General features: G+C 34.9%; 18 protein-coding genes across 35 annotated transcripts; 12 read left to right on the plus strand and 6 right to left on the minus strand.

Annotated features, from left to right (window-relative positions):
- The first annotated feature begins 1,327 nt into the window (after positions 1 to 1,327).
- On the plus strand, positions 1,328 to 20,686 carry LOC120629156 (sodium/hydrogen exchanger 7). 7 transcript variants are annotated; one of them, XM_039897974.1, is made up of 16 exons: positions 1,328 to 1,802; positions 3,649 to 3,804; positions 4,588 to 4,748; positions 5,304 to 5,519; positions 7,416 to 7,489; positions 8,631 to 8,772; positions 10,027 to 10,132; positions 10,800 to 11,002; positions 11,476 to 11,587; positions 13,588 to 13,747; positions 14,249 to 14,300; positions 16,082 to 16,111; positions 16,930 to 17,004; positions 18,065 to 18,253; positions 19,144 to 19,227; positions 19,844 to 20,686. In XM_039897974.1, the coding sequence occupies exons 1-16, from the start codon at positions 1,574 to 1,576 to the stop codon at positions 19,907 to 19,909; spliced, it is 2,055 nt and encodes a 684-aa protein (XP_039753908.1). In that variant the 5' UTR covers positions 1,328 to 1,573; the 3' UTR covers positions 19,910 to 20,686. The 7 variants fall into 7 exon arrangements, with proteins under 7 accessions (XP_039753908.1, XP_039753925.1, XP_039753917.1 ...); XM_039897991.1 differs by lacking the exon at positions 16,930 to 17,004 and adding an exon at positions 16,523 to 16,591 and having other exon boundaries at positions 19,695 to 20,684; XM_039897983.1 differs by having other exon boundaries at positions 19,695 to 20,684.
- A 1,345-nt stretch (positions 20,687 to 22,031) lies between these two features.
- On the minus strand, positions 22,032 to 23,536 carry LOC120631874 (metallo-beta-lactamase domain-containing protein 1). The gene is made up of 4 exons (XM_039901538.1): positions 23,248 to 23,536; positions 22,964 to 23,128; positions 22,603 to 22,716; positions 22,032 to 22,257 (listed from the first exon to the last, which is right to left on the minus strand). Exons 1-4 carry the CDS (start codon positions 23,396 to 23,398, stop codon positions 22,040 to 22,042), a joined length of 648 nt encoding a protein of 215 aa, XP_039757472.1. The 5' UTR covers positions 23,399 to 23,536; the 3' UTR covers positions 22,032 to 22,039.
- Positions 23,537 to 24,788: 1,252 nt separating this feature from the next.
- On the plus strand, positions 24,789 to 40,015 carry LOC120630476 (aspartyl/asparaginyl beta-hydroxylase). 3 transcript variants are annotated; one of them, XM_039899727.1, is made up of 17 exons: positions 24,789 to 24,917; positions 25,040 to 25,152; positions 25,224 to 25,412; positions 25,784 to 25,893; positions 27,095 to 27,412; positions 27,880 to 28,248; positions 28,981 to 29,083; positions 29,281 to 29,423; positions 29,889 to 30,006; positions 33,072 to 33,149; positions 33,686 to 33,921; positions 34,236 to 34,623; positions 35,468 to 35,565; positions 36,649 to 36,883; positions 37,219 to 37,324; positions 37,412 to 38,122; positions 38,495 to 40,015. In XM_039899727.1, the coding sequence occupies exons 2-17, from the start codon at positions 25,101 to 25,103 to the stop codon at positions 38,643 to 38,645; spliced, it is 3,405 nt and encodes a 1,134-aa protein (XP_039755661.1). In that variant the 5' UTR covers positions 24,789 to 24,917; positions 25,040 to 25,100; the 3' UTR covers positions 38,646 to 40,015. The 3 variants fall into 3 exon arrangements, with proteins under 3 accessions (XP_039755661.1, XP_039755654.1, XP_039755669.1); XM_039899720.1 differs by lacking the exon at positions 24,789 to 24,917 and having other exon boundaries at positions 24,924 to 25,152; XM_039899735.1 differs by lacking the exons at positions 24,789 to 24,917; positions 27,880 to 28,248 and having other exon boundaries at positions 24,924 to 25,152.
- Positions 40,016 to 40,834: 819 nt separating this feature from the next.
- Positions 40,835 to 44,369, minus strand: LOC120630496. Its single transcript, XM_039899747.1, has 5 exons — positions 44,183 to 44,369; positions 43,371 to 43,508; positions 42,892 to 42,972; positions 42,392 to 42,644; positions 40,835 to 41,914 (listed from the first exon to the last, which is right to left on the minus strand). Exons 1-5 carry the CDS (start codon positions 44,234 to 44,236, stop codon positions 41,238 to 41,240), a joined length of 1,203 nt encoding a protein of 400 aa, XP_039755681.1. The 5' UTR covers positions 44,237 to 44,369; the 3' UTR covers positions 40,835 to 41,237.
- A 182-nt stretch (positions 44,370 to 44,551) lies between these two features.
- LOC120630517 (ubiquitin carboxyl-terminal hydrolase isozyme L3) lies at positions 44,552 to 45,675 on the plus strand. The gene is made up of 2 exons (XM_039899770.1): positions 44,552 to 44,751; positions 44,826 to 45,675. The coding sequence occupies exon 2, from the start codon at positions 44,832 to 44,834 to the stop codon at positions 45,522 to 45,524; it is 693 nt and encodes a 230-aa protein (XP_039755704.1). The 5' UTR covers positions 44,552 to 44,751; positions 44,826 to 44,831; the 3' UTR covers positions 45,525 to 45,675.
- A 1,768-nt stretch (positions 45,676 to 47,443) lies between these two features.
- Positions 47,444 to 56,801, minus strand: LOC120630507 (major facilitator superfamily domain-containing protein 12-like). Its single transcript, XM_039899759.1, has 8 exons — positions 56,262 to 56,801; positions 55,641 to 55,848; positions 54,823 to 54,907; positions 53,610 to 53,801; positions 52,427 to 52,724; positions 51,411 to 51,561; positions 49,129 to 49,256; positions 47,444 to 47,705 (listed from the first exon to the last, which is right to left on the minus strand). The coding sequence occupies exons 1-8, from the start codon at positions 56,539 to 56,541 to the stop codon at positions 47,641 to 47,643; spliced, it is 1,407 nt and encodes a 468-aa protein (XP_039755693.1). The 5' UTR covers positions 56,542 to 56,801; the 3' UTR covers positions 47,444 to 47,640.
- Positions 56,802 to 57,945: 1,144 nt separating this feature from the next.
- LOC120633734 (GPI transamidase component PIG-T) lies at positions 57,946 to 60,859 on the plus strand. Its single transcript, XM_039904065.1, has 3 exons — positions 57,946 to 58,537; positions 58,918 to 60,207; positions 60,608 to 60,859. The coding sequence occupies exons 1-3, from the start codon at positions 58,375 to 58,377 to the stop codon at positions 60,826 to 60,828; spliced, it is 1,674 nt and encodes a 557-aa protein (XP_039759999.1). The 5' UTR covers positions 57,946 to 58,374; the 3' UTR covers positions 60,829 to 60,859.
- A 2,153-nt stretch (positions 60,860 to 63,012) lies between these two features.
- LOC120634546 (interaptin-like) lies at positions 63,013 to 71,776 on the plus strand. The gene is made up of 8 exons (XM_039905239.1): positions 63,013 to 63,112; positions 64,256 to 64,367; positions 64,965 to 65,067; positions 66,021 to 68,374; positions 69,079 to 69,183; positions 69,776 to 69,953; positions 70,252 to 70,390; positions 71,037 to 71,776. Exons 1-8 carry the CDS (start codon positions 63,102 to 63,104, stop codon positions 71,752 to 71,754), a joined length of 3,720 nt encoding a protein of 1,239 aa, XP_039761173.1. The 5' UTR covers positions 63,013 to 63,101; the 3' UTR covers positions 71,755 to 71,776.
- A 1,652-nt stretch (positions 71,777 to 73,428) lies between these two features.
- Positions 73,429 to 78,469, plus strand: LOC120633866 (ras-related GTP-binding protein C). The gene is made up of 8 exons (XM_039904248.1): positions 73,429 to 73,629; positions 73,706 to 73,839; positions 73,935 to 74,163; positions 74,615 to 74,710; positions 75,049 to 75,267; positions 75,896 to 76,038; positions 76,714 to 76,865; positions 78,204 to 78,469. Exons 1-8 carry the CDS (start codon positions 73,627 to 73,629, stop codon positions 78,374 to 78,376), a joined length of 1,149 nt encoding a protein of 382 aa, XP_039760182.1. The 5' UTR covers positions 73,429 to 73,626; the 3' UTR covers positions 78,377 to 78,469.
- Positions 78,470 to 80,107: 1,638 nt separating this feature from the next.
- Positions 80,108 to 129,455, plus strand: LOC120627832 (phosphatidate phosphatase LPIN3). Of its 5 annotated transcripts, XR_005658945.1 has the most exons (18): positions 86,085 to 86,239; positions 93,171 to 93,508; positions 107,325 to 107,557; positions 109,527 to 110,015; positions 110,788 to 110,883; positions 112,365 to 112,619; positions 113,101 to 113,225; positions 114,532 to 114,679; positions 116,085 to 116,277; positions 117,235 to 117,359; positions 119,656 to 119,888; positions 120,317 to 120,438; positions 120,809 to 120,957; positions 121,684 to 121,822; positions 123,159 to 123,374; positions 124,446 to 124,549; positions 125,429 to 125,576; positions 126,892 to 127,027. XR_005658945.1 is itself a non-coding variant. In XM_039895918.1 (17 exons), exons 2-17 carry the CDS (start codon positions 93,329 to 93,331, stop codon positions 127,034 to 127,036), a joined length of 2,952 nt encoding a protein of 983 aa, XP_039751852.1. In that variant the 5' UTR covers positions 80,108 to 80,251; positions 93,171 to 93,328. The 5 variants fall into 5 exon arrangements, 4 of the variants coding, with proteins under 4 accessions (XP_039751852.1, XP_039751842.1, XP_039751872.1 ...); XM_039895918.1 differs by lacking the exons at positions 86,085 to 86,239; positions 125,429 to 125,576 and adding an exon at positions 80,108 to 80,251 and having other exon boundaries at positions 126,892 to 127,036; XM_039895908.1 differs by lacking the exon at positions 125,429 to 125,576 and having other exon boundaries at positions 126,892 to 127,036.
- Positions 129,456 to 131,201: 1,746 nt separating this feature from the next.
- LOC120634762 (mRNA turnover protein 4 homolog) lies at positions 131,202 to 133,516 on the minus strand. The gene is made up of 4 exons (XM_039905542.1): positions 133,336 to 133,516; positions 133,017 to 133,261; positions 132,164 to 132,412; positions 131,202 to 131,487 (listed from the first exon to the last, which is right to left on the minus strand). The coding sequence occupies exons 1-4, from the start codon at positions 133,361 to 133,363 to the stop codon at positions 131,257 to 131,259; spliced, it is 753 nt and encodes a 250-aa protein (XP_039761476.1). The 5' UTR covers positions 133,364 to 133,516; the 3' UTR covers positions 131,202 to 131,256.
- A 1,916-nt stretch (positions 133,517 to 135,432) lies between these two features.
- Positions 135,433 to 142,589, plus strand: LOC120628844 (14-3-3 protein zeta). 4 transcript variants are annotated; one of them, XM_039897510.1, is made up of 5 exons: positions 135,433 to 135,558; positions 139,024 to 139,359; positions 140,604 to 140,727; positions 141,239 to 141,402; positions 141,651 to 142,589. In XM_039897510.1, the coding sequence occupies exons 2-5, from the start codon at positions 139,060 to 139,062 to the stop codon at positions 141,804 to 141,806; spliced, it is 744 nt and encodes a 247-aa protein (XP_039753444.1). In that variant the 5' UTR covers positions 135,433 to 135,558; positions 139,024 to 139,059; the 3' UTR covers positions 141,807 to 142,589. The 4 variants fall into 4 exon arrangements, with proteins under 4 accessions (XP_039753444.1, XP_039753418.1, XP_039753426.1 ...); XM_039897484.1 differs by lacking the exon at positions 141,239 to 141,402 and adding an exon at positions 140,979 to 141,142 and having other exon boundaries at positions 135,434 to 135,558; XM_039897492.1 differs by lacking the exons at positions 135,433 to 135,558; positions 141,239 to 141,402 and adding exons at positions 135,615 to 135,845; positions 140,979 to 141,142.
- Positions 142,590 to 144,103: 1,514 nt separating this feature from the next.
- Positions 144,104 to 147,254, minus strand: LOC120630360. Its single transcript, XM_039899570.1, has 3 exons — positions 147,194 to 147,254; positions 146,715 to 146,885; positions 144,104 to 144,999 (listed from the first exon to the last, which is right to left on the minus strand). Exons 1-3 carry the CDS (start codon positions 147,252 to 147,254, stop codon positions 144,104 to 144,106), a joined length of 1,128 nt encoding a protein of 375 aa, XP_039755504.1.
- Positions 147,255 to 160,437: 13,183 nt separating this feature from the next.
- LOC120630369 (A disintegrin and metalloproteinase with thrombospondin motifs 14-like) lies at positions 160,438 to 179,076 on the plus strand. The gene is made up of 13 exons (XM_039899583.1): positions 160,438 to 160,458; positions 161,820 to 161,998; positions 162,322 to 162,493; positions 163,255 to 163,581; positions 164,234 to 164,442; positions 164,927 to 165,118; positions 165,985 to 166,113; positions 166,598 to 166,712; positions 167,084 to 167,239; positions 168,164 to 168,385; positions 169,086 to 169,209; positions 170,963 to 171,138; positions 178,035 to 179,076. The coding sequence occupies exons 1-13, from the start codon at positions 160,438 to 160,440 to the stop codon at positions 178,281 to 178,283; spliced, it is 2,271 nt and encodes a 756-aa protein (XP_039755517.1). The 3' UTR covers positions 178,284 to 179,076.
- Positions 179,077 to 195,720: 16,644 nt separating this feature from the next.
- LOC120629032 (carbonic anhydrase 1-like) lies at positions 195,721 to 231,201 on the plus strand. The gene is made up of 5 exons (XM_039897774.1): positions 195,721 to 196,030; positions 217,313 to 217,504; positions 222,091 to 222,308; positions 226,652 to 226,873; positions 227,561 to 231,201. The coding sequence occupies exons 1-5, from the start codon at positions 195,994 to 195,996 to the stop codon at positions 227,687 to 227,689; spliced, it is 798 nt and encodes a 265-aa protein (XP_039753708.1). The 5' UTR covers positions 195,721 to 195,993; the 3' UTR covers positions 227,690 to 231,201.
- Positions 231,202 to 234,071: 2,870 nt separating this feature from the next.
- On the plus strand, positions 234,072 to 240,743 carry LOC120628577. Of its 2 annotated transcripts, none has more exons than XM_039897024.1 (2): positions 234,072 to 235,299; positions 235,975 to 236,223. In XM_039897024.1, exons 1-2 carry the CDS (start codon positions 234,662 to 234,664, stop codon positions 236,087 to 236,089), a joined length of 753 nt encoding a protein of 250 aa, XP_039752958.1. In that variant the 5' UTR covers positions 234,072 to 234,661; the 3' UTR covers positions 236,090 to 236,223. The 2 variants fall into 2 exon arrangements, with proteins under 2 accessions (XP_039752958.1, XP_039752950.1); XM_039897016.1 differs by having other exon boundaries at positions 234,073 to 235,417; positions 235,975 to 240,743.
- Positions 240,744 to 240,892: 149 nt separating this feature from the next.
- On the minus strand, positions 240,893 to 242,911 carry LOC120628590 (ankyrin repeat domain-containing protein 49). Of its 2 annotated transcripts, none has more exons than XM_039897037.1 (4): positions 242,759 to 242,911; positions 242,472 to 242,642; positions 241,735 to 242,040; positions 240,893 to 241,346 (listed from the first exon to the last, which is right to left on the minus strand). In XM_039897037.1, exons 2-4 carry the CDS (start codon positions 242,626 to 242,628, stop codon positions 241,090 to 241,092), a joined length of 720 nt encoding a protein of 239 aa, XP_039752971.1. In that variant the 5' UTR covers positions 242,629 to 242,642; positions 242,759 to 242,911; the 3' UTR covers positions 240,893 to 241,089. The 2 variants fall into 2 exon arrangements, with proteins under 2 accessions (XP_039752971.1, XP_039752980.1); XM_039897046.1 differs by having other exon boundaries at positions 242,786 to 242,804.
- Positions 242,912 to 246,747: 3,836 nt separating this feature from the next.
- LOC120635102 (histone-lysine N-methyltransferase, H3 lysine-79 specific) lies at positions 246,748 to 283,369 on the plus strand. The gene is made up of 17 exons (XM_039906023.1): positions 246,748 to 246,954; positions 251,051 to 251,091; positions 256,840 to 256,978; positions 267,724 to 267,864; positions 268,815 to 269,000; positions 269,733 to 270,161; positions 272,118 to 272,269; positions 274,158 to 274,324; positions 275,068 to 275,225; positions 276,061 to 276,291; positions 276,838 to 277,044; positions 277,116 to 277,615; positions 278,772 to 278,991; positions 279,710 to 280,159; positions 281,258 to 281,450; positions 282,676 to 282,852; positions 282,934 to 283,369. The coding sequence occupies exons 1-17, from the start codon at positions 246,871 to 246,873 to the stop codon at positions 283,296 to 283,298; spliced, it is 3,840 nt and encodes a 1,279-aa protein (XP_039761957.1). The 5' UTR covers positions 246,748 to 246,870; the 3' UTR covers positions 283,299 to 283,369.
- Positions 283,370 to 286,734: the final 3,365 nt, after the last annotated feature.

Consider the following 286,734-nt stretch of genomic DNA (forward strand, 5'->3'; position numbering starts at 1 on the left):
TCTTTTGCGATAACCTGCTCTCAGAATTAATAGGACAAATTATCAACACCTAACTACTCCGGCATCTAGAGAAACTGGTGTTCCTTATTCGTAATAGGGCTTTTGGCAATATCGATGGAATAAGGATCTAGTTTATTTACTCACTAATGGCCGGAGGTTATTGTCAATAAGAGAGAGACATTGGCAGTTAGCTTGTTTATTAGCTTTTTATTGGGTCTGACACAAAGCACTTATGCAGAACTATCATAGCATTGAGTCTTAGCAGCATTCAGACTTCTAATAAAGTAATAAATCTCCAGTTTTTTTAATGTGACGTTGGATGGCATCGAAATAGTTAACCAGTGTTTTATTCCGACGTAATGGCACGTCATTAAAACTGGCAATTTAATCACTTTACTCTGCCAAAAGTCTATAAAATGTAATTGTAGGTAACCTATTATTGACTTTATTTCTACACATTACAGAATAATAAAATAATTACAAATTATTATTCTTACAGTAGATTCACACCCACAACTTGGATAAATCCGAAAAATAATATTTATTTATAATTTTAAATCATCAAATAAAACTTTAAAAAATCGACTTTATAAAATAAATTTATTAATCTAAATTATAATTATTTTTTGTCTAAATTAAACTAGAAAAGAAAATAAACTTAAAAAGTAATAGAAGTATTAAAATCCAAATGATCTTCACAAAAGAACATCGTAGAAATTGCTTATTTCGTAGAATAATAATTAATTTTTAATTGAAGCCAACGATAAAATTTTTGATCCATTTCCATTAGAAGATTTTAAAAAGCAATCTGTCGACTCGATCGTTTTATTTACCCACAGATGACGCCACGCTGTTTGATGAAACAGTTTACGTGGCACTTTAATGCAAACAATTTTAAAGCCTGCTTTTGTTATATTTTTAATATTTTTCATGGTTATATTTAAGCACTATTATTAATTTAAAACACAAAATGAAAAGTAGTCCGATTCCCTGTCCTCATTATTTTTAAGTAATCTAGCTTATCTATTCATACAAATAGAGAATACATTTATCACATGCAAGTATTCGCTAATGCCATCTCAATATGCTGTGCATACATTATTCTATACACACCGTTCACCATATATGAATGGGTTTAAAATAACCACTTTAGTTATTTCGAATGGACAATTATTAGAATGATTCATGATTAGGCGCAAAATAAAACATTTTCAGCAATTGCCATTGAGGACACCAGCACTACAATATAGACAAATTCGTTTTTTTTAATTCTTATGGTACAGAGAATTGTCAATGTCATAAAGCTGTAGTCTGTCAATGTCATCTTGCCACTTCCCTTACATTTCAGTTTATGGCAGTTTGACAAAATCTAAAACAATTTTCCTCGATCGTCGAGAATTGAAATCACCGCATAGAAAACAAGGAAAACGTTATGCTAGACTAGCACTTATTGCTCAATTTTAACAATTTTCGTGGATGTCGTACTAAGAATGTGATTGTGTTGAATTGCGTGTAATGTTAACAGAAAAATCGATTTTTTCCGATGATGTGTTATTATTGAGAATATTTCAAAATGAATCCTGTCGTCGTTTCTGCATCTTTGATATTGTATCTGATTGCGATATGCCAAGGTTCCGGAACAGATATAGCCTTAGATGCAAAGGCAACTCTCCTTCATCGTATAGATAGTTTGAACTTATTAATTTACACTTGTCTCCTAACGTTAACTGTTTTGACTATATGGGTATTCAAACATCGTCGTGTAAGCTGGCTGCACGAAACTGGCCTGGCTGTAATATATGGTAAGTTTTTTTAAATACCTATTGATGTTTTATTACAGTACTAATTTGCTTGACATTGAATTATCATGTGATGAATGATGTGGCCTTGGTCGTTTGAGTACCTATTCTGAATTTGTCATGTTGATATGTCAAATTTGGTTGAATGTCCCATCACAATACTTATTTCACAGTCTTTTTAACAATTGTACCAATTCTATTGTACACAAATTGCTTGACTAAACTCCTTAAATAACACTATTCCTAGGTGTTAGTTTAAAGATTGACACCATTGCCCATTATCCAATTATCCAATAATAACAGATATTCAAGGTATAATGGTACCAGGTTCGTTGTACACTGTCCAGTTGTATAAATTGGCAGGTCTTAAGGTATTTTTTTTAACAAAGAAATAACTTAAAAAAAGTAAGGATTGCTTTAAGAAATGTTAATTTTACTGTACAGTATTATTGGAATATTACAATGAAACATTTTACAATCACAAGAATAATTATTAATTTGCTCTCTAGAGAGAATAAAAGTGAACGGAAAAAATAAATAAACCCTACAATTTCAAGCCTGTGTTAAATCTTTGAATATTTTATATCTTTGTAAATCACAATAAAAATTATAAAATACATTCTACAGTATGATTTTTTGGATCTGTGGTCCAAAAATAGGGTCCATGACAATAAACAACATAACACTGAAACTAATGATATAATAATTATATAGGCAGTTATCATTTCATTGTCCTGTGAAAGTGAATTGATGCCCATAAGGATTGGTTTGCAGTATATTTATGAGGTCTCTGCACGGCTAGCATGGGCAAGAAACAATTATCTCCCTGGGGAAAAGACAAAAATTTATCTTCTCCCACAACTTTATCAACTCTCAGGTGCACAAGTGGAAATAATATCCAAATAATATATTTGATGGCCAACTGGCTGACTGATTCAGTGGGCAGCAACCCTGCTTTCTGAGCCCTAGGCTGTGGGTTCGATTGTGTGATGAACATGATTGTTTTTCAGTGTCTGGGATTTAACTGTATATTATAAGTATTTATGTGTATTCTATTCATAAAAATATTCAACAACTATCTCAGTACCCATAACACAAGCTACGCTTACTTTGGGGCTAGAAGGCAATGTGTGTATTGTCGTAGTATATTTATTTATTTAATATATGTGTAATATGTGTATTAATAAACTGGGGAAAACTTTTTCAATTTTATTTTCCCATGCTTTAGCAGGTAGAGATGTTAATTACATTCCTTGTATCCCTTGTAATTGTATCCTTGTATCCTTGTCTCCCAGGGTATATAATTTTAGTCTCCTCCTTCAAGGGGTAAAAGTAGCAGCAGCAAGTCAATGTAATAATAACATTTATATTTTATTTTGGTCTATTGCTTTAGAATGAAAAACATACAATTGCCTTTTGGCATTTATAATGCTAAGATACTACATTCTAGTAATTTGTTATAAATAAGTAAGATTTCTTAGTTTAGTTACTTTTTTTAGAAGCTACTGCAGTAAGACAACTTTATTGATAGACAGATAGAGCATATTGTATGTGACAAATAAATTAAAATGGCTTGAACAATTTAAAACTTTTCCTATTTTCTCTTAATAAGTTTTTTAGGAGAAAGGATTTGAAAGAGACTCAAAAGAACTAACTACAACTAAAACATTTTAATTGGGAATTCTAGTAAGGAATTTGCCTTTCTTGCTCTGGCATTTGGATTGATTATTATTAATAATAATTCTTAAGAATAAGAACAAAACAATTCAATATTAGATGGTAAAAAGTTCACATAGTCTTCCACTCTTTGATATTATTATTAGTTATTAAGTAGCATTTATGTCCACAGGTCTAATAGTAGGAGCAATCATTAGATATGCGGGCAGTACAAATCAAGTTACCTATATTGATGCCCATCCAGATGCAGATACAAAGTACAACCTGTCTGTTCCACCAGACATTGTTCGGTTTCATTTCCCTGACAAGATACAGATATCATCTGGTGGTAAGTATGTTAGTTTATAGTTGAAATTACAGGAGGATTAATAAACTAAAAATCTTAAGCTTGAATCGCATATATATTTTCTCAGTCCGGTTGGTATAGTCTAATACAAATTGAGGGCAACTTGTCCTTTTCTGTATTATTATGTGGTGTACAATAAAAGTGTTTGGGATAATGCAGTTTAAAATGGTAGCGGGCTAATCTATTTAGACTATTTCTATATCTAGTTATAGTTATAAGATTTCTCTGGATAATGCCTCCATCCCATCCTTCAATAAATAAATCTAAATAATACTAGCTGTTGCCCGCGACTTCGGCTGCGTTTGATTTTGTTTTTTGATGTGGCATTAAATTTAGTTGTAGATCAAAAAAAAAACAGCATTGCTAAGCCTTAAATGAGGGATCTGGTGCTGTCCGCACAGTTTGGGCAAAATTAGACACATAACCTCTGTAGTCCAAAAATAAGTATTAAAATCGGTTATAATTTGTCGGAGTTATGTTGTAAAATCGTCAAGCACTCATCCCCTCTCCCAAAGGAACCGAGCTTAATGTTGGAATAAAAAGTATCCTATATTTCTTCTAACACTTCCAAGAATATGTGTACAAAGTTTCATGAGAATTGGTTAAGTAGTTTTTGCGTGAAAGCGTAACAAACAAGTTACATTGACATTTATAATATGTATAATTTAATATACATCAATATAAATAATAGTTTAAAATTATTCATAATATTATTTTTTAATTAATATTGAATACACCTGCTAAATGTACTGATAAATCTTTTAGAAGCACCTGTACCAAACAAGACCTACGCATACAGCTTCAGGGGTGAGATAGTCAATGTAGAGCAAAATGAGATTGACCTGAAAGCAACATTTGACCCGGAAATATTTTTCAATATAATCCTACCTCCTATCATATTCCATGCTGGATATTGTTTGAAAAGAGTAAGTTTTTATGAAATTAATACATCCATTATGTAGGCTTTCTTAACAAGAACTATGCGTAGGATGTAACTATGTGGAGTACCTAAAGTCTCCAAGATTCATAAGCTCTCTTCAGGGCGGGTTGCCAAGGAGCTGCTAAGGCTTATTGATGTGCCAAATTTCAATAATTTTGATTAAGCTTTTGAGCAATTAATAGTTAAAATAGAATCTTCATAATTTTAATCTTACTTATAAAATTAAATATTGAAGTTATGCCCTACCGGGTTGCAGTGAGCTGCTGGACGCAAGCGGCACAAAACGTAGGCAAAAAGTAGTTGACGTCCATCGATTGGTGCGATGATGATGAATTCAAATTTACTAATATAAATGACACTTAAGCAAGGCTTCGACTTGGCTTTAACGGTGAAGGAATCGTGAGGAAACCTACATGCCTGTGAATTTTCATAACGTTCACAAAGTCGTGTAAAGTCTACCAAACCGAAGTTGGCCAGCGTGGTGGAACTACATCCTAAACTCTTTGCTACGATGAATATAAATGTTCAAAATTTATTTCAGAAATATTTCTTTCGTAATCTTGGTGCAATATTGACCTTTGCAATGGTGGGCACAGCCCTCTCTGCCCTCGTCATTGGTTCTCTGATGTATGGCTGTGTTCAACTGATGCCTGCATCGCTAGCTGCGAGTTTCACATTTCTGGACACACTGTATTTTGGCGCTTTGATTTCACCCACTGATCCATTGACTGTTCTTGCTATTTTCTCACAATTAAAGGTAACAATCAAGTATATAATTTATTTTGTTGGTAATTCATATTGATCCTCTGATTGTGTAAATATTTAATTTTTTTAGAAAATAATAATAGAGTACCCATAGATTATTGTAAATTTCCGCTAAAACTTCTCTCTGATGCAATCTATTTGAAATTAATAGCGAGGTGTAAATAGTAAAGTTTTGAACACGGGGTAATGCTGTATTCATCTTAGGCGCCCGTTATATAAAACATTGCATTAAGCTATTAACTACATTACGCCTGTAAATATAACACTAGCCTATTACTATTCCATAATAGTCAATTTCAAAAATACGGGGCAGCTGCCAAAGAACGATATGAAATCAATCACTTCATATTCTTAAAATGGTTGTACAAACAAACTGATTGACGGTCGATAAGTGTTTGGTGCATTACACAAGTCAGATAAAACATTAATTTTATTTTCTGCACAGTTTGTGTAGGAAATCAATAGCTTGTGTTCTTAATTATTGACGGTTATGTCCAATCGTTTTACCGACTATTGCAACCAGAATTTACCGAGTGATATGTACCGAGCCAGTGCCAACAATACACACCTACGTACTTTTTTTGTTTCATTATGTCAAATTAATTTTAAATTTTTAAAATGCCTATTTTTTTCCGCTTTATATACTAGCGTACCCAGCCCGCTTCGCCGGGCTAGATTTTGCTTTATTTTATTTAAACAATAAACTTACATCATTAAATTTTAAATTTAAGTCTCATAATATATTAAATCATTTATTTCTCTCCGTATTCTATTCTCTTCTCTAGCGGGTGAAGATCATTATCTACACTCATATACACCCAACAATAGAATATCATCATAGTAAATAAAAGCTGTATTTGACAGTTCAAAAATAGGAGTGCTCCGAACGTCACCAAACTTTACAGGATTACTCGCCAGGTCAATCCGGAGATTCCCTGAAAGTTTCATTGAAATCGGTCCAGCCGTTTCGGAGCCTTTACGGAACATACCCACACACTTTCTCTTTTATATAAGTAGGTACCTATTATATGAATTATGCATATGATAGAAGAACATATAATTGTGGTCTGGCCGTAATAATGCTGTAGGTTATAAAACCAGTTGGTTACATATTTGCACAATTTGAACAATGTGGGATCCAACCTTACAGAAAGTGAAACAGGGTAGCCTCGGAGTGTAAATGGAACAAATTATATGATGATGAAGGTGATGATAATATTGGTTTATTATCTACTAAACGAATTAAATTGCAATAATATGTATTATAAGATTATTATAAGAGCAAACAACTCATGTATATTAATTCTAATCATTTAATTAAGATAAAACAACTGATATCGCTATCATACGCTATCTTTAACGCTTACGTTTTTATATACACAAAATATACGTAAAGTAATAATATTATATAGATTTATGAAAGGTTACAACCAGTGTGGAATAAGTAAGAAGCGCATAAAAGCGCTATTTCTATAGCAATATTTATAATCAGTACTGTTGATGTTAGTACCGAATGGGCAAAAAATCCCAAAAAGCAACACTTTTTCTATTGCACTATAAGTTAGCCCTTGACTGCAATATGTTAAGTAAAGATGCAGTCTAAGATGGTAACGGGCTAACCTGTTACGCTATTTATTTATACTTATGAAAGTTCACGTTTGGCGTAACTTATAGTTGCCGAAAGGTTTTGTTTACTAGACTTCTACATAAATAACTGCAAAACGTCTCAGTTCAAATAAAAATACGCGGTGACAACCATAATATAATTTTCATTTAAGCTTAAAAGGAGTAACGGTTTAGTACGACTACATAGAAAAAAAGGGTCCTAGGTTTCCTGACTATTACTTTTAATATTTCTCATGTTTTATTCAGCCGAACTCTTCCACAGGTAGACGTCAATCTATACGCCATGATATTCGGCGAGAGTGTTCTCAACGATGCAGTGGCTTTAGTCCTTAGCGGGTGATTATAATTTTTTTCTATTACTTTATTCTAGTATACTTCCGACCGAATCGACTGTTAAGGAAGGCGAAGGAAGAAGGAACGACATATAGCCTAGTCAGGGTCCTTAACTAACTACTAATAGAAAATTTGTAAAATAAGTCGCCACCCAACTATTTTCCTGAATACTTTGATCAAATTATGAGTATTTATAATAAGAGAACAAAACAGCTATTGGTTGTTGTAGTTTTCTGCACGATAACGCACTGAAACGTTAAATTGCATCATCACGAAAACATAGTTAAAATTAACTAAACATTATTGCATTGACATTGATATTTTAATTAGTTTTGAGAAACGTGAAGCCTATCAAGTATAATTCCCGCTCGTTAAAAGCTCCACTTATATGTAATTTGTAATTCTACCCCAACAACAGCTTTTCCCTTCTCTTTCGGACTTTACCCTTCGTTAAGAAAGTTGACAAATGATCTTAATCTACTGAACACTGTTTGTTTATTTCATTAGATATACCAAAGATACACTGAATTATCATTAATAATTTTAGATTTTAGTTTATTGTCCGAGTACAGTTATCACTTACAGGTATACACAACATTGAAGTAAAAATAATTAAATTAAGTTAAAAGCAAAAATAGTAAGAATTAAAGAATTAATATTAAACAAATGAAGTGTTTTATGGAAAGTATATTTTCCATTCGCACAGTATTGAGCATACTAAAACTAGGCTACATATAACAGCAATCTATTTATTTTTAGTTTAGACACACTAAATACCAAAATATTCTTTACTAGCTTTAGCCCGCGTTCTACGAACGCGTTTATTACGGTTTTCTTCCAAATCCCGTCGGAACCATTTGTTACCCTGGGATAAAAAGTAGTACCTACTACCTATACTCACCTTCTTTTCAACTCTACTCCAAGTCAAGTTGATTGGTTGTTTAGTTAGACCGTAAAGAAAGGACATAAAACCGACAAACATATTTTCGCATTTATAACATTAGTAAGGATAGTAAGGATTTATTCTGCCCTCCAAAATTCTATAATACTACGTTCGTGTAACTTTCAAACATAATTTGCATGAAAGAATTTCCTTAGTTTAATGTCTAATAAAAAGGTAATAACGACTTTAAATTGATTCCAGAGCCATACAAAACTACGAGAAGAGGTACTCCGTCGATGGTGGATTCGAAATAACCGCATTCCTCGCGGCGATCGGCGATTTTATTGGAATTTTCAGTCTTTCGCTCTTAGTGGGCGCTCTAATTGGATGTTTGACTGCATTGATATCCTTTTCATATAATCTATTTATCCCTTTATCCCTACTTGAAATGTTTCGACGAAAGTTGATGTCTTGAAGAATTCGTAATCGTAAAATTAAACAACACAGCTATGTGTTTATTGGAAAATTCGTAATGAACAAAGTAAAATTTGGCCACGTCATCATCACCACTTCAACCGATGGACGACAACTGCTACACATAGGTCTTTTGTAGTGAGTTCATAAGTGCATTCCAGTACCTTGGGACCCCGACGTCCATCGGTTCTCCGAGCTATGGGCCGAGCCCATTGCCATTTAAACTAATAGCTCGTTGAGCTATGTCTGTAACTCTGGTCTTTTTTACGGATCTCTTCATTTCTGAATCGACCACGTAGGGATAGTCCAAGAATAGCTCTCTCTATCGCCCGTTGCGTAAGCTATTTTGTATCTAGAGCATCCTCTGACCTTGAAACTAACGTCACGCAAGATGCTCTGCCAATTTTCGACAGCATCCGTGGGACACCGACGTCTTTCTAGTACTGGAAAACACGTAACTAAAACTGTAAACACTGCCGATTTCCCTTCAACCTGTCACAACAACAGCCGTACATCTGCACAACTGATGGCAAATTCCTGACCTTGAAAATAACACTTAAGGTGCTAAATCTTTCTAAATGAGGTTGAAATGACTTAACTTTTAAATCTAGGCAGTTCTTTACAGTGAAATAAAGATATTTTATTCTTGACCATATTTCTGTAAAAATGGTTATTCATTTTAGACTGTTCAGTAAAATTCTCTCGATAGAGAAAAGTGTGAAAGCGTGTAACGATAATTTGAAGTACATTTTTCTTATTTATTAATTCAATTAAAGGGATAAAATAGAGTATTTCGGTTACTTTAAATTTTGTTGATTACTTATTTTTACCGATTTAAGTTTTAGTAAAGTAACACTTAAATTACAATATAAAATTAATTTTATACTAAACTTGACTTCTAGTAACCAAATGCGTTGTTACTTTTAAAGCTATTAAATATTTTAGTACTATGCCTCGTGCATTCAATTAATTATCTACCGTATTGTTCGACGAGATTTCTCTCTGACGAAAATAAGCGTTTGGTTTTGAACTTCTGTACTTCCTAACGATTTATGAGGTCTTTCTTAACAATTTATATCGAGCTCTGTAGCTGCATTTATAAGCTTAATAATTTGCATTTAGTTTCTATATAATTCTATTATACCTGTATACCTATAAAAATGATTCTTTAACCTAGAAACACATGACTAAATTCACTCATGTACGAGATTGGCCGCTGCTTGAATCTGCGTTGTTTGTGCTAACGTCTTATGGTGCCTTCCTTATCGCTGAAGTCTTCGAATTAACAGGTAAGGACATACTTACTTTATTGTACTTACAGGTTTATAAACTAATTAAATCTATATTTATCAAGTCTCTAAAACATTCTAACGTAACTGTCTAACATATCACAACTTTAGCCCGACACTGATCGGATGACTGGTCATTTGTTTGTCTGCTACCATTTGGTCTGCGGGTAATTTGGCCGCACTAAAAATAATATACCTACTACGTGTAATAAACATAAACTTCTCCTATTCAATTTTGCCGTACTTTGGCAGGTGGTCACGTAAATTGTATCCCTTGTCAGGATATATAATCGGGACATACAGTTTCGACTCCTGCCTTTGCTAGCCGTGCTTGTATATAAGAATTTCTAATTTTACAACCACAGAATTAAGAACATACAGAAACCATGTACACGACTGATATTATAGCATCCAAAACCACTTCACTTTAGCATTGTTTCTCGAACAGGCGGTTAGTCACTTCATTCATTTAGCAACAGTAATTATATTACCTCTAATGTTCTAAACGTTTACCATATGGGAAATATTTGTGAGCTAGCAACATTCCACTGGTGTGAAGTGAGACGTGCTCGGGGCGTCTTCTCTCCTTTTGGACACAATGCACTGCATGCAGTATTGGATGAATGTGCATTCTGTATGTTCTTAATTCTGTGATGTGACATTGCAGGAGTGGTTGCCGTACTATTCTGCGGTATATGTCAAGCTCACTACACCTACAACAACCTGTCAGCTGACTCCAGGAACAGGACAAAGCAGCTGTTCGAGCTGCTCAATTTCCTCGCAGAGAATTTCATCTTCACATACATTGGAGTGTCAATGTTCACATTCCCGAAACATCACTTCGATCCGTGGTTCATCATTGCTGGATTTGTATCCTTTAAAATTAAACTTTGATTTATCTGACTCATTTTTAGCAAAATGGAATATATTTTTATAGTTTTTCTTGGTTACTAAAGGTGGCATGATATTAAAAGTGTAGTTAAAACCTTAACCTCAAGAATGGAGCTATCTTTTCCATTAAAGATCTTTCTAATCCGAATGGTTGTTTCAAGTATGCGCTAAGCATTCAAACATATGAAAAACTTTTCAACTTTATTAAAAGCATAATTCGAAAAAAACACAGTAATAATAATCTTTTTGGTTTTGTTCAAAAATATTAACCATGTTTGTACCTTCTAAATTACGATAATATTGAACAAATAAAACTGAAGTTTACCTATCATTCTAAACATATGGATTTACATAATAAAGTTTCTATACAAAAACCTATAATTGATTTGCATGTAAACTATTTTAGTTCAATCGTATCCAACGTATTTTTTTTTGACATAATAATTTAACAGCTGACTTCAATGCTTGGCCGCGCAGTGAACATCTACCCGCTATCGTTTTTATTAAACTTAGGGAGAAAACCACCGATACCAATGAACTTCCAACACATGCTATTCTTTTCTGGTAAGTTATTTTAGTTTTTATATATTTTGATGTAATTATTACTGTACGAGTTCATTTTAAATAACTCAATCGGAGAAATATTAAGTCGTTCCCTCGTGGCAGAATGGTCGTAGTCAGTGGTGTGCACTTCATACATGCACAAAAGCACTACCTGCTGTAACTGTTTTATAGACCTCGTATAAGAGGATCTTTTAATTTACGGCCGACTTCCTGATTTATTTAACTCTGCATACAATAATAAGAAATAGTGTTGTCACTAGATGACGCTCTTTCAATACCATATGAAACTTATTTAACTTTCTCGCAATCGACGGCCTAGTGGCGCAGTGCGCAGCGACCCTGCTCTCTGAGTCCAAGGTCGTGGGTTCGATTCCCACAACTGGAAAATGTTTGTGATGAACATGAATGTTTTTCAGTGTCTGGGTGTTTATCTGTAATTATAAGTATTTATGTGTATTTCATTCATAAAAAAAAAATTTCATCAGCTATCTTAGTACCCATAACACAAGCTACGCTTACTTTGGGGCTAGATGGCGTTGTGTGTATTGTCGTAGTATATTTATTTATTTATTTAAAGGTAGAAAATCTCACACTTGGCTCAAAGTCGGTAATTGAAGAACAAGTGGCAGATCTGATTAAATAGGTCTATATGCTTTCCCTCGTTGACCGACGGTGCATTACTGATATGGCTTTTTAAGGAAGCTCGTAAATGGTAATTTGGTAGCTCTTGAACTTTCATTGTCTGCTAAGAAGAAGTTACCTAGAGTTGCTACTCGCAAAACTTTTTATGTAAACAGCGGTAGAACTAATTTGGGTAGGAATGCCGCTCTAAATCGCCTAAGTCGTGTCTATAATGATCTTGCTCGCGCAGATAGCAACATTGATCTATTTTGTCTAAGGCCAAAGAATTTTAAACGTGCTATTATTCCTGCTTTGTCCGCAATCCGGTCTGCACTTTTCGATTGTAATTTTTAGTTTTATTTTTTGTTTTTTAGTTTTTCTTGTTGTAATATTTATATTACATACAATAGTTTGTAGTGTTAATATTAGTAATTTTGTAGTAAATGCTGTGCACACTTTTAAGTGACTAGTCACAGTGATTAGAAACAAAATATTTGTAATTTTTCTTTACTACGTATTGTGAACAAGCTGTTGGTGTTACTTTAATAAATAAATAAATCTTGTTGGGAATCGACCAAGTTGAAGCGTGCCTTAGACCCGACTGATTCACACCACATGTTCAATAGAAAATTAAGTTCTTATATTATTGTGATGGGGAAAAAACTTAATTATTTGCATTGGATTAGCGCAATTCTCTGCTCTGTTTTATGCTCCCTGAGTACGGAGACGTTACGTTACGTTGAGGATATCAGCGTAAAATTACGTAATAAAGTGTTGGAGACTTTATTTCTTTTTTTAATTCAATAACTAAATAGCCGGTATAATTACAGACACATGAGGCTTTACAAATATGCCTAAGGTTGATCGACACAGGGCGGTATTTTGTAAGTCGTGTTTGTTGCATAATTCAAAATTTCTTTATTCATGTAGGCCTTTCACGGGCACTTATAAATCGTTCATACATATATGTTTACATAATTGTAAGGGGATGGTGATAACTTCGTTCGCCAACTTAAACCTTAAGCTACGAGGGTTCCAAACGCGCCCTGGTCTGGGTAATTTTTTTTTTCGTTATTACCAAATTACAGTAAATTTATATTATAATAGGATTTTTCTGTAAGCTTACGTTTTATATAAACTTTGAACTTATTGAGAGACATCTCAAAGATTTCATATACAATTGCCCTTGAATGAATTTGCAATTTTGTATAGCCTAGTAAACTGCAAAACGAGTTTTTTTTAGAGTTTATTAAATATTAATATGACCTGCGAAGTGTTGCTCTGGTTATAGACGATCGTTTTCCAGTCTAATGAGCGCTGCCAACGGCTTGGTCCGTCAATTATTAAAATAAAAACCATACTTTAATCTATGTTTGTAGGTCTCCGGGGAGCTATGTCTTTTGCCCTGGCGATCCGCAACACGGTATCCGAGGCGCGGCAAGCGATGTTGACGACCACTTCGCTCATTGTCATCGCTACCGTCGTGCTACAGGGCGGGGCCGCCACCCACGCGCTGGCATACTTACGAATACCCACCGGGTGAATAAGACTTCTTTTTTTTTTACATAAAATTGACAGAAAAAAGATTCCGACGAATTGAGAACCTCCTCTTTTTTGAAGTCGGTTAAAAATAGTAGTTTTATGTTAAAACTAACTAAAACACGTGTTTTTTTGCACACAGATCTTGAACCTAAACTACATTGGCAGGACTAAATTTAGGAATATCATTAGGTAAAAACCACTTTACGCTAGCGGAGTATGAGATAGCCTCACTTTAAGACCTGTCAATTAAGTGTCGTTGTTTCGTTGAGAGACTTGTATGCAGCAACAGTTATCAGTTATCTGCTCTAAAAACGTTACGACGATACGACAACTATACGACGTTTTCATATCCTACATTTAATGAAAACTTGTGTGTCGCCGTTTTAAAATAAAAAAACAGGTTCAGAAATGTTGCAATTGTTCTATTAATTTTATTTCATTTGTAGCTTAGACTGGAATTCATAAGTTATTGTTTTACATGCGCATTTTATTTTACAGTCAAGGACAGAATGATGAAAACGAAGCGCTACCTTACCGTGACGTAAGAAGTGTAAGTAACTCGTTAAGATGTTATTAAAATGATTTACTACAGTTAATTTGTATAACCGCACTCTATGCACCACAATGTAGTATGTAATTTCCATGAAGCAATGGTTGGTTATAGTTTACCGTTTGCATAACACATTAAAATCACTTTAGCATAATTTTTCTTTCTGTATCTATAGCACCTCTTATGGGTTATTGAATTTTCGGATCCTTATTTATTATAAACTTAAATTTTTTAATAGTTTTAGTTTTTTGGACATTATGAAAAATTGTTTACTTTTGGATCCTTCTTTTTAGTTAAGTTCATTGAAGGAAACGCTATCAATCCTTCCCGCTTTCTGTTTGTTGCTTTTACTAATAAAACGGTAGAATGCTGTTTACTCAACGGTAGTTTAGCGTCGAATAGTAACACAGTACACATCCGCATTTGTATCGTTTATCATAGATTACTAAATATTCGTGCCATTTCTTAAGACAGATAGTGTAATTATTTTTTTATTGTGACGTTTCCCTCACCAAGCACGTCATATTGTTTATCTGTCGTTTTTTTATTACATGGAACTAAATTTCAAACATGCAATTCCAAATTAATAAAAAAATTTAATAAATTGTAATTAAAAACAAAACATTGCGATCAAATGCAGACGCACTGTAGCGTCACCTAAGAAGAGCTCTGGCGCTTTCACTGCGCAGGGAATGATTTTAGCAAGCTACATAATAATGACAATGGTGACAACTCTGTTTTACACAAATCTCTTATCTTAACTGAATTGTTCGGTATTCACGTATTGTATGAGTGAGTTTTTATTAAAATATGTCAAGTAGTAATAATATGCAGTAAAGTTTCTTGTTTTAATACTAGTTTGTTAAGTTTTGTGTTTATTAAGTTTATAGACCTACTATTTAATCATGTTTTGATATTAAGTTCTAAGAAATAAGTGATGTGTTTTAACAGTGCACTTTATAAGTACGTTAAATTACAGTATGAAAAATATGAATCCTGTACATGCCACTAGTCCGCGGTAGAATATGTGATATCCTAAATACAGTTATAACTAGTTAGGAGTCAGATACTCACCCACACCAGGGCCAAATTATGACTTTTACCTAAATATATTCAAATATTTGTGGGTCATAGTAAACCTTGTTGTGATACATATATATAAAAAAAATAAAAAAATAAAAATAGAATTAATAAGTCTAAAACAGTGATATCCTTTTCCACGATGAGTTTACAAAAGGGGATGGCACTACTTTTGACAGACTTATCAATTTAGTTTAGTCTAAAGATTCATGATAATTCATTCAGAACTGGCACCATTCTGTTAGATACTATAATGTTTAACGTAAAAGAATTAACTAAGATAAACGTATAACATGACTTTATAAACATTAATCAACTGATAATCTTCATGCACTAATTCGCATGCAATTGTAAAAATTGTTCACTATGTAGGACGACCTTCGGAGATCTTTTTACAAAACGCGACCTGTACTTGTTTGTTTGTTTGTTTTTTTTTTGTTTGTCATCAAAAATGTCAATCATATATTAGATGTTATTAATTTCATTTGGAAATGCATCACACAAACGCCTGCTGTAATATTTAATCCTCTCAAACTAAGATAAATAAACTTAGTTTAGGTTTAGTACGTTTTTAATACGTTACGAAAACGTGGATAAACTACAGAGGATCAGATATCATGACAGGTTCTTACCATGGCGCCAAGAAAAACGTATGCTTATACGTTACCGCGCATGTGATTAATCAGAACTTATTGTGGCAGCTGTACCAGTCCACGGAAACAAGCAGACCGGTATGTAAATACATGTACACGAAATGGCTTTAAATGTCCCATTAAGCTTTCATTTTCATCGACGTTATAATTACTATTATATCGAATCCCAACATAATTTCGATTTTATTTGTAGGTACGATTTTACAATATTGTGGTACAGGCCTCACAAATCTTCCTATATCAAAATTTTATAACCCCCCACTGGGGGGTTATAAAATTTATTTGGGGCAAATTATGATATTATTATATTATTAATATGCAAGTTAAAAAATTGAAAGATCGATAACATTTTCATATCACATGTTAAAATACTGAGATGAAACTTATAATGCCAAAGACCTACCAATTCTGGAAACTGAAATTGCAATTGCCATCACAATATTCTGCCCATTTGCAATTAAATTCATTGTTCGATATTTTGTTGTTTAGCCTGCTGATATAAGTTTCGACCTCCGAAATTTGGACTCCAATCAATCGCCTAATAGCGACAGGGCATCAGTAAGAAAAGACCATTAAGAATATTGACATACTCGTAATATGACTTACTGCACAAATGTCGGCTCTAATACTCCTGGCAAAGTACTAACAGCATGACCTAACTTTGCCTAATCTTATGGTTACGGAATACTTAAAATGGCACGATAACAATGTATGGGGAATCCTCAGCCGACTTATCATTACTGTTGTAAAAATGTCTCTTTAGTTTTGTAGCTTACTTATTTACAATCTTTTAACTAAAGTTCAGAACGAAAAAGGCATTTCTATCACAGTTTCACAGATCACAATAAAATGCATGTTACTTTATTTTATTTTTTTTATTTGGTTTCAATGTCTAGAACGGCCGCATGGTAGTAAAATGGGGCAAAGGCGAAAATGAAGTGGTTATGCCTTGGCAACTTAACTCTTTCGAAGTATGTAATTTCTTATCTATTGCAACTTTTTTTTGTGTTAATGGCATGGCATGGTCATGAGTTAATCAATATTACTCATGAATGCATGCTAATGTGTGACTGTAACAACTTAAAAAAATATCACTTATAACCATAAAAATTGCATAATAATACATATGTATTTAATCTACATAATAATAATTTATCATACTCAATACTAAACCAAAAACTATGTTGTTACAGGCATTCAGTTTTAGTTTATATTCTAAAGTGTTGAACATATTAAATTCATACTCATAAAAATGTGTTTAATAATACTGGATTAGTTAGCATGAACTGTGTACTACAAAAAAATAATGTTTGATGTTTGTCAATCGTTTGAACGGCGATGACTTATTTTGGACACATTTTCTTTACTCCTCTTTAAACCCCTCTCTTTTCATGTTCTAATGTAATTTTATTGTTCATTAAAGGGTCCTTGAGCTAAGAACGATAAAGGCACATAATTCCATCTTTTGAATTTTGTGTGTTTGTGTATATTTCTGCATAACTGAATGAAAGTAATTTCTAACAAACCAAAAATAGAACATTTTATAACTATTGGTTTACTTAACCCTTACATTATCATAGTAAATATGGGTAAAAATGGGTAAAAATCCAGACTAATTGACTAATAATGAGAAACATAAGAATACGGTTAATTGTTAAATCAATATCTCGTCGTATTATTTCAAACTTAACGGCTCTAATATAAAGAGTGGAGGAAATAACTTAGTAAAAATATTTACTTCTGTTAACTTGCACACAAAACTTTTATTTACATTACTGCAAATGTTATCTTCCACTTCACCAGTTACGTCCACTAAGTTACTTAAAGGAAGACCAGACTCCATAGAGGCGTGCAACTTGTTTAGATTATTTGTTGATAAAATATAGAGATGACATTCAGCTGTTCTGTAAAAGCTCTTAAAAAAAAACAAAGTTGTTAAAAAACTGAGTTCATGTAGAAAATAATTGACTTTTACAGATATTAAATTATAGATGTTTTATATATAATTTAATATTATTAATTCCAAAATAGGACACACCGCATGGCAACGGTGACGGTGGCGGTGAAAAGGCCCGCCTAGCTCGACTGTGGGGTGCCGTAGACTCCAAGCTACTTAAACCACTGCTTACCCACGCTCGGCCACCCCTGACTGAAACACTTCCCGCCTTTCTGAGACCTCTGGGCAGAATATTAACCACAACAAGGCAGTATACACAATCTGTGAGTATATTTAATTTAAGCTGTACTTTATAACTCACTATTATAAAAGACAAGACGTACGCACAGCTTTGGGTAAGTATTGTGATGTTTTTTTTTTTGCGTAAGTAATCCTCTTACAGCAGGGTAATTTAGCGCTTATGAGCTGCCATAGAGGCCAATTTGTTTTATTGTATTTCTTGTTATAACTCATTTTTGGTGAGATATCCTCATGCTTACCTCTCCTCGCCTCACCGGAAAGCGTGTACGAACGGAACCCCACGTTGTTAGTCTCTCTTTGAATAATGGCAAGATTACGGAATGCTTTTGCACCGAACCACAACCCATCCAGTTTCGTTTGAATACAAAAATATTGTGTTACGATTTAGTTTTTTACAAAGTTCGCTTCAATCCAATAATAGGAAACTTTATCAGAATACGATATCCGTTAACCAGGTTATTACGGCCGCCGGTACCAATTGGGCAGGTATGAGCGTTGACTGGGTTAATCGACCGCTCGTATTCAATGGGATATTAAACTTATGAAAATTAAGCTTAATTTGCTATCCGCGAACAGCAGGAGAATCTGTATGGTGTAATTTATAATTACGTATACTCCACACCAAACAGATCCTCGGCAATGTACCCTCTACGCACGTTTCGCTCCGAAACCGGAGCATCCTCAGGAGATGTTGACTTTGCAATGAATAATTGTTAAGTCAACAATTATTCATTGTAAAGTCATTGTAAAATGGATTTCCGCAAAGTAACGCTTGCTTCTATCCGGATATTAAACATTGCGGTGGTTTACGTGCGTTATTTCGAAACTGGATTTTGGGATTATCAGATAGGTTTTTAATATTAAATAGCTTCATAAATTTTACTTAAATACTTATTGACTTATTATCTTGCAGGAAAACAGCCTTAGAAGAACTGACTCAGATTCTGACTTGTGTATTGACGAACCACAACCAGTACCAACTACTATCGACCCACAGGTATACTTGTAATTATTTTTGGTTGTATTGTATTTTTTTTGTTTCATAAACTTGCTTAAAATGTAATGAGTATATGTATACATTGATATCTGTATGAAATCGGCTTTATATATCATTCTCTCTCTCTTTGCACTAGGGGTCACCCTTCTTTTATTAGGTAATACATGTAATTAACAATATAGACTATAGTCAGAATCGCAAGATTATTGAAAATGATTTTTATTTATGTTGTACCTGTATGATTAAAAACTGACTCGTCAAGTCATGATAGTGTGAGAAATGAGGGATATTTTATAATAGTAATTAAATAACACAAACACAAACCGGAGTCTTGCTATAGCGGGGTAAACTTAAGGCACGCATTAACAAATTGCTTGTGACGTATCCATGTTTTTTTATCAAGCGCTTTATTTGCTTATTTATTTAATTTTAGTTACATCTTTGACTTTTTTCTCATTTCGTTGCAGCTACCATATAATATACGGAATGGATACGGAAATGTCTAAGCTTTGTAGCATTAGTGATCCTCGGCTGTGATAACAGGTCTAGAAATCTAGATGTACATAGAATATTGTTTTCTTTAATAGGCAAATTGTTTCTTAATCATTGCACGCAGCAACTTTGGCCCGGACTCGTGGACACGAGAATCTCAGTAGAAGGTATCACCGGGAGTAATATATAGTTTTTAAGTAGAAAAAAATATATATACCTACCTACTACTCTCTTTGTGCCACGATAGGATGTGATGCCACTACGGATCTAAATGTATTTTGCTATTATCTAATGTAGCTAGTTGTAGCTACGACTGTTTAGAGTGGTTTTAAGAGTAGTGTATCGAAATAGTACCACGCGAATTCCTTTAGTATTTATTGCTTCGGTATACTTTTGTTTTGATTGTTTGTATCCTAAAACGCTTTCGTAGCTGTTAATAAACTGTTGTTAAAGCACGTTTAAAAGTTCGCGAAAGTACGAGTATTTAGTTTTAGTATTTCCATTTTATGGGTAAATGGTACAAAACGTAATAGAATTGTTAAAGATAAGTTTTTAGGGCACATTAATCACTCGGTAGTATTATGTTAACTATAAAATATTATTTATATGTTTATAAATGTAGTTGCAGAACAAAATATGATTTTAATTACCCACTATTGTTTTGCTATTTACTACTACTATATGTTTAAAATATTAAAACGTATTTATTAGGTATTAAATATTCATTATTAGTCTAGTCGACAAGTTGAAAATGGTCCAAAATAGAGATACTGCTCTTAAAATTATGTGCGATAGCTCATTGAATCCGGAATGACGCCCAGAAAAATGAGCCAAAAGCGTGTATTAGCACATAAAAAATTGCAAAAGTTATAAACAACTGAAGACGAAAAAATGGCATTTCGTTTTTTGCCAATATTTCATAATTATTATATTTAAGAAATTTTTAAAAAGATTCTGAAAGAGGAAATTTCCAATGAAAATATAATGAGATAAAAATCAAATGATCTAATGAGCTATCGCACATAATTTTAAGAGCAGTATCTTTATTTTGTACCATTTTTAACATGACGACTAGACTATATTTAAACTTGCTGATTGTGATATTTGGTAAATTGTGAAGAAGCTAAAAACCAGTATGCAAACACTGAATAATGAAACATACACAAAATAAACGTGTTTTAGTACTGACAAAAATATTGTTTTCTCTAATGCAATGTATGACATAAATAAATATTATAATACCTTTAGTATTAGATCTACTTTTTCTATCTTCGATATTTTTGTAACATTTAGTTATACTTTTTTATACTAAATTTCTATTTTTAAAGTAAATCTAGTCCACGATTTTCTTTGGAATGCTACGAAACTATTGATAATGTTTAGAACTTTAGTTTTAAACCTTGCTCTCATTCAATGGATATCACATGAAGTCACTGGTAAAGGGTTGTTATTTACTTAGTATTTGAGTTTTACTGTTGGTAATTTTAAATTGTTTGTAAGTATGTGACGTCAAGATCAAAATTGGTTTGTAAAACCCACAGTTGTTTAAACTATTTCTATTTGTGTCCATTTTTCGCAAACTGTTTGTCTTTCTAGTAATAAGTATTGTATGTACTTGTAAACCACATATTTTTAATTTAGATAAATGCTTATATTATGCCTTTATATGTCCTTGAGTGACATACAGAAGGCCATTGTTTATCACGAATTTTAAATGAGAAAAAATATTTCTTATATATATTATGTGTAATAAAATTTGATTCAAATCAGAAGTTTTATTTCCTGTTGGTATTTAGCAATATCTGAACCAATAACAACTGACGTTAACAATTTCACAGTACCTACTATGATTCGTCTTATTTTGGATGATCATTTTGACAGCTCACCTTAGGGATGAGGTATTGTATAATCATTAATGAAACTATTTTAAGATTTAAATACATAATGAAAATGCGTCATACATAATTGCATACCTTTAATATTAATTAAAAGTATTAACTATTGATATGCGCTTGACCTCAATCTCACCTGATAGAAAGTGTAGATGTGGCCTAAGATGGGGCGCGCTGGATAATATAAATATAATTTTGTTGATTGATGTTCGATTTATTTTATTTCAAACCGAAGTTAATAGTCTATTGTTGGTCACTAAACATGGCATTCACTTAGTGGGCAATACTCATTGATGAAGAACAACATTATTGGTATTGTTATATTATACCAGAAAAGAATACTAGGCTGCAACTGCACCTGCCAAAATGATCATCCTAAATTAGGCAAAGCATATTAATAAAAAGAAAATAATACAAAAATTAAATATTTAATCATCTTTATTTGCTTTATTTTTATCAAACTGTTGTTTAAGGGTTTCTATGATTTCATTGGTAACTTTAAACTGTGGTCCATGCCCTGGAACAATCCAATCTGCCAACTGAGCCACTTTCAACCTGTTTATTCTCTGTTTAGCTGGATCTTCACTTCCAGCGTCCAACCATATATTCGGGTCCTCTATGTCCTCAACCTTTTCAAATAAATCGCCTAGTCAAAAGAGAAAATTTGCTTTAAAGTTCTTGGTTTAAATTATTAGTGTGCTACTAATGCTATAAGTGCTACACTACTTTTATTAGAACATCATTCAAATGTGAAGTAAACTGAACAAGACAAAATATAGTGTAATTAGTGCTTGTGTATATTTACCTATGAAAGAATTTCTACCAAAAACATCTACCTATTTGATCATGTGAAAGTTCGAGAAATTGCTATATTTTCAGTCACTAGATGGCGCTCTTTTGATTCTATACATATAGTAGAAAAATTCCGAGCAACCAAATAGGTAGAAAATCTCACCTGTAATGCTATATTCTTTTAATAAAAAGTGCTTACCTGTAACAGCAACTGTTTGTTTTGCAGTAGAGTTAACCAATACAGTTACATCTGAAAGTGTATGTCCTGGGGTTGGGATCACTTTTACATTTTCATCTATAACAAATTCCTTCCCTGTAATAATAATTATATGTTTAACCTATATATTTCAGAAACCCAAGTCTTTTAATCCCCATTTCTCCCACTCTCCTCTCCATCATAAAAGACTTCTAAATCCTAAGCTTCTAAGCTTTTTAAATCTTCATCAATAATTTTAACGCCACATTTTCAATATTATGGTTACCTAAAGCTGATAATGACAGGAATATACTATAACATACTTACAAGTTTCACATATTTTTAGCATAATAGAGATAATTACCTTCATCAAATGGATGAATGTAATATTTAGTCTCAAATGAGACACTGAAGCCAACAATATGTTTAGCTTTTAAGAAAAGGTTGTTGTTTCCAATGTGATCTGAATGACCATGAGTAGAAACAACATAACTTATATCATCTGCAGTAATATTTTGCAGTTTCAAAGCTGAAAATTATAAAGAAAACTATAATGCCACAAGAATAAGATAACTATACACAAATATCAAACCAAAGCCTATGAGAACTGTAGAAGATATGATGCTAACTAAAATAAGCATTACTAACCACTTACAATTTTATTGGTATCCCAAGGAGTCATAGTATCTATTATTACATTATTTATACCCTTTAATAGGGTACAGCTGCAATTTGCACTCATTTCTTCTTCATTTTTTAATATGGAATAACCATCAAATAATACTACTATATCACACATTTTATAGGTAAATAATAATAATTTCCATAGAAAATAGTATTTTTATTTGTAATTTTTGCAAACGATATAGACTAAATTTTATCTTGCAAAAACAGATGTTTACTTCAGCGTATGGAGGGTAGAGGTAAGGAGAGTCATCTTATATGGGAGAAAAGTTGAAAAAGTGTCCAGTTGTATGCGCTAAATAACAGTTCAAAAATCCTCCACAATGGCGCTGGTGGATGCACAGGGTATGGTATGAATGTAGCAATCGTAGATGAATTGAAGTATGCCGAGTTAAAAAATTTAATGTCATTATCGACTAAAGTAGTTAATTATTGAGAATTTCAACAACTTACGTTGTACAAAATATTGTGGTAAATATAACCTTACTTCCTTGTTTATTTTTCAAGCCTACTCTAACAATATTTATATTTGGCGCTTCTTTTAAGAGTTACCTTGATGCAAATGTGGCGCCATCCTAATTTAATATATTTTGACGACACTTTTTCATATACACAGATGATCCTCCTTACCTCTACCCTCCATAATTTTGACGACACTTTTTCATATACACAGATGACTCTCCTTACCTCTACCCTCCATACTCTAGCTGAAGTATGGAGGGTAGAGGTAAGGAGGATCATCTGTGTATATGAAAAAGTGTCGTCAAAATATATTAAATTAGGATGGCGCCACATTTGCATCAAGGTAACTCTTAAAAGAAGCGCCAAATATAAATATTGTTAGAGTAGGCTTGAAAAATAAACAAGGAAGTAAGGTTATATTTAAGGTTATATAGATTTTATTTAGTGACTCTCCTTACCTCTACCCTCCATACTCTAGCTGAAGTATGGAGGGTAGAGGTAAGGAGGATCATCTGTGTATATGAAAAAGTGTCGTCTAAATGTATTAAATTAGGATGGCGCCACATTTGCACCAGGGTAACTCTTAAAAGAAGCGCCAAATATAAATATTGTTAGAGTAGGCTTGAAAAATAAACAAGGAAGTACGGAGATACAAGGAAGTAAGGTTATAATTACCACAATATTTTATTTTTCAATAATTAACTACTTTAGTCGATAATGACATTAAATTTTTTAACTCGGCATACTTCAATTCATCTACGATTGCTACATTCATACCATACCCTGTGCATCCACCAGCGCCATTGTGGAGGATTTTTGAACTGTTATTTAGCGCATACACAGGACACTTTTTCAACTTTTCTCCCATATAAGATGACTCTCCTTACCTCTACCCTCCATAAGCTAGAGGTACTTCAGCGGTCAAACAAAATGTCATAGCGGTACCACAGATGAAATACATTTAAATACATTTAAATTTCATAGATCATAAATAGACAACAGTTCTTTTTTACTCTGTGCATTATGTCTCCCCAGCGAAATCCAGCCCTCCGATTTCACCTGTTTAGTATTTCCTCAATTATCTGTCTCTTTTCCCAGCTGTCTTCGCCGGTTATTTTTAGGTTAATTCTAAAATAAATTCAAGAAACGAGCAGTGATACCTACTTTGTTATGTAGGTTATTTTAATATTTCAACGTGCGCCAATATACGTCTATATACTCATGAAAATTGCGCATTTGGACTTAACACATTCCGTGCCTTGTTTGCAAGTTTATTGTACCATTGTTTACACAGGGTTATGAAACAATAAAGGAAGTACTTCTGCCGCCTGAAGAGCGTCAGAACATAGTAAATCATGTCAGGTGACGTACAACCAAGAAAACGGAAGGATAAAAAGAAAAAGAAAGGTAAGAAATCTATAAATAAATCTGGATGGTGCTGCTTAAGACTTGAATTACCTCTACGATTAATTCTCCAGATGAATTAACTGTAGACGACCCTCGTGGCACAGCTGCAGCGCTTGGCGATGGAGACGTTTTCATACACTCTCAGCAAGACCATGGCACAGGCGGACATTGGTGTGCAAAGGTCATATTCTTTTCTCTCTTGGCTGTACTGATAACTCTTATTGGATTGATTATACTGGAAAACAGAGGACTGACTGAGTGTAAGTATTATAATACCTTAAACTTATATGGTTTATTAGACATGATCTTAATATTAATACCCACCAGCTTTGGTTATACTCAATCCGCCATCACTAAATTTATTTCAAATCCATTTTAGTAAGTAAGCTGTGATTAGTGAAATTCTATTTATAGTCCATTTCTTGTGCTGACTGTTCTAAAATCGAAACAATCTTTTTTTACATTTAGTCAAAAATACGAATTAAAAATAAAAGATAAATCGAAAAATATCTAAATATTATTTTTATAATAATTGCTTTTTTTGCACATTTTTTAAATGTACAGTAAAATTGTTGGAATTTTATAATATTCTTTGCTATTTTATAATGGTTTTCATACTTGCACTTTTCAGTGGAAGCAAATTCAGTGGAGTCTCGATATTCTGGCGTTCTGGAAGGCTGGCTAGAAGATTCACCAGATGATGACCATCATGATGAACATACATTAGATTTGAAACATCATGTAAGTATTTCAAATAAAGGGAATAAAAAGTTTAAGAAAATTATTTATGAGAAATTGTTCTTTGAATAAAAAATAACTGGAAACCTTTTGTTATCAAACAAGCCTTTATGCTTGTGTTATATTTTTATATAACTTGAGTTTTATCCTTTATCACTTTTTATATACCTTATACAAATTTATCAAAACTAAGACATTTTTGTTACAATTATTGGAACGCAATTGAAAAATTTACTATTACAATATAATAATGCAGACTTACGGCTAATTTATTGTCATTCAATTTTCGTTTTAGGTTACGTTATGCTGTTTGTGTGTAATTACTAGAGTTCTCATGGCTCTTTTATTCATCTTGCTACTGATTTTTTTTCTATTTTCTGGTTCTATTTTTATGTTGCTCAGACAGTCAAGTTGCTCCACAAAAACATTACCTTTGATTGTGAGCAAATATATTCATATTATGTAATCAGAATTAAATGTGTTTTACTTTTGGGTATTTATACTACTTTTATTTATACTTATATTATTAAGAGGAATATATACTTATATTTATGTTTGTTTGTACCCAATAGGCTCCTAAGGTACTAAACTGATTTGAACCATTTCTTTGCCAAAAGTTTGTGAGAGGATATATCAAACTATGATAGCAGCTTTTTTGTTCTAAAATTTTATTAAATGGCTGGTGGAAACCAAAATGGTTTACATTAGCATCACAGTATTAAATCTTATTTTGATGAATAGTTTAATCATCAAGGGTATTTATACAGCAATAAAATACTTTTTAATTCATGCAAATTGGATATTTAATTTAGAAGTTATTGCGAATTTAAACATTTTAAGGACTACACATTGGTTATTCTTATAGATACTTTCTCCCAAATAAACACCTTAACGAAACAGTTATTATTAATGATACTTAATTGAAAATAGTTATTTTTGAAAATTACATCCCATATTAAAACTAGTTGTAAATCTATACCTTAATTGACTATCATACTTCTCCCAAATAAACTGTTCCTACGGGATGCTATAATGCCCAAAATAAATGCGGATGAAGTCGCGGGCAACAGGTAGTAGTTTATTAACTGATAAATAAAACAAAAAAGCTATAATGCAATAAGAATAAGATAACTAAGTCCTTTCTATAAAATTAGCGTTATATATAAGAGAAATATACATGTTTTGGATTGAATTACCAATTTAGGACGATGAGGACGACGACGAAGAGCATAATGTTGAATCAAACGAAGAAGACGATGAAGATGAAGACCACGAAGATGACGAAGACGAAGAAGACCAAGAATCGGACCATGAGGAAGATGAAGAAGACGATTCTCGTGAAGACAATATCGAGGCTGATGAGGACGAAGAAGACCGTGGCGAATCACAAGAGGAAGATACTGAGGGTGGTGAAGATGAAGAAGAAAATGTTGCAGGCGATATAGAAGATAGTAACGAAGAACAAGACGCTGACAACGATGATAACCAAAGCGAAGAAAATTTACAAGACGATGATATTGAGGTGTGATGTTTTATAAAAGAGTAATATATTTCTCAAAGACTTTTTTTCACCTTTGCATAATTTGTTGAATTTGTGGTGTGGCCTAGGAATGACAGCGTATATCATTTGATAACGCTGTTTGCAACGAAGGCCTTAGTCGGTAACAGCATGGGCGAACGAACTTTGGACGTTCAAATTAGTCCCTTGCATTCCCTACGTGCCTCGGTAAGCATGTTAAGTCGTCGAACCCGGTTATTATCACTAACATTTGATAATGATTTTTAACCTTAATTTCAATATTTTATTCTAACCCTGCTACACGTTTACCATTAACCGATTACGAGGTTACTGGTCTATAGCTTCATCATAAAACGTGTAGCTTAGAAATGTAGTCTTTGTAATGAAAATAAAGATTTTCGTATTCAGTGCGTACCTACGTCAATAGTCTCACATATTTAACATAAAATTTCATATAAAAATTAAAACAGGAGGTTGAAGAAAAATTTTACAAACGATATAATTACAATGAAGAAGATGACCATGAGCAACTTGAAAACGACGATGATGAGGATACTTTGGAACAAAATAATGATGATGACGACCAGAAATATGATTCTGATGAGCAAAATGATGAGGACAATGATCAGAATAATAAAGGCGGAGTCGATGAAGATCATGAATGGAATGACGAAGATGATAGCCAAAATGATGATGAGAGTGTTGAAGACAAATACCAATATGATTTTGATGATTATAGTAAAGAACTAAAAATCCAGGATGGTGACCTTAGTAATGAAAATATACCAGCCGACGACACTGATAGTAACGACCCGAATGATAATGAACCGGATAATGAGGTGCCTTACAAATAATAAAGCATCAAGTGTGTGATTTCAACTTTTAACCAGATAACAAATTAATATTTTTTATTTGATTGGCCACTAATTTTTCTAAGTTTTAACCGTATTTTACCGATACAATAAATGCCAATGGCTTTTTTTTAATAATTCCTTACATATACTCTATATACTAGCATCTCTTGAAATGTTATGTCAATGTGTATTTTGATCTTCATTCTAAATTAAATTATCCTTAACACGTATGGAAATGCTTAAAGATATAGACATGTGGAAGAAATATAGTAAAATAATTCGCTACAAATTATGAATATCTCTTACACTAGTTCGCTATTCGCCGTCAAGGATAAAAGCAATGTAGCCGATTTCTATCTAAATTATTAATAACATAATATTATTTATGTTGTCGCTTTAGAATGATGTAATAATAATTTTGCTTCTTGCGCTTTAAGCTCTTTTTTTGTACTTGTCTTAATACTCAATTACATTTGTTTACCAATATATTGTTGTACGTGATGGCATAGCATCGTATGGCATCTACATTTCACGTGCTAGGGATCTCTATGTACTCCAGTGATCTGCTAGAACAATGTTTGTATCCCTATTGTCTGCGAGTGTTAGGAGATCAACATGTAAAATGAACCAAACTTCTAAAGTGGACAGTCGCCCTCAGATACTAATTCTGTAAAGGAGGCATTATTTGCTTCATAATAATTCCAACCGAATTTACAGGACGACGAAGAACAAGGAGATGAGAAAGAAGAGGACGATGAAGAAGAAGAAATTGAAAAAATTGAACAAGAGGTCGTCGACGAAGATGAAGGTTACTACCAAGGTAAATATGTGTTTATATCATCGTCGAAAATAGAACTAATAAATTACAAAATATACTGTATGAAAGCTTTTACAAAAAATATTTTATATAGATGATCCAAGGGGCTCGAACTTTTTCAAACAAATCCCTGAACAATTTGGCACAAGTTTGAATTTACAAACTTAAATCCATAGTAATTAATCAAGTTTTAACTGTAGAAGCATCTAATGAATATGCGAGCCGGGAGGCCGATGATGATGATGGTGATGATGATGACAATGACCTTCAAGAGGAGGACGACGATGACGAACCCCCACTCGAACGAATTACCGCGCCGCCAGCCGGAAAACCTTTTGTTGAGGTATGAGTCGTTACAAAACTAAAAAGAGTAAAACGAAAGTGATTTTTGAAAATGATAGTATAGGCTAGATTCTCTATACCGTATTTCCCTATTTCTCCAGAGAGCATTTTTTTTTTGTAAAATCAAAGTAGTCGCAGTCATGCCGCTCATCATTTCTTTTTCTTCAAAAGCTAATATATATATATATAATACTTAATCTTTAATAAAATGTTCATGCCAAAATAATTGAATTGGCTCATTTGGAAGACAAAATCAGCAGTTGATCAACTCAAATCGAACCGTGTAAACCCGGTATTAAATCGTTAAATCGAATAAAAAAAATCTCAGGTATCTAGCAATTTGCATGTCCCATTGTTAATGAAAGTACTAAGCTGCCATTGCTCACCAGTCAGCACATGGTTACATTCATTATATCCCGCGGCGAGAATGTACTAGCGAATAATTTAGGATATTTTACCTCAACAGATAGAAGAGGAAGTTACCGAAAAGCCTATAAACACCTTAGCCGAAGAGGAGGAGTATGAAAAACAGCAAGAACAACTTCGCAAAGAACAAGAAGAAGAAGCAGCCCAAGGTTCCCAAAGTGAGTATATTCAGACGTTATTTAATACAGCTTGTTCCCACCTTACTAACTGCTTAGTGCTTTTATAAGATAAGCGATGACATCGGTTTTTAAATTATTTTTTTTGGTTGGTTGACAATCTGGTCCGACTTTTGCTAAAGTAGATGCTTTATTTTTCTCCTTTGTTTCACTTTGCATGTGATTTTACTGTAATTAATAGGAGTTTATTTTAATTAAGTATCTAATTCTATATTAAATAACTAACATTCTCAAACTAAAAAAAAAATGAATTTCGTTATATCTTCAATAAAGTTCATAAAAAGTAAGCCTCTTTTATTTCAAGATCCCTTTTTGTCTTAATTATAAAAAACATCACTATCACTTAAGATTCTATTTAAAATGGACCTTTACACACAACCGTAACCTATTTAGCCTTACAAATATTGACCAAATATTTCATTTAATTTTAAGTACTTACATCATTTTAAAGAGATTGTGAAACGAACTGCTATGCTGGTTTAGGTTTTATAACAATTGCATGAATTGTGAAATTGTTTTATAATCATGGGTTCAAACAGTAAGCCACTGTATAAAAAGGATAACTATTTTAACTATGTTATGCTACTACAATTTATGTTTTTGAAGTTATACTTCTTTTGGCACGTTAGGGAATATTGATGAGAGTAAATTTTTACGATGCGCGCGCATGTCGTCTCAAAAAACCGACACCCTGGAATTAGCTATAAGGACGGGATCGTAACTATGATTTAATTGATTAAATTGTACAAAAATCTTAAATTTTAATGTTGAGTGAAACTTGGTTGTCACATAATGAGTATTGATATTCCAAATTTAATTATATTTATTGTGTCCATTTATTTAATTATGCAGAAATAATTCGTTTGTGAGATTAAAATAAACTTTATTTAACTAGATAATGCGTTATAATAAAACTTTCAATGTATTAAATAACTTTTTTCAATTTTAAGTGCCTATTATAGTTTTATTCTACAAACGTAGGCGAAAGATAATATTTTTGAAAAGATTTTTATCTTGTTACGCCAAAGAAGCACACGCGTTAGATGTTATAACTTCTAACGCATGTACATAAGTACTCACTTTTTTTACTACGGGTTGTATATATGCAATTACATTTAATTCAATACCTTCAGAGATAATTTAATACCTGACCGGACCCGGAATTCGAGTCCAGTGCTTATATGTGCGCGACGAGTTGTTTATGTCTTTCATTTTCTTTGTATTGAATTATTGGATTGACTGAAATATTGGATAGAAGCAGGCATTACTTTGTGAAATTCCATGATCAAGTGAAACGTGTTTATTTGACCATACATTGAAATTGAATAAATTATAAATGACACAAAAAAGATTCACCCGCTTTTTGCGGAGTATAGCAAAATAAGTTTAATGATCATTGTTAACCATTTTCTCGTTTTATTTCTAAGAGATAAGACCCAAAAATGCGAAGACATACCTAATGATCTTATGGCACGTATTTACTTATGGCCATACTAGGTTCGAATTGCGGGACCGTCAACGTATTAAATTATCTGTTAAAAAGTTTAAGCAAGTTTTCCTTTGTTCTTAAAAGCCTGAACCCAGCAGTGATACATTAATAGGTAGAGGATCATGATGATTATTTGTATTTAGTATGTTACGAGTATTGAAGCAAAAATATCGTGTCGTGCGCTGTCGTGATTTCTCGTCGCCCACGCGGTCTGCTTATTTAACACGCTTATTTGTGTCCACTGCAGTTTCAGTGGTGCACGTATGAATTATTTCTAATATTTACTCCGCCTACAAACTCGCAAACATGAACTCTTTTATTAAAATGGGTTCAGATTTATTGCGTGGCTTCGATCACTTGGAAGGTAATGAGTTATGTTTGATGCTATTTACGTAATCAGTTACGCCTGTTATCTACATTTGACATGAATTGATTGGATTTTTGGCCAACACTACTACTACTTTTGAATAATAATAATTTAGTACTTTTTTTTTAAATTCAAAAGCTCTTGTCTTTTTGTTCCTTGTAAAAAAAAAACTGTTACAAAAAAGCACAAATACTAATTATGAAACGATATCTTTGGTGGACTAAAATATCTGATACGTTTATCTTTTACGCTTATTATTTATTTTATCTAATGAATATAGTAAATCTTTTACGCCAATTATTTATTGTATCTAATGACCTAGTAATCTTAATGCCAATTTTCATGGCTCTAACCTAAAGACATTCCAAGACGTTTTATACTCATGGATATATTTCCGTCAAACCCTTTATAAGCTGATACTTACGCCCTAAAAGAAAAGACTAGTTTCTAAAGTTTCCTGATTAATTCTTTATCCTTTTGTTGTATAAATAAAACTATATTAAATATTGCTATCTGTCTATTCTACATTACAAACGAAATTATTTTCTACAAATTCATCTGCTAATAGATGTATTATGCACTGTATGCAATGTCAAAAATTGGCCGTTCCCCATTCATTAATTGAATATTGGGAAAAGATAATGTATTTTTTCACAGCAAAGCAAAGTTTATCCTTGACAATTTTGACTTAATGTTTGCCTGCTTTAAATGGTTTATCAAAATTTAGTAGTTACAAAAAATAATTAAAAGTTACCACCAATATGAATCACATTTTTCTTAGTTATTTATTACAGTTTTGGGATAAGATAAAAAATATATATATATTATGTGCCGTCTGGTGACAACAGATCTGAATAAAGTTGCCACCACTCATCACGCGTGTACCGTACGAGGCGATCAAAGGAATAATCGAAAACGGGCAGCGACGTCCTCTGAGCTACTAATAACATCTACTTCGAACATCAACCCATTTTCGGCAGTGGACTGTTATACTAGACTATTAATGAAATTTATATTCGTTTAAAATAACTAGTTTACTGATATTTGTAGTTAAAACACTTTCATGAAATTTAATTTATGATGGACTAGTTGACTTCTAGAACGCATCAAAATTGCAAATTGCAACGTTGACTACTAAAATCGAATACAGACAATATCACGATCCTAAAGCGAACTGCGTGTGTGTTGCAGTGTGGCTGAAACTGGCGGTGGGCGGTGCACTGCTCGTCGCCACGCACGCAGTATTACGCCGCGCCACGGCCCCGAGGGGTGCGTATGCCATAATACTAATAATAGTAAATTCATTTATCTGCCTTTAAACATGGGTACCACACGGCAAAAGATGTAGTGGTAAACCAAATATGTTATGACAGGCGTGTAAAATATCAAACAATAGCTTAGTGAGACAGATCTCGTCCTTGGAATTACTACTGCATCTAACTCGGGACCTTCCACTTATAAACCCCAGCGCTCACTGCGCCTGGAAGCTTGTCAAAACTTGCTTCAGTATCAGTCGCTAGTGATAGAAGCTTATGTGCGATAGCCGAATTTGCCTAAGTCTAAAGTCTATGGTTTTCTAGCTAAAACAAGCGGTAACCAATTATTGCATAAAGTCATGTAGAGACCCATGTATGGTATGGGTCCAACAACACAGTCACACATCTTAAGAAAAACAAAGTTAAAAAACCGCCCAATTTTGTATTACTTATAAAAAAAAATTGCTGTGCTATACTGTTTAATACATTTTAAAATATAATCAGACACTCATTTTCGGGTATTGTTACTGAGTGAATTCCTCATGACAGATATACCTGAACCCGAAGAGTATGTTAGGGAAGAAACGCCTTCAGCTGATGAACGCATGACTATTGTCCCGGAACAATCTTCACCAAGAGTACAACAAGAAGGTCCAGTAACTCAAATTGCCCGAGACATAGAAGAAGATATATTTAAGAAACCTGCCCCAGTAACTAAATCTGCACCTATAATAAAACAAGACAGTGAAGAAGAAGTAATAGTAAAGAAGGTACTGGTTGAAAAGGTAAGTACGTTAAAATCAAACTTTAATACGGCAGAATATTGCCTACCAATTTATAAAAAAAACCTAGTTCTTTAAAGAGATTTTATACAAGAAGCTGCATCCAACACAGTCCAGTATTTACTCATGATAATAGTAAAAGATAAACAAACACAATATGTTATCCAAAACGCATTCCGGTAAAAATATACCTTACTCGATTTATAATTGCTCTGTATTTTTGTAAACAGTAACGGTATAAACTGAAAATACAATTACTGGCACATTTCTCGAAACCTTTTATTACTGATAACTTTTCTTAATTTATCCATATCTAGAAAGCTCCGGTAGTTGACAAAAAAGATGAAGAAAAAGAGCTATACAGTGATGAAGAAGAAGAAGAAGAAGTTGAAGACGAAGAAGAAGAGGAAGAAGATATTGAGGAACCGATAAAAGAGCCAGTTCAAACGAAAGCAGTTTCAGTATCTGAACAAAAACCTACTGAAACTGAATCTGAGCCTGAAGATGTAGAAATAATAGATGATGACCAAATTGAAGAAGAACTAGAGGAAGAAGACGAAGACGAAGAAGAGATATCAGACGTCGACGACACAGAGCTGTTGAGTCGACTAGAAGCTAAATACGGGCGTCTGCCAGAACCAGAAAGATTTGGATACAAACCAGAACACTTAGAACAGAAAAACGAAAGATTCGGACAGAAACATAGTAAACAAAACTTGTTGAAGTGTATTTTTGTTCTTTTCAAAATATTATAACGCAGGCATGAGCAAACTAAATGAATCACTACTAATTGCTGGCATGACTAACCGAGTGTGAGTGTAATAGCTATATTTCGAGAAGGCATAAGCACTTTTAAGGTGGTGTATATATTAGCCTTTTGTGATATTTACTCCTTTATTTTTCCAGAGTATAGACTTGACTTACAAACTGAACGAGGGTAATTCTTGACCTATTAGAAAAGCTTACTTCATATACATAATCTTTGAAGTAGCTTCTGTCACCGACCAGGACGTGGTGTAATCCCGCAGTTCTTTTTAAATATCATCATCCCCTTACAAGCCCACACAGGGCACGAGTTTTAGAATGAGAAGGGTCTAGGCCGCAGTCCACCAAGCTGGCCAGATGAGGATTGGCATTTTTAAAATAAATTTAGATGTGAAATAATAGATGTATGAAATCCTCATAAAAAGTTAACTTGAAATTTACATTTGATTTCATGTACGAAATCGGGCTGAAAGATGAAGCGTCTTTTAATCAGGGAAAATATAGAATATATAACATTAACCCTCTTTTTCAAACACTTTCAAAATTGCTCACGCCTTCTTGGTCCATAACTGATTTATACATAGTTGTAATGTAGCTCATTATCTTGTTTTTTTTCTTATTTTTGATATTGTAATTGTTTGAATTTCTAATACTTAAAATAATAAGTGGACTCAAAAAGAAACCACTACATATTTAAACTGTAAAGCAAAATTTACTTTCATATCATTTCATTTAACATCTGTTAAAATTTTGTGTGCTAAATTAAATGATTTTCTTACTATAGAAGACGGTGGGAACAGCATAGAAGATGACTGGCCCGGTGAACCCAGTGAAGCTTATTGGCGTAGAGAACTGAACGTCGCCGAGGAAGAACTCCGCCAGGTAAGATGCATCTCTTTTTATTTTATGGTTTAATATAGCGAAATCAGTATCTATACAATAATACTACAAATGTATGTTACTCAATCACGCCAAAACAGCTTTAAGGATCTGGACCAATCATCTGGATTAGCACAGAGATAGATTAAAGTTTGAATAGGCAATTAGGCTACTTTCAATCGCATAAAAACGTGCGGTTTCTGTGGGATAAATTTGATTTGATCTATATACATCGCAATCAAACAACCAACAAAAGGGAGAAGGAAAGCTTTGGACCCAATTGTAATAAGTTGAGATAGTGTTTTAAAAAACGCTTTTTTCTATTTTATCAATTTAAAAAATCAGCTCAATTCACAATCTGGAAAGTGAAAATACTTGAAGAAAATATTTCATTCAACATAAAATAATAATAAAAAAATCAATTCAATAATCTGTGGTGACAGTGGCGGTTCCAATATTTTTACCCTTGTCTATGTGCCGTACACAAAGAATCGTGTAAACAAGTCTGATTGCTCATTATTGGATTTTACCTAAGATCAATCAAGGATTTTAGGCAAGTCATCAATCGGTAAACGACACCATGCATATTTATTTAATGTAATGCCATGGATATTATATAATTTTTAGTGATGGTTTGATAATAACTATGCAATAAATTGACACCACTTTCATATTTTTACAACTTGACCCTAGAATGTATGAAAGCGTTTCCATCTCCTTTGAATTCATATCTATAACTTTTACGCAATCGCAAGAGAAATTATAAAAATAAATTATTCTTCCAGGATTGGCTGGACTAACTTTTAACTAATTTAGTGTCTTTGCTCGTTGTGCCATTTTTCCCATAAAATAACTCTTTGCAAACCCGACAGGTCGAGTTTTGCGCTCGCACCCTGCGTAAATCTCCCCTGACGATTTTACTAAGACTTAATAATCGCTTCACAAATCCCAACTACTAGTTTTAATTAGCATATAAATCATAGCCCATTTAAATTAATAAGAGTGGTAATATAGTTGGAATGTTGACTTATTGAGAATGTGTGTTTGTGTGAATTTTTGTGTGATTTTACTTACTAACTTGCGGAGGGCGCATGGAGTTCGAGCGAGAAACGAGCAAGCGTCCCAGAACTCGCCAACAGCGGCCGCGCGCGTTGGATCATCGCCCGCGCTTTGGACTTATCCGCCGAAGCCAAGAGAGACAACCGCCTCCTATCCCGCGCCATCGCCGCCTACCTGCATCTGCTCAAAATGAACGAACGCCTCCCGGATAAGAAGCTGCTGGAAGTTGCCCAAAGGACAATTGATAGAATTCAATTCAGAGGTATTACATCTTGTAACCATTTGCTTTTATTATCATAATAAGCTGTAACAACCTAGTGGTCAACCTTTCGGGGGGTCAGTAAGATACCCGCAAACTTGTCGGAGTTTTGTACGTTTTTAATTTAAAGCAATTAAAATATCACTTACTTTAACAATGAATGAATGTGTGTTTACCAATTCGTACTCGGCCAACGTGTTGGACTACCGCTAAAACCCTTTTCACTCTGAGATGCGACCCGTGACCTGCGACGGCAATGGGATTATGTTGATAATCATAATGAACTTTGAAAAAATGAGTCTTGTTAAAGTAGGAGTAATTTTTAATCATTTTTCCAGGTACTTATCTAAACGCTGAACCAATCTACAGACTTTTGATAAGAAGGTTCCCCGAAAACGTCCACTATCGGAATAACTTGACGGTGTCTTTTTTAATGGCAAACAGGTAAGCTTAACAATACTATATGCAGTGAAATTTAGACCACAAATCGATCAGTTAATTTAATTGAATTAAAATGTTTCTTATTTACAGAGCAGACTTAGCAGATGAAGTTTTAAAGGAAACGCTTCGTCTTTCGCCTAACGATCGTGTAGCGTTGGCTCATCACGGATTCGTATTAAAAACTCATTACAATAAATTAGAAGAAGCGGTGAATGTTTTATATAAAGCTCTGGAAGGAGACACGGGGCCCGCAATCGAGCCACGCTTCTACTATCACTTAGGAGACGCTCTTTTGCTTCTCAGTAGATTCGAAGAAGCTCATGAAGTACACAAAAGAGGCGCGGCACTCGGGCACTTTTTATCGCCAGCGCAACGCTCGCTGTATAATGTACCACGGTTGAAAAGTCAGCCGTGGTGGCCTGTAAAAGAAACGCCATATACTAATCTAGCTCGAGCACTCGAACGCTCATGGCGGGATATACTAAAAGAGGGCGAAGCGGCGAAGGCGTTATACGAGAAAGAGAAAGAAGGTCTGAAGGAGCGCGGGGAATGGTCACAGTTGGATTTATTCGCCCGAGGTGCGGAGATACCTGGGCGGTGCGCGCAGGCTCCAAAGACTTGTGCAATAGTGCGCAGCGAGGCGGCGGCAGCGGGGTGTAGACGCGGGCAAGTGAAGTTCAGCTTGATGGCGGCGGGCACGCACGTGCGTCCACACGTCGGCCCCACAAATTGCCGCTTGCGGATGCATTTGGGCCTCAGCAATACCAAAGATACATATATACGAGTGGACAAGGAGACTAGGTAAGTTATCTTGTATCTTTCGACAATCTCATTAGCTTGTCTTCTATGTAGGTCCGGGGTTAAGTAATTTCCTATTTCTGAATTTTCTCTGGTCACATCCAGCTTCTGCGTTTGCTACGACCCACTGACAAAGCCGTGTCGCCAACTAATTAAACCGATTAGGTGTTTGGGTTTTATATAATCGCCATATCCCTACATGGTTAGTGATGATGTAATTTGCAATGGAAATCTCGAACTACATTAACATTTACCACCAGGTGTGATTCCAGTCGAGGGCTAATTTGTAGTGGAATGCGAAAACATTTGTTTTTACGCAATCTAATCTGGCAAAGAGTACCTAATTGTGAAATAACCTTTGAACCATTGTTTCAGACAATGGCAGACTGGCAAGACGTTCATATTCGACGACAGCTTCGAGCACGAGGTGTGGCATAACGGAAGCGGGTCGCGTCTTGTCCTCATCGTGGACGTTTGGCATCCCGAACTCACCGCCGCGGAAAGACGTTCATTACCTGCTATCTGAGGAGCCGTAATCAACACATTTTTTGCTCCACGAAATACTTGCTGAAAACGTCTACAATGCATATACCAATTAAAAACGTAGTCCACGTTTCTTTGGCAAATTCTAAAGGCACACCGCACACACCCAATTTTATCCACACGATGACATTATAAATGCGAAAGTGTATATTTGTTTCTTTTTCTTCAGTGGCTTAGTGAGAGAAAAAGCAACCAATCGACTTTATTGTTGACTTAAACTTTTAGTCTGGGAAAACACCAAATTTCCAAGAGTGCTTTACAGGCATAAATACTTCAACCCTTAATGCGCTTTTCATGTAGGCAATATTATTGACAATGATATTGCCTGCACCTAATCTAAACAATTCGATTAGTGCAACTCTGATATAACGCAATCATTAAGCCGGTATATAGCAACCGTTACTCAATAAGGACGACAATTTGTAACATCAAATTTAAAATGAAAATCTTCAAGATATATTGCTTAATAAACCCAGTCATGGTTACAATGTTACAGAAATGGCCCAACTTATCTTTTCGTACTTATATATTCTAAAACCAAACATATCTCATTAATGGAGGGACCATTTGCGCGCATGAAACTTGTTTATTTAAGCAATGTTTAAAACCAGAAAAAATAATGGGGATACGTATTTAAAGTTGGTATCCCAAGAAATTGTTAGTAAATAATACGTCAGTCTCAATATTAGCTGCACAAAATAGGTCATAAATACCAAAAAAATTATAAACATAGTTACGCAAACAAGTTGCAACCCATAAAACTTCTACAAAAAATTTTAATCCTAACCCTTACTTTAAATGTTGTGAAAAACGTGTAGTTACACAATGTTTTAGCTCTTCTTTCAAATGTTAAATAACTTTTGAAATAACAATTGTTTAATAAAAGAAAGAAAGGGAGAATGCATTGTAAAACTAATCGATGTTTATTAGTAAGGCCGTAGGGTATTTCGTATTAGTTTAACGTATTGGGTCTTATTTGTATAATATGTTAATTTGGCCGATCATTCACAGGCCGTATTGAAATGTACTGAATATGATCTGATAAATTGCATTTCCTCTTGGGATTAGATGGGATTACCCTGTATTGTATTGTATTATATTATAATATTGATTGTTGTATGATTGTTACATTTTATTGTGTTTTAAGTAAGTAATTAAAAAAAGTTACAACGCTCAAAGTTATGGTTTTTATTCAAATGAAAAACAATATTTTCGTTGTAGTGTATTTGGTATAAAATTTCCCAAAAAATTGACTTAAATAATCTTAATCTAATAAAGCTCATTTTGTTTGATACTTAAAAAATATGGGCGGGTCAGTTTAGTCACTGAGAAGATAACTTATACATACAATAACGTGCCCTCAGAAAAAGTGTTTACGTGTCTTAAATTACTGAACGAAAATAATAGTTCTACTTGTATTTCCGTCTATTAAATTGCTGGAATGTGTAAAAGTGCGCAAATTCGCTGTGTATGATAATCTAAAATTTGTACGCTCTTGCTTTGTAAATAGATACAAAATATTAAGTAAGTTAGTATAATAATTTCTAATTTTAACACTAAGTTAATACACTTAATACATACACTATGGACGGATTAATTTATGTAGTCAGATTGTTCCTTTCTCAGATTTTACATGATCACAATAATATCAATGATGGTAATGAATTTAATAGTTGCAATGTAAGTAGAACAAGTATTAATATTGACAATGTTAATTGTTACTATTCATATTAATAATTATTACTAAAAGTAAACTTAAAACTATTACACAGATTGTAAAAAATATTGGAAAAACAACAAAAATATTAAAGCTTATTCTAAACCCTCGAAAAGGAATGTATTTCATACAATAACAGCAAATTCAGATCAAAAGATTACAAGTACATACACCTATAATATAGGTAATATAAAAAAGATATTCTACTTAAGCGTAAAACTTAACATTCCGAAGGCGATTCTCATCAACATTGAACTTCAACTTGAGCATCACTATAATATAAGGCACATGAACAAATTGAGAAAATGATCCCTGGACATTTATAGTTAGTTATTCGATGCAGTTTTCTGCCCTTATTGGCATTTTAACCTAGGTACTTTATTTTCAATGAAATGCCTACGTACATGATTCAAAGTGTGGGAACACAAAAATAATTTTTTGAGCTTAATAATAGGTCACGGAAATAGGGTATTTGACTGCTTTTTTGTTTGTCTCAAATTCATTGGTTAATTTAAAGCTAACAATATGGTAATCTTCTCGCCATTTTCAATATTGTTTATATTTCAAATAAATAAATAACTGACAGGTTGTTTGACCCACACCCAACTTCGTTGTCATGAACTATTATAATCTCCCTAGTGATAGTTATTTTCTAACAATAGCAATACCACATTATTAACAATATTGTGACGTCACAAGACGTCTTATTTTTATTTTTATATTCGTTTTGTGACGTAAACAGAGAGTCAACAAACAATGGCGATTGTGATCACTTTAACTTAGCTCATCAAATTTATTTTCAAGTTAGGTGAAATAACACATATTTTTAAAAACAGTCCAAATACCCCATGACTCGCGTTATGGGACGACATTGTAGTTGTCGCCAGCAGGTTGATAAGCTGGCGGGCCGGGCGCCTGCGGTGTGGCGCGGGATCCTTGCGGCGGCTCCCAGTCGCTATACCCATGCCCACCGGTGTACGCCGGCGACTCACACCCTATCAGCGCCTCCCTATTCTCATAGTTCGGACCGCTCTCGTAACCGCGACCGAGGTTATCATACGAGGGTGACGCCTCGAAAGTCCTCGGCGGATCGTATCGACCCGGTTCATTATACGGCCCGACAACGTCACGACTCGCGATCTTACTTCGCCTTATTGTATCGGATCTGTTCGTGATTATCGGTATCGAATCGACCGGCGGTGGAGGAAGTTCGTAAACTTCCTGGGAACGGGACATCTCTCGATCAGGTGCGTGATACGACAACGGCCGAGCAGCGTGGAAGTTTGAGTAAGATGAGTGTGCTGAGGTCGGCCTTGATGGTCTGGAGTCCCGCGGTAGTGACGCGTTGGACGCCAGGTAGCCCGCGTTCCGATATGAGCGCCGAGACCGTCGCACGGAAGAACCGGCGCCTCGGGAACCGGAGCGGCGTTTAACTCGACGAGGAGTCATAGGTTTTAAGGAGCTTTCACTTACGTTTGTTTCGGTGGGACTTAGTTCTATGGTATAAACTTGACGGCGAGATAATGTGCTTTTATCTGAAAAAAAAAAGAACTAAATAAGTTTCATTAAGTGTGTTAATTTAAATCTGCCTACACAGAATCTAATCAAAATCTGTGCAGCCGTTTCAGCATGAAGAGGTTAAAAAATATTTCAACTGTTCAAGCACCTCCTTTTTTGAAGGTGGTTAATAAAAGAACTGCATTTTATATTATCCCATGAGAGCTGTATTTTTTCCAGGATAAAAAGTAAACTGTGCCCAGTTTACTCAAAATCTTCAATCCATTACTTAGTTGCATGTGGAAAAACTAAAGAACTTTCAAAAAACTTCCTCATGGTTATGGTATATACCCAAAATGGCTCTTTTGCCTGTTTGTATTGGCAAATCCGTTAGAAATGGACCTACATAAGGGGCTACAGGTAGACTAGCTACTAACTACTAATTGATTTTTTATCAAACAAAACTAAATACAGATAAACTAATAATAAAAATATTATGTTTAAACTATCCTTACCTGATACTATCTTGCATTTCTTAAATGACTTATATGCTAACAGTATAGTTAACGGCAAGGCTGTGGCAGTAAGAACTGTGGCTATTGCAGATTGGCCCAACTCGACAAAATGCCACTGAAAGAAGCAGCCATCAACCCGAGCTGGCCTCCATGTTCCAGGGCCATCAGCTTCTCCCCAAATTGGCTGACAACCCCAACCATTCCCCTCCCACCAACTCACACTCCCCGTTCCTAGGGAAAGCAAACCACTTTCCTGAAATAATTAAAATTTATTATTGCAGTGAAAAGAATAAAATAAATTTTGTTTCCAATAAGGGTTTCTCCTTATTAACTGATATTTTTTTCTCTAGTTCAACTCATCATGCAATCTAGTTGACTCACTAAGATATAATGAATCACTTCTCAAAATAAACTTACTGGACCAAACATTACTTTGTAGTGATTCATAAACTTCACTTGTCCAAAGATTAAGAATAAACTTATTTAAGAACATTACTTACCCTGTTAAGGAACCCAAGATTAAGGTAATAACATATCAAAAATAGATTCCAGGTTAGCCACATAAAACTCCATAATGCATACTGAAACACAATAAAAATTATTTCAAAATAATATCATTATTCCTAACATTGTTGGTCTAAGCATGTTCAACTGTGAACCACAAGAGCCTAGGTTTGGATAACCCATTGATTCCAGTTATTATCACGAACACTGTTAGAGCCCACCAACCCACATTGGATTTGCATAATGGGTTAGGAGGCCTGTGAACAGCAAGAGATTGTTGATAGGCAGAGGATGATGATCTGGAGCATTGTGACGGTTCTATGCTTAACATCATTCTCTCTCATGTGCAAAGGCCCAGTGGGCATTAATTAGAAAATTTGTAGGATTTGTAATTCTAGCAGAATTAATTGATTCAATATAAATAAAAGATCAAAAAAAACCAGAAACACAGTTAACACAAATAAGGAATACTTACAGCTAAAAGATATTTTGTTATATTTTGTACTGCACCAAAAGAGCCAAATATTATTAAAAGAATATTAACAAAGTTTGCAATTATAGGTAACCACATATATCCCAGGAAATCAAAAACTTGTCTCTGAATTGTGATTATCTGAAACAGTCAATATTATCAACAGACAAGAAATTTATATATTAAAAAAGGAGGTGCTTAGTTTAGTGTTTACCATTTGACTCCACCTATAACTAGTAAAAACTTGCTTAGAGGTTGAGTACAATATCTGTTGCTTTTTATGCAACCCACCATACTGGGAAATTTATATGATGGTGCGACTTAACTTACAAAGTGGTAAGCAGAAATGTGAACTTGAGACCCATTATAAAACATTTGGCAATCAGTTATTGATGGTAGTCGGGTCAATTATACAGGGAAACTTAAGTGTAGATGCACATTTCTCAATGGGACACATTATTTTTTCTCCTTCATGTTGACAAACCTAATGAGACACAGAACTGTAACAAACTTATTTTTGTTGTTGTGAAACGTATACCAATTTTATACCTTACTTATTGTAAACAAACTATAGGGATCCCTACTAAGTTTTAAAACAACATGACCCAACCTTTGCCCCCGGCCCCAATTTTTCTCGCTGAAGGTATCAGTAGTGTTCACAGCACTTTCAAATACAACGTACAATGTTATTCGTAATTATAGTTTATTTAAAGAATCAGGAAGAAAAAAAGAAACAGATTATTAATGTTAGTTATTTTTTGCACTAAACAAACACAAAAACTTTTCGTGAAATGTATCATAAAACTTTTACTAACCAATTCCAGAATGCACACTACGAGCAGCAGAGTTCTTAAACCACAAACAGCCATTTTTACAAAAATATATAACTTTCATTTATCACGATAGCTAAATATCCATTTTAATTTTGCTAAAAAGTTCATTGTTTTTTACGAGAAAACGAAAGCAACGCTACAACTTCCTCAGCCATCGTCGAAAAGTATGTGATTTGACAATGACATTAAGAAAAAGAAAGTTGACAGTTTGAACGTCAATAATTTACCGCAGAGTAAAAAGTTATAATCTATTTTACCGTCTAGTAGCCAGAGCCATTTTTTTTTGCTTCTCTATGGCTTGATGACACTGACAGCCCAGTAAAAAAATATGACACTGACAGCCGACAGAGTCAGGACAGATGACTTGTGAATTTTCTAACCGGCGCGGCGTCGATTAAATATGTACTAGTATTGATTATTTTTAAGACTACTTCATTGGGAATTTCCTCGAGGCTTACAGTCAACCATACTCGTCAAAAGTTTTCCCTCAAGAAATTGAAATTCATTTAACAGTTTATTTCTAGTCAGAAAGACAAAGAAGAACATTTCAGGTACGATTAAATACTTAAATTAACAATGATTTCAGTCAGTTACAAACACCGGTAACGTTGTTCTTTAATTTTAGCTCGAGATGGCGACTGAAACTTTAATTCCTTTGGAATCTAATCCCGATGTCATGAATAAATTTCTTCAAAAACTCGGTGTTCCAAATAAATGGGGGATTGTAGATGTTATGGGATTAGAACCTGATATGCTGTCTTGGGTGCCAAAGCCGGTCGCGGCAGTGACACTCCTTTTTCCCATCTCTCAAGCCTATGAACAACATAAGGATAAGGAAGAAAGTGAAATATTATCCAAAGGTCAAGAAGTTTCTGGAAATCTCTTTTATATGAAACAGAATATTAGCAATGCATGTGGCACTGTGGCACTCGTTCATGGAGTGGCTAACAATGTAGACAAAATTGAACTATCAGATGGTCATATGAAAAAATTCCTACAAGAGGCTAAAGGTTTGGATGCTGCTGGTAGGGGCAAGCTCTTGGAAGGATTTGAGGGTATTATTAATGCCCACAAGGAGTTAGCTCAAGAAGGGCAAACCAACACTCCCAGTGCTGATGATCCTGTTAATCATCATTTCATTACTTTTGTGCATAAAGATGGATCTCTGTATGAGCTTGATGGACGCAAGGCATTCCCAATTAATCATGGTCCTACTACTGCAGATTCCCTCTTGGAAGATGCATCCAAGATATGCAAAGAGTTTATGGCACGTGATCCAGAGGAAGTCCGCTTCACGGTAGTTGCTTTAGCTGCTTCTGATTAAGGGAGTCTGGCATCAACACTAAAATATGGCACAGAGTACCATATTCTAGCTTCAACATGCTATGCTTTTAACTTTCAACTGTTAAACAAATTTTATATCTATTTGTATGCTGTGCAAGCCTTTGTGATAATAAACTATTATAGAAAGTAATTCTATTTGGTTTTAATCCTTGAATATGATCCCTTATTAATTAAATACTTTATAAATAATTTGTAAAAGTTAGACATAGTCCCTTTGTATTACTGTAATGTATTATACTATTTTGGTAGGTGGTAGAAACCTACCAAAATATAATAATTTTTCATTATTCAAAATGCAATTCAAGTTAAATATGTTTTCTTGCACCATTTAAATAAATAGGTAAAAAATATAATTAAAACTAAGGGCAAATAACATCATTTTACCCAAATTCTTTTTCGCTACTTATGCTCTTAAGGATTTGTTTAGGTGGGTTTGAGTGTGTGCATGTTTATGTGTGTTAATTACATATTTTTCCACAACTACCCCAATATGGGTTTCAAATGAAAGGGCTTGACTAGTCAAATACCAAACACTGTGATCAATTTCAAATCCAAGATCCAAATCCAGTATCCAGCGCAAAATGGAAAATTGTCATTCCATATGAGTATCAAAAGAATGGGCTTGACTAGTAGAATAGAATATTGAATAGTGGGGGTTTATTATTCATATATATCGGCGCAACGATATATGAAGTTGCTAAATTGATTATCCTAAACTTAAATTATTTAAGTTTATTTGTGTACATCTTGCAATCAGTCTGTGGACTATGAGCAGATGTTTTGTTAAACAAGATAACTCCCCCAGTGGGAAGATCTCCCATGTGTCAAATCTGGCTATCTAGGATATCTGTCTGAATTTTTTTTAACCCAAATAAACAATATGGACATATAGTATGATTTATCCCACTATGGGGTGCAGCATGTGACTCCAATAAAAATATAACACAAAGGACAGAAAATTATATCATAAAGCAGCAATCTAATGCTCCGAAAAATGCCGTGGTTCCGAAAAATAAGTGAGCTCCATGAGTATGTTAATATAAAAACTAGGAAACTAGGAGGAGGAAATAAAGAGTAAGTTTAAAATACAAAACAAGACTTGTCAACCACCCAAAACCACCTAACGATGCAAGTCACCATGCCAGAAATGGTTGGCTGATTCAAAATTATTAAAATTAAATTAGAGTTGCTTGCTTATAATTGAAGTACAACGGTTATTTGCCCCACCTGGGATTTCTTAAAAATACGGGCTGGGAGCTCAGCTCTGTTATCGCATGACGTGTGATAACATTTTAAAGAGCAATACAATAAATATTTGGAGAAACAAGTCAATTTAATTACTGTCAATATGGATTTTTGATAATGATGAAGAAAATGACGACAGCGTGGCATTCTTTTTAAAAACGATATCGCGTCAGAGGCTCCTTCATAAATAGATTTTTACTTGTCCTTTCCATTACTGTGCAATGGTGCACTTTGTCCACTAAACACAAAGAGAAGAGAGATAATGGTCTCTTTTTATCTATCTCTGTATAATGCTTATTTTTATCAGAGTAATCTCACACTATACTCTTATTTTTTCATGTCTTATTATGTAAACAATCTTAAAAATATCAAAAATTATGAAAATAATTATAAAGTAAATGTCTTTTTATTTAATTAATTTATACTTCATTTATATTTTTTCATGTCTTATTATGTAAACAATCTTAAAAATATCAAAAATTATGAAAATAATCATAAAGTAAATGTCTTTTTATTTAATTAATTTATACTTCATTTATTTATTTAACATTTTCCTATTTTGGATTTCATAGGTTGTTTTCTAAAAAGGAATTAATAAATTGTTTTCATTACAAGACATGTTAGGTAAATTAATATACAATCAATATAAACATCTATCCCAACAGCATACCTTATAATTTCTTAAATTCAGGTTTCAATAAAATACTCCACAATCAATAACTTAACTCTTGCAATACTTATCAAAATATACATATGTCATAAAATATTTCAAAGCATCTTCTATTTCATTGTGCTTTATACATTGTCTAAGCTAAGTACAAAAAATGTTTAATATAATAATAGTAGCTTAGCTAACTTTCTAATATATTATGTGGTGGTGTTGAAATGATTTCGTCATCATTAACAGTTGGATTACCTGAAAAATAAAATGCAATTAATATTAATGCTTTCACTATCAATTATTAAGATGAAACTGTACAGAGGTTTACATGAAAAAGACAAATATATCTACTTAAATTAAAACATATAAAAATAATGGAAATAAAGGAAGGTGATGAAAACACCATTGTACACGAAATGTCAATCTATGTTTAATTATATAATTGTGACTAATGTCCGTTTTCACTAACGCCGGACAAGGCAATGCCTAAAACAATAATAAGTAACGCTTAATCAAAGAAGATTCCTAGGAATGCATTTACCTTTCACCAATCGAATTTCACACATATATTCTAACTTTTCAATAGTTCTTGCCACATATTGTGCCGCACAATTGGTGTGCTATTTTGTGTTTGTTTTATCACATTTTTCGTATGAATTTATGATAATTAAAAAAAAACTAATTTATATTGTTTTCATTTGTCAAGTCACCAAGTGTCAGTTTACGAGTCTCCTAAACTTGACGAACGAACGTTTATCTTCTCCTTTACCCTGGCGCCGGGCTTTGGCACCTGCCACCTGCCTGCTATTTCTATTTTATCCCACAATTTTAATTAATAACTAAGAAAACGTACGGCAATTTTTTTTTACGGGTAACATTGTAATTTTTTTAATAACGGAAAATTGTACTGAATTGGGGGAAGCGGTCAGCCATTTTGTCAGAAATATGGTTCATAACATATATGAAGAACTATGCAACGTTTAAATGAAAACCGAAATAATGCTTCAGAGTTTTTAAAGGTAAGTACATTGTTACTGTCTCTGAGATTTATCTGTGAAACCGAAATCCGAATAGTTTTGAGATAACATAGTTTTTACTGAATCAGATACAGCCCTAACATCACATGCAAAAGTAAAATCAAGTTACTCCTGTCACTTTATTAGATACGCGTCGTGTACCGTAGGTACTATGCACGTGTCGTTCTTCAATAGCATTGTCATAAGTAAACACTTAGAATGTTTTGAATTCGTTTGTATGGAAAAATGAATATGTATATATTTTTACAGGGCGATTCCTTATGCAATATACTTATGCACCCTTCAAGGTTTCAACAGCATTTCGTAATTCCGTTACACATTGTATAGTTTGTTAATTAATAGTTCAAGATTTTTCCATCTCATTTAGCAGCACTCCGCTTAGCGCCCGTTATAGCCTAACGTGCGTAACGTTTCGCTAACTATTAGGAAAGTTTTTTTTTTTTTAATTTTAGTACGACAACGACTCTCATATGTGTATGAATGTTTAGGGAACGCTCATACCGTATCAGTGGAAAATCAATTATGGAATGGTAAATCTATGCCGAGAAATCTTTTTATAGGATTAACTTAGGCATTACCTTGTTCGTCTTTGGTGAATATGTGCAGTCTGTAGCTACTAGGTTAGCTTGTACGATACTTACTGTTAACAATAAGGGAATCGTGCGTCACACTCGGCAACACAAGCGTGAGGGCGAGGCCGAGTACAGTGGCGGCGCCGCAAACCCACGACAACACGTAGCGATAATATGACGCGTCTGCTGCGTCGGCACTGCACACAAATTAAATGCATCTTATGCTCGGGCCACAACCTATTGACTAACCAAAACATTTTTATGGCTTCATTCATAAGGTTCAAAATTGCAAAATTTGACTACTTTCTTCTTCATTTTGTTGCACTATTCAGGGAAATACGTAACAGAAAATAGCCAGACTACCTATCATGGTTCTGTATGCGGTAATGGCTTCCTAAATAATTTATCTTTATCAAAGTGTAATTTACAGAAGTTTAAGTCTACGATGAATTATAAACAAAAAGAATGCGGGAAAAATAGCGACACAAACCTTATACTTATGAAAAATCTTAGGAATAAAGCTTTGATTCGCGTAATTTTAATTTGAATTTCTATAACGTCATTTAAAACTGTCATAATTTCTTTATTTTTCTTCTGGCACTCGACATTTTAATGTTGATACGAATGGGATAGTTAAAATACTCGCGTACTTATATTTTGTCATCGCCGAGCCCTCCTCGCAAAATAGGAATACGTCAATGCGCAATATTGCCATAATCATCGGCATAATACTTGCCGATATTTTTTATCATATTGCATGGTTAACTGGTAGATACTAGCGTTGGCTTTTTGTGATATTTATTACAAAACGTGTTGCAAGTTGTGCTTCTTTATTTTTTTTCCTCTAATTATTGTAATTAAAACCTAATTATTATTGGTTCCTTGTCCATAGATAGGATAATTATTGTGACGTCGCTTCATCTGGCTTGGGGTTCCAACTGAAAAACAGCGCTGCATTCCTATCAAGCAATGTAGCATAAGGGGGCGTTCATAAAATACGTCAGATGTTTAAGGGAGGGAGGGGGTCGAGTCAAATCTCATCTAATCTTACGATGGAGAGGAGGGGGGTCTCACAAATATTACGCTATTTTTCTTTCCTGCTTGAAACAAAAAAAAATTATACTATTTTGGTCCATTGGTCTTTTTAAAATAACAATCCAACATGTTAACGTAAAAAACCCACATTTTGAAAAATCTCACGTGTAATTGGGGGATGAGGTTGAATAAAATCTCACGAAATCTCACCAGGGGGGAGGGAGGCACAGAAAATTTAAAAAAACACCTCACGTTATTTATGGACGCCCCCTAATGCCGAGCTGGAAAATATTACTAGGTGGAAAATTTTACACATTACACGCGTTTGCCTGGCGTTTCTGCTAATTCTGTATTGAGTTGTGTTCCATTAGCGGAGGCGCTGGATGGCATGTAAGTGCCTTATTTTAGTAATAAAGATACTTTCTTTCTTTCGATACTCCGCGCGCTCAATTGAGTGAACACACTACGTCAACGGTCATTTTCAACACCCATATGGCAATAATACGTCGGTAGAACAAGACGGAAATAAACGTAAGTGTGGCCGTTTCAAGACGATAATTGTCGCGTTAAAATAAATCCCCCACCCGAGTTATCGCTTAACGTCGAATGGCAATTTTAACGCCGCCGTTGTGGCTGCACCTACTCTAACGTCTAACATCGCGATAATCAATGGCGGCTTCCGTTAATGTGGCCCGAGCATTAGTGGCTTCAACAAGTAATTTATAACCTACCTAACCGTATTCAGTAAGTAACAACGACAGTGTCGGATTCCGGCTGAGAGCTTCGCTGGTTAGCTCAACGAGGACTCACATAACCTGATTTATTGATAAACGTGCGTTTGCAGTCGCCACACGTCAATCCAGCGGCAATATAGTAATATTATAATGCCGCTGGTGGTCGGTCTTTGGCCGCACTCACATAGTTAATATTATTGACCATATAAATATTGATAATACTTTTTTTTCAATACTACAACTGCAACCTGTGTGAAGAGTTTTTTTTTAATCTTTTGATAATTGAACACGCAAATCATACAATACATAATTTGACAGCCAATTGGGGCAGTAGACAGCGACCCTGCTTTCTGAGTCCAAGGCTGTGGGTTCGATTCCCACAACTGGAAAATGTTTGTTCCCTGAAAACCTGTGTTTTTCAGTGCCGAGTGTTTATCTGTACATTATAAGTATTTACTCATGTATGTTATTTATCAGTTATTTTAGTATCCAAAATACAAGCTACGTTTACTTTGGGGCTAGTTAGCGATGTGTGGTATTGTCGTAATATATTTAATTTAAAAAAAAACTAAACAAACTTACTACATCTGTATAATAGCAATAGCTGCCCCGCAAGAGAGCTTGTCTGTGAAGCTCATCAGCCCGTACACAAACGCAGAGGCGTCAGTAGTCGCCCCGACAAGATCAGCTGTGAGAGACAGGCTTGTAACCAGCATTTCCGCACCTCCAAACCCTATTGACAGACCAGACAAAGTAACAATACCGATTCAATTTATTTACGACCGAAATTCATAATTTAGTATCAACAAGGAAGAGTTGAAAAGGAATTGCAATACTAATGTTAATTTAAACAAAAAATAATAATGAAGCATACTGTCAATACTAAGTAAATTCCTTGACACAATATTTACAGGTTTGTTGAAATAAGTATTGTTACTTTTTGTTTTATTGCTAAAGAGTATTCTAACTATGCTAAGGTGCGTATTTCAGGAAGTAGTGTGTTAAATAGACAGAATAACTGGAAGGTTTTACAGGTATTACATATTAAATGCCTCATTGATAAATACAGCGGCAGTGAAACCGTCATGCCTTATTATAATTAACCAAGTCGTTATATTTTTTTTTTTTATTCCATTATAAGTAAGCCCATGACTGCAGCAATATCACCAGCTGGTAAGTGATGTTGCAGTCCAAGATGGTAAAGGGCTAACGTTATCAGTTATATAAAACCAATAATCCCAATTGGTTTTCGCGACATCGTACCGAGATATTAAACAGCTTAGCAACATGTCTTTGTCGGTAGGTATGGGTACAGGGTGGTAACTAGCCTTGGCCGAAGCCTCCCACAGGACCAGACAAGAGAAAATTAAGATATTATAAATTTGTCCCTGCCGGGAATAGAACCCACGACCTCCAACGTACCAATGCGCCAGGGAGGTCACCAGTGTCATAATATAATATAATTACACTGATATCAAAGTGCAAAGTTATTAGGTAGGTACCATCTGATAAGCACTTGCTGAATCAATAACTTCAGAGCTGTTTACAAAATTAAATGATTGACAAACATGTTTAATCTATGTAACTGTTTTACTAACCTATTAACACAGCAACAACATAGATAAAGTACACTTTGTAGGTATTGCTGGAATCAAAGTAAATCCAGAGGAAGCCGGTCAATGCACATACAGAGCCGAGCAAATAGCTTAGTTTTCTCGTAAAGGATCTTGGAGCCAACCTCTGTAAGCCAGCTGCTGCCAGGCTTCCGATATACATGGCTAGCGGTACAACAGCCAGTGCCCGTGCTGCTAACCCCAAGGTTTGGTGGAGGTATAGGGGTATCAGAACTTGAGATATGTTCACGACAAGCCGAGTGCTCATGTATATGCCTGCAACCTGAAAAACTATATTAAATAAGTTTATACAACGAGTAACCGAATAACGAAATAATGATGATGGATGCATAAGTATATTTCATAATGAATCAACTTGTAAAAATATTATTTATCCATTCAATCGAATCCCAATCATTCTAAAAGTTTAGTTATGATAACCCTATTGAAGATAAAATACTGACACGCGCATAGTACATACGCTACGCGACGCGTTCCTTATAAAGTGACGGGAGTCACATTATTTTAATTCTGCATGTGATTTTAAGACCTTATCTTATTTCTTTCAGTATAAAGTATGGCAGTGCAGTGGTTTACTCGAAAACTATAAGGTTTTCGGTTTCACAGAGAAGTCTCAGAGACAGTACATAATTCAAAAATTTATTTATTTCAAGTAGGCCTAATATAAGCACTTTTGAAACGTCAAGTCTGTATGTGTGTAGTGACTCTACCACCAGTTCGGAAGGCAGATTCTACTGAGCAGAAGCCGGCAAGAAACTCAGCAGTTGCTCTTTTCCAATATCAACAATTTACATTTTACGTTTTTAAAATTCATTTTTCTATCTTGTTAGAGATGAAAGCGGAGCCGGATGCTTCCAAGCAACCTTGTCATTATCACCAATTGTATAATAACCTCGCTGTAATAAATGTGTTTTAACACATTCTTTAAACTTATGTACCTCTAAAGCCTGTAAAGTAATATTTCGGTTTTCATTTACATATAACATAACATGTGTGCATTGGTGATATATTTTTATTATTTTGAGGAAACAAAGTATCTCTATACCAAATATATAACAGATCATGGGGGACTTCTAAAAACTGAAAATAAACTGGAAGATGTGGGCAACAGCAGTCAAGTATTTAATATATATGGATTTATTCTTACCTGATACAACAACCCTTTGCGTAATATATCACAATGTACTGTTGTACTTTCATTATTATCAGATGTAAGTAATTGACTCCTCTGTTGTTTCTCAGACACAGTGATGTGAAACACAGTGGAAGCCAGTGTACCAACAGACATGGCTATTAAAATTATATGTTTGAATTTCCATGCATCAGCTGGCCCTACTTGCTGAAAAACAAATGAAAAATAATTTAAATAATAGATTTTTTTTATATACTAGCTTTCATGTTATTGCATTTCCTATAAACATAATAATCAAAAAGACTTGGGAATTCATAATTTCTGAATGTTCCCTGGTCTAGTCTGGGCTGGTGACTTTGGCGGTGGCTGATTAACACCTTACTGACAGAGACAGTGTCAGCAAGCGATTCCGGTACAATGTGATGGAGAAAACATTTAGGGGTATGGGTTTAATTTATCTGCCATACTCCATTTATAGGTTAGCCCACTGCTATCTTAGATCTCATGATCATTCGTGCGATATATAAAATGGGCCCAAGAGAGTCATTAAGGGATAAATTTAAAGAAGTTAAAATAATGACGGTGCATAGTCAGTACATATATGAAAATTTAATTTATGTCCATAAAAATATATCAAAATTTAAAAAGAAAATGCACTGTAACAATATAAATATTAGAAGCAAAAATAAACTCGTTGTGCAGTTTACTAGGCTACACGAAATTGCAAATTCATTCAAGGGCAATTGTATATTATTTTATAACAAATTACCAAATGAAATCTTTGAGTTGTCTCTCAATAAGTTCAAAGTTTATATAAAACGTAAGCTTACAGAAAAATCCTATTATAACATTAAGGATTATTTAAACGATAAAAAAGCTTGGGTGTGAATTGCTCTAGCTTCATAGCTTAATTTAAATTTACTGGAAGATGGTGATAACAAAAAAATAAATTTACCCGGCTAAGTTTGTTGTGGGCTCTTCTTAGACCAGGGCGCGTTTGGAACCCTCGTAGCTTTAGATTTAAGTTGGCGAACGAAGTTATCACCATCCCGTTACAATTATGTAAACAATTATGTATGAACGCTTCATAAGTGCCTGTGATAGGCCTACATGAATAAAGAAATTTTGAATTTGAATTTGATCACTTACCACCATGTTAGATTGCAGTCAACCGCTAACTTGTAGTGTAATAAAAAAAAGATTATTCCAAGAAAACATTTAAACTTACTTTTTTATCACAATCACCAGTTACATGCAGTATTATCCATGTGAACAGGTACACAAATAAATTGGAGAAAACTGTAAATCCATATCTGTAAAATAAATGTATAAATATTTATTACTTTATTCTTTAAACTAGGTTAAAAATATCTGAGAATAAAATATTTTTTAAGAATATTTTTATTCACAACATTATTCCAGCCATTCATACCAATCATCTGCTAATTTAAAGCACAATTAAAAGTTTTCTATCCTAGTTAATAGATCATTATAGTGTGTTAAAAACTAAGTTGTTGGGCAATAAATTCCAATCTGAGTATTACTTGCACTCATTGGTCATCATAATAATGTAGCTCTTCCCTACCATTTCACCTACTTTAACTAAGTGTCATAATGTGATATTATATTGGCCATGCAGACACCTCACTCATAGACTTAGAGCCCTCCCATGAATCTTGTAGTTATCTCATAAACTGTGTGCAAATTTACACTCTGCAAACAGCAAAGTTTATCTAGATAATAAAATATTACCTTATGATTCCTATGCTTAAAATTGATGATTGTAGCAACCTTAATTTTTTTAAATATTATCATTATGACACATTTCATGACAATAATATTTATAAATTTGTGTCCTTATTTTAGTGTGTGTGTACATGTGATAAAACAACATATTAGCTTATTTTGTTCTTCTTTGCTTTACAAATACTATAACAGCAGAGATACTATAACGGCAGAAGTAAAATATAGTCTCTGCTACTTCTGGATAAAACAGCTTTATAACTGTGAAAGAATTATAAAATTGGAAGATGTATTCATGATTACCTGATGGCAGTAAGATGTGTCCGGACATGAGGATCCTCTGCAAGTTCTGGAATTAAGCTAAGATGTGATATTTGCACAGCTGCCCATCCAATTTGAAATATTGTTATGAAGGCAGCAAAGTAAAACATCTGTGCCCATCTGTGCGTTGTGGAACATCCAATGCATTGTGTGAAGATGAAAGGGAATGATGACAAAACGCATAATGTACCTGAAACATTTAAACAAATTGTTCTAGAATAATTACATTCATCACCATCATCATCATCATCAGCCTTTGAAGTGTCCCACTGCTGGGAGTAAAACCATTTCTCAAAAGCAAAATAATATAATAGTTAACTGCAGGATTTAAGGGATAAACGAAGGTGTGGCAGGGCAAACACAGCATATCACCACAAGGTGTTAGGTAAAGAATAATAATAGGCATAGGCAATCTGAATACATTGTGATTATAGCTTAAGACAAAAACACAGTAGATAATAATCATTTTTTTCATACCTGCGGTAAGGATTGTGCAAAGGAGCTTTTGAGTCACCAGCTGAGACAACCAGTCTGTTTTATGGTGCAATAATAGTATTTAGGTATTTATACTAAGTGTGTTGTGAGTTTACCACTAAGACTTACCAAAAAGATGCCACAATTTTCTTCTCCCATATCTTGCACTTAAATAGTTGTTTGTATGGTCGGAATGATAACCAATAAAAGGAGTAAACAAAGCATCTACAACCTGTCCTATCAACATCAAGTATCCGGCTTGAGCCGCGGTAAATTCGAGAACGAGATTAAAAAATACTAAAAAATATGTAAACCACAAACTAGCACAAACATCGTTAAGTATATGACCTATTCCGTATCCAAGTTGTAGCCTTAAACTTGTGGATATATCTAAAAGTTCATTATCCATTTTGTTAGTTAAATCCTCCCACTTTTTTAAATCTAAAACTTCACTTAGCTAAACTTTTTGTATAACCTCCTATAACTCTTAACCCTTTGTCATATTTATAAAAAAAACAAGCTCAATCCGAAAACATAGGAAAGTGTTTCTTTAGGAATTGGTAAATCAATTCTGTTTTGCTACATCGAAGTTAGCAAAATGAAAACTCAATGAAAATTGAAAACAAACAAAGTAAATTATCATGACAGTAAACAAGACGGACAAGACCACAGACCAGAACAAGACTGTGGAGTCAGACCTCTAAAGTGTTTGAAGGAATAGGGATGTGTTTTTGAGTGTTTTTTTATCCTTTGCATTGAATCGATATCAAAACATGGTAACTAGCAACCTCCTTACTTTTATCTTAGATGACCAAAATATTTGCTTGTACAAGTTTTAATATCGTGGGCACGGTAGTGCCTCCGCCAAGTCGAGCGCGAAGCAAAAACTGCCATGCCGTACCATCGTTTACTGGAACCATTTCGCCGTATTTTCAGGCCCCTATTTAAGAATCTCTGGATAAGACCAGAACGCAGAAATTTTCGTCATCCAATCACATACTTAAAATCCAAAATTTTCAAGTTAGTTCCAAAGTTAAGCGAAAGTAAAGTTTCGCATTTATGACACTCGCTCACTCATGATCATCAAAATAATATATTAGAACTAGTACTTAATATAAACTCAGAGAACTGAAATTTCTTATAGAGTTAGGGTTTAATGGCCACAAAAAGAGAAATCTATAAAAACAAGGATAGTGGAAGATCTGGAGTATCTGGTGACCCTGATTAAAAAACACAAGAGCACAACGAAACTATTAGAGATCGACATACCTCCTTTACAAAAAATATTCAACTTCATTTGATTGCCGCTTCATGTGATGTCTAAAATCGAAGGTCTGAAGTATCTGATGAAGATCCCTCAGCCGGTCTCAGCTGTATTAGAGATTATTATCATATAATGCCTCCTTTTACTATTAGTACATAAAAAAAACGACTTGCGTTGCAAAAATCCAGCGTAGTGTAACACATCTTCTAATCTAATTTAATCTAGCCTATAGCGTCCCACAGCTGGGCGAATGCAATAATAAATAATAAAGGGCACTACGAAAAACTGTTGCTACAGTACAAGAATCAGAACCAGAAAAAAAGTAAAGAAAGATTTGTACTGAACTGTGTCAAATAAGAAAATCTAATAATATAAATCAATATGCCCACGTTACTACAAAAAGAAGTGAAATCCCACCAAAATCATTCTGTAAAAAAAAAAAGCCAAGTCTCGATGGAGCTGCTGCTTGTTTATCTCTGAAAAGTTACAACAGATGTAACATTACGAGTAAACAAATTGACTTGTACCCACTAACGTACAAAGAAAGTTCAACGGCCAAGTCACACAAAATTGACTATAATAATAAAGAAATCGCAGTAAGGGGCCTCAGACTTGGCACGACTTTGTCTAGATTTAATTACTTTTCAGAGATAAACAAGCAGCTCCATCGAGACTTAGCTAGTTTTTTACAGAATGTTTTTGGTGGGATGGTAATTACCAGATTTAACTTCAATAGGTATAACCGACTATACTGGAAGTTGAAATCCTATCAGTGTTTCGACATTTTAAAGAACTGACAGCTGACAATGACTTCTGACAGAGTACCTCATTTGGAATTTAAAGAAGTTTGTAAAAGGGAAAGAAAACAAAAAGCCGGAAACCCAAATACAAAGTATTGAGGAGAATTGAGATTAATTTGCCTACTAGCCTAATAATAAAGAATTTTACGCAAGAAATTATTTATTTTAATGTATTAAAATGATAAAACTGAGACTATTCCTTAGCTGTATTGCTTTTTTGAGTCCTATTCTTCACATAAAGGGAGATGATTTCAAAGAAGAAATGTTTATCAAACCAATCCCACCCTCTCACCTTTATGTTTACTTCCAATTCTTAACAGTGGCAAATGGAGAAGAATCGTGTAAGTAATAATTCATTAATGTATGCAGGTTATCGTTTCGGGTGTACGCCTTAGTAAGGCATGTTTAAACTATTATTATTAAAGATAATTTTTGGTCTAACAATCCAAAAACAAGGGGTTAAAACTGCACATAAATTAAAATAATATTAACTTGGTAGAAAAAAAATTATGGATTATTTAGTAAGTAAGAAATAGCCTATATAGTTATTGACTTTCTTTTTCTATTGGAAATGCTTCATACAGTATTTCTTATCGTGTAAATTGTTATTTTATTGTGTATGTTTCTCTATTTTGCTTCTAACCATTTCCTAAATAATATACTGTTAAGTGTATCTTTAAATGTCATAAATTATCATACATATTATATTTCTATTACCTAGTTGAACATTCTCACCTTGCACCACGTTCCTTGGGAGAAATTGTGTCAAGATATCAAGTGGAAGAGCTACATTTGACGTTAACTGAAGGACAATGGAAGCACAATGAATGGGGTTACCCTGTATTGGATGCTGCCCCTGGTGCAGAACTGTATGTGTGGTTCTCCCCTGAAGTTGTTGATGTTGATACTCAATGGAAGAAGTTGAGCTCAACGTTATCAGGGCTTTTTTGTGCATCATTAAATTTTATTGAAAATATGAATACCATTTCACCCAAAATGGCCCTATGGCCAGCAGGGGTGACTGGTAAATCAAATCACAACATTACTTCGCAACTAAGGTATGCATCATTGCCCAGAGAAATTGTATGCACTGAGAATTTAACTCCTTGGAAAAAGCTACTGCCATGTGGATCTAGTCATGGTTTTTCATCCCTTCTCAACTCGAGAATGATTCATAATACAAACTATCATTCCATTGGTGTTCATGTGAGAAGAATGTGCGCTGACAGTAGTTGCGTAGAGACTAATTTAGAAATAAAACAGACTGTAGCACTTGTATATGATTTTAAAATTATCAAAAGTATGGATTGGTCAATTAGAAAGTTGTTTGGCCAAGGATTGCCAGGAGCCTGTCCACTTTCATCGTCTAGTAAAATCTATGTTGATACTACTTCCAATAATTCATACCCATTTAAACTGCATCCTGAGCCAAATAGTATCATGTTATCACATAGGGGTGGCAGTGAACTAGAATTGGCAGTATACGATATCAACCATTCCAATATGATGAATGTTAGAGCATCATATGAAGAAAATAATGAAATATTTGTTAAAATTCCCCCACCTCTAACTTTCAACCGATATGTTCTGGGATATGGAAAAGAATTTGGTGGAATAGTTACTGAGTTATCTAATAACTATTGGGCACCTATTGATGTTGTGCTATTAGAAAATGCACCTTGGTGGCTACCAATTCAGCTTAGTACATTAAGAATTAATGGTGAGGCAGATAGTAAATTAATAATGTCAAAATATTATTCTCCTGGAAGAAACAGGCAAAAACCATACCATCTTGAACTATTAATTAAATTGCCACCAAAAACAACAACTACGGTAACTATAGATTTTGAATTTGTCTATCTCAAATGGCAAGAATACCCACCTGATGCAAATCATGGATTCTATATAGGATCTGCATTAATATCTGCTAATCTACCAACTGCAAAAAATTACACCAGCCTTCCAATTACTGGCAGTACATTTGACTCCATCATAAATGCATCAAAGCCATGTAAGTATGAAACTACTACAAATATATTGATAATTTTATCATCTATTAGTTAATGACCCACCAAAAGCTTTATGGATGACCTTAACAAATAATAGATTTTATTTATCTCATTTTCATTTTAATTCTTTTCTATTATAATACCAATCAATGAACAATAATTTGACCAAAAATAAAAATAACTACAAACTAACAATAATATTTCCAAAAAATATTAGCAGTTGGGTGCTATTGCTATTTACTGAGATTTTAGTAAACTCTTTGGCTGCCATAATGTGGTCATCATACTTTTTTTTTAATTAATATAATCAACATTGCTTAAAATATTCCAATACAATCACTATGTAATACTAGTTCAATAATTATACTATAATATGTTAAATATAATTTCTGTTTGTTGCAGGGTATCCCATAGTTTTCCGGACGAATGGGGCTATAGTATCCTTGCCCACACCTGACTTCAGTATGCCATATAATGTTATTTGCCTTGCTTGTACTGTCGTAGCTTTAGCTTTTGGACCTCTTAACAATATTTGTACCAAAGAAGTAGTCTTAAAATTAACTGGTGCCCCTGTTTCTTTAAAGCAGAAAATATTTAATATTTTTAAGAAAAAGAAAGACTAGTCATTCTATTAAATGATAAATCATTTAAAACGTGTTTTACAATTCATTTTCATCTAACATAATTTTTAATTTCACTGTTTGCACCTAAATTTCCGATCACTAGGTGAAAATGTAACTTACTAGCTGTCTGCCCGCGGCTTAGTTCGTAAACAATTTTCAATTTTCCCTCTGAAACTTAAGGAATCGGGATAAAAGGTAGTCTATGATCTTTTCCATGGTAAAGGTTACATGCATGCAAAATTTCATACAAATCCGTTCAGACGTTTTTGTGTGATTGAGTAACAAACATCCACACTTTCACATTTATAATATTAGTAGAATTGTAGGATTTCATTTAGATCGCGCCTCTAATAGAATGCTTCAAGCTCTCCTGTTGCACGGACTAAAGCCAATCCTGTACCAACAATGAACTTTCGCAGAAATTTTGCAATCCGTGAATTAAAATAATGGTTTTTAGATACTTAACATTTTTTGAAGACCTATCCAACAACAATTCACTCCATCAGGTAGACAATTAGTGTCTGAGTGAAGCGTGAGTGGAGGTCGGACGGACAAACTCACATGGTGACACTAAGGCTTCCTTGATGACAGGGTGTTATCTACCGGAACCGCAATATCCTTGACCCTATTGTTGCCGGTCTGCCTATCCCTCCGGATGCATTGAGAGAATATAGCCGTCCAAAAGCGAGTTCGTTAGAAATGTTTCGCCCTTCAATGCCGAATTTATAGGGGAGGGGGTATCCTGTAGATGGGAATCACCCAATATAATTTTTATTTTTCAATCTTCTGGAAACGATTCCTGTAAGTTATTAAAATATAACCGTTACGGCTTAATCGGCTGTATATACGGCTCAATGCAGAACTACGCCAAGATGGGTAATCTGTCCCGATCTTGACGAAATTCAGCATTGAGATAGCATGAATCTTAGAAACACGTATTTTGACTACAAGACAAACTAATCTCGTTTTCCACTGGATTTATAAAAGATCATAACAAAAAAGGAACAGACTTGGCCACCGGCTAGTTTATTAAAAGGATTTTATCCGTTAATCCTCTCTGGTTTGTGGGAAAGCTTCTCTCAATTTACTTTTGGATTTTGCTGCTTTCCGCGTTTAAATATACTAAACTACCCTTTCTTACTTCCTCTTTGTCTACTTTCTGACAAACCATGAACAAAACAATATAATTTCCACTTTTACTTAATACTAGCGGCCCCCGGGACTTCGTCCGCGTATGAGTCAACCTCAAAAGATAGTCATATGCTGTCGCTGACGTTTTTGTATTCATTATCAAACTCTAAAACTTTTTTTAGGAACTGAAGCATATATCTCTTAATCGTTAAGGCAGAGTTCGTAAGAGACGTTTTCGTTCAAGCGTTATTTCTCCGACTACCACGAAAAGGTCTTTCCAGTTTTCGGATTTATAAAGATTCTACAGCACATACAAATAAAGTGGCTTCATATCTAGATCAATGATCCATGATCCAGAGATTGCCCCCGACAACACAAACTTTACCTCTTAACAATATTAGTATAGAAGTTGAATATTATATTGTGTTACTTCACAATGCTTTTTAAAAAACTTCCCGTGATGGTCTATTCCCTAAGCCTCCACCACTTATTCCCAGTTTTCTGTTTTCTTGATATTTTATGGATAACACATGAACAGTTTGTGTCGTAGGGTAAACATTACCCTGCGCCGACTCCAAAATGCAACCTATCTCAATGCAGAATTCCTTCAAGACAGCATTTAAGTCAGCATTGGTTACAAAAGTTATACTTGTCACTAAACCCTGCTAGGTATATTACTATAATAGGTAAGAACTAGTAAGTCAATAATATAATGTTTTTTTAGCGCAGTTGTATTCGACAAACAAATATGCATAATCCAAAACGCATGAATTATTTAGGCGGCTCCGTCACCCACTGATGAATGACCAGAAATAAAAAGTAAGAATGTTTAGTTGTTTCACTATTATTTGACAGGAAGTGGACAAAAATAAAATAAGGACTATTTGAACCCAAAAAGTATAGTATAACAGAGATCAGTGACGTAAACACATAGGTTATATAGATTATATCAAGTATTTAACGCTGCAAGAAATTCAAGAAGTTGTCATGATGTCTTAAATTTGACATCAGACATCAGACACTGTGTTGTGAGAAATATTATTGTATTTTGTGTTTTTGTGAGGGAATTTTGTATTTATTTTGCTATACTGTTTGTAGTATTTTAGCTAAAAATCAATTAACAAGCATAACATAAAGAAGTAATGGATAATACGTAAGCATTATATTAAATGATTATTACAATAAAATATGTCAATCAACATCAATTCATAACATTTAAATATTTAAAACGGGGTGAGCATATGGTTTTAAGTCCACCAATCCACACTAGCCAGCGTGCTAGACTACGGCCTGAGCCCCTTTTCATTGTGGGAGGAGGCCCGTGCCCGTGCCCAGAGAACTAGTAATGGGTTGATATGATGATAATGATGATGAGCATACTTAACTACGGGTCTGCAGGACCTCGGTTCGAATCTGGATCGGACAAAAACGTGTTAGGGTTTTTATATTACAGAATTCTTAGTTCCGGCCCGGAGTTAGGAAAGTGGCGGTGTCAATCCCCGTGCCTCGTTGAGCCTGTTAAGCCGCCGCGCTGCCTCGGTGCCAATTATTATCACTACCTTGAGAAAACCCACCAACGCGTATTTGAGCAGCGTGGTGTGTCTATGCTCTAAAATCCTCTTCGTATGAGAGAGGAGGTCTGAGTCCAGCAGCGGGTAATGCTGATGGGCTAGGGGTGAATCTTTCATCGCACTATGTATAGCCCGAATCAAACTTTATGTCTTGTCGAACTTCGTTAAGTTTCCCCGCGAAACTACACTCGCAGCTACCTATAGTTTTTTTTGAAATTCCACTTCAAGTTAGCCCTTCACAATCTCATCTGGTGGTGACTGCAATCTGGTGGAAAGTGATTATGCAGTCTAAAATGGCAGCATACTAATCTGTAAGGCAGTAATCAGTTTGGTTATCGCGACGGCTTTAAGTTTGAATCGAACTATACGGTATACCTACCTATCACTAATATTTTTATCACAATTAACAGTAGGCAGCGTACTTATCTGTTAGGCAGTAATCAGTTTGGTTATCGCGACGACTTTAAGTTTGAATCGAACTATACGGTATACCTACCTATCACTAATATTTTTATCACAATTAACAGTGATAGAGATAGATTATATCCTGGATTTACGACATAGGTTGTTTTTTATCGTGGAAAAATGGGATAAGATTTATGAAAAATCAAAAAAACGCGGATGAAGCCCCGGGCGACAGCTAGTAATAGCAATCATCTAGTTTGTTACCGCTGCTTTTATCCAAAAGAATTGTTAGGAGAATTTATTATTCACTTTTTATTTAGACCACGGTGTCCATGCTGCAAGATTTGTGAAGACTGCCCATATTTTCAAAATGTTGTCAACATAAAGAGTGCTGGTTTGGTTATTTACCATTATTCTAGTAGTGGGCAAGGCGTAAGTAGTAGCCGTTTTTCCAATCAAATAATTTGTTTTAAGCAATTGTACGGTGTATCGCTTCCTTGTTAATTCATTAGAAACAACGACAAAGCCAAAGGAGATGCCACATGATGATGATCTCTTTCACAGTTTGATGAGATTTCGGTAAATCGAAATACTACGTCGTGGATATTTCGACAAATCGATTCTGCCGTTCATTGGATCTTGAAAACAATTAAGCAGAAATATTCCAAAGACGGAAATTATAATCTGGAATCTAGGATATATTCGCATTCGCATTTCCTTTTTTTTATCAAAGGGATATGTTTTGATAGAGATTTTAAAAAATTTGAGAATTTAAAAAAAGAATATGTTTAGATAGAGATTTTCCTTTTAATTGAAAATAAATATCACTGTAAATGTTCCTTCTTATGTGTAAAAGTTTCACATTTATGAGTAAAATCCTTCCAACAGCTAAAAAGATAACCTTCAAATAAAAAAGCGCATTCAAATATGGCCATCTTACGACCTACGAAGCTACAATAACGGACACAATAGCTGTCATAAAGACTGAAATTTTTAAAAACACTTTTTAACTGTACACTTATCTTGTAGGTAAATAGTCGAACGGGAGAGACTGAATCTTCTACAGGCACATTGATTCTACATAATACAAAAAACATCGACATTGCTTCAAAAAAGTTAATTCCCAAACTAGGTAATTGTTTTTTTTTCTAATACTCTAGTATCAGATTTATTTCCATATTTTATAACATTTGTACTTATCGGTTTATTTGTAAAATATGTCCAGTCCAGTCCAGTTAACTGGATTATGGTTTAGACACACAATTTCGACTCGATGCCAAATCGACTCAAACGCATTGGTATGTGTGTTTAATGTAAATAGACTTATAGTGTTGTTGGTAGCGTATGACGCGTGGGAAACAATTAGTGCGATCTTCGTCCATATAATTCGTCGTTGCTATATTTTATATTTTTGTTACTAATAATATTAAGCTCTTCTTCTTCTGCTTGCGGCTCAGGTTCGCCTGCCCTGGTGTCATGTAGACCGGTTTCGATCTATTGTGACCCGTCTGGATCTTCCAGCAAGCATTGTTCGACGCCAAGAACAGCAAATGTATTATATACTTCCCCAAAGTAATGCTGCGTTTATGTATTATCACGTCTCCGCAGCCTCTTTGCAGGGTATGCATAGATCTGTGTCCTGCAGCTTTGTGAGCTTGAACATGTGTCTCTTAAGCCCACAGTGCCCCGTAAGCGCTTGCACTAGGATGCATTGCATGCAATCGAGAATAGTTCATTCCTGGGAGTTGTCTCCAGCAAATGAGTGTGTGGTAGTTGCAATAGGTTTGTAGGGTGAGTTGCGCCAGGCTTTTGGGTATTCAGTAGGCCGGCTCGGGGCCTATTTGCTTCTCCAAAGCACCTGTTTTTGCAAGTTCATTAAAGCCTTTTCGTTACCAATGATCCCAACGTAAAATGACCCTATTGGTTAATGTTAGGATATTCAGGATTTGCCTGCAGTTTTCTACCAGCTTTGAGCTCAGAACCTCATAAGATAAGACAGAAAGTGCTGCTTGACTGAAAGCCCTTATTGCGATACTTTTATATCCGCAGAGGCGGTGTTGACTTGATACTTATTGTTATTTTCAGATCAGTATAAGAAGTGTCCTCGTTGTAAATACATCCTTGAACATGCAGAAAAGATATTGCTTAAAGTCCCTACAATTAATAAGCTCGATGTTCTTGTTATTTGTGATAAGTGTCGGACTAAGGACTGTAAATTTACTTCACCGTGTGAGTGTAGTGAAGCCATAAAAAAGTTTATTTCAATCAATAAATACAAAAAAAATAAAGCTACAGAGACTAAGGAAAAAAAATGTAAACTGGAAAATTTATTAAATCGTTCTATCAAGAAACATGAACAATCACACAAATCATACGATCGAACTAGATCGGAATCTTATTTTAAAAATACATGCTTAGAACCAATCATACACATACGTGCGCCTCAAGTAGACCAGTTAATCGAAAGCAAAAAGGAATTTTGCAAGACAAACCTAACTGGAATTCAACATGGAAGAATCCGTTTTTCTAAAACTGTGGATAAAATTCAGTTAACAAACAAAAACTTTTTCAATGCAGAATTGGATACGGACAATACAAAATATCCACAAAGACGAAGTTCCATATCTCAAGAATCTCTAAATTTCAATTTTCATGCCGTAACGGACAAAACTGCTGAATTACGATCATTATATAAAATGTCTGAACAAATTAAAACAGATTTTCGTCCAAATCGTACACGTGTCCGAAAAGATAATCAAGATAAAGAACCGTCTATTTTAGATTTAATAGCGGAACAAAGTGAGAAACCTCGTATGCTAGAGACCATGGAAACTCCTAGAAAATCAACTTCAGTAATATCAGATATTAAACCTGGCATTTTAAAGAACGAAACTGATAAGATGGTGCCATGTAATACTCTTCCTAAATATCCTTCTGAATTTTCTCTTTTAGTTAAAAGAAAAGATGTTTTATATAGAGATTTTAGTTATTTTTTTATAAAAGAAGCTGAAAAAATCACAAAAACTCTTCATAAAAGCAAGAGTTCTTCAGAATTGATTAAAAATACTCAAGATATGTTAATTTCAAGAGAAAATGAATTAAAACAAATGCTTAAAGAAGATTTAATTCGTAAATTCGACAAAGAAGTAAGAAAAGAAATTACTCGTAAAAGCTTGATGAAACATAAAGAAAACCAAGTAGTTGTAGAAAATAATGTAGGACTAGAAACAAACAAAATACGGGAAGTAGAATTGGATGCTAGTACGAAGGAAACGAGTGCTATACAAATACTCAAAAAAGACAGACAAGCACTGTCGGATAAAGGTAAAAAAAGCATCACTAAAACAGTGTCAAAATTTGAAGAAACGAAAAAGTTACAAAACCAAAAAGCAAGACAACAGAAAGAAGATAACTTGGGATTGGAAAAAGAACAAAAACTGCAAGAAAATGAAAAACAAAAAAGAGAGAAAGAAGTGCAATCCAAGAAGGAAAACGAAAAACGTGAAAAGAAAAAAGAAGAGCAATCTAAGAAAGAGATGGAAATGCTTGCTAAGGGATCATCTACAACTGTACCAGAAAAGAACAAACAATCTGGGAAAGGCACAGAAATACGTCAAAAAGGAAAAGAAGAGCAAGGTGGAACAAATAGAGAAACTTTACAAAATGGTCGAGGTGGAAAAGAAAATGAAAACATTCTACGGGTAAGAAAAGAAAATTCGATGAAAGAGGAACAAGAACGTGAAAAAAAAGAGAAATCAGTCATGAAAACGGAAATTGAAGAAAACATAAAAAACCTAACTAAAAAACGGCAGTCATTTATTGAAAAAGGACAATTACGGTTAGAAAATAAGAAAATTCATTCGTCAGATAGAGCGAAGGCTAAGGAAGAGCCTACAATAAAATTAAAAGCATTTCAGGAAATACAAAGTGATTCTGACAGCAAATTAAATATACCAGAACCTAAGAAAATCACTGAGGAACCAAAAGTCAAAGAACTAAACATTAATCAAATAAGATTTGGCAAACCTTCTCCTGATGATCTATTGTTACAATTAGTTAAAATGAAACAAACAGAAGAAGACAAAACAAGGAGAAAACCCAAAACTCTATCAGAAATTAAAATACCTCTGGCGCTTATTGTAGAACATAGAAACCATAAAACTATTCAAATGAATTCTTGTGATATTTGCAATGATTCTGAATTGGAGCTTGATATGGAAGAGATATTGTTAGATAAAGCCAAAAGTTTGAATAAAGCTGATATAATTATCGGACAAAAAATCTTTAAATATAAACCTCCATTAAAGTCTGCCGAAAAACCAATCGATCCTATTTTTATTTCGACATTTAATGACGATCTTATTAATGCCATTGAAAAAAATACTGATAATATACCTGCAGAATTACTACGCAAGCCGCTACCTACGATTGGTAAAAGTGTAAGTAATTGTATTTCTTGAAATACATGCATGCCCATTCTGTATCTCAGTTGACACCAAATTTAGCTATCTTTAGGTTAAATCTTAATTTAGGTTTCATACTAAAACCCAATTACGCAACGAATAATAATGGTTTGGACGTTATTTAATGGCAACTTTTCACAGTGGCTAGCTAAATTTGGTGCACTTACAGCGCAGGTATACCTACCCCGCGGTATAATATATAATGTTTAATGAGCAGACAATAACTTGCGTGCTCGACTGCTTAACCTTTTTACTAAAAAACTTTCGGAAGATTACTGGCCATGCACAACTGTTTAGCTAATTCATGACATTCCTGTTTGACAAATATGTACCTTCTATTGAATTATTTTTTGTTTGTTTATTTCAGAGCATTAGGTATATTCAATTTTATAGTTATCTTATTAGTTTTGCAAAGCATGTCAAAAGGCAAAAAAACTGAGGTACGTTAACTTATAAATCCGATGCGAATGTGATCCGTTGTCGGCGGAGTGGTGGAGAATTGTTTTTTCTATAATAATTAAAACCACCTAATCAAACGAATAAATACTGACTTGATTAATTATTAAGTACATAATGAGTATACCGACATTGCACTTGGACGTTTAGACTCATTTAAAGCGCTCTTACAGTAGCTACCGGTAACTTATAAGATTATAATTATGCAATGTGGCTTTTTTCAGGCCGAAAATGAAAATTCGAAAGGTATTATACGTTACGCGTTATCTGATCGTACGTTCATAGAAAAGGGTTGGACTATGTTACCGACAGAAAAAGTGGTTAGAAAGGTAGGTAAAAATTGGTATTTTTGAAGGGAACTTATTCGTTGCTTTTGATTCATGAGAGCGATGGCGCCTTTAAACAAAATCAAAAGTATTGAGATCCCTTAACCAAAAATAACGTCTAGCATAAGCTTGCATCCGTGAAATAGTTATTTACCTTGTAAAAAAATGGCCTTAAATACCAATTAACATATCGGATGTTAATTATAATGATTCATTATAAACACGATGAATTAATAATATTAGGTATATATATATTATAGGTCCAAGACATACAAAAAATAGGCCAATTAAAGAATGCCAGCTAGAATTATTAATCAATGACAATACCACTGTAGAAACATACATTGAGAATGACCAGACCACGTTTGTCATATCACCAGACATGACAAACGTGGTTCGTAAAAAAAATGTATGTAAACACTTTTTTGTACAAATATATTTACAGAGTAACAATAGCAGGCGTTAAAGCTAAGAGTGATTTCTAAGTAGCAATGCCTTCTACTTAGAAAGCAGGCAAACTAGTAGACGACAACAAAAAAAAAATATAAGATACATAGGGATAGTGCCCACTAAGTTTAATTCTTTTTGATGACAGATGAATGTTTATCGTATGCGACCAGCGCATCCAGAATTCGATTGGTTTGAACATAATAAAAACAAGAAAATAATGCAGTACGAAACGGGTGAAAAGTTGGCGGAATTTGATGATAACGGCCGGGGTAGACTTTATTACAGGAGCGGCCGACTAGCCCTAGATTACTACGATGCAGAAGGTTTTCAATCACTGCAATATATTATCTCAGTAACAAAGAAGTGTAGCTAAGTATTCGTACAATTATTTTCTACCTACTTTAGGTTAAACATTACACACAAACCTAGTCATGCGGCAGTAGTCCACAAAGTACCAAGTTTTCATGTTGAGTAAATTGAAAAATTCTGCTTTGAAGATTTCTTCTTGGGGAGCTGCAAAATATGAAGTCACTGTTTTGTGTAGGTATATAAATGTTATTGTAGGGCTGTAGGTAGGTACCTACTTTAGATTAATATGAATGTAAGTTGTTTAAATTCCAGAGGTTAATGCACAACAGCGTTTTGTTATCCATAGCAGCGGGGAGCTCGATTCAAGAGGCTGTTCGCGTCCACTAGCAATCCTTGCTACGTTCGATTATCTTGGCAACGGTATTGTTTTCGACCATACTGGTAAAATAAGGTATCTATCTAAGTTTGAAAATGAAAATAATAAATTTCCGCGCGACGAAAATTATCAAGTAGGTAAGTACTTATTTAAATAACTGTTAATGCCAAAGTTCATGCAACCACTGAGCTGTGATAGACTTAATATTATTATTATAATAGTTTAGTCCAAAGAAGCCAGTCTTACTTAATGGAAATAAGTAACACTTTGGCTTCTCTGGACAGAGTTTGATCCCCACCTGCAACTCTATTTTTTCTGAGTTGAGCTTGTAAGTTACAGAAAGCATAAAAACATAGCTAGAAAACCTGCTTGCTTAAGATTCCCCCGTAATATTCTTAAAGGCGTGTGAAGTCTACCAATCCGCACTTGGCCAGCGAGATTGTCTATGGCCTAGTCTTCTCATTGTGAGAGTAAACCTGCGCACTATAGTGGACTGTTAATGATAATGACGTCCTCCGGATACTATTTATCCCGAATAAACGACTAATAATATAAATGCGAAAGGTGCTACGTGAAAGACTTACCTTTTATGCAGCTGCTTTCGCTTATTATAACATTATAAGGGCCGTATATGTCTAATATTAAAGGCAGGCAGTGTTTTTTTAAAAAATAGATAGCTAGTTTTGGACTCGCATAACCAGTAAATTTTATTTATTTATAGACTTAAATATAACCAGACTGAGGGTGTAGTACTCGACCGTAGTATCGGGCCTGTATCTCATTGGAAATGGCACACTTTAAACGATCCTCCAGTACTACAACAAGTAATGATAGATACTCAAATGGCACACAAAGACCCCGACATCCTCAAACTTGGTGGCCCTACGGATGGGAAACCACGGCCAGATAACGAAGAAATGCTTGCTATTGAGTTCGATAACTTCATAAAAGAGAAAAGTAAAAAACTGTCTCAGAAATTCAAACCCTTCCAAATAAAAATGAAAGCTTTGAAAATAAATGAACACTTTTCTTTGAGAGTTTTAGACCAAGCTACAATATACTTGATTTTCAGAGATGGCTCGACTAATATTAAATTAAACCTAGGAATGATACTGGATCATCAAGAAATTGTGGATACAGATACTGCAGAAGTAGGAGAAGTTTTAACCAGTTTGGAAAGATTTCCAGCTAGAACTGATAGCCTGGCAGGTCTTCAAAATAGTATCACTTATGCTCAGCGTGTTGAGCGGTCACGTGTAGAACGCGAGCGTCGGTTACGACCGAATCAGCCAATTTGTAGTAAAGATAAACTAACCGCTGCAATTTCGAGACCACTACATACTCCATTACACACGGTGGCATCAGATTCTACAGTTGCGACTTGTAAATGCAGGAAACCTTCGTCTAATAATCTGTATTATGATACGCGTTTTGTGTAATAAAGTAATAAGTACCACATAATAATTATTATTTTTTTGCTTTGAACTGTTAGTTTGTTCAAAAATAAGTTATACCTGTTCTAAATGAGTTGCATGAGAATTTACAGGCTGTGTGACGTTGTAAACAATTCAATATGGCGCCTAAACGAAATATAATCAACATTACCATTACCATTATAAACATAGTGTGCCTACAGGGCAAGGTCTCCCCCCACAATGAAAAGGGGTTAAGGCCGTAGTACACCACGTTGGCCCAGTGGGGTTGGCCCGGTGGGGTTGGGTGATGGACTCCACACACCACAACTTTGAGAACATTATGGAGAACGGCTGCAGGTTTCCTCGCGCTATTTTCCTTCACCGCTGAAGCAAATGATACTTTTATTGCTTTAAAACGCACATGCTTAGAAACGCACGCAAACTTAGAAAAGTTAGAGGTGCATGCTAGGATTCGACTGCTGCGCTATCACCACTACGCTTGGTTGGTTGGGGTTTGGGTTTTTTTTTTTGAACTGTTGTAGCTGATTAACCCTAATGATGTTTTGTTGGTCGCATGGTCACGAAGCTTAGAAATTGGAATAAACAACGACCACTAGCATAATTATTTGTTCATAAGGACCAATTTAAATAATGTTTTACTTATCCTACTATATTAGAGAGTATTTTAATTGAAATCAAAAAGCTTGTACATTGCAAGAATGTATTAAAGGTCATTGCGTTTACTTGATAACCCTAGCATCCATACAGTACCTACGTTCACTATTCAGATGCAGGACCTACTCTATAAGTAAAAAGTCCCGTGCCGGAGGGATTGGCAGCATTGCCTACGAAGCTGCCATTTGCTAATAGTAATTGCAGAATGCACGAATAGTTACCCACTCACCCCAATTAGGAGTCTTTGTTTACAGTATGAATGAATCATACTACTACTACTAGTAATATACTACGAGTAGTATATGTAATTAACTACGAGTATTTATTTTCATTTATAAAGCTGTCAGCGGCCAACCTATAAAAAATTAAAATTTAATTTTAATTATAATAACCGTCAAATAATTTCATAACAGTATAATACATATTTAAGAAAACGAAGCATATGAAAATAAATAATTAGTATTCGATTTCCGAATGCGTAATTTTGAGTCGGTTTTCCGTTAAACTAGCGCAGACTTTAGTTTTTCTTCATTCAGAATGTATAATTGTATACGTGCCAGGACGTAATAAATAGTAATAGCGTTGTGAAAGCACGGCGATGGAAGACGACGGTTTATTAATTCTGTTAAAAATTAAAAAAAAACGTCGTCGGTAATGGATGCATTCGATATTTCATTGAGTCCATGTTATCCGAAGAGACCCGAGTTACGAGCACATGTAGATGCAATTCTATGCGTAACAAATACCAAATGTACGTCCAACATTTTGAAAAAACTAGTTTGGTAATTAAGCAAAAGGCAATTTTTATACAAGTTCACTTTAATTAATTATTAGTATTGAGATTTTGACGAGCTTTCTACATTTACCATGGGATCAAAGGTGTCTTTCATTAAACTAAAATTATAATCTCGATAGTCTTACTTTATGATTGTGCTCTCATTGATATTCATAGACAACAGCTGATTTAGTCTTTGTGTCACAATAATGTCAAAGTAATTGTAAATTGTCATTGTCTGATTCTGAAATGTCACCTTCAAACAATAATTTATTTTTCTAGTCTAGTTTCGTTTCATTTAGATAAAAACTTAAATTTCAATTTCATACGAAGGTACATCATAATTAGTCTATTTCAGTGAGGTATTTTTGAATGTCCTTTTTATCAGAGGGAAATGTGAGAGACGTTATGGTAAAACTAAAAACTTTCATAAAATATCATTGAATATGGTAAGCAAATTATTGAATTAATAATAGGTACCTAATACTTCAAAATTTACAATAAACTTATTGCCCATTTGTTTAGAGTTATCAGGATGAATACGTGGGTTCATTTCCAAAGGACTTTAGCTACGGCCCCTTTGAACAGAATGGAGAAAATGACACTGCCTCTCTTCAGGAGGACCATAAGCCTCGTATACTTCTTATGGGCCTCAGACGGTAAATTACTCCTTTCTACGCCACTTCTTTTGCTGTCCAATAAATTTCTTAGAATAATACTATTATTGTATATAATTATTTGCAATATGTTTTAGGTCTGGGAAGTCATCCATACAAAAAGTTGTTTTTCACAAAATGTCACCGAATGAAACCTTGTTTTTAGAATCTACTAACAAAATTGTTAAAGATGATATAAACAACAGTAGCTTTGTGCAGTTTCAAATATGGGACTTTCCTGGACAGATTGATTTCTTTGATTCCACATTTGATTCTGATACAATTTTTGGTGGATGTGGTGCTTTAGTATTTGTTATTGATGCACAGGTACGAATTTAATTTTTATGGTACTAGACTTTAAAGACCACCATAGAAGAATATTTCTTTTGTTTAGTAATTTAAAAAACTATATATTGTACAAAGACCCAGGCAGTAATTTACACCCACAGTGTATATGTAAAAAAAAGTAAAACAAATGAGTTTCTTGAAAGAATATTAAGAGTTATATTATTTAATAATATGGTTGAGCAAGCGGCGCAATACCATAGTATTTGGCAGTCCATATAAAAGACCTGTGTCCAGCATTGGACATCCATTGGTTGATATGACGATAATATTATTCCCATAGTTTAGAATATAATTCACATAGTTTCCAAAATATTCTGTAGGTATACTGCTAAATATTTAACTCTATTAAATTAGCTAGGTTAATAAAATACCAAAAACTTATGTGATTGATGTTCTTTTATAATCTAATTTATAAAACAAACATTTCTAGGATGATTATCAGGATGCACTGGAAAAATTGCAGTTGACTGTGACCAAGGCCTATAGAGTAAACAGTAACATAAAGTTTGAAGTTTTCATCCACAAAGTAAGATATATAAAATACTGATCCTATTTTAAAAAATCAACTTGTTATTGGTAATTTTTTCCTTTCCAACTATTATTCTTACTTTGGAGTAATTGTTAAAGTTATATTTTGTTATTATTGGCTTTTTAGTGCAGTTAGTAACAATTTATTAGCTACTTATAAATTATTCAGGGCTAAATCTAAGTTAACAATGTTTTCATGTGCTTAAATTTCATATAATTAATGTAAATTAATTCTAAGAGAAATCAAAGAAATAAATATAACTACAAATGTAGCCATATTCAATGTAGCCATATTCAATGTAGCACATTATAATATGTTTGATTATTAATTTGTAGGTTGATGGTCTAAATGATGATTATAAGATGGAATCACAAAGAGATATACATCATAGGGCTACTGAAGACCTTCAAGAGGCAGGCCTTGATCATGTTCATTTGTCATTTCATTTGACCTCTATTTATGATCACTCCATATTTGAAGCATTCAGTAAAGTTGTCCAGAAGCTGATCCCACAATTACCTACTTTGGAAAATCTTCTGAATATACTCATATCAGTAAGTATTTTGAAAAGCCCATATAATTTATAAACATTATGTAAAACTGCCTCTCTCTCTGCTCAGGATTTTTTGATACAGATCACCAGGTTTGCCGTCAAATTATTATTTATTGAGCTTTTTTTTGCCAAGCAATGAAACCAACCCAACCCATAGGATTTCAGGGACCCATATGCATATTTAGGTGCCAGTTAGGGCCAGTTTCCTATATTAAGGAGATGGATTATTGGCCTGTTAAGTCAAAATATAAAAGAAATATTTCTTTATAAAAAAAATACTAGAGTACATTTCTGTATAAACTACAGCTCTGTATAAAGCACTATTGTCGTAAAAAAAAATATGGCACAAATGCAGGAATTCCTTAGATGGAACAGGGGCCTGCTGCTGCATTTTTGAAAACAAATTTTAGTTAAGAGTTGGCTTTGGGGAACTCTTAGCTTAGCTGACCTCCATGTGATTGTTTTGGGGATGTATGTGAACTTGGGCTTAAGACTGTCAAGCCATAAGATCCAGTTATGTGATAATAATCCTTATAGCTCACCAACTCACTAGGGTAAAATATAATCCTTTTCTCTTAGCAGTATCATATAGATATATAAATATTGCAGTAAATATGGTTTATTTTCAGAACTCTGGAATTGAAAAGGCATTCCTCTTTGATGTAGTTTCCAAGATCTACATCGCGACAGATAGTTCTCCTGTAGATATGCAGAGCTATGAATTGTGCTGTGATATGATTGATGTTGTTATTGATATTTCATGTATATATGGGTATGTTACATTGTACTTTGATATAGACTGGTTCAATAATGTAATTAATAATTAATTAACAACATTACAGTGTACGTCAGACTAGATAATAAACAGCAACATTATTTATAGACAGATATCTGAAGTTAACTGTTGTCAAAACATTTTAAAAGGTTCTCTCAAAAAAGAAACATTTTCTACTCTAGTTATATACTTAAAAACCTAACACAGCTTTCTGCGAAAAGCTGTTTTATTTTAGTTGTTGCTAAAAATACAGCTTTTTGTTTTTTGGGGATAGTTTTAATCGTTTTACTTTATGATTGAAATTAATATATTTACAACAAATGCATGCCTGTATGAGTTAAGAAGATGATCAGTTACAAGGATAGTACCAATATGGTATCTAACTACCATGTAGCTAAATATCTAGGTCACTTTTTTAGCTCAACAGCTACGTCTAACGTTGCTGTTGAGCTTAATAAGCGACCAAATGCTGCACCCGCATTTTGAGACGTACCTACCAAATTACAAGTTAAGTCTGACGCTGCCAAGGTATCAACACAGGTTGTATCCATTATTTAAAAATTTAAACCAATTTATCGAAATTTTACACCTTTTTTCGAGTTTTGCGATTTTTTAAATGTATACCTGATTATTTACCTAGTTATTTTTCTCATTATTTGTTTTATTTAACAGGATGGTAGATGAAACTGAAGTAACCACTACATTTAACAGTCAAAGTTCAAGTCTTATAAAGCTGAACAACGGAACTGTTCTGTACTTGCGTGAAGTTAACAAATTCCTAGCGCTTGTTTGTATTCTCCGTGAAGAAAACTTCCAAAAGCAAGGTACAGATTATGATATATATATATATATATATATATATATATGTTATTTTTCATCTCGCTGACCTACTAGCGGTGATCTTATAAAGTCAAAGTCAAAAATATCTATTCAAGTAGGCCCATAGGTGGCACTTTTGATGCGTACATAAGAATTACACGGTAGTGAGATGATGGCGATAACCACATTCGTAAACTTAAAACTAAAGCTACGAGGGTTCCAAACGCGTCCTGGTCTAAGAAGAAGCCCACAACAAACTTAGACGGGTGTTTTTAGTTTTTTTGTTATCACCATCTTACAATGTAATTTTAAATTATTAGAAGAGCTACCTGGTTAGAGCAATAATTTACACCCAAGCTTTTTTATCGATTACATAGCCCTTTATACTATAATAGGGCTTTTCTATAAGCTTACGTTTAATACAAACTTTTTAAGAAACATCTCCAAGATGTCAATCGGTAGTTTATTATAGAATTGTATGCAATTTCCTTTATTGCACTGTAAGTTAATTCTTACTTCTAATGTTTAAATTATTGCAGTCACATTTTTTCTTAAATTTAGAAATGTTTTTATGTTATTCGTAAACTTAAAACTAAAAGTTTCAAACGCGTACTGGTCTAAGAAAAGCCTACAACAAACTTAGCTGGGTGTTTAATAATTTTGTTCTGTTGAGTGATTTTGACCGCTGCTAATCACCGACAACGACCAATATTGTTTTGATTCTAACGTGAAAGTGGGTCATACCGCATATGGTGCATTACTGCTACGATCCAATTCTTATTCCATACATTATCGTATTTTTTAATGGGTCCATGCCATGAGTTGGTAAAAGAGATTCAATTAGCTATTATGAAAAAAAAAACAATGATCACAGATGACTAAATTTTAAAATTTTAAATCTGTAAGGTAATATTCTAGGTTTAAAAATATATATATATATATATTGAAACAAATAATTTCATTTCAAAAGACTATTGATATGGAACAGAAATTTAAGGGGCAAAGATAATAAAATTATATTATAAACCAGATTTTAGTAACTACCAAACAGATTTTGATATGACTTCCATTCTTAAGTATGTATACCTAATATGGAAGTTTTTTTTAACAACAGATAACTCCCAATGTTTTTTGATATGTTTAAGTGTGTTTTTTATATGTGAACACAAGGGACGCTGTATTCGTTTTTATTCCCCTACAAGGTTTTTTGCTTTGCCCATGGTGTCCCACCATAAAAGTTTTCGAGCCACCCGGGGACGCTGCAAAAGATTTTTTTTAATACGTGGGTTTTATAATTTTAAACATATTGTTTATGAATCATTTACCAGTGTATATAATTACAGGTGTTATCGATTACAACTTCTTGTGCTTTCGTGATGCCATAACTCAAGTGTTTGAGTTGCGGAACAAAGCTCAAAATGCAGCTAAAGACCAATCCGACTTAGATGACTTACCGAATGGCGCAAGAGAATCACCAGATAATGCAATAGAAAATTTACAAGCTCAGATCCCATAGCACAACGAGCAACATATATCATCATTATTTTGTTGTATAAAGTCTGAAGTGTAAACTGTAGAAAGACCTTATCTTTAAAATATGATTTGTTTATATACTACAGCTTATCAGAGTATATGTATATGATTTACTGTAAAAAATATTTAAATAAAAGAAACATTATTTTACTGTAAACTTTATTTTATTTTTGGAATATTTAGTCTTAGTATTTTTCTTCTGCTCGATAGTTTAATCCTTAGTAATGTTATAATTTCGATACAATGTATGCTTGTTTGTCATGATCATTTTATAATTTATCATTTGTAATAGTGATTAACTCTCTATTATATTGCATTAGGGCAGCTGAGAATGAATAAAGATACATATAACACAACATAGTGTTAGTATCATAGTTCCCAAATTATTTTCATTCATACAAAATTTGGATTGCTAAGTAATGGTGCTATAGTCGTAAAAATGTAATAGGCCCGTTTTGACATTTGTCATCGCGACGTAACTAGTTATGGAACCATAAGACTCTGTACTCGATACTCACGATAAATCAATTCAAGTTTGTATCAGAACTTGATTGATATTATTATGTATTGTAAAGTGTTCGTTCGTTCAAAGTATTCCTTTAACTTCACAACCAATACGCGTGACTGGCTGTTGATTATACGTCCACTTTTCAACATGTTGAAACAGAGTTAGTAGTATATAACAACAAACACAAAAATCGAGTCAAATCACTATGTTTAAATTAATGTCCAAAATAGAAGAGCCATAGTTAACGTAATAGTAAACAAAATATATCAAACTTAAACGAGCGCACAGTCAACTTTACAAGATGAGGAACGAAAAACTGCGCAGTGCGCGCGGGGACGCTTCAGTCATGTGCCGCTTGGTCAGATACATCAACTCAGACTCATTATTTAGAACCCATTTTGAGAACCAAGCTCATTCTTTGCAGTAAAGATAACTACACAATATTTAATTTCGATATTCAGTAAAAAAATGGTTACAGCTCTAGTATAAAAAAAAAAAAGACTGAGAACGTAACTGTTTTCGGAACGTTTCGCAACAATTATAAATTGCATGCTACTATGAAGTAAGCGCAAAAAGAATACTCGCGATATATTCTTTCATGTTATTTAACGTCCAAAAAAATTTACGTATTTTTTAAAACACTGTATGTAATTGATTTTTATTTTATTGTTTCTTTCAGTTTCGTTTCAAGTTACATTCTATGGTCTTGCACAAATGTCAAAACGGGCCTATTACATTTTTCCGACTATAGTATTTACAAATTTGTACCCAAAGAGGATGTAAACAGTTATTACGTAGTGTACAACCTCGTTAATGCGGAGAATATAAAACACAGAAACAGACGGTTTTATAACAACGTTTATTTCCACTCTTTCCTTATGCACGGTTGCAGATACAGGACCGTACACACTGACATTTATTATATTAAAGTCAGTGGGGGACATGATTGCTCCTACAAAAGTTTAGTTATTTTAATACTTCTAATACGATAGTAACATATTAAATTAATGAACTAAGTAGCAGCTGAGACAATTTAGAACATCCTACTATATTATTTAAACAAGGTATAATCTGTACTTCTGTGACTTAAAGAACAAATATCAGACTCAATTTATCTTTAATCCAGAGCCGTAAACCCAGTTTATTAAAAAAAAAACAGATGTCAGTCTGACGTTTATGTACTGGTCTGTGGTCTGACGTGAAAACTGTAAAGTAGGTAAATTGTAAAATGTTCAAAAGTCAAAACTCTATGCTTTGTTCTGTACTCAAGTAGAAATTTATTTTATTTTACCTGTAATTTTGCATTTAGTAAGTGAATAAAAAGTGTATAATTTTAAAGAAAATTACTGAGTAAGTAATTTACTAAATATCTACTTTTGTTAAATATTCTATTTGCAAAATTTAACTGGATATTATAGTCGTACTTTTAATGAATTTAAACTCACTTTTTGTTTAAATTTCATGTGAGAGGTTTTGTATATCTTTAAACAACGATTATAGCTGTATGCGTAAGAGACAAATACGCCCTTATCACATATATCAGGAAACAAAGAAGCTGAATGTTTTCATCAATAATCAATGCTACACAAATATCTTGTTACAAATTTTGTTTTACAAATTCGCAATACTATTAGAGGTTAAATTTTGATTATAATTTCGAAATGATTCTTTATGATTAAGACTAATAGGCTTACATGTAAGATAAATAAATACCAAACACTGAAGTAGTTAAAAACTTGCTATAAGGCATCTTAATGCCTCATCTCAGGTTCAGTGGACTATGTTCAGGCACTGTTGAATACGCTGATAAAAATAAATTCACTCTTGAAATTACTCACCATAATATTATTAATTAGTTATTCTTATTTTAGTAAAAGGAGTCTTTATTCACAAATATTAATTTTCAGTAGAAAAATATAGTGAATATTGTTTATATTGCCTCTGATGAGTTTTATTGTCATCTATTTAACTTCTGATATACTGTAGATCACATATTGAAAAGCTGCTGATCAAATCAAGTATCTATTCAATTTCTTAATTTTTTATTTAATTGAATTGATACTGCTGCTGCACGGTACTTGACATAGGATGCTTCTTATACACCAAACTAATTATTCAATTTTCTAAATGTTATTATTTTTTACTTATGAACAGTAGACATTGAACTGTGACCCAGTCACAGTTGCATCATGAAAAAAAGCCACCATACATATTAAACACTGCAATACCATAGTATAATGTACCATATTGAGTATACAGAATATTTGGTATCCATCAGTCTAAGCTGGTATTGCTATATAACAAAGAATAGGTTTTGTTAAAGAAAAAATGTATATCACATTGTTGGTTGGTTGGTTTGTATGCTTAATATTACTTTACTACTTTTTTAGTGTGTATGCTGAGATGGGTTTTACCTGAATTAAACAAATATTATTATTAAAGTTAATCAAGAAAACTTCTAACATTTTTTATTTACTTCGAGCACTGAAGTCCTCATAAATGTGGCAACTCTGTGGTAGTGAGCGGTTTGCTGATGTCCGCTAAGGAGTTCTGCTCTCAATCTCGAATCAAATTCATGAGATTTTCACGAAATTCGAAAATCTAAACTTAAAGTATAACCTCTCCACTATAAAAATAAGTATTTAAATCAGTTAACATTTGACGGAATTATGGTGATAAATCGTCCAACACTTTTATCCCCTCTTCCACAGTAACTGAACTTAATTTCGGGATTAAAAGTGTCCTATGTCCTACCTCATGGGATGATCTCAAATTGTGTGAAATTTTATTTGAATACATTAGGTCCAGGTACAAACAGACAGATAGAAAATATATACAAACCTATAATACAAATTTCAACTGTTACTGGTTTATTATAAGAAGATGATGATAGATGAAGCTTTTACAGCAATTTTGCATTGGCGTTATATAATATATTATCTTAGTTTAAAAGATAATTAGATAAAATTAATTTATGATATTATTCATTTAGGATATAAATCATAACTCAAAAGAAATTCAAAATTCCAATGCACATAAATTAGTCACCAAATTGATGGTGCTAACAGTCGCTTGGCATTGGCACTCATACCACATGCCAGAGAGGTTGAGGTTCAAAGATGTCAGTTCTTAAATATAAAAAAAATATTTCAATAAACCAGTAGACTACTTAACTAGGTAAAAAAAATGTAATGTTAACCTTTCACTGGTACACTTGTATATTTGTATGCTTATAGCGATTATGTATGTCTTGTAGATAGGCACTCAGTTTTATATCAACAAACTGTCATCATTTCAAGGATTTTTTTTTATTAATCTTAAGTACAAAAATGGCTATTAGTATAATGATGATAATAATGTAATAACTATATAATTTGATATCCTACTAGTGTAATGATGCGCTTTGATTATGATATTTAGTAATTGGTTAGCAATTTATGCTCGTCACAATAAAAGGTGTTAATGAAGTGCCGGGAGAACTCCTCAAGCATTAAAGCCCTGGCTTCGGGAAAAGCAATATTTTGTAGATGGTTATGAGCAGTTGACAATTGACATATGGTTACTATATATGATTTCAAACCTACCCACTAAAAAGGTAACTAAAAAGCGATTTTCGCGTTTTAGTTAGTTAAATCGTCGGTGAGTTTTAACCCTGGTAAACAGACTATTTCAGGGAAAACCGAAATCAACGCGGACGAAGAACGCGGGCAGCATCTAGTATTGTTATAAAATCCCTTATGGCAACAAAGAAGGTGTGATATTTTTCTTCTGTGTGTCATCAGAATGATGTACAAAATGAGAAGATGTTAAAATTTTGTTACGAAAATAACAAATGTTCCTTTAGCTTGAAACACCCTTGAAAAATTTACTGTCATGTTGAAATAATAACACTAACGTTTTGTTCCTGGAGCGCAGGGCCATCGACGGTCAATATTGGCAATAGCTTTTAACTGTGCACTCTGATTCAGTAGCCAATTGTAAGCTAGGTAGATTCGCTTAGTTATTCATGTAGACCTTATTAGAGGCACTTATGAAGCGTTCATACATTTAACATGTTACACTAACTGCATTCGTTAACTTATAACTAAAGCTATGAGGGTTCCAAACGCGCCCTGGTCTAAGGAGAGCCAACAACAAACTTAGCCAGGTTTTTTTTTGTTATCACCATCTCACAGTCTAGTTAATGTTGAGCTATTAAGTAAGAGCAATTCATACCCAAGCTTTCATATCATACATGAAATCCTTAATATTATAATAGGATTTTTCTATAAGCTTACGTTTTATATAAACTTTGAACTTATTGAGAGACATCTCAAAGATTTCTTCTGGTAATTTATTATAAAAAGATATACACACCTACCCTTAAATGAAATACTAATTTTATGCAGCCTAGTAAAGTGCACTACAAGTTTATTTTTACTTCTAATATTAATATTGTTAGAGTCCGCTTTCTTTTTACAATTTGTTATATTTTTATGTACATAAATTAAATTTTCAAATATGTATTATTTAGTTCAGTATGTAGGGAGACACGGACAGGTATTTACTCGACTGTTCTTATCATTTCAACAATACGCACGACCTACGTGATGCTTTTCACAATCAGTGAGCTAGAGCACGTAGCAAGGCGTTGCGCTGGAATAAAACATCACGAGCGACGTAGAAGCTGAAAGACAGTTACTATATCTGCCGTTTTTCGATTCAGTTAGAGCAGAAAAACTATTGGTTACAACTATTTATTACAAACTATATGAAAAAAAAAACAAACGAAGATCTAAAAAGAATCGTCCACCATAATTTAGTAGCTGGGTGTGCAAAAACTTTATTGAAGCTATGGTTGCTTCTACACTAAGAATACCGACCAATGTACTATGTACACCTAAACTAGTCAATAAAAAGGATCTTTAGCAACACGGAATATATTAACGCTTGAAGTTCTTGAAGCTCGACGATTGTATTTAGTAATGTGGGAAGAGTCTGAAAAGGATATTAATCAAGGTTTTCGATTTGATTGATTATTATTAATTTCGAGTTTAAAGCAATTAGGAATATTTAGCCTCAAGAGGCAGTGATCGCGGCATATTTTATAACCTGGATCCAATACTGGATCATGCTAACGTTGTTATCCTCCCCAATCCCGCAATATGTATTTCACGAAGACCCAAAGAAATCTGAGAGATACGATGTAGGTCTATTTATATCTATATTTTTAGAAAAAAAAAAGCATCAGATCATAAAATTTTGGGAGTGATAGTGTTAAGGCCGGATTTATATCAAACGAGAAATACTCATTGTATCCCGACTATTCATTTATTTTAGACTAAACAGGCATAGAGCATTCTGTCGTTGTTCTGTGTGCTCTCGCAAGATTCTATGGAATATTTCAAGAATGCTGGCTTCCTTGTAAAAGGCATATTAGAGCATGCGAACAGTTGCCTAGAGCGTTATTGCTTTTTCCGGTATTCCTGCTCCCAGGATCGGTCTCTTCAAAGCGTTCTAATGTTCTAGCAATGAGCAATCGTTCGGCTGATTTCAACATCTGTTCAAGACTTCTAATTCTTCGTGCTTATTTTTGATCGTTGTTATTTTGATGTAAAAGCAGGAGACGAGCTTTCGTTTACACTATGAGATCAAGAAAGAATGCTTTTTATAGCTCTGGCTTTTTTTTCGTTTGATGTAAATGCACCTTTACTAGTAAAACAAATTGATACCTTTAGACATAACAAGAAGGCGGTTAGATATATATTTTATAAAGTAAAATAGTACTTGATACACATTCGTAGACTCTGCCCTTGACATCTAACTTGACGCCCTCACCTCTGCAATCCCGTCAGTCTTTTCCATTATTAATTTTATATTTGAAATAAGTACCCATTTAGTTCTTGGTAATTCAACTATACAGACATTTTTGCAGGCTTTTAAATTATATAATAACCATAATGTGATTTTTTTAACATAATACCTTTTAATCTCACATCAGATGACTTAAAAGTGGAATAAACATGTTTTTGCGTCCCTCTTGCCTGACACAATAATACGCACTAGTAAAAGTGATAACAAATTACATAACGATAAGTCGATAAAGAATTTTGTTGTAAACATTACCAGCTATACCATTCTTCTTCTGCGTTTAGTTTAATCTTTTCGACGTTGAGTTATATGACATAAGGTTCAAAGTAGGTCAGCATGTTAACTTGGCGATTTAGGAATGGCCTTGTGCAAGATTTCAATACGCAACAGGTCTATCGGCCTACTAAATGCGCAAGACCAGTTTTCGTAAACAATACGTCATGACACACCCATTCCTAGACTAATAAGGCTTGAGGTATTCTAACACGATAAAGACCAGCCTTTGGTATAATAAATTATGCAAAAACAACTGGACTTAAAAAAGGTGTCCATTTAAAACCTTGTGATCAGTAAAATTCTATTCATTCTGTTCGATTTTCTTATAAAAAATAAAAGTGATAATTAAGGCAAGCATATTCTATCCTAGACCACATCGTTCTATTATTTTAAAATTGCTCTAACCTTGCCTTATGTATAACTGTACGGATATTATTATCCATTTTTCTTATTTGTCAATTGTTAATTTCATGTGCCTTATTAATTTAGAACCATCGATGTATAGGCCAACTTTTTCACTTTTTGCACCGCAAATATTACTTTTCATTTAAGGTTTGCAAAAGTTCTGATTCAGTTGTGCACAGATTTCTAAAGAAGCATCTTCAGGTAATACGTGAACAAATCCATGCCTTTATTTTGCACTTTTGCACCGAATTGAATTTTAAAGCATGATTATTTTGTAATGTATTTAAGGGTTGCAAAGTTTTCAAAAAGTAGTGGCATCCTTCTCACTGTGTTCTTTGTTAAAATGTATTTGTAAGGTATCGAAGAATTGGCATAGCTGAAGAAGCTGGTTCGGGTTATACCGTAATAAATTCATGCCCTTGTTTTTCACTTTCGTGTATCAGTAGAAGATACTTTCGCAACAAAACGGTTCGACATCACGCCACAACACGCCATCAACACGTTTGCATCGTACGCTCGACTCACTAGGTTTCCTTAAATCGTACGCGTTGCGTTTGTATGTGTGTATTTGATTGTACTGTTGTAACGTCACAGAGTGATTGCTTGTGAGCTATCGGTTACTGAATACTGGCGCACCCACTGTTGGCTACAAAACAGCAGTGTTCAATTGCTCTTGAGACGTACCGCACGCGTTCGATTAATTTTATTTAGTCTCGTCGTGTTTGAGATCGTGCTTAAAGTTCGCTGCTCAACAATCAAATTCTCGAAGTGTTGAGTGAATTTCTTTCCAGAAATTTTAAATTTAAGGTTAGTCTTATTCCTCTTATTAGTTACTTACACAAATAAATTTTAACTAAATTATATATTCATACAAAAGATTTAAAACATGAATTCTTTTTGTAATTTTTATTATATTAAGATATACCTGCTTCAGTTAGAATAAACATAAATTTGGAAATGCTAAATACTTGAATAATATAATATGAAGGACGATAGTAATAAGTTGTGCTACGATTTAACCTGACAACGTGGTTGTTCTAAGTTTTTAATCCCTCTCTCATAAAAGAGGAGGCTCATACCCAGCAGTAGGATATCAATAGTCTTTGGCTGAACATTTTATATAAACTGAAATACAAGAATGAAAAAGTTAACAACTATATAGTAACATCAACAGTTTTTTCACCCTTTGAAAAATTATATCTAAACAAACTTGATTAACTTTCAACAAAACATTATTCGTCCCATGGGTCTACATCTTAAGGCTTAATTCGGCATTTATGGGATTACATCTTTAATATTATTTATTTACATGTAACATGTTATTTTATGCTGTGGAGTTTACTATGTTGCAAGATTATTTATACCTATTTACTGAATGGAAAAACAGTAAACAACTGTTGAGTCACATTGTTCTATTAAATATTACTATTTACTATCTATATATTCATTTCTTGGATTGTAAGTATTCTGTAGTTCTTTCTAATTTTGAATGTTATATGTAAGTTATATGTTTTGAATGTTAAAAAATATTGAATGTAAATTAAAATATGTATGGCATTGCTTAAAATAAGATATTCCGACACTGGATTTTTTCACTAGCAAGCTAACGAAAATAGGCTCCGAATTTGTACGCAATAACTTAACTTTTACGAGATACGTAGTCGTGAAATGAACAGACATATCTTAAAGCAATGAAACCAAAGACTAAGTTAACAAAGCCAAAAGCTTATATATCCAACTTAGACACAACGTTAGGAATATTGACCGCACATAATATTATGGCTAGCCAATTTCAAAAAATATGTAGATATAATTATTGTAGGTAAGTATAACCCAACAAAAGTTTAATAAAACTTATACTTATGCAAATACAAATATGTAGATATATTTACCTACCTATCTACTTTGAAGTCGTGAACTTTTAGTTAATTTGATTAGCGTACTGTTTTATAATAATAGAAAAAAAAACCAAAGAATCAAAGAATTAAATGTAAGTCTTGTATTAAATTAAAGGTATTCACACCATTTAAATACTATAGGTTTTTATTGTAATGTTTTTTTTCTTTTAAGTTAATTATAGAAAACACCTAACCACAACGTTTCTGTGGTTGTATTATAATCACAGGAATTCAAAGATAAGGTTACACAGAACCGCGCAAACGCTTGTTTGTTACAAGCGTTTGCGCGGTTCTGTTGTAAAATTGGCTGTCTTCCAATAAAATGGGTTTAGGTACTTTAGAAAACTGAACACCATCAAGGACTTTACGTTAGTTATTCTAGTTTTGTTACTGATCTATTTTCTATTCTTCATCATCCTGAAGAACTTATAACAATGTCCCTCTTTTGGAATAAGGCTTACTCCCCAATAGGTATGGGATTTTGACGCTGCTTCAATGCTGGCTTTGCTATACTTAATTATAATATTATCATTGCGATAATAATTGCGTATTGCGTAAACATGCTGTCCGAGGTACGGGGGTGGACTACACCAATTTTATAACTCCGGAACTCTGGGACCTCGTGGTCCGTAGTTGAATTCCTAATGACGATGCTAACTACCTAGTCCAAAGAGTCATTAATAATTGAATGTGTTGTTAATATTTTTATTGGCAAAACCGTAGCGGCCTGTAGTCGGTTCAATTAACCAACAAAAAATAAAGACCTGCTAAAAAGTGAAATCTTAAGCTATTTCTTCTACCTATGTTGATGTCGCAATAAATTTGTTACTATCTTATCTATTACTTACATTTGTTAATCAAAATATTATAACGTAAGTCATTTTATCAGGCATGACATGAGACATCCTCGTGGCGGATGAGGATTTCTCGAAATATTTTGAAGACGATAAAAATTACCTACTATATTACGCATCAACGATTTTACATATCCATTATACATGTATATATATGTATAAACGTCGATATTGCCATCACCTTAAAACATGAAAATGAACCTATCACACATATTTCGTTCGTTAAATAGGCATAGCTTAATAGGGTAATACTACATTTTCCGTAATGCAATATGTAGGCTCATAGAACATATTTTATAAAACTACTACGTGGGAAAAATATACTTGTAATCGATAATAAAAGTATAATAGGTGGGTATTACGTAGTATTTATTCGACAATATAGTTTTTTCCCAAGTCATGGCAATACAATTGGTTATAACAATTGTATTGCCATATTTTTCTACAAAATCAGAATTTAAACAACTCTCCATATATTTCACTTTAAATAGGTATAGCTCAATAGATGCTACTGTATTTTCCGTAATGCAATTTGCAGTCCAATAGAGAATTTATATAACTAACAATTTTCCATCGATCGTGTCTGAGTGGTGACTACATGAGAAAATGAACTTGACAACGAGTAAATTGGATATTCTAAAGGATTAGTCAGTGCAGGTACTTACGTCGTCTGTATCATACACGATTATACTTACGTACCTCTAGCCTTAGTACAAGATTTGTTCGGTCGCAATCGAAGAGTCTTTTTCGCACATCACACTCTATACCGTCAAATTAAAATAAGCCTAATGTCACTGGAGTTAGAGTCGCAAGTCTGGTACATTTGAGTTTTATTTTTCAAACGTTCCGCTAAAAGACCGAGCCGAAGAATTTTACGCAAATCAGAGCTTTAATGAAATACTAAAAAGATTAATTTTACTGTAATGTGCAAGTACTTCGATACTCGAAAACGACTTCTCGATTTCACGCGAGCAAATCTTGCACTAATGGTATTGCTCCAACGAGAAGTCGGGGGCAGAGTCCCCACACGGCCGCCACCGCGATCAGCGCACACGTGCCAATACGGCCATCAATGTCACGGATATGTACCGCGACGTGGATATTGTTGTGAAATTCTAAACGCATTGTGAAGGTATAATGCATGAATTCAGTAATTTTGCAAGCAAACCTTAATACCAAGAAAGAATATTTCTTAAAATTGTTAAACTGAAAAATTGTGTTGTATAAGAGCAATCTACTAAGTTTTAGCCAGCTTCTGCCCGGTGGTAGAGTCACTACAAAAAAGACTGACCTGACGTTTCAAAAGTGCGCATAACTATATACTTGAAATTTCAAAACTGCTTATAGCTATAAAATAATTTTGAATTTTCATATGTCAAAGTATTGCACATAAAACATAAAATTTAAACACACATACAATTTAAAAAAGAAAAATGCGTTATGCTATTTTATCCTACTCCTAAGCGATCTTCACGTCAAGAAAACGAGCTATTGCAACGGGTGCAATAATGTACGAAATATAATAGATATTCCTACTTTACATACTAGTACCTACTTCATAAATAGATAAAACATAAAATAGATTTTAATAGTTCATAGAGAAGTTTAATGATTCAAATCCCTCGTCGGACAGCAGATGTTAAACACTTCAATTGTTAAGGAATTGCCATACGCTACCGAACGATTAGCAGGAACGTGCAATCTGTTATCGCTTTTAGCACGTAAATAAAACTGAACTTTGCTATCAGACAGCTGAATCGCTCTTTTAAGAAGTTTGACAATGATTAACGGTTTAAAGGATTGAAGTATTTCAGTGTGTTGGGGATATCATTATATTATTCTTATACATTTTACTATCGCACCGCAAGACACAGGGCAGGTTTTCATTTCCATTTCATCAATATTTCACGGGCCAACTCCATTTTAATATTTTACCCCATTGCAAAACGCGATTTGTGTTTCATTTTCTCTAACGCATGGCTTAGAACATTATTTTGAGATCCGATTAGTTAATAGATGAGATCTTCAAAACAAGGTTGTCCCATCTTTGTTAACATATATACCAACTTTCCATCAGGTATTTTGTGGTCATGAATACAGGGCTCGCTGTATTTATAATATAAAAATTAAAATTAAATCAATTAAATGCATACCTTTATTTAGAAAGGTTCATACGTTTCGTGTACTTATTTAAACTCTGCAGATTGCGATAGGTTTGGGATAAACGATAAGAAAACCTCTCACTAACTTGAGAAATACGTACAAATACACATTTATATCTATGAGTGTTGCTTAATATCAACCGAATACTGTTGAAGCAATAGGGCATTGATCTACCGGTTGAAGGCAACCTATTAGATAATTTGTTTCCTTTGAAAGCAATTTTGTTTGAAATTTGACAATTATTACAAAACTCTCTCAAAAATTAATATCAAGATCTTAATAGTAACACAAATTACATTATGCAAAAGTACGCATAAAGAACACCTAATGGTAATTATTTCCATATTTTTTATCAAAATTAAGCTTAATTTGCTATACTCCGCGAAAAGCAGGAGAATCTGTGTGGTGTAATTTATAATTTCTTCAATCCTTATACCCCACACCAAACAGATCTTCGGCAATATACCCTCTACGCACGTTTCGCTCCGAAACCGGAGCATCATCACGAGATGTTGACTTTACAATGAATAATTGTTACTTACAATGAGTAATTGTTATTGTTGTGTACTTAACAATTATTCATTGTAAAGTCAACATCTCCTGATGATGCTCCGGTTTCGGAGCGAAACGTGCGTAGAGGGTATATTGCCGAAGATCTGTTTGGTGTGGGGTATAAGGATTGAAGAAATTATAAATTACACCACACAGATTCTCCTGCTTTTCGCGGAGTATAGCAAATTAAGCTTAATTTTGATAATATATCGTGGATTTCCGCAAAGTAACGCCTGCTTCTATCCAATATCCATATTTTTTTCTACCACGATAAATGAGCCAATTCTGAATCTCTTAACTAAATTGAATAGCCAACCAAGTTAAACTAGTACTATCCTTTTCATCGTGCAAAGGACTGCATTACAATTACACATTTGAATGCAGTTTAGTTATAGTAATAGTTTTATAGTATTGTCTATCATGTTTAAAGTTTTTGAAGCCTTTACTCGTAGAAACCAAAGCAATACTTAGGCGAATCGAACGTTAGTTTTTTCGGGTACGGAAAAACCGAAAGTTATTTGATGTTCATCATTAAAAAAAAGTCTAATAAAATAACGATGTGCGTTCAAATATTTTAAGGAATAAGTTTTGGCACTTTTTAAGAGTATCGTAAATTCGTATAGAATACTAGGTATGGCTAGTATCTTGCGTAACATACTAAGTATTATTAATTCTGTATACCAATCTTAAGTCTTCATAGTTTAAGCCTTATTTCAAATACTCATTAAAAACAACGTGATTGCTGTGCTGCTACGTGCCTAGTTTAAAGGCGCTACTTTATTAATGTTTGATTATTTTTCTTTTTGTTTTATTAGAACGTCGACCTGCTAATAATTGATAGCGGAGTTCTGCTGACACACTTAACAGTTCCCGGATATTGTGTCTTTATAAAATGAAACGAGAGATACGGTTGCTATTGTTTGTGATATTGATGTAGCTTGTTATGTACTAATACTAGTAGCTATGCCATCATAGTGTGGTTTAGGTTTTCCCAGTTATCATGATTGTTAGTTACACCATGAGGCATCTTATTATATCTTCTTACAGGGACATAACTAACAAATGTAACGATTACTATCAAATGTAAGTTATAATTACTAAGACCGACCGGCAGCTTATGGTGCTCCCTCATCTTTGATGTCCACGGGACCACAGGGGTAGATGAGGGAGGCTAAGGCCTATTTCCGAATTACCCGTAAATACATTATTTATTAATAGTCAATTATTGGTGCCAATTCAGTTGTATACATATCCCTAAACTAAGCCAAATATGCCCTGTGGTGGTGGCAGATCAGCATATAAATGCCAGCACTACGTTTGGGTGTCGTACAAGGCGACTAAGTGATTATGATAGAGAACGGGCAGATGCGTCCTCTGTGCTTCTACTACTCGTACCATCGACTGCGATCACCGACCCGTCTGCCCAGCAGCGGCGTCCACTGAGTTTCTTACCAGGGTATGCATACAGCTGGAAAATTGCATAAAGCTGCTAAAATTCTCCTGCTATGTATTATATTTGTATAGGACTATACAAATACACATTTTAGGGTAGGCAGTGCTTTTGTGCATGTATGAAGTGCACGCCACTGCTGCACTACATACATGATTGGGTGATTATGGGGAAACCCTCCCCTCGGAAGAGGACTTTATTCCAGCAGTGGACTGTTACAGGCTATTGATGAAAATAAAATAATAGGTAGAAAAGAATATCCCCCTTCTTTCAATCTAGTTTCGACAATTGTGTACAGCTTTGGCATAATTGTGTACATAGCTAACCATATTTTTGCTATTTAATTGCAAATTGCTTTGTTTATCATGTAGATACGATTTATAAACCATTTTGCAGTCATTGTGACCTCCAAGACTAATTAATTTACGTAGTGCAACACGTCAGAAGCGGTAGATAGTTCTATACCTAAATGATAATGGTAATTGCGTATGATTTTTTTTTAAGAAATTTATTTATTGATTACCTGCTTAACTTCGCACCACCTAAAGAGAACCATGTATTGAAAATAATCCCAAATATTATTTTTATGATGTTGATTCTCAAAAGATAAAGCAGAAAAATTTAAAATAAAGTGATAATTTTATACGGTTAATTGTTACTGTTCATTTCTTTTGATTGTAGATTTTTTGGTGGTACGAAGATTACTAGCTCATAAATTTTGGTTGATATTGATGATATGATATGATATTAATACCTATTTTATCATTAGGTAGGTAACATTATATTTTATTTAATACATTTTGTTTTTTTTATTGTTACAGAAACGGACTGACATCAGTATTATCAATATCAAAATGGGGTAGTGAAATATGTGTATAATCAAAAACAAAATAAAATATACATAAAAACTCTAGTATACAAATATTCCGTTGTGATTCAGTGGTGCTTTTGGGGAGTGCAATTAACTAATCCGGCAGTCATGTATTCCATGAACTATATCGGCAAGTTTATCGCGAAGTTCTACAGTGAAATCAATGGTGCTACACTTACCGGTGCTATCGATGTGGTGGTGGTGGAACAGCCCGATGGCAGCTTCACCTGTTCGCCGTTCCACGTGCGCTTCGGAAAGCTGGGTGTGCTGCGTTCCAGGTTTAAAGTGGTGAGTATCATTATTTTGAATGAGTTTAGCCAGTTCGGGGTAAGCGGTACCCTGCGATTAGTCCGCTTACAAGTTACAACTTCTATATGTCTTAAACATGTTTTTCCCATAGAAACTTCCATTCGTTGTTTTACACAATAAGGGTGTAATTTGTAAATCCGTACCCCTCTGTAATTTCCTTCTTATTTAGCCCTCGACAGCGAGACTAATCTATGTGTCTTATCAACCCTCGAACATTCCGACACCGAAGCATCCTTATGAGATTTTGACTGTACAACTCACATTATTGCAAACCTTTTAATATATGTTCGTGTTAATTATATGCTTAGCGTCTATTCGATATAACGTAAAATTGTCAAAATGGACCTAAAGTCGCTGGTTTTAAAGTCGCAAATTCTGTACTCCCGATTTTTATTTTACCATAGTTCCGCCAAAAGCGGTGGACGATGTGACCTTTAAAAATGATGATAGATCAACAGAGACAAAATCTATAGGCCCGGCAGACAGATAGACCTTGAATGTTTACGTATCCAGTATTACATGAAACACAGACTGATGCGACGCGAATGTGCGATTTCACTCAGCGGAGCGGAGTCGTGCGGAAATAGATCAATACTTATAGTCTTCCTCACAGCTTCAGTTGCCTTAATTTAAATAAGCACTGAGTGCCACATCAGAATTACGTTGAGGTTACGTTTCTTTACAAGGTTACGTTTATATTCAAAAGGAAGTAAGAGTAGTGTAAGGAAGAGTTCCTTACCGTGTAAAGAAACGTAACCTTTATAAAAGAGAGCGGCTATATTGCATGGAGCTTGGAGATGAGCTTAAAATTCTTGTTGTTTTACCAAATGAACAGATATTTTTGATAATACTTATTTTAGATAGTGTACAATTAGGAAATAATATGCCCCGATTTCTCCTTCATTTTTGGCAATTTTGGCGTCTCTTTCTGCAAACTATTATAGCTTGTTCAGGGCGAAGACCCGCGCCCCGTAGTGGACCGGTAATGGATGGTTAGTGATGATTTTAAGTCTATAGCATTAGTAGTTCTGGAAATAAGGTGTTTTTACCATTTTGGTTCAGGGTTCTTATGAAAAAATTATCATAACCTTGCTCAATAATAAGCAAGTAAAAATCTAACGTGTAACCGGAATTCAGGTGTCTGAAATTAGCGCGTTCTTACACATACACTCGTCCAAATTCATTCAATCATATTTTATAAATGGGTTATATTTACAAAACATCATTATTTTATTTCGCTAAGTCCCAATAATCTTATAGGTATCGTATAAAACAGATTTTTTCTAATGAATATTAGGAAGAGTACTATTTTCCCCGAGATTCATTCTTGCATAGCTCGGTTTTAACGATTTAATTGTAATGGATAAAGAGACAGTAATAATGATAATTTATGTTATTTTAAAACGATATTGTACAAAAAATGTTTCGTTCCGTAACTAATTCATTTGAATTGCGGATGTTGTATAGCTTGTTAACTTTCCCTAAGTTTCTTGTATTATACGATGCTAGATCTCTGAGGAATTATTTTTGCGGCTAAATCATTCAGTAATGATATACCTTCTTCGCATAAGAGCAGTCGTGTTGAAATCTTTGTGCACTCTTATCGTCGCGCGGGTGAGAATAGTATCATTGACTGATACATTTCCATTTTAAATCAAGAGATTAGTACAGTTTTTGAATACACAACATCGAATTTAAAGCATAATTTATCTAAATTGACAACAGCAAGATAAAGTATTCATGACAGCTAGAGTCAAAGATAACTGATGCAATTGCAACTCTTGTAAGCGTTAACTGGGTTGAATGACCGCCTTCGTTTGATAAAGAATTAAGCCTTCCGATAAGGCTCAGGGGTGGGGGACGTAGGGGTAAGTCCTTATCACCAGCCATACCATTGCTTAAGGCAATATAATTTTTATATTGTTGATGCTCTTTACGCTAATTCTTATTTTTTGGACGTATGTAATTTTATAAATAATACTGCTTTGTGGTATAGCAAAAGCAGGAGACTTGCTAAGGCTACTGCTTTTTAAGATACATATCAAGCGGCGCGGCGTCGAGTAGACCGAAGACGTACAAGAGTAGAATCTGATTGAAGTATGATTAGATAATAATTATTAACACCCAAAGATTCTGCTTCGAAACAAAGATGGTACCAATTTTTCATAAGTAAACACTTATGTTAAATTGGATAATCTGCTAATCTTATTATACATAGACTGTACAAACCATTCGGATAATTAACCATTTTAATTTGAGCCTCGGTACCTTGGCAAAGACACGCTCGATTTCACCGAGATTGTTATTGAACTGCATCATATTCAAAGATTTAGGAATAACAATAGTGCTATACTATTAAGAAACCAAATATTTTGATTCGGTATAAGATAATGTTTATAGCTTAACACGCATTGCGTTAAAGATGACCTTTGTCAACGTCATTATACAATACAATTTATTTGATTAGATATGTCATAATCATAATATTTATTATAAAATATCTTATAACGGCAACGCAATCATGGGACTGGCCTATAGTAAGTATGATGCGCATTCATCGTGTAATAATGAACGGGGGTAATAACATCAACAGCCCACCGCTGGACTAAAGGCTTCTTCTCAACGCCCTTAATCACAACGTTGGGCAGACAGGTTGGTGATCGCAGTAGATTGCAGAAGTTGCACAGAAGACGTGATTGCCCGTTCTTCCTTAGATTCCCTTAGTCGCCTCGGCCCATGTCACGGCACATCGTGTAATATAATCGGGGAATATAATTGTTATCTCTTGCCTATGCTAGCCGTGCTGCCAAATCCGGCTACAGCAATAGGAGAAGTTAACCCTCGTTTACACGTACCTATATATCCTCACGTACGCTCGGAGCGAAGATACAATTTTGTTATTTCTTGAGAAGAACTCTCCTGCCCATGCTAGCCGAATAAACTGTAAGGTGTAGCAGTTATAATAAACCCGAATCTGTCCTACACGACATAGTACACAAACTGCTAAATCGCCTGGCGGCACGTCTTAGTCTCCCACCAGGCAAAATTGTAGGACGCTGGTATAGCCTGAAGAATGACGTAATATACAGTTTATTGTATGTGTTAAGTTATATAAGGACTGAAATTGCTCATAACATTTGTGTGTGATGGAATTTTTATTAAACAATGGAGATTAGTTTCCATTTACATTTTGTCTTTATATTAAACGTCGCGTCGTTGCTAATATTTTATCATGATAAATACGGTAGTTATGTATTTTTAAATTTAACATGTTAGTCCTAATGATTCAAATTGTTTATGCCAATTTGATACAATTTCCATTAGAACCTAGTTTTTTTACCTGTTTCTTCATTATTTCCCCGGCATTGTAATCGGAGACTATTCTATGACGGTACTATTTTTGGTTTTTGTTTGCATTTTACTCTGAATCTATTAGACTAGGTTTGTACTTTGCAGTATAATAGATTAAGTTTTAGCTTCTATAGAATAGGATTAGAGCATTTTACTCTAAATCTATTAGACTAGGTAGGTACTTTGCAGTATAATGGATTAAGTTGTAGCTTCTACAGAACAGGATTAGGGCCTCGTATAGGACTAGGTGTTTTACGAGCACCCTGGCGCAGTGGTAAGCGCTGTGGTCTTATAAATGGAAGGTTCCAGGATCGAACCCGGCGGGGACAAGGCTTCGGCCGTTGCTAGTTAACGCCCCACTGAAAAAGGCGTGCCGCCAAGCTATTTAGCGTTCGGGTACGATGCCGTGTAGAAACCATAGGGTTTAATATTGCTGGCATACCTCTAAAGGTCCTCTTAGGCTGCTACCATCGTAGACTGCATCATCACTAATCATCAAAAAAAGATATTTTACTGTCATGCAATATCAAAGGCGGTACCAGCTAAGGTACCGTTATTATGTCATAAATGTTGTGTGGCGGGCAAAACGCACCAACATTAAACAGCAAAAGGTCGAAAAAGGAATCGATGAAATGTTTCTTCACTGCAATCTCCAACTAAGTTTTACTAAAGCCTAGACTTAAATACATCGAGATTGTATGTGAACAAATTAGAAACAAGGAGAGAATAATTTTATCAATCCTATGTGGTGCTTAGCTGCGTGAGATGTTTGTGATCGGTATAGGCTTGGTTGATTATGATGATGAATAATCAATAACCTTCACAAAAGGTTACTTACTGATCTGGAGGATATAGTTTTTTTTATTCCAGTACAAGTTAGCCTATGAGTGCAAGTTCATCGCTCAGAAATTGATAATAAAGTCTATATGGTAGCGGGCTAACCTGTTAAAGGTATGACCCCGGACCCCAACAGTTTCTACGCGACATACCACAACTTTAAATCGCTTTGTGGCACGACTTTACGGTTTTACTTGTACGTAAAACCGCGGGGAACAACTAGTGCATTAGAAATGTTAGATGCGTATGGCGTTCATCTAAAAAAAGTTATTTAACAATTCTAATTTCAAGTCCCCGTTCCAGTGCTGCGCGTAGATGTTCTAAAATAGCTCCCATCTCAATTTTATTATTCAGTGCTTACATTGACCCATTTCGTTTGATGTTTTATTGGGTGCATGAATACGGAAAACTTGAATTCAATTTTTTGGTCAGAATATTATTTATCCTCACAGACACAGTGCTACTAAGATTTCTATGGTTAAAACACATTAAAAAAAAGGACTGTGTCCAGCAGAAGGACGTGAATAGGCTAATGATGAACGTGTAACTTTTTTAAGTGTGTGTTAAAAGTCGAGCCCCCAAAACGTGTTGTTTAAAATTAACATACACATATTAATGATTTGCATGTTGAAATCTTTTGATTAATTTATTTAAATATATTCCAAGGTAGTTAGTCTGCTAGTATAATATTCCAACGTCATATTTAACAATTTGTATTATAACAGATTACAGAATGATCCTACATTCTGCACCTACATAAAATGACGAAAGTAATAATATTTTTTTTAAATAGTAAAATGTCACTAGATGCTTTTTAATCTCTATTTAATAGACTGCCAAATAAGTTGCAGTTTCTTAAATTCAATGTGTTTTTCTAGTAGGTTTTCTTATATTTTTTCAGATTAGCGTGATTTTTTTTTTTGGGGGTTGTTCCAAAGACACGTATTTGGTAATCCCTACAATCAGTAGATGTCGTTTGATATAATTATGGAGGGAAAGCTCATAAATGAGCCCTATAATGATGCGATCGAATGATGAAGTTTAAAAAAAAAATAGAGTTTAATAACACAAAAATACGAATAACTTACTGACAAAAATATTTAAAGATCACTATGTTTGCTAGTATAGGTTAAATAGCTATAACAGAACCAGGGTATCATAAAACTTACGATATTATGTTATAGATACTATTCCTTATTATACTTATAGCAATTAAATCGAAAAATCGCAATTCCCAAGGATTTATTGCTAAGGAAACAACGATACACGACTGTCGTCATACGATTTCACGAATTATTTCGTAAAGTGTGGTCACGAAATGTTAATGCGTATGTACATGGTACTAGTTATTACCTATGTACTCGTAGTTGTTTGTTAAACTTAGTTAGTGCAATGTTTACTTATGTGTAGAAATGCGATTGGTTAGTTAGTTGAGTGATGCAGTTAATTTAAAAGTTGAACGCAGATTGCCGCAAGAGCCGCGCTCATTGCTTTATATCTATCTGTACAGTACGCATAGAGTTGGCCGGGCTGAAATAAGTAATAAGTCGCTACTGTCTGTGCAGATTTCGTTAGAATTTAATAACACATCCTACTTGCGCAACTTCAGGCTGGCTAAGTCAGATCGTGCGGTCATATAAAGTCTATTTGCTTGGAGACGGTCGCCTTTGGGTCGTGACTCGTGCCGTATCTGCTGGAGAATTTGCCTTTTTGTATCGAAGTGCCGTAAAGGTTTTGTTGTTGACTTTGAAAAAGAAAATGTATTTCGTACTTGGGTGGAGACTGGAGAGTAATTTTGTTTCAACCAAAAGCAACATGTAAACAAATTACTTATTCATGGTAGGATAGGGTAGGTAGCTTATTCTATTGGAGCTGAAAAAGGGCCCTTCGACACTAAAAAAAAACGTAAATCAGAAGAAGTACCTTCCTACGTCGAATAGATGTTATGATAGGTATCGATATTTTAGTATGGCTTCAGAATGTAATGTCGTTGGATCCTTAATAAAAAAGTATATGCACAATGACCGCAACACTTCGCGTGATGAAAAATAGGGTGTATTTCGTTGATCTACCCATTATTTTCTTTAAATTGTCTTTATTATTTATATTCGTATTTACTATATTAACCATAAAAATAATGTAGAAAAAAATGAGTAGTAAATACTCAAATAAAGAGCAAAATTACAAAAAAAAAACTACCATGATGTAAAATGCCAAATTCTCCTGCCATTGTACCGACACTATGAAATAGTTAAATTGATAAATTGTGTGTATGAAATAGACTTTACTTAAGAATTACACGCTGGCAATCGTGGAATCGTTTCAGCTAATCGAAACACTGAAAAGGACCTACACATCAACGTTTTGATTATCACTGGTTTTTATTTTATTCATTTTCGTGTGTTTGTGTGTAGTTTACAAACAAGTATAATTAGGTTGCCTTTGTTCTGACCTTAATGTTTCTCGCAAACTACAAGATTGTTCAATACCCATATCTAGGGTACTGTACTGAAAGTATATCAATGACGTCCGTGGCACAAGTAGACTGCATCGGACGCGCCAGAGAAATTTGGATGACCTTGGCTTGGCACGTTCGATGCGGTCGATTAGTGTTGCTGACGTCATTCTCATCTTCAGTAGGTCAAAAATGCATGCGAGCCTTGAGGTAGTGTGCATTAAACCCAACAGCTCTGTTCAATAATTTATAACTCTTGTACGTTTGTCTGTCACACAGTAGGTATTTCTAATATCTTTGGTATGAAATAGCGAGTAAGACTCATCTCAAAGTCCTTTTCCTACCTAATGGATAAAGTTTAGCCAAATCGGTTTTAACTTTCCTGCGGTAAAAGTAGATTAAAGTTTTAGTACTCTTGCAAAGTCACATTAAAATCGGTTCTGCCGTTTCGGATATTTAACCGGACAAATATAGACACACTAATAGAGAGAAAAAAACGGAAACATGCTTTGTTATGCTCTTGTTACCTTACCGTGTTTGTTGTAACCTTATGCAGGTTATGGCGAATGTGAGTCGAATTTAGTGACAGATGGAAATAAACGGCAGACACAGATAGATGAGTTATTTTTTTTTTTTTAGATTTCTCTATCGAATACCTTTCGTTATTCGTAGAATACAAAGTAAAATGTTTCACATACGGATAGATTTAAAAGTGGTATAATTTTATAAATATAGGTATAATTTTAAATATCTCGAAGAAACTGTCTAGGAAGTATTAGAGGTTAAGAATTAGATATTTTTAGAATAAAAATAATTATTAAAGATGGTAGCCGATTTGTTCTCTATAGTCTATTGCCAAAACAAGCTATGTAGTCTTAGTACAAGATTTGCACGCTCTGTATGGAGGAGTCGTTTTCGAGTATATAAATACTTTAACATCAGGGTAAAATAGATCTCATTTATATTGGGTTAAAGTTCAAATTTGCCTACAATTCGTCAGGAGGGTAAAGAGTTTGATATTCGAAAATGACTCCTTGACTGCAAGCGAGCAAATCTTGTACTAAGGCTACAGATAGGAAACGTGCGACTGATTCACCGCGAAAATTGGAAAGCTGCCAGTGCTGGGATATCATCCTCAACGCGGGAATTGTATGAAAAATTTGGCACAAATATTTTTACGTTCATGAGAAGACGCTTTTATTTTTATAAGAGAATGTTTAAGACTCCGTTTCGTTTTCTTTAACAATTGTTATAGGTATATACCTCAAGATTTTTAAACTCAACAGTGCAGCGGTGCCAATTCTGTTGTACCTACATAAATCTCTTAAACTAAAGTAAATTAGCAAGTGATCGCGATTGACACCTGACTATTTTACCTACGCTGCGCATTGCTATTACATGTCGTGATGTCACTACAAGATTGATTAATATTGAATTGCTTAAATAGTAATGATTTGCTATTAATAATTCGTTAAAACCATATCTAAATATTTAATATTTTTCTAAATACATAGGTAGTTTGTGAAATCACTTACCGAAAACTAATACCGTAAAATATTATTATTGTATACAAGATACAAGCCGTAAAAGGTGAAAGAAAGAATTGCTCTGTAAACATTCATTGTAGGTACGAGGAAACTGCCTGATTATAGATCAAATGTAATAAGCGGAAACGCCTATGATTCAAGTCTCACACCCACGTTCTCCAACACAAGTCTACAGATAGTAACTTGGGTTTTACCTGAATTAAACAATTATTATTATTATTATTATTATTATTATCTGTGTACACTTTAGTGTCTCAGCTAACAGCTGGTATTTCAGGTGTGCACGGACCTAAGTCAAGTGCACACCCAGAGTCAAGTAGAAGGTTGTGGTTGGACATTATTGTGATTGTGTGTGGGTTCACCAGTTCGATGTGTAGGCTCTTCACTACCCTGTAAGAATTTACGGACTATCCTGCAAGTGTTCAGGATTACATTTTTTTGGAGAGATATGTAGGTGAATTCCGGTAAATTGAGTAAGCTGAGTGACTGGTGAAGTTGTTTGGGAATGACACCTGTAGTGGATAATACTATGGGAACTATGCTAACTTCATTAAGCCGCCACATGCGCTTTATCTCGTCTTTAAGGTCTGTATATTTAGAAAGTTTTTCGGATATTGTGTTTTGTAAATTATGTGTGTTGGGTATAGCTATGTCTATGATGATTGCAGTTCGGTTCTTTTTATCTTGAAGTGTAATGTCAGGTCTATTGTAATGGATTGTTCTATCTGTAAGAATTGCACGGTCGAAATACAGTCTGTATTCGTTGTTTTCGAGAACTGATTCTGGTACATATTTATAATAAGGTATGGGTTTCAGATTTGATATGAGATTATATTTGTAAGCTAACTTCTGATGGATAATATTTGCGGCTTGATCGTGGCGGTGTTTATATTCTGTCTGCGCTATTAATTTACAAGCGCCTGTTATGTGCTGTATGGTTTCAGAATTACTATTGCATTTTCGGCACAAGTCCGTAGGCAAGTTTAAGATCCTCATTATATGTCTTTGGTAGTTGCGAGTTTCAATTATTTGGTCTTGTATAGCAATCATGAACCCTTCAGTCTCAGGGAAGAGTTCGCCACGACTTAACCACGCGTTCGACGCTACTTTGTCGACATTAGGTTGGCAGAGGTCATGTCGATGTCTCCCATGTAGAGACTTTCGGGCCCACTCATTTATTTTTGTCTGTTCTGTGGTTTGTGTCTCATTTTTTTGGAATGTTTTGTCTTTGAGGTTCAGCGGTGTTAATTTAGCGTCAGATTGGACAGTCGCCTGATGAAGACCGGATGTGATTGATTTTTTGTAAAAGTAAGATCGGAGTGTCGTTATTTGTTTATTGTGTAGGTTTTGGATATCTATTATTCCTCTGCCACCTTCATGGCGTGGTAAAGTCTGTCGTTGAAAGCATGCTCGTGGATGATGTTTACGGTGCTTAGTTAGTGTTGTGTTTATAATTCTTTGAATGTTCTTTAATTCTGTTTTTGACCAGTTAATAATGCCAAATGAATATGTTAAAATCGGTATAGAAAATGAGTTAATAGCTTTGATAATATTTCGTGAGTTTAATTGTGATTTTACGAGGGAGTTGAGTCTATGTTTAAATTGTTGTATTCGTTTGGTTTTTGTGTTTTTGTACTCTATTAACTTCCCCTGGTTATATCCTAAATACTTATAAACTTCGGTCTCTTCTAGTGAATTGATTTGCTGTCCAGCTTCCATGTGGTAAGTGTGTTGTAGACTTTGTCCATCTTTGATTGCATTAATTTTGCATTTATCAATGCCAAATTCCATACAAATATCTTGAGAATATTGCTCAGTAAGATTAGCTAATTGATACAAATCTTTTTGTGGCATATAATTTTATGTCATCCATATACATGAGATGATTTATCTGGGTAGTTATCTGTTCGTTCATGTTATTATCCTTTGTGTATTTTAAGGGATAGCCTACGTTTGCAGCAATCAGTACATTGGAGAGTGGATTCAAAGCTAGGCAAAACCATAGTGGGCTCAAAGAGTCACCTTGGAAGATACCGCGTTTGATATGTATAGGTTCGCTTTCAGTGTGTGATATTTTAAGTCGTGTGGTCCACTTGTGCATTACAGTTTGCAGCAAGTTTGTTAGTGTAGGATGTATTTTATAGATATCTAAGACTTTTAACAGCCACGAATGGGGTACGGAATCATATGCTTTCTTGTAATCAACGTACATAGAGTGAAGCTCTTTTTTCTGTTTTTGTACTAGCCGTAATATCACAGAGTCGATTATAAGTTGTTCTTTGCAGCCCTGACTATATTTCCTGCACCCTTTTTGTGGTTCAGCTAGAATTCTATTGTTTTCAATGTGGTCGTATATTAAACTAGTAATACAGGAACTAATTATTTTATAGATAGTTTGGAGGCATGTTATTGGTCTGTATTTGGCTGGGTTGGTTGGATCTGAAGGATCCTTTGAAATCATGTAGGTTGTTCCTGCCATTACATAGTAAGGTATAGAGGCAGGATCTTGAATTAAATTATTTATGTGGTTGTGTAAAAAGGGATGGGTGTATGCAAACTTCTTGTACCAGAAGTTGTGTATCTTATCAGTTCCAGGGGCTTTCCAATTATGCAGTTTTTTTATGACATTTTGAAATGTCTCTATTGATATGAATTCAAAGGGCATTGGCTGTACGTGTCTATTTCTGTCGTATTCATCTCTATCCAATCTGCTTTATCATTATGATCTTTAGGTTTCTCCCATATGTCAGCCCAAAATTTTCGAACCAGATCTGGTTCCGGAGTGTTAGGAGTAGAGGGATGATTACTTGATGTATTATTAGATGTAGATAATTTTAAATTCCGATAGAAGTTTTTTTCGTTGTTTTGAAATTGGTTGTTTTGTGTTTTGCGTAGTGTACATGCTCGATATCTATTAATTCTACTGGCTATAACTGTAAGTTTTTGTTTGAGAGTATCTATAAATTGTGTAATGCATGAGTTTGGTCCCTCATGTATAGAATGTACCTTGTATTGGTCCATGATTTTCCTTACTTGCGCTGTCAGCATTGGACTTGTATTTCCGTTACGATATTGAATCAATCTGCCTATTTTTACTCTAAGATCTTCTCTCTTCTTCTCTAATCTTCTTTCCCAATTCGGTTTTTTAGGTCCCATTCTGTTCGACTGTTCTGCAGTTATATCCATATTTGCACCATTACATTTAGCCGCTGTCCATGCTGCGCAGTATATTATAGTTTGTAGTGTTTTAAAGTCTGTGTCTGAATTTAAATACTTTGGTAGAATGTTATTATCAATGTAATGTATAATTATCGAGAACTTTTCGAAGATTTCTGCTTCCAGATGAATGGTCTAGTAGTAGGATCGGTATCAGTGTACTTACTAAAGGTTTCTTTAAATGTATTATCTATATCATGGTTAATATGGACGAATGAGTTATTATTACTTTTTATAACATCAGTCTCACTCGTTTCTTCATCAGTTGTATTTCGAGGATAAGGATAAGTAGCCAGTAAATTATAATGTGGAAGTAAATTAATATCACTAGTGTCGTTTGTAGTTAGTGTAACATTGTTGGGCGTTTCTTGGTAATTTAAATGAGCTAATTGTTCATTTTGTGTGGGTGTATTTATGTGAGTGATGTTCATATTTAAAACATCGGTCTTTATTTTCTCTAGTTTTTTGATATCTAATAATCGATTATTTACTATAGAGCGCCTTTGATCAGATAGTCTTTGTGGAGAAATGTTTGAAAGGTCTGGATGGATATCAATAAACTTTTTATGTAGTTTCGTACGGTATGAAGTCATATTGGTTTCTGATTCTGTAACTATGTAATAACATCTCATTAAACTTTCATTAAGATCATCGGTCCATCTCATTCGGCTGCTCGTGTCTTGTCCTGTGTGAATACTTTTTTGCTGAGTATGAGTGCTCGTAAGTTGAAGTTCATCAGCTACGGTTTTCTTAATTTGTTCGAGTCGCTTTTGACAAATTAATTTATTACATATTATACGCCGTTTCTGGTCAGCTACTCGTTGTTCAGAAACATGTGAGAGTTCAGGAAAAATCATTAAAATTTGTTGGTGAAGTGGTTTTCTATACGTAACTTTAATAGATTCTAACTTAGTTATACGGTAGTAGGACCTGATTATTGCCTCATTGTATACATCGGTCCATTTCATTCTCAATTTCTTAGCTTTCAATATGGTGGGCACAGATTTACTGACAGAAGTTGTCTCCTGTGCAACATCCATTGAAAACTCGCTGCTTACATGGGATGACGGTGACGTTAGTATCGCGGATTCGTAAGGATTGGGTGAAGAATTTGGTGACGGAAAAAGGCTTTGTGTTGATGATATTGGTGACGATGAATCCCTTGCTAGGGTGATATCGGCTGTAGTAAATTTGTCGACGAGCGCCCGCCTGCTCAGCGCCTCGTCGCCGACGGATCGCATGCTGGAACACCCAGCATCGGCTCCAGGTGTGCCCCGGCGATCGCCCCCGGGTAGCGGCAGTATACTTAAAACTCTTTTTGACCTTAGCTCCATACTGAATGGGTTACCTTTGCCTTGTTTGCCGCGTAAGTTTCAATCGTACGCGTGTCCGCCCCCCACGTGGCCTGGTGTTCGGCTCGGACGTAAGGTAGGGTTTTAGGGGGCTTATTATTATTATTATTATTATTATTATTATTATTATTATTATTATTAACTACTATCCTTTTCTACGGCAAATATTGTAAAAGAGGACAGCGCTTCTTTGCGACTTGTCAATTTTGTTTAGTGTAGACATTTGTACACAACAGAATTGGCACCATTACTTCAGCACTCGCCAGCGTATCGCTAGGAAGATAGCCGGACTCGGAATAAAGGTACACATAAATAATACTCTGTTAGCTGAAAAGTCACACAGAATACCGCCCTGGGGCCCGTCCTTGTATTTGACTTTGACCGACGACATGGCTTAGCTTTTTCTTTGTTTTTATATTAAAATAACGCAAAGAGTATACCTAAGCCACATAAATAAATGGAAAAAATTATAAAATGAGTTAGTGTAATGACTAATAAACGATAGCGGGTTATCCGTTGATAGTCATAACAAACTAAACCTAACCTTTGATTTTTCCGCGTTTTGTCACCATGATTTGCGAAAATGAATCTTAATATATCACGTAGACTCGTTACAAACAAACCGGGGAATCTATTTAGTTTAGTCAGACATATTAACATGGAATACTTAATATTGGTAGGAAAACACGTCGAAATAAGATAATCCTCTTCTAAACGAATTATATTTTTTTATTTTATTACAGCGATTTACGATGTTTTTTATATTTCTTAGGGGTTGCCCTCAACTTGATTGGGCCCGAAATAATTCAACTTGGTAAAGTGGTTGTCACTAGCTTAGAAACGAAAGTTATTATTATTATATTTGAACCGCTTTTTATTGTTATTGCATCTGCGTTAAACTATTTACATACCAGAGACACGTGGATCTTGTTTCTTTTACATAAAATGGTTCTTATTTAAACTACGTTAAATATACGAAATTACCCTACAAACTTTGATGTTCAAATTATTTATATATCACCTGTTTTGTCCTAAAGGTTGACTTAGAGCTGAATGGAGAGCCACTGAACATTCACATGAAGCTGGGGGAATCGGGTGAAGCGTTCTTTGTGGAAGAAGTCGGGGAGGATGAAGCGGAATGTGCTGCCCACCTCGCCACTTCGCCGATACCCGCCACGCGATTTGATAATCTGTACGAACCCCGGCGACGTAACTCGCTCTCCGCCGTGGAACCTGATCATGGACAAGCTTCCGACTACACTAAGAGAAGGTAATTTTTCAGACACGAACAATGTTTGTACCATCACGAACAACAAAAACGAACCGTACGCTTAAAGAGCGTCTTGGGTGCCTTTGGATGACGTTTCTTAGCGTTTGACTTGACTTTTCAAAGGTACTTATAGAGACCTACTTGAAATAATATAATTTTTTAATTTCCTTACATCCACAAACTTTCAATAATTAGCTAATATTTTCATTTTAAATTTAACTCTATTGTTAATGTATGGCTTTAAGGGAACTTGAATAATTGAGATTTTTATCTGCTTACCGCACCTTTTTTTATACAGAATCGAACCCAATAAAGTAATTACTGCCTTATTAAACAAAGCAAAGAGGTTTTAACTGATTACTGTCGTAAAAAAGTAATTTAAAAATGCACTTAACTCAATCTATCAATATTTATAGAAAAATGTTGAAAGCCTTATTTAATTGATTTACTTAATCATGAACTACTATAAAGCTTGCTTTATCACTTCTCAGTTAAAATTATGTGTGTATTACTTAACAAGTACGTAATTAAAAATAAAACACGACCAGTGACCACGACATACGGCCGCCATATTGACTTTTCTTTTTAAAAATGATAGCCAGAGCCACTCCGAATGTTGTGTTGATTCTAACGAGACCATACATCGAAATCGTTTCAGGCTTTAAAAGTTGTTAAAACATAGAAACCCTGATACATACATAGGTACATACAATATAATACCTTTTATAGGCAGTGGTGTTAACTACCTGCAGGGCTAGCAAATGCAGGAGACAAAAGTTGTACCCCCGATTATATCCCCTGGCAAAGGATAAAACTAACTGGTCCACCTGCAAAAGCAAGGGAACACGGATACGGATAACAATTCATTATTGCACATATATTATTTCCACTCGTGCTCCAGTGAGTTGATAAAGCTATCTCTCCTGCCCATGCTAGCTTGCTGGGGTATAAAAATAGCCTACGATCTTATTCTCAGATCTACCAAATTTACAGAATAATTTATTCATAAAAATCATTTAAGCAGAAGAATTAGATAACAAACTCTTGATTTATATATTAAGTATTTAAGCTGGACGAGAAGGTTATGTTTGAGGTTTTTTAAGAACAAATAAAGTACGTGCTTTGCATAGCACTTAAGATGTTCTTATTGCGAAGTGACAAAACGAGAAAATTAATAGTTAAAAAAAGCTGTAGATACGTTTAAAAACAACAATGTCAGTGTAGGCGTATTTGCCAAAGCCGCGGGTGGGATCCATTCGTAATTAAAACAATAACATATTGTTGATTTTGGTGGTGAAGTGAGTTGAAGTAGAAAAGCTAACTGGTTCCCTTGGGCTGTCAATGTCAATGGCGTCATTATATATCTAGAACCGATTGAAAAAAGTAGCTGATTAGAAAGCGAATCACACGCTATGCCATTCAACTAAATTGTACACGTAGTAGGTATTGCGGTGTAGCTATGTAATGCATTTAAAAGAGCTGTAAACAGGTATTGGCTTTACGGCGCATATTATATTATTGTACAATATGCCTTGATTGTACTCTCTAGTCAATTTGATTATTTACTAGCGGTTGCCAACGACGCCATCCAATTTCTGGCATTTAAAATTCTTCCATATTAATTTATCGCCTTTTCTACACACTAAAGTGTTAGTTCAATAAACACGCTTTAAGAGCCGTTTATTTAAAACTTTGAAACTGTCTTAAACGTTAAAACTTCAACACCTTCGGACTTTCATACAAACTTCCGTACCACATTTCATCCCTTTAGATGTTGGATATAAATGAAAGCTAAAAGCCTTCTAAATTTAACTCTTTGCTCTTGAACTTGAAATAAATAGTACTTTTACACAATCTTCTGTCGTTCGAAATTACTTTAACGATTTATATAATTTTCTAATGAATAATCACAATATGAAAAAAAATAACAGGGCAGTAATTATAAATTATTGTTTTTATTTTCCTACAGATATACTGCAGACGGGAAGTCTATGCAAAAACCGGACCTAAGCAAATTAGGTAAAAACAAGAAAGAGGACAAAAAAACAGTTGACGATCATGACAATGAGGCTTTATTTGAAATGGACGGCTTAAACGAAGGCTCGTCTGATTGGACTGATTCAAAACCAAAGACATTCGCGGCCACGAAACTAGGCTCAGCTGAGAGCGAGGCAAATCAAACTGTTCAGAAGATTAGCGAGCATAATGATTTCCGACCAATTGATGCTGCACCCAGCCACGAAGACCTCAAACCAAATAATGGTAACGGTAAAAAGAAGAAGAAAACAAGAAAAGTCAGCTCGAAGAAGAAGCACCAAAGAAAGTCATCGACCAGTTCGATTTCTAGTCAATCTGATATCCCCAGCTCTGAGCAACGCGGTTCGCAGCCGACGTCCATTCCGAATACGACTGATATAAATTTCTATAGCGACACTGAAGCTGTGACAGGTTGTCTTAGGTAACTTGAATATTTTGTTTTCTTTTTACACCCGAAACTAATAATCAATCTAATCCAAAATCTTCCGATCGTAGATTAAGTTTAGTAATGCGTCCATTTTCCTTTTATATTATATTTTGATCTGAAGATTTTGGAATAGATCAATTATTAATTTCTACAGTTAAAAGATTAGTTAATAAAAAAATAAATCACTTGACAAAACGACTTTTGTAGTAATAGGGTCATATTAAATTACCTATCTAACGATGCGGATAGATGGATAGAGCTTTTTTTTTTGCTGGAAAAGGCATCCACGTAACTTCCTAGAAACAACAACGATATTATCAGTGCATCACTTAAGTGCATATCGCTGGGAAATAGCTCAGAAACCCTCTGAAGCTCAGCGAAGCCATCTAGGTCATAATGAGGAGCCACAGGAGTGCTTTCGCATGCAACTGTGGACTTATGACAGCTAGTAAATGTTGGTTTATAACTTCTGATGATAACCTCCATAGCAGCCATAAATTTCCAACGACATTTAACTGGTAAATTGTTGTTGTTGGTTTGAGCAACAATTACCCATCCTATATTTATATGGTTAAGTGTTTATTGGTCTAATTCTGTACGGAAGATGTGATACAATTCCCAAAGTTTGATTTATTAACACAATGTGGACATCAATTTGTTCTAGTAGGTAGGTACTAACCGATTTCTAAGGAAAACTAATGTGGTTAGGTCAATGTGTAGTTTGTAATAAATTTTATAAGGATCTGACGGCGTTGCCTGCTTACAGCGAAGAGATGTCCAACTTGAACCTGAAAGGTGACAATCGCATCCCGCTGGCGTTGTCAGACACAGCCTTTGAGGTGCACTCCACGTCCAGACACTCGTAAATCTCATTAATACTAAGATACTATCGCACTACGCAACGCCACGCTTTTTCCACTTGTTCTGTAGTTCATTCCACCTCTTACGTAAATAGAACTTGTAGGCAAATCGAGCTATTTGCTTTCACGCCTCGTATCCGCTATTAAAACTCCGCCGTGATTACTATTAATTATGTAAACGCAATACTTATTGCTCATTTTATGGGTATTGTAACTTACTTTATGTAAGAATTCGTAGGTTAACCACCAGTCTCGACAAAATATTGGTTATTTAGGTGTTCTTTAATATTTTTCTTGCAGTTACTGGAAACTTGAGTATAAGCTTGGCATGAAATTTTTCAATAATATAACTTAATTAAAACTATGATTTTTCCTGCATAACAAGCCTTGCTGTTTAAGTATTTACGATTATTAAAATAATCATATTATCTTTCTTTTCATATAATGAATAATCCTGCCCTATGATCTATGTATTATTTTAATTATTTTCAAAAAATATTAATTATGGACATTCCGTTCGCTTCACTGAATTTATATAAGCAACAAATTAAAGTACTAGGTTACTTTGCTAGCCACGTAAAAACATATTATTAATATTCATATACATTTTTTGTACATACTTCTAAAGAGATAAAAATAGTTACGATAATAACAATCTTTTTTATTAGCGTTATAGATTTTATCAGCGTATAAAAATTAAAATGTCGTTAAGAATAATTAAATGTCGTCCAAGTGTTTATTGCCAGTTGGATTTAAATATGCATATAAAATACTTACTATTATATATTACTTTTATATTTACTTATATTTTTCTCGATATCACAAATAAAAATTATTATGGTGATTTGGCAAAAATAAAACCTGTGAATTATGAAAGATTTAGATTGATACTTTTGCATCTGCCTTTTTTACATGAACAGTCATGTGTAGTTTATGCTAGTCTTTTGTTGTCGATTCCAATTATACTTAAATAATATCATAGTGATGAATCAACATTTTATTACTGACAATTCTTACAATAACTGTGATTTTAGGTGTAAGAGAATGTATCATATTTTGTAGTGTATATACCATTTTGCTTCGCTTCGTATTTATATAGTAATCTAGTCTTGTAAAATAATATATATATAATTCATTATTGAAATACACCGATTAATGGATAAAAGGATTCAAGGTCTGCGGATATTGTTTTAGCAATTTCCAACTGAGTAAACAAATAAACGTATTCGTAAGAAATTAATGATATTGCTTTCAATCTGTATCAGTAAAAATGTAGTTTTGTTCTAGAAATTATCATGAACCTGGTAATCTTAATAGTTAAATAGTCAAAATTTAGCTTATAATAAAAGTTACTAGTGAACATATTCCTATCAGATGACTAAAAGCATCTTTATTTACTACCAGTTATTCGTAGACGTAAATGAACGGTTTCGTTTTCTAGATATGCACGCAAGGAAATATATCATTTTATTTTCTTGTTTAGTAAGGGGTCTCGTCATGGAACACCAGTCCAATCAGATACGGAAATGGAGTTACAAAGGGCTGCAAATGGTGACAAGTCGTCTCAGTCCTGGCGATGGGGCGAACTGCCGGAGCCCCCGATCAGAAACGTGCAGGCCGAGTGCCCTGAGACCCCAGTGTCTCCCACGTCCCCGACGGAGCCCGCGTCCCCAACGGAGCCCTTAAGTTCTGATGAGGAAAGGACGGAACGCCGTGGAGTTTTAAGTGGCATGTTCCGGTAAGTTTTAACCACTGTCCAACTTCTACGGCTTATTTTCTCCTGTAGATAAAATAATAATTGATTCCACTATAACTTATGGGAATTCAATTTATATTGCTTAGTAGAAAATATTTATAGAAGTATATATTATGTGCAAGATGTTATACAAAAGAGTGGATGATCAGATCATGGCTGATAGAAGTGTGCTGATGCAGAAGACTTGTTTCGGCAGTTGCCATTTTCTTGCCGTGGAATAATAACGTGGGCATGCAGTACCTACTCACTCACTCATCCATTTGAAATCAGCTCCATAGTTCTTTTCATAATGTTATGTAATAATGAAAAAAATATGTTATCGGTGTCTTTTAATTTTTTTGCTAAAAACGAGGTCCTCTATTTAAATTGGCTACAAGAACTGAAAAATTTTAATGCATTGAGAACTGCAAAGCTTTTCTAGGATCATGATTATATATTAAGAAAATTTTTAACCCTTGTTCAGGTTTATGTCCACGCGGGAAGCCGCTGATACTGCGCCCGGGGGCGTCTACCTCGATGACCTGGATCGCGGTCAAGTCGATCCCGATTTATACTTTCCGAAACACCACGCAGATCGCTATCGGACAGGTGCGCAAATATAGATAACAGATGTTTTTAATTAATACCGCAGACATAACAAATTCAATTGTTCCAGCATTAAATGTGTTAAAGAACAAAGACAACATTATTCTAATTAAGTATTATCAAATCAGCATATACCTACCACTAATGACGATACATACATAATATGATAAGCGGAAATTGTGTTATTAGCTGCCATTGTTCGATAAAACATAGACTACTTTTCCAAATATGTCAACTTGTATTTAAATTAATTGTAATTCATAGATATATAACGGTATTTTTGTAACAGCCAAGGTCTTTAGGTCAGAATCTTATATAGATACTCTCTTAAAGAGGTTTGAATATCGTTATATCATTACTATCCTTACTAATATTAAAAATGCGAAAGTGTGTTTGTTTGTCCTTTCCTAACGTCCTAACTAAGCAACCAGTTAACAAGTTGAAAACAGACAGTAACAAACTTTATATCCCAGGCAGGCAAGCGATTTGTAAAAAGCACCTAGTATTTGATAAATCTGGAAGTGGTACTGCATAATTCAAATCCTGGAATCTGCATCCACTTTGCATCAGCTTGAGGCAAACAGCTTAATTCTGCAAATGCACTTTATATTGAAGGCCATCTGTTATATTTAGTCAACAACGATAGTGTCAAAAGAACATCAATTATGAAAGGAAAAATTTGCTCTCTAATTCGCTATTTTCCTTCTATCTGCGAAGATTTTCATCGGATCCTCATAAAATTTACAAGGAACCGACCTATTAGTTAACTCATTCAATTTAAAAAAAAACCATTTATATGGTTTAGATTTGACAACATTTAAAGTCGCCCAAAAACATAGTAACCTCTTCCTATTGCAAGTTGATTAAAAATTCAAGATGACCCTTATTTGGCAGAAGAGTTTCGATGATGGTTAGTTTGTTGTGGACTTCTTCTTAGAACAGGGCACGTTTGAAACATTCATAGCTTTAGTTTCGAGTTTACGAATGTAGTTATCGACATCATCTTAATACCATGTATTTTTTCATTGCACCGAACTTATCAAAATAATAAAGTGCCATTTATTGTCTATTTGAATAAATGCTCGGGGGACTACGTGGCCCAAAGGTTTTCTATCCCTATTAAGCGCGACAATGCTTCTTGTCTGATGGGCACTTTATGTCCGGGAATAACAATGCTTTTTGACGAAGCGTAAGAGTATTTATTGTAACTATTGACATTATGCTTTTTATTGTAGATTGAAGATAAGTTACATTTAATTCTTAATGAAGAAATATTTAAAAAACATTTTTAAATATATTTTTAACGCAGTTGGTGGTAACGTTGGCATACCAAGCGGTCCTACGGAAGAAGAGTACGAGTCTGGCAATGGACCGTCGCTGCCACAGTCGCCCAATTCACCGGCTTCACTCGACGCGCCCACCCTCGACTCTGATGATGACGAGAAACTACTTGCCAAGTGAGTTAATTATTAAATCACAATTCTAACTAACTGAACCAACTTGCATCGAGGCTTGAAAATCTTGAATTTTGATAGTTTAATCTTTTAGATTTTATTTGACTTTATACACAGTTCAAATTTGACAGTAGCAGTTACATTCTTTTCGCAAACTATAGGGATGACAGGTCACCAGTGCCACTAGTTGGCAACGGTAAAAAGCTTACTGAATAAGGGGCATAAGGGGCTGAATAAGGTAGATACAAACCTACTTTATCTCATCTCGGTACTTTAACTTTTGTTATTACCACTTACATTAAATGTTTTTGTATCGTTTATTAATCATGTATTTTATATTCATAATAGTGATTACGTACTACAAATTGTGTGTGTGGTGAACTGTCCTGTCCGCAAATGTTATGTGTGTGTAGGTTACTATTGTAGGGCTAAGCTTAGCCAACCGAGCGGAACTACTCATATAGCTGGTTGGTTACTTAACAGGATTTCCCGGAAAACAAGGTTACTTTCCTTTATACCGCGATAAGATAACAGGCGGATTACTGTAAAGTAATAAGCTTGTTAGTACCCTATACGTACTATCAGTGTTTTATATGTTTAAAGCTTATTTTGATGTTAAATTTTTGGTCAAACAAATAGGTACCATTAAACCGACATCTATCAAAGGGGTAAGGTTCTAATCCCTTGTAAATCGCAAATCAGTCAGTCTTACTGTGTATCCGCATGATATTCCCGAGCGATTCGGAGAAGTCGGAAGATGTTCTTACAATTAATCTCTGCCTTATCCGCTTTGGTTATTTGTGAACATACGAATAGATGAATATCCATACTAATATTATAAAATCTTAAAAGTGTGTCTATGTGAATCTGCAACACTTGCATCCTGGAGATGGACATAGAATAATATTTATGGTAAAAAATACCCGCGGAATTAAAAAGAAAAAGCAATTTTAGTCAGTGGATGGCTCAGCCAGTTAACTTAAATTTTGCATATATATATAGTTCGCAGATGGCTATAGGATATATTTTATCCCGGAGAAATAAAGGGTTCCTTTGATTTTTTTTAAAAACCCAAAATGAACTCGGAGTAGCTATCAATGAAGGCAGACTGGCGCAGTGGGCAGTGACCCTGCAGTCCTAGGCCGCGATTCCCACAACTGGAAAATGTTTGTGTGATGCACATGATTGTTTTTCAGTATCTGGGTGTTTATCTGTATATTATAAGTATTTATGTGTGTTATATTCATAAAAATATTCAACAGCTATCTTAGTACCCATACCACAAGCTACGCTTACTTTGGGGCTAGATGGCTATACTACGACAATACACACTATTGTCGTAGTATATTTATTTATTATTTATTTATTTATTTAATGAACCAAAAAAATAAAAGCATTTGTCTATTAGGGGCCAGGTTTCGGTAATGGCGCGTGATGGTGCGGTTTCGCGAGCGCTCAGCTACGAAGAGTTTTGCATGCAAGGCGCCGCGTTGGCTAGTACGGGGCAGCTAGAAGTGCGGCTGGGAACACGTTGTATGCCGTGGCGTAGTGCTGGACCGCTGCTGCTATCATTGCTGGCCTACAGGCGCCCGCTACCTAACGTAAGTATCTGCGATATAACTGATAGTGAAAATTGGGCAGGAAACGGCTACTCATTCAACTTTTTACCGGCCTGAGTGACCCTAGGCTCCTTTTAAAACAAATTGGCGACAAAAAGAAAACAGTAATGTTTGAAAATGTGTAATTTTTTTTTTTTTTTAATCTAATGATCATCCGAAGAAAAAGTCTTGGGTAGTCCAAAGTTTTTTTTTGAAATTGGTGACAAAATAAAACAGTAATGTTAAGTTTTAAAATGTGTAGAAAAATACTTTTTTCTTTTGTTTTTATAATACTTTGGTATTAAATATTTAACTATAAATGAGTAAAAAATTCGGAGAATTACATACTTATAAATAAAGAATAACTAGGCTAGTTCGCCTATATGAACCATCAGGCCCTGATTGCAGCCAATCTAGGCTATCTAGTTTATATATTAATAAAAAATAAATATATCACTTATAATTTACACTATCATTAAATTTATGGTGAACTAAGTTTTACAAATGTTCCACTAGGGAAACTAAGTTGTTCGGTAAAAAAAAAGGAGAATATTTGGCTAATCGTTGCCAAGTTAAGTACAAAAAGAAACATCAGTCCAGAGTAAATGCTCATTACTTAGTTTAGTTTAGCATAAATGTAATTTTAGAATTAAGCGTGTTGTATTCACGACCAATGATTGTCGACGGCGCAGAGAGTAACGGTAAAACTCTTGAGAGTTTATGTTAAACATCTTTTAAATGTAATACTTGTTTTTTTGTATTTTTCGATGAAATAAATAAAAGTAGTGCTAAGTTTCTCTCACTGTTTCTTCTATCTGCCACATTTGTAGGAAGTTGCCAAATCATGAAGTATGGTCGCTCTGCTATTTTAATACTTCACATTTTTACGTTAAGAAAGGACACAAGGGCTCAAACCTAAGTAAGAAGTACTAGAATAATAAATTTGATTGTTTCACGCAGCGAGTGCTCGAAGACCTAGAGAAAGGTGAAAAAGGTGAAGAGTCGGTGAGCAGCCGCGGCGCTGACGAGGCCAAGCCGCGCTCTTACTCGTGGTGGTACTGGCGACGATCCAACACAGACAAAAGGTCAGAACACTTTCACTATACTTAAAAAAAAACTAAATTCTCTGCTTATTGTCCAATACGATATCGAATGGATCGTGGTGTGACGGCATCACCATCAACCTCATCAACTTCATGGATGTTTCCATTGAACCCCGCACGCTCCTCCAATGCGTATAGGTCGGTTTAAATAACCAAGAACAACTTTGGGTAAAGATTTTTGTATCTATCATTCAGTGATTTTAATTTTTTTTTTTATTCTTTACAATGTTGAATGTATAAATAAAAACAAAAATTGTCGCGGCAATAATGTGACACCGATATCCGATGTGATATTTTAGGTTATTTTCGTAGACAAAAACGCGGTTATCCACGACTTCCGCGTGGATTATCTATTTTCCCGTGACATTGAGATTTATTCTGCGGATTAAAGTAGGCCGGACTATAAATATTGCTATTCGTCTGTACTATGTCTGTACTGTACTTTTCTACGAGATAACTTTCGCTGTCTAATTGTGAAAAGGTTACACATCTACAAGGCTAGTAATTGCAAAGGAGTTTGATGGAATTTTACAGTATTAATGATTATGACAATCTTTTGTGCTACAACTTCTACTTGGAATCAATAGTTTAAGAGAAGTAACTGTAATAAGTTTTCATAAAAATACGCGGTATCAACCATAATATAAGGTCAGTTACATTTTATGTCAAATGGGTTCACGAATTACTACGCATTTCCCAGGTAATATTTAAATAATAATGTGTTATGATAGGGCATTACAGCTAGTTGTCATTAGAAATTAGAAACCGTAATTGAATAATGTAAGCTTACAATACTAATACAATTAACTCTTATTAATTTATTCATAAAAATATGTTAATATTTGCACAGAGAACGCTGACTAGAAAAAATGGTTGTATGACTCATTCATATCTTCGTGACAAGCATATTTCGTATGCTATAGATATTCCTCAGTTGCATTTCTATATACATGTATCATCAGCGAACTATTTCTAAAAATATAATACATTCATAGTTCAACAAATTCCTGTGCGATACTAGACATAGAGTTACATGGTAGCATATAACGTCATCTGTTGAACACAGTTCATAATATTAGTGGTATGTGAAATCATGAAATGTTTCTATCATCTAGATTAACCATTTCTTTTTCTTGTTAGTTACTAATTTAAAAAAACTATCGTAGAGAACTGCCTGGTTGATGTTGTGGCTAGCAAGTTCAACATCCGATCCTCCTCAGTTTAATTCAATTCTCAGAACCAACCCAGATGATGAAAATTGTATAACGGAGAACAGAAAATTTAGAGCAAGTTAAGCCACCAGTCCCAGTTAGAATAACTAAAATGTATTACTTATAATAGTTAACATCTGCCAATCTGTATTGGAGCAGCGTTGTTGTGTATCGGAGATCTAAAACATATTATCAGGCCATTCATGTTTCGCACATGATGGTTGATGATGCCGTGGAGAACAATTTTATTGATTTAAATCTGAGAACTATCTTGTGTCCAATTAAATTCATTGAATAGGAAAGATTTATAATTATATTTTAAAGTGATGGAAATATTCGCGTCCATTAGTCCCGACGTTACACGTCAGTCAACAGGGAATCGAGCCAACGCTTTTATGATAGAAATGAACTCGGTCCAAAATTCCCCAGACCGTAACCTTGGAACAAATACAATTTCCTATTTTGGATATCTGGTGACACTTTGGACTTGAGACAAATAAATATTTGTTCACAGTTTTATATTTATCCAATTACTAGTTGTGGCACTCGAATTCGCTTGCGTCGTCAAACAAATATTTATAATCAATTCAATAAGACTTGGCTGGTATTACAGGCGTTACTTCATGATATACAATTATCATTAAACTTAATTTTCTATACTTCAATCTTTATACCTAACACTAGACAGATCTTTCGCAGTGCACTCTCCACGCACGTTTCGCTTTGACACCGAAGCATCCACAGGAGACGTTGACTTTTCAATGAACAATTGCTAATGTTCATTGGAGACTTGTAGCTCTCAAGATTAGCGTTCAAATAAGCAAACAACAAAATATTCAAGGATTCAAAAGAGATATTACTCTTGATAGATGTTTTTATTTTACTGATCTAAAATGCTCATTGAAGGTACCTAATCCTTTATTAATATTGTATGAACGGGAAAATGTCTATTTGTTAGTATTACTTTCCTTGCTTCCTTCCTTCACACAGCAGCGTGTTCTGCGTTAGTATCTCCTTTAGCTAAAGAAAGAAATATTAGATTGACGTGTTCTTTTTTTTAATCCTAGGTCAGAGTCGTCACAGCCCAAAGATGAAATTCAAGATGTGAGCGCACCACACAGTGATACAGCGAAAAGTATAACCCCAAAAACTGATTCAATCGATGAAGATCAGCTAGATCACTGGACTGAGGAAAAAGGCGACAAAATTGAGGAAGCAAAAGAAATGACGAACCTCCATGAAGCCATCATAGTTGAAGAAGTAATGGAAATTGGTGAAACCTCGCCAATTATTCCTACTCGTGAGTGTTTACTTGTGTTGCATTTTTAAATGGGTGGTTCCCGCGACTTAATCCGGACAAGGATTTAAAAAAAAATTGCGGAAACGATTTCCTTTCCCGAGATGTTAAATATCCTATGACCGCATCCAGGATGCAAACTCTTTGCCAATTTCCAAAAAGAGAAGATAAGATTGGGTGGTTTTGTTTATATCACTATTTCTGTGATACAATAAAAAATACTGTTTGTCTATCTCCAGGATACAAGTTATTAAATTTCATCGAGATGAGAGCAATGGTTTAACCATTGCTCGATCGATCTTACAACTGATACACTCGCATTTGTAATATTAGTGTAAATTGATCTTCTGAACTTAATTAGATTATTAGGTTATGCAAATTTTAATAATCAATGCGCTTTTTTAATACATCAATCTTTATTTCGATGACAGGCGAAGTATCCGTGCGTCATGATCAGAGTTCGTCAGATTCGGAACACGAGACTCATAACACGAGGTCATCACGACGGCAGTCCACCTTCCGGAAGACCCTGCGTCTCTCTTCTGATCAAATTGTAAGTGAGCATAGTAACACCTGACCCAACTGGGGTTAAATATCATGAGTTTAATATCTTTTTATGTAGCTCATTCTAGCTTTCAATTGGTTGGACCGATTTGAATGCTGCTTTTGCACTCACTTGTGGCATAAGCTGCGACGAGGGAAAAAAGTCTCATTTCTAGAAGCGCGTTAAATAGTTTGCTATTCCAAGACGAGCAACGTGAAGTCCATTTACCCGAAAACTACTAAAAGATTGCAAGCATTGAAATGTACACAAAACGGACATGATACAGTTCATGTAGTTGTTGGTTGTCGATAGAGTGGTGTGATAGAGTAATTATATATAATACCTAATCATCTTAATCTTGTCCTCTCGTTTTGAACAGAAAAAGCTGAATTTACGCGAGGGCATGAACGAGATGGTGTTCAGCGTGACCACTGCGTACCAGGGCACCACGCGTTGCAAGTGCAACGTGTTCCGTTGGCGGTACGATGACAAGGTGGTCATCTCCGACATCGACGGCACCATCACCAAGTAATTATACAACTTAATTCTTAAGATTTTTTTAGCGGACCAAACAGCAAGTGGGTCGCCTGATGTTAAGTGATCATCTCCGGCCATGAACATCTGCAGCACCAGAGGAGCCACCATTGAATAACGCAAAATTTAAGCTTTGAAGATAGACGTCAGATGGGAGATTGTTCCACAATTTCCAAGTGCGCGGTAGAAATTCTACAAAATCTGGTATCGCGTATAGTAGTAGAACACCAGGCATCCTCACTAAATAGTGAGGTAGTCATATGTTTCTACGGCATGAGGTGCGTTCAGTCAACAGTGAAGTAGGTATTAATGCAAACAACTCTTAAGAACACTCTGTATTAGTATGCAACTTTCAATAATTGTTTCTGCAAATTTTCTATTGAAACATTTACGATTTCTAGGAGTAGTCGAGTTCAGTATAAATTAAAAAATTATGTTTTAACTATATATATATGTAGTTGAAAAAGAAACGAAATACTCAGTAAAGTCTGAACATATAGTATTTTTTAATTCCGAAATTTGAATATAGGTGTAACTAAGAAAAGATTACTTTTCTATCGAGCATTTATATTTTTATTGCTGTGAATAACTACATTGATTATTATTAGTTCAAATTCTTTAAACCTTATTCTACAACAATCAACACCTTAACGTTACCTTACCTTAAGCGTTTGTAAGCGCATTACGTTAACGACGTCTTAAAAAGTGTTAATTTGTAAGGTCGGACGTGCTGGGCCACATCTTTCCACTCGTCGGCAAGGACTGGGCGCAGTCGGGAGTTGCGCAACTTTTCACCAAGATCAAGAACAACGGCTACCAGTTGCTCTATCTATCGGCGCGTGCCATCGGACAAGCTAGGGTGAGTTCTTAAGTTGTAGTTGTTCTTTAGAGAGGGGGATGTGGAATTTCCTTTATTTCATACCATTAACAGGGGTAATTTAAAAAAAAAAACACTAATATTTCATAGGAGATAGTGATTCAAAGCTTAGATTCTCCTCGCTAATTCGATCCGAGCTTTAAAGATTATCTGAAAAAGCGATGATACGATCTTAGTTTTAAATACCTCTGCTTCCCTCTCGGGGAATATATTGAGATTATGTGAAGTTTGTTAATTTTCCTGGGTAAACAATACTAATATACCTAAGTAAACAAGAAATGTAAGATTATTATTTATATATTTAGAATATTGATTACCTATAACTTTCCAGTTCGCATAGTTCATCTACCTAGTAACAAAATTGATACTACATATCCCCATATACTTAACATATTTACTCTCTATATATACCTAATAGTTTGTGTTGTCTACTCAATAAAATGATAATGAAGCAAATAATAATAACCTAACCTCACGGTCTATATTATATATGAATATAACATGTCATGTTGTATTACGTAAGTTTGATATGTAATAAAAATCATACAATACAAAAACAAAATAAAGTCATCTTTAATAGGCTCAACACACAGTTTAGAAACGAAATGTTATTCTTAATTTGTTTGACAGCCGATTGGCGCAGTGGATTTCCACAACTGGAAAAAAAATTGTGTGATGAACATGAACGTTTTTCAGTGTCTAGGTGTTTATCTGTATATTATAAGTATTTATATAAATTATTAATAAAAAAATGCATAAGTTATATTGGTACCTTGTGTTACAAGCTACGCTTTCTTTGGGGCTATAGGTGCCGATGTGTGTATTTTCGTAGTACATTTATTTCTGTTACATTTCCCTAAATATATATTGTAAAGAAGCTGTTGGGTCTTCTTTAATAAATAAATAGAATTGGATTCCAGGAGGTGTATTCAAACTACGAAAACTTTAAGCAATATTCAATAATTGAAGATAAACGGTGTACTATACCAGTAATAAAAATTAAACCATAAATGTCTGCGTTTAGTAATTTGGAAGCAGCTGATCCAATCAAGTACCAATTCGAATATCTTGTTCTGCGGCGTGAACTGACACTCTATAGGTTGTTTCTTATACAACACCAAACTATTATTTTAATTGATTATTTTTTTCCATTAAGAACAAAAACAGAAAATTTGATTAACTGTTGTAGGAAAATGATGACACCGCCACTACTTTCATATTGTTTATTCGCGATATCTGTCCATGATTTTATTCGAATGGACTGGAAATGGAATGCTCCTACAAAATTTTGAATTATGAATACGAAATATATCGACAGGTGACCCGAGAATATCTACGCTCTATTAAGCAAGGGGAAGTTTGTTTACCGGACGGACCACTGCTGCTGAACCCCACGTCCCTTCTGCGCGCCTTCCATCGAGAGGTCATCGAGAAGAAGCCAGAGGAATTCAAGATCCAGTGCCTTGCCGATATCAAAGCATTGTTCCCAACGGGCTCAAACCCTTTCTACGCGGGATATGGCAATCGAGTCAATGTAAGCTTTTAACTATTGTAATCTAGCTGTTGAACGCATTCTTCGTCCTCGTTTACTACGGTTTTTAGAAATCCCGTGAATACCGTTTGATTTCCTGGGATAACAAGTAGCCTATGTTACTCTCAAAACAACCTTTGCCAAATATCAATGTAAGGGAAGGAAGGACAAACAAACACTTTCGCATTTATACTATAAGTAAGCTTCATAAATCCACGGTCTCTTAACGTCCCACCAGTGGGTACAGATCTCATAGGAAAACTTGTTTTAGAGCATAGACCTATCACGATAATCCCATGCAGCTACGCGAGCTTTAACTGTAATAATATTATGTGCTATAGAATTTTAAATCGTTTTTAGCTTAAATATGGATTTACATTTATAACCCGCGCCATTAAAGAATAGATTTATAAAATTGTGAGACAGAGAAAGCGCGACATCAGCCGGCTTTTTAAGTCCATTTGTTTAATGACACCGGTCAATCATCAATTTAATTTCACATAAAGCCGTAAGAATAAATTTTAATAAAATAACTTATACTAGATAAGTTATTTTATTAAAATAGCGGTTCCCCGCGACAAAGTTCGCAGGAGAGTTAACGTTAAAAGATATACCGCCGCGGACAATTCTTAGAACTCTAAAAGAGGAACAATTCCGTCGCACATTATTATAGGCGTAACTTGAACCATTTACGCATCGCTAGCATCGGAAGAGAAGGAATATTTTTCCCGTCTTTGCAGGAATATTTTTATTCACGCTCCGCTCGTAATGGTGGTAGCGTGATGTTATATTATAGCCTATACAAAAAATTATAATTTAAATTTAAGTATAATCATATTAAAGTTAAAAAAAAACTTAATCTATATAAGATAAAAGAAATTTATTTAAAGGTATAAATATTTGTTTCTAACTAAATTACCCATTAATATAAGCCTTCCTTGATAAATGGGCTACCGTACACAAAAGGATATTTCCAATTGGAACCAGTAGTTCCTGAGATTAGCGCGTTCAACCAAATAAACTCTTCAGCTTTATCATATTAGTGTAGATTATCTTAATGTCATCTGTATGCAGGATGTTTGCGCGTACCAAGCCGTCGGCATTCCCATCGTGAGAATATTCACGATAAACTACAAGGGTGAACTCAAGCACGAGCTGACCCAGACATTCCAGTCGACGTGAGTATCCGCTTTTATTGCCATTGCAACACACTCACCGCGTCGCACACTCATCACACAACTAACTACCCACTGAAACGTACTGTGCACCCCTAGCACAAATGTGACGAAAATCTAAAATAATTTCAGTTATAATAATCGTAGTTACGAAGTAAATAGAAAATAACGTCATATTTGTAGTATATCAAATAATAGTTGTGGCGCAGTCTGATTTCAATCAATGCGTAATTAAATAAAAGTATTCTAGTGATTTTTATTTGCTTCGAAATTTCCGTTCTCCCAAAGCTTCACGAAAAAAAAATCAACAAAAATGTATCTATGTTTGAGTCATGCGGACACACTTGGATGCATAATTTAAATAGTAAAAGAAGAATATATAACACATTTCAATACATTTGCATTATTGCCATCTCTTGATATAAAAAAGTTGTATTGCAGAATGTGGGGAGGGACTTAAGTAATGTTTTAAATTACTAATTTTCACTTTAAACATTTGTTCTTTTATATATTTAGGAGAAAACTCTGAAAAACGAATGTCCGAAAATGCAATAGTTTTAATTGACATATTATGTTGATAACAAAACGGACAAATAATATTTTTTAAGATATTAGGATATTTCACAAACTAAATAGTCATTAGTCTCTTTGGTAAAACGTTAAATATTTAAAGTAGAACTATAATAATTAATTTAATTCAGCAATTTAATATCAATTAAACTTGTAGTGACGTCACAGTATGTAAATAATATGGCGCAGTTGTCACGTAACTTCTAACAAATGCTTATTCGGAACTATTTTGGATCAAGTCACATTCGATGCGAGGGTGTTCGTATACTATTATTTATTACTCATATAATAAGCAGTTTATTTTTATTTCAGTTACCACGTGCAAAGTGACATGGTCGATGATTTCTTCCCACCACTGAAACGCGATAGAGTCGTTTGCTAGTCATGAATAATGTTTAGTCTATTATAGTCTCGATAGAGATTTTCAAAAATAAGAATTTGCAAGCAGACGAGAGTTCTGGTAAGCCGGATGGCATGAAACTGGGCTTGTCACTTTAAAAATCGCGCTATCATCAAACATTAATATCCTCTAAATTGTAATCCTCTAAAATATCACTATACCTAATAATACTGACAAATAACTCAGTGATCATCGACATGTCATCTTTCGTATTTATTTTTATTTCTATGTTGTCATATTGTTTCAACGTAATAACTCAATTTACCAATGAATAATCAACTTATATATACAAATATTTTTCTTCAGTGAAATTAATGTTAGTCATTAATTATATTACTAAAAAGCTATGTCATGCACAAGCGGAAATTTCGATTTCACTATTAGCGTGGATAATCCGCTTAAGTAATTTGATTTCAACTGTACGATTAAAGTATTAATTTATAACTATAAGCTATAAGAACCTAGATAATAAACAAAAGGTAGGTTAAAACAAAATCTAGGTGGGTGCAGAGTTTTTTCACAAATAACTTTTAAGTATGAAAGAAGTTCGTATCGTTCGAAAATATCGCTTTTTATTATTTATACATTCACTAAAACTCTGGTGTTGGTATCATTTGTGTTGTTGGGTTTGTGTGAGAATTTTAATGTTAAACTTTCGTTTATTGAAAAGATCATGAATATCAATAAAAATATTGTATTCTCATCAGTCATCAAACATAAATTATTGTAACACTTGGTTTGAGTATTTTTGTTCTTTGTTTTAAAGACAAACTTAAAAGGGTACGTTAACTTTTGTTATAGAACGATCGAAGTTAATAATAAATTGAGCAGTGCTATCCTTTTTCTACTCTTCCCTGTACATAGTACTAAATTCAATCAGCAAATCTAAAGTTTAGGCTTAGATTTCCAATTAACTGCGAGTGCTAATTGCATGCAAAACGGAAAAGTACAAAATATAATTTTTCAAAATGGCACGCCATTCTTACTATTACAATGTGACCTTTAGGTACGCTGAGGCATAAAGTAAATTCACTACTATTTCAGTGCCAAACAATATGGTACGTATATGACTGTTACATGCGTTGACCATAACTACACATAAAACATTTATTATAATTAAAAAAGGTTTTATTTGTATGGTCTGTGTAAAAGCTGAAATTTCAGTGTCTATTATCGCTTGTCAACACGGCTTTGTCGGTAGGGTGGTATGTAACTAGCCACGGAGTTTCCCACCAGATAATTCTTCTCTTCTTATCTGGTTTTTCTAGCTCTATGACTGCCTTCCCTACCTACGCCTATATAATTTTCAAGTTTTTATATGTTCTTCATTTTTTTGTTATGTGGTTACATAGATGGTTCCTATTGGTTTCCGCAGGTACTCGCATATGTCGGTGCTGGTGGACCAGGTGTTCCCGCCGGCGCAGTGCGAGCCCAGTGACGAGTTCTCGCAGAGCGTGTACTGGCGTGAGCCGCTGCCGTGCCTCGAACTGCCGGCCCGTGCGCCGCCCGCACCGCACTAAACACCCATACGCAATACCGTATACACAGGATGCTAGGTCTCCAACCGGTCATATACAAAACGCGAAATCTATATGGTTTAACGTAAGCTTCGTATTTAAAAGATCTATAAGTCGTGCGCATTACATAGCCTAAAGGTAGCGAGACAAAAATCATCACTATTGAGTGAGTGAATTAATCAAACTGCATGTTGTAATAAAACACCACAATACCGGTAACTAGTAATTTTTAAAATGGTCAAATTTATTTCGCTCTAGCTTCCCCACTACGTAAATTAAAAGTTCTTCCTGTAACCTCGCAAAGTAACTTACCTGGCTTTTTTTTTTTTTTCATATGACGTTATATACTCTGGGTAAAATCTTCTACGATACTATTATCGTACGGTACTATAATTAATTATATGTGAATTATTAAATCCCCCAAAAATGATAAAGATTAGGTGGTGGTAGTTGTGAATGTGAATAAAGTAGTGAATGTAACAAATAAACAATTCCATTATGTAGTGCTTCTAACATTTCGTAGTGTTTGTGAGTGGCTAAATTGGGATGTAGTGGTATTCTTAGGCTTAGCAGAAAATACACTGTAAGCTTATGGCCACAATTTATTTAAAAAGTTGAATTTCATTTGCACGAGCGTAGTCACGCAAAAGCTACTGTTCTCAGTCTGTATCTGTTAGTTGAGCATCGTTGTAGAGGGCACATCCTTTGCCGAGTAGAGTTAATGTATAAGTAGCGTCACGTAAGAAGAGCGCTGATGGAATAACTGTGCACTCGACGATTTATTAAATTGCGAATGATTGCATCTCTCCTATTTTGTTTAATGTATTCCTAATATTGTAATTTTTACACTAAATACATTGAAAAGTATTCACGCATTTTTATCTGTGCACTTGTGCCTGCCCAACGGTCGACCATTAAACTTCAGCTTCATATACAGTCTTAAGTCGTTTCAGTGATTTTTCGACATAGCGTAGTACAGACATCCAAAAACGTGCCGCTTGGCATAGAGGCTGCTAAAAATGTTTACTGAAATAGCAACTCTCATAATTTACACATAATTGCATCAATTGGCGCAGATAAACCGCCAGGGCTCTTTTTATGTGACGCGACGTATTTTTCGATATTTTACATAATAGTCGTCGACATTATGAGCAGGTTATTGAACATGCTGTGATATAGTGATCTCAAGTTCACATCTATATCACGATGGGATAGTTGCCATTACCGACATGACATGATCATAGTGATAGCTAATATTATCCTCGTAATTTTCGTTTGTAATGTATACAAATATTACCATTATTATATTGTGTCCACACTTTTCTATAGTTCATGGCTTATCTGTTTTAAAATGCAAACTACCTACTCATAACATTTAAGTTCGAAATCTATTTTTAAAATATAAAAAAGACAACCTGTTTTTCAGTTAACATTTCAAGACAAGAAATGAACTTTACTTGGGTTTCCCACTATCATTAGAAATCCAACTCTTTCTTTCAACTGAACTGAGACTGAAATATTACAGTATCATTGGTATTAGATTACTTTTCGAGTGTCGAAACAACATGAATGAGGGCGTAAAATGGACCTAATGATCTTCGCTTTAAAGTAAACTTTTTTGAACTGGTGTTTTATTCTACAAAAATCCGCTATGAAACGAACGGAAAAGCTTAAGTTCTAAGATGAATATGGCCCACTTTACTCTATCTACTTCGACTCACTTTACAATCTTTCGATACTGGAATAGGATTCTATCCTACTTATTAATGAAAGGTAGCGTAGCGTCAGAATAGTAACGCAGTGTTTTAAAACATTATAACTACTTTAATCCTACACCACTTCTGACAGCGTCTACATGGTTTGCATTAGAAATACCCATATTGTACTACTACAAGTGGTTGGGATAAGCTTCTTCTGCAAAACGGCAATTTTGCAGCTGATGGGTTTTAATGCTCAAATCTCTTTGGATCTATCTTGCAGGATATTGTATGATAATGATCACATCCTTTTTTTAAATAGTATAAGTTTTTTTATGTCTCATTTCAGTGGAAACACACCATTAGTTAACTAAGTGGAGTGCAGCATTAGGTTTTATTCAAATAGTTACAAACTATAATCTAAGGTTAGTTTTAAGTTACTTCATAAAACAGCTGGATGTAATATTTTTTTCTGGTTTCAAAGACTGTCATTTCGTAGTTGCGATAACCTAAGAATATATTTTGCTGATTGTGAGGTCAGATGAAAAGCAATGCTTTACTATTGTACTGTGATTATTTGTTTTCTATGTAAGTTAATTTTATTAGAAAAAAACATACAGAATTATACTATATTCAGTCCCTAAAAGGCAAGGCCTTTGCTAGGTGATAATTTTTATTTTTGTATAAATTTGTTTTTAATTAGAATGCTTATTAGTTAGATGTATTAATTTTTTTTGATTTAGTTTTATGATATGATTATTGAAAATATTGGTGTAATCTGATTTGATGTACTTTTTATATAAATATAATTTATTTCCACTGTGATTTAAATATATTACTAAATGTGTGGTTTGCGTTTTATTACAGGTATTTACCAAATCTTTTTAAACATAAGTAGATATATAGTATATTCATTCATCATTATCTTCAGCATATTGGATGTGTGGCATCTTATGAGAGTGGCAACAAAAGCATAGATCCACTACGCTGCGCCAAATTAAAAAACCTACATATATTGTATATAAAAAAATTTGGAAAATCCAAAAGTGCACCACTCATAATGCTCATTTAATTATCAAATATTGAAAAAAATAAAAAATAAAACAGCTGTACTAGGAAAGTGATGCACAGGCGCCCCTGGTGGAATAAAATGTACATAATATCTATAGATATAGATATATCACCATCCATGTTAATTTTAAATGGATAAATATAGATATAGTCTTTCAGTTTTTGTTTTTTATTAATAGCAATTAAACTACACTGAATTAATTAATCATTCGCATTCAGTTACAATCGTCGATTAGAATTTTTTTTTTTATAAATTTAACTCAAATAATGGATTTTTTCACAAGTTAGTGTTTTCGGGTTTCACACATGACTGACAGGAAAATTTTTAGACCTATTTTGGTGTTTTTTTCCAATTCTATTGCAGTAAATCAATTTTTTAAAAGTATGGAATTAATCTCCATTAAACTATCTCGACAATAGTATGCAAAATATCTTGATTCCGTAAACTAACAAGGCTATAATAATAAAAATAGCCGCCGAAATGAGGCGAAAAAAATTTTTCGATCGTAAAGTACTCTCTGATGCGAATGATGCTTCGCATCATGAGTCGTGCAAAATTGTACGGTACAGTTTAATGCTTCCAAAACAAAAGCGTGTTTGTTTTCCGCCAAACGGAGTCCGTTCCCCCTAACTCCGACTTTCCGAAATGTATCTGTGCCAATCACGAATATTATTGAGCTCCTAGGTATCAGCATTTCGTCCAATCTAAGCTTTGGACAATGCATCGAGTCCAAAGCTAAAACTGCTGGCAAAAAACTTGGCATCCTCAACAAAGTGAGGCGCTACTTCACGCCAGAACAGCTTCTAACCCTGTACTAAGCTCAAGTTCGGTCGTGTATGGAGTACTGCAGCCATTTATGGGATGGCTCTGCCAAGTACCAGCTCGATGCTTTGGATCGTCGTGCTAGGAGACTCATTGGCAACGACCTTGTAGTCAGTAGACTTCAAAGCCTTGAACACCGGCGCAAGGTTGCTTGTCTGGCTGTTTTCTACAAGATACATTTCAGAAAGTGTGCTCAGGAGCTATTCGATTTGGTCAAACCATCTCCTTTCTACCATCGAACTGCGAGGTACCGAAAGAATCTGCAACGTTACGTGGTTGAAATACCATCAACACGTACGAAGCGTTTTGCTTCTTCCTTTCTGATCCGCACCGCAAAGGCCTGGAATGCCCTCCCATCTTCGGTCTTCCCTGATACCTATAATCTGGGTACCTTCAAATCAAGAGTGAATAGGCATCTTCTAGGCAAGCGCGCTTCATCTTAGGCTGCATCATCATTTACCATCAGGTGTGATTGCAGTCAAGCACTTGTCTATATATTTAAAAAAAGAAAAAAAAGGTGGAATCAAGCAACAATAATTTTTTAAAAATTGATACTTAGATAGGTAGTAAAAAAACATTAACTTATAACCAATATAATTTCATATTTACACTAAGGTGTGAACAAATGGTATTTAAGTTTCATTATCATCTTCAGCATCATCATCATCTCCCATTGGTTCATCTTCAATTGCATCATTATTGTCATCACTTTCATCATCACTGGATATATCAAGATCTTTGTGGAATCCCTTGCCTTTGGTCCAGTGGCACTTAATAACTACTTTGAATTGAGCCATTTGCATACCCAAAAGTTTTAATATGCTGGCTTGTTCTGGTGTCAAAGCTGTACCTTTTTTACAAACCTGAAAGATGGGCAAAATTTTAAGTGTTGCAAAGGATTGCTCATTGGAAACACCACTGCAAGTTATTGCAACCAGTACTTGCTGGATTGATAAGATTGGCATCACTCATTATATATATTAGTTTATTTTTATATTTATTTTGATTTATTTGCGTAAACTAGTTAATCTATTAGTATGTAGTTATTCGAATGTATGTATTTAAAAAAATTGTACCACCAGTAGTCTACTCTCCTCTTCTTTTTTCCTAATTTGAAGGTTGCCTGGCAGAGAACAATATTAAGCGATAAGGTCGCCTCTTGTATTCTACTTCTTTCTTTATATTTTTGTATATGTTAATGATGTAAAAATTTAGACACTGGGACTTCAATTCCTGCATTTATGCTATCCCAAGAAAAAAGATATAATATATATATGTAAGCCAGATATGCCCACAATTCTATCTGCATGGAAATTGTGATTTTCCATGAGAAAAACAAATGTTTTATTACAACTATTGGGAAACAACACCACCAAACATTATCTTCGCAGAACTGTAACAGTTTAGGCAGCATATCATAGCTATACCTATTACTATACAGTTTAAAAAAAATCCATTCAGCAGCTTTTCTATGAAATCATTGAAATATCCATACATCCTCACAAACTTTGATGTTTATAATACAAGTAGGACACTAACTTGATATTCTTTGATGAGGTGAATCACCCCCTTTTCAAGACTGGTGGGCAGGCCAAGACGCCTAAGATGTGGTTCAATAGTATGAGAGAAGTCTTCCAATGGGCCCTGAGGTAATATCACATCTTTAGTTGCAACAAATCCAGACCTTCCATACTCTGTTGCTCTATAGGTCTTAAACCATTCCAATACATCAATAACATCCCTGTTTGTCATGAGCAGTCCACATTGGCCCTTTAACCTTTTTGAAAGCTAAAACAAAACCATATACTTAGTTGGTAAATATTAAGCATGAATTATATTAAAGTATGAAATTTTCAAATGTTACTTGAAAAAAGTAATTTTAATATCTACTTTACAATGTATGTAATTTGTGCTTTTGACATCAAGCCACAGCCAATTGGAACTTTTTGTTCAAATATACAGCTGAGACTTCACATTTGTTTCATACCTATTTCCGTTCTTAGGAAAAAACTTTGTACACAAAAATCTACATTAACATAATCAGTTTTTTTTAATTGCTGGTTTTTTCAATATAAGGTTCAGGTACTTTGCTATAAGATCACACTGGGTATAGGTGAAATTACTTAACAGTTAAGCAAAGGAGTGCTACTTTATTTAGGTTGATAGATGTTTTCTTTCAAATTATGGCACACAGGATTAAAAATGCAAAAATAACTGTAGGACTGGAGTTTGGCATTAGAGGAAAGAAAGTGAACAGCAAATAAAATGTTTTTAGGGACAAATCCTTAGGGGTTTCAGACTGTACAATTGTTGTGGCCTCACACATTTAATTAACTTTAAATAAAGGACTTTTTTCTGACAAAAAAAAAAGTATCACATCAACAATAATTACCAGGTTCAACTGATCTTCAACTTCATCACTTTTAGTTCTTCCAAGTGCAACAGCCATGACTTTATTTTTACCAAAAAAGAATCTAGAATCTTTCCAATCATTCCGCAAATCTTTTAGCTTTGTATTACGCATATTATCAACAGTAAATAGAAATATGTGTTCATATTTAGACAAAGACTTCCTTATTTCTTCAATTGTTTTTTGTTTCAATAAAAGACCTTTTTTATTTGTTTTGGTTAGAGAAACTGGAAACGAAAAATTTCTGTGGTGATAATAATATATATATAAAAAATATTATTTGCATTATTATTTAGGTTACCTTTTTTGTCACGCTTTGATTTAGGCATCTTGCAAGTAAATAATTATATGTTGCTTCGAAATTGAATATTTACTATAATAATAATATCTACGTACGACTTCGTTTTATTAACACGTGTTTTACTTTGTTTACATGAGAAATAGCTTAAATTTTAATTTCAAGCTTCATTCGTATACCACAGACAAAAATTAGTATTCATAGACTAGAAAAAAAATGTTGCAAGTAGTAAATTCGTCAATAGTTCCAATTCGATTGCTAATTCAAGGTAGATTCATACCATAATTTAATCTAATTTTTTGGAATAAATTATGTTTTAAATTAAACTATATTTAAATGGCTTAAATTTTCCTGGCCCTTGTCAGGGATACTGTGTGAAAAAAGGCAGCATTACTTGACCTCTTTTTCAAATAAAACAAAATGTATTTTTAGGATACTAAATGACAAAATTATACTACCATTGCAGATTATAGAATGAAGAAAAAAAAATTAAAATACAAAAATTAATTATTACACTTAATACATAAATTATGCAATAAAACGTAACATAAATATCTTTAAACAGGTATAATTATATAATAAAATGTATAAACATTAATGTTGATTCTGTTGTACATAAATCTCTGAACTACACGAAATAACTAGAGTAATAAATAACTAAAATAACGAACTCCTATAGAAAACACTCTCCTAGCTCTTCGGTGCTTTAGAGTAGGGATTCCAAGTTGTAGATCAATTTGAGATTGTCAAGTGAAGCAGCCCGCTTTTGTATCTGATGAAATGAAAAGAGTTAGGAGAGTAAAGACTTGAAGAGTTGCCCCAGCTTAAAGATGTGAGTCTAGGATATGGCGAAAAGTAACGTTTTGCTTCGTTTAGTATTCCCAGCATTTTAGAACCTTTCCCTAACAGTCAGCGCGGAAGAGGGCGGACTTCGGTCGAGTTATTGACACCTAAGATCCCAATCTCATTGGAAGTAGTAAGGATTTTATGCTGGAAGTGAGTTTCTGCAGTGAACATGGTTTTGGGTTTGATTGTGTAATGTTTTGAAAGGACGCCTGGTCCAGGAGATCTGCAATTTCGGACACAAGCTTCAAGACAAGCAACAGAAGAGAGGGCTGTGCATGCACTTTCTAGAGGGCAACACTTGTGTCTGTCTTCTAAAATGAAACTTTTAATTTAAACCGTGTCTGATATGCAGAATAAACAGTTCGGGCGCCAACACTGAAACCTTTAGAACGCATTTATGGGCTTAGGGTTAGGGTAAAAGCAGGCTAGCCAAACGCAAAGTTTCTCAGGCAGCCCGTAGGATTATAGAAAGAAGTGCCTTATGCAAGTATCCAAGCCAAGTGCGAAAGCCTCTCCCTTTCTATCAATAACTTCCAATGGTCGGTGAGATAGACCAGAAGGTCACCAGGTGATCGACCATGTCATAATGTACATACTTCGCTAAATTTCAGCCGTAGAATATAGCTAAAATAATATACTGGTTCCCTGTTTGACAACGAAATTCATTTTCTGTTGTGTCTTTAATCCCTTTTCCATAGCATTCGTGTTATATTAGTAGTAGTAGTAGTAGTAGTTTTATAGTATTAACCAAATGATAGGTCAGTAAACTAAGGTAGCCATTTTATTCTCGTTTCGTTCATTCATGCAGTCTGATAGTTTTATTGTGACTTTGAAATTAATTAAAATTGTGAATTAGTATTTCCGGATCCGTGATTGAACATACCAAGAACTAGACTAAGAAGGCTGTTTTTAAGTTTTTCTTAATTTATATAAATGCTTCTTTTATTCTCTTCAACTTTATTGTAGTTGAGTGTGAGTGAGAGAGATTGTCGTTAGCATGTTCAACTGCGAATGAATTTTTGTAAAAATTAAAGTTATATTTAAAAATTGCGCTTTTCATTTACTTCCGGTTGTAATAAAATCGATGGCGGGTAATCGTACCTCGTTTTGCTTTTATTCTGAGACATCTCTCATTCTATCTCTGTTGTTTTGTGTGGTTGTGACGAAGACAAAAAACAATTGATATTCCATAGAGAATAGAAATCACTAGTGATGGACTGTGATTTTGACAAATGGCTGACCATCTTTGAGAACCCTGTTCCGTTATTTGTTTCCCCTCTGGCCCCGCCGCCGTCAGTGTAGTGTATCGTTCAACGCAAGAGAAAATTTGAAATTGTGTCGCAATTTGCTGGCTTAATTACTTTATATCCCTTCAAACAAGTAAGTGTTTTGCGATAACATAAAGTGCAATTAATTTTGTGAATTTTTGAGTGCTTACGTTAAATTATTGTACACCATACATTTGTGAATGTGACGCATAAAAGGAGTGTCCCTTGTAGCAGCCATTTTGCCCGAGCCGGCGACACGGTGTTGCGGTGCGGTTAGCTATCAATTAGATTTTATTTAGCAATAGATATCAATTGCTTATTCAAATGCTTTGAAATCTACGTAAATAATTCCTTTTAAACTTATTCTACTATCTTCGGGACGAGGCTTGAAATTATACAGTAAGTGGGTTTTTGGCTCTTAGTACTTCAGTTCGGACAGTCGGGATCAATTTTTTTTGCTTCAATAAGCATCTTCCTGCATTGTTTCAACCAGACTATTAATAATACAGTGGTCCTGTGACAAATAATCTTAAGCAGCATAGTTAGTTGAATAAGCGAGCTATTATTTCGCTAGTGGCTAGTGCGTCGTAGTTTTGCCTTGCGTACTCGGTCACGCCGTTATCTTAGTCGATAACGATTTATGTCATTGAAGTTGATCAGTGTTAGAGGATTGAAGGACATTTTTTAGATGGAATAGTGTGCATAACATTAGCAAGAAGTGTAAGATGATCATAGATAGAAGACTGTAAGCTGAAATAACAAGCGTTTTGGACCGAAGACATGGCACGTGCGTAGATATCAACTAGGAGTAGCAAACTTCTGCTGGCTAACCGTTGATTTTATTATATTGGGCATCATGTCGGTTACATAGGTTAGGTTGTATTATTTTAATTATAAATGACACATTACAAACTTTAATGACTCATTTATTCGCATGTAACTTCTCTCATATTTTTATATAGGTAGTTAAAAAGGCTGAAGTTCTTGAACTATCATTTTCCCGAAATCTGATAATGAATGAGATATAACAAATATTTTATTAGCCATGTGGTCACAGGAAATGCTTTTTTTATATTCTTTGATAAGTCATAGGAGGGTTGAGAAAAACTAATATAATAAGTGCCATACACTTTCTTATATAAGAAGTATAACATATAATTATATCAGATGTACCTAGGTATTAACCTGGAATAAAGGCTATGAGACTGTATAATGTCATCATGAAGTTCTATTCATCTGTTATATTATGCAGCATGTAGGAGCCACAAAGTCATGTTTCAAAACTAATTTATGCATACATGCCTTAAAAGTAGGTTTGAAACAAAGGATCTCACTACATAAACAATCTTCATATGTTTCAATAAATCTTAACACTGAACACTGTTAATTAGACTAGAAATGTTAAGAATATTATTCTCATAAGTCCTGATTGAATTGTAACACCAAGAAATAGACAAGGTTTACTAAATATGTATTAATGAATTTAGGAAAAATAATTGATAGTATTAATAATTCATAAACCTCAAAATCCACCTGCATTGCAGTCTTATTGATTTGCTGACTCATATTTGTGTGTATTAAATATTTTTGACTTTTTATTTGAAACAGTGTTAGCATACACAAGAACATTTTCAAAGTAATTGAAATGCATGCAAATGCACAACTTTTTTTCTCTTTATCTAGTATTTCAATTTAGTTATACTAACTAGCTAAAACAAATATTAATCTTAGAATAGTTAACAAGAAAAGTTGTTGACTCTTCTTAGGACAGATCAATCAAAGTTCTATCACAAATGTGAATTATATTATTAGGGTTATCTCTCTAGACCACCTTATTTAAATTAGGATATAAATCTGCCATTCTACAGAACCTTTTGGTTATGATTTGATATCTTGCGTAAATTTTTTGATCATCACCATAATATAAGTTGTAGATCTTTGATTATAAGCAACGTAGCTGTATAAATGTGGGTGTAATTCCTGGTAGGAGCCAAATATGAGAGTTCATGAATTGCATATTAGCAGTCAGTGGTAGGATTTAGACTGATGTCACACTACTACAAATTGAGCAGTCTTGCATAATTCAACATTAAAACAGCTTTGACATACTCCTTCCAGTTTAGCAAATTTCAATCTTAGAGCATCAGATAAAGTAGCAGTTATTTGTAATATCAATAAATTTGATCTCTTTAATTTATATGTCCAAAAGAAATATTAATGTGCAATATTTTGTGGTACCTTAAACATAAAGAAACTCCAAATCCTTGGTATTTTAAGGTACTAATTTAAATTAATATTGCAAAGGAACTAGTATTATAAAATACCCACCAAAGTTTTTTAGGCTTTTTTGTTTGTTATTAATAATAATTTCACAGAAGAATAAATAATGTTTTTTTATTCCATTAAATTTATTATCTATACTAAAAGTCATTAATTTTATAATATATGTGGATATAGACATAAAAATGATCAAGTAATCTTTCAATATGCAATATACAAGACTTAAGTCAGAATTATAGTTTCACGGCTTAAGAGCCACACCCCTTTATAGTAAAAGAGCTAGTGCTTGTTCCTAGTAACATAAGCACTAGGTAAAAATCGTAAAGTTGTCTTGTGTTATTTCCCATTTGTCCGGCTTGTACATCGTTATATAATAATAATTATGAAATACAATCAGTGCATGTCTTTAAATATTATCAAAAATACGGGACCATTAGTTATTACGTAATTGCGGGATTTCTCCCTTTTGTAGTTGGCCTGCTAGACGATAAAATAATATAACGAAAGTAATAAGCGTTAATAATATTCGTAATTTGACTTCTAAATTATTAATTTAGAAATTATTGCTTTTTATCGTCTTTAAGATAGTTCGCTTGCTCCTTGTTTATTAGTCATATAAAAAGAAATAATTATAAAGTATTACATTGAATTCCTCTATAATTTATTTTTTTACTATATTGATATTCGTGGGTGCATAGCAACAGGCTATAGGACAATCTGGAAGGTGGATTGATAGATACTCGTAGGTGAGGGGGTGGTTACAACAAGGCAGGCGCCGGGCCGTCGGCGCGATGCGGGTCGAACGCTGGCGCGGTGAGGCGCGAGGGTGGCGGATGGGTGGCGCGGTGCATGGGGCGCAGGCGTGGGGGTGAGGGCGCGGGTGTGTGCAAGCGTCGCACTGGTCGTATTTCGTCTGGAGTGTGTATCCCGTGTAGCTGGATCAATACCGTTGGCGCAGTGTCGGTGCTCACTGGCTCGACGTCGGCGCGAGCCTAGTCAGTCACTCGAGTCTGTGTAATGCTGTCGAGCCGAACGGACGCCGCGTCGATGTCGCGATTGGCGTGAGGGCCGCTCATTGAGCTCGAGCTTCGAATTTTTACATTGCGCTAGTGCGCTCGTGAGCCTCTATCCAAGGTGCGAGGTGTACCTATTATATTTCATGATGACTCATACCCTATTGGATTCGCTTCGGTGAAAGTGACGCCCATACGATTAGTCTTTCTGAGAATTTTTCTCGCGTTCCACCCGCCTGGGCGCCTTTTTTCCTTTCTTTTATCCTTTATATGATTTCTTACAGGGGCATCAGTAATATAGTCATCTTAAATCATCAAAGATGTCCGTCGACAAGGAGGAATTGGTGCAACGCGCCAAGCTCGCGGAGCAGGCTGAGCGATATGACGACATGGCGGCCGCGATGAAGGAAGTCACCGAAACCGGCGTCGAGCTCAGCAACGAGGAAAGGAACCTCCTCTCCGTCGCATACAAGAACGTGGTGGGCGCCCGACGGTCATCATGGCGAGTCATATCCTCAATTGAACAGAAAACCGAAGGCTCGGAAAGAAAACAACAGATGGCAAAAGAATATAGGGTTAAAGTAGAAAAAGAACTCCGAGAAATCTGCTACGACGTATTGGTAAGTAGTAATTTAAGTAATAGGATAGGATTATGTTATATCGTGTTTTATTTTCTTTTTTTTTTTAATTATTATTTTTCTTTTTGAACTTTTTTGTTCCAAGCATAAATTTAATAAATGTGATATGATAATCGTTCAAGAATTTTTCAAATGTAGTAGATGATGCCAGATTAGCCTTCCTACGCGTATGACGTCATCTTATTTGCACTTTGCCAATTCGAGGGGTGATGTAAACGCATTTTTGTCGTGATAGTTTTCTACAGGCTCAGTACGTTAATCGGGGCGGTGTATATAGCAGGCTAGGCTTTAGGTATAGGTAGCATGTGGGACATGCAGGGCGCGGTGCGGGCAAGCGGGGCGGGGGCGGAGGGCGGGCGGCGGCGGCGCGGTGACGTATTGCGCCGCGTCACTGCGCGCGCTGATATCCCATCTTCGTTCGTTGCCCTGTCTTCCTATTACCTTTGCTCTTTATTAATTTTTTTTATACATGAAATCATCTTGCAGTCACCTATATCCCTAGGAATCGTATCGATGATTAACAAAAGCGCATTCGATGGCTTTTCATAGCCTCTTAGAAAATCAATACCCTGTTGCAGTATTGACCCGTTTGCAATGGTGTGCTACAAATGGTGTATGAAAAAGAAAATTGACTTCGCGTGATTAGACATTACCATTGCTCTATTCATCTTTTATAAGAAATTATCTCGCAGTCACTGATATCACTAGGAAATCGTATCGAAGAGTATTGAAGTCGCATTCGATGGATCTTTCACAGAATCTCGCAAAATCAATACAGTGTTGCAGTATTGACCCGTTTGCATTATGAGAAATGATCTTGCAGGCGCTTATATAAAGTAAACTTATAGGAAATCGTAGATAGGTATCGAAGGCGCATTCAATGGGGCTTTTTTTTTTATAGAATCTTACAAAATCAATACTGTGCTGCAGTATTGCCTTTTCTGAGGTGGGTGTAGGAAAAAAGAATCATTACGCGTGTTTAGACACAACTTTATTATACCACTACTACTAAACTAACTAAAGAATAGGGATACAATTTCTAATTATTGATTAAAGATTTAAAAACAATTCGAAATTTTATTTACTTATAACTTTTTTTTTTTGCACAATTTTATTAATACTGTAAAATCTACATATTTTTTAAAACAATTTAAACCTTTTCGTCCATTTCATATTTTACTGTGTATATAATAGATGACATTATATACAATTATATATTTTTTCAGGGTTTACTCGACAAACACCTTATCCCTAAAGCTAGTAATCCAGAAAGTAAAGTATTTTACCTTAAAATGAAGGGAGATTACTACAGGTACCTTGCAGAAGTGGCCACAGGAGAAACCAGAAATTGTAAGTTGAGAAATAAACTGTAACCATTTGTTTTCAATAACTTAGCTGAAAGTCTTGTTAAAGTTTAAGGAGTTTTGCGTTTTGTTTTCATAGTTTAAAATCAAAGTAAGTGACTAGTAAAATAATTTGACGATTTTTTGACTATCATCAAATCGACTATTTTTAATTGAGATTTGTATTTCTATTTTTTTTTTTTTTTTTTAATAAATGAATTTTACTAGCTAACCTATCAACCTATCTTTGCATTACAGCTGTTGTAGATGATTCACAGAAGGCATACCAGGATGCTTTCGAAATAAGCAAGGCGAAAATGCAGCCCACACATCCAATCAGGCTGGGGCTGGCGCTAAATTTCTCCGTCTTCTATTATGAGATATTAAATTCACCAGATAAGGCGTGTCAGCTCGCCAAACAGGTCATTATTAGCGTCAGTTTGCATAGGCTCTGTGCTGGCTGGCTCGAGGCGCGACCCTGTCTGCGCTCGTGTACTAACGTGCTCGCTTGTCCGCAGCCGTCGTGGAGGACTCGCAGAAGGCCTACCAGGAGGCGTTCGACATTGCTAAGGCCAAAATGCAACCCACCCACCCCATCAGGCTCGGCCTCGCGCTCAACTTTTCCGTATTTTATTACGAGATTATCAACTCCCCAGCGAGGGCGTGCCACTTAGCTAAACAGGTTTATTTCAATTGCACAGAGATCTAGTGTGGTTTACCAATAACGTTACCTCTTACTAACTGAACTATATGTATTCCATATCTCTAGTTTGCATGAGGAAACTTACGGACTGCCCCTGTAGACAAAGTCACCTAATACTGTATCGGCATGGCAATGTTGCAACGCAATTAACCTCGACCCGGCCAGCATCAGAGTGTAGCGTGCGCGTGTGGGCGTGTAGCGGGTTGTACAGCGAAGCTCTGTTGCAGGCGTTCGACGACGCGATCGCGGAGCTGGACACCCTCAACGAGGACTCCTACAAGGACTCGACGCTGATCATGCAGCTCTTGCGCGACAACCTCACGCTGTGGACGTCGGACACGCAGGGCGACGGCGACGAGCCAGCCGAGGGCGGCGATAACTAGGGCGCCGCGCCCCGCATTGTTCTCATCGGTGTTTTGTAAGAAGCGAGTAACATTCGAGAACGTCGCGCGGCGCGGCCCCCCGCGACCGTCGCGAGCCGTCGCTTGTAAAAAAAAATGTTAAAATGTCGTTCGCGGCGGACCTTCACGTTCCGTCTAAAATTAAATGTTATGTGTCATCTTTGACGGTTTTGTATTTCTGTATTTACACTGGATTACAGATATCGAGCTGACCTGATGAATATAAATATTTATAACTTAAGTTATTAAAATTACGGTTTCTTAAGTTAAAAGTGTTTTCCTTTATCGACTAGATTACTTCACGCGAGTCCGGTCGGCCCCCGGTTACATTCCTTTTCGCCGCATGCCCGCAGTGAAATGGAGATCATGATGGTGATTCCTTTAAAACTTACGCAAATAGTTAATTAAAATTGTTAAAATACGCCCGAGTAACCTGATGAATTTAGATTTTTCATAACTCTATTTAACTTGCAAAAATGTAATGGCTGTTTTTCAATTAGGGCACAAAAAACTTGTTAGTGTCTTTTATGTGGTTTTTGTGATGTCCTCTACGTATATTACCAAAGTGAATGTTATTGTTGACATTAACCATTTTGTTGTGCCCATCGCCGATTAACTGATAGCATTCTGAACTTTCAGGCATTTATTAGCAAAATAGTTTTGTGATGGACGAATATTGTAACATTTCTGCTGCATTTTATCAGCCATTAATTAATCTATTATATTTTTCATGTTTTCACCAATAAACTTTTGTATTAAATACAATTTTTAGTTTTAGAACCAATATTTAAATAAACCGCCACCTATTAACCCCAAAAAGATGTTTATCTAAACTATGTAATACTCAACGTAGTTTTCACCTTTTTCCAAAATACCTAAAACGCGTTAAACTTTACTAGGTACATCTTTCAGAGTGCGAATGTTCACATCCGCTCTAATAAAAGACAGTTGCGTGAAAATGTAACATACTGGCAAAAATACCTATACCTAATATTATTGAAACTCCACTAAGTTCCATTTTCTAATGGAAAGTAGGAATTCATTTGGTTCACTCGTGACTGCTTTTACCCTCGTTGCCTATCAATTCTAAAACCAGAACCATCCGGGTGTATATTACCTAAGTAGGATTGGAACAAGGGGCTAAAACAGAAAAATTTAATCGCCTAGGCAACCTGCTGCGTCCGCGGCGGCGTTCAAATTTAAATCCCGCGTGCGATTAAACGCACAAAACTCTGTAACTTATGCCGTCTTCGTCATTGGCGGACGCACCTGTGATGGCAGGATGTAAATATATGCTAGTTCTATCTAGCAAGAGTGATTGACGCAAACTTGAACGCCGCTAAAGACGCAGGTAGGACTATCTAGGTCCCATCGTCCCTATTTGAATATTATTGAAAAAAGTCCCTTCATCCCCGTATGTATCCTCCATTGTCTTTTTCTTCTTCAGGGCTGTACTCTTACAAAGAGTTTAATTATATATATGCCATGTCTCTAGACGACGGAAGCTATGAAACCGTCCTCATAAACACAGTTTACACAAATTGAATTTTACTTAAATCTCACTCCGGTGAATGACGAGGATGATGGATATCTGGGAAAATGCGATGGCATTATTTTTTTAATAACCAGTTTCAAGTTAACTATTCTGGTTAACGGGGATGCGGTCGTCATCGGAGACTATGCACCATGTACGATGAGTTCCCAACGAGTCTCACCAATCGTGTCGCACTGAGACTCGGTTTGGATTTTTTTTTCTCTTCATTGCCACGCACTGTTCCTTGGGTGTGACTCGTTGGCAACATTTAATAAAAAAAATTGTTGCAACGAGTAACAGTGTGACTCTATGGGAAAAGAAAATTCTCAACGAGTTGTCTACACGGCGCACGCCACGGAAGTTCTGTTAAGGAGTATTTTTTCCCGTTTTTACAACATTGTTCATTAATGATCCCAGTGATCTTATAGCATACAGATTACAGAACCAGGGATATCTATTTATTATTTAGTATAGGAGAAGCATGGGAGGTAAAGGTCAAAGGTTCATGCTTGTTCTAAAACTTCAACTATCTTACTAAAATATTTTATTTTCCCACAAATCATAAGCTTGTTGTTTTTAACTTGTTTAGTTTAATCAGTCATGATGTATTCATATCCTCTACTCTTAGTTCCTAATTACCTCAAATTAATGCCGATAGTAGTTATTTTACTTTTTACAAAAATAAATCATGAGATCACTTTGTTCAAATGTAGGAACAGCTTGTCTGCCATCTTACATTTCTTTTTTACACTTCATCGATTTTTCTAAATCCAAATGAAAACATTTTTTGTAATCTAGGCAGTAAACTTATACATAATATGGGACGCAGTAATGGCGCAGCGAGATACACGGCACTTAATATTAATTTTATCAATAAAATATTACCTTCGTGTCCTAGATCGATTTTAGTGTCTGCGGAAAATTCATAGAGTCTATAAAAGTAAAAAAGCGAGCGTGGCACACAGAAAATGCCGAACACTAAATTCAACCATAAGGATAATTTTAAAGTTTGAATTGTCTCGCTTCCTTCTAGGTTGTTAATCTTCTTGGATTTCAGTTTACATATAATAAGAACGCTGGCACTAGATAATATTAGAGCTGGCAGAAAAAAATTGAAAAAAGCGACCATAGAATGCATATTAACTCTATGACTAGTGTCCACTAAAGTACAAGCGACGACATCTTGATCATACGGAACCGTCGTAGCAAAAGTAAATTCTGGTATACTTAATGACGCAGACAGCACCCATACGAAGACCGTTGGTGGAGCAACTGGTACTCTTGTGTCCGCGAGACGATAATCCACATTCATCGTACGCGGAGGAGTAGAAGTATCACTGCTTGCCACAAGACTGTGGCGTGAAGATCTTATTTCCTCTTCATCATCGCGGTCGCTTCTTTTATTCTTGAGAGTTATAGATTTTTCTTCCAGGTTAGCGGTAGCTAAAGTGTGAAGCGCAATTGTAGTAATTAAGTATAGGGATGCCGTCGAAGCGATTATACTGAGTCCGCGGTATGCTATGCAGCAGTTCCTTCCGAAGATCCATGTTCTTGCATTGTAAGACCATATTTCGGGCCCTACGGAGGTTCCTATTAAGATAATGTCTGCGAGTGCTAGCTGTATGATTATTGAGAACAACCCTGGAAAAAGAAAATATGTGTTACAGTAAATAATGAACCTTAAAAAATATCCATACAAATATTAAATATGCAAAAGTCTGTCGGTTTTTTTAAATATAATATTAGCCTGACCAGCATAATACTCTTCAAAGAACATCTATTATGAGATATTTTCAGATTAGGTTTGATGTTTTTAGGTAAGTACCATCGTCTTCCCCATAGCTTTTTAGGTAGATCTTAACTTCATAAATAAATAAATAAATAATACCACCAAAGAACCAAATGCGAAAGTTTCTTGTCTGTTTTGATCTGATCCGATCTGGGCCAGCTACTACTACTAGGGCTAGGGCCTTAACACTATTCATTGTGGGAGGAGACCCGTACCCTTTAGTGTGCCGGTAATGGGTTGATATGATGATTATTTAAGAGATCTCATCTGCTGCGAAATTGAAGAATCTAGTGGTACAGGCGACGACGTAGAGAGGCGTCTTAACATTCCATATCCTATCGATTCCATTCCATATCCTCTTATCTTATAGGTATAGGACCTACAAGATAACCTATTATAAACCTATTATAAAATTTCAGAAGATGAAGAAACTAACGTCTAAAGCATATTAACAACAAATTAAATTATAAAAAGTACAATTCACATCTTGAACGGAAGCAACATAGGTATAACTACTCATATTGCTTCCATGGAAAGGGTATAGAGGAGGCCATAGGAATATTTTAAAATTGCTCACCAAAAGCATACAGTGCGTAAATAAAAACGGATTAAATGGTATCCACTTTGTGGTACCTACCTACCTATAATTCAAATAACGCTTTTACAAACTACTTTTTGCAGTTTCCACTTTTCCGTAGGTCTTTGTACCTACCACTTCCGTCCGTATTTTAATTTACATTCACATATCTTACGATCTTATTTGGCCGGCTTGACTTCATCTTTCAATCGACTGAATGCACACTCTACTTTTTTTAACTTGTCTTATAATGCAAACAATCTTCTTATTATTTTTTAGCGTAAAGAATGTTTTAAAAATAAAAAAATACCAAATTCAATGAAATAAATAAATAAAAACATCTTATTATTTTTTAGCGTAAAGAATGTTTTAAAAATAAAAAAATACCAAATTCAATGAAATAAATAAATAAAAACACATTTAAACGGAACACATTAAAAAGGAATTTTCTTAAAGTGCCTTTTGATTATTTTCTGGATCAAGGTGAAAATAAACTTTAAATTAAAAAGTAACAAAAAGATTTACAAATGAGATTTACAAAAAGAAGGTTTACAAATAAAACAAATATAGACTTTAGGTAGATACACACAGTTATAATTGCTGGCATTTGTACATACCCGAGTAGGTAATCGGCGAAGTACAAATGTCATCAATTAATTAATTCCTACATACTTTATCCGCAGAGCCACTCTTCCTTACTTCCGGCCACCATAGATCGCTAGATTTGCTGTTCATAATATCTGTCGTGATATTGATAAAGGCGACTTTTTATATTTTACAATAATTGAGTTTCAGACTTGTGTTAAAACCGGATACGGAAAGCCAGAAAAAACGAGTATGATAATCAGGTAGAGCTTCTTTTGGATGCAGGACAATCCTGAAACTCAAGTTTAGCTAAATGATAAAATGTCACCTTTTATAGCACGGAAGAAATAAAGGCGGCCTCATAATTACTTAAGTAACATGCAGCTAGTGTTTTTAAAAATTTACCGTTTCTTGACCGCTTGAGAAGTGCAGCTAAGAGAGCACAGTTGACCAAAGCCCCGGCGCCGGCGATGCAGACAATAAAAATCGCGAGGACGAGTGGCGGGAATAGCGGTCCAGGCACGAGCTCCGACATGGCGTCGCGTCGGCCGTTGGGGAACGCATAGGGATCAATGACTTCGCGTCAATTGCGTTCTCCGCTGGCCCTCACTGTTTTTTTGCCAGAAATGAATCACCACTCTACTCTGTAGTTTGTGGCGGGCACATGTGCACGCAAGGTTCGGTTTACTATATCGGCTAACAGACACTGGTTATTTTATTCTCTGATTGATAAACTACTGGAGTATCAACACTGGAGCCGCCGCGAATATACTGAACTTGGCGTGGCTTGGGTTGTTTCTTTTTTAAAATATTTGCATAGCGTATGCGAATGTTAATAATAAGGCCTGCTCAGGTAGCTGTATGTAGTCATTATTATTCAATACTCGTCACGTTCTTCCTGTAGATGTTGGACTGCGGGGCTGATCCGATTTGAAGAATTGACATCATAAGGTTTTTACCGTTGAAAGAATGACGCCTCCTGACGATGTAGGTATATCACACAATCCGTAGCCACAGGTCCCATGTCAAAAAAGGATTTCATTTACAGACTTTTGACGTCTGATCCTATAGTAACATAGTTAGTTACCTAGGAGTCAAGGGTCACCAACCGAACTCCGGACGGTTTTTAGCTATACTTACTATTATTTTATCACAAATAATAGTAATAAATTTAAGCATCATACCTATTCAGCCTATTAATTATCATCATTGCTGTGCCAGAGCCTCGTCTTATCGGAGACAGGGTTTAAGAGCATAGACTCGCCACGCTATTGCAATGCGGGTTGGCGGGTCATGACGACTGTTATAAAATGAATCTTAAAATTTCTGGGACTTTATGGGGGACGACGATGACGAAGCAAAATGCCTAAGTCCGGGCTTTTACTGGTTTGAAAAAAACCTAAAAACCTGCGTGTCTGGATCACACTTCGTCCCCTCGTAAGGGAGGTCGAAGCCCTATCAACTAGGCTATGTACGTAGTACTTAAGTAGGTACATATTTTATGAGGCAGTAAGAAACCACGATACATTACCATGCGCTTGAAATGAAGCAATTCATTTACTCATTATTGTCTATTCTATTAATTCACTGGAGTAAAGTAACGTTTACGGTTTTATCAGATTATTAATGGAAAGAAAATAATTTATGTTACAAAATTTATATAAAGCTCTCTTAGAATTTTTACCATTTTATGCAATTTTCCTACTGTATGCATACCCAGTGCACGCCACTGGCCGCAATCCACCACGCTGGGCCAGTGCCAATTTATGGACTCCACCGCTTTTGGGAACATTATGGAGAACTCTCAGGCATGCAGGTTTCCTTAGGATGTTTTCCTAAACCGTTTAAGCAAGTGATATTTTAATTTCTTAAAATAATTTATGTTACAAAATTCGTGTACATTTTCTGGATAAATCTGCCTATATTCTAATTAGTTATTAATAAATACCTATTGACCCCTTTCATATAGAATTATTATATTATTTATAATTATTATTATTTTTCTTAGGTATGTTCCCATGTCCAATTAGCTTTTTGCAAGTGAGTTGAATAACCATTGAGCTGGAAAATAACTATTAAAATAAATGTGACAACATAATTTTACAACGTGACATTAGCAACTACCAGTCAACTACAGTGAATTAAAAACAGGACTTTAACTAAGAGCATCTATTCATGACCTCCACCTAAAAGGGCTCATCCCTTTTTAGGTGGAGGTCATAAATAGGTGCTAAATCAATGGTAACAAAATATATCTACTAATAAATTAGAATTTACTAGGCCAAGCTATGAAAAAAAGTCGGGTAGTTGCTTTGTATAAAAGGAAATTAGACGAGTCTCCAAATAGCTTAGCAGTTTGGGAAGGATTTAAAAAAAACTGTTGTGGGTAGATTTCCTTCCGTTTAAAAATCAAAGTTTGCGTTTAGTTAGATGGGAGAATGATGTCTATTTAGTTTAATATTCACCTATTTAGATGTTCAAAGATGTAGAACAGGGCCACCCCTATAGTTAAGTTATTTAGCTCAAGTTGAAGTCGCCATAATCTAATGATATAAAATTCGATAAAAGAAACGCTGGTGTACGATTCCTTCGTTTATACATGAACATCCGTAACAATGATAACAATAGCATGGTTTTTGTTTATATATATATATATCTTAGTAGTAGTAGTGATTAGTAGTACATTCCTACATAGTTAGAGTCCGGGAATTATTTCCGCTGCCAAGTATTACTGTATTCCGGTCTGAGAGGCGTAGTTGCCGGTGTACCTAATTACTTTTTACGGGCACCTTCCCCTCAGGTGGATGGTCACAGGGACTTTGAAGGACATGTTTCTTTCATACCACGAGAATTGTTGGTCAGTTTTTAGTTGATGGGTTTTAATTGCCGCGCACCGCCCATAGCCAAGGCTTAATTTACGTACACCGTCCGTTCCATGATTTGCAAAAAAAGTGAAATCTTTATCCAAATGTTTTATTGCCTATCAGCCTTGTAAAAAAGCTCGGCAAGTGCAAAATTGACTCCTGTTGATTGGTGGTCATACCTATAAATTTATGCATAAACTTCGTATCTACATAGTAGATTTTCTCAGGTTAAGTTTCTTGGGTGCCTTCGGCCGTGGACGGACCTACAGACCTTCCACCTACGGACGAAGACGTACCGCCCAGCTTTTAAGCGTTTCATCATCAGAATCATCAACTGATCAACCCATTACCGCCCCACTTCAAGGCATGGGTCTCCTCCCACAATGAGAAAGGTTCAGGCCGCAATCAGTGGCGTGCACTTCAAGAACTACGCACAAATTACAAAAGCACTGCCTTCCCTAAAATTGATATAAAGCTCTCTTAGAATTTTTGCCATTTTATGCAATTTTCCTACTGTATGCATACCCAGTGCACGCCACTGGCCGCAATCCACCACGCTGGGCCAGTGCGGATTGATGGACTCCACCGCTTTTGAGAACATTATGGAGAACTCTCAGGCATGCAGGTTTCCTCAGGATGTTTTCCTAAACCGTTTAAGCAAGTGATATTTTAATTTCTTAAAACGCACATAACTTAGGAAAGTTAAAGGTGCGTGCTGTCCCGAAAGAGAAGACGAAGTCCGAACCACTAGGCTATCACCGCTTCGCATTTTAAATTTCAGTTTAATGTAACTGCCAAAAAGTTTAACCTGCTATCATCAGGTAAGATTGTAGTGGTTCTAAAAATCTTACAAAATTAGGAGGCCATCAAGCCTGGAAAATGGCGTCGTCGGTGGCAATGAATTTGCGTGCAAATTTCGTATATATATACCTGAAAGTTCCCTTAGTGGAGCATGAGCGTGCATGCACTGTCAACGACATTGCTCTTGATAGCTTCGCTTTAATTAAAATCGATCGTTTTATTGCCAATAGCTATGCGGGTAAAGATAGTATTTATGTAAAGTGTATCGTTAACTTCAAGTAGATTAGAATAATGTCTTTGAACTTCATTGGTGAATAATTTGGTATAACGGCATATAAATAAATAAAAAAATAATATATCTACTCGCTAAATCTTCTACGACACAGTTCTTAGTTATGTGCGTTTTAGCAATTGAAGTATCACTTGTTTTAACGGTGAAGATAACATCTTGAGGAAACTTGCACGCCTGAGAGGTGTGTGGAGCCAGCGTGGTGGACTATGGCCTTAACCCAATCTCATTGTGGGAGGAGACCCGTGCCCTGTAGTGGGTCGGTAATGGGTTGATGAATGGTATGATAATGACTACCTAAAAATAATTTTTAAATGGCCCGTAGCAAAATTATAACTTAAACTCCATTAACCCCTTGTGTCCTTAGGCTAAACAAACCTTTAAAGCCTTTATTAAAACACAATTTTGATCCTCTTGGAATAATATCCTCTCCTGGATTTCAATTAAATCTCACTTTTGTGAATTATTCATACAATTATACGTACTTTCAATGCCTAATTAACCAAAAAAAATTAAATATTTCTAGGGTTCAGTGGCTCATAATGGAAAAGATATATAAGCCATACAGGCTCATTTTATTGTTCGTCTGTAGTTTGTGTGGATGTCAGTAGTTTTTCATACACAGGTCAATGTACTTGCATTGCTGTAAAAAGTTCTAGTGAAATATCCTGAATTACAAACGATCAAAGCGATTTTTCTACTAAAATCTCACTCGCTTATTGATCAGTGATCATCAAAGTGTATAAAATAAACCAGACATGAATGACTCCAATTTTCGTTTTAATGTCTTATGAAGAAAGCTTAACGTATCAAAGCAGCTGCCCAGCCCGGCTCTATGGAAATCTCGCAGCAAATGTATGAACACTCTCAAAAAATTTATGGCGGCTAAAATACAAGCAAAAAGACAAAAATGAAAAAAAAGTGCAGCATCGATGATAGAACCCTCTTAAAAAAATTTCACAACAGCCGCGGACGATCGGCCCTCAAAGATCTCACAGCATTTGGTCTGCTTTATATCGAACTAGCTATTATATATATAGCCTGCGTTCTTCGGCCGCGTTTATTACGGTTTTTAAAAATTCCGTGGGAACTGGTGGTTTTCCTGGGATAGAAGTAAATTGGTTGCTTAGTTAGTGCGAAAATTAAGGACAAACACTTTTACTTTTATATAATTAGTATTTTGGATTTATATTCTAATAAAAGTACCTACCTGTTTTACCTATGAAAAACTGTCAATCTTAAAACGAAGCTCAAAATTATTCCTCTCTAATCTCTTTTGAATAGCTTAGGAATGATTAATTGATAACATCTATGCTAATACTAATCAAATATAATATTTGTGACCGGGTCAGAGCGGGTCGAATGCGAGTCGATATTGTTCATTTGTTTTGATTAGCGGAAGCAGCCGGCAAGCGGCAGCTCGAGTGATGGATGACTCGACAATGCTCCTACGGGGACGAGCGTAGGCGTCCGTCGTCTTGACAGCCAAAATCTGCACTTTCCTTTGACTTTCTCTCGGAGCTGCGAAAGGTGTTCACCGAGGGCACGCAATGGTTATTCGGTAGCCGGCATAGCATAAGTGTACGCGCTCTAATCGTGACTACAGTCGACGCGCCTTCATTTTCAGCGCTCGGTGCATTGTGCTCGCTCCTGATATTCAAATCACCTGCATGATATTATCGTTTATATACAAGTGTGGGGTGTGGAGAAGTTATTTAAAAGACGCTTTGTTGTGAGATGCCAGTTTGAGACTATGGCGAGCTCCGTTGAAATAGTGGTTGTAGCTCTGTTTTTCGTGCTACGATGCGGCACGCCTGCGCGTTTTCCCGTAAGTAAGCATGCATTCTAGGGCGGGCGGCGCCTTAACTTATAAATATGCGAGCAGTTTTTGTATATATGAATATCTATTGATATAATTTTAATTTTGACGACCGATTAGTGCTGTGAGCAGCGATCCTGCTTTCTGAGTCCAAGGCTGTGGGTTTGATTTCAACAACTGCAAAATGTTTGTGTGATGATCATGGATGTTTATCAGTGTCTAGGTGTTTTCAGTATGTTATAAGTACTTATGTAAATTGTTAATAATGTGTTTTTTCATAGTATATTATTATTTTTTATTTATATTACATATTTACTTAAATTGGTTACTTAATTTTATGTGTGGTTTAAATCCGCCTAAAGTTCAATAAATTTGTATAGTTATTATACTTATTTTTCTGTAGGTGCGATGTACCTACGATCTGTCCCTTAGATGACCTGTGTAAATATTTAATTAAAATAGTCATAAAAGTATCTACTTACTAAATTTTGAAAGGCTTTTTTTAATAATAGAATATTATTTCTGTCCCTCTTTAGTCATTTATAGCAAGAAAGAAATGTTTTTTTGCACGGGTTGCTTTTAAGATTTAAACAGTTCAAATTTAGCAGGTCAAAAATCAAGCTCATATATATAACCGTGGCTATAATATTTCAACGTAATTTTCTAATCTTTTATTTTCGTTAAAATTGTTTACAAAATATTCTTATTGCTAATATCCAAAAACATTAGAAATTATCTGTTTAAACAGTTTGTTACGTATCAGTGATCACACTTCACAGTTCGCACTTATACTAAAAATGAAGAGTTTGTGAAGTTATTTAGATGTCAGCAAATAAATGTTTCTTAAATGGTTAAAGGATTTTAATGAAGTTTAGAATACCGACAGAATCCTGGATTAATACAGGATAATTTTTAAATTCAAAGTACTTTTGTACTCAATCCTAATAAATAGTATCTACTTATTTATCGCAGTTTTACATTGCAGGCGAAACTTTCGCCGAATACAAAAACTATAGTTGCAACTTAAAACGGCCTATCTACTTCAATCTAGTAAGCACAGTGGGTTATATTATGAGCGGTTACGTCGTTATAATTTCCTTTTTTTCCATAGACCACCCTTTCATTGCCAGAGGGCTAACCCTCTGGCAATGAAAGGGTGGTCTATGATTAGAGTAACCTTATATGGAGCCACGTGTAACCTTTATCTAAGGACAATTTCATTTTAGATATGAAACCTTAGCCTTCTATTCATACAAGTCGAAACTAATTGCTCATTTTTTTAACCGCTATTTAACTTTTACTAGCAGTCTGAAATTCTCTCACTTTTTTATTCGTGAAATCGTCCTTTTTTAGAAAAGATACTTATTGGTACACTTGAAAGCCTCCACAGATAATTAATCTGTAGGTACCTACGATGTCTGCTTCTTTTAAAATCTCAGTATTTTTTTCAGGAAGTTAGATAAACCTAAGCAGCCGAACCTTATCTAAATTCAAAACTTCATGAAAGCCGTTCCGAAGTCGTATAGACGCTTTTAAAATACCTTTTCCTGTTAACTTATAATATAATTTAACATACTTAGTGTTAATTATCTACATTGAAGTATTTCGTACAAAAACGCAAGCCATTAAAAAAAAAAAAAAGTATTTCGTAGTAATGTAGGTGCTACCTATATTATTATACCTTTACATTTTTTATCTGTAGATATAGTACCGTATTTACTACTTATTCACTGTTACAGGCAATATTATTTCCGTAGGTACCTAAGATTAAAAAACACGAGAAAAATTATTATGTAGGTAAGTTTTCACGTTCATGGCATTTGGTTTTAAAAGTGGAGTAGGTGCTAATTGAAGCGTTATGAAATATCAGTTGCGGTTACTTTATTGCAGTTTAATATTTGAACAATAAATACTTGAACAATAAATATTTGAACCTCTTAACCGCATGCCCTCAAAAGTGAAGTGCCTCGTGTTACAGTTTTATCATTTTCGAGAAAATATTGACAATAATACTGGCCGTGTATGGATATTTAGGGGTGCCAAGTTCGAATCCCAACACACACTTTTAAGCAATTAAAATATCACTTTCTTCAACGATGAAGGAAAACATCATGAGGAAACCTGCATGCCTCAGAGTTCTCCATGTTGTCAAAGCCGTGTAGAGTCCACCAATCCGCACATGGCCAGCGTGGCGGGCCTTAACCCGTTCTCTACCCTTCTACAACACTAGTTTATTAAATAATACCAGAGATTGAGAGACCTTATTACACATACTGTATGTACAATTATGTCCCTCAGTTTCTGGTATCGGTAAGTAGCACATTAATAATTGTTCGTATTATTGTTTGGCAAATAATATTCCGTTAGGACGGGGGAAAGAAAACATTAAATGAGGAAAGTTAGTTCATTCTGCATACACCATGTGTCATTCATATTCCTAACGGGTACTTTCTGATGACCGCATAATTTGTTCAGGAAATAAGAAAATGTGTCAAAGTGGTTAAGTCGTCTCTCGCTGCCTTCTTGTTATACCACTATTATTTATTTTGCGGTTAAACTCAAGTACTTAGGTACACTTGTCTCGCTAAAAGCTTTAAATCGGCTACTTATGCACAAATAACTCACATTGTTTTAAACCAAGAAGGGAAATGTAAATAACTGTATATGTATAGTTTCGCAATAGCATTGGACGGATTTCGATAAATGAGGTGCATGAATACGACAACGTGTTGATTCTTTGGCTTTGGTCAGGGCTTTGGTCTCCCTTTCGACCAGAGTTCGATCCCCTTTAAGTTAGTTGCGTTCGTTTTTTTTTTTAATTTAAATTTTAAAAATTGTTTTACCCAAAGTACCTACAGACGCATTAAAAAACTTTAAACTTTATCTTATTATTTCATATGAAAATAGATACTGTAAAGAGGCCCCCGTTTTAAACTTAATAGCTGTTTGGGATTGGGGCTGTTACCAGCAATTTATGTCGAACAGCTATGACATATTTATTATTCGTTCGATAAAAAGGGTTGTAAGGCTGCTTTTCGATGTGTGTAGAATCTCGAAGCTCAGCTGTGTAACGCGATTAACAGTAGGTATATAGATCCCAGTATAAATATACGTATAATCTGTAACTATGAGATATTTTTTAGTTTAAATAATTAAGCACTGCGAGAAATAAGCACGATATAGATTAACCTATACGTCTGATACCAGACCTCTGATACAAACAAAACGTTACAGGTGACTTTGATGATTTTTTAAATATTCGAAGTAAGTTTAAATTTGGTTGTACGAACGAAGTTTAACGAAAGTATCAACGGAAACGTTTGTGTGCTTATAAGATAAAGGCCAAATACCAAGGCCCACGCAAAGTGTAATTGTGACCTGAGCGCATAGCTGAGGCAGTCGCTTAAGTCCTTTAGAGCTACGCGGGACATTTACCTCAAGCCCTTCAACCTTTCCGCCCTCAACAAACCATCAACGTCTACGACTCGAACTATCACAGAAATTTAAAGTAGTTTTGTTCTGAAAACTTACTGCTACATTTTGTTTTACAAAGTCGTTCCTCAAAGGGGTGAAATGGGGGTGAGAACATGGTAAGGAATTGCTATATTGTTGAAAATATTTCTAAAAGTGTTCTTTTGTTATTTAAAATAACCAACAATTGTGTGATTTAAAAAAGTACCTACCTACAAGGAAAATGTTACGAACATATCACGAATTGCACACGGACAAAGTCGCGTGTATCAAAGAAATCCCAAACAAAGTATTCCCGCGAAGCTTCGGTTGAAAGTCTTTTTAACGCTTGTCTTTAATGAGTTTTTCTGTTCGAAGAGTAGTTGGCTAATCGATCAAATTTTGACAGATTGAGATTATTGATAAGAAGATGCGACAAATTAATTCATAATGCAAGAAACCTATTTGTCAAAGCGGAGCAGCCGGTTACAATAACTTTCACTGCACCTATTTCTTCGCGTACCAAATTGTATAATTTTATTTTGGCAATTATATTGCATAACGATGAAGCCTTAGGTCTTTCCCGCACTGGATCACGTAGAGAGTTACACAAGCGTGAACGGCACGTACTTAGTTTGGTCCATTGTTAGGGTTCCGTGCCCCATAATACAATAACATAACCATTTCATAACCACTGACCTCTGTTTAGGTGTCTTGCTAATTGATTATCAGTTTTTTACTAACCGCTTAGTTGTCTGTTTATCCATGTGTCCCTTCTTAAAGAAATGGCTTGAGCTCTCAAATGGAAATAAATGTGATATAATGTAGAAGTTACATGCTACAATTGCTCTGAAATCTTCCTCGGAGTCCCAGGTTTGGGGCTCGGGGCGATGGCCTTTTTCGGTGGTATTCAACGCCGTCTGCAACTACAGACGGGTCACTTGGTGGGACCGTTGGGTCCGTGGAGTCAGGTCTGGGGAAAAGTCGCTGCAGCGCGATCAAGCCTGCGTTCTGACGCGGCGATCAGCGGTGTTGTGGCGACTTGGAATGTCCGTGGTGGGGCTTACGCCCGCCGCTCAGCGAGGTCGAGCTTGCGTTAGTTGGCAAGCGCCCGTCAGCCAGCGGCGAGGAAGCTCATCCAGGCTCTCCATGCACAGGTCCCTGGCGATGACCTGGTCGCGTTGCTACAATTACAGAGTTTTAAAAAAGATTACCATTAATTTTTCCAAGCTTTTTTTCTTACTAACAGTTTACACACTTTTCTACATCTATATTTTTGCGATTAATTTTAAATTTTATTTTTCTTTTATGTAGGTAACAGGAAAATATTATCATCGTCATCATCAGCATCATCATATCAACCCATTACCAGCCCACTGCAGGGCACGCGTCTCCTCCCATAATGAGAACGGGTTAAAGCCCGCCACGATGGCCCTGTGCGGATTGTTGGACTCTACACAACTGAAAACATTATGGAGAACTCCCAGGCATGCAGGTTTCCTCACGATGTTTTCCTTCAGCGTTGAAGCAAGTGATATTTTAATTTCTTAAAACGCACATAACTTTAAAAAGTTATAGGTGCGTGCTGGGATTCGAACTGAAGTGAAGCCGAGCTCCTAACCACTAGGCTATAACCGCTTCTACAGTTATATAAGGAGCCCCGATTTTCGGGATCCCTACAAGTCCGACTCAGAGCACGAGTACTAACCCTAGGTAGGTACTTGCAAACTTACACTTAACAATCTATTTTAGTTCTTGGAAACTAGTAATGGAAAACGCTTAGCTGTCTATTCATCCATCCGTTATTGCCTTTTTGGCAAGTAGAGGGTATCAAGTTTAAAAATGTTTTTAACTACTAAAGTCAATTGCCTCAGAGTGCTATAAGAGTTTTAAGATTGGTGCAGAACCCACATTGCGCGAGTCTTAATCGAACTTAACCGGTTTATTTATATCGCATCTCGGTTATTCACGGTGCGGGGTCCATTGTACCCGCTTGACGGATGGCTCCACGTAATTTGAGATTGATGCGAATAACTTTCATCATCCGGAATCCAAACGTAACAACGTCAATTATCTTCCAAAATTAATTACTTTTATGTATTACTTTAGCTTCTGAATAAAAGATCAACTAACGCCTGAAGTTGTTGTAATAAATTTTCAGATTTAATAATAAAGTTGGTAGAACCTCCTTATCAACAACATCGTGGTTAGAATTTTCGACTATATGGATCACGAGGTCAATAGGTTCGATTCTCCGGTTTGGTATGGGTTGTTGGAATTTCCTGTAAAACATGTCCATCACTGTCTCTGGCAGTTCAATTAAAAGTCGTCCCGTGTCAGTGACGTGTGATAATATCGTTAAAGTCCGCCAACGGCCGCACAGCTTTAGAGCAGCGTAGTGGTTTTAAACTCAACAGCTCTTAATCCATGTTTCCTAGGAAATAAGAATCTTGTGCCCAGCCTCAAAATATTAATAGGCTGAGGATAAACGAATCTCAATATAACGAAGCACATTGTCTTGTGGCGAAGCAATGGAAAAACAAACAAATAGTTTTACTTTCCCCTTTACTTATTCGCTTATGTCCGCTAATGCTATGTCTATTGAACTGACTCATGTGTTATGTTTATTTCGGTTTCACTTACCTCTGCGGGACAGTTACTCTAGGTCAATCGTAACCAAACTCGTTTACGGACGTATTGACAAACATACTATAAAAATAGTGTGGTGGCAATCAGATTTTTGGCAAATGGAAAGACATCATGCGTGGAAATTGTTATAAAATGTTTGATTTGTTTTTTTGCTAGAAAAAGCTTGAGATTTGTGCCTTTTACACATTTGAGGGAAAATAAAGGTATAATACCACTGGACCTTTTTTATGGTTTGTTTATGATAAAACAAAACTCTTTTTTTTTTGTACATACATACATAAAAATTACCTTATACTTATTTCTTTTTGGGCATTCGTTTCATAAGGAACATAAGAAAATTGGCTATAAAGGAGTGGCAATTGTAGTAAAGTCTATTGAAGAACAGCCCGCAAAGTATCAACTCTACAACCGAGTCTTCAAATGTTTTTGCATCGCGTCTGAGAATTTTTAAATTAGGCCAATCAACGTCAAATTCTTGTTTGGAGACGTTATATTTTGACGCGTTAATTACCAACCTACTTCACTATCAAGTGGTCTGTACGACTATTAAACTCATATATACATTTTTGGTCAGACGATAATCAAATTAATTTAAAACCAGGGAAGCGAACGAAAATCGTTATTTGCCACAAGACCTGTCTTGATTGGCCCTGATGGAATTGAAATCATAGACCTGCGTTACAAAATGAACCGCTTCATGCAATATGTCTGATTTGACATCACGGATTGAAGATACTAGCGTGGAACGTCTTGAATGCCACTCCAAAGTTTATGATTTATTTTATTTATTAGAAAAAAAATACATAATTGAAATGCGATACGAAAATTAAATAAATTAGTAAACCTAAACAGGAATTTTTGGTGAAGATTCAATAAAGCGACGGTGACCTTATATCGAACTATAAATTGTTATACCTACTAACCCTATTATTTTTAGTAACATTACTAGTTTCTTCTCATTAAATTCAGTACCTACTGACGATAGAGATTGGTATAATTTGGATACCATGAATTATAAAAGGTAACGTGGTATGTACAAGAAGGCGTAGCCGTAGAAGAATATCAGAGCTACAAAACTTAGGTATTGGTTTAAGAAGAGCACCAAACCAATTGTTACAGTAAATTTATAAAGATGATCATTAAACTTTTGATAACTATAAACAGATTACTACAAACACGCTAATAATTATTATTTAGTCGTGGATATTTTGATATAAATACGACTGCATTATCGATACAGTCCTGTATGGACTCGAAAGATGCAAAGATATATCCCGGTGCCTTAGTCGTTATCACAATATTCAGGGCAGGTTTCAAACATTAAATTGCCCTAATGATTGCAAACCTTCGTAAAGAGGCTTCAAAATTTGAAGATAACCCTGTTCTTCAAAGTTTACTTCGCTCTTCGTTCATTTAAGTTTTTTTTTTAAATCATGGTAATTTTTTTATGATTGTTATCATAAAAAAATCAATCCTTTTAAAATTGACACTGTTTGAGATTTCAAAGAAAATAAAGATTTTTATGGTTATCAATAAAGTCGCATTACTGGGTCACTTGCTTGATTATTTAGAACGCATGCTTGTTTTTTCTCCTTTGTCCATATTAATGTACCTACCTACTCAGTGACTCTTACTACGTTTGTTTTTCTCGGAATCACCAGACGCACCGTTAATGAGGACATATTCGAAATTATTGCAATGAGGTCGTCGAATTAGCATAAGATCAATGAGTTACTGTTTTTGACTGATCTCACTAAAAGAGGTATTTTTTATTTATTTATTATATTATCACTCTACTATATTATTGTAGATAGAGGAACAGAACTACTCAGCATACAGCAGAAAATCCCTCACTATATTGAATCCATAAAGTGTTGCCACATATTATGATATATGGGATTCACGGCTAGTGACTATACTGAAAAATACGTGATTGAGGATTTCAAATAGTGGGAGATTAAAGCTCCAAGTTGCATCGCTATACTTATTATCTGTGCTACTGTATCTATAAAAAATCTATACCTTACGTAGCTGGTTCATTGATGAAGTGTGTAGATTATGTAGCAGTACGTTGCGTCCCTAATTTACGCGGACGAAGCCGCATAGCACATAATATTTGTCTCCATTGGAACATAAATTCGTGGAATAATTTGTTTCTTATATATTCTAAACGACAATTTTTTCTGTTCTTGTTACGCAGCAAAATATTCTACAAGATTTTGAAAGTATAAGTAATTTTCTACATTTTAGTTGTAGATGTCAAAACTTGGTGGTCAGGTTTGTAATTATATCTAAGTTATAATAATCTAGTTCTACAAAATATTTCCTAGCGTAATACTTATTAAATATGATTGTACCTTTAATTTCACTGGCCATCATTGGTATTCATCATTCCACGTTTCTGATACGTGCCGCTAAGATGTGGAACGCCCTCCCGGTAACTGTGTTTCCTGCCACGTATAATTTAAGTACCTTCAAGGCTAGAGTGAATAGGCTTTTTCTAGGCAAGCGTGCTCCAACCTAGACCTCATCATTGCTTTCTAACGGGCATGATTGTCGTCAAACGCTGGCCTATCGTTAACAAAAAAAAAAAAAAAAAGTTTAAGTTGATTAAATGGTACTTTTCGAAAGAGACTGCTCAAGTTTCATTAAATAAGAGTTTACTTGATTTTTAAAAAACATTTCAATAAATCTTCACCAAATTAAAAAGGCTCAACCTCTGAGATAATCACGTAACAAATATACCAAAAAAAAAAAAATAGTTGAATTGAGAACCTCCTCCTTTTGGGTGGTAATTAACCACGGTCTCAGCCTCCACCATACCAGATCTGATAAAAAAAATCTTAAATTGCTCGTGCAGGGGATCCTACTTACAAGATCACAGAGCTCAACACTTCGCCAGGAAGGCCGACTATCCTTACTAATATTGTAAATGCGAAAGTGTGTTTGTTTGTTTATCCTTCTTGCAAGCCTAATCTAAGCAACTAATCAACTTGATATTTGGTATAGAGTGAGTCAAAATGGCGGGGAGTACAATGGAAACTTTTATGCCACTAGGGCTAGCACAGGCAGAGAACAAAAATTATATCCCCCGATTATGCCCCCTGACAAGGTCCCTGATAATTAACGTGTGCATCTGCGAATGCACGGGAACACTGAATGGAAGTTTATTGGGTTTTTTATTCTTTATTCTTAGCAATGCTTAGTTATAATATAAACAACACCATTAAAAGTTCATAAATAAAAACAGCCACCCTCCGCTTGCGTGACTTTTGTTTCAAGGACTACTGCCTTCTGTATCCGACAACCAAGCGAAAGCTTCTTAAGATGTTGGTCGAAGCTTTCGCGAGAAGACTGATCAATAACAGCCGACTCAACACTCCACATGGCGGTTTATTATTACACATATTATTTGGATATCATTTCCGCTAGTGCGCCAGTGCTCTGAGAGTTTAAAAGCTTTGGGAGGAGATAAATTGTTATTCTTTCGCCGGGGAAATAATTGTCTCCTGCCCATGCTACCTGTGCAAATAAACATTTTCCACGGGATTTGTAAAAAAACCGTTATAAAAGTGGACGAAGTACACGGGCAATAGCCAGTAAGTTATAAACTTATGTTAGTTTTTCACGGTTTTTAGGAAATTCTGCCATTTCACGGCTGGTGGACGAGTGGATCCAGCTCTACGCACTCGCAGGAAGCGAGCAACGACGAGCAAGTGGTGTATCTGCCCGCGTTAGTACCGCGCGAGGCGCAGTCGACGGAAGACTCGTCGCAAGATGTCGTCCCGCTGGCTTACAGTTTCAACGCGTTCGGGCGGTAAGTTATCTGTGATAATATTTTCCTTGTAGCTGTAACCCACTAACTACGGATGGACGGAAATCACGCGTACAAACATTTTCATAAAGTTGGTCGTGTGCTTCAGTGAAATTCTTTGTAACCTAGCTACAGACGCAGCGATTTGTTCTGCTGGCATCATTCGCATTTTCTTACTTTATACAACCGTTTGAGGGAAAAGGAAATTATTATATTCTAAAAACCAAAAACAACAGTTATACATATACTGTTGTTGTGGCCTGATAATTTTCTTGTGTCACGAAATTTTATTATACTTATTTACTTCTCATTTTGTATGTTAACAGGAGCTTCGATCTTCAGCTCATACCCAACAGGCGGCTGGTATCTCCACAATTTCGGGTATGGTCGGACCATGGCCCGGATGAACCTCTATCCACCGTGGACTCCTCGTGCCACTTTCTGCACAGCGGACCTGAAGCAGTAGCCGCCTTTTCCGCATGTAAAGACCATGTACTTGTGAGTTTTTATTTCATTAAATACTTATTGAATAATTGCATTTGATTCGCTAAAAATATTTCATCTATTGAAATGAAATTAAAGTTTATCTACCTAACTGAATTTGAAATAACTCCCAGGGTAAAACATAAGGTTTTATTTATTTTTAAAAACTAAAATTAAAACTTCAATCATATAATTGATGAAAGCAAAAAGAAAGGGTTAGTGCGTTGGCAGTTATAGATAGATAGATATGATTACACAAAACACGTTGTTTTACGGATTTTTTGCAGTTACGTAGGAAAAGTTATTTGAACGTAGGTTCTAGGCTACTCTGTTAAATACGATACAATGTATAATAACGATCGGAAATGGTAGAAAAAATACAGGAACGGTAGAATATGTAGCAAAATGCAGAAACTAATAATCAGCTGGACTTATTTTATTATTTAAGTATGTATAAGGCTATTCACGGAGGTCTCTTACTTTTTACGGAAATCGGAAATGTCTACGTACATAAGTAATAAGCGAGGCATGCACAGGGTCTTCGACCAGGGTACACTTACATAAAGCGGGAACATGACATAAAATGGAAAATTCTCCTGCCATTCGAGTTATATAAAATAATTTGGGTAGGCAGTGCTTTTGGGCATGTATGAAGTGCACGCCACTCGTAATAAGCATCAATCATTCACATTATCTAAAATTCTTATACATGTCATTAATTTGACGTTAGTTAATATATACAGCAGTTATAAAATAAACACCCTTCATTGTTTCAGCACGGTCTTATTATGACCGAAAATACAACATATGAAGTTCGCCCATTAACATCGAAGATGGGCCGATCAGAAAGCGGCAGAATCCTTCACGGGCGAACAGCGCACATCATCCGCAGAGCTGCGCCACCGCCTTCGACCCTCGACGATGACAGACCTCTGCTGCATAAAGCGAGGAGACCAAGATACCACCCCGCAAAACCTGCACCATCATCCTATACTATTGAGATAGCGTTGTTCTTGGATGAGGCAGCGTACAAATTATTTCATCCGCACCTCAATTATAAAGAAGCAGATCTGCGGGATATGCTACTAGCGTATATTAATGGTGTTAGTATTTACTTAATAAAACGAGTGGCGGAATTACGAAATACTGGTGAAGGGTGTATAAGTATATTTCATAAGGAATCACCCTGTAAAAATATTAAATCAAAAAAAGCATAATTACTTTTCCATGCAAACTAATTCATAACATTCTCAGTGTTCACTTAAGACAAACCTAATTATTATAAAAGAACCACACGTGCACGTGTACGCTACGCGACGCGTACCTATTAAAATTACAGGAGTCAATTAATTTTACTTTTGCAAAACTATTAGCTTTTCGGTTTCTCAGATAAGTCTCAAAGACAGTAAATAATGTACCTCTGCGCTGTACACATTTTGTACCTGTATCTGTGGTGTACCTGTTTTGTACCTGTAACTGTGCTCTAATTGTGCTGGCTTTTCAAGTTTATGATCACGTCTGGAGTGTAACGTACCTATCTACTTAAGTAAATTTTGTCAGATTTTCCATTACCGCAGCTGAATAAATGATAAATGTATTACTTACTTAAAAGTTAAGAAAATTTGGGAAGTAAAAAATAGTCCCCAAGTTTAGGAAAAAATAGTCCCCAGTTATCCACTTTTTGGAGCTTTATTGTAGTAGCGGCCTTAACGCCAGTCGGTACTATCTCATTCGATTTCGCATTATTACCTGCAGGTCCAGGCTCTGTTTCATCACTCATCTCTGGGAACACGAGTTCAGCTGTCTCTCGTGCGGCTCACTCTACTGCGCAAGCAGCCATCTACCCTCACCACGCAAGCAGAACGCGGGCGGCTATTGGACTCCTTCTGCGCGTATCAGCGCTCACTCAACGTAGATGAAGATGAAGATCCAGAGCACTGGGATATGGCATTACTTCTATCAGGGTATGTTTTGTCATGCACAAGACTGCATCCATTAAAAATATGCGTCTTTGAAAAACTGCCTTTCAGTGAACAGAAAACGTATGTTGATTGTAGGGTTCGTATTCCTAAAGCAGAGTTTCTCGAGCAACAACTCCAGTTAGAATTCCACTTTAGGGCAGACAAACTTTTTGAGGTTTCATCATGGTTTGAATGAACGATTGATGGTTTTCCAAGGTGTCTTATGGTGATCAGGTATAGTGTTAACAGGAATTTCTATATAAATAAAATAATTTTACTTTTTTTTTTCTAATATATAATTAAGTGTTTAAGTAAGTTGCAACCATGAGATCTAAAGAAAATCATATTAAGTTTAAAGTTATTTGAAATAAGGGGTTTGACGTTAAAACAATGCTGCCAAAAGGGGGTTTCATCCTGGAAATTAGCATCATGCGACGTTCTAAATAAACCTAAATTTACATTTAATATGTGCTTTTTGTTATTTCAGTTTGGACTTCTATTCAGAAGAGAATGGTCGTCGAAACGGGGTAACGATGGGCTTAGCGCCGGTAGGCGGCGTGTGTCTGCCCGCCCACGCCTGCGTGGTTTCCGAATTTGGCACCTCCGACACCCTTGGCCGGCCCTACCCTTCAGCTGGATTCACCTCCGTCTACATCCTCGCTCACGAGATTGGACACAAGTCGGTATATTTTTCAAATATTACTCTAAATTAAAAGCTAAGGGACTGTTTAGAATCATTTCACTGACCTTGTGTAGAGTAAAGGCCTAACTAAACATTTTGTCCTCATTGGACTCAATAAATTCATACAGGCGAATATAATGTAACCTTATGATACGATAGAAGCAGGCTTTACTTTGTGGAAATCGATGATATCCCTTCTTGAGCTTAAAGTTCTTTGTAGCTAATCCTCATACGGTATGGGCACCGTCTTGTTTATGGGAAGGAATTTAGACCATAAAATGCCACCACCCTGTGGGGTTGGCAAGCTTGGGTAACGAACGATTCTTAATATGAGGTGTTAAATGATAATAGCTCAGTGGTTAGGGCTTCGGCCTCTCTTTTGGGGAGACAGATTTCGATCCCCGGCACGCACGGCTAGGAGTAACTCGCACTTTTCGGAGTAATGTGCAATTTGAATTTAAGCATTTAAAATGTGAGTTGCTTTAATTGTGAAAGAACTCATACTGAGGAAACCTGCATGCCTCAGAGTTCTCCAGAATGTTCTCAAAGGAGTGTGAAGTTTAACAATGCATACCACCGTGACTACGGCCTACACCGTAATGGTTTGATTATGATGATTATGATGATAATCGTGATAATGACCGACAAGAGCACGTAAAGCCGTAGCTTAACGTGCTCTTGCCTTTTAGGACACAGAGGAAATGTAGAACCCTTTTTTGGACCTTGAAATTCCCAGTTACCATTAAAAGTGGAGTTTGCTCAACCAACAGCAACTTGCAAAGCGTAACACTTGTTTGCCGGAAGGACCATCTAGTGTCTTAAATAATGAGTAAGGTTCTATGTGTATGTTAAACTCTTTTCAGTTTGGGCATGCATCACGATGGCACGGGCAATTCGTGCGCACGCGATGGTTTCATCATGTCACCTTCCCGCGGAACAAATGGTGAAGCTACCTGGTCACATTGCAGCGCTCGAATTGTTGCCGACTTACAGTAAGTATATAAATTTTGCGTCACTGTCCTGGGACTGGGTTTGGTCAACACTTGTATGGAATTCTGTTTTCTGTCAAGAAATTGGCGTTGTCCACTCGCGTGTCTCGGGGGGAATAAAACCGTTGCGTTGTTTTCTGTAATTTTCACTAATATGTTGCATTGGCGATTTGCTTTGCCGAAATGTGCCAGCGTGTAGGGTCTAAACTCTAAATCCCTGTCTCCTATGAGTGAAAGGCAGCTCTGTGGAAATTGACAAGCTGAGTACTAGAAACGCCCCGTGCAACGTTCAGAAACGAAACGGTCTATCTGATCCGTGTCTAACTTTATAATATAACACCTGTGGAAGTTCCTGAATAAAACAATGGTTTCTAGAAGGCTTTTAAGAATACTGAAGGTTAATTTACTTATAGCAAAAGGTTTAGTCAACTTATTATATGTTCAGAATCAGGCTTTTTTCAATTAGCATATACCTGATTGCTTTCAGATGGGCTACTTGTCTTTTCGACGGAGGTGACGACTTAGATACACCGCAAGAACTACAGCACGAGAAATTCGGAGATACTCCTGGGATCATTTGGGGAGCGAAAAAGCAATGTGAGGTTGGTATCCGAATGAAATGAATTAAATGGAATTGATGTTAGATGAACTCAACTGTAAAGTCCAACTTGAACACAAAGTGGGTTAAAACTCCTCTAGTTTTAAAGTTTGATGGAGGATTTGGATGGAAGCGACTGCCTTATTGGTCTACATGTTTGACCTACCTTAAAAGCAAGGATCTACCTCAGTTTTCGAGGTGAACGTCCTCGGAGAGTACATTATCTCTGCGTTTCTAACGTGTGACAATTATGTGGAGTGATTTAGAATGATGGAACTGTATAGTCTAAAATCCTTGTTCATAGTGAGGAGGCCTCCGACCAGTCATGGGATTCTAATGAGGTTGATGATATCTACTGTTTAACCTTTGCTTAAGATTCTTCTGCGAGACAAGGATGCAGCACCAGCTCAAGCGCCGGGTTCAGGTGGCGACGCGTCACAATGCATCCAGCTTGCATGCCGCTCGCCACACCGTGCGGGCTTCTACTACGCAGGACCCGCCTTGCCTGGCACTCCCTGTGGAAAAGGAAAGGTATAGAAAGTCTAACTCAGTACCAAAAGTTGTCCAATTCGACCCCCAGTGATTGGATGCATATGATGTTAATGGGGCCAACGTCAGTGGATCTCATTTAGGCAGACCGTGAACTAAAAGCTAGTTAAATATTTAATCCTATAACCATTCCAGTCATAGAATGACTGGAATGGTTACAAATGGTTACAAGATTCAATATTTTAAAGTTAATATTACAGGAGCATACAAGTAGCACTATTAAACCAGCTTCCAAAACATTTTTTTAGTGGATGAATTTATTGAGTTTATTTCTAAGGTAAGTAGCGGTCTCCCTAAAACCGAAATGAATTGACACGTGGTATAACCCAGAGAAATTACAATTCTGAATATTTAACAGAGTAATTTTAACGATAGTTTGCTTCGTTCATTGCCTTGATTCGTAGATCCAAGTTGTATTAGGTGAGTGTATGACTTGGAAAGTGCTCTTTGAACCTAAATGTTTCCACCGTACTCCTCAGAAAGCACGTTCAGGAGTCAGTTTTGGCCTTTATTACGAACACCTCTTTATTTATAATCGTTCCCTAAGAGTTGCAGGACTTTAACAAGCCAACCAACCCAAATTGTGGTTAATATATAAAGCATGCTTAGACTTACTTCAGACTTAAGAAATAGTTGAAATACTTAGGTAAATGTGCCTAATATACTCGTAAATCTGTCTTGTTATAGCACTAACTTTGACTAAGCTGTAAATATCTTTCGTTTTTGTTTTTCTTAGCACTATTGATGAGTTTATTGCCTATTTGTTCTTGCATTATATAGTGAGAAAATGTTTTTTGTGTGTCCTGAAAATTATATATTTCACTTGCGCGATTTTATTATGTATACTTATACGTCAGGTCAGTAAAGCAACCTACAAAAATAAAGATACGTTTTCATTTTTAACAGTGGTGTCAGGGTGGAGATTGCGTGACAGCATACCCTTCAACCGTGACGAGCTCCACACCTACTCATGGTGGTGGCAACACATGGAGTGAATGGACTTCAGACACGTGCAGGTCTGGTTGCACGATCAAGAGTCGGGGTGCAAGGGAGCGGAGACGATCGTGTCCTGAAAATGCCGTGTGTGATGGCTCCTCTTATGACGTCATGTTGTGTGATGACTCCAAGGTTTGTTCAAAAGCTACGAATCAATCTAAGGCTTATTTAAAATATCAAAAGTTTAATGAGGCATTTGTAATTGCGATGAATTTTCCTTTAAACATATGTACTTATATCCTACAACACCTTAGATTATTGATTGTCCTCCAATGTGCTTTTAGTAGATACCAAAAAACTATTTCATTTGGAACACCTGATCAGTATGAAGTGACTGCTTGAATATTTGTTTTGCTAGAGTAATTGATTAAACAACAACGATTATCTACTGCCGGATGCGGCTGTCCACCGCGACGCTCACACCTTTATTACGGTGCTTCTTAATATATCGTATATTATAATTATAATATTTACTGAATCAATATTACAAAAATCGACTCAGTTAATGTGTCCTTTACACATTAACTGAGTCGATTTTTATGTATTTTAGGCCTACTCTCAGGTTGAAGAGGGTTTAGGCCGTAGTCCACCACGCTGGCCAAGTGCGGATTGGTTGACTCCACACATCCTGGAGACAATGATGGAATCCTGAACCTGCCTGAGAGTAGGCATGCAGGTTTCCTCACGCTTTCCTCCACGGTTAAAGCCACTACCAATACCACGTATTTAATTCTTTAAATAAAAAAAAAAAAACTTTTTACTACTAGTAGTTAAAAGGTAATTACTAATTAAGCGCCTTATGAAATAAAACAATAACGTTTGTCACATGCAGGTTTGCGGAAAGAAGAAGCGAGTGGGCGCCAACGAGATGGCGGCGCGAAAGTGCACGGAATACGCGACTCGCCTGCCCGAGCTGGACCCACGAGGGGGGGGACTGCAGGCGCCGCACGACCCCAGTAAGACCACGTTTTTCTAATGACATGAATCGTTTTGATTTCGTATTTCGTTTTGAGTTCATTAAAATTAAATATCATATTTTAAAGTGTTTTGTCACTTTGAGATATCTTTACTAATTTCATAAGTGCGAAGGTGTATTTGTTTCTTCCTTCACGCCCTAACTAAGCAACGGACGGAATATACATAGGCTTTTCATCCCAGGAGAACAAACGCTTCCCACGGGATTTGTAAAATACCTTAATAAGCACTATAATAAAATAAAATGTTGATAGAATTCGTGAGCGTCTACAAATATGATTAATACAGATTTAGATAAAATATTTTCTTATATTTTTTTCAATAAATAAACCATTTTTGATTGAGAACTCAATTGCCCAGTCTAAAGTATATTATAATCTTTGAGCGACATTATTGACGCTGATTTTTTTCAGTGCTATGTACCTCAGAAAATTGTATTATTCACTAATCTGGGATGGTAACTTAGATGTAATCAAAGATCCGGTTTGCCTAATGAAAATAATTTTATCGAAGCAAAAAAGTAAATTTGAAAATGCAGATCTCCTTTATCTGAGATGGAATCTGAGTTTAATTTTAATTTTATGACAAAGTCAGACAAAGGTATTAAATAAATAAATATATATTACATAAATAAATCAAACAAATGTTTCCTAATTTTTATTTTTCAACAATAATTATTCATTATAAAGTCAACTTCTCCTGAGGATGGTACGAAACGTGCCTAGAGGGTACTGGGTATATTGCCGAAGATCTGTTTGGTGTGGAGTATAAAGATTGAATTGATATTTATTACACCCTACTGATTCTCCTGCTTTTCGCGAAGAATCTATATGGCGTAATTTAAAGTCGCGGGATTGAACCCGGGACCTCTCACTAAAAGTCACAGAGATTAGCGATGCGCCAGGGATGAATAAATATTATTAAAACAGCTATTAATTCCATTAGTTTGTGACTTTATTATAAGTACTTAATATTATTATCTGCTACTTATCACGAGAATTGCTCCTTGCAGGATTTTATGCGTACATAAATCTTGTATAAATAATATCTTAATTGCTCATAAACTAAGTGAGATAGACTGAGCACAATTATTATTACCTAGGTATTCTTGTTGTATTATGCACATAATATATAGTTTAGGGTTCATTAACATCGGAAATAACTGACCGAGCGATGCACTTTGTCCGTCTGAGTAGGTTCAAACCTTCTTAATAATGAAATAACTTTTAAATAACAGTACCTTCAAATTTCAAATTAAACGTAATTAAAATAATATTTGGAGGGGCTCTAATACCTACGAATAATAAAGAGTACACAAATGTTTAAAGGCGAGGCTAGTTACCTTGCCAGCAAAGACATGCCGCCAAGAAATGTAGCGTTCCAGTACAACGCCAATGTAGAAACCATAGGGGTATTAAATAAAACAAACAACGCCTCTAACATGTTAGCCCGCTACTGTTTTAGACGGTATCAAGTTTCTGGTGAGATTTCTTTCAAGGGCTTCCGGGATTTAAAAAAAAAACTTTTGAGGTAGGTAACCACTTTCTAAATAGGTACAGCTTATACCATTTTTTTTTAAAGCACTAGACTGCGAGAGCATATACCTACTCGTACCAATAAGGATGGAAGCAAGCAAAAAAGTTTGTGAACGGTGATATTTAGAAAGCAGGTTATGTATCTACATATGCTTTAAATTGTCAGTTTAGGAGATTCATATGATCTGTTTTGTTTTAGCTCGTATGTGGATGGGTTGTGCAATATTCTGTCGGCGCGCGGCGGGCGGAGGTTTCTACGCGCCCCGAGTCGAACTCAACGACGTGGGTTTGGACCCCTACTTCCCCGACGGCACGTGGTGTCATCACGACGGTTCCAGTCATTACTACTGCTTGCAACATCACTGTTTACCTGAGGTACTTTACCCAATTACAGTGATGACAGTCGCAGACGCAGTCATAATTCGGAATTCCTTATTTTTTATGAATTAAGACGAAGGCTGAAAAAATGCCGTCGTGCTGAGCATGTCTTCCGCCGTAGAGTGTTATAGGGACAGATTAAGCTCAAACCGATTTAAGCTATAAAAATTTGACGGTATCCAAAATTTGAAAATTGTAAGAAAAATACGTCTACTTAGGTTAGGTTTTTGAAGATAAAAAAAGTTATAGCAACATGTTAGTATACACTACGGTTTGATTTTAGGATAAAAAAATTATTGCTCTAGAGGCATTATTCAGGGACAAAGTAGGGGAATACATTTTTACAGAGAATCCTGCCTATAATTTCCTCTTAAGCCTTGTTTAGAAGAAGAAGGTCTGATGGGAGGCTTGGGAGGTCGGACATGGCTAGGCGCCTCCCTACCGAGAACGATATGATTTTCCTTAACGTGATAGGACAGAAATATCTGGATACTTTTAATTGCCTTTCTCACATCCCTAATGAGCAGCAGAGTTATTATTTATTGACAAGTTGTTGCGGTAAACCAAGTAGTCTATCATAATCTTCCTTAGAATTATAATACTCAATTCTTTAAACACTAGATACATTCATAACAATGAAGACGTTGTTAATTAAATAATAATGTACAAACTATTTATCTATATAACTTCCATAAGCCATCAAATATTAAAAGTTATTCGAAGACTATCGCAAGAGTCAAGATCCGCGTAAGGTGATTAGATGGATGTAACTGTTAAATTATTTGGGAAATTCCCAAATATAATAAAAAATTCCAAAATAATTTGACAGTTAGGTACCATCCTTACTTTAGACGGCCGATTGGCGCAGTGGGCAGTGCTTTCTGAGTCCAAAGCTATGCGGTCGATTTCCACATGAATGTTTTCAATGTCTGGGTGTTTATTTGCGTGTTATAAGTATTTATGTATTTAGTATTTATAAATATTTATCAGTCATCTTGATACCCATAAATAAGCTTACTTTGGGGCTAGATGGCGAAGTGTGAATTATGCGTAATATATTTATATATTATACTCATCGTTAATTGTCATTATTTTATATGGAGATGACAGGGTTGCAACCACTTGAGCGCACAGTGAGCTCAGCTAACTCGAGTGATCTAGCAGCGAGATGCATCAGACGCCGTATAAACAACAGACGTTTCTTTATCAATAAGATATATTTAGAAATGAAAAGGGGAAAAACACAGTCATCCGCTTGTATCTGTCTATCTTACGTTTGTCCGATGTGGCCGACTCGTTACATTTTCTGGAAATGCGTTCTGGGCAATTTTTTACTCCTTACAGTTTTCTGTGCCATTTAATTTTATAAGGCTTGCAGCGATATGCGATCACTGTACAGAAGTTTTAATGTAATCATCATCCTCAGTATAATAGTATCCCACTTCTGGGTGCAGCACACTTTTCTTAATAGGATAGAAGGATTTTGAGCTTTAAATTCATTAAAAACTGATTTTTACCATCGTAGTCATAATAATATGCTTTAAGGCATACGAGGGTACGCAATGTTAAATTCTTAAGAATTTTCTTAAATAAATACCTTAAACGCCGGGAATCGACACCAAACCTCTTAATCCGTAGGCAAACTATCTAACTTATAGATCAACGAAGCAATCAGTTGGTGTAAAAATTTGCTCGGCGTCAAATGTAATATGTACGTCACAAACAGCTAGATAACAGAAGGATCGGGCAGATCCTATTGTTTGTCAATAGCGTTGCGTCATCTCACGTGCTTTCTTTAATCATAATAGGGCCATAAAACATTAGAATGTTGTGTGGAAACGCCTTAACGCACGTCCACGTATTATATAATATATCTTCGGTGGAGATGTTTAATCTCCATTTAAATGAAAACACTAGGTTTTAGCAGTATAAACCCCTGTGTTTTGCTTTCTGATTCGCTGACATTAAATCACACATTATTATTTAGGCAAACAATTATTATATACTTAAGCAGTTATAGCCTTGTGATTAGAGTTTCCGTCTACCTTTTAAGGGACCGACTTCTATTCCTGACCCCTAAATTTTGCGAAATTAATGTGTTTTTTATTCAAGCGAGTTTAATATCACTTGCTTTATCGGTGAAGCCGCAGCAGCATTCAGAAAATACAGGACCCTCATTCGGGCTTTATTGCATGCAGTGCATTGTGTCCAAAAACAGCGAAAACGCCCCGCTCACATCTCACTTCACATGGAATGTTGCTAGGTAACAATCTTTTCCCCTTTTCCCATTTTATGGTGAAGGATTAGAATATTACAGTTAAATAATTACTGTCAACTGCTAAATGGAAATAAGTTACTAACCACAGTGACACAGAGAAACACTACTAAAGTAGAGTGGTTAATGATGTTTCAATATGTCTTCTACACGGTTTCTGTATGTTCTTAATTTTGTGGGTGAAGAAAAATATTGTGAGGCAACCTGCATGCCTGAGACTTCCTCATAGTATAGATTTTTTTTTAATTAAAAAAATGGAAATTAATTAATTAAGCGTAGGCTTTTTATAACTCTTACAATGCGTATCCTCAAGTTTTTTATAACTCGTACTGGAGATTTTCTTCATTTGATATCATCTGCATACCCTGTGCATACCCTCTATGCACGCCACTGGGAATAAGTAGAGGATTTTTCCATTTTATAGCATTTTCCAGCTTTATGCCTACCCTGGTCAATAATCTTGTGCACGCCACTGCCGATAATAGGCTGATAATAAATGAATACATTTATTTACTGTAAGGCTTATTTATTAGTATTTAGTAGTACAACTTAAACGACTAAGTATGCTAGTATACATTTATTTTAATTTTAATTAAAAGAATGGACAGCGAGTCGAACGTTCCCGCTAAAATATTTAAGATACTGTTTGAGCTTGACCGCGGTCTTGTCTGGAGGGATGATGATGATGATGATAGTATTCCTAACCCTTTAATTGCCCGCATTAGAGCAATGTGGAGGGTTTTGGCTCTAAATCCTTTAAATTTAATAATCTATGAAGTAGGCAAAGGCTTGCATACGAAAAGTACCTACTAGAAATATTTAACTTTTTTAATTACACAAAAATATTTTGCATCGGTGCAGTGTGAACATAGCTTAATTTAAGTATGATAACGGCACATTCAGCATAGTAGTCGTAATTGTTTGAACAACAAACAGCGCCTTAATGATTTTCCGTGCGTCATTGTCTTTGGATATATTTTGCCAATATACTTAGAGGTATACACCGACAACATTTTAACGGCTACTTAGTCAAAACTTATCAGGAAGTTTAAATTAGGTCCTGATAAATGTTTGCTTTTTTAACAACTTTTTAGGGTTCCTTATCGCATGATTTAACTACGAACGATTAGTGACTATGCGTTATATCTCTTCTAAAACATAAAATTGTAATGCCACATTGTTTCAAGTAACAAAACTTCTCCGAAACTGCTTGACCGATTCATATGACATTTTGTCTGTGTATTCAGTGGGTCTGAGAATAGCACCCTAATTTTATTTATGATCTAGCATCCCATAATTATCGGCTAGCATTATGTAAATTAGATATTATGTATCACGTGTAAAATATTTTGAAAATGTAGCACTACTTGTTAGTTTTTATAGTTATAATTGACGGACGACGCAGATGATCCCAAAACACATCGCTTATAAACAGAGCAATACTTCGCAGGGCATGCAAGAAACACGTTCTACAAAGTGCCGCACTGTGTACATACCCCTGGGGCGTACACATAAAACTATCATAAATAATCCTATGTTATAGTAAAATAGTGTTTCTTTATTAGAATCCAATGCAAAATATTTTGTACCAAGACCTTTTCTAATCTTAAGGTAGGTACTGTAAATTACAACGTTACGTTACGAGGTTCAGGTTATATTCCGTGTCGCGTAAAAACAGTTTTCTATCATGGTTTACTATGTAGTTCTAGCCCGAAGTTAGGAACCTGGTAAAGGAGTAAGTTACTGAAATTTCAGATATAGTTTCAGCATAGCCGCGACAGACATAATAAATCTATGAGGAATCCTTGGTATGCTACCCTAAAAGGTTCCGTACTTCTGCACATATCTTGCCTCTTATGAATAAACAGGGTCTCTAAGGTACTTAGTGGTGAACGACCTACAGGCATTGTTTAAGTTTATCGCTTCTGATTTTCCCTATTTGAACATTAAAGAAGCTAAGTGCGAGTCGACTCGCGCTTCAACAGTTCTGTACCTAGGAGAGAAAGCTAAATAGTAAAGGTATCTATTTTAAAAAGTTTTTTTTAAATAAATGTTATCATTAAAATTCAACATAACTGAAAAATTTGTTGTAACTACATTACTAAATTTGTTCGATAAACGGCCACTGTCAAACATCTTAAGGAATTATAGTAGTTTCGTTTTATTTTTCTGCTAAAAATAAAATCTATCAATTCAATTTTTTAGAGATTTAATGCTTTCTTTGGTTAAGGTTTCATAGCTATTTTCATTTATACATAGAATCTTTTCACTCTTAATAATGCGTGTTACAATAAACTTTATGTAAAAATATAATAAAAATGTATTATTGTCGTAAAGTTTTAACTATTCCAAAATCGAATACGATTACATTAGGAGTATCTAAAACTTTTTAACAGAAAAAAACACCGATTTCGTAATTAAATGTTAACTACGACTATAAAGCAAAAAATAACTATTTTCTTCAACATTTTTATGTCGGTGCCAAGTAAATGTAGAAAAATATTACGTACCTACTCTAATACGTAATATTGCGTACTACGTACGTAAAATTAAAACTTAATTAACTTTTTAGGTGTAAAACATCGACGAATTGAGAACCTCATCCTTTTGGAACTTGGTTAAAAACTAAAACCGGAGTTATGTCTTGTGTCGGACGGGCTAACGACGCGACGCGACGTCGCACTAAAATGTTTCATTTTACCATTTTGATACGGATCGCTAAAATGTTTTAAATGCATGGGGCGTTGGTGAACGACCCTCAAGAGTGCAATGGATTTGGCACTTTTCAGTTTCGTAATTTGAATAGGTATGTCAGTAAGAAAATAAATCCTTCGTTCGTTGATACATTTAAGATTCTACATTTTGTTTATATTATTGCACGCTTTGTACCCTAAATCATTGGATTTATTTGCAATCTTTGAATTCCTTTTCGTGTATCGAGACAATTGTTTCAAAGTGACATGACCCAATGTAAATATCTTAAGTATTACTGATTTTTATATTAAAACATTACAACAAGAAATCTATGTGGTTCAATTTGATCTTTAAGTGAAATTTAAATAACTTCCATTTTGCTCTGACGCTGCAGTGTTTCGATACTCAAAAACGATAAGATCCCAAACTTACAAATCATTATGCTTAGTGTACTAAGCGTGTTAATATAATCACTGTTGCACCTTAAGTACTTACGTAATGTAACAAATGCATTTCCGCTGGACATACTTAGGGCCTAATGGCTCAATAATTATGCATTGTTTGCTTCAATGCATCCATATACCCAGCACTGGTTGTTTACTTTATCTTAGTAGGATAACCGCTGGCGCTGGCTAACAATAGCGGAAGTGAACAAGGACACTGAAAGATCGTGTTATTGCGGTTTTTACTGAGTACTTGCCGAGGTACGTCAGTTTACATTCAATAATTAAAACCTCTATTACTAAGTAACTTTATCACTTGACACGAATTCATCTGCCTCTAAACCTCTGAACCTACCAACAACATTTTATAATTATAATTCTGGTACGTTTGCGTTCTGAAACGTTGACGTTTCCAAAGTGCTTATAAATTCGGCCCACCTACTTGAAATAAATGAATATTAAATTTTAAATTTTTAATAGATCATCTCATTTTGTAATTAAACAAATATTTTGCATTTTACATTATAATTTGGCAAATAACTTCTAGTTTCAATTCTAGTTGCTTATACAGTTTTTAAATTGCATTAGTTAATCGACATGGAGGAATGAGGTTTCTGGATTTGTAGGGGTGAATTTGCATAGTAATTTTGTCCGTCTGAGATAAATGCTTTTTAACCCGAATACCTACAAATTAACTTGCTTGTGAATGAACTTTTTGAACTGAGCGAGATAGAATCTTAAGTTAATACGTCGATTAATAGCGCTAAAAAATATTATACCAACACACACACACACGATTTTTTGACTACTTTCACTTGTTTAGTGCGACCGTTTATTTTAATATCTCTTGACATAAATTACGCGATTTTATTGTGGTAGCATTGTAGTCTGTCTTCACAAGTATTTTTATAACAGCAACTAAAAGCGCATTTGTATATATTTAAATGTCACTGTTTTAATCTTAATATAAATCGAAAAATTATTTCTTAAAATAATGCCAACTTTTTGGTACACGCATCTCCTTGAAGGAACGCAACGAAGTACCTACTGGCTTCAATGTTTCAAATGGCTTGGTGAATATAAAAAAATCTCACCTGGTAGTACCTAAGTGATGATACTAGTCTAGATAGTAGAGGGCTAACACTAATATCCATAATCGGTTGCTACGCTAAATCCTAAGTGATTTACACACGTCTTTGACGGTAGGGTGGTGACTAGCCATTACCGAAGCCTCCCACCAGACCAAAGAAAATTCTGAATCTGTGGGAATCGAACCCGGGACCTCCAATTTAAAACCAGTTCTCGCTGCTGCGCCAATCGTCCAAACGAACGATGATTATTGTAGTTAGGTAGGTACATGGTGCATGTGCAAACGTTTCCTAGAATCGACTTGAAATTCGCCATAAGAATAGATTGTCTGTGTATTGTGACTTTAATGCATGATTTTTGAGTTAACGCCAATTATTTATTCTTTTGAATAGAATTTCAAGATGTCACCGCAGTTCCACATCTGGGATCTACCAAGCGAAGACTTTGGAGGCGCATTTAACGCGCGGGCCAGGGCAGCTCCTGATGACTCGGCAGTCGCTCTTCGTGCTTATCTCTCCTTAGACAACGCTGGCTTACCCTTCGCCCGTGCTGTGGGACCGCCTCATATACCAGATGAGCCTGAGAGCAACTGGGAAGTCCTTGACTACGTCGAGATCACGAGGAACAAAACTTCAAGTTAATTAACACCTGGACCGAGCATTTACGACCACTGAAATGTCAAAGATCATGGGACCAAGGTTTAAAAAGGGTATTTTTTCGTATATTTTAAGGACAAGATTAAAAATAGCGATTGTTCGAATAAAGTCCGCTTTAACTTTATAAATATTTAAGAGAGGTATCCGGGATTGAATTCTATTAACCGGTTGATGAGTGGTTTTCTTGTGTGAAAGTTGATTGGGTTCATTGACCGCTTGTGTTTTATCGCACGGGTATTGTAAAATCCGGCTTAAAAGAGGTTTGGTATATCATTCTCAAATCGGTTTAATCTAAATAAATATCGGTTGGATTCCTGTTCCTAGCACTGCATACGACTAAATTTCGCAACCTGCCTTCCTTCTACTCGTTCTTCCTACTTCTACGATTCGTCAACACTTAGCGGTGTGCACATGGTGTTTCAACGATAGCATAAACGCATCAACGATAGCATATCTATTCTATCCAGTATCGCAGGAATGTAGTGTTCTGTGGCCTGGCAATTGATACGTGCGTAAAAGCACAGCGTATCCCGAAGTAGTTTTGGAGTATAATTTTCTATTATATACCTATTCCATCTAAATGTTTAATGCCTAACACAAATAGTCCAACACCCTACTCACACAACGGACCACACAATGTGTTTTGTCAAATTCAACAAGCGTTTTCACAATAAAATAAGTATTTATAAAGTACCTACGTAGGTTAGTGAAAAAGTTTTTGAACAATAATAAGCGTTATAACAAGGTATCCGCTTATATTAAACAAAGGTCTAATCGAGTCCTCAATATGTAGTGTTTGTGTCATCTTTGATTAATTATCTAATGTATTTATTTATGTTGTTTAGTTACCGTTTAATATAAAACTAATATTTATCATATTTTGCCCTACTTATTATGTATTATCATAATATGTTAATGTACCTAATTGGATAATAGATTTATTAAAGACAATGGGTACATTATTAATAATGCCAACAGTACCTAGGTACCTATAGGTATATAATAATTCAGCCCGGGTAATATGTAGGATATGGAAGGTTGATATAAATCGATATAAATACGAGGTATATTTCCAAATTCATAAAATTCACGCCGTTTTACTTAATTAAATACATACGCTAAATTTACGACTTGATTAATGAGTAGGTTCATATTTATTGAAATTGTAAACTTTCGTATTTTGGCCGAGAAATCTTCCCATTACTGTGTCCCATATTTCAAGTAAATAAACACGATGTTTAATTGCATTTAGTAGGTTAGTAAAAATTATTAAACTAAGCAAGAATTACTTGGTATTAAAATTATATTATTTAATAAGAATATTATGTATTAAGATTAAGGTATGAGCCTCTGAGAGCTTTTGAAAAAACAGAGGACTGAATAAGTAACTACTATTTTCTTTTTTTAACTTTAGTAAATTCCGTAGCTTTTAAGTCTAAATAATGTAATATATTACGGGACTTTTCAGTCTACCTAAAAATGTGCTAGTCGTCAATATAAAATAAGGTATTTAGTAATAATGTCATTTTATTAATAAATATTATAGTCAACAAGGCTTGGATTTATTATTTTAACAGATATGTGGAAAAAAAATCTGCAAGGTTTTGTAAGCATAAATCATTGACTGAATGTCAATTATAAGCATCACAAATAAAATCAAAACATTACTTTTTCAATGATTCCTGATTACGGATTTTTAAAATAAAATTACAGTTTAATTTAATATTTATTTTACATTTTTTTAAATATAAAATGATAAATAAACGCCACCATTGGTATTGGGCCTAAAAAAAAATGGTCTCCTTTCTTTATTCAAATATAATTTTAATTAAGCAGTCTAGAATACTCCTACTGTGGTTGTAAACTGCTGTTTAGAATATAGATTTACTGAAGAATTTAACATCTAAGTAGTAGGAACACAAAACTACTAAATTTTTAAACCTATACCGCACTTTCTTTCGATTCTAAAAATCAGTTTAGCAGTTTCTAAAATATTCTATTTGTCACCACAGAATTAAGAACATACAGAATCCGTGTACACGAATAATATTGCAGCATCAAAAACTATTCCACTTTAGTACCTAGTGTTTCTCGAACAGATGGTTAGTCATTTCATTCATTTAGTAGTTGACAGTAATTATTTTACCTCTAATGTTCCAAACGTCTACCATAAAATGAGTAAAATGGGTAAAGTTTGTCAGCTAGCAACATGACGGGTGTGAAGTAAGACCTGCTCGGGGTGTCTTCTCTGTTTTTGGAAACAATGCATGCAATAATGGCTGAATTCGTTTCTGTGTTTGTGATAGACAGTCTGACATATTTAAAGAGGTATGTTTAGGTTGTTTAAATAACCGTTAAAATAATCATCATCATAATATTATCTACCCCTTACTGGCACAATACAAGGCACAAAGGTCTTCTCTCAGAACGAGTATGGTTTAGCCCGTAGTCCACCATGCTGGAAAAATGCGGATTGGTAGACTTCACACGCCTTCGAAAAAATTGTGAAGATTGATTGATGATTCTCTGGTTTCCTTACAATGGTTTCCTTCACCGTAAAATCAAGTGATGTTTAATTGCTTAAAACTTAAATAACTAAGAAAGGGAAGCTATTATATGAACTTAATAAAAGGTAGTTATTTTAAATCAACATTATAAATAAACTTAAAAATTATGTGGCTTCATCATCATCATCATCTCAACCAATCGACGTCCACTGCTGGGCATAGGTCTTTTGTACTTCCACAATACATTAATGGTAAGCTACATAATTCTTATAAATTCAAAAATAATAAAAATTATGTAGCTTAGCATATAAGAATAGCAGGTAAAACCAAATTTATCTCCTCCAATTATATGAGTATCTCTAATTGCATCTATAAATACGATTTCAAGTAATTCTGGTTAAAGGTGAACTGAAGTACATACTTGACATAAGAAAGCAGCAGCAGTCATGAGTGTTTGTCTGTTTATGATTATCTAATCTCCTTACGAAGTTAGCAAAGTACACTATTATTTATAATAGTATAAGGATACTTGTGAATCGTTATTATTAACTCATATCTGAACAAGTAGAAAACTTGAAAATGCCGGAAGCTTTTTACCTAGTGGCGTTGACTTGGTGACGTTGACTCCATAAATAGGTTCTGATAAAATACTTAATACGAAACAGATACATAATTATTATATTGATATCACCAATAGTCTATTTTTTTTAAGTAGGTACCTACGTATATGGACAAACAAGAGCTTCACTGGTGGTAAAGATGGTGCCTAAGGTGTAACGCGCCCCAAGAAGATGTAATTTCACTCTTATTTTAATAGGTACCTACTAGATATATTATATATATTGGGTATCCTAGTGAGGAAATCATTGTATACTATTATTTCACTATTCTAAACATTGTTACGGTACTATGTGTGATTTTAAGAAATCAAATGAAGATTATTATTATAGGTCACAGAGAAAACTGAAGCCAGATATTCAGATATTTTCTATGCGTATACTAAAAAAGTATGCAAATCGCTTCTTACGTGTCCATGGTGTAAATCAACCACGTAAGGATGAGATCGTAAGATCCTTCATTTGACGATTCGATGGTAAAAAGATAAAACTAGAGAGCTAAATCAAATAGTTCCTAAGCACACTCTCCGAAATCTCTTGTGTAATATCGAAAAGTAGGCAACCTTGCAACAATGCTCCAAAATTTAGAAGTTTTTATTTTGGCGCCGGTGAGACTTCTAGCAAAGGTGATCCACCGAATTTAGAATCTAGTGGTACAGTAAACTTCTACGAAAAGGAACAACTTTTATTGTTAGCCTTTTATAATTGGGATGCGTAGTAGAAAAAGCATGCTAAAGGTAGAAGCCGTATAAGCGGGTCAGGCACAAAATTTAAAGGTAGGTACAACAATAATTATTGACATTCTTAACACGTGGTCTTCACACAAAAAAAAGGTAAGTAATCGCGGATCAATATATTTAGTTTAATTTAACAAAAGGCGTTAGAAACGTGATTGTCGTGGTAATTGGCGAATCTAATAATATATGCAGAGCACATGGCAGTTATAAATCTTTCCATTGTAAAGAAGTCTGACAAGACAAACTTTGTTCATCTCATTATTCTGTTGAAATAGCGTTTATTCAAAGCGATTCGCACATTAGCACGCCATTAGCAACCAATTATTAGCTAACACATGGTTATACATTTCAATTTAATGGTTCTCTTGAATTATATCTAGTTATATATTTGTTTTTTTGGCTACTAGTTAGCCCTTGACTGCAACCAAAATTCAAAATTTAAAACTCATTTATGTCAAGTAGGCCTAATATAAATAAGCACAATTGAAACATCAAGTATGTCTGTTTGTTATTACTCTATTACCGGTTCGGAAGGCAGATACCACAGAGAAGAAGGCGGCACGAAACGAAGCAATTTTTTATTGGAATTTATTATTTGACAGTCGATTGGCGAAATTGGTAGCGACCATGCTTTCCGAGTCCAAGGCAAACATCTGGAAAAATGTTTGTTTTTCAGTGTCTGTGTGTTTATATAAAAGTATTTATGTACATTATTCATAAAAAAATTCATCAGTCATCTTAGTACCCATAACACAAGCTACGCTTACTTTGGGGCTAGATGGCGATGTGTGTATTGTCGTAGTATATTTATTTATATTTATTAATTTAATTTCTGAATTTCCTCCGGTCTGTTCTGGTTGGAGGCTCGACGTGCTGTGAATGTATTTAGTGTTCTGGTAAGATGCCACACAGAAACCGATTAGTCGTGTATGGGTGCCATAGCCCTACCAGGTAGGAAAGCCCGTTATTATCTTAGATTGCTTCGTTTTTTACCACTAGGTGAGATTACAGTCCAGTAAAATTAAAATATATATATTAAATAAATTACTAAGTAAGCGTCACTTTACATCAGCATTTTGCAAGTTACTGTTTTACATAAAGTGTTGCTTAGATGGAGTATCACAATGATACAATTATAAAACAATTCTATTGTCCCTTTATTGTACAGTCTCATAAACGGACACATTATTCGTAATAACATCTAAAACATCTAGGTACCCAATACTTAGTAGGTGACTCAGACAAAATTGGTTTAAGGGGTGTTAAATTAGTTCACTTAGTTTTTGTTTTTTTTGTTTTGTTTCCTTACAAGACATCCCTTCACTGCAATCTCACTTGGTGTTAAGCGATAAAGTAGTCTAAAATGGTAAAACGCTCACCTGTTAAGGGTATAGCAATAGGGTAAAATAAATTTCCTTTAATTCAGTACCGGAATAAAGAAAAGCTAAATAGCTTGGCGGCACGTCTTTGTCGGGGAGCCAAAGCCTCCCACCAGATCAGGCCAGAGAAGAATTATAAGTTCTCAAATTTCCCTCGCCGCGGGTCGAGTCCAGGTCCGCGCTCTTAAGACACTGCTTACTGCTGTGCCAGTGAGATCGTCAGAGATGTTCTAGTCGTTCCAAATTTTACTATACAGGGTGACTGGTCAGTTGACGTCATAAAGGTCCGGTATGTTGTGGGGTACCCGAATTACCCCCATGTATGTACGTATCTGGAGTATGCTCTTTATATCAGATACATTTTGTCCGTTCCTTTCTCATTCTGCTCTGATTACGGAACCCTAAGAAAGACTTACTTTTGACAGGTAATTTAAGGACAGGATACATTTATTTACACACAATGCTTTGCATTGTCCTTGGAAATGATATAAGCACTTTGTCAGGTACATATTAGTATTAAAGGAGCGTATTATAACAAATGAAGTGGGCATCAATAAGGGTAGAGTTGATGGAAGAGTCGTATTTATTATCGATAAATAATGATCAATTGGCTATGTTGTTAAGAATGAAATAAGCATTAGTTACCTAAGTTTGTTTTTATTGGTATTGCTACTTGAAATAATTTAAATCCGAATTTGAATTGTCAAATGTTGCAAAATCCAACAATTATTGGGGAGTGAGCTCTGGTGGTTCGCTCATCCGTAACAATAGGAAGTATTCCTCCGAGCTGGTGATGTCTGCTCGGGGACAAAGGTCCATCCATTTATCTTTGGAAGTTGTATATAATATTTGTTGTGTATAAGAAGGTACCGACAGAAATAATGTATGCATGTAATTGAGGTTATAGAAATTTCAGTTTTTCAAAGAGTGGGTAGGGTTATTTATTTTTTCAGCAGAGGATTTCCTGGACAGTGTCCAAGGGGTTTGAAATAAGATTATAGGTATAACATCAAATAAATTTATCTGATTTTTATGTATTAACGTCGGCAGAGCAATAACTCTTAAGTGCGACCGCGACGAGTGCCTATAAATCTTTCTTAAACGTCTTTGTTTTAAGTAGGTATATTTAGAATTCCATTTGCGAATGGTATAAACTTTATTTAGGTATCAGTCCATACATTTCCATATGTCGATTACAAGTTAAAACAAAACAAACTTTGAAAACATTGAATAGGTACACAGCACTCAAACTTAACAAACTTGCTATTACTAGTTACATATATTAAGGCTTAAAATTATGTTTGTTTAGCTTCAGAGGACGGTTTCTTCCGTCACGAACCCAACCGGTCTTGTGTAGGGCAGGCGCCGGTGCTTTCTAGTGGAATGTAATTTATATGTACAGCTCGATTATCGTCACGATCGGTAGCATCGGGATCGTACCTTCTCTCCTCACACACCGTCCACCCAACTTCAGTTCCGCTTGTGATATTTAATCTTGCACTAAACCTGACCGCCTGGGTTTATAATTGGGAGCCTTGGTTCTATTATCGACAAGGGCTAATTGTCCTGAAAATACATTCAATCTTTTTCAACAAATTGCTTGATTTTTTTATCTATATTTTGTGTCGTATCACGAACGTGACCAGAGCACAGTTGATGGAAAATCGACTCGATTAGCCGAGTCGAAGTTTTGCAGTACCTAGTTGAGGTAAAGCGTCATGTGACCTATTGATATATTGCTAATCCCTACACGGATCGATGATCAACCCTAGCGTTGCTGAGCGAATTGTTTCGTTCGTACACACCTCTAGAAGATCCCGGAGTTTTCTTATGATATGTACCTACTGAGACCAGAAAGCAGCCATTTAAGTGTTGGTAGGGGTACATATCCCACATAATATGTTCCATATGTCCGGGCATATTTTCAGCAGTACTGGTTGTTTCACAATTGAAAAGAAAAAAGCGCGGAAGGATTCTTGCTTGATGCGAGGCCTTGCAACTCGAAAAAGTTTTGATACGAAACAATTCAGGCCAATGGCCCCAATTTGATTTGAAAATAGGTCTTGATTCCATTTAATCTCTTTTGTGGCGTGTTACAAGTTACCATTTAGCTCGGAGCTATCAACATTCAAAAGCCACTCGTTCGCTTACAGCGATAATTGCTGATAGGTGCCCGTCATCACTCGCCTAGTTTCTGTACCGACCCTTAGTACGAAATTTGTATGCTCGCCAAAATTGTGAAGTAAAAGTGTTTCGAGAACAATATAAATACAAATAAAATTTAACATAATTTTATGCTAAAAATAGTTATGAAAGTTACAAAATATTTTTTTTTTAAATTTATTCTTTAAAATAATTGATTTATAAATATAACCTAAAATAAACTATTTAAAACTCAATTAAATCTGAAACGTCCTCGAAACCACCGCAGCGAGGCACAGTTCCTTAGATGCTGGCAACATTGCCCCTTGTAGAAGTTTGTGAAGAATTTGACCTGTGGTGTGACAGCTGCAACAAATACGTCATATACAACCTTGACAAAGGTAAATGCAAAGGGTTTAAAGTCTGTGGCTGTACTGTGTCCAGCGGACAAGCTTTACGTAACGTTTATTGAGAAAGGTTATAGGGTATGCTTCTAACATCATGCTTATTTCTTAACACAGCTGAAACTCGAGGCAAAGCTTGTAGACAAGACTTAAACAACTATATATTTTTTTTTTTTGTAAAAATTGACGGATCAAGCATATGGTCCACCTGACAGAGAAACACTTCACAGGGCATCCAAGGAGCACGTCCTGCAACATGCTGCCCTGTTTCCATCAATTTGAGGTGTTCGCATTAATATGTTACTACTGGGTGTACCTTAACGTACATCACTTTTCTGAACTATATGTGATTGTCATCTATATGTGAATGGCATCGCGATTTGTTTAGCTATGTCCGTAACTCTGGTTCTTGTACGGATCTCTTCTAATATGCTAACGTAGAGATTCTCATAGGTCTTTCCGTAGCTCTAAGCCTTATTATCAGGCCAACTAGTTATATTATACCAGAATAATAATATTATGTCATAAAATCCAAAATAGAAGTTTTATAGTACGTAACTTATGCGCTAAGAATAAAACTTTTTAAACTGAATTTCAACACGTTTGTTTATACTCTACTATCCATTACATGTTGCTACGGTTCATTATAATTTTGTTACTGCGAATACGATTTTGAAAATGAAGTCGAGTTTATATTTCTAGTGATTTTTAATAACGAAATGTTCGAAAGGAACTTCATGAAATAATTTATACATCGCGATTTAGCTACAGTTACTTTGTTGACATATATGTATCGGAATAGTTATCGCATCCTGGGAGCTGGGGTCTCAGCTTTATTTGCCGCGCGTAAGTTTCTAAAAGGCTTACGGGAAAACTGAACTTGGGCTTGGATGAAATAGCGGGCAAATACTAGTTAAAAACGCTAGTTGCGAATAAATTGCAGATTTTAAATGAAACCAGCTATTTGGTACAGTAATGTGAAGTTGGTAACTTTATGTTGTTCTACCAAAAACCGTCTCAATTTGAAAGGTTAAATCGGATAAACATAACGGTTTGTAGAACGTCTTTGTCAACTTCCTTGTTTAAACCAGCGTCATAACTTTTTGTTTATACCCACATATGCTATAAGTATAACGTAGGTTTCATAGTCCATGATTGATAGAAAACACGCGTTGTATCGATATCCTAACGAACCACAGGAACATGATGCCTTCTCGCGCTGTCATTCACAGTTTTTTTATGAAAACCGCAAGGAAATGATAAATTCCTGAAACTTACTTAATATTTTCATACTTTAACTATATCTTTGTAGTGGAAATGGGGTGCGATATACCTTACCTTATGTTTAACCTTACCCGTGTTAAACATTGTGTTTTCATACCGATTTATTTTTAAAACTTCCCACGGTGTACGTTTAATGAACTCGCATCACAGAAAAATTTAACAACCACTAGACATCCTTTTTGAAATCATACCCAAAGTTTGTAACACAGAACTGTCTGTATCAGAAAAGTCCTAGTTATATTATAATCAAAATATCTTAAAACAATTGTTTTTCTTTAGGTGTAGTCCTTAAATTTTTAAAACTCGCGATAACTTTTAAATAAAAATATTTTCAAATTGGCTGGCATATTTCAAATCAAATAAACTTACTACCTATGCTTTGTCTACTTTAGGTTGATAATTTTGACAGCTCACAGATGGGATGAGGTTTTGTCAGAGTATAAATTTCATTTATTTTTTGGTTAAATTAGTGCCATCTATGGGTTACACGACAGGCAATATTCATGTGTTATGCTTTCTAATTATATCACATCGACCCTTACTGGCCCACAACAGAGCACGGTTCAATAAGGAGTTAAGACCGTAGTCGAAGTAGTGTTGTAGGAGGCTAGTCTCCTAAAATTCAAAAATTCTAATTCAAAATTCATTTATTTGAAGTAGGCCTAATTAATAAGCACGTCAAGTCAGTCTGTTTGTTGTGACTCTACCACCGGTTCGGAAGGCAGATTCCACTGAGAAGAGCCGGCAGGAAACTCAGCAGATTGCTCTTTTCCAACATCATTTTAAAGTATAACAATCTTTAGAATTTTTCTGTTTTGTGAGAGATGAGAGCGGAGTGGCCTGCTTCCAAGCAGCCTTGTCGTTGCCTTGTCGTTGACAGCCTTGTGTCATCAATCGTCTAATCTAAGGTTCATCATCAAAATCATCACCCATTACCGGCCTTCTACAGGGCACGGGTCTCTTCGCACAACGAGAAGGTTTTAGGCCGTAGTCCGCCACGTTACAATTAACATTATGTAGAACTGTTCAGGTTTCCTCACGATGTTTTCCTTCACCGTTGAAGCATGTGATATTTTAATTACTTAAAACGCACATAACTTAAAAGTTAGAGGTTCTAATTATATTTAAACTGAACGAATTTGTTATATAAGTAGGTAACAATTTATTTTTTAAAATAATTGCGTAATAAATAATTTCAAATAACTTTAATATTCTTCAAAAGTTATGTGTAATGCTTTCTAATTATTTTTAGACTATAATAATTTACTATATACACATGTAACAGTTTATTTAAAGAATATAAGTATCAAAAAGGGTTATCGAGTCTACCGGTGATCCTAGAGCGGGCAGTTACCTTGGCCAACTAATTAGTTTTTGTTATCCAAAGGGGCAATGCTGCCAACAGTAGGAACTGTCCCTTGCTACGGTGGTTTCGAAGACGTTTTCGATTTTATTTAGTTTAACATAATTTATTTTAGGTTATATTTATAAAACAAATTTTATAAAGTTAAAAAAATAATAATAGCGTAATAAATTATTACGAATAACTTTAATATTATAAAATTACTTTGAATGTTCGATGTATTTTGTGATGTGGTGTGGTGTTATGATAGATGTGGTTAAAAAGACGGTACTCATCAATGAAGTAAGTAACATTATCTATAATCTTATTATATTTTACCCAATTTTACCGGAAAAAATAGGAAACTTGACCTGCCAAAATTATCATCCTAAATTAGACAAAGCTTAGGTAGATACAGATATTATTATATTATAGATGTAGAATTAGGTGACCCGAACATAATCTTATGTTCCTATAATATTTTGGCATTAATAAAGTTATTTTGATTATGGAGATTATTTTTTTGTTTAAAGAGTATTGAACTGAAGATTATATAGCACGTTTTAATTTTTAAATTATTTCAGATCGGGGACCCATATACAAAATTAGAGATTAACATAAAATAAATATAAAAAATTAGAAAGAAAGATAGAGGTTTATTTACAAAAATCCTGCTATCCCTAATATTATCTCACCTAAAATTTTAGAAAAAGTAGGTATAGGTACACTATCTCCCACCCGAATTAGCGCACTTGACCAGTTATTTTACTAATTAATTGTTTAGTTATTTCATTAATGTACGTATTCATTTTTTTTACCTATTTTCGAGATTTATCATAAATCATCGTAGTGGCGTAGCTATCGTAGGGCAACGCGATGCAGGGCCCCGGAGTTCATTAGGCCAGAATGACGTTTGATAAAGTTATGTAATCCTAGTTGTACAAAGAATTTTCACTTTTAAGTTCTTAGCCTCAACAAAGCTCGAGCTTTCGTTCAAAGGAAAATCACATAAATTTCTTCCACGTCCAGAACATATTTAAGTTAGCCCTTGTCGATAATCGCACCTGGTGGCAAGTGATGCACTTCTAGAAGCATAGCGGGCTTACCTGTTAGAGGTAAGTAGTTCTATGAAACATATCCCCTGATAATTATTTCCTACGTGGCATCATACGCTACGCTAAGCCATTTTGAAAAAAAAAGTCTTAATAGTTCTTATTCCTTGGGGGCATCGAAATGACCGCTCAACACAGAGCCCGATATAGTGCCAAATCTTACGAGAAGACGTCGATGCTCCAGATTTTCATAGCCAACTGTGTTGTATACGTGCCCCAAAAGCCAATAACCACCACCACGAAAAAATAAATTGTTCGTGGTCCCTTCTTGAATCACTGTTGCACGAAGCATGGCATCTATTCTCATTCAAACTGCTCTTGGACAGCAATTTCTTTAACACAAAACAGATCATGGCAAAAATAAACGTAAGAACAACGACCAATAACAATAAAACTAGCCACTCTCCACCACTTGCGTGTATAAATGCTGCCAATAGATGCGACGGACTTACTTTCTTGGATATTTACTTAAAAAAGAAAAAAAAAACAATTCACATATCATATAAAAGAATATAGTGTAGAGAATAATACAGTTTCGAGATAAATTATAAAAAAATATTTTATTTTTTACATTTGTCAAGCAGAGTGTACTTTAATATTCCTTTACTTTATTATTTTTATTTTTTTACTTTAATATTCGCAGAGTACCACTACAGTACACTATAATAATATAATGTCTTGTCTAACGTTTAATGTCATCTTTCATTCATTTCATTTGAAGTTGGAAATGTATTTCCATCTAATTAGTGTGTGTGTAAGTGGCACTGCAGTTCTAACAAGATGTATGACTAAATAAATAAATATTTTTCAACCAGTTGCGCTCTGGATTGCAAGCATTTGATATGATTTTGCCCCGTGTCCCGTGGTAAAACAACTGCGCCACTGCACACTATTGCAAATTCTAGGTTTAATAGGCAAGTCTGGACTCTTGAAGCGGTTCAATTGGTAATTTATGCTCTCTCCAGTAGATCAAGCAGCAGGTTATCGTAAAGGCCATAATTATCAATTGCAATACGTAATGAGATGACCGTACTTAGATATATCGAACCGGCTATCTATTTAGACGTAGCTAAAGTGAAAGTGAAAAATGACTCGACATTTTTAAATGCTACGATTATAATCGCAAGTCTCTCTGAATTACTATGAGAGCTAAGACCTGCTGTTTCAAATTACCAAGACACTATATATTTTTTTACGTAGGGATTACATGTTTAAAGGGCTATGGAAAATTTATTAAATTTTTAAGAGTATTTACTTAGTGCGAGTAGTTTGTCAAAAGGTAATTTTTTTTCGACAAAAAACAACATCGGGCGTAAATGCTTCTGACCAAAGAACATCTAATAAAAACACTGACACTACTGAAATAAATGCCTACCATTTCATATTTTTCCACAGTAGCAATCTGGTGTGTCTGCTATATAATATTCTTTAATTGGAAGATTTTTTGAATTTTTGGTTAAATTATATTTCTGGGTATTTTGCATCAAAAAAAAGCTATATAAGGTTTGGCACAGTGGTGAGAGTTGTTTGCACACTCATCATATCAGTCTATTACTGGCCCACTACAGGACACGGGTCTCCTTCCACAACGAGAAGAGGCAAACGCCGTAGACCGCCACGCTGGCCCAGTGCGGATTGGTGGACTTCACCCACCTTTGAAAACATTATGGAGAACTCTCAGGTATATAGGTGTTGTAGGAAGCAAGTGATATTTTAATTGCTTAAAACGCAAATAATTTAGAAAAGTTAGAGGTGCATGCCGGGAATCGAACTTGCTCCTCCAAAAGTGAAGACGAAGTATCACCGCTTGGTTCGTTGCAAATGACATTATTAAAAATGTACGAAAATAGTCTGTTGTTTCCCTTGTACAAATAATTGTAGTAACAGAGAAAAATAACTATCTAGTAAGACTAGCAAACGATTATAGATGTCAGCATAAAGACCTCGCTTCACTCGGTCAGTAAATTATAGTTCGGTATTTAATATTATAATAAAATGGCGGCGTGCAAACTAAAGCAAGGCAAGCTACAGGCGACAGAGCTCAATGTTGTTCCGCTGTTCCGCATCCGGCTACGAAGATCAGCAGTTTATTGATCACTCATAAGTAGATTAGTGGTTAGTGTCCGACTACGGATAACGAGGAATAGGGTTCGATTCCCGTTTCCCCGGGCGTATAACAAAGCCAACAAGAGCGACATGCCGTGGTGGTTTTTAGTTTGGGTACACCCCCTTTAGCGGGGGGAGTTCCACATAACCTCCGTCCGGCCCAAGGGTCGGAGGTATCAAAAAAGCTTTTCCACCACGGCAAAAAAAGGGTTCCATTCCCGGTTCGGGCCGATAATTTTTAGTATTGAGTGTTTCAGTCTATAGACTGAAATTCCCTACTAGCAGTATTAAGCAATATGCATTGCCCCGTTTCGGATACCGAGTCAAGTCGTCCGTTATTAGCCTCGGGTAGCAACCGCTTGAACCAAGGGTAACGTAGTGTTGTACCGCTTACTCAGTACTCATATTTGTATGCAAACTGACCACTTGATATAAGTGTCGCCAAGTGTGTGTATCCTAATAGAAGAAAGGAAAAAAAAATACCCTGTGCCTATGAGTGGCGATAAAAAGGCATCTTTTAATTATTGTATTTTGTTCAACATTAAATGCGTGACTATGGCTTATTTAGTTAATAATATATAGGTATAATTTTTTTTTTACTACAATACACACAACTCCATCTAGCCCAAAAGTTAGCGTAGCTAGCTTGCGTTTTGGGTACTCAGAAGACAGACGATTGATTAATATTTTTTTTAAGAATAATACGGACATAAATACTTATAATATACAGATAAACACCCAGACACTGAAAAACTTCCATGTTCATTACACTATTCTCTGTTCCAGTTGTGGGAATCGAACCCACAGTCTTGGGCTCGGTAAGCAGGGTCATTGCCCACTGTGCCAATCGGTCGACAAATATATGACTTTTGGGCCCCGGTTTTTGTTAAGATTAACTAAGGGCCAGTATTTTTAGTAGTATATTATTTTTTTACATAATATGACGACATCATAATATATGATAACTGTATTCTGATTTGCCCCCACCACACGAAACATACACAGCTTGGAGATGGGTTATCAAGAGTGAATAGACATCTTCTAGGCAAGCGCGCTCCATCTTATGCTGCATCATCCTAATATGTAACGCGTGTCTAGTCCAAATATTAAAGAAAAAAAATTAAATTCCAATTAAAGCATCGGAGCTGCGTGGTGGGTCTATACTATGAGAGAAGGAGCCTATACTTAGTTTGTTGTGGGCTACCTGACTAAGTGTGTTGTGGGCTTTTCTTAGACCAGGGCTCATTTTAAACCTTCGTAGCTTTAGGTTTAAGTTGGCGAACGAAGTTATAACCATCCCCTGACAATAATGTAAACATATATGTATGAACGCTTCATAAGTAACTATGATGAGTGCCTACATGGATAAAGAAATTTTGAATTTGAATATGCACAGCAATGGGACGAACAATATCTACAAGTAGGTAGGTAAATTCAGAAAATACTTAGAGGCAATCAAGAGTACTTAGAAGTCCTCAAGTGGAGATCTATTTATAAGAGTGATATCAGATAATAGTATACCAACTTAGGGAAAATAAAAATAAATTCACTCCGATACAAATTGCTGAAGAATAAAAACCATGAAAATGGCATTTCATTGTCTTACAACAAACGCATTTACATTTGAAAATTAAAATTACAATTATTATTGTGTAGTTTTAACAATGTAATTTGTTTTCTGCGCTTGGCTATCAGTAGTTAAGTAGTGCAAGATTTATTTACGTTTTAACAAGCAGTTTCAGTTACTTTTTTTGTAGGACCTACTAATTGGCGGACCAACCAGAAGGTCTGATGGTAAATGAAAAACCAGTGTCTATGAACAGAGCATCACTTCGCAGGGCATGCCAGGAACAAGTCCTGCAACTGGCCTGTGTCCATCAACCTGAGGTGTAGGTTTTAAGCCCTAATTACGCCGGCAACCACACCCTTTAAGGCAGCATTGCAGTAATGAAAGAAATAAGCAGTCGCCGAGTGACGAGCTCTGTCGCAAAAAGCTCTACTTCTGATAAAATGGTGGAACATTTTTTTTTATTTCGTAGCAAAAGGGACAACGGGACGGGAAAATTTTAAAGTAAACTCCGTCAAATGATGTAAAATGAAATAGGTATCAATCCGATCAATCCGACCGATGACCGGCGACGTTATATATTTAATAATGGTAACTTTATTTAAAATATTGAAAGATCAGGTCTTTTACTCTATAGTCTATGCTACAAAGTAGTAATTAGTGGTTGAATGAATCGCGCTCTTGTTTGGTTACACTAAAAGATCTTTGAAGCTTAGACTACACTATATAGATCTAGAGTTTATAGACGTTCATACATTGATTTTACCTAGTACTGAATGGTTCGTATTTTGTTCCACGTATTGATAAACTTAGTTAAACTAAAAAGAAAACTACATTTTATTTATATAACAAAAAAAAAACAGTTCCCTGACCAGTGGTAAATCTGCAGAGAGTTATTATTAAGTACGCGAGATTTTATAGTGCAAAAGTGTGTGCGCAAACACAGGGCACTCCCTATTTATTCCCTCTCAAATCATGCTCTCCCAGGAACGTGGGCGAATGATCGCCAATTTCCAAACTCTGGAGAGGTACTAGGAATTTTCTGAAAGAAAACTCCCATAGTTCATTTCATTCATTGGCCTAACCCGGGGATCGAACAGACATTCAAATATTTAGCGATTTGAATTTTTTTCAATTTAAAATTTGTTGAATAGTTACATTATATTTATGTATTTTTACTCGTGTTTTGACTTATAGAAAATATCAGTGTAAATTAGTATTTATTAACATTATTATATCAACTATTTTTTTTATATCCAAAAACTTAATAAATATGGAAAAGCACTTCAAAATTATAGTAGAATAACTGCGCAAAGAGCATAACTACATAGATTTTATTTATTGGTACTTAGTTTTAAGTTGTTTTAAAATTCAACCTAACTTAGCAGCATTCAGCACCTTAAATTATGCAAAAATGGATTTATTATTTAGTGATTCCACAAAATATGTATTTTAAATTGTAACTACAGTTGATTTTGACGTGTTTATTTACGTAACTTCACGTAACCAAATTCTTCATCCCGTATTGATGCAGAAAATGTATAATTAAATAAATGCATTAGCATTAACATGATACAAATGGCTTCTTTAAACTACAACATCGGCATCCAGTTAAAGCCACCCTCCCAGTAGCCAGTAGGCTGAACCTACAAGTTCATGCCTTCGTATAAAGCTGATGCCTATAATATGAGCGAAGCGTTTTATTTGGTGCACCAAATTAATTTAGAATACTAGTAAGTTATTTGATAATTGTTTTAAATAATAAGCAAAAAAAAAGGAGCTAACTTATAAGTCATGTGACACTGTTTTTTTTAGATAGGTAGGTAATTATACAAATGAAATCAATATTTTGTGCTGTCAGAACGTTGTTTCCTAAAAAACTAGCAGAAAATTATAATTCAATACGGGCCCTACCTATTTAGAAGAAGTTTGCATCTTAGTGTGTGGCACTTACAGTTCTAACTATTAAAATAAAATTGTAGGCTGGCAAGAATTAAATGAACAGTAAATTTGATGCTGTGATAACACATAACAATATGTTATCTAGATTTCCTCGCATTGACATGTGACAAATTATTTGACGAGTTTAATAGTTCGTCGCAATGCCATGTGACAAATTATTTGATGAGCAAATAGTTTGTTTATAATCTGAGTTTATTATATAATTACGGTGGATTAGAAAGCGTAGAGGGGCGGAGCGGTTGCGGCGATCACGCTGACGCCGGAGCCGGCTGCCGGTCGCCGGAGCGCACATAGAACTCGCGGAACTCAGTGGCTCGGAGGAGTGCGCGCGCGCGGCACCTCTCGTTCAGAGGCTCTCCTCATCCCCGCGCCCTCTTCCGCGATCGCGCCCGCCTGCGCCTCATGCATTGAGCTTGACCCTCGTATAAAGCGGAGCCCCCGCGCGAACTCGCACGCAGTCACGACCCAACCACGATCTCATACATTCACCCGGCTTTCACGCGACACAGTATCAATAGTGACACAAAGTAGTGATAATGGCCAGCCAGGATTGGGGATACTCAGTTGAAAATGGTGAGTTTACCTCATTAAAAAAAGTGATAAAACTGAAGCGAGTAGGTAGAACCGGTTTGTTTACATCGCGGCACGTGACTACGAAACCTACTTTAAGTTTTGTAAAAAAATATTATCAGAGTTTCGTAACTTAATATAGGATCTAAGTGGGTACGTTAGTACTCTACACTCAGACTTCTCATTGTTGCTTTATTTTAAAAGAATAAATTTTTTGCAAATCAATATTTAATTAAATACCTAATTATAAACAGCAATAATTATGAGTCAGAAACGATTAAAACACGTTAAATGACGTAATTTCAGGGTTTTCACAAATATTTACCTACGTTGAAATTATTGTAGTTATACTCACAACACACCTGTTGATTGTAAAATGATATGCAAGCATGTTTATATAGACGTAAATTGTAAATATTAAAAACTTTTAATGAATGAAAGTAGTTAAGTATGGGTAAATATACAAGACACGAAATTCATCACGTGTTGCAAACAAATGTTTAATGGACTTCGCTTTATCATTTATCTCTTTAATTAACCTTCATCTCTTATCATTCATGTCGGAGTAAAAATTATTCAAAAAATATAAAAGTAATGAGTACCTAGGTACATCAACGTATTTCTTTTACACGTATTATGTAAATATTTATGTACCACAAAATAGTATTAATATGAGGGTTTTGTATATTTTAACCTTTTTGTTGAGGAAGGTGAGATTGAAACTTATTTTTTTTTTATTTAACGCAGACGAAACCGCAGGCCATGCATAATATACCTATATGTATCGTATTCAAGGAAAACGAAAACTGGTCCAGATTGAACGATGCTAAGAACGATAAGGCAGAGTTTTCGTAGTACAAGGATTGTATCGCCATTAACTTTTTACTTATTTATTTTAAAAGTTGAAAAATTTGTTAAAAATCAGTTTACCTAAAAAGGGAAGGAAGGGAAGGGATTTGCTATTTTTAGGGTTTATTATTTTTTTGGAAATACATATGTGATTTACAGTAAGAAAACAGAGCATTGACACATAAATTACTATCTAAACTAGCTTTTTAATTATATTTAATTTTCTCCTAAAATATATCATAGTTACCTACTACAGTGAGTATTGCAGAAGTATGTATCATTCGGCCATAAGAGAAGCTGATTGATACTTTATTATTAATTTTAGTAAAATAAGTCTATGTATAATAGAAAACATCCTTCGACAATAGCTAAATGCTATGGTGGAAACTAATACTGTCATGTTATTTTTATAGCTAAATACTATTGTCGAAACAATTAAATATTATTGTAATTATCTAAATAGGTAATATGTAAATACTATGTCCGTATATCATCTTATAGTTCTCAGAATACAATCGATTAAAAGTCCAATATGCCCAAGGTATAATGCGCAAAAAACTTAAATTGGTATCACAAATACTATTTGTTGGGTTGATTTACTAACACAACTCGAAAACATTTACCGCGAATCAAGAATAACGCCAAAAATACTTACTCGTTGCGTGCAGCGAGCATTGGCCTATTTAAAGTGTTCAGGTAATTGTGTCGGTAGCTGTGCAAAACTTTACCACTGGGGCAGCCTTGATCGCTTTTAAGAAACACTTATACTTTATTTATCGATAGGGAAAACGCATTACAAAATTATGTATGTTGACATAAAAAATAGATATAGAATTATTTTTTGAAAAGGGACCTCTGCTTATTATAGCCACACAGAAATCTATAGGTTCTATATCCTATGCGTTCGATGTTGTTTAGCTGCTAGATCGTCATGATCATAGCAGAATGGCAGTTCTGAATTGTAGGCCGCTACGTTACTTACCTGTTATAGGCATTTGACCATTACCAAAGTATACTTTATATTTATATTATTACAATCGCCAAACAATTAAAAATAAATCTTACGTACAATTACTGAGGTTTTGCATAATTAAAACATGATTGCATGTTATTAATCTGCCATCTAAAGATTACTAATTTCGGGCGTGGATCGGATAAACTTCAGACAAGTAAACGCACAGGAACTAGATATAGCATAAATTTTAATATTAATCAGTAATGATTAAAAAATAACTTAAAATTGCAACGTCGCATGCTGAAACGGTCCAGTTATGTGAGGTTCTTAAGTTAAAAGTGCAAAAACAAGTTCTCGTTAAACAAAAGTAAAAGTATTAAGTATGTCGCACGAAAATTGGACGAATCGAGTCTTTGCGTAAAAAAGGACGATTGCAAATGCCCCGATATTTTGGAAAGTAACAAAGATTTAAGAATTCCTTTCTAAGTTTTCTATACTAATATTTTTGGCCTTGTATATGGTTATTAATGTTTCATGGAAACTTAGTTACCTCAAAAGACCTTTAACTAGCTCGGATGATTGCGGATTGGAAAAAAAATATCTTGTTTCTCAATTATCTGGTACTTTTCGGTCGGCCTAGGTTTTTGTGACATGTTCATATATTACTTAAAAGGAATGGTTCATAATCCTATAAATTTTTTAAATTCAACCAATAAATAGGAACCACATCAAAAGAATGAATGCAATTTCATCCCTCTAAGTCTTGTAGATCGGTTGAATCAGTGGTTATAATTATGACCAGAGCCATTTCATAATTTTTCACCCCGTAAGAATTAAATTTTGCTACCGAATAATCAATTTAATGAATTTATTATTACAAGTTTTAGCTATGAGTAAATATAACGCATACATAAATTAGATAATTATAAAATTACATAATTAAAAAACGACACCCTCGTAAATTGGTAAACTTTTGACTACTGTTAAAACATTTAATTACGTTGCGTCGTATCTTTCATAACGCTTTAACTTTAAAAATATAATACTGTTGTTGTCCATAAGCTATGTTATATAAATGAAAAATATATCACACATAAACATTTTTTTTTCTATTTTTTTTTTTTTTTTTTGTTAAAATTAGTTGACGCGACCCCAAGTTCAATAGTTTATGTTTCATCAGTATCTGCCGCCCAAAAATAATAAATAAATAATCAATGTAATCCAAAATCTATAGATGGCAGGTTTCATTTAGGAGTTCTACACTTTTCTTTCTCTGCTGTCTGTGGGTAAAAAGAGCTATCTATTTAATTTAAACTCATAGTCATAGATTCTGAATTTGTCAAATTCATATATACCTTCAATCCAATGGCGCCTTATAATTTAAAAAAAAAACATACCTAGTCGAATAGTATTGTTCTCGTTTTTTTAAGTGTGTTAAAAATGGGTAAAAAAACAAAGATATTTTGAGAGAAATCTCTAACGGCTCTTACTGCAATGATACATTAATAGAATTTCTATAATAGTATTAAAGTACTTCCACGGAAATATCTCAGATTTCGAAAATACATAATTCGTGTTAAAATAAATTTGCTAAACAAAAATGTTAAAGTAATTTTAAACAATGGGAAGTAATTCCTACCGAACCTGTCCAGTTGGTCCTATATAAATTTTATGCGGAACTAATGAAATCTTTAGAAATAGACAACAGAAGTCCTAAACGGATATCAACAAATCACTCGCGATTCATACATACTTAAGGAACTATAAAAATCATGGATGGTCCGTTAATTTTTACCTTATTATTTTGTTACGACGGTTTTTTTGTCTTGTTTACTTTGAATCATACATAATTTTTCTTAATATAATTTCATTTATTGTCATGGTTACCATTGTGTCTTTGATAGCAATGTACGAAGCAACAACGAAAAATAATTTTGCACGCCATGCAATGAAATCTAAGAAGAAAAACAAAGAGAAAAATAAACCGTTTAACCTACGTGGGGTTATTAATTTATTTTTTGTACTGGTAGTAGCCTATCTTAACCTTGTGTCCTAATACTTCAATTTCTTTTTCCAAGTCGTTTAACACGACAATCCAAACAAGTAATGTAATTGGCAGCGATAAAACGTTCGTGACAATGGTTTTGAATATCGTCCCCAAGATACTGGTCAGAAAGAAATTATATTTGAAAGAGTAACTACCAATGTGTTTGAATTAACGATGTATCTACGTCGTAAGCAATTAAGATATCGTTATTTCCACAGAATTAAGAACATACAGAACCTTCATTCGGCCATTATTGCATGTAGTGCATTTTGTCCAAAAAAAGGGTAAGGCGTCGTCCTAATATAACGCGAATGCGCGATCATCGCAAATTCGCGCGAATTTTACTCGTACGAACGCGCGCTCAAAGAAAGTGATCTCAAATAGGTGTCCTAAATGGTATTTGCGCGATGGGTTCGCGCGATTTAAATGTTTAAAAATCTATTCGCGCGAACTTGGTTCGTACGAATGCGCGATCAAACATGTTGCTGTCGAATAGGTGTCCTAACAGACATTCGCGCGACAATCGCGTCGCGTTATCGGGTAGCGGGTGAAGGGCAGGGACCCTCATTTTTAACAAAGCACTTTGTGACCCACGTCGTTCTTTTTCATTGCTGTCGAGACTCGCAGAATAGGTAATACATATATATGGATTACTATAAATACCAGAAATATTTCCAGTTTTTACTTTCTGGAAATATTTCCAGAAAGTAAAAACTGGGCGTTTCTGACATCCATGCTTAGCGCCAATGCTACGCGCAAACTGCGAAACGAAGCGGAATCCGTCGCCGCTTGCATCGTCGATTCGCACGATGATCGCGAATTCGCGTTCTATTAGGACACCCAGTTTTTGTTTTCGCGCGAGCACGCGATGGTAGCATCGCTTATTCGCGCGATGATCGCGTATCGCGTTGTATTCGGATGACGGCGGAATGTTGCTAGTATACAAACTTTACCCATTTTCCCATTTTATGGTAAACGTTTAGAACATTCTAGGAAAAAAAATACTGTCAACTGCTACATGGAATTAAGTGTCTAACCGATTAAGTTCTAGACATCACTTGATTTAATATTAGACGTGTGCTTCTGTATGTACTTAATTATGTGGTTCTTTGTATACCTAACATAATACGGATTACGGTAGCGCGCATAAGAAAATAAATGCAGATTACTGACAACCCAAGTAATTCTACAATGGTCGCGTATTTTTACATTCTTATTTCCCATACCTACTATATAGGGTTAGGCACAACTTCTTCTTTCACACAGTTTTATTACCCGTATAAACACGTTCCACAGATATGACAAATCATTCCAACTGTCAATTATTGCTGTCCTCTTTCACTCAATCCATCCATCTCTTCTTTGGACTGTCTCTACTTCTTTGCCCTTTACTATTATTATTAATATAGTAACATGACCTTTGCATTGCATTTCATGATCAAACCAAGCCTATTACTGCTTATCTTTTTTATCCCGGACGCTACTCTCTCTTATTCCTATCTCTTCTATTCTACTTTTACATCACCAATACATCAAGAGTAATAAAAAAATCTTACTTATTTACATTAGTAGGTAAGTTATACTTTAGGTAGGTATTGTAGAAGGCAATATGGCATTATGCGTATGGACTATGGTTCATGTAAGTGCTCCTGATAGGATGATAGGCTGTTAATAGGCTGTTAAGTCTGTTAGGTACGCGCCTACATGCTATCGTACCTAGATTACTAATTGGTCAATAAAAAACACAGATCAAGTAGGTACCTAAATAATAGGTACATACCTAAACTCTATTTATCCAACTTGTCTTAATATGTAAACAATCTTTTCATTACTTTTTAGTATAAAGTATGTTTTAAAAATAAACTTCTCCATTAATCTATACTATTTCTATTTTTTAATATTTTCAAAAGGATTTTTACTCTAAAAATTAATTGAAAAATTTAATTTACTTTAAAAACTCGTTCCGGCCCGTTCAAGATTGGTATGTACTTATGTACCAATATTTTTTCATCAGACTCCATGGATTTATGAATAACGATACCCTCGTGGGATAATACTTCATAAACAGAGCAATATTTTTTATACTTTAATAATAATAAGTTGGCTTTTAATAAAAATTGCAGATTTCTGAGGTATTTGCCCTAGGATTCATCGCATTTTTTCTTAAAGGCTGTAACGTTTGCATATTTATTTTAGTCAAGTCTGGGAAATGAATAAAACATTAGAATCTACGAGTATTTGGCGAATTCATATGCATGATTGTATTCATATCGTAGCCTAATAGATTTACATTGTTCAAAATGGCCATAATATCGTTTATGTATTAGACCTACTATGTTAAATGTAAATCTTATTGTGATATCTAGGTACTTATCGTTACTAGTATTAAAGCAGTTTTCTACTGATACAAACATCGCTGGTTTAATAAACTAAGTAGTAGCCGATGCCCGAATTCTTCGTCCGCGTTTATTACGGTTTATAAGAAATCCCGTAGGAACCATTTGTTTTCCTGGAATAAAAAATACCTAATAGGCATGATGTTCGGAAGTATCTACTATATGCAAAAAACATCTTATTTTTGGAGAAATTAAAGGTTTTATTTCCTGCCGAGTGGCATGGCCGTACTCGTAAAGCCATCGGCGAACGCGACGATATTAGAGACCCTTGTTCCATAGATAAACATTATTTAATTTTGGTATTGATAACAAAAAACTTAGCAACTGATAGTTTGAAATCACAAAAAATACTGATACACGCCAATATTTTCGAAGTTCAAGCGGTATAAAACTATATTTACATAGAAATTACGTCTTAGTTTTGCATTCGCCGTTTTACCTGTAAAGGCGGATAGCTAAATTTTGCAATTTTATATATAGAAAATTAAGTTTAGTTAGAGAGATGGACAAACAAACAAACTCACTTTCGTTTATAATATTAGTAAGGAATAATTTTGTATAGAGATTTGCTAAGACATATAAGTAATCTACAAGACAGGTAATCTTTTTACCTACCTAATAATTAAAAGCTCTAGATTATCAGCAGTGGCGTGCACTGGGTTTCTTACCAGGGTATGCATATAGTAGGACAATTGCATAAATGGCAAAAATCCTCCTCCTACAAGAGTTATATATCAATTTTAGGGTAAGCACTGCTTTTGTCCATGTCTGAAGTGCACGCTACTGATTATCAGTCAGCCTCTACTCTGTTACTGGCTAAAACGTAACAGGGATCGAATAAAGGAAAAGTACGAGTATTTTTAACCATCTTTAATACTGATTTTACAAAAGAAACAATCTGTTGCTGCCTAAGTATGACATTTCTAAATACTTATTACCATAACGCCGATATACAAATGCAAATAAGCGTTTTAATGTTTCTGCTAAATTTTCCTGAAAAAGATTTGCAAAAAGTTTAAGAGTAGCAGAGTTAATTTCTTGTTTGTGAGCTAACAACCGTGAAGGTTGCAACTTACACTTAACTTCCTCAACATCGTCATAATAAACGGGTACAAAAGACATACAACCTTTGCTTATGTCATTAAACCTTTTTAGCATTGCGTGCAGATAATAACTTGTTATTTTAAACCTAAGTAGATATGGTTAGAACATAACGCGTAATTCAAGACAGTAGGTAGGTATTATCTAATTCCCTTTTGTTAAATGTCTTCCTTGTAAGTTGTAGCAACTTATGACAAAATTAATCTTCTTAGAAAAGGATACGCGGATGATATCGCGTACTTTTTTCTGATCACAGTTTTTATAAAACTGATAAAAGATAGAAAGTCAATAAATATATTTAGGATTTTGCTAATGTAAAAGTGGGTAAAGACGAGCAGCTTTTATAATTATACACAATAATTAAATTTCAATATCTATGTAAATCAATGGTTTATTCATGGTAATATATGGCTTATCAATAATTGATGAAGGTATTCAGTAGATTTATGTAGATAAATACGTTTTACTAAGTATTCTTCGATAAGTCTTTGATTAGACTTGGTCCTTAGGCTATTATATTTATTATACTGATAATAGTGGTAAGAGAGAAACCATCGCCTATAAACAGCGCAACAATTCGCATTGCTTGTAAGAAAGACGTCCATCATCCTGGGGCGTAGGTTTGACTGAAATTACATACATTAACTCGACTGTCAGAAGGTGATAACAAAAAAAAAACTGGCTAAGTTTGTTGTGGGCTCTTCTAGCTTTAGTTTTTAGTTAACGAATTCAGTTATCACCTTCACCTAACATTAGTGTTAACACGTTAAATATATGAACGCTTCATAAGTGCCTGTGATAATGTCTACAAGAATAAAACAAAACAAAATAAACATTTTTGAATTACAACTTTTTAATAAATGCACGTTGAAACTTTCTTTATGAATATTTCGTTACTAATGAATTTTTTAGTTACTAGTTATGGATTATGAAAATATGATTCATTTAAAAACCTATGCACTAAATTGCTTGAGTGCCTAATTCTCCTAACTGTCGTGAGCAATTGCTTCGCCAGTTTCATATAAAAAAAACCTGGAGAATACCAACCAAAGTAATTTTTTTGCATATAAGTTATCTGTTCGATTAAAGAATCAGAATAGTAATTTAGGTCAGACAAATAAAAAACATGGTGCATAGGGGTCCAACTGTATCTACCTACTATAAAACTACCTACTATAAAACTGGAAAATATCTCAATAAAATTTTGATTTATGATCCCTATATACATTGATAAATAAATTTTGCAACACAATTTTGCAGCATAAATGTACGCTTATAATAAGTACCTAAATACTTTAGGAAGTACGTATGTATAAAAGTTATTCATAGTCCATAATCATTTGCGGTTATCCTCTTGTCCTCTTCACATTATGCTTAAAGCGTTCAGAGCGAAGGTATTGTGTCGTTCGCTTATCTCTGTGTGACAATATATAAGTAGTTACAAGTATGTAACGTTTGTTAGTAAATCTATATCAATATTATGAAGAGGGTAGATTTCATTTTTTGCACGTTTGTATGTTATGGATTATCGCAAAACAGAACCGTAAAAAAACATGTGTGTACTTATGTACACGCGTTAGAAGTTATACTTCTTTGGCGCAACATGATAAAAATCTTTTAAATTTTTTTATCTTTCGCCTTATTCTACGTTTGCAAAAAAACTACAACAATAATAGAAAAAAGGTATTTAAGAAATTGAAAGTATTATTATAACGAATTATCTAGTAAAATAAGGTTTATTTAAACATCACAAAATAAATAATATCGTGAAATATTCGTTATCAGTTCTCACGCAAACATATGTTTGAAGTCCAACTTTGTTGTCTTTGGCCAACTTCAGAGTGTCGGTGACGCGCCAAAAGAAGTATCGTCAAAAATCTATCACATATAAAAAGCGTTACATTTTAACGATTGACATAGAGAATTGACTGAACTGGGTTTTTTTAAGAGTTTTGAAGTAATTGAAAAAATTATTATATAGAGCTCAATTGAATGTAAGTAGTACATTGTGCACAACTGAATTCGCATCTATATCCTATGCCTATTAGTTTATTTAGACTTAACTCAGTGTAGGTACTGCAAATTAATTAAGGTACTATTATCTTATTCTGTGAACTGACCGTATAAATGAAAACTGATTGCAAACCGGCGTGGGCGCATGCATCTTTAATCGAGAGAGTTTAAGTCGTAGTGACCTCGACGTTCCAACTTCAAAGTTCCAACGCGGAAATTGACACTAATCGTTTTTCATTCGCAAATCAAGAATTAATTTGATTGGTGGCGTGAATAAAACTAATAAAAACGTGACCGAGTGCGAGATATAATAAAAATTTATGAAATGACTACTATAGCAATGCAGACACTAATTAAAACATTCATGATTCTTTACGTTCATCCTGGAAAATAGATTTTATTATAAATAAAGTGGTAAAGAAACAAATAAAGCAACAGGTTTAAAAAAGTTAAAATAGACGATCCCATCTTTCGATACATTCCTTCTTTATTGGGATATTTGTGTTTATGCATTAACCTTGGGAAATACTCGTTAAAAAGACGAATTGATCTAAATTCCATTTCATAAATACAAACATAGGGTGTGAACAGCTAGCATCTCGTGGTCGAATGGTAATATATACCTAAACTGTTTTGTAAAAATAGGAATACGTAGAACTAAAACGGGAAACTAAAACGGTTTTATATTAAAAGCTGCATAAAATAAGTTTGTTAAAAGTCAAACCAGCGTCTTTAGCGGCGTTCATAATTGCAAACAACCAATCACAAAAAACACGCGTTCGAGCAAGAATTTTGTGATTGGTCGCACGCAGGACGCAAATACAAATGCAGATTGATGCAAACGAGCGGCAGTTTGACCGTTGCTTTAAACTGGCTTCTACCAATTAAATACATCTTTAGTGACAGTGATTTCAAATTGCTCTAAATTCCAAGAAGAGTATTCCGTTTGCTATGCACGGACGACTTAGTTGAGTAGACTCTATGCGGTCGTTTTCCATGCAGATTCATCCGCATCACTGTTCAAACAAAACAAAACAGCCTATGTGAGGGTATAATCTATTTCAATTCCAAAAGTCAGTAAAATTGGTTTTGTAGTTTTTGCGTGAAAGCAGTGGCGTGTATTGGGTTTCTTACCAGGGTATGCATACCGTAGGAAAATTGTACAAAACGACAAAAATCCTCCTCCTTTACGAGTTATATATTAATTTTAGGGTAAGCACTGCTTTTGTGCATGTATGAAGTGCACGCCACTGCGTGAAAGAGTAACAAACATCCATCCGTCCACACAAACTTAAGCATTAATATTAGTAGGATTTTCTCGTCCTATCTTTTGAGACAAGGTAAGAAAATGACTAGGCGTGAATATCTCGTGGTGCACATGTAATCCTAATCGCGGAAATATTGTAAGGTATTTGACAATAATTTCTCAGTACCTAGCCTGTAATTAGGTTGGTGTCCTTGAATCTGATGAGTTACGTTTACGTATCCAAAAAACTGTCAGACCTTAATTGTTTTTACTATGAGGTGAACACATAAAGTTAGATATAAAAACCATATTAAAATATCAACACAAGGCCGAGGTCGTCTGCGATCACTGCGCGTAGCGGTTCGAGTCGCAAAAAAGTTGCCCGTCCACCAGCTGCTAGGTATGGCGGCACAAGTTGACACACATTATATTATTATGGAGATCATTCATAGACTACTTATTCTATACAGCATTTTTTCTAACTGTCTTTCATTTTTAACAATGTTTACATTACTTTTTAGTGTAACTGTAGAGTACCTACATGTAGAGTACGGTTTAAAAAAGTGCCTTAAATTTTATTATTCCTTTACAAGCCTTTGACTGTAATTCCACCTGGTTGTAAGTGATGATGTATAATAGGATGGAAGTGGTCCATACTGTTATGGTTATGGACTATGGCAGTTATATTAAACCGATACCTCAATATTCCTTACCTTCCCTATATACCTTAGTAATTTCGGCCTTTGGCTGAACGCGCCAGACGCCAGGAAAATCTGAAATTGCCCCTACTGTATCTAAGGTAAGAACTAGCACGTCTGAAGTCGGCCATCAGACAAATAGCTTAGCAGCTAGGTGGTAACGAAACAATTCCACCACAAACTAAATTCCCACTACCGGGTATAGAACCGGGTACAGAGGGCTGTTCGTTCTATCTACAAAATGGGTCCGAGAGAGTCATTGAGAGATAAATTTAAAGATTTTAAAATAATGACAGTGTATAGTCAGTACATATTTGAAAATTTAATGTACGTTCATAAAAACATTTCTAAATTTAAGAAAAAATGTGACTGCAATAATTTAAACATTAGAAGTAAGAATAAACTTACAGTGCAATATACTAGGTTACATAAAATTCATAATTCGTTTAAAGGAAATTGCATACAATTCTACAATAAACTACCAATTGACATCTTGGAGATGTCTTTTAAAAAGTTGAAAGTTTGTATTAAACGTAAGCTTATAGAAAAGTCCTATTATAGTATAAAGGACTACGTAAACGATAAAAAAGCATGGGTGTAAATTATTGCTCTAACCAGGTTGCTCTTCTAATAATTTAAAATGACATTGTGAGATGGTGATAACAAAAAAAAAAAAACACCCTGCTAAGTTTGTTGTGGGCTTCTTCTTAGACCAGGACGCGTTTGGAACCCTCGTAGCTTTAGTTTTAAGTTTACGAATGTGGTTATCGCCATCATCTCACTACCGTGTAATTCTTATGTACGCACCAAAAGTGCCACCTATGGGCCTACTTGAATAAAGATATTTTTGACTTTGACTTTGACTTTACTTATAAGACTACACCGCTCACCTCTGCGGCGCCAGATGCTCGTTAAGAAGAAAATGATTTCTAAGCAATTACAAGTTATAAAGAGATTTTTAGTTATCATAAAAAAAATCACTATGGACACTAAAGCGTTAAGAAATTAATTGTTTACATTATAAACCAGATAGTTTTTTCATATCATATTATTGTTAAATATAAGCTTCATTTATTTTTGAGCCAACATGACATTTAGCCGAATATACCTGCTTGAGACCGAAGTTCGAACATGATATTTTATTGAAGTCAAATAAAATAAATCTGTTAGTATACAAAAGGTTGTGTTACTTATGTTACAATACTGCATATGTACAGTAATATGCTCAGCCTCAGATAATAATCGCAAAACTTCATCACATGAATAACGTTGTATGAGGCCCGTCGCGTCGCGTCGTAGGTAGATATACCTACTGTGAACGATTGAAGTATAGTTCTAAACACTCAAACGTAAGGTATATTTACATAGGTCTCACTTTCTAAACTCAAAATCGTCGTAGATGTGACATTGTGTTACAATACGCCCATACGTTTTCAAAACTGAGATACCTACTTTCAAACTTCAATTGTAATGTCGGTAATATGACTTCTTGTATTTTCCGCCAATGTATAAAGGAGAGCGTTTGAAGAATCAGGCATTCAGTTAGTACCTTCACTCCATTGAGCAGACAGAATTAAATATTAAATCTTTTACTTTTACTGTCCTAAACGTTTCCTTAAAATGAAGAAAATGGGATAATTTTATAAGCTAGCAACATTATGCGGGTGAGAATTGAGACGTGCGCGGGGCGTTTTCACTGTTTTTGTTATGGACACAATGCACTGCATGCAATAACGGCTGAAATAGTGTCATGTATGGCCGTTTCCAACTATGTTTGTCGGGGCTTTTTCACAGGGCGCGTTTGTCGTTTGGTTTGGTTTTCATAGCTTTAGTTTTAGGTTCATGAAAATAGGTACCTAATCATCATCATCCAAGCAGGAGACAAATATTATATCCCCCGAATATATATATAACAAAACATAAAATTAACGTGTCCACCTGCAAAAGCGTGGCAACAGGCAGTAGGAGAAGTTTACCGCCGTTTATCAGTGGCGTGCATAGAGGGTATGCACAGGGTATGCAGATGATATAAAATGAAGAAAATCTCCGATAAGAGTTATAAAAACCCTACCCTTAAGTATTTATAGCTCCGACTGGGGATTTTCTTTATTTTATATCATCTACATACCCTGTGCATACCTTCTATGTACGCCACTGCCGTTTATTATAAAACGTATATTATTTGGATATTATTTCCACTTGTGCGCCAATTTTGGGTGAGTTGATAAAGCTGTGGGAGAAGATAAAATAGTTTACTTGCCCTGGAGAGAATAATTCGTCTTGCTAGACCTATACTTTATTAAACTAACTTACTATGATAGCCAATTCATCCACTGCGCAGTTAGACCGTCAACGTTTCTCTACGTTATGCAACCTTTTTCTGTATACAATAGATATCTTACTACTTAGCTGCCATTATACTTTTGGTACTTTTCCTCATTCTTGGGCACATGGATACATTTTTCATAAGTGTATACAACTTAGGTACACACGATAAATCAATTGAATGCAATTCACAGGTATGTGAATAATTATTAGTGTAACAAAGGGTCAAAGTGCGCGCCATATTTTAAACATAGCACATAGCACCTGCGTGCACAGGATGTAAATTATATATATATATATATAAAAAGACTTGTTATTACACAATTTGATGACTTCTGAATTCTGAAATGTGCTGAGTTTTATTTGATAAAAGGACAATGAAACGTCGTCGGATTAATAATCACCAACTGCAAAATACCCTTGCAGTACATACAATGTTTGTTTTAAATTGTAGTTTGTTACTATGTGAATATTACAGCTCTTTTCCAAAATTATGCCAAATTGGCTCATGGTTATTTATTGACTTCAGTTAAATTTAAAAGCTGACTGATTCGAGACCGGAAACCGTAAGACCAAATATTTACAGATTTCGATAGAGAATCCGTCGAAAAAATACAGTTTTCTTCGCCGTTTCAAGCAAACAAAAAATCTACTTAATCAAAACAATAGTGAACCCTTTGATTAACTATAATCACTACCTAAACTATAATTTGGTTAACCAATTTTTGAAAGTTTATTGAAAACAACCTCGCCTTGAACATAAAGATATATTTTAGTATATATACCCATACCCCTTTTTATTAGGGGTAATGAAATGTCAAACAAAAACAATAGGTGATAAAACGCTTATTGAGCATCCACAATTCGATTAAGTAGATGAAATATTTTCCGCGCCCATAACAATGGGTATTCGGGGGCATCCATCTGGTACGGAATAAATCGTTTTTTACGTCTGACGTCATGTCTGTGTAAGGCACTCCACAAACAGTGACACTTTTATGCCTTACTAGCTGTTGCTCGCGTTCTTAGTGCGCGTTTATTATATTTTTTTACAAAACCCCTGGAAAACGTTTGTTTTCCTGGGGCAAAGAGTAGCCTATATTACTCTCTGTACTTTTAACTAACTCTATGCCATAAATCAAGATGATTGGTTGGTTAGTTAGGGCGTAAAGGCAAACTAACCAACACATCGCATTTATAATATTAGTATTGATATCGTTAAAGCTACCTTTGGATATCATATTTCCATGAAGCTTAGAGATTTGCGTAGAGCACAATTGGCACCCTTGGGCCTTGGTGGATTCACATTTTCGGCCGCCATAGAACCCAGGCGATGTAGTAACTGCAAACCGCCTCTTTCTCAACAGCTATGACATAATATTTTATTATACATGATATTATTCATCTGTAACATATTTATTTCATACATAAAAAGTACGAAAATTACTTAGGAAGACTATTGTTATAGTTTGCGATGCAGTGCGGACCTCTATAATGTGCGCGAGCCTTTAGAATATTTAGGTACTTCAATTATTTTCTTGTTATCATTATTGAATAGTGATATCATTGGTCCTTCCAATATCTGGCCCGCTGTTAGGACAAATCCGCCATTGATTTGCATCAGTGTCCCGTGTCTGTAACAAGAAGTGTCTACGTTTGTAAAGCGCCTTATAGAGGTTTTGTGTTTGAATACATAATAACAGATATATTTTATCTGTTAAGTTTTTGTAACCATTATATATATTTATAAACAAGGTAAACCATTACTTTGTTATATTAAAATTAGGACGAGATGTGCCCGCGGCACCTTCCTTAACTTTATATATTTTAGCGTGAAGTTTCGTAAACTTAATTGGAGTCTTGCGAAAATCCTAGGATGATCAAAAAAGACCGGATAGTCGCGAACTAAGTACTTATTATTTAGCATTTCTTTCATATGTATGTTTGTTACCAAAGTTAGCTTCACTACTTAGTCTAAAACAAAGTCGTATCCCGCTTTCTGTCTGTCTGTCGTGTATCTTCGGAATTTCGCAACGGATTTTGATGCGGTTTCAATAGATACAGTGATTCAAGAGAAAGGATAACATGTATTATTAATACATGCATAATATAGTAGAGAAATGCTGATCATTTTGTAGATTTCTAATGTTACTATATCAGTACCTATACACATTTCTTTGCGCTTAAATTGAAAACTTTTGCTAAACCCTAAGCGATAGATCTAAATAAAGTACTCCAGTATTGTACATCTTTGAAAGATCTACAAAAAAGGTCTACAAACCAGTTATACCAACGCGTGGTAAATGTTTATCTCCAAATATGTCTTTTACATTTTACAAAAATATTATGGGCCATTTATAAAAACTATTTTAAACGATACAGTAATATTCCTTCACCAATTAAATGCATTAGATACTTTTTGCGTTTCATGTGGATCAAAATTTTCCTTAACAGCAGCATATCGTTAAAATGAATATCTAAAAGGATAGAAGAGATTTAAAAACGGGAGTAAGGGGGGTAGCGGGCGCGACATTTAAACTCCCAAAAAACAAATATATAGTTGGTTATAAATTGACACTTAGCTTTTATTGGTTAACACCTATTTTAATACCATAACCTAGCCTAGGGATAATAGCGGACTGCGAAAAACTATCTTAGTTACCTATTAGTATTTCGCTCTTTTGCAATTTTCCTTCGTGTCTCGCAAATATTCGATGTTTCCTTATTGATCATTGAGTACGACATACGAGTAATATACCTTTAACATTTCTGCTTCCGTATGTTCCCGTAAAACTCTATATGTAGTCGATGGATTGCCTTAAAATGTACACCCGTTGTCCCTATAGATATAAGTACTTTATATTCCTAAATTTTTACCAAAACGAGAAATTCTAAGCATTCACAGCGAAGCCTAGCTGCTTAGTTTACCTGGTAACTATAATATAACATCTGAATCGTTAAAAATATTTTTGGCTTACTGAAATGATTTCATCGCAAACTATTAAACAGCGCTTAATTTAACTGCTAGGCTGCATAAACAAAAACACCGCAAAGATGAAAGAACTTGTGAATTAGTGGTCTCATAAATCTTTCTTGAAACACCATATTTAAATCAAATATTTATTCAGTACTAGTCTATATAAAATTTAGTATATTATATCCTTAGTTATGCGCTTGTTATTAAATCAAACCGTCTGCATACAATTCCCACGGAAGTTGTATTTTTAAATCAGGTTTATTTACTTACTAGCGAGCCGCCACGGCTTCACACGGGTGTGATGTGCTTAAGTGTGTGTAATTTGAATTGGTTTTTCGGGTGTCGCGCCCGCCATATACGGGATAAGTCAATTTTGCCACCAGGGACAATCTTGATAGACACGAAATGCACAACATATCTTATGGCATAAAAGGGCGTATTAAGCAGTTTTTGACCGCTCACACTTAACTGTAGGTACCTTTAATAATAGCCTGAGAAGAGAAATGTGTTTTCTGATTAGGTACTATTTATTTAATTTTTCTTCCAACTTAACATTAGGCACTACAAAACAGTCACTTTACTAGGTACGCGTCGCGTAGCGTTGGTACTATGCGTGTGTCAGCCTTTTATCGTCATAAGTAAACACTTAAAATTTTATAAAATCGTTTATATGGAATATATCGTTATATATATAGTTTATATCTTTTGATTTAATATTTTTACAGGGGTACCAAATATACTTATGCATCCTTCAACATTATTTCGCATATTTTCGTATTTTAGGCAATAGCTGTATCGGAACCTATATAGAGCGATGGCGAGGCACCTTATGGTATGACTCTCATTCCGTGGAGGCTGGCAAGGAACAGGTGAAGAGGCGTTATTATAAACACCTTGATAGCAAGTTCATTTTTGTACCTTTTGGAGAAGAGACTTTGGGACCGTGGGGACCGCGGGGGCTCGAGCTCTTTTCAAAGAATTACTAAAAAGGGTTAACGAGGCTACCGGTGATCCTAGTGAGGGCAGGTTACCTTGACCAAAGGATCAGTTTGGTCATTCAAAGGGGCAATGCTGCTAGTTTGGTTCGAAGACGTTTTAGATTTTATTTATCTTTATATTGGTACATAGGTTATTTTTGTTTATCAAAGTATTGTAAAAACATCATTTTCTTTTCTCTATGATACCTTTTGTAAATTTACAAGGCAAAATGTTAAATGTTCGCTTTATAAATTTCAGATGATTGTAATTATTTAATTATTAATTTATAATTGACCATGTACCTACTAAGATATACTTAGTTATAGATATATGCTTGTTTATCGTAATGCCAATAATGATTTATTGATGCAAGTATTGAATGATATAATATAATATAATATAATATTGTATTTTGACCCTTGAGTTCTATATATGGTTTGAAGCGTACGCTTAACTGCCCCCTAATAGATAATCTCATATTGATAATAATTTACGTACCTATTTAGTATAGGAATAATATACTACTTTCATTTAATTTATAATCATTGCCTTAAAGGGGCTTTTACCAGCATTATTTTAAAAGGACATACTTTTGATATCTCTCAATATTGTAATCAAGAAAAATGTATGGCCATATTAGATAGATTTGGGATTTTGAACGCCCTTCAGAGTTCAGTGTTGCCTAACTTCTGCAAACTGCAAGTATAGCATATAACAATACGCGTTTGTATGCTAATTGAATGTTAGTCCATTTACGAGTAGGTATCCCAAATAAATGCTTACCTGTAACGCTGCCTCCGTTTATTCGACGGCCTTTCCGCTTGAATGTAATAGAATTATTTTGTTGTCTCATGCGACAAGGTCATGTGACCCTGCAGGCTGCAATGTCACACTCGCCGAAATTTCATAAAGTAATTTAAATGAAACACGATATTTTCAATGGATTTTTTTTTCACAACTGCCTATAATAGAAGTGTAATTTATGTAGGAGCAAGTATGTGAGTATCTTTATTCGACCTTAACTTCCAAATGCATGAACAGTTTTTGATATGTTTACCTATATAAGGTAGGTAGCTATCGTTAAAATCCTTACATTAAATCATTTGCAACTTTGGTTAATATAAATATGGCGGCTATATGACGCCATTTTCAAGTGTGAAGTTTATTACTTTGTTTGGCAATCCTTTTTTTGTAGCTACATTTTTGATTCCATAAGTAGGTACATGTTATATCGTAATGTTTAATATTTAGATAAGGCGAATTTATTGCTTAACAAAAATTTATGCTATTTTAAATAATTACGCTTTATTTTATTTTTTCACCATCGGCTTTATGTCGATTTTGTTTGAGTGCCCATGCTACAACGGCATGCACGCGCGAAACAAAACGCACCATTAATATATTTTGTTAACCTTTTTTAGTGTGACAAAAATATTTCATTATCGCCCAACCAACCAATGAATATAACGAAATTAATAATAATAAAAATACTTTAACACAAACTGTGTAGGTAATATCCAAAAAAACAGTTCGGTTTTATTTTAAGTATTGTAAAGAGTTGAAAAACTTCGTACCTACTTATAAAACGCGTGTGCATTGAGCGTGTGCGTAAAGATCAACAAAGCACAATATCATAATGTGCTGTTTACCGTTTATTTACCGGTAGTTATAAGAAAGCAGGTATTGAACAATGTTCGATGCAAAGAAATTGTCTGTTTTTAAATATTCGTTCATATGCCAAATGGGTTAATGGGGGCACATTTATTTCTGTTAACAATGCCTACAAATTTGTGTTATGTTGAACAAATTGTTAATTTTATATAACATATTTAATTTACTATTACAATCTTCAATCGAAAAACGTTATTAACTTTTAGGAAATTACTTTATTTATTTTAATTGTTATTTAGTTCAAGTTTTTTCCTAGTTTTGTATGTCGTCTCTTGTTTAACTAAGTTCTTTATTTAATTGCGTAAAAATAACATACCAATGAAGTAGGTATATAACTTTCTTATTACAATATACCTATACAATATTCAAAAATTAGTATGACAATTATCTAGTATAACAGCATTCTTCGGAAATTATGACGGTTGTGGTGATTTATCATTATAAAAGTATTATTAGCTTAAAATCTTGCGTGAGTTGAAGGGGAAGCTTAGTAGATAAGATAACATATCAGTCTGTCATCTCCATTACTCATTCATCTCATTTTAGCTACTCAAAATTAAAACCTAGTGACTGATTTTAAGTAAATTTACTAGAGTAGAAATCTGATGTAAATACCTACTGTTTAATGCATCCGTAAATTATACAAAATAATGGTTCAAAACTTTTTTTAAATGAATGCTGGAGGCAGGTAAACATAAAAAATGAAAACATGAAAAATTGAGCCGGATTTAAAAAAAAATATTATACCAATAACTATTGAAGCGAAAGATCCTAAACTTAGCTACGTTTGGGACGTTCGAGATGGGATCCTTACTCATAAAAAGAAATGGCTGTTGGTTTCTCAACAGCCATTCATCAGGTCAATCGAGAAGTAAAAATCGCGTTATTTATATACGGTAGCTCGTGAATACTTTGGGCAACCAACGAGCCAAATCGAGGAAAGTTCATTGCTGGATGGATTAGGTATTTTGTAGGGATTTCTACACCCACTAGGGTTGTCATCTTTTATTATTATTCATATTAATACACTCTAGATAATAACAAGCAAAAAAAACTATGTGAACCAAAAAAAACGTGTTAATAGGTGCATGGTTTTGAAATTTTTATTTAGGTACTTGCTTGTTGAAATAATATGCGTATAACGTAACGTAATAAATTAGCTTGTGGAATAAACTGTTTCTTCAACTATTTTATTTTCTAAAAGTATATTAATTAATACTTTGTTTAGGCTTTAAAAAGGTGTCAATCCTATACTGCACGGTCTTCTGCCGCGTGCGGCAACGATCCAGCGAATCGGCTCCTTACGTCTCGATTGATGTCATCTACGTCCATGCCAACTTGATAAATCACAAACCCCATATTTCATCAACATGCAAACTTTCTTATCACAAGTCGTCGTGTTATTCGAAAGGATTTTTGCGCAGTAATAATAAAGATTATATACTGTCACCGGAGACTTAAATAGTATTAGGTGAATTAAAATGCACATGTTTGCTCGAGGTAGCTTCACTGCGATCGGATTGTCAATCGCGAAACTTGTGATTATCACTTTACGATTATCGCCACCACACTCACACACACACACTCGCACAAGTTGCGTTTTTTAGAAAAACATTCTTGGCAAAAACAGCCTTTTTATGCCCTGGGCACTCTAGCATAGATGGTCTAAGGAAAAATCCCTCTTAAGTCTTAACCCCGGCCCAAATGCAGCTGGCTAAAATATATTTACCTAACACTTTTTAGTAATAGTATCCGCGACCGACGATGGCTTTACGTGCTTTCCGAGGCACGCAGGTGGACAACACTAATATTCCTAAAAAAATTAAAAGACCCGACGCAACACAATTTTTAGGGCTAAAACTCGATGCCCTTCTGGTAACTCATAGCTTTCGTGAGTTTTCATAACAAAATTTAAAAAAAACAGCACATCGATTCAGTTGGAGTTTAGCTGTGAAATTAAATATCAAATTTCAATAGCAATTTGTAATATTATAAGGTATCTAAGAAATTGTGTTTCTTTCTTTTGCAGGTCCAGCGACATGGGTAGAAAAGTTTCCAGAAGCGCGAGGCGCTCGTCAGAGTCCAGTAGACATCGACACGTCTCGGGCCAGTAGCAGTGGCAGAGCACCTCCACTTGCGTGGCGGTACTCCGTCAACCACCCACGATCTGTCGTCAACCCCGGATACTGCTGGAGGGTAGACGAAAACGGCTATGACTCGGGTATGTCATTTCTTTAGCAGATCTTAAATAAGTCAATCTAAACACTGTTCTTTAAAATTGGAATAAAACAAGGACAGCAGGCCCTAGAACTGTTATTACTAATATGACAGTGGGCTTAAAAAATACAGTATATAGAGGAAGTAGGAAGTATAGCTAACGTGGAAGCTATAGTTCTTCTCGAGGCATTGCCTAATGTCCTTTTCCGAGGACTATCTTATTGATCTAGTGGTAAGCGTGTTTGACTACACATCACAAGGTCCTGAGTTGATCCGCGGTTCAGGCATATTGTTTAGAAATTTGGATTTTCTCTCAAGAAATTCTGCTGTTTATCGGAGTTAGAAACAAACCCTTTCCATTGGATCTCTCTTAGAGAAAGGGTTGGTTACATTAAACCTTCAGTCCCGGTTATCACCACAAAGCATATGAGAATAAACGTTAGAGTCCACCTCATTGTAACAGCGTTCAAGCGTTCAGCGTTCAGCGAACTAGGTACCTCATATTAGTTAGAAAGAGTTACCTAGTTAAGAGTTAGTTAGTTAGTTAGAGTTAGTTAGAGGCTGAGATAATGACTATTCCCAAAAGAGTATGTTATAACCCATTGAGAATTATCACTTTCAGATAAAGAATGGATATAATGTTATTTCCAGTGGGCAAGAGTTCCTAATAACAACAACGTTCTTAGCACTTTTGTATAGCTACCTAAATAGGTATGCATACTCCGTGATAAGTGTCGCTTCACATGTCAAACTTCTTAACATCGCGCTTTGGTACTTATTTGTCCTTCTTTACCATAAATAAATATAATGTGAGGAATAATCCACATCATTGTACAAATTTAGTCAAGATCTGATAAAATTTACTATGTAGCTATTCTTGATACGATAAGACCGAAGCGTCTACAAATGTAAACGTTTAATTTGTTTAATTTATTAATCATTTAAATCTTCTTCCTATAACTCTAAGGCTTTGTCCTGATTGACTAGCAGAAAACGTATCGACAGCCCGAACGGGTGAACGTAGTTTGAATTTTTGAGGAAATATTCTTTGAGCACAAAGAATATTTCAATCATAAAAATCAAAAAAAGGATCTCGTGAGACATAACAAGGTCTAAGCAGAAGAAGCTAAAGGATAGCGCTCGTTAAAAATATTTTGAATGACCTAATTTTCTCGCAGAAAATGAAGTAGGGAAGGTCCAAATTGAGCATTACGGTGTTCAATAAATATCTTCTTTTAGCAAGAGAGGTCATGCCTCGGAACTAGGAAGTGCGTGTAAATCCTATAAAAGCGGTCTCCGCATTCTTCCTGGCCAGTAGAACTCTATCTACGTGTCTTGATAAACTCATAATGGATTATTACTTGTTTCAAGGCCAATTTATTTAAAGCAAACAGGTGGTTGGGGCTGTTATGTGGTATTGTGTGTGTGTGTTTGGCTGTAAGTGTAGGGTTCGGAGGATGTATGCTTGCAGAAGTTCTCTTATCTGGCAAGTTTTGCAAGTGACTAGTTACCACCGTACCGACAAAGAAGTATCGCCGAGCGATTTAGCGTTCGAATATAATCGTGTAGAAACCGATTTGCAGGCAACACACTAACAGGTTGGCCCACTAGCATCTTAGACCTGAGGTGAAAAAGCAGCAGTTTGACGGCCGATTGGCGCTTTGAGCAGTGACTGTGGATTTTATTCCCACTGGAAAAATGTTTGTGTGATGGACATGAATTTTCAGTGTCTGTGTTTTTATTACTGATATTATAAGTATTCATATTAATTGGAATGCATAAAAAGTATTCATCACTCATCCTAGTATCCATAACACAAGCGGCGCTTACTTTGGTGCCAGATGCCAATGTGTGTACTGTAGTAATATATTTATTTTGATTTAAGAAAGAAACAGTAGAAGGCGTATAGGAAAGCTTGAAGCTAGCTTAAAGTGAAATAACAAAAAAATCTTTCATAAGTGTGATATTAATAGGCTGAGCACGATGTCGTCGAAACTCCTGGGAGGTAAAAAAGTGGGATAACTAAACATGGAAACAAACACTTATCCTAAATGCATGCCAATTTGCAATTCCATCGCGCCAGGCGAACGTCCCCTACCGGTTCCTACCGGTGACTCAGTTGCGACCCTCTTTCATGTATTTTCATCAATTATCATGTGATACAGATATTGATTCACACAAGGGTGTAATTTCCATACTTATGACTAATTGTTCAGCTTGTACGTGATATTAGAATTAGGTATCTAGAGCGATTTTGGTTTAGTTTTAAGTTTGCTCATGGATTGTTACAATTATTGGTCCACGTTTCTTGATTCGAGTCAAACTATCCATTTACGCTCAAATTAGTATTTAATATCGTGCATTAGTGAAGACCAAAAATGTACTGTGGTTTAAAGACGTCAAATCAAAATGCGTTTTATTTATGCAATTCAATTATTTAAACTCTATCTAATACCACTTGAATTGAAAAAGTGTTTATTTTGTTTCTTTGTTTATTTGAAACCTAATTTGAGCTCAGCCACTACAGCAATTTAAAAAAAAAAAAAATACATTGCTTGCATCCTGGAGATAGGAAAAAGGACACTTTTTAGCACAGAATATTAAACGATTGCCGAGCGATTTTTAAGAAACGGAACAAACTCGATTTCCACGAGCAATAGCTTGATTTATATATTTTTTTTTAATTACTAAAAATTATTGCGAATATACAAATAACGCAATTCATTGATTTCAATGTAAATGAATTTTATAATTATTTCCAAATGCTGGTACTGGAGCGTTATTATTTTACTTAAATAGCCGAGGTAACGCCGTCGGTAGGTACACTAATCATACGATTTTCTTACACATCATATAAACACATTACTGGCCCACTACAGGACAAGGGTCTCCTCCCTCAATTAGGGTTTAGGCCGTAGTCCACCAACCTGGCCTAGTGCGGATTGGTGGACTTTACTCGCCTTTGAAAACATTATGGAGAACTCTCAGGAACGCAGGTTTCCTCACGATGTTTTCCCTTCACCATTGAAGCAAGTAATATTTAACGCACATAACTTTAGAAAAGTTAAGGTGCGTGCTGGAATTAGAACTCGGCCATGCGAAAGTGAAGCTGAAGTCCTAACCACTGGGCTGTCACCGCTTCTACAATTTTCCTCGATTTTCTTACACAAATACTAATTTAATTTTAATTATTATTGAATAATTATCCCGGTTTATTGAATAGGTTCCTTACAGCAGGAGCCTTTATTGATGTTTTAGCTGCGAGAATGAAATATTTCTTTCCTTTTGCAAGAATTCAGCAAACGCTATGACAGTTTGCACGATGCAAGGGTATTTTTAAAATCCCGCGAAAATAACTTCTCGTTGCTTTTCCGGGATAACACTTTATGTTCATCTCAAGGGTGTAAGCTGTATACCTATAAGTGCCAAGTTCCATCAAGACAAGCGTAGAGGTTGAGACCATGGATAACAAACAAAACGAAATTCGCATTAATAATATTTATGGATATGGCATAGGTTGAGAAAGGGAGTAGCAGTAGCAGCGTTAATAAGCAATAGCAGCAACCCACGCACGTATTGTCATCGCTAACGTTATCGAGTAATCACTCTACTATTTATTATTCTAGATCCTAAACTAAACTAACTGCATATCGATTAATCTCATGCGGGTGAAACAGCGGGCACAAATAGTAATGAAGATTCATTGTTAGTTGTGTCACGCTTTATTGGTTGTAGCGTTATGATAGTTGACAAGTAGTCTATATAAAACAGTCCTCATCATCATTCATAATCCCATTACCAGCCCACTACAGGGCATAGGTCTCCTCTGAGAGTGAGAAAGGTTTAGACCGTCTCCACAAAGCAGGCCGATCGCGGGTTAGGCCGAGTGCCGGCGATCGAACTCAGTCCGCCGAAAATGAGGCCGATTTCCAGCCGATCCGAAATATTGGATAGAAGCAGGCATTACTTTGCGGAAATCCATGCTGTTCGCGGCTTATAGCAAATTAAGCTTAATTTTCATAATATAGCTTATAAATTATTGTCATCATCATCATTATCAACTACTAACTGAAAGAAGAAACTACATGTGCAGTTGCAAAAAGCGCCCACTGCTAAACATACCCTAGGCAGACTTCTATATCTTCTATCTATCTATATATATAAAAAAAGTGTAGGGTATGTTCCGTATAGGCTCCGAAACGGCTGGACCGATTTCAATGAAACATACGGACCCGGGAATCTCCGGATTGACCTGGCGAGTAATGACCTGTAAAGTTTGATGTAAGTTTATTGTTTTAATAAAATAAAGCAAAATGTAGCCCGCCAGCTAGTTACCTATATTTCAAATCAAGAAAGAAATAGCAAAATATTAAAATTTTTATTTTTGTAACAGTTTTACATCCAAACGAGTAAACCTATAGTATTTTTTTTTGTTTTTTTTCTCTGTCATAGTGAAAAAAGGCTTCACCAACTCTTTGTAGATTGTAATACGTCAGAACTTTGTATCGGGAGATAGCGGTAAATGTCCATCCAGTTCTGAATTAGAGAAAGCTCATTCAAGAGTTTAATCCATATTTATTTACGTTACAGAGCTCCGCGGTGGTCCACTCGGCTCGGATGTGTACAAGCTGGAACAGTGGCACTGCCACTGGGGGGCTGTCAACGGCGAGGGCTCGGAGCACACAGTCGACGGACGAGCTTTCTCAGGCGAGCTGCACCTTGTACACTGGAACACGTCAAAGTATGGCAGCTTTGCCGAGGCGGCCGGCCAGACAGACGGACTAGCTGTTTTGGGAGTACTATTAATGGTAAATAATCAGTTTATTAATGTAGAGAGTGATACATTAGAAGCAATTTTGTATTGGACTGTGTGTAGCTGCTAACCAGCATATTTGTTGCAATAGCTTCATCAAAGGTTTGCCTAAAAGAGTAACTTAAACCTCAGGTTAACTTAAACCATCTGTGAGTCTCGGACCTGGTCTTAAGGTGAGGTCTGGCAAGATAGGCGTGGATGAAACCCGTGGACGTTCGGGTGACATGAGAAACCGCGGACCTCTTCTCCGCCGTCGAAGTTTTAAATTTTTATACTACTTGTGATGCATTCACGGTGATGGTTTTTGCCCGGGACGTAATGGTTGAGGAATATACAATGGTAGCGTGAGTTTATGAGAAAAGACGTGACTCCGAGTCAAATAAGAACCATATGCATGCATACCTGTTGTTTATTTTACCTTTTAAATATCGATGAGCACATACAGGTACGTTCTTTCATTTATTGTTGCAAGCCATTATTAAAATTGTGGAAGCAAGTGAATCTGACTCGGATGGCATAACAGCAGTTAATCGCCCATCTGCTAACCGACAAAAAATATATTTTAAATAAAGATTTTCTCAAACAAAATTGTTTAAGATAAATAACTTCATTTTAAAATACTTACGTTACACTTTGTTGCAATCGCTCCTGCATTAGTTTGTGTCATACACTATACTTATACTGTTCAATTTATATGTGTGGTTTCTACATTGAATTTTAATTATTTCGCATATCGCAAATAGGTAATTTGTAGAACAATGTTTAGTTTTATTATACCAGAATTGTTTATTTCTGTTTATAAGTTTGAACCAAGTCGGTATCAATCTCAAAGATAATATTTTACCATACCATTTGTGAAAATTTAAGCTACGCATAAATTATAAACAGAGCCTTATGAAGCAAAGTTATTCGATGCAATGTCAGTGTGCACTAACCCTTACAGTTATAGACAAGTAACTTTGTCATAGAAAGAAGTAATAATATTTTTATTGCATGCTAAACATAATATTTCCGGCAACAAAACTTATTAAAATGAACGTTACGGCGCGTTCTTATCAGTCATCTTGCGCAAAGCCTTTGTATTGTAAGTGTTAAGTTTATGACATCCTCGGTAAATACACATTTTATATACCTGCACTGGCTGTCTGGTTATTATTTAAAACTAGCAAATGTCCGCGACTTTGTCCATGTAGAATTTCTGTTTTCCGGTTTTCAGCTAAGTCGCCTTGAACACTCCTTGCTAAATTCCTCTTCCTTACGAAATGAAAAAGTACTTGATCGGTACAGTCTTATCCACTGTAAGAAAGGTCTCTGCCTGCCTTGCAAATCCTTTTATTTACCGGTACGATGATCCTATTATTTTTCGGTACGATGTCGCGTAGAAACCGATTAGGTACACTCGCCCAACTATCCTTAAAAAACCATAAGATCTTGTTGGTAGCTTTTCGGTTGAAGACACGGAGGAATAGTTTTCAAAATGCATAGATTATATTGTGATATATTGTTGCTGCAAAGCTTGCAAAAGCAAACGATAAAAAAACATGTTTATTTTATAGGTGATCAACTGATCACTTAAAAAACGTAGGTACCACATACTCAAGTAATTAAAGCGTGGCAACGGAGTGAAAGTGGTACACGGGTGTGGAGAGAGCAGATTTGTACGAACAACAACCGTCGCGTTGAGCTGGCGCGATTATCTGATATAACTGTAACATATTATATTTATATGAGAGAGTAGCTCGGCCCGCGACCTCTTGTAAGTACCTACCTATACTATAGTGTGCTCTGTATCGCTACTTCCCTATTAATATTGTTATTTGTGAGAAAGTTGAAGCGTGAACAACAAACCATCAAAAAAAACTATTGTATTTTAACTAGGTATCCAGTAGGTTCCTCTTATACCTTAAATAATGGATGCCAGCAACTTCATCTGCATAAATTTCCAGATACCTACCCTGTGAGTATAAGAATTTTTCCGCGATGCCCGTTTCCAGAAAGCAAGATTATGTCAAAATACTATAATTTCATACAAACTTTAATGCCGTATTGTACCTGTTTGTAGGTAGAATATTCAAAACCTTTGAAGTACATGTTTCTTATTTTTGGGGTGGATATAATTTTAAGAAATCCTTTCTTAGTAGGTACTTACCTAAAATCTAAGCTGCTCAAAATTCCAAGTTTCTACGTTCAACCGTCAGCCAGGACAAATCCTTTTATAGCTTACATACATAACAAATTTTATAAACATCTGTTCTGCCATTTTGGAAGAAAGGGACACATTAGATCTATTCCTTAGGCACAGATTTTTTCACATAAACCACCTGTGTGCAAAGTACTTATCACGTTAAAAACCGTTGCTCGTTTGGCTACGTGAAAAACCGACTAACCGACTGCGTTTTCGCATTTAAAATATAAGTTAAGTTACATATATTATGATTATGAGAGATGCGTGGTGCGATCTGATATTATGTTAAGTCTAATTTGTATGTGTACATGTGTGACGGATGTTCCCAATCATTGTTCGATGCAGCGTGCACCGAGTGAACGCTCAAAGCAACAAACACATAAACCTACATACCTACTCGTTATTTATTATAATAGATAATAATAGAAGGTCCACAGACAATAAACCAAAAAAATATTTTTGTTTATTACATTATAGTAACGACTACAGGGCACGGGACTCCAAGTGCGGATTGGTAAAATTCACACGCCTTTGAGAACAACAGGGAACTCTCAAGTCTTGCTGGTTCCCTCACGATGTTTTCGTTTACCGTTACAGCAAATGATATTTGAATTCCTTAAATTAAAAACTGTTCGTTAACTCCAAAATGATCGAGCTGCGTACCCGGGATCTAACTCGATCTTCCTGAAAGGGTGACCGAAGCCTCGTACCATTAGGCTATCACCGCTTTCATGAATCACCTGATTGATGTACCGATCGATCCCGAAATGTGGAAACTGTTTTAACCTAAATATTTACAAATACTTTAATCACGCTTGGCAGATATACTATTATATTATTGGACGTAAGTCATTGCACACTCATATACATAGATTGCACACTCACTTTGAAAGCGTTGCTTAAATAAAGAGACATACGTATGTCTCATTGTAGTAAACAAAAGATGTTTGGTTACATAAGAGAAGCCTCACAATGCAATCCTTTTAACATTAACCTCTCTCACTCAAACACATAATTTAGATAAGTACATAAACATTCGCAGTGAGATCAATATACGAACACCACGTGCATGTAGCATGTAGCGAGGCTGCGGTGAAGGCGACGGCTATACAAGGTGACTTTTTTATCGTCTTACAACGGTAACCCTTTTAGTCAATCCGATCTAAAGTATCTATCTCTTTACTACACTTGTATAATAAGTTAGGTTTACAGCAGACAGCTAATTTTTATTGTTTATGTATGTAAACAGTTTTGTTGCCCGCGTTCTTATTACGATTTTTTACAAACCCCGTGGGAAACGTGTTTTCCTGGAATAAAAAGTAACCTATGACACTCTCCATCTTTTCAACAAACTCTATGCCAAAAATCAAGGATGATTGGTTTGGCTTAGTTAGAGAGTGAAGGAAATACAAACAAACACATTTTCGCATTTATAATTTATAACAAACTATATTTTAATATGTTTGCGTTGAGAACTTAAAGCAGTTAAAGCAAATTTGCGATAACACACGCTCCTTTCAAAATACGTTCACATTAATTTATCAGTCGTGACGATGAAAGCGCTTTCGATGTTAAGTGTCAAATAATGTTTATTCATGGTTTCTTTGTTCTGAATTTATTTTTAAATGTCGCTTATAAAATGGCTCAGCTCTTAAGGAAAATAGCGAGTCGTTTACTTTTATCGTCAAAAAAAAGAGGTTCTTTCCTATATAATAATATTTAATTATAATTAAATAATATTAAATTTTTGCTTTTAAAGATATCACTGAACTTGGTTACCAATAGTAATCACGGCTTAGTTTTTCGGATTAAGAGCTGTAAGAAAAGTATATATACCTACAGGATCCATAACAAATACAAGTAGGCAGGGAGTTGATAGTTTAGGCTCCGTTTTATCAAAAAAATATTCAAGTGCAAAGCAAAAGTGCAGTGCAAAGATTGTTTTGAAAATATTAAAAAATTATAAAAGCATTCCACCTTAAACAATATCTCATTTGATTTGTTTTCTTCTATTATTAAAACATACTTTAAACTATGAAGTCAAGACACGATCTTTTAAATATTAAGACAAGTTAGAAAAAATTGACTTATACATATCAGACTTAGACTTATACAGTCGTGTCTCTAACCTATCTTCTTATTTTCATTTTCAGGTTGGTTCCCGGCATGCAGAGCTAGATAAGGTCGTAAAGCTACTGCCATATATCCAGCACAGAGGGGATAAGGTGACGTTCTCCGAGCCCCTGAACCCCGCCAATTTGCTACCAAAGCAAAAGGCCTACTGGACCTACCCCGGCTCGCTCACCACGCCGCCCTGCACTGAGTCCGTCACTTGGATACTCTTCAAGGAACCCGTTCAAGTTTCCGCAGAACAGGTAAAGAAAAAATGAAATTTTAATTTTATACCTACTTATAAGAACGGATTGCGCAACATCAGAGAGTGGACTGGGATAGCGTGTGCCGCCCAGCTATTTAGCCTCGGAAAGACAAGGCGAAATATCAAAGTCTGACGGCCAACCTGCACTAGTTGTAGAGGCACCTATAGAAGAAGAACAAATAAAATCGGGATCCCTGATGCTTTGCTATTACTGCTCTAATGCTAACACACTATAACCACAAGTATGTGAAGCTTTTTGACGACCTCCTTGGCGCAGCGTTGAGGGACACATGAAAATGTTTATTTGGGAATGTGTAGTTCGAGGCAAATCGGTGTGCTCTGGTTACCACCCTGCTGTCAAAACTTTCTGCCAAGCGATTTAGCATACCGGTGCGATGTCGCGTAGAAACCGAATAGGGGTATTGGGTTTAATAACACTGTCGTACTCCGAACACCTAAGCCCGCTATCTTCTTCGACTTCATCATCACTTACCACCGAGTGAGATTGGAGTCAAGGGATAACGAGTAGTGGAATAGGAAAAAATAAAAAAAAACACAAAGAAAGTAAAGAAATGTCAATTTCCAAAGCTGCATTTTTTGTACCGTCCATCGCTGCAACAAGCTATCTGCCAGCAGGAATGATGATGCTATATATTTATTACATACCATTAAATTTGTGTTTCAGCTGGCCCTGATGCGTAAGCTCAGATGTGGCGAAGCGTCCTGTGGCGTCGAAGCAATGGAGGTGCTACACAACTACCGGCCAACGCTGCCGCTAGGCAACCGTGAGCTGCGCGACTACGGTGGAAACTAACACTCAACAACTTGTGAAATTGTGATTAGTGGCGAAAGCGAAATTTTATTACAAAAAAAAAACTCTTACCAAACTTTAAACCTTCCTCATTCTTCGGCATTGAACCAAGAAAACTTGGCGCCTTAAGCGGATGACTCAAGAAACAATACGAACTGGAGTAAATAAATAAAAACAATACCCTCGGCGGGGATTTCCCACTGGTGTACTCGGTAAACTAAAGGCACAGTAGGCAGTGCAATAACTGACTGATTGTGCCGCGCTAAAGCGAAGGTCAAACCTTCGCGTCAGCACTCAGCTCACGATCACAAAAGTAGGTTGGATACCTAGATGTGGCCCTAGCTTTTTTGAATTTGAAATTTTGAATTTTTGAATTTGAATTTGACCTCTCGGGCTCGATCTCACATTTAGTAGCCTAACGGGAGCGGGCGTATTCTTGACCCTCGTATGCACGTGAACGAATCCAGATCTAATTCTCAGGAATTGGTTCGAATCGAATTGTTCAGACGAAAACGGCTTAATAAATGAAATTTATTTCGAAACCGGTTTCAAGCCCTGCCTTGAACTGCAGCACCAATTAGGATGACATCGCAATCAAGCAGATTGTCAAAAAAAACTCATTCAGTCTACTATTAATTGTTAATTTTCTTAAATACTATTATAGAATTGATTTGGGCTTGCTACGGTCGCTCACGACCTTTCTTTCTACAATACGAGTATATAAGTTATTTATTTATCCAGTAATGAAGCAAAACGGTTATATAATATGTTTGCTGTTTACACGTGTTCATTACTAACTGTGATGGGTAAATTGCGAGAAGTAAACAGTCTGCATATTTAATTTTAGTCAATCACAATAGTGCCTATGTAGCAGCTAATTGTAGTCAGTATAAAGTATAAACTGTTATTTAATAATTAAATAGCTGATTATAGTATTACATTTATATGGATAAATATCGTTCAGAAGAACACTATTCACCGTTTTTTAGGAAATTGTATAAACAATAAAGAATTATGAAAATTGTGTTTATAAATTTTATTATGTCTATTAAAATGTGTCAATGTCGTTGCTTTTCTTTGATAGTGGCACAAGTAAATATTAATTGGTTATAATACGAATTTCGTAATGAATAAAAATTCAAAGGCTGTGACGTTGTAGTATCATAAAAGCTTTCTTGCTGCTCTCTCTTGGTAGCCCCTAGATTGCAATTGCGTCGATAAAAACTCTATGATTATTCTGTATGTCAATTTGATAGAAATTTCATTTGTTTCACTATCAAAGCAAAGCAACGATGAGTCTAAAATAGAGATGAAAAAATTTAATGTATAGAAATATATTTTAGCTTCTTAAATGAGGCGACTCTTATTGCAATTTGAAATTTTAGTTTTATTAGGATATGATATGTATACTCACTTGTAATTGTAGAGTTGTTTAATGTTTTCGAGTACTGGGGCATTCTCGTCGGAAGTTATTATGTATTGCCACGAAGGTAGGCATACGATGTATTTCCTCTAAACAATTTTTCACTACTTTCTGGTTAGATTTTTTTTCACGCACGGATGGACATGGTGAAACTATATCGGTTTTGTCTGCTAAGTGGTTTCCACCGTAGATACCGCCCTATCGACAAAGCCGTGCCGCCAAGCGTACCTAGGTAAAATACGATGCCGCGTAGACACCAATAAGGGTATGGGTTCAGTATAACTAGGTACCATCTTAGACTGTGTTATCACCAGTCAGCAATGTTACCTGGTCAGTACCAGGTAACATTGCAGTAAAAAGCTTGTTGTGAAATTAAAAAAAAAACAAAAACCATAATATTATGCACCAGCCTCGTTGACTGCGCAACTCTAAAAATCAGTAGTGCAGATACAGGATAGTACATATGATGACTTTTAAACTTTTGTTACTACAGTTGCAAGCGTCCCAGCTTTATACTAAGAATACTGAGCAACTAATCGTATAATTATACTTCACGACATGTAAAAAGAGCGTTGACGCTCGACCTATGAACCGGATACTATACAATTACATGCAAATTATTGCGATTTAAGCAATATTAGTTAATGAATATTTATTTAATATAACTTAGTCATAAAAAATTATAAGAAATAGGCAAGATGCTATAATTAGTTTAGATCACCGAGTGCACTGTATTAGGTCCTCCAACGCACTTTTTTATTTGACCCAACATATGGATATCTACCTTCCTATAACTTTTTGTGGCCTTATAATCAGTGCCTTAAACTTCATTTGAACTTAATATTAGTTGATAAACGGCCTTATACTATGGTCTAATGTAAAACTTATTGACTGATCTTAACTTTAAAATGTGACCTCAATAGTTAATAGCTAAGCAGTCCTATAAATAAAGAGGTGTCGTTATTTACCTACGTGATATTTCTATGTATTGTGATTTCAGTTACAGAATATAATTAGAAGTTTATGTTGAGATATATCGATTCGTTTTGTAAACCGGTGAAAAGAGTGTTAAGTCCAAAACATATTTCAAAAAAACTTTTATAGAAAATACCTGTATGAAAAATTTACCTACAACATAATACCTACGTTTGTTTTAAAATAAGATCATCATCAAAATCTTGTTTATTTCGTCTTGTTTGTCTTTATACGTTTCTTTGGAAACTATGTTGAAATAAAAAAATTGTCATATTATTTAATAATTAAGGACCTCATTTATTTAAATTTTTAACAGTGATTATTAGGCTGGAAAAACAAAGTACTAAGTATAAGTCGTCTGAATCCTCGGGATAGTACGCTCCAATGTAAACTGCGGGTTTTCTAAGGTACCTATCTTACACAAAGGGTAATAGCAGACATACACCCGCTTTCAGCATGTGCCGACGCAATGACTGTTGTCAATGCGTGCTAACTATTTGAGCTAACGAACAATGCTATATGTTTTTTAATATCGAATTCAGTTTAAGGAGATATTTTGGTATGTACACCCTACTATGAGTTAGGCATAAAAAAGTAGGTGTAAAAGTATCGCCCTAGAACGTTTTAATTGCTGACCGATACAAACTTTTTTATGATTTAAAAAGTCATTGAAACATTCTAATTCTACCGCAATACTTTTTACGTATACTAATAATAATACTTAATACGTAGGATGTAACTACCAATTTGGTAGTTACAATCTATATATTGCCGCCATACTCAATACTATTATTTTGAATTTCTTTTGGACTTTAAACTCTATTCACAGCACGCAAAGTAATTTATCTTTGTTATCAGTGTGTTATTATGTAATGTAGATAGGTACCTATTATTTTAATTTGTGCCTCGAATAGTAACGAGCTATGCTAATGAGTAATGACGTAGTTATATTAACTGTGTTGTTACTGATACGATTTAAGATAGGTATTTTACGAATAAGTACAATTATAAGGTATCCATCAAGTTGTATGTTTTGTTTTGCAGTATTCTGCCGCAATTTATCTACCAGTACATTGCATGTGCCTCTACAGATATATTTAAAATAGATTTTTATTTATACAAGTTTTTTTTATTTCCAGATATACCTATATTCCACATATATTTTAATCACTGCTTATCCAATCCATTACATTCAGAGCTCTTTATTGAGTAGCAGAGCCCGCCGCTTGTCCTTTTTATAAACTCAGCGTCAGCTAAGAAAGGATTTTATGAATGGGGACGGAATGAGGGCAATAATAGGTACAACGGCCACGTTGTACCTATTAAAGTCCTGTTAAAAACAGGACTTTAATACACTTACAACAGGTACAACACTTCTTGTACAAAAGTTGACAAGTAGGATAGGTTTTTTATTTGGACTCAGGGCGAAAGTTGAAATGCAGACGAGGTAAACAGAATCAGGACACAGGCGCAGACGGCTCTGATCAGCCGATGGAAGGAAGACTTGGAGTCCCCTATTGCTGGCAGAGAGAGAGAGAGACGTAGGACGCAATTCGACCTCACCTAGAACGATGGCTGAAGCAAAGGCACACGGACCACTGACAAACAGATTCGTGCAGGTGCTTGGGTGCTTTAGTAAGTAAGTATCGGCACAAGATTGCAAGGTGAGATGTGCCGTCCGAATGTCATGATTTTGGTGCAGCTGAGGACACGGCGCAGCACGGTAAAATGCGCTGCATGGGGACTGCAAAAGCTTACGGCGATATTTGAGAAAGAACATTCCCTGATTACGCGATTTAATAAAATTTTTACATATTATTAAAACTCTTGGACCACTCAGGATGGAGCTTGCCAAGACAGTGTAATAGTACGTTTACACGCTTGGAAAGTCTAGACAAGCATCCACAAACGCAAGTGTGTAAACAGGGTGTTTGGCGTGGCTTGCGTGAGCTTGCAAGAGCTTGTCGGCGATCCGGATCAGTGTCGGTTTTTGAACACAGATCAAAGAAAGCTTGCGGCAAGCGTTTGCGACGTAGGTATTTAAACGTTGGCGCGTGTTAAGTGTTGCTCACGAGCTCGTGCCGTACGAATGTTTTGTACTGCGCTGCTTACGGCCCCGTATCAACCATGACTACTCAAACGTATCAACGGTCAAACGACGAAACTATGGCCTTTCTCGAGCAATCAAAGTGAACCGTGCATATGGAATCCGAAGGACACAAGCCATACAGACAAGAAGAAAGTAGCAGACGCTTGGCTTCGACTTAGTCACGCATTAAATAGTTTTAGCTTTCTTTGTTTTTGTTTATATTTTAAATAAAAATATGACAAACCAAACGCAAGCGCCGAAACAACTTCAACGTCCCCATCTGCCATGTTTGCCTACCCGAAACACACTAACGCACTCGCAAGCGTGTATATAACACTCAAGCGTTTGTAAAGGCTTGGAGCTTGTCTCGGCAAGCGTGTAAACGACCCATTAGACTTTAACGCAACAAAAGAAATAAATTAATCAATACAAACATCGCCATCTAGCCCCAAAGTTAGCGAAACTGTGTTATAAGTATGAATGAATGAATGAATATACTTTGACTGCACACCACAAAAAGTACATAAAAAAGAAAAGTTAAACAAAACAACGTATACAATTTGGCGGCCTTATCGCTTTCTAGCGATTTCTTTCAGGCAACCAATAGCGAATAAAACAAATACAGAAAACAGGTAGATAGTGCATATATATATATATATATACCCGTAAAAAATATTTCGTTACTTAAATAAATATATACAACAATACCTGTAGCTAAATACAAATTAATAAATATGTAACTACCAATATAAATATAATATGTAAAAATGTTATTTTAATAATTATCCTCAAACGTAAAAAATAACAATTAAAAATGAGCAGAAGGGAGCAGTGAACTATCACGGATCATCAGACGATAGATACAAAAAGTGATCTATCACAAGTGTTTCAAAAATTTTGATAGATTTTGCCTCTCTTATAGCCAAAGAAAAGGCATTCCATAGCTTAACAGCCTGAATAGCGAAGGTCTTGTGGAAGAAAGAAGAATTATGAAGGCAGCTCTAGGATCAGTTTCCTCGCAGTGCGAAGAACTTCACTTGGGCAGGTCGCTCAGGTGTAGTTCTACAAGAAGTGGTATGAAGTTACAAATTCAAATTTTCCTTCAAGTAAGGTGGAGTGGACGGATGAAACAACATACAGTACCTAGAGAATACAAAGAATATGCAAATTCCGGCGAAGTCGGATGGGTAACCACTTGAGACGAGAACGAAATAGTGGTCAAATTTGTGCAACCCACATATGAAACGAATGCTGATATTTAGAAGCCTCTCAAGTTTATTTAACGGGTATTCAGTTAAGTTTATATAGCTTGCGTCAGCATAATCAAGAATAGGAAGGAGGAGAGTCTGTGCTAACATAATCTTGGAATAGGAAGAAAAGATCGTAGTCGACGCAAGGAGCCAAGTGAAGCAAGAGTCTTTCTGCTAATTTCTTTTACTATTTATTTTTAGATATTAAGATGACTGATGAAATATTTTTGAATAATATACATAAATACCTACCTATATTATACAAATAAACACCCAGATAAATTTTTCAGTTGTGGGAATCGAACCTACAGCCTTGGACTCGGAAAATAGCTTCCATGCCCACTGCGCCAATCGGCCATCCGAAATATTGTCTTTTTTGGAAATAAATAGTTTTCTTATGGTTAAAAAGTCATTAAAATCAGTTGAGTAGTTTCAGGGTTGGTCTATTACAAAAACGCAAAAAAACTTTTTTTTCTCTTTTTTTCGACTTTATTTATCTCATTCTCAACATAGATGTACATATTTCAAAGCTATAATACCTGGTGCTGTTATACTAACTCATTTTAAGAATATTTTTTTAGGTCACCACTTTATGTAATGAATCTGGGCTTCTTAACCCTGTTAGGGACAGGGTTAGTGGACTTTATCCTATACTACTTTTATATTAGAGAAATGTTTTTTTAAATTCGGTCTATCTGGTAACATTCCCAGATTATTGCGTACAGAAAAAAAAACAGCTAAATTAACGTAACGTTTTTAAATTTTATTTGGCAAACATAGTCGACTGCCACCCATCATCGAACAGTGTGATAACCTGCTTAATTACGAAAAAATCATTATACTAGTGTCTCTTTCTGGCAGCCTATCAAGCCCATAAGTAAGAAAGAGTACAAAATAATGCATTTCGTTTCGTCCATGTCTTATTTTGTTCCTAGATATTAACTCTTTGGAGTGAGGCAATCTGTGGTAACCAAAAAAACGCAGTGATTTATACTCTTTGGTGGCAATTACTATGAAGTTAGTAGGTAGTACTAATCATTATTCTAAAGCCTTAAAGGACTTGAATCCATGGCCGTAAAATAAATTTAAAAAAAAACATTATTCTGTGTTGGTAATTCAAGAATCAACGGACGATTTTAAATTTAACAGTATCTGCCTGCAGTGTAAATTATTGAAAAAACGAATTCATTAATTAAATGCTAGAATTGTACGTATGTGGTATCCATTCAATGTGAAATATGATGTTATTACAATCGTGTGTAAAAAAAATCAGTTGTTTAAATTCTTTGAACTGTGTATACGCTGAACTAATTTATCCAAAAATAGTTATTTTCGAAGATAAAAAGACTGTTCGGATTTTAAATGTAACAGACTTTAATGAAATCTCTACAAATGTTCATTCATTTCAAAGTGATATAGTAAATCATATCGTATACCATAAAAATGTTTGGGTGGCTTTATGCTCTGGAGAAATTTTTGTTATAAACTTGAGAAAAGATGATCTAATAGAGATTAAATGTGTAAATAATGCCAATTACAAGATTCGAAGATTCGCTAGTCACGATACAAACTTAGTTTTTGTAAGCGAAAGTGGTGAACGGCTTATTACCTCTCTCACAAGCAAAACTTTAGAAGAGGAAATTGGTAAAAATACAAAAGAAATCAGTGTTACCTTGGACAAAGCCCCAATACCTGTCCATGCTATACACAGTGATACTAGAAATGTGCATAATGGATTAAATATCAGTATTGATTCAGGGAAACTTATTCTAAAATGTCTATGTACTGGCTTAACTGAAGTTATTGCAATCAATCCCAAATTACAGCATGTCTCTCTTTGGAATGAAATGACTGTTTTATCTACCAATTCAAAAATGTGGGTACTCAATGAACAGTTTGATTTAATTTATGAATTTCAAAATATTGGTTCACAATATTTTCCATTGGCTGCTCACAACAATATACTATATTACATTACATGGAATAAAGATGAGGTAAATTATACTGTCTTTAAATATAATTAATGAATATTATTAAATTACATTTGTGGTGGGCTAAAGATCTTAATCTCATATTAGAAAGATGTCTATAACACAGGCTTTTTCATATAGCTTAACATAATAATTTTTGCCATGCAAATGATCTAGTATGCTTCCAGATGTTTTATTTTTGGTGTACTTTATCATAAAATACTTGATATTTAAAATATCTAAGGGACACAAAATATTCCTTAATTGTGAATCCCAATAATTCCTATGGATGTGGATGACATAACAGACAGACTTTCTTCCCTTGTGAAACTGGATGGTTGAATTTTACAAACTACCAACTTAAGTGCCCAAACAATATTCTTACACTTTTCAAAAAGTCATGACAGCCAGTTGGGACAAAGCCTTTTATAGTTGTAAATAAAAGATGGTTGTCGCTGTAAGCATTATGTCTAATTTGTTCTTTGTGTATTTATTTGTTATGAATAACTTTGATTTCAAATAATAAAACACAATATACAACAATGTTTTATATTACTTATTTCAAAAATGATTGCTTCCAGATTGGACTGCACTATGCTTCATTGGCATCTTGTGAAGAACAGCAAGACAATAGGAATTATTCGGTTGGATTTAAGACAAAACTTTCATCACAAGACTCACTTAAATTGCAACTGAAATCTTTGATTGATGAAACTTTATCTAATTCTAAAACACCTGACCAAGTACTGCCTCACCTACAGGTATTATTTAGTGATGTTGAGGATTTAGATTACCTAATCAATGCAGCTTCAACACTTTGTAATCATAACCTTTTGTATAAGCCAGTAGTATACCCTCTTCAAAAACGAATTTATGCAACAGGTAACCAACACCTTATTTATTTAATATCGGACACCATCATAAAAACCGATTTGTTAGAATATGTATGTTTTAAAGGTGGGAATTGCTATGAGAATATAAACATATTTGAACAAAAATTTATTGAACTGTGTGTGACATTTATATCAAAATCAGACCTTGATTTAGCCACAATATGTTGGTTAAAATACACTGAGATTAAGCATACATTAAATGCAGATGATGTTAATAATATATTAAATGCAATACCATACAATATTAAAATGGGTGCTCTTGTGATATGGTTTCGGAACCTTGTCCCTCCTCTTTTAGATCAAAACCCTTTTTACATTGATTTATTTGTAAAATGGACTACAGACAGAGTGTTTCTATTAGAGCAATCACCATATTGGCCGAAAATAGGGTTGAAATTTATAGCAGCTATTATAGAGGTTTTAGAAATCTCAATTAAAACTATATGTGTGAGACCAATTTCAATTGATGATCTTGATGTCATAAAAGATCACATAACTTATATTATGGAACTAAAAGAAAAGTATAAAATCAATATGCTGCTTAGTGAGTTCAGTTCTCAAAGTCCATCAGAAATAGCACTTATTATGCTACGAAGATGCTATACAGAAGACCTTGAGGTGTTTCTGCAGGAAAGTTTGCCTTCTTACACATCTCGCCATTTACTTGAAATAGATGACACGCTACGATCTTTTGTAGAAAGTGAAGCAGCTAGTAGTGGAGGTTGCATTGATGGCAATCGTCTTAAGATGTTGCTTAACTCTTTTCATTCACCGACTAACAGACTAGACTGCCTTCTTAATGTTCTCAAAGTTTTAGATGTGCCATGGGATAAAAATGTCTTAACAACTGCTGCTAAGGCAGCTGCCCTAGCTTTCAAAGATTTTACTCTTACGGATGCCGATCGCATGTTAGCACAAGAAATTTACAAGGAACTAAATTACTCGAAAATCAAAGTTATACTGAAGAAGTATAACTTTCATTTAACGTGCACTGATTATATATTGATCATCCACAAATTAATTAAAGCGCCAACAGTAGATTTAGACGATTTAAAAATTATCACAAATATTTTAACTACCTATGCCAATTATGCTAATACCTTATACATTGATAGATGTTTACGAGATTGCGATACAAAATTAGCGTTACAGTATTTTACGAACCTATCCACTCGAACACAACGAGTTTTAATTAAAACTATTCTGAATAAATATGAACAGATCATAACAAGTACAACTACGAATCCGCTTTTAGAAAGAAACTATACGGATTTTCTAAAAGGTTCTTTGTTATTGGATAACATAGAAATAAGTTCAATTGAAAATCTATACTACCTTAAAAATTCGTACAACGTGTTGTTAAATTTAAGTAGCATTAACAGTAGTAAGTGTCGCGAAAGCGCACTGAGTAATTTGAAACAAAGTGAAGAAGTTATATCAAGTTCTGGCCGTGGTAGATGCATTTTGCAACTAATAAGTGGAGAGCAATCAAAGTTAATGTCACTACTACGGCGAACTTCTTCAGGTCACAATGTACGAGTACTTGTTGAGTCTCTTATATTGACAAATAAAAATGATTTAGCTGTTTTATTGCGATACAAAGATGGTCAAAACTCTGCTCTTTTGTTAGAGTCATACGAAATACTATCAGAAGTTTTATCAAATTGTGAAGAAGAACATTTACATGCTTTGCTTAATTATTTGTCAATACTTAATGCACTGATACACGCTGGCATTATCTTAAAAAACCTTTCCATAGCTTGGAAGTTTCAATACATATTTTTACCTATGTCTTCGCTAAATACTTTGAATGATTTGATTAATTATTATTCGTCTTTCACTGAGAACAATTTCGTGCAGTCGGAATTAACAGGCTTATTAGGTAAAAGCGACTTCATTCCTTTTCGTATTTTCGCTAACATATTGAAACACTCAATTAAAAAGGGTACTACTCTTGTCGACGATTTCTTTACTATAAGAGATCAAGTTACCAAAAAACTCCTATCAAAAGTAGTTGCTTTACAAGATTTGGATCAAGTTTTAGTGACTAGTTTATTACTCACGCTTAAAAGTGGTGAATTAATGGATGATAAAATTTGGATTTTAGAATTACTACGAGGGCAATCAGAATCCTTATCTCCAGGTGCAATGCACTATCTTTCAACTCCCCTTATTCGTCGTACTTTTAACCTTGAAAATATTTTTCCTGGAAGCACTTTTTCATATCCTCCGCAGTATATACTTAAATCAAAATTTAATATCAATTTATCCGAAATTGCATTCCCGGAAAATACGGAAGAAACATGGGATGTCAAAGTATTACTGTTTTATATTTTAAGAAATGATCCTCATACAACTTTCGAGCGACTGAACGGTTTATGCCAAACTTTAAATATATCGCAAAACGACGGTTTTTCTTTACTACTCGTTTCGATGCTGTCAAATTGGAATTTGAAATATAAAATTGTAGAAAACGAACTAGGATTTTGCGAACTGTCCATACAAAATGATTTTGCTCATTTAATGCCCAAATGCATGATAATTTGGCAAAATATTGAAGACAAAGATTTTTTAAAGGACATTTTGAATGATTTTTGGAAAAATGGAGAACTAATAATACATGGATGTCTAGTCTCTATCAACCCATATTACTATGAAGTCTATTTATGTATTTATGAAATGGTATTTTCTTCGAGTAATGAATCTAAGCATTTAAAGCAATATTACTTACTGAATTTTTTAAAAGGTTACCAAAGAAAAAGCAGTCCCAAGCAATATGAATTTGAACTCTTTTCCGTTAAAGGAATGTTTCCTGAAATTGGACATTACAGATTACCTTTTCATCTTTTTATGCGTGATGATATGTGGTCAAATTTAAAATCTGAAATAACGTTAGAAACATACGAACGCTGGTTACCCGTGGTTGCATTACTCTCACTTGATGGCGAATTACAAACAGCTAATGATATGATTTGTAGTAACGCTGTAAAACAAACTATGACAAACCGTAAGAGATTCGAAAGTAACGATACTGAGTCAAAAGATAACGAGCCTTGGCGATTAATATCTTTAGAAGAACCTTTGCTTCGTACAGCTCATCGATGCGTAAGACATATTGCAAATATGGAATGGGCGGGTGCTTGTCTTTTTTATGTTCTCCAAGGATGTGCTAGAGGAGCAGATCAAGTAGCTGCAGCTCAGCTTTGCTATCAATTTTCCCAACGCTGGGCAACTGTCCAACCTGGCAATCGTGCTGTTAGGCAGATGGAAAGGTTACACTCTACACTGTCTACCCGTCATGCTTTACATAAAATAGAATGGGCATGTGAAGAGCTTATTCGCCTAACCACTGAGCCCGCTCAACTTATTCACGCTTTATATTTGCATCCAAATTTTGTAGATAAATTTTCTCGTCATGACATTAATCGCGCCGCAAATGAAATAGCTGATAAAAATGGTATTAACATAAGCTCCATTAGAATCCAAATATTAGAAAATATACTTGAAAAAACGTATAAAGACAATAAAAGCTTGCATGGTCTTGAAATAAAAGATTTAATAACAGCTAAATATATTTTAAAAGCTACTTGCCCAAAAATGGGGGCCATTTATTTGTCAAGAATTGCGTTTGATGAGGAAAGCGATCACAATAAATGCAAAAAACTCCGAGCATTGCAATGTTTAATTAGTGTCATTGATTCCGACACTGCTCTCAAAGTTACTAATCGTCAACGTGATGTCCTGTGGTTGTCTTTATTAGAACTATTATATGTTGTTAAGCTTGAAAAAATTGATGTACCCTGGGTAGTTGCTACGTTTATGCAGAATAAAACCGTAGCTTTAAGCCAACTATTACAAGTTGCTGGAAATAATATAGAAAGTTTAAAAATTGCAGCTGAGTTAGCACATAAATTTGGTAATGCACATCTTATGCGAGAAATTATACCTATGTTACTTCGTACCTCTTTATATGAGGAAATTATTCCTTTAATTTTAAAAGTCCAAAATCCACCTGATAACATTATTTATTCAGCGTGGAAAGCCATAATACTGTCTCCATTCCAACGAGCCGATTATCCTATTACTGATCGCCAGAAAAGTAAATGTCTTAATGCTTTAAATTTATTACCAGTTTGTCCAGTTATTAAAGATGATGATTTAATTGAAATTTGGAAAAACTGTGTGAGATGTAAGTGTCTTGGATTAGGTTGTTTAATATTACCATATATGTCTCCAGAAACAAGACAAAATCTCAGTGAACTGCGCAAAGTAGATAGAAGAAACTTAATCATAAGTTTGAAAAACCTACACACTGAAAGTTATCTTGTGTCAGGAGCGATGTATGTTATTGAAAATTTAACGCCAAAATTGTACAGATAATCGTTTACAAATTGTATTTCCATTTACTAAAATTTCTCTTTAATTGCTATCTTTTATATTAACCTGCACAGAATTATTGTTAAGTTGGTTAATTTTCGAATTCTGGATGTTCACTCAACTCTTTGAACTAAACTAAATTGGCAGATCTAAAAAGAAATTTTATACAAACCAAATAGTGGGGCAGAACTACTTTTAGATGTGTTTTGTACCTAAAAATCATACAACATTCTTTATTTATTATTTTAATATAATTCATATATGTGATAAACTGATAAGCAAGTGTTTTATTTGACAAGTTACCCACTTCCTTTTTTTACTAAACACATAATTATGAAATAATTTAAACCAAGTATTATTTTTTACATTAAAACACCTATTTACTGTCATTTTAAAACATTCATAAATGGTTGGATTATTTAAATATTATAGAACTATTCTATCATTCTGTGCTCTTACATATGGATTGCAAGTAAATGGTAATGATCTAATATGTGATGCTGATGGTAAAACCATATCAAACAGAGGTGAATAGATCCCATGAGTACGAGCCAGCTGTTCAGGAGTTACATCAGATTGATTAGCTTTTCTAGCTGTATCCACTAGATCTTCTCTGAGAAGCAAAATAAGCAATGTAGATTTACAATGACTTAATGAGGCAGCCAAATGCAATGGAGTTTGATCTGAAAAAACAAAGGATCATTTTATTTATATCTGCAAGAAGGCTATTATTATTACATTTTAAGTAATAACTAAAAATAAAATATAACTTAATCAACCATCCAACTCACTGACTTGCTTGACTGATGGTTGTCTAACTGGACTGATTTCATTCCTTTGAATATATACCATTTTCCATTCAAAGTAGTCAATCTACAAGGCTGTTATGGTCTATTATAAAAGAGTGAATTTCTTTTAAGTTTGCCTTTTTTCTGTATTGTGCCTTGGACTCTTAATCAATATTTACCAGAAAACTCCTCAAAATTAATTGGAAAATATGCTGGGCTCCGTTCAAGCGATCAGCTTGCTAGCCTGGATTCATTAGAACAAAGTAAATAATAAAATACTTACGACCATCGGACATAGCCATAGGATCAGCACCAGCTGCCAAAAGTCTTGCAACAGAAGCATAATTATTCCAGTTACATGCAGAGTGCAGAGGTGTCCATCCAAGTTCTGTTTTAGCACTAATACTGGCCCCAACACTAAGCAAATATGATATTACATTAATGTGATTGCTGTAAGCTGCTCTGTGTAAGGGTGTGTAGCCATCTGTATCCCTGGCATGTATAAGTCCTGGTTGTTTAATGACAAGATCTTTCAAAGTTTCCAACTCCCCATTTTCAGCTGCCCACAAAATATGATCAATAGGATTCTCTGTAAACATATATACATATAAGAATTGTTATTTAATATTCTATTACATTTATATATTTCTCAACTATATACAGTATGGACTTCAGGGAATCAGGTATCTTGTCGCTGTAGGTGTGGTACAGCTGCTTAGATCATTCCTTTAACTACTTCAACTACAAATGAAACTGGATGGTCTATAAGCAACCTGGGTAGTCATAGTTATTTAGAGCATAATATTTACCAAAGAAAACTAGCGTTTAGAATGCTTACAACTGACATTCTCCACGATACGTAAAAATAAAATGTTTCAAGTTCCAGAGTGGCAGAAGAAAAATTGTATTATACTGCCAACAAATACATTATGCCTACCACCTATTGACAAAAGATTGAAAAGTGCTTTAGTCTCGGAAGAGTTGAGATGCTTTAAATAGTACTATTATTATGTTACCTGCCTTTTGGATTTTTTACAATATCCACATCTTGATCTGCATCATCCCAACCAGATACGAACATCCCTGAAGTGTCTGGATTTGACTTACAGCGTTCAATTTCGTCAGATATTTCTTTAAAATCTTTAAGTTTAAATTCTTCATCTTCAGAATCCGACATTATGAATTATTATCCTAAAAAAAATATTGAAATTTTACCCTTTTTTTAATTTTCTATGTCAGCAGATTTATATTTTATTAAGAAAAAATACATATATAGTAAATTATGATTCAAGAGTAATGGAAATTACCAAAAGAATCAAAAAATTTAAAATTACTGTTCTATATTTTTGCGCAAAATGGAAAGCCTCAAAACTGAAAAGTCGATTGGTCGATACTAGTATGGAGTTTGTCGCGATTTTTTTTTTTAATTTATTTTACGGCCATGGATTCAAATCCTTTGAGGCCTTTGTCGCGATTTCTCGCCACAGAACACAGTTTCTTTTTCTTCCTTCTTTGCTTTCTAGATACCAAATTATATGGAGGGTAGAGGTAAGGAGAGTCATCTGTGTATATGAAAAAGTGTCATCAAAATGTATTAAATTAGGATGGCGCCACATTTGCATCAGGGTAACTCTTAAAAGAAGCGCCAAATATAAATATTGTTAGAGTAGGCTTGAAAAATAAACAAGGAAGTTTGGAGATACAAGGAAGTAAGGTTATATTTACCACAATATTTTGTACAACGTAAGTTGTTGAAATTCTCAATAATTAACTACTTTAGTCGATAATGACATTAATTTTTTTAACTCGGCATACTTCAATTCATCTACGATTGCTACATTCATACCATACCCTGTGCATCCACCAGCGCCATTGTGGAGGATTTTCGAACTGTTATTTAGCGCAACAACTGGACACTTTTTCAACTTTTCTCCCATATAAGATGACTCTCCTTACCTCTACCCTCCATACAAATTAGTTACAATAATAAGACCACTACAGAGTACTACAGAGACAGGCTACAGAGACTATGAAATTTCCGATGAAGTCTAAGAACAATGAAAAACAAATAGAATCTGGACAAAAATAAAACGAAGTCCCTATGTCTTAAGTTTTTTCATTAGGATGAAGGTTTATGTCTCGATTGTTGACGCATTTTTTCCGATTTTTTATATTTGTTTTTCATATTTCAGCTTCTGTAAATCATAGTTCCATAAAGATAAATGGTTTTAAAATTCAATGCTGTTTAGAACCATGATAGGTGGTATGGATTTTCTATACACATTTTTCTGAATAGTGACGTGAATGTAAAAAAATGATACTGATAATGCACTATAGTATGACTGAACAAAAACTAGTTCGTTTCTGTTATTTTACAACGAGTCACGAAATAAAATGTCAAAATTGATACCTTGCACGCTTTGTTTTATCTAAGTATTTAGCTAAGTTTCTTCTGTATTTGTGTTTAATTTGTATAAAATGTGTCTGTGCAATAAAGACTTCAAACAATCAAACAACAAACCTTTAGGTATCATAAGAATGTTTCATTTTGAAACTTTTCGTTTTATTATTTTTTGAAGTTTTTTTAAAATTTCTGTCATTCAGAAAACTGTACTTGTGAAAGTGTGAAACGCTTAGTTAAAATATGTTTTGCTTTGAGTACTGTTACTCATTTTCCGATAATTTTATATTCTCTCATAAGTTCAAAGTGCTGTGAAATATCGGTTTATCGATAAATTGTTTTCGCAGAAATCCGTGGAACAGTGGTCTTATCAGTGGGAGGTCTTGAGGATGGGAATTCATGATTGCTATATTTTCTTTGGTTTCGCCTGTTGAGGCTCTTAGGCTGTGGCTAGGTTTAATTTTGTCTACAAATATGTGCCGCCAAGCGATTTAGCGTTACAATACAATGTCGTATACAAACAGGGTTATGGCTTATAACAGCTTTGCCCACTACCATCTCAGACAGCGTCACCACTTACTATTAGTTGAGATTGCAATGAAGGGTAAGCCCATTACCGAAATTTCAACTCATCATCTCTCATCACTCAAATCTCAACTGATAATGAAATGATAATTAATTTTCTTTTTTTTAAAACTTTATTTTAGATACTTTCTATGTTGCAGATAATAAGCAGTGATAGACCAGTTTGGACTTTAGCTTTCTTTCAGGGGTTCTGGAAAAACATTATAGCTCTGTCGCGACGAGAAAGTCCTGCCAAAATCAGTCCAGCTGTTTTGGAGATAAGCCGGAACAAGCAAACAAACAGAATTTTTGTAAAAATGGCTTTGTTCTTGAAAGTTCTTTAGTTTATTATAATTTATTTGGTGAATTTTCATAAGTATATAAAATTTTACAAGATTCTAGATTTGTATATATTTATTTTCCTACACAATATAATAGCTACTCTGTTACTCCGAATTATTTTGACTATTGGCTCGAATAGTCGACGCTGAGTTAGGTAATTTTATAGAACTCTGCCCAGTCCCAACTCGACCAATGCTAAGGTATATGAACGTATATATTCGAAATCCCCAAATAAAATGGGGCTTTGGGCTGTTTGAGGTCTGTGGTAAGGTTCTCTGAAGGTTAAGTAATAAATGTTTTACCTGTCTGATTAGCTGTGATCCCATAGCTCACCAATTTAATTAATTTGAATAATATATTTTCTTATTTTTTTATTTTAGCACTTGAATGAAATGTCACCTGTTGGTAAGTGTGGATACAGTATAAGATGGTAGTCAACTAACCTATTAATGGTTGGTATAGCAGTTTTATTAAACCGTGCTGTTAATCAGTTTTTACGTGGCATCGTACCGCAACGCGAAATCTCTTGGCGGCATATCTTTGTTGGTAGGATGGCAACTAGTCAAGGCCGAAACCTCCAAACAGACAAAATGAATGATGCAAATTCAACCTGATTTCCCTGGCCTTAGTTAAAAAACTAAGTGTACATTTGAGAAGTCTTATATCGTTATTGATTTTTAAAAACTGTAGCATCACTAGCTCCTAGTTCCGAGACTTTTCACCATTGCTATCAGCGCTAAAATTGTCAAAATCAAATTGTATCATAAAGGAGGTGTTTATTACCAGTCCGGCCACAGCGTAGAAGGTTATAATAGTGGTTAGTGATGTATGCATACATTTTGTATAAGACCCGACGTCAACCTCCATTTTTTATTGAGTCAGGGCAGGGTAAAATAACAGATTAAATGAAAATTTAATACTTTAAAAAATAAAATGAATTCATTAATGTCTATAATGGTAGCAATTTTCCATTTAGGTAGTCATTATCATATCGATAATAAAGTCTATCCAAAAGTTTATCAAATAACACTGGTTTTAAACTTGCATCAGGTAAAAGTTTCAGCGGATCTGGCAATTGGTTGTAAATAAGTAGGTACAGCAATACAGTGTGCGCTTTTACCGGTCACGGTGAACTTTTGCATCGGTACACACTACTTTAGTTTATTTCTATTATTCGGATTTCTTATGTTACCTTTTGAATAGATTTGGGTTTGTCTTTACAAAAATAAACATTTCGTTTATATATAGGCTAGGTAAAAGCAACACTTTCAGTGATTTGAAGAGCGGTCTAAAGCTGAGTAAATGCCCTTTCCCAATTCACTGAGTTACCCCATAGTACTATTATCCCATATCTTAGGATGGAAGACAAATACCCATTGGTAGTTGCTTATTTAAGTCGCTTGAGTACGTACACAAATTTGTCAAGCCTGTTACATACTCCTTGGATGTGCGCTTTCCATTTACTAAAATGGCAATTTAATTATTATGTATTATATATAATTTAAATATAAGGTGTTTAATGCATATAAAATAATGGACTGGACTGCTTTCAGCCAGTTTCTTATATTTATTAAAAATTATGATACCAACTGGAAAAAAAATATTTAGCTTTTCTCAGAACGACGCAGAAAGCAGAACGTTTGATTTCCAACAAGGAACATTTATACTCTAGGGACTTTCCAACTTGCGTGTATTCACATGGTGCATACCTATAATATGTATACTAAAGTTTGCCTACAATAAAATAAACTGTTGCAAAAAATACTGTCGATGTCGATTTTTCAACTGAGTAGAAGAAAAAAAATGAAATGAAGTATCAAATCCTTTGTTTTGTAATTGAACTTAGTAAATTATTAATTGTAAGTTTTTTTTTTTTAGTTTTTATATTGTTTCGTTCAGCCTGTACAAAGTTTTATTTATAGATATGTTTTATGAGTGGCAATACTACCGTCGGCCATGATTTGATTGGTATTATTTTCAACATGGCGCCCAGCTAGTTCGGAGTGTGTGTGTGTGAAAGTGCAGTGAAATTATGTTAATATCAATTGTTTATAGTGATAATTTTAGTGTTTAAGTGAAAAGAGTGTGCATTAATGCAGCGGTTATCTTATCATGGCTTTGGATTTACGCTTGCACTCCCCTGCAGGCGCGGAACCTGTTGTTTATACATGGCCCCTCACATCGGGTCATGGCTCGGTAAGAAATATTATTATACACTAGTATACAGTAAAACATAAACAATATTGTTCTCATATAAGTTACATGTGCTTTTAGTAGAAGCAATCATCCTATAAGTGTTTGCCTTTTTTGTGAATCTAAAGTTAAAATCTGAATAGAAATACTATCATACAGTACAGTTTGAACTGGACATCTATCTATACGCATACATAGGCATTAACTTCATGTAAATCCTCGATTTGTATCCTTATTTCTCGCTGTTGATGATAGAGATAGCTCTCAATATATAATAATGGTCATCGATATCTCATTGCACTACCCATCACATGGACCATGTATTGTGGAGTGTATTGACCTCGTGTTTTGTCAAGGTGTCTGCTTTTTTTAGATATGTACACACTCTTGCGTAGTATTTAACCGCCCTCTTTTATTTACATTTTGCTCATTGAAAAAATAAATTGATAACTGAGTTATAACAGTCATCGAATTATTCATGGTCTAAATAGGATAGGCTAGGTCATTATTTTTTAATAATATTTGAACATTTCATATGTAAACAAAAAAATGTGTGGATGTTTGGTTGAGCAATAAATATTTATTGCTCAACCAAACATTTTTTTCAACATCCACACATTTTTTTGTTAGTCAAAGTCAAAATTAAAAAGTGTTTGTTTTGCTAAGCTTAGCCAATTTAATTTACTTAGGAGTCTTAGTAAGGAGATAAATTTAGCACACAATTAAAACATATTGTATTATTTAGCAAATAAAAATAATTTATCTGTATTTGTCATACTTTTTTGTTTTATAACTTTTCTTGAGGCAGTAATATATAAAATGAAATAAATATAGAAAGTATTGATAAAAGAATATGCTGTGTTTATATTTAGTTGTAGACTGTGGCCATGTTAATATTTTCTGGGATAAAAAGTCTTCTATAGTCTAGGATTCATGCTATAAGCGTGTGACTGGCTATTTTTTTAATACCTCCCTTTTTTTTTAGCAGGATACAAGGTATAATTCTGCCAAATTTTACTAAGACTGGTGCTGTGGTTTATGAAAAAATAAAATTAGGTTGAAGCATTGGCTGACCTTGAAATATTGACATTATTTCAAATACTTCATTATCAACCAACCTCCTATACAAAATACATAAAAATAATATAATAAATATTTATATAATATAAATATTTATCTATAATAAGTAAACAGTGATAAATATACTATGACAACTTTTTATAATTTTAATTAGTGTTTTTACATACACTTGAGGGTTATCAATTATATAAATTTAAAATTCACTTAAAAAAATTTGGAACCCTCAGGATTTGAACCTGCAGCTTTGTGGTAATTACTGCCTGAGTGCTTAAACTAATTAAGCTACCGCTCTCATACGGTTGCTGCCAAAAATAGTATATGCCTTTTGTATCAGTCTTATCTGTAACTGTAGCACCATCAGAAAGAAAACATTGCATTCATATGCATTTTAAATGATTTAGTCGACACACAATTTGAAGAGAAGAGCTGTATAACACACATACAGCTCTTCTCTTCAAATTCATTTTGATGAGATCTTCCCTTGATAATGGACCAAAGTCAAAATTAAAAAGTGTTTGTTTTGTTAAGCTTAGCCAATTTCATTTACTTAGGAGTCTTAGTAAGGAGATAAATTTATATCAAGTTGTAAACTAAGTGAAAGAAAATACCAAAAGTTAAAAAAACAATCGAATATAGTGTCTTTAAAAGCATGAGTAAATAGTAATTGGGATTCCTGAACAAAGAAGAGATATTTAAGATCAAAGTGGCCACTACAATAAAACACCAATTTTATAAGTAAGGACATAAATCAGATTTATTTATCTTGATATATATCCTTGAACCCTGGTTAAAATAAAATAAGATTTCCTGAATGTTTTAATTTTTCTTATTCTTTTTAAAACACTGTCACTAAAAAAGAAAAATAAACATTTTTTACATAATATATAAAAAGTAACACACAAAGTAACATTTCTGCATAAAATTAAGACAGAAATAAGAGACTAGGTCTAACCCACAATATCACCTGCATTATATTAAAACTTCAATAAAAAATAAACCACCCACATTAACTAATAAAAAATGTTCTTTCAGTTTAGGTATACACATTACTATTTGATATCAGCATGCTGTCTTTAATTTTATGCATGTGGAAGGTGCAATGCTTTCACTATTGAAAAATGATTAGATCTCATACTTAAGCTTGTTCCTATTTCATAGTACATTGCTCTCAGTGACTTATGAGTGTACCACATTTAAAACAATAAACAACTGTACCTGAAACCCCTACAAAATACCATAGTAAATTAGTGATCTTTTGCACTAAACATTATCATCATCATACCAACCCTTTACCAGCCCATTACAAGGCACAGGTCACTTCCCATAATGAGAAGGTTGAAGGTCATAGTCCGCAACGCTGGCCCAGTGCAGACTGGTGGACTTCACACACCTTTGAGAAAATTATGGAGAAGTCTGACATGCAGGTTTCCTCACAATGTTTTCCTTCATTGTTATAAAAACGGGTAACAACAAACGGAAAAGAGTTTAATAAAACTGGTTGGAAGGGCTGAACTATTTTATTTAATTTCGGTAGGTTACTAAACAACAACAGTTGTATTTACAAGCTAAAGGTTCCACACCCTAACTAAGGGTCACAACGCATACTCAAAGATAATATAGTAAATGCAGGATGTATTAAATCACTACAGGTCTCAGGAGTAATATAGGTTCTCAGAATGCCCCTTAATGTGCAAAAATGTTGCAAAAAATCTGTTGCATGCAAACATCCAAAAAATATAAACCTCTTTTATAATATTATTAGTTCAGAAATAGGTTTTATTCTTCAAGCCTTTTTTTATTTTAATTGAGGTACATATATTTTAATTATTCCAGCAAAAATAAAAAAGTTTCCTTGTGAGAGATGCAAGCAGAGCTGCATGCTTCCAAGCGACAATTTATTGTCACTTGGAAGCATGAGAAATATTTAGTAGCCACAATGTGTAATAATAATAATAATAGTAAATTTTTAATAGTGTTTTTCATTTTTTTTTTATAATTTCTGTTGAAAATTTAAAAAAAAGTATATAAATGATAGATTAATAATATAACATGTTTGTATAAAATAATGTGTTTACATTATTTTAACTAATACAAAGGTAAATTGAATAATATTATCTTCAGTGTCATGATATAAAAGCATGTCCCTTTATAGGATTTCTGTACCTTTCTTAGAAAATATACAGCTATCACTAATTTATGTTGGTTTCTAGTAATTCATTTGTTAATATCCACTTTTTGTTTATAAATACACCATTATACCATTTCTGAAGCTACTGTTAGTAAACCTATTTCTTTGAATGTTTTTTAAGAGATCTGCATAATCTTATTTTATAGCTATTTTTGTAATATAAATATACCCCATAACAAGGTCCTAATAGGACCTTACACTATGAAACAAACAATTGTTTCACACTCAGTAAGCTGAGCTCTTACCTATTTAGAGACACTAGTAGCTAAGCTTACAATCCAAGGTCACTTCCAGTAACACTGCATTTCTCCATTCTTGCTTATAATCTATTTATTATTACATTTTTAGAAATTTCATTTTTATTTAATTAATAAATTGACAATAAACCATTGAAACACATTCATAGTCAAATTGACTTTACTTTTGTCAATCCTAAAAATTTAAGAAATATAAAAGCATATGCACTGCCAAAATTGCTACTCAAATGGTGTGGAACGTCAATTATAAACAAGAAAAAATAGAATGGAACCCAAACCTGGGCCCAGTGGGACACTGATTTATGCTGATGAACCATTAATGCATTTTATGCACACCTTTAGCTCTATTACCAAGATCAGAAGTAATCAAATAAAATGTTACATTTTGGATGCCATAGTGGCTTAGTTTACGTAACAAAGTGTCACGTTTAACACAATCGAATGCCTTGGATTTGTCATAAAACACGCCAAAGTTATTTTTATTGCCAGATTTTCCATGTTTCAATAAGTTTGGAAAATAACCTTTATCAACATATTCATTTAAATTTATAGCTAAATGTTTTATTTGTTTCAGGAAAAACACGATGGAGCCTTAGAAATTGTAGAGACCATAAGGTAAGAGAACCATATAGAATTTTATGATATACACATTCAAAGTCATTGTTTAATTTATTCGTTAAAGTAAAATAAAGTTCGTAAACCCGGTTAGTTTAATCGATTGAGTGAAATTAAATAAGAACCGGTTTCTTTGTTTAACGGGTTGAAAAAACAAAACCGAAATCTGTTTGAAAACTTTTAGCACTTTTGTACTCGTCGTGTCGTAACTACTAAACGATAAGTCCAATTGAGATAATTTTACATCACATCCTAATTATAAAACTTAATTATTTAGATAAGAAATAATATCATGATAGGAATATCATCATCTTCCGATTGTACCCGAGTTCTGATGGAAAAATGTTAACAAAAAGTGGTTATTGTGACATAACTATAATAGTTAGAAGTATAGCCTCGTGGACTTTTTCCCGGCAATGATGATTACTTCAAACATGTAGTACAAAATTTTTATATATCATTTGTAATTTTCGCGGCCCACGCCAGTAAAGCTCCTAGTCGGTATGATATTTTCCCATATCTTTAACAATCATCGTTATATTTCTGCCAATTTACAGAAAAACAATTAATTAAGTATTCACAAAAACCTTCCTCATGAATTACTGTCGATTAGTTTTTTACTATGAAAATCCGTTAGTTTTTGAGTTTTTCACGCCCAGACAGACCATCGCGGAGGGGGACTTTGTTTGAAGGATAAGGATATTAATATCGACATTGACTGATTACATGTTTTCTATAAGACTTAGTTGTATATTATTATTTCATTGTTTAATATCGTAATTTGAAAATAAAGTTAATAGTAGTCTGATGCTGAGATAAACTTCACCGAAAGAGTCCGGAATTACATCTTGCTGATGCTCATTGAGACCGACTGACTTTGCGGAGTTGATTACACCTTTAACCCTTTGAACGGAGAGATGGAAGTTATTCTACTAAATAAAGACATTCCCAAGGAGGGTTGACTTTGATAGCTAATACATCGAAAACCTGATCACAATGATCTTTGTTTGTATTATTTCTAGCTATTGATACATACATGTGGCAAGGTGGTGTGATTTTGTATGCTTAGTTGTGTTCTGCAATACATAAATAACATACGAGTTGTTGCCCGTGCCTTTAACCACGTTTCTTTTTTTAATTTTTTAATTCCGAGGCGATCGGAAGTTATGTTCAGGCAAATTCGCCAAGAGCGTATAAAACAAACACTACGTTAATAAATGTTGAAATGAATAAATGCTCCTGGAATGTTGCTCTGGTTCTTTTTCGGTATAAAAAGTATCATGTCTGTCTCCAGGATGTAAACTATCTGTTATCAAATTTTATCAAGATAGACGTAGTGGTTGAACCGGACTACCCATTTCCAAACAGACGCACTGACGTATAATTATAATATTAGTTTGGATCTATCTTTAAACCTTGGTTATAGTTGTAATCTAATAAGGCTAATTTTCGTTATACTAGGACAAGACCAAATAATTTCGTGCCTCCCTAAAAAAACAATGTATCAGTTTTCATGTACGTAGATCAATGACTTGAACAGAATGCTCAGAAGTTAGACAGAAGACACAGAAGTTGAGTTGAGAAGCGGACCCGTTTTCTAAATGTTAAAAAGACTATAGAGCATTATTTAATATTTTTTTAGTTTAAAGGTATTGTTAGCATTATTGTCTAGCAAATAATGACAATATGCTCTAATAAATAGCAGTTGCGTAAGTGTACGCATAACATGAAGGACGTCAGGGCGATGACCGGCCGAAACAATTTCGCGCTTAATGATGACTTACCTACTCGCGAGCCCAATTGCACGACTTGGAATAAAAAACAATGCGTTTAATGTGACAAATGCGATAAACATTAACAAAACGCGGTGTCATTCTAATTAGTGGACTAATTTACATTACATATTGCTTGTCGTATTTATAGCTGCAAAGCAACGTATGACGAGTAGGTACGACTGTACGTAAGTAGAAACTATCCTATGATCCGTTTACATATTATCACCTGTTTCGCACGTCGGAAATAAAAGAACTAGTTTGGCAAGTTGACCTGTTCGGTCCCGCGGCAAACGTCGGGGTGGCGAGGGCGGCCACGACCTCCTCTCGACCGGACGCGTTCACTCTTCCTTTGTGACCTTGAAACTTCGAATCTGGATTGCCCTTGCAGCTATTAAAATAATTATATAGATGCTTATATTTTTAAATTCGACGCGTTATCAATGTTTTATAATATCATGCCCATTGCCTTCGTGTTAATATTATTTTCTTCTCGTGGATAAATAAAAGAAAATTAAATAGTTATTTACATTTATATTTGGAACTTCCTGCGTTTTCGTCCGCGTGTACTATTCGATGTAATAATCCTCTATATTCATGCTAATGTTACAAATAGGAGTGACATTAAAGAAGGGCAAACCAACAAACCTGCTGATGCATTTATAATATTCGTAAGTGTATATACACGTGAATCCGTTGGTATCTGTTTCTGCTTCAACATATTTCGCATAAAAAAAATATTAATATCAATTTGACGGCCGACTGGCGCAGTGGGCAGCGACCCTGCTTTCTGAGTCCAAGGCCGTGGGTTCGATTCCCACAACTGGAAAATGTTTGTGTGATGAGCATTAAGTGTTTTTCAGTGTCTGGGTGTTTATATGTATTTTCTAAGTATTTATGTATATATAATTCATTAAAATATTCATCAGTCATCTTAGTACCCATAACACAAGCTACGCTTACTTTGGGGCTAGGTGGCGATGTGTGTATTGTCGTAGTATATTTATTATTATTATTATTATTATTAATAATTATAACATCGTTAATTTTTTTCCAATGAAAAATAAAAAAAGCCCGTGTGCCCACCTAAATGGGAATTAAAGCAACGTTGTCATTTCTTACGTTTCTTAAAACGTTATAATATTACATTATTAACAGGTGTAGAATATTAGATGGTTCACTCTCACTACGAACCACCTGCCATGGAAGTGCAGAAAGGTTAAGTATAAGTTAGTTGTGTAAGGTGCTTCGAGCAGCTGTTGCATTTTTAAATACCCGCAGCACCCACATTAAAACTTTTGTTATCTTGGCTTCCAAGAACCGAGGGGTTTGTATCGATAGACAATGAATTGTTTTAAATAAAGTTTCTCGTGTAATAATTAACTCTAAAAAGACTCCAATCCGTTTAGGTAATAAAGATTCCATATAAAAATAGATTTCCATAATATCTACAATTAAAACGACAATTTTTATTTCAATCATTCGTGTTAAATGTACTAAAACTTGCTTCAAGAAATTGTATTTGTTAATAATATACTAGTTTAGTCCTTAGGTATAGTGAAACAAAAGTTTTTGCGCTAATACGCTTGGTCAAATAACTACCAAACTTATACCAACCACATTATAACTACAATAAAGCTTTAAAATTAAAAGCAAAATTCTTGTTTTGCATGATATGATAACAACTCTTAAACAGGTTAGTATTTCTTAACTTCGATTATCGTTTTCTCTCCCGCCTTTATCCTTACATCTTCGAGAAATGTCCTCATTGTCGCTAAAACAATTTTTTTACTAACGTAAGAAGAAATGGACTTGGGATCCGCGCTCAAAAGCGTCCAAACTAAAAGGGTGTTAAAACCCAAAAACGGTATTAATTACCCACCAGTCTTCATTTGTTCGACTAACAGGTGACACGTACAAAATGGCAAACTGCATGGTAGAAACATGCAAAAATTTCTCTTGATGGCTTATTTTTTTGCAGCAAGTAAACGATTGTTTTATCATTTTAACTATTATTTTGCTTAGAAACACAGAATTTTATTTAAATTTGCATTAAATCTGAAAACGCATCACGAAACTAATCAAAATAAACAAAAAAATGCATATTTGTACTTTTCCAACGCGTTGCGTTGCATAGACAAAAAGAGACCAACTATACTTTCACTTTATTTGGCGGGATTTCTATGAGCGACTACATATTGTAAATAAAAAAAAATATTTTTTTAGTTGTATTATTCTGTTCTTTTATTTTTATGGCATGGTTTGTTTAATTTATTTCAGTTTTCCCCGAGATCCTATACGTAGCTTAGTTGTAGTTCGATCGCGACGAGAAAAATAATTTGATCCGAAGAATGCCACCGTATTTGCTAAAAATCGTTTAAGCCTTTGTTTATAATTTAGTAAATTGATCAAAGGTATACAATATGTGTCATAGAAAATAAAATATTTTTTGTAATAATTAGTTGTAAACATGAGATTTAAAAGATGAGTTACTCCTAACCGCTCTTACGTAGTGGTAGTAGTTAAAAAAGAAAACAGGCATACAGGCATCTTCGCCCGTCGTATGTATCGGTTTTGAAAACACCAAAATGCATAGAGCATTTATTAAGACATCAGCTTGCTTGCCAGTGAAAGTCCTGCCAAAATCATTCCAGCTGTTTTTGGCATTTTGGAGACAGACAGAAAAAATTTAAATGGCTTTGTTTATTATAAGTACTGTTTATTATACTTTCATAAGCATTTCGTAAAAAGCTGTTATTTTGACATTATAAACAGACACTGTTGTTTATTTAGTTAATTTGTTAACCATTGTAATTCTAATTTCACCCAGGAAATTACAAAACGCAAATCAAAATAGATTTATGTCAATTTATTTGGTCAATTGTTCATAAAATTGTACAAGACGTCAGATTAATATATATTATTTATTTACATCGGCAAAAAAATCTAAATAACAACTACTCAATCACTCCTAATTATTTTGACTGTTCGCTCGAAATGGTAGAACCTGCGTAAGGTGATCTTTTAGAACTCCCCCCCCAGTCGAAGCTGCATAAGGTGAAAGATTGTTGCAATCAATAATAATCAGTAATGCTATTAAAATATATGATTCAAATTGAAATGTGACATTTTTTTCGTAAATTTTATACTAGACCCACGGTCCATTTCTTATTACGTCACTGCTTATTACTTACTAACAATAAACTAAAAAAAAAACCCTTTACGTCATCCTTTTCGAAAATGAGCAAAATATTGTTCGATCTACGATCATATTATTATCGCTAAATTAAAGCGAGTTAGGGGTCTAATTTTTTAGCAGGCAATTTGTTAGGTGTTACAGTAGAATTAAATACCATTGTTTGTGCATAAATGTTATAAACTTGTATATTTGTAAATGCTAACTATTCTCCGCTGTTGATTTTGTTGGTGCAAGAAAATGCAGGCACATTTCTATTGGCCGATAGGAAAATCATTAGGGAGATTGCTAAATAGCATCCTCATTAAGGCCCGCATTCAGTGAACTATATATTTTATTTATCGTATCGCATTGGGATGTGGGAAATTTTTTTAAAACTCATACCTATAAAATCTACTGTCAATCGTCACATAAACTTGACGTTTCAAAAGTGCTTATATTAGGCCTACTTGAAATAAATGAATTTTGAATTTTGAATTTTGAATTTTAAATGTTTTGGTCGTAATCTTCGATCAAGTGTATACTTAATCGTAGATCGTAACTTCTCTTGCTGAACGCCTTGAGAAATAAGCTGGTTTATCTCAACCGCTAATTTAGAAATTATAATTTTTTTAAATTGACCCGACGCGACGTAGCCTCCCTATCTTAAAACTAGCACACAGCTAGTTATTCTATAATATTTAGTGATATAAATTCTGTTTCCGTGTATTCGAAGTAGTTTTAGTTCATAAATGGTTAAATAACACTGTTTATTAATAAATTTATTATTTCATTGTTCAGGTGGGTCTGCGACGACTTACCAGAGATGAAAGGTGCATTGGAAAAGAACATACTAAGCGATTACGACACCCACTCATACGAAAGTATGAGAGCACTCTGCGATCGCTTCAACCGCGCCATCGACTCCGTTGTCGCTCTGGTAACTATGTTATGCTTCAGTAAATCACATTACACATTTACACATACATCCACAGCACAAAACACAGCTGTAAACACAAGTGGAACATTATGCATGATTGCGGTTACGGGCGCGTGAATTTTTAAATTCAATTCAAAAGGATACCATACATCAGGATATCATACAGGAGTTCCCCGGATATTTATTTACTTTTGTCTTGTTGAGTCGCGTATAGAGCATAATAATTAGTAATTTATAATATAAATACGTCACTGCGTAGTAATAATTAGGTATGTGACGTAGTATGTAAGATAGCTACGTGGTTTTTACAACGTGTGAGCTGCCGTCATTATATCGCGGAATTACTTACTATTCAGTAGTTTCCACGACGAGGTAAATATTTCCCTGACTCTAGCATTCCTGCTTTAGTTCCGACACTACTACCAAAGTAACTATTTTATGCTTGCGTGCAGTTTAAAAATCAGCTACCCGATTTAGTAAATATTCCAACAAGCCAACCGGTCGTTTCCATAAAAAAAAGCATTCTATGATAGCGACGTTTGTGTGTTCTCATCGCGCATTTTGCATGGAAATGACAGATCGCTACCGGTTAGCTACGAGTAGAAAAGTTATAACAATGGAGCAGATTTTTAATTGGTATTCTACTATTAAAATTAACTGATTAAAAAAAATGGTTGTTGTTACAAGTTAGATAATTTTACTAAGCTAATTAAAAATATAGAATTTTTGTATGCCTATGATTCAAATTATACAAAATTAGGTATTTCATAATGTCTATACATATAATATAATGTATATTATATGTATAGACATTATGAAACATTATAACATTATTATATGACATTATAATATACATTATATTATATGTACCCTCATTAAAACCCTGATAATTAATTTTGGTAGATTCCAGTCACTGGAATAAAATTCTCATTTATCAAAAGTTATTTATAAATGTTTGTTGATAACATAAAACAATAATGTTGGCCTCAGTTATTTAACAATGTGATGTAATAAGGGCAGTAACAGTGTGTACTTTACACATTATCCAGTACCTATTGTTAGGGGCTACGCCCTCGTGCGATCGATATCCTGTACTGTTATAACTTAGAGCAGCACTCAGCAGGCTGGGTTGCGGCCCGGCCGGCCCGGTGCACTGCTCCCAACGTCAGACGACCTTTATGCGTAAGGACGAAGTGATAGACATAAGACCATTCGCCTCGCGGCCCTTTTTGGATCCACCTTTGAAGCGAACTATGAGAACGATTGCTTTAATTACAAGTTTGATAGAACCAAGCGTTACTGTGACATAGTATATATACATTGTGTACATTCCATCCGCTCAAATAGATCGCAGTTCACCACCCACACAATATTTTGGGAGTTATATGAAAATAAAAAAAAGTATATTATTTATTTGTTTAGTAAGTTTATTACGTTACTGAAGAATGAAAAACTCGAAATACTAAGTATTGGTCACCTGAATATATTTCCAACGGTAAAACGTAGCTTAGTAGTAATTATATAAAGCATGCTTTTTTAAAGTTCCGTTAAAATATATTTCAAAACGGACCTTTAAGTACAAATAAATAAGTCTTTCCATATGGGCCGTCTCCTATAAGTTAGCTCCATAGCTATAATAGTTTCTTGTTTGTGATAAAATGACTGATGTGCGGATTAAAAGCTACAACTTTTTTACTATGGATAATACAGTGTTATTCTTATAGTTTTTTTTTGTATGAGTAGAGATTCTGCGTAAAAACAGTTGATTTAAACAAATAACCTATTAAGAACATGTTTTCCTTCCACACAGGGCTTGTTATCATAGCCATTAGCACTCTTATCTCAGAAGGTCAATTTCCTAGTGATGTTCACCTTCAAAACCGCTGAGTAGCGACTAAAGCAGATAGGTTATGCATTAAATTTTAGTTGGTATTTTTAACAAATATAAATAATCTGTTTTATAAAATACTAACTACCTATCACTTATCGTAAGCTTAATATTTGTACGATACATAATAATAAATATTTTAAATTTTTGTCCAGTCTTTGATACGGCTGAACCGATTTTGTTGGGACCGTCACCGTCTGATCTCATTTTTAATATTGCGTGTAGATTTCTAGTTTACTGTATACCGCGGGAAACGGGATAACAGAAATGCTTATGAAGACGGACAAAGTCGTGGGGTAGTGTTAATAGCAAATTGTATCTCGGCTGGAGTGATAGTTTGGATGCCTACGAGTACATTGAAGTATTTTCACGTTCCTGGTTGCTGTTCAGCTGTTATTCAGTGTGTTTTTAGTATATCTCCTTGAAGTATATTTTCGTCTTCCACTGTTTAAAGAATAATTTTTGAATAAACTAGGTTAAATTTTTGTTTGACACGATTTTATTCGAAACAACAAATAATGCGATAGCCGGGGGTAGTAGTGTGTGTAGATATCAATATATTTCAAAATTCATCATGCAGGTAGGAAAGTAATTCATGAAGAGAATGTAATTACTTCATTATTTTCATAGATGCATAAATGATATTAACGTTTCATTATGTGGTATTCTATCTCCATACTATTATTTAAATGAAGATATTTTTTGGTAAAGTAGGTTAAACAAATCACACAGTATCAATTACAAATTGTTGTTTACTTAAATTGTTGAATTATTTATTATTAGGGCCGATTCATATTTACCTAAAATTCGAAGCTCATCGCAGCGATAACTATAATTTTAAATAGTATCATCGTCACAGTCTAATCTAATGGAAAGATTTAGACACTTTTCTAATATGGGGACCCCAATTAATTTTTTCGCTTAAAGAAAATTTCCGCTCTTAAGGTACATATTACGGTTCATGAGATACATCCTAACAGACAGATGGACAGTGACGGCTATCGCTAATAGGAACGAAACACTCAAAATGTTCCGCTGTAGCTACTCATCACGGGCCAAGGGGGGACATGCCGCATGCGCGATCTGTTTGTGCGCGAAAATTTGTCGTTTGTGAATCGACCCTTAGGCGGAAATAATCTTAAATTATTTTTTGGGCTTATTAATCGAGTTATGTATACACAATTCATTGTTTGTATACCAAATATTAGCCTTGGTTCGGCGCCCTTTCATTCAGCTTCACTTACTCTGCCTTCGTTAAGGATTTAGACGGTTCGCGCGAGTTAGGTTTATAAAAACAGGGGTAGAATTGTTACAGCGGGCCAATAGTGATTCGGAGGGTAATTCAATATTATTATTACTTGGGGTTTTCAATTTTGCATAATCATCAACTCTGTAACGAGTATCCTCTCAGAATGAGTAGGGTTTAGGCTGTAGTCTACCCGGCGCGGCTAGGCTCGCCAAGTGCGGATTATTCGACTTCACACGTCTTGTATATCATAATGTAGAACTCGCATACATACAGGTTTCCTTACGATGTTTTCCTTCACTGTATTGAATCGAACTCTATACTCGATAAAACTACTATTCTTACTGTAAATGTTAAGGTATCTTACTTTAAAACAATAGTATTTTTATGCAATCTTCCTACCCCCTAGGAGTCAGATTGATTGAGGTGACAATGATACGATCGGCTCAGTCAAATAATGTGTCTTACTGCTAATGGAGAGCTCCTTTTCTTCGGTTCAGTTAATGGGACGTTTACACTTTTTATTTACTAGGTCGTCCCCGTCGTTACATTTAAAAGCACTACTGGCATAGTTTTTAGGTCGCGGAAAATCTTCAATGTCACCTCAGTTTATTTTTACACTTCCTACATTCGCAAAAATAAAATCCCAGAGCTACATTTTAATCATTGTCTTTATAAATGAACGGTTTGTTTATGAATTCATCTATACATGTAAATGAAATTAAAGTGGATGTTTGTGATTTTAATATGCCTCTTATTAAACTCGGATGATTTTTTGTTTCAAACGTTCGAAATGTCGTTTTGTTTTATTTTGATCAGTTTGTCTTGATGTTTTATCGATCGGCTTAATCTGTGCAACGGCTTAACGACTATGATGAGACTTTCACAGACAGTGTAAAATAAAATTAATTAATGCCTTAAAGGACTGGTAATTAGGTAATCGGCTACTTTTTTTCCAGACATGACACACCCCTAAGGAGTTGGTAATAGGTTCAATGAATAGACATTTTGTTATTATAGTATTTTTATAACTGACTTCCTAAAAAGGTTGGTTCTCATAGCGTTGCGTTGTGTTATGTATGCGTCCAGATATCTCCACCGTTTTTTGCCGATTTGCGTGTTTTTTTTATATTCGGGAGTGAATAATCATCCGATTGAAACGTCCTTTACCTTTACTTTTATTACCATTCCCCAATAATCAAAGAGGCTTCACGTGAGAGAGACGGTTGTTTGTTAAAATAAAACAAGTGAAACAACAAGTCTGCGTTAAAGTTAGAAGAAGTATGTTTTGCCGACCTAACATAAGGCAAGAAAGTGAAGAAGTTATTACTTTGCAACAGGTATAATTGAAAACAGAATCAATCAAATTGTTATAATTGTCGTACGTAATAATACGTTTGTAAACTAAGAATTTTAAAAACGTATTATTACAGAAAAACTAACTTCCCAAGCAAATTTTATTAACACGGTTTTCTAAATTTACTTTTTTATTATTTTGTAAGTATGAATGAATGAAATAATTGCAATAAGTGGATACCGACGAACTCTTTGATTGAAGCTTATTACTGTAATGTAATTGATGGACAGCGGTTTTACGACGAGTTATACGGTGTAGCGTGTGCGAAACGAAACGTGAATGTGGGGCAGTGAGGGGCAGAGAGGAGAGTGGGGCGCGGAGTACAGGAGGGAGACACGAGGGCCAAGATGGCGCGGTGTTGAGGACGCGACGATCGATGGTCGTAACAGACATCGCACGAGGCTACTCCAGTCTATTTATATACGTTGCACACCATTTCTCACCGCAACGTGGAAGTAATCAATTTATTATTAGGAACTAAGCGACTGCTTAGTTCGTAATCGAAGAAGAAGTCAATATTTCGAATGGTTTAATTTTTTGATTGCAATATGAGCGTGTTATATGCGCTTCCGCGTTTTTATGAAAACAGCAACTAAAATACGTTGATAAACTATACATAAAATATGGCGAGTTTAATATTAACACTGACTACTTGTTTTGACAGAAAGTATGTATGTCAACTAACACTCGCTAACACAAAATAAATAGAGCGCAGTATGTGTGCAAGTGAAACACTTCAATAAATAGTAATTGTATAAATTAAGTCTCGCTAAATACAAAATTATATTCTTCTAAATGTTACATAAATTAAGGTACCTAATGATTAATATATTTTCTCAAAAACTAAGCAGCTATTTGATGTAAGTTAAGTAGGAGTCTACTTTAACAAAGGCGAGTTTAAAACATTGATTTGACAGAAACAGATAACTAACAACTAACATACAAAAAGTAGAGTGTACTAATAAAGTTAAACACTTCATTAATAAAAAATTTAGAAAACCATGTCCTCGTAGCTTGGGAATTAAGCACCGCGTTACTTATGAAAGCTATTGAATATAAGGTAAAACTTTAAAAGATTACTGGTTGTCACTGTACTGGAAATCAATCAGATAATCATTACTTTACAATTAATTTACATTTATAAGTAAGGCCATTGATTTTTAGGTTATTATAGGCGCAAAAATCACTGATTTGAAAACAAACCTAGTTTAAAAGTAAATTTCAAAATAAAAACATTTTCAACTAAAAAAAAATTTAAGAAACCTTAATACGGAAATTATTACTTACTAATCCAATGCATATGACATAAGATTTTGTTGAAAATTGTAGAGAACCCGGATGTTCTTCAATCTAGGATATTTTATCTAGGAAAATCTGGATGGATGGCAGCCCTAATTTAGCTCTACATCGTGAAGTAGTTTGAAGCGCCTATCTGAACAGAATGCTCTATTGCTATTTATACATACGAAACTCAAAACACCTAATTGTTATATACGTACCTACTGGCGAGTGCCAAAGAACATTATTATGTGCTTCGTAGTATATGTTTTACTGGAAATAGAACAAAATAAAACCCTACTACTCATGAAAACAGCGTGGTAGGTGTTTCTTTATTTAACAAATTACTGCTCGTATTTAATTTGTTCAATTAGGAAACCTTGCAACTTTGTCCGTAAAAGAAAGATTTCCGGTATAAAAGCCTATAACTATGTCTCCGGCTCTTTTAACTATATCGATACCGTTTACGACAAAAACAAAATATCGGTTCCTTGTACTGTGCTCAAAAAGGAAAACGCAACAAACACTATCGCCAGCACATACGTACGTAGAAGACAATGTTTATGATGACAAAATATTTTCTGCTTTCTTGCGTACGAATCCCAATGTAATATATAGTCTGTAACCTATAAAAGTTTTATCAAAATTGGTCCAGCAGTTTCGTTGATTAGCCCGGACTAGCAGGCAAACACATATAATTAAAACACAGATATTATTAAGTAACTTCGATGCAATACTAGACATTAATTGGCGTTTTATATGCAAGCGTGCCTAAACATATACCTACCTCATCATTGCTATAATTTATACACATATGCAATTGTATTTTGCCCTCGTCATAATAAACAAAGAGATAAACCACAAATACGTAACACCGCCTGTCTGATAACTTATAGTCAGTAAGCAAGATTCGGTCATGATGTCACCAAGTGATCGATGACAAGGTATGCGCTTGCGCATACTTAACATGTCCGTAACCTTGTGTTTACGATCTAGGAACTAACTAGGTAGGTACTTGTACGTGACATTATAATAATACGCTAGTGTTTCTATGACGACAATGGGCTAATTTACTCTAATATAATACCTTCTATATTTGTTATAATGATATATTGTTTATTCTGCACTGGACCAATGTTATTGTCGGCTTGGAATTGTTTCCTTTCTATCCTAAGATCTTAAAGATCATCACTATATAAAAAATAAACGCAAGTAAAGTCGAGTTTATTTGCTAACAACCTAATTTCTAATTAAACAGTAAGTAACAGTAAGATAATTTAGTACGCCCGATAGTGGATGTATGTTTAGGTTACGTCACCTTATCATGGACGTATAAAGTAAAAAAACGTATGAAATGTTCCTAGTTACTACAAATAATATTAATAAAAATACTTTAGTATCATTATATAAATTAAAAATAAAGTATTTTTAAACTTACTCGATTACTTACCTTACCCTCCTTATATTCGAAATTACGGATACAATGTAATGATAAAAAGTAAGTAAGGTTAGGGCCTCTCATATTTAACAAGCGATTCAACGCATAACAGAAATCCTGTCTTTGAATTAGAGCACCCAAATACGATTATACGGAACCCTCTCCGATCGGAGATCGACTCGCATTTGCCCAGTGTTTGTTTTATGTTCACCAATTGCTATGGCGTTATAATACACGCAGAAATGACAAATCATTAATCAAAATATAATGATAATATCGAAGTTAAAAGCTGAACAAAAATAATTTATGCTAATTTATAACTTATAACCCTTCTATAACAAGTGTTAGTCGCAATAAGGGTTCCGTATCTCGCAAAAGAATTTTCAAAAAATTCATTACAATATTAGTCCAAAAAATATTGTGTAATCTAAAATATCCCAGAACTCAGAAACTACATACATAACAATATTATTCGTGATAAATGTGTGAAAAATTATTTAAAGGTAATTGTTAAGTTTTACCGCCTTTGATTTATTAGGGAGATGAAATACACGTCTTATTAAATATTATCATAGACGTAACTTTTAACTTCTTAAACGATTGTTCTAAGTTACATTTAATGATTTGCCATTCCTATTTTATTAATTGTTGTAATTTTACTATGGAGATCATTACGTTAACGTTTCTAGAAAACCGCTTTCTCACACTCTTCTTCAGGCTAAAATAGCTGTAAAATACAGCTTGACAAAGTGGTCCCTACAAACGGAACGAGGTAATTTTGATAAAGGAGTTCTGTTTACTTAATTTGTTACGGAACGGAACCCTAAAAATAAGGAGAGCTTGAAAAAAATTCAGTGCAGTTATGACATTACGACTTTAATGACGTCATCATATTCTTCAAGAAAGTAGGTACAGTAGAATATGTGTGAGTACGTACCTATTATCGCTTGTGAAAGTCTGCATTACAAACTCTCAGTCATCGACATTAGTGTCGATCTTCGAGTTGAGTGACCTTAGCATCGGACAGGCGCGTCGACTAAAAGTTGATTGCCTTCATTTATTGTTCAAGAATTTAAGTTATGATCATACCTAATGCCTCGTTGTTCTAGGAGTTAGCATATTCGACTACAGATGACAAAACACTCGGTTCGATTCACGGGTCGAAATATAAAATGGTTTGGTATTAGATTTTCTGTTATTTTATTCCTGCAGTTAGGCCATTAAGAGCACGTTAAGCCTTCTTCCTTAGTTATCATGACCATCCTGTGATAATAATATTTATTAGTTAATGCCAATCCATCCATTCGCAGTTGGACACTAATTTCGTCTTAGAAATAAGTATGTCATGTCCTACCCGTATAGAGCCTGGTATACTTCATTTGTTTTAAAATACCTTCACAAATCAAAAGACTTCACATGCCTTGAATAATTTGGCAGTCTGAGGACAATGTTTGAAAAAAAAAATCAAATGATTTGACTGCGAATTATAATAATAGAAGTTGGTCCGGGTCGCATTTGGGGGCGTTGACCGCAATATTGAGGCAGCGCGAATGTCTCACGTAGTGTTAATGACCTTTTTTTGGTTGCGCTAGCGTCGCTTTGCTCTCGGAATTTGATGAAATTGAATTAAATAACTTATTAATGGTAATTAATATACGAAATACATTCATATGTCTGACGACCTATATGTGTAACGCGGTGAGCGCTGTGGTATGTAGAAGGAAATTCTCGGGTTCAACTCCCGGCTGGCATATCTGCTCTGGTAATAGCTTTGTCCTGGCTATTTAGCGAAAAAGACTTACCGGCAATAGATTCAGTTGAAACAATCGGTGAAAAATTTAAAGCGTGAAAGCGTGAGACAAACGCAAATTCGATTTTTTAAATGTTATTGATTAGTCATCAGTATGAATTAGGATACCTATAAGTAATAAATATAAATTTAATATGTATTACTGGGTTACATACTCATTCATTTATGGGAAGTGGCGTAAACGATAAGTTATTAAAACAGACTAAAAACATAGATGTTAATAAATAACGATGTAGCGCTTACAAAAGTTGTAGGTACGTGAAAACATGTAGGAGGTGGTGTTCGATATTATTACGATGGATGCATGAATGAAATGGGCGCGGAACGTAAACATGGAACGCACGAGGCCACGCACCCACTGCTTGCGGGCCGCAAGCTACTTTTACGGAGCCGCTAAAGCTCGTAGGAGTTGATTTGTTAATAAAACGAACGAAGCAAGGTCTCCTAAATCACTCTGGTGAATTTACACCCTCTCCGGCCGTCTGGCCGTCTCTCATAGCCTGTAATAAGAAACAGAAAAAGGAATTTATTTAAGTTATAATAAACTATGTACAAGCGAATTCAAACAAAACAAACTGTCATAGATATATAACTTCCGACCAAAAAGTTGAAACTTATACCAAAAATCTACCTTGAAAGTTGACGAGATCTATGACAAAAGCCTTACCTTTGTAAATCAATCATTTTCTTTTATTTTATATAAATATCATCAAAATTTTTCAATATTACTGTTTTATAATATATTTTTACTGACTTAGTTAGGGCCGATCATATAGAAGGTATTTTTAAGTTAAATTACCATGAGCAGCAATTTTTTCACTATTTTCTCACTGAAGTAGAAGGTAATATAGAGGGATACAGTTTGACTGGCGTTGGCACTATGATAATTATAACAAAATGAATACATGGCGACGTTTTTTGTAAACAATTACATTAATCCACAGCATTTCTGTAGTTTGAAGTTAACGAGTATATTTATTAATATAACATCAAAAAAATGAACGATTCATGCGAATATTTGATAACCAATTTTACGACGAAAGTTTTACAGACAAATTGTGTTACATCGCCATTACAGCTGAGAATGAAAAGAGTTGAAAAGAGTTAATATTATGCCATAATATATAAATTTCTCTGGAGTATCTTTCATTATAAACCAATCAATTTATGCTGATTAATTAATAACACTGTTTAAATAGATCTTAAAGTTATACCTCTTCTAAAGTATACATTAAACTCGCTATATACGTAGTTATATAGGTATCAATCACGATTCGTAATTGAACACAAGGCCAACTACATTGTTCCTATATGCGATCAACAGCTTCTATCGTTCGGTCATTTTGACTTGCCGGCAATGTCAAGGTTGCAAAGGAATTTGTATAACCAATTTTTAAGTAATGGTGTATGGTTCTTTTTATGTTTGTAGTGTCTGGCTACATAACTTTTCGCCCTGTTAGAAAGCAAAATACATGTCGATAACAATAATTATCAAATTGTATTTTATCTATAGATACAATATTCACTAATAGCTTTAGGAGTTATTTTAATCCATATAAATGCCATTCTTTACGAAATATGCAACGCTAATACCGCAAACGTTACAAACTGTGACCCTTCATGCATTAAACGTAATCACGCGATATTACTAAAATTCAATAACTATGGAAAGTAGTTAAGAAATATATACGCAAATATACTATATACGCCTTCATTATGTTGTTTCAGGAAAAAGGCACTTCATTACCAGCACAGCGATTGAACAAATATCCGTCGAAAGGTCTACTCAAACACATACTGCAACAAACGTACAATCAAGCAGTTTCAGATCCTGACAAATTGAATCAATATGAACCTTTTTCGCCTGAGGTGAGTTCATCAATCAGTACATAATGAATTATCTCCTATCTTTTATTAGTCTCTAGACGCTACTAATCAGAGATACCGACATCCGAATCACCTTATCTCTATCTGCAGACTATGCGTAAAGCGTTGTTTTATTATACCCTTATTCCTACGTGGATGGGCGGGTCATCAGACTGGTTTAGTTAGCGCGTTCAAACCTATAAACAAACTCAGCTAACAACAACTCAGCTTTATAACTTAAGATAAATATTAACAAGATTTGTTTTGCTGATTATTATTGCTTTTACGTGTGAAGGATTTGTGAAAAATCGGATTGTCAAGAGAGAGAGAGAGTTACCTAGACAGAATTTATTTCGTTTGAAAATGTTCACTTAAATTATTTTAAATTATAATAAAGAAAGAATCAAATTGTGACACATATATCATTGTACCTACGTGCTCTGCTACGCCTAAAGTTTAAGCAAAATGTTTGCGTCTCCACTGAAACTGCCGCTTAGCCGATTAGCCGATTAGCTTGACTTACCTTAGCCGATTAAGGCTTACAATATGTGTAGTTGGAAACTGGTGCCTAGTGTAACAGAAAATAGACTCAGTCATATTTTGTTGCCATCGGTGCCACTATAAACAAACGTTAATTTGGGTTTGATTTTAATGGACGAATTCACGTCGCGTTCCTCCGTGATTTGAAACATTACGCAAAGTAGATTAGCGAAACACCTACGTAAACTTTCACTCATATTTGGCACTAATCTTCGATCAACGCAAAGAGCTTAAAAAAACAACGCAGCAAAAGAAGAATTTGAGGAACCTGCGGGGCAGCAGAGACAATATAAGCGATAAGGCCGCCTTTTGCATTCTACGTCTATCTTAAGGTTTCTATTCTTCTTTTAATTACGAAAATTGTAGTTTAAAAATATGACTTCTACTCTTAGGATCTTGTATTGATTTTTTAGGTGTATGGGGAGACGTCGTATGAGCTGGTGTGCCAGATGATAGACCAGATCGATATCACGGCGGAGGATGTATTCGTGGACCTGGGATCAGGCGTGGGGCAGGTGGTGCTGCAGGTGGCCGCCGCTACACCCTGCCGCGTCTGCTTCGGCGTGGAGAAAGCTGAAGTACCTAGCAGATATGCCTCGGTTTGTACCATTCTGTACCATTAGCTTAAGTTCTTAAACTATCTTCACATCCAAGTTAGCGAAGAACTGTATTTTTATATGGTGGGTCAAAAGTTCACGTGACGAATATTTGACAGATTAGCGATACTCCGATGTTAAGTTTGTTGACTTGTTGAAGTTATGCTAGGGGCTTAGATAAATTAGTGCTTTTGGAGTAGGCTTACCCGTAACTTGAGTTGACGTGAAACTATCGATTTTAAGGACAGCTTGTAGACACCAATATGGTTGGCAGACGAATGGTAGGAAGAAACTGGACACAAGCCTCTATAGTGTGGCCCTACAAAAGACCTATGTCCAGCAGAGGAAGTCTGTCGCTTGCTGTGAACGATGGGATCCAAATTATGACTTGGTTTATTTAAAACTTACCTATAAGACCTCGCATTCAGGTTTATTTCAGGTAATATTACAGTGCATTTAAAAACTCTATTATTTTTACGATTCTTTGTCAGTTTCTTTGTGCAGACATATAAGAAAATACAGTGACCGGATTAAATGTAGGTTATCTATAGTTGATTTTGATATGCTCAGGTTAATGCTTAGCCTAGAAAATATTAATCTTATCTATCCTGAAATGTCACACGCACTGGCCAAATCTCACCACAAATTGTCACCACACACACACACACACACACACACACACACGCGCAGAAAAACCGTAACAACCATGATAATTTGATTTCATTGAATTTGCAGAGTATGGATACATATTTTAGAACGTGGATGAAATGGTATGGCAAAAAATTTGGGGAGTATAAGCTAATAAAAGGCGATTTCCTCATGGACGAGCACCGGGAGAAAATAAATTCTGCGACCATCGTGTTTGTCAACAACTTCGCGTTCGGCCCACATGTGGACCACCAGCTTAAGGAGAGATTCGCTGACTTGAAGGACGGAGCTAAGATAGTGTCGTCGAAAAGCTTCTGTCCGCTCAACTTTAGGATAACAGACAGGAACCTAAGTGACATAGGGACCATCATGCACGTGAGCGAAATGTCGCCGCTTAAGGGCTCCGTCTCGTGGACGGGCAAACCAGTATCTTACTACTTACACATAATAGATAGGACCAAATTGGAGAGATACTTTCAAAGACTGAAAAATCCGAAACTCAAGGTCAGCAAAAGGGTCTGTTTCCGATCATATCATCTTACTGTACAATATCTGTTCACATTACTATGTATTTTAATGTATATATACGAGATTTATAAATATATTGTCATGGTATCTATTTAAAACGAACATAAATAATGTATATTATGATATGCAAATGTTCAATATGTCAATTCTATAGTGTATATTAAGTACCACTGTATTAACATTTTATATTATATACAAAAATATGAATGTTTGTTACATTACAATTTGATTGGTGCCATATGTCACAGATTGGTGATTTTTATCATATATTCATATATGTATTATATAAATTACATAATATTACTGATTTCTAATGTCTTATCGCTTGTAATTTATTCGTCGCGCATACTACAGATACATGGTAATATGATCATTTATGTTTATATATATGCTAACTAATTGCCATTCGCTATCGTGTCTGTATATTTGGATTTTTATATCACAATGGCCGTGAATTCTATCGGCAATTTAAGAATATTTTATAAATAGTATATTCGAAAATGCAATGAATAGTATAAAATCGAAATCCAACGCGACATGGCATTACATGCTGGGCTATAAACTACTCCAAACACCTGCAGCAATGATAACACACGAATTATACTTGTGATATAAAAAGCCTTATTAACTACTTCACATGAGGCCAGATTATATTAAGGTAGTAGATCAATAAAAATAACAAAGGGGTAGAAGTATCTAACCATCCCAAGTACGTAGGAACGTAAGGGCCCTACAAATAATCATGTCATAACGTCGGATAAGTTTACAATGTTTTTAACGCTCTGTCATTTTAAAGGTGACGTCTGTTGAAGTGTGCACTGCAACACTATTCTGGCGTTATGCCACGTTTATTTATAAGAAAATAAGAAATAGTTGGGCATAGGCATGGAATAATAATAAATATATAATATGTGACCCTAAATAATGAGGTCTGATACAGATTGCTCTGTCTTGCTGATAAATTTTGTTTATCAAAATATATATTATCATCCAAATATATACATATTATACAAATATGATAATTTAAATATATTGTTGTACTACTCAGTCTTAATCTTAGAGCAAACCTGCCTTGCCTTGCCTCAGCAGAAAGAAATTCCTTAAAATTTGTTCTTTTACCCTGCCTTGTAGCACTGAACCGGAATTCTGACAAAGACGATGTAGTCTTTGTCAGAATTCCGGTTGAAAATTAAAATAAGCTTAATTCGCTATACATATGTACATAATATGATACGCGGCAGGTATTTTTTACGGTGGGATTTGTAAGCATAATGATAAAAGGATTTTTTTGATATTTTTTCATAAATAATCTGGGGAAACCCTAACAAGTTGATAGTATACGGTATAGATTATAGTATTATTAAATCATAAATAAGTTTATATAAATATTATAAACGCCAAAGTATGTCTGTATGGTTGTGGAATAGAAAAAAAATTATACAACGTTTAACGGAATTACGAAATACTGTTAAAGGGTGAAGAAGTATATTTCATAAGGAATCATAAATTTAAAATTTAAAAAAATAATAAATCAAAAGAAGCATATTTATTCTTTCATACACATTCCAACTGTTTACTTATGTCAACTTTATTGAAGATAAAAGACCGACACGTGCATAGTACCTACGCTACGCGAGGCATACCTAATAAAGTGACAAGAGTCACTTGATTTTACTTTTGCATGTGATGTATCTGATTTCTTGCAGTAAATACTATGACAATGGTTTACTAAAAACTATTAGTGTTTCAGTTTCACAGATAAGTCTCAGAGACAGTAAATAATGTAACTCAAACGCCTCTGAAGTATTATTTCGGTTTTCATTTACACGTTGTATATTAGTGGTTCGGTGCTAGTTAGCTGGCCCGTGTGAAGTGGGTAGTGAACACGAGAACGGTGGCGCCGACGCTCAGATGCAGTGTGTGTAGCGTATGCGTTGTGCGCAGGGCTGCCAAAACGGCGACGACGCGGACAGCAAGCGCAACGTGAGCGCGCCGCCCACGCGACAGCCCACGCCCGACCTGCTCAACGGGAACAGCAACCACAGCACCGGATCGCTGCCCGAGCGGCGCAAGCTCGCCAGAGCCAGACCCGTCAGGTAACCGACCTCGTCATCATCAGTCAATCAATGGCCTACTGGTAACGGTCCATTGCTGGACTAAAGGCCTCTCCCAACGGCTGCCCGCACACACGCGCACACGTCAATATTATTGATAATATTCTTCATATTTTCAATAACATTGACGGCGTGCGGGGGCGTACAGAAGAAATAAAGTACTAGTGAAAAATATTGTCAATAATTTTGACTGTGTGCGGGCGGGCAGCCAACGGGAGGGTTCGCTCATAATCACCACGCTGGGTAGACGGGTTAGTGATAGCAGTAGATGGTAGAAGTTAGCACACAGTACGTTGATACACGTGCACTTCATACATTCCCAAAGGCGCTGCCTACCCTAAAATTTTAATATAACTCTTATAGGAGAAGAATTATTGCCGTTTTATGCAATTTTCCTGCTGTATGCATACCCTGGTAAGAAACTTAGTGCACGCCACTGCAAACACCTGCAGGAAACACGGAGTCCAGGATATATTTTTTATAAATTTTTAGCATTTCCGTTGGGGTGAAGCTTTCACATTAAAATGATTTTTTTATGTATTATTGAATCATTAAATAAACGAATTAAGTAGTTACAGTCAAAACCGTTTATGGCGACATCGTTTAGAAACACATACCGGTTAAATTTACCAAAATCAAAGGTCCTGGCTGAATGTTATATGACCGCCTTATCTAAAACATTGGTTTGTACGACATTGTTTACTACGACATACCGCATTAAGCGACCACATTTGGTTAATGTTTTCGGAGAATTATATCTGTAAAACGACCGGCTGTAACAATTTGAATAGGTAACTGTATCCACATCTGGCACAGTATAATAGTCAATGGCTATTATCGTAAAAGTAAACAAAGTTTAGGGTCTTTTGTAATTCTTAGAAACAAAGCACATGCATGCCGTAGCCTCAAGGCCCGCTTCGTCATATCTCTTAAGTCAGTTTGTTACTTATCTTTACACAAGACGCACCAAAACATTATTGTTGAGTTAACTGTGAAAATTGTAACATGTCGCAAAAAAGAAAACAAATCAGTATCGAAGAAAAATCGCATATTATTTCAAAGCTAGAGAAAGGAATTCCAAACAAAGACCTGGCAAAAGAATATGGTGTATCCCACTCGACAATTTCAACCATTTGGAAAGAAAGGGAGAAAATTCAAATCCTTTACGACAAGAATTTTTTGAAAATGAAACGAGCCAGAACAACGCGGCATACGAAGATTGAGGAAGCTTTGTTAAAGTGGTTTAAATATCAAAGGACAAATAATGTGCCAATAAATGGACCAATTCTTCAACAAAAAGCAAACGATTTTGCTCAACGTTTTGGTGAAGATTTTGTTTGCTCGTCTAGTTGGATTCAACGTTTCCGGGCTCGACATGGCATTGTCGGCGGGAAAATGAGTGGTGAAGCTGCCAGTGTGGATAAAGATGCTGTAGACGAATGGATTACGCAAAAGTGGCCTACATTATGCGAAGGCTACAGTCCAGAAGACATTTATAACGCAGACGAAACCGGACTTTTTTACAATATGACACAAGACAGAACTTTAAAATTCAAAGGAGAGAATTGTTCGGGAGGAAAAATGTAAAATAATAATACTAGATTATAATGTAAAAACATAAAAATAATAATACTAGAAAAAAAAAAGCTGATTTTGTATTAAAGATTTGTGATGGAGGTTGTCCGGGGCTACTAAGCTTTTTTACGCCGCCCAGCAGAATTACTGTATTATATTTTATACTATATTCAAATTTTTATGGAATCGAAAGTGAGCGGAGCTAGAGAGCTGTTTCCCACTTGGCGCCCTGAACGGCGTGGTTGCCAGTGTACAATGCCAATTACACATTAGGAAATTATTATTTGTTGCGTAGGGGTGAAGTGGGCAGGACACGCGCACGTGCCGCTGCGGCGAAGCGTCGTGTGGTACAAAGGTCGAGCGACGAGAGCGAGGAAGAGTCCAGCGAGACTGACGAGCCTCCCGGCCCGGAGCCGGCGCCGCGAGAATGGGGCGCGCCATGGGCCTCATCACCTCACTCAAGTCAGTATTCTAAATAGCATTTGATTTACCAATACTCAACCTTTAAATTAAAAAGTCATAGTTATTTATGCAACTTAATATTTATGCAACATAATAAGGGGTATTAAAACGCGAATGTTGGTTTATGATAATAATATCACATGAGTTTTTTATTACCTGATTATCAACAGGCTCATACGAGACTTTCCCCATAATATGAGATCTCTATATAAGATTCTGAAACAGTTTGCTTACTGCTAACACTGAAAAAGCCAGTCCTAGTAACCTAGTGTCATCCAAGACTGAGTATGTACAAATAAACTAAGTATTATTCAAAGAATTATTTATTGTACTGTTATTTAAATTAAATACTTTAAGTATTTAATTTAAATAACACCTTTACATTTTGAATAGTGCAATTATAGAAGTCGCTCACGAGCGGTCTGCACGGGTTCGGGTAAAGTCATACATATTCTAATAACTTCTATTCGGTTCTAATAACGCTTTAGAAATTTAAAGTAGTAAAGAAAGTTTTATTGACCAAGGTATTTTAAAAAATACAATGTTATAATAGTTCTGCATTTCATGTAGATCAAAACTCAAACAACTCTACATTAAAACTCACGGTAAATTGCACGCGTGCGAAGCCGGAGCGGGTCGCTAGTATTTGATAAATTGCAATATAACGGCGATTGAACTCGCCCTGAACACATTACAAAAGTAGTGTTAGCGGTAGTATTAGAGCTGTTGAACGCGTTTTTCAGATCGCAACCGTCGCACGACGAACAAGCGCAGTGCGAGCGCGGGCGGCGTACGACGGCGGGCCGCCCGCGCCAAGCGACGCCGGAACGCACCCGCCGCTATAGCCGGGCTCGACCTGCTACACTCTTCCACGCTCGCCTCCACGCTGCATAACGGCTCCGTAAGTCACTAGTCCCCAATCTATATATATAAAAGAGAAAATCTATATATATCTATATATATAAAAGAGAAAGTATGTGGGTATGTTCCGTGTAGGCTCCGAAACTGCTGGACCGATTTCAATGAAACTTTCAGGGAATCTCCGGATTGACCTGACGAGTAATCCTGTAAAGTTTGGTGACGATCGGAGCACTCCTTTTTTTGAACTGTCAAATACAGCTTTTATTTACTATGTTGATATTCTATTGTTTGGGTGTACATGGGTGTAGATAATGATCTTCACCCGCTCGAGAAGAGAATGAATACGGAGATAAATAAATGATTTAATATATTATGAGACTTAAATTAAAAATTGAATGATGTAAGTTTATTGTTTAAATAAAATAAAGCAAAATCTAACCCGGCGAAGCGGGTTGGGTACGCTAGTCAGATATAAAGATGGAGTGCAAAATCGGCATTTGTCTAGATGCAACATAAACACCACTCACGTAATTAAGAACATACGGAACACATACAGCCATTATTGCATGCAGTGCATTGTGTCCAAAAACAATGAAAACGCCCGCGCACTACTCCCTTCATACCCACTGAACAGTGGCGAGCATTTCATACATGCACAAAAGCACTGCCTACTAAGTAGGATTATTTGGGAATTTACGATTTCTGGATTTTGGGTTACTTTGGCCGTAGCTAGTTACCACCCCACCGACAAAGACGTGCCGCTAAGCGATTTAGTGTTCCGGTTGTAATTACCATACTCCCTAACAGTTTAGCCCGCTTCTATCTTAAGCTAGGGTTTTCTTGTAGTAAAATAAAAAAAAAATGCGTATGCGCAGGTAACGGCGCCGCCGCCTGGCTGCGTGGAGCAGCGACTGTCCGCGCTGGGCGTACAGCAGCAGCCGGCGGAGCGCCTGCACTCGGAGCTGGACATCCCGAGAGCCCCGAACGCACCCTACAGCCTCCAACTACTATTGGATATGTTCCGCGACCAGTACATGACGCTCCTACGCCGCATGGGCACGCCCGAGTATGCAGTGGAAGTGCGCCAGCAGATCGACAAGGAGAAGGTGACATGACGCTCCAGCTCCGCATGCGTGTTACTTGTTAGCAAAATATAGGGAACTAAAATTAATTCGTCCATCACCATTTATAATCCACAGAGATAACTAAAATTAAATTAATTGACGAAATACTTAACTAGTTTTTGTAATATTTTCGTAACCTTTTTTTTTTTTTTTTTCTAATTCCTGGAATTTGTAAAAAGTGTACTGAGGGTATATTTTTTCTTACCTAACACAAGCATACTTTCCGTTGTCTCAACTCTGTCCTGTCAATCGGGCCTGTTTTAATGATAAGTTATTTTTAACTTACGCCCGAAATTGTTATCTACGACGAACAGTAGGAAAAGTATAGCACTACTAAATTCAATCTGCCATCTGAAAGTTTTATATTCGATTAAATATTAACTTCGGGCATGAACATTTTGCTTATAGTTAGGTAAAACTAAGATGACCTAACACAAGTCTTTAATTAATTATTATATATTTTAAATATCACTTTCTTCATGTGATATTATTTTAACTGGTGAACAATTTTATTTTACTAAAAATCAGGAAAGAAACCAGAAGTTGAAATCACGCGCGTCACAATTGGACAAACAGATCAACGTGTTAATTAGTGACAGTGTGGCGCTACTGAAAGCGCGCATGAGCGAGCTTGGCATCCATGCCAACAATACCGTTGATCTACTAGCCAAGGCCAAGGAGATTGTGGGTCGTCACAAGGAGCTCCAGAGCAAGGCCAGCAAACTGCAGGCTCAGGTTAGGTAGTCTTAACATTACAGTAGCTTTTCGGTTAACATTTATTTTGCTCATGATAACAATAATTTCAGGTGAATAACATAGAAGCCGAACAGGCGATGTTGGTGAAGCAACGAACTTTTGAAATAACCGAAAAGTACAGACAAATGGGGCACATACCCCCAGACGCCGAGATCACGCAGAGTATGGCACACGATTGTATTTTAAGGGAGATATCGGCGACGTTGGCTCACCGGAAGAGGTTGCATGCACAAGTGGGGCATCTGCAGAATGAGATAGTCCAGATGGGTAGGGCGAGTGAACAGCCAAAAGTTATAACCCCAACGGTTCCAGTGGCAACTGTTAAACCGCACACAGTCAACTGCAAGCCTAGAAAGTCACGAGAGCACAGATCAAGATCGCAGGAGTGGCCCGATGTACCGGAAGTTGGAAAAATTGAGGAACAGAACCCAGAGTTACTCGCACAGAAAATATTAGAAACGGGTCGACAGATTGAAGCCGGAAAGATAATGAAACCCAATGTTATTGTGAACGGTTACCCGAGAGAGCCAGACAGGCATATAGACCACAGGTAAAATCTAGAATCTCTTCTGAACTTGGACTTTCCTATGTTGAAGTAATTTAATGAGAATAATAGAATGCAAGTTTCTGTTGTAGCAGCGTTAAAATAAAAGCAATTGTCCGAAATGTAACAGTTTCAGCAACAATCTTTGACTTTTTAAATGTTAATAATATGGGAGTATCTTGCCTTAGATAATAGTTTTTATACAAGGTGGCACTTCACCAACATACTACTAAATTTTGACTATACTTAACTAAGAAGGTTATTTATTTGTGCCATCAACACAAATACTTACCGTACATTATTTTAATTGATTGTGTTAATAATTTAATCCAAATATACATTTACGTGGCCATTAAACAAAGATAGAATAACTTAACGTGTTGGTTTATCAAAGGAAAATATAAATATTTTTTAAAAATTTTAGGTCTGAAATTCTTGGAGTTGAGTACTAGACAAAATATGGAAAAGAGAAAAGGAACTCTTCCTGTGATATAGCTTAGGGTACATATTAAACCATGTTACTTTATTAATTATTGTTGTTGTTCCGCAAAGTTAGAGCATGTTGAGTTTATTTAAGTGCTGAAAAAAAATAGATGGTTGCTGTACTGCCTAAATGAACGTACAGACAAAGCTATGATTTAGTATGTGCATTATAATTATTTTCTATTGCATTATAATATTATGTTTTCCTTAGATAAAAATTGTTTCATGTCTAATATTCTCCATATCTATCATAATATTCTCCATACGGAAAATATGAAGAATATATTGTCACAGGGCCCAGTGAGTGCTCTCATTTTTAAACTTTCTGGAAACCTTAAATCAGAAAAGTTTAATTTTATTATTTACACATAAAATTCGCGCAATCACACTTGGCTGGGCTGAAGTTTGTTGAATAAATGTCACCTTATACTATTGAATTCCTAAAATTTGTATCCATTACAATGCAAAAAAACTGCACAGTGTACAGCCACTTATGACTTACTTCAATCATTCAATCAAGCCAACTAAGATCGCGTGTATCGCTTATTAAGTTAAAGAATAAAAAAATAAAAAAAAAACCTCAAGATTATGCACTGTTTTGAGACATATTCATTGTTAATACTGCTACAACAGTGCAGGCATATGCTTGTTTATTATATTTTGTTAATTTTGCGTATAGATCCAAAAATGTTCAAGTACATCGTGCACAAGTTCAACCACAACGCGCGCAGCAGCTTCCACTCCAACGCCACTCGCCGGGCAATGTGCAGAAGCCCCTGAACGTAGTTTCCAAGGTGCAGGAGTCGCCTAAGGTCATCAACTTCGAAGACAGGCTCAAGAGCATCATTACATCAGTGCTCAACGAGGATCAGGAACAGCGGAAGGCGTCGCGTCTCGAGGTAAGGCTCACTTTATTATCCTTACTAATACTTTAAATGCGAAAGTGTGTTTGTTAGTTTGTCTAGATTTTTGGCATCGAGTTATTTGAGGGTAACATAGCCTAATATATATATATAAATATATATATAGAAGGCTATGTTACTTATATATTTATATATATATATATATATATATATATATATATATATATATATATACAATATTTCCATTAAGTCCAGCAGAGGACGTTTATAGGCTATGTATGACGGTCATATGACGATGAATGAACGAGTAAATTATATTATAAGTATATAATATAAGTATTTAATATAAGTTACACCAAAACCAAACCATTCAAGAACCAAAATACTCAAACCTGTCCTTGTTGATTAAGCTGCTTCCACCGTAATCAAGTCAAAACTTTTGTTTTAAAAAAGCGAGCAGAGAACCCAAAAGTTCACATTAGAGTCAATTATATTATAGGTAGATAACAGAGCGTAAAATACGTATAACTAAGTGTTGAATGTAATCATCTTTTCTGTATTTTAATCTTTACAGTATTTTGTTTGAAATAGTGCTGTTGTTATTTGTGAACTACAGAAGTTCCAAACAAATTTTATTTCTCTCTATCCATTTTTTCATAAAAACATAAGTGAAGTCGTCTTTGTTATCTTACACGTAGCAGTTAATAGCAATTTAGAAGCATATAAAGTGAAACATATTATTTTGACTTTATAGCCGCCGAGACAAACTGTACCAAATCACACGTATGCCAACGGATACGTGCGTCCGGCAGCCATTGCCGGCGCACCACACAACGCATTTGCGCCGCGCCCGACAGTGGCATCCGCGCCTGCCTCCCCTTTCCTACGCACCATGCGTGACGCGCGGGAGCCGCGTGACGGTCGGGACATGCGGGACGGTCGAGACATGCGGGACGGACGAGACATGCGGGACGGACGAGACATGCGGGACGGACGAGACATGCGGGACGGACGAGACATGCGCGACGGACGGGATATGAGGGATGGCAGAGACATGCGGGACGTCAGAGATCTGAGAGAAATGCGGGATGTGCGTCGCGAACGCTACGGATACGAGCGCCGGGAACTTCGCCCGCACGCTCATCCGGATCAGCGTGGGCCAGACCCGCGTCACCACCACGTGGCGCAACCAGATTACACGCAGGTAAAATTAAAACTGAAATAGATGAGAAACGCATAGTTTTAAAAGAAATTGCTTATGTCTAAAACATTAACGGCGAGTCCATCACTCGAGTTAGGTTTGTCGACGATGTGTTCATAATGGCCGAGATTCTGTGAGAACTCAATACGATGCTCAGTGGCCTCAGCAGAGTCTCTCAACAGGTGGGCCTGCGTATATGCATGAGTAAGATGAAAATTATGTCTAACGCTAAATATTGTCTAAATTATGTCTAATAGTTAGGAGCTCTGCACTCGAAATTGTAGACGAGTACATATACCTAGGACACACGATCCAGTAAGGTTAGGTCCGTTTTCGAATCCAACTCGTATGGGCAGCGTTTCGAAACTTCGAGACATCTTTTCGTCCAAAATCCTTCAGTGACTGAAGACCAAAGTCTTCGAACAGTGCGTGTTGCCAGTGATGACTCACGAATCCAAAACGTGGTCGTTTACTATGGACCTCTTAAGAAGGCACAGAGTCACTCCGCGTGCGATGGGGAGAGCTATGTTGGGAGTATCTATGTGATCAAATCAGGAATGAGGAGATCCAGAGTTACCGTCCAGAGGCCGTCGCGCCATTGTCCATGATTAATATTTTGTTACTATTATCGCCTTTTGGTCTATTATTAATAATATTGATTGATTGAGAATTTCAAATAAAGAGAAATTGGAAAGTAGAGCAATAAGTAGAAGATCTTACTCCGCCAGGAATAATAATCGAAGCAATAATCGCGAGTGAATAACCTTTTCGACCAAAATCTAGAGAGCGGCCTTTCGTAGGCCGCCCTCTAGATTTTGGTCATCATCGCAAGTGTGATCAAAAGCGTCGCATGAAACGCGTTTGGTATATTACTTGCTACACTCTCGACTTTCTTAGCCTAATACCGCCTCGACTGTAAAATGCAATGTCAACATTACTTGATTCATATATAAAAGTTCGATTTAATGTCATGTAGTATTAATCGGCTGTTTTATGCCGATTTCTCTGCCATGGTAAATAATATTGGTGTACTGTTTTCTATAAAATGCAGTAACTTCTTTGAGTTTTCTAATCTTTTTGTTACGCACATTTGCGTCTTAGGTATCACCGGCAAAACTGGCACTACGACGTCACTTATCACAAGAAAGGCTGGCGGTGCCGGGAGCGCGAACCATCGGAGATCTCGTCAACGGCGAGATCGAGCGCACGCTAGAAATATCAAATCAAAGTATCATCAACGCCACCGTTAACATGACCGCCCGCTACCACGAACCTCCGCATCAGCCACTAGAGGGTAAGCACGTGTTAAAAAAATATAGGAGATGGAAGACCATGGTATTCAGATATTCCCTTCAATACCAACAATGTTCAGGATGGCACTTAAATCTTTCATTAATTAACAGTATTATTGAAGCTAAATACCTAGTTTCTTAGCAGTAATCATTTATTCTCATGACTATTATTCTTCCTTCCTATTAAAGTATTCATTTAATAAAAAACATCTTTAAAGCCCACCAACCTGCTTTAGAGCAGTGTTGTGGGTCTATACTCTATAAACCTGACTTTCCAAGGAGTAAAATAAAACAACTGGACCGACTCTAATACTGTATATTAAGCTTCTCTATAATTCATATTACTTGTTACCTTTAAATGACTCTACTACCAGTTCGGAATGCTGTCTTCGGCAGAGAAGACCACTGGCAAGAAACTCTACCGTTGCTCTTTTATTCAATCAATTAAAACAAGACTTATAAACACAATTACAACATTGTCATATGTTATAACGCTATGCCCTTTTATACAAGACATATAAGACAGGTCAAACATTACTACTATGATCACTTATAACATCAGGACTTTTGGAACAAGTTGTTTGTATAGAGCAACCTCTGCTACATAAACTGTGTGTGTAAAATAATGCTAGGGCTCCATATATGATACCAATAAATAACCCAAAGCATGAGATATACTTATCTGATGCAACATCAGGTACAACCATAGTACCAACAACTTTTAACAACTTATCTCAACTCCATCACCAGTATATACGACTCTTGTTCCGCCACAAAAATATTTCATTACGTTTATCGTTTCCATTATAAATCATCTATTCCCAATTTGTTACGTTCTATCCACAATACTTTACTTAATCTCAATTCATTACTTTAAATCCGTCCTAACTTTTCTTTCCCGCCAATCGATCTTGTCAAACTCGCGTCACCCGCCATAGATCCTATACTTTTTCTTTGACAGTCTACTACCATTATTCTATTTTTAATACACTATCAATGTGTATAGAAACTATGATTTGTTGATATATTTAATATAATCATCGGATTTATCATAGATAAAGTGCTGTAATTCCTTATTTCCTAACACACGCATCTAACTATCGTTTTGCGAATCAGTAACGCATCCGACTACCGTTCCATGATTCCCGAAGGCATCTTATTATCGTTCCATGATTTAACATAGCAACAACTTTATAGCAATTTTAACATTATTGTGTATTTATACAGGTCTGGCAGCATGTTTACAAGCTCGCGTTCTGGCATCAGAATACTGGCGAGGTCGCGCGGGCAGCGCGGCGGGGGATGGTGAAGAGGGCGCTCGTCGACGCACGCCCTCCGTTGACCCGCACTCCAACTCTTCCACGCCGCTCGTCGACGAGTTCCCCGACGCCGCTCGGCCCCCAGGTGAGATGCGCTTCCTAACTTCCGTCGCGCTCGCGTTAACCGAGAGGCGAGTGAACCTCACGGAACCTTTGACCGTTTCAGAAGGCGAGGGCGGAGAGGAAGTGGAAGAGAGCAAATGGCAGGACCGGATAGCATTTCGGTTCGATCAGATAATATCGTTTGCGTCGACCGCCATGGAGGACAAGCGGCGGCGCTCGGACGAGGCGTGCAACACGTCGCCCGACTCGGGCATCGGGCACGGGGAGGCGGCGCGCGGCGCGGGGGACGGCGGCGCGCCGGGCCCCGCCGCGCCCGCCGCCGGCTCCGCACTCGCCGCGCCCGCGCGCTCGCCGTCCCCGCAGGCGCCGCACCACTTCAAGAAGCGCTTCTTCCGGCGCGAGCGCTGGGGCGCGTGGAGCGGAGCGCCGCCACCCGCGCCCGTGGACTGGGAGCGGCCGCCGATGTGACGGCCGCGCATCTAGCGCTGCGACGTGTGCCACTTCTCGCACGGCGCGGCCAGCGCGGGCGCGATCGCCGCGTCCTAGCGCAATCAATCCATCACTGCCGCCCGGGAGGCGCCCGGGACCTCCTCCGGGATGTTAACTATCGATTTTGTTATTTTTTTTTTTCGAATATATAATGTAATTATGTATATTACTGAGTTTATTTTATGTTTAAGAATTGTAATTATTTAACATTAGGTTCTATTTGGGGACGCCCGGACGTCAATCGCGCCGCGACGGATTTGTATTTCATGTGTTCATTTAGCTGTTAGTGTTCGAAATACATGGTTCGGTAATTTAGCGGCGATACGTTCTTGTATCGATCGTGCGTTCGATGGATGTTTGTTGTTTTTGTGTTTCGTTTTTTGATGTTTACGGAGTGCTCAGACTGAATAATGTCAATCATTTCTTTGAAAAATGTCAAGCTCGTGTGATGAAATGAAATTTGTAAATATAAAAATTAGGAAAATAAATACTGACATAACCGCTGCCTTAATGATACATTTCTGTTCTAACAAATAATTTAAAAGGTAAAAATGTTCGGCAATATAGTAAATTAATTATGTATTTAATTAAGTGACGACGTTCATATTATATCAAGTGTTTACGTAAACAATATGTGATAACAAAACAATTTATATAAAATATCATGGTAATCATCGAAACCTAGAGATTAGAAATACCTCAAATTTATTTTTTTACATATATTTTGGCGTAATAATAGTTTCAACTACTAAATCGTAAATAGTTATTTATCTTACGAGTAGTATGATGCAAAATAAGGTAACGAGGTCGTTGCACACACGCAAGATCTACGAAATTTTTCAATACATTTGGAAGTTTAAAAAAATATTCTTGATAATTTAATGTTAGTCACGAAACTCAAGAGTATAAACGAAATTCTGCGTCAAAGTGAGATTTTAGAAGCTAAGAAATGAGTAAAGCTGTAGCAGCTATGACTTTATACTACTGTTAAGACTAACGAGCATAAATGCCGCTCGACACTTTGAATTAACAAAATGTGTTCTTTTTTTATGCGCATATTAATATAAGAAAAAGTAAATTAAGACGTATCATCATATTAAATTTCGAAAACTATTAATTAGTACACTTCTGTTATTTGCAATATTTAACAACATTGGATCAAACACTTGAGTCAACATTTGAGCCGCGCGGGAATCTAGCATATGCATAAAAGGATGATTTGCAAACTTATAAGGTTTTTTTAAAGATAATAAATTCTTTTTCAAAATCCCGAGAGGACAGCTCAATTTAGCGCTCACTGTGTGATGCAACAGCGTATGATCAGTCTCATTAGATGTTTCACATAAGAGATGACGCTGATTTATTTATGGCCCGAATTAGTGATTAATATTTATTCGCATGATCATTCATTTATATCGATCGATAAGGCGATTTTTCCTGAGAGAACTCTTATATAATGGGATTATGGTTGGGAACTAGTTTATAATGTTGATTTTTTATAACATGTATGTTTATTGTATTTATTTGAATATATCTGTAACTGTATCGTATTGTAAAATCTTATTGATTTAGGTTATTTAAGAATTAGCATGTATATTTATATCAAAAACCTGCAACTTGGCATTGGCATTGAAGATATCGCTCATTGGCGATAAGACCACATCTTGGTTCCTATCATTTGAAGCTTAACTATTGTAAACTGATCGTTTATAATATTAATAAGAATAATGCAGGGTAAGATGGCGTCAAGGTACTAAAACTTCGGCAAAAATGTGAAAAATAAATCATTTCATTTTAAAGTCCTTACTAACAATTCCGTTGTTTTTACGCTAGTGAAGTTCACGTTCTATAATATCGGCCGTAATATATGTAAAATTATAAATAGTATAATCTCCTAGAATTTACGTCAAACCAACAACAAAGGTTTTTTATCATATAAATATTACTACAAAAGGAAATATAATTTTGTATGTAGTGCCAAAAAAAGTTCTTAAACGAACATGCGACCTTTATGTATTCATTTGAAGTGATGTGATATTGTAATAAAATCAAAGTAGTCATAAGGTTTAGCTGTTAACTAGCAAGCTAGAAACGCTTAGTTATATGAACTCGTTATACATAGCTAACACACGAATAATCTTCCTTTATAAAAAACATAAAAAAAATATTTTCATACTCAGCTTATAAAGTCGTATAGGTATCGATAGATAACTAAGATTCATTACTTACATTAAAAATATAATAAATTAAAAGCGTTTTAAATAGTGTGGATAAAGAACAAACATGAAATAAAAACATAATTATATTTTTAGAGTGTATGAACCATGTTTTTACGGTTGTGATTAGAAACCGACCGAAAGGGAACATTAAAAAAGATGTGTTCCGATTGTGACTTCAATGTTACATCTGTCGATATCTATATTCATTTCTATACATTTTACTCAACTATTATAGCCACAAAATCTATCATTTTGAAAATCGGTATCTGTATTTTTTTTTCAATTATTTAATAATAATATCACGTTGCAGCTTGATTAACGGGCTCATATTAAAATTAGGGTTTAAAAACGTCAAACAAATAATTCGCTTTAACTATAATAATATAAGAGGAAGCTGCTTTGTCGAGAGCTTAAAGCGTTCCCCAAATAAAGGCAGTGGCGGTCGCAGTCAGGTGCAACATGTTAAATGTCAAACACATGTCAAGGGATCAAGCATATGTTTAAAATAACAACTATTCTTATGTTGACACATAGCTAACAAAATCTAGGCATCGCCTTCTATATCTACACCAGCTCCCTTAGTATAAGATTACACACTTGAAATCGTAGAGACGTTTTCGAGTATCAAATCATTGCAGAGTAAAAAATATATCTTATCAAAGGCAGAGCTAGCTTTGTTTGACATCACAGGAGTTAGATACTCGAAAACGACCGCACGATTGCGAGCGTGTAAAACTTATTACGCCAAAACGCTACGTAAAAGATTGCACGTTCGCAATCTTGGAGTAATTTTCGAGTACTTATTAAGATAGTCAGTGTAGAGTCGTAATTCTACAGTCCTGATATTCGACAAGAGCGCTTGCAGAATAATTTCCGACAAATCTGAGCTTTAGAATGGCATAAGTTTAATTTTACTCTAGTCTCCACAGAGTATCGATAGTCAAAACCGACCTTCGATAAGGGACAAATCTTATCTAATGGTATAAGGACAACTTTATATGATGATAGGGTAAACACTCGATCATAGTGTGCCCGCAAAAGAAGACGCTACCGCCTCTATTCGGAGAACGATTTTATAGTACGGAATAAATCATGGGAGATCGATCGATTATGTGATTCTATTGTATTTTATAAAATCTTAAGCGTTATAATGTGTTCAATACCCGTATTTAACTGTATATAAATCTAATTTACTC

Source organism: Pararge aegeria, chromosome 2 (genome assembly GCF_905163445.1).
Source record: "Pararge aegeria chromosome 2, ilParAegt1.1, whole genome shotgun sequence".
Taxonomy (NCBI): Eukaryota; Metazoa; Arthropoda; class Insecta; order Lepidoptera; family Nymphalidae; genus Pararge; species Pararge aegeria.

Coding starts and splice junctions, on each gene's coding strand:
- LOC120628590 (XM_039897037.1), bottom strand. CDS start 242,628: ATGTCGGATTCTGAAGATGAAGAATTTAAACTTAAAGATTTTAAAGAA. Junction 242,041..242,471: donor TATTGTAAAAAATCCAAAAG/GCAGGTAACATA, acceptor ATATGTTTACAG/AGAATCCTATTGATCATATT. Junction 241,347..241,734: donor TATGGCTATGTCCGATGGTC/GTAAGTATTTTA, acceptor TTGTTTTTTCAG/ATCAAACTCCATTGCATTTG.
- LOC120631874 (XM_039901538.1), bottom strand. CDS start 23,398: ATGTGTGATATAGTAGTATTATTTGATGGTTATTCCATATTAAAAAAT. Junction 22,717..22,963: donor CATTCATCCATTTGATGAAG/GTAATTATCTCT, acceptor TTATTATTACAG/GGAAGGAATTTGTTATAGAT. Junction 22,258..22,602: donor ACAAACAGTTGCTGTTACAG/GTAAGCACTTTT, acceptor TCTTTTGACTAG/GCGATTTATTTGAAAAGGTT.
- LOC120634762 (XM_039905542.1), bottom strand. CDS start 133,363: ATGCCTAAATCAAAGCGTGACAAAAAAG. Junction 133,262..133,335: donor ATCAAAGCGTGACAAAAAAG/GTAACCTAAATA, acceptor TTTCGTTTCCAG/TTTCTCTAACCAAAACAAAT. Junction 131,488..132,163: donor ACCTCATCAAAGAATATCAA/GTTAGTGTCCTA, acceptor CCCATCTTTCAG/GTTTGTAAAAAAGGTACAGC.
- LOC120628577 (XM_039897016.1), top strand. CDS start 234,662: ATGATGTTATTACAATCGTGTGTAAAAAAAATCAGTTGTTTAAATTCT. Junction 235,418..235,974: donor TTACATGGAATAAAGATGAG/GTAAATTATACT, acceptor GATTGCTTCCAG/ATTGGACTGCACTATGCTTC.
- LOC120628844 (XM_039897510.1), top strand. CDS start 139,060: ATGTCCGTCGACAAGGAGGAATTGGTGCAACGCGCCAAGCTCGCGGAG. Junction 139,360..140,603: donor AAATCTGCTACGACGTATTG/GTAAGTAGTAAT, acceptor ATATTTTTTCAG/GGTTTACTCGACAAACACCT. Junction 140,728..141,238: donor CACAGGAGAAACCAGAAATT/GTAAGTTGAGAA, acceptor GCTTGTCCGCAG/CCGTCGTGGAGGACTCGCAG.
- LOC120633866 (XM_039904248.1), top strand. Junction 74,711..75,048: donor TTGAAGTTTTCATCCACAAA/GTAAGATATATA, acceptor ATTAATTTGTAG/GTTGATGGTCTAAATGATGA. Junction 76,866..78,203: donor AGAAAACTTCCAAAAGCAAG/GTACAGATTATG, acceptor ATATAATTACAG/GTGTTATCGATTACAACTTC.
- LOC120630507 (XM_039899759.1), bottom strand. CDS start 56,541: ATGGATAATGAACTTTTAGATATATCCACAAGTTTAAGGCTACAACTT. Junction 55,849..56,261: donor AAAATTGTGGCATCTTTTTG/GTAAGTCTTAGT, acceptor TAAATGTTTCAG/GTACATTATGCGTTTTGTCA. Junction 47,706..49,128: donor CGATTCCCTTATTGTTAACA/GTAAGTATCGTA, acceptor TTTATTTTTCAG/GTAATCCAACTGTTAATGAT.
- LOC120630360 (XM_039899570.1), bottom strand. CDS start 147,254: ATGTCAATTCTTCAAATCGGATCAGCCCCGCAGTCCAACATCTACAGG. Junction 146,886..147,193: donor CTACAGGAAGAACGTGACGA/GTATTGAATAAT, acceptor ATTGACGCGAAG/TCATTGATCCCTATGCGTTC. Junction 145,000..146,714: donor TCTCAAGCGGTCAAGAAACG/GTAAATTTTTAA, acceptor TTCTTTTTCCAG/GGTTGTTCTCAATAATCATA.
- LOC120634546 (XM_039905239.1), top strand. Junction 69,184..69,775: donor CAGAAAAAGTGGTTAGAAAG/GTAGGTAAAAAT, acceptor TTTTGATGACAG/ATGAATGTTTATCGTATGCG. Junction 70,391..71,036: donor GACCATACTGGTAAAATAAG/GTATCTATCTAA, acceptor ATTTATTTATAG/ACTTAAATATAACCAGACTG.
- LOC120630496 (XM_039899747.1), bottom strand. CDS start 44,236: ATGGCTGTTTGTGGTTTAAGAACTCTGCTGCTCGTAGTGTGCATTCTG. Junction 42,645..42,891: donor ATCTTGGGTTCCTTAACAGG/GTAAGTAATGTT, acceptor TAATTATTTCAG/GAAAGTGGTTTGCTTTCCCT. Junction 41,915..42,391: donor GAAATGCAAGATAGTATCAG/GTAAGGATAGTT, acceptor TTTTTTTTTCAG/ATAAAAGCACATTATCTCGC.
- LOC120635102 (XM_039906023.1), top strand. CDS start 246,871: ATGGCTTTGGATTTACGCTTGCACTCCCCTGCAGGCGCGGAACCTGTT. Junction 267,865..268,814: donor ATGAACCTTTTTCGCCTGAG/GTGAGTTCATCA, acceptor TTGATTTTTTAG/GTGTATGGGGAGACGTCGTA. Junction 281,451..282,675: donor TCCGCATCAGCCACTAGAGG/GTAAGCACGTGT, acceptor GTATTTATACAG/GTCTGGCAGCATGTTTACAA.
- LOC120630476 (XM_039899727.1), top strand. CDS start 25,101: ATGTCAGGTGACGTACAACCAAGAAAACGGAAGGATAAAAAGAAAAAG. Junction 29,084..29,280: donor AGATGAAGGTTACTACCAAG/GTAAATATGTGT, acceptor TTTTAACTGTAG/AAGCATCTAATGAATATGCG. Junction 34,624..35,467: donor AAGATTCGGACAGAAACATA/GTAAACAAAACT, acceptor TTCTTACTATAG/AAGACGGTGGGAACAGCATA.
- LOC120629156 (XM_039897974.1), top strand. CDS start 1,574: ATGAATCCTGTCGTCGTTTCTGCATCTTTGATATTGTATCTGATTGCG. Junction 13,748..14,248: donor TACTTACGAATACCCACCGG/GTGAATAAGACT, acceptor TTTATTTTACAG/TCAAGGACAGAATGATGAAA. Junction 19,228..19,843: donor CAACTACTATCGACCCACAG/GTATACTTGTAA, acceptor CATTGCACGCAG/CAACTTTGGCCCGGACTCGT.
- LOC120630369 (XM_039899583.1), top strand. CDS start 160,438: ATGTCAAAACTTGGTGGTCAG. Junction 164,443..164,926: donor ATGGCATTACTTCTATCAGG/GTATGTTTTGTC, acceptor TTGTTATTTCAG/TTTGGACTTCTATTCAGAAG. Junction 165,119..165,984: donor GCTCACGAGATTGGACACAA/GTCGGTATATTT, acceptor AACTCTTTTCAG/TTTGGGCATGCATCACGATG.
- LOC120633734 (XM_039904065.1), top strand. CDS start 58,375: ATGATAAAACTGAGACTATTCCTTAGCTGTATTGCTTTTTTGAGTCCT. Junction 58,538..58,917: donor GGCAAATGGAGAAGAATCGT/GTAAGTAATAAT, acceptor TCTATTACCTAG/TTGAACATTCTCACCTTGCA. Junction 60,208..60,607: donor CATAAATGCATCAAAGCCAT/GTAAGTATGAAA, acceptor TGTTTGTTGCAG/GGTATCCCATAGTTTTCCGG.
- LOC120627832 (XM_039895918.1), top strand. CDS start 93,329: ATGTATTCCATGAACTATATCGGCAAGTTTATCGCGAAGTTCTACAGT. Junction 117,360..119,655: donor CGATCCAACACAGACAAAAG/GTCAGAACACTT, acceptor TTTTAATCCTAG/GTCAGAGTCGTCACAGCCCA. Junction 120,958..121,683: donor ATCGACGGCACCATCACCAA/GTAATTATACAA, acceptor TTAATTTGTAAG/GTCGGACGTGCTGGGCCACA.
- LOC120629032 (XM_039897774.1), top strand. CDS start 195,994: ATGGCCAGCCAGGATTGGGGATACTCAGTTGAAAATG. Junction 217,505..222,090: donor CGAAAACGGCTATGACTCGG/GTATGTCATTTC, acceptor TTTACGTTACAG/AGCTCCGCGGTGGTCCACTC. Junction 222,309..226,651: donor TTTTGGGAGTACTATTAATG/GTAAATAATCAG, acceptor TTTCATTTTCAG/GTTGGTTCCCGGCATGCAGA.
- LOC120630517 (XM_039899770.1), top strand. CDS start 44,832: ATGGCGACTGAAACTTTAATTCCTTTGGAATCTAATCCCGATGTCATG.